Source organism: Acinonyx jubatus, chromosome D4, assembly GCF_027475565.1.
Source record: "Acinonyx jubatus isolate Ajub_Pintada_27869175 chromosome D4, VMU_Ajub_asm_v1.0, whole genome shotgun sequence".
NCBI lineage: Eukaryota > Metazoa > Chordata > Mammalia > Carnivora > Felidae > Acinonyx > Acinonyx jubatus.
Window position 1 is genome coordinate 18,825,280 of NC_069391.1, and position 288,358 is coordinate 19,113,637.

Consider the following 288,358-nt stretch of genomic DNA (forward strand, 5'->3'; position numbering starts at 1 on the left):
AACATCCCTTCCAATTCAAATCATGATTAATTTTTTGAAATCAAATATAGAATCTAAATATTTCCAATGCAGTTGGGGGAATCAGCAGTAACTTTGTAGGAAAGTCACTAGAAGTAGAGGGCAAAATCTTTAGAAATATCATCCTCCTGAGTGTTTTCTCAGCAATTTCTGCAATCCTCCCCCTTCGGGGGGCATCTCTTGCCCACCTCATTAATATTTTCTGACTTGCTGTTGACAGCCCATTTTTTATAAGGCTGGAAGGACACAGTTTAACCTAAGACCCAAGGGAGTTGAAGGAGCCTTCCTAAAATATGGCCCCGACCCAGCAAGCGGGTCACCTTCCCTGAAGTCTTGGAGCTTGAGCTATGGTTTATCTCTAGCCACCCCCTTTTTTGGCAGTGGAAGAAGAGGATGTGGTTAAGATCGCAAAGGCATTACTCAGAGCCAGTTTGGTTCAGGGGAAAGAAATAAGGCTGAGATCTATTCCTGCGTGGCTCCATTCCTGTCTGCAAAAAGATTCCCAGAGGACTGCCTTCAGGACCTTGGCCTTAGTTAGGAACTGACTGACCAGCAGAATTTGAACACAGATCTCCCAGTTATGGCCTTTCCCCATGGGTAAGCATAAGAGAAACCATGAAAGAGCACAGAGCCTCTTCATTGGGAACAAAACTCGCTACAGTGTCTCAGGTTCACTGGGCTGAAATTGTATAAATGACTGTGCATCTCTTATGGGTCAAAGTAGTATCTATATCTTCTATATCCTGAGTATATATAGTAGGGGATCAGGAAAGGCCTTTGTCATAGAAGAACTAACAGTCTAATGGATGAGATATGGAAATGTGTTGGAAAATTCTAGCAGAATGTGAAATGGTAGGGGAAAGTGCAAGGTATAGCACCTAATGTAAACCAAGGCCAAGGGATTTAGGGAAGGCTTCCTGAAGAAAGGAGTGCCTGAGTTGAGCTTAGGAACTAGATGGATGTTAGCTAGGTGATGAATGAAGGTCAGAAATGAATTCTGAGATGAGCAAACAGGATAGGAAAGGGTCTGATGTGTAGAACATCTAAGTGCATGCTGAGGAAAATAAAAGATTGATAGCATTGGGATATGGACTTGGTTATGGTAGGAGAGGAGGAGAGGTAGACAGGAAAGCTCTATAAATGTGAGTATAGAAAGATCAACAGGAACAGGTCATGGAGAGTCTTCTATGCTACATCAAAGAGCTTAGTCTTTGTCCTGTGGATAATAGGGAATCTCTGGAAGGTTCTGAGCTGGGGTGATACTTGTTTGTTGTGAATCCCTCCATCTGTGGTGTATAGAACACATTCAGCTCTACAAAGGTTAGGGATACAGAGCTTTTAGATCTCAGCTGCTGCAGTGGTTTGGGTGAGAGATGATGAGAGTATTAACTCTAGCAGTGAGACTACAGAGAAAGGAATGGGCTTAAAAATATTTGGGGGTGCGGTGCCTGGGTGGTTTAGTAGGTTAGGCATCTGCCTCTTGATCCCAGATCAGGTCTTGATCTCAGAGTTCTGAGTTCAAGCCCTGAGTTGGTCTCTGCTTGGAGCCTACTTAAAAAAAAAATTGAGGATATAATCTACAAGATTGGTGATCAATTGGCTATAGTGTACTGATAGCATCAAGAACAGTGTCCAAACTGACTTGCCCAAATTGTTCCGTGTGTGTGTGTGTGCGCGCGCGCACATGCGCATGCACGCCTTGGATTGTAATTCAACCACATTTATTGAGTAACTATTGTGTTCCAGGCTTGCTTTAAGCATTTGATTATATATAATCACATTTTACTCCCCAGTGAACACTCCAAAACAGATAAGGTAATGGAATTGTGGAGAGAGAACCAACTTATTTAAGATCATCTGGTACCAGATGATACAAAGGTAGTTTATGTTTGTTTCACAGAGTAGATGGACTTTGCTTGAGTCCTAGACCACTGAAATGAGGATTTTATAAACTCAAAACACATATTTCAAAGAGAAGCATCATGGAATAAAGCTGATAGCTTTATGTAGACCACTGTCTTTGTGTCACCAACCTTAGTGGTTAGATTTGGAGACTACCGGACCATTGTTTTTCAGTCTTAGTTGCACATTGGGATAACCTCAGGAAACACTGTTGCTTATGCCTCATTGTAAGGGAACGTGATTGAATCGTTTTGGGACACAGCCTGAGCATCAGGTATTTAAAATCTGCAGATGATTATAATGTAGAGCAAAGACTGAGGATCATGAAGCCATGCGGCAAAACAAGAAGCAAATGATCTTCTCTGTTGAATTCTATCCCTGATCCTATCTTTCTTCTGCCATCAATAGTTTGACTTTCATATGAACATAAGAGCATCTTTCCCAGCATGGCCCTCTCCCCCTGTTGCAGCCTTCCGCTGCTGGTGGTCCCATGTTCTTGGCACAGATGGATCTGCTACCTAATTGCCTGCTTATTTGTCAAGTGGATGTCCCCAGCAGATGTTCCCATGTGGGAATTTGGAGGCCAGCATCTGTACACAAACAGCTGATTGCAACACTCTTCTGCTTTTGATCTAGTCCTGATGGGGCACCACCCAAGCCATGGATAACCTTCCAAAACTGACCTGAGGATGAATTTTTTTACCCCCTTTTTTCACCCCAAACCCTTTATTTCAGTCATCTTTCATGGTTTTAGAGGATCTTCATGTGTATTCTTGGATTTCTTTCTCCCTCTGCTTTTTGTTGTTGCTGCTGTTGCTATTGACCTTAGACCACTATTGACCACTGAGCCAGGAACCTCAGCGTCTTCGTGATACAAATGGCTAACTGGGCCCAGAGAGGAAAAGGAACCTGGTCAAGATCAGGAAAAAGAATTCAGGGACCCAGCTGAGTTTTAGTTCTGTCTTTTATCTCCATTATCAGACTCCCAGAAATATCCATGGGTTCTATGGCTGGTTCTAGCTGTGTCCTTCAACAAATTGCTTCACTTCATCTTGTAAGAGATTCATCATCTATGCCTCTGAGCATCATTGTGAAGCTTAGAAATCTTGTGTATGAAGTAAATAGCACCATATTAAAAGACTGGAAACATGATGGAAACTTGATAATGATGATGAAGGGCATAGGCGTATGAGTTACATATTTTCAAATTTGAGTCCCTTTTTTTGGGCACTCCTTAGAAGGATTTCCTTGGCTAAGTTACCTCCCTTCTTTCCATATCCATTTCTTCACTTTTAAAATGAGAATAAAAGTAATATTAACCTCAGATGGTTGCAATAATATGGAGTGCTTATAACACAGCCTGGCTAATAGTGAGCATTAGGGATAATAATGAATATCAGGGATTATAAGAAAGAAGGAAAAGGAAAAAAAAGCATAGCAATGTTTTCTATAATTTGGAAAGAACACTGCATGAGAAGTCAGGTCACCAAATGTCTAATCTTAGCCCTGAAACTAACTTGCTGTGTGTTCTTTGGTAAACTCTTCTCTGTAGCTGTGCTTCAGGGGTTTTGTCAAGAGGACCAGATGACCTTTAAGCATTATTCCATTCTATGATCTTCTGTATCTCAGTAAAGTTCTCTGCTATCCCTAAATTCCCTCACCAGCCAAGGGATGTGGCATGCCAGGGTCCTTCTGGCTTCTTGAAATCATCTTCCTTTGATATCTACTTCCCTGTCTTCCTAGCCTTTGTGGTGTGGCCTCCTTCCCACTGCCTTTGAGTTTGTACATAAGAAGGCAGTCTCGCCCTCTCCTAAGACCCCTTTCTTAGATGTGGAAAGACGGACCTGGGAACCCAGCCTCGGAAATGGACCACTGAGTGCTTTCAGAGATAAGCCATGAGCTCCTTCTGAGAATGCAGGGCTGTCAAGTGGAAATACTGACAGCAGCCTTGGTTCCAGCCATGTAAGTAGTATTACTGCAAAGACATATATTTAGCATCCATGACATCAGCTTGATTTACCTTGATTAACGGAGCAATTTGCTGTACATTTTTCCAAATGCTGTAGCCAATTAGAACTCAGAATACATTAGAAAACCCTCTATGGTGTGGCCACAGTCCAAAAAGGCTAATCTATCATAATACACACACACACACACACACACACACACACACACACACACACATACACCCTTTTCCAACCATGCAGTGGATAAAGATTTGTGTCTTGGAGGAACTCGGAGTGGTTCAGGTTTTATTCATTTGGGCACCAGACACTTTTGCTATCAGCCATTACTAAAGTCAAATTAGGGGGAAACTATCTTTGTAAATGCTACTCCATTTTTGTGTAGCTTTCCAACATCTTTCTGCTTATAGGCTCTTCCCTGCTTATCCCTACAATATGTTTGTAAAAGACCCAATTGGTTATAAACCCCTTGTAGCAAGAGGATATGGACCCTTAGAATGGCTTTAATGGCTCTTTAAGATCTGGTCCCAAATTACTCTTTCAACTTCATATCTTCCTATGATACTTGATCTTCCTTAAACTTTCCCCCAGATACTTTATACTTCCTTACAACTTTGTATTTGCTCTTGAAGTTCTCTCATTTGAATGAAAAAGTAGTGTTCAGAGTATGTATTATATATAGACAAGGCACTGTGCTAAATGCTTATTACCATATAATATTGCCCTTAATCTGCTTAACACCCCCATAAGACCTGAGAGTTAAGATACTTGCCTGAAGGTATACACAGGTAAGTGGCAATACTGAGATTATAGATCTAACCCCAAAGCCTTTGGTCTTTCTGTAACATTCCTTCATCTTTCAGTGTTTCCTTTCTTCTTACTCTTTCCCTATATCTCAAACTCTCATGGAATTCTTCTTATACAAGGAAAGCTGTATCTTAAACTTAGTGACAGTTAGATGTTAGGGGATGAATGTGTTGCCCATTCACAGATCAAAATTATTCCATGTCTAATCTATTCTACAATGACTGATTGAGCTGTCACTCTAGGTAAAGCACTTTCCTAGCCCCTATATATGGCACAGTGGGATGGAGTATGTTTAGGGAGTGGACATAAAAAAGTGTTGGTTGACAAATGATTTAGGATTAAATTCTGAATCTTCTACTAACCATGTGTGTAACTTTGAGTGTCTCAGAATCTATACTTCATTGCCAGTGAGTAGGAATAATGATATATACATTGCTGTCAATATCAATTGAATTGATGTGAAGAAACGAAAATGCTTTATCAGGTGATGTTTATCCTCCCTGGCACTTGACTAAAAGTAGCTTATGGTCTACTAGCCTATACTTTTTCTAAAAATTTTTTAATGTTTATTTATTTTTGAGAGAGAGAGAGAATGTGAGCAGGGGAGGAGCAGAAAGAGAGGGAGACACAGAATCTGAAGCAGGCTCTAGGCTCTGAGCACAGAGCCTGATGTGGGACTCAAACCCACGAACTGTGAGATCATGACCTGAACCGAAGTCGGATGCTTAATTGACTTAGCCACCCAGGCACCCCTACTAGTCCATACTTTAAATGACATATAAAATGATACTATAAGCTACAAAGCAGTATGAGTTCCTGTTAATTCTGAGCAAGAATTAGAGGAAAAGTGATGGTAAAATCATTGAGATTACTGGCTGGTTCTTCACGACTTTCCCAGGCTTTGCCAAATGCCTGGGCCATAACTGGCCCTTGAAACACACATACCAAACGAATAAATACTGTTGTTATTTTAGAAGCACCAGAATGGGAGGTCAGAGACCTAGGTTCTGGCCCCTGCTCTACTCACAGACATTAGTAAGTAAATCCAACCACTTGTGGCCTCAGTTTCTTTATCTTTAAAAAAGGATGTTAAACCCCTGACTTCATAAGATTGCTATGTAGAGCAAATAAAACTGTCCACATGGAAGTGCCTTGTAAAATATAAAGAAATGTATATGTACAAGGGGATGAACAGGATTGATTTGGATTCTTAAAGGAACACATAGGCATATTAGTGCTGTGCTTTGAGGTTCTAGGAGGATTCCCATCCAAAAGTCTGTAATTCAAAGTTCAGTGGTTTATTCCATTTTTACAAATGACCATTTTTCTTCTTGACTTGACTCTTAGCAAATGAACCACAAAATCTTCCAGTCCACTGCTTAGCATATTCTTGGCAGAAAGGACATTAGAGACCACTACCCTTTCTCACCCAAACACACACCATACTGATGAGGAGCCTGACCCCTGGAAGGTGGGGACTGTATCTTTCCCCCTTCCCCAGCACCTACCACAATGCTTCATCTATTATATAATCCTTAAATAATTGCTGAGTAAGTGAATGAATAAACAAATTAAATGAATCGTTCAAGTTATCCTCAGTACCTGATCCATGGTAAGTGTTTGTTTGCTTATCAAATGAGCAAACAAACAGTCTTCCAGCAACTTGCTCGCAGCTCTGGGACTCAGATCTCTTACTGTGCAATCCATTTCCCAATATATCACAAGATAGTATTTGTCCTGGCTTGCATTTGTTACTGATTGATTTAAGTTTGTGCATTCTGCCACTATACATACAATTCCAAAATGGTAAAAGCAGCAAGGGACCATATCTTCTGCCACTGTGTTTTTTGGAACATGTAGCTTGGGATTGGTCTCCCACCCAGTAGGTAATCAATAAATACCTTGTCTGAACCTGGATGAATTAAAGAAGCAATTTGGAGTGTGACTTCTGAGGAAGAGACCGGGTAGGAAGAGCTTTGTGTGGTCTGATAATGTATTTATTTATGAGACTAAATGTTTATCTAAGTCTCTAGAAGATCTCTGGCTTCATTTTGGTGTCTGTGCATTTGTGTTATTTTCCATGGTCACAGCAGCCCATCCTTCTGGGGTCCAGCTGGGCTACAGAGTAATAAACAGACATAAAAATTGGCTCATTCCATGACAAGAAGTGGGAGCAACTCAAAGCCTTTAAGAAATTCTCTGAGTAGTGAATGCATCAGCATCCAGCTAGTTCAAGTAGGGTTCAAGTAAGCACTCTAACTTCGTGAAAGCTATTTATGACCAACACAATGAAACCTCTCTACCCATTCAGTCCCTGGGCATTTGAGATATAGCTGTTTTTCTTTCAGTCTGTTCTGTGACAGCATTCAGCAACATTGGGTTACTTTGACAACTTCAATAACTAACTCAGGATATGGGCAAGCTGCTCCTTTTGTTCCCTTAGTATATCCCTTTGCCATTTAAGTATCAACAGGAGCTAATACAAATCAGTAATCATACTTTATTCTGAAGGGCTGAACTGAGTAAGTTCAAAACCACTGTCTAAAATATCTTACTGGATGTTTTGAAGAGGCCAGATAACTTTTCATGGTTCATCACATCTCATTGGTCCTGACACTTCATTTGCAAAGAATCCCATATAGTCCCGAAAATCACTATACTGAGACATTTGAGTTGCAACTGATAAACCATTCATCCACCAGTCTTTGTTTCATGAGCACAGAATAAATCAACTTGGGCCAAGACATAGAGAGAAAGATAATAGCTATGGCCTGTGCCTTTTAGGAGCTTGTGTCCTGGCATGAAAATGACCCCTGAGTATTCATTTTTTATGGTGCCAGTTATATAGTGCTCACTGACACAGAAAAGGATACCTAATGCTCTGGCAGCTCAGAGAAAAGGGCGGCCACTTCTCTAGGTGGACAGGAAGAGGAAGAAGGAATTGCAAGGCTTCATAGAGCAGGCAACACTTGAGCTGGGCCAAAGTGTATATGCAATACCGGTTAGTTATAAGTGAGTGAGGGAGGTGAAGCACAGTCCAGCCAGGAAGCAAGCAAGGTCTCCACCAGCTCAGCATTTCTTCTCATTCCACTGACATCTGATGGCACTTTTACCTTCTCAGGGCCACTCTTGGAAGAATAGTAGTAACCAGGTTTACTGTGTGCCAGATACTATTTGAAGTGCTTCACATTCACTGGCTACCCACCACAAAGGTATATGAGGTGTAATAGCCCCATTTTTGTAGATGCAGAAACTGGAGCTCAGGTAAAATTTGCCCAACATCACAGAGTTAGTAAAGCAGTGGGGCTCCATCCCAGTTTTCTCCTACTCCTTAACCTACCTTTACTTAAACACTACGCTAACCACAAATTGGTCAGATGGTTTGATTGTTCCATGGCAGAAAAGAGGGTAAAGAGGGAGCAGGGTTTGTGGAAGCGCCTAGATGTTCCCTTGGAACTCCCCTAGGCCATACATATCTTCACATAAATAGGCTTGTGTGAGCTAGAAGTCTCTCACCATCTGAGCCCAAGGTCAAAGGAGATTGTGGGAACTCATATTTGTCAAGTGCTCATTCCAACCCAGGTTGCACTGCGGTGCTTTAATTCACCCTCTTGGGTTATCCTCGCAAAGAAGCCTTTGGACAACTGATTATTTCCTCCAATTTGTGGATGAGTACTAAGTCCTGTGTAGTTTTCAGGATTTTCTCACTTTCCCACAGCTAGTCCCTATCAAGGCCAGAGCTCACAAGTAAGATATTTCCCTCTGAAGTCCATTTTCATTTTACCCCCTTCCTCTGTAGACTTACAAAGTATGCCAGAACATAGGCATAATGATCATGATGAAAAAGAAAAATAAAAAGTACAGGGAGAAAGAAGACACAGAAGGAGGAGGAGGAAGAAGGGGAGGAGGAAGCAGAGGAGAACGAGAAATGTGCCTACACACAAGTTATTTATATACTTTAAAGGAGCTCTGGGTATTGAGGGATACTCACTGAGATAGGACATCGATAGAAGCATTCAGTGGACATGTTCTGACCTGGATTTTGAACAAGAGAAAGAGCGTAGCATGAGAGTGATGGGATTTTCAGTGTTTTGAGGATGCCAGATTGGACACAGGAGGGAAGGCTACATGACTAACCTGGGGTAGCAATGGAGTTGCTTATAACATAGCAATTTGCTGGAACATCCTCAGCATGACTACACAGTCCTCTTACCCTGAACGTCCACCCCCTTGTTTTAATGACTTAAATGATGAGTGCATAACAGGTTCCATCTTTTTTCTGTCAGCCCAGGGGATTTATTAGTCAAATAATGATTGCCTCACCTCAAGATATGTTTTCATTGTGTTTGTTACATGTCTTCTGGATTCTGGCTTCATTGGAATGAAGTTTGCATCTCTGCAAGATTCGTTAAATCCCTCTACTTTGCTGACTGAGAGCAGCTCAGAGACAAACAACAACAAAAAAGCCCCTTGAATCTATAACATATTTCCTGCCTCTTTCCTTCCTTTTCCTTTTCTCTCTAACCCCTCCCCTAGAGAAGGCAAGAGAAATAAAAATAAAGTCGTAATTAAGAAAAGGACTAAGAATAAATTCCATGCATTTAACCGAAGTTCCATCTCTGAGCCCAGGAGAATTGGTGCATAGCTGTGGTTGTGTGAGAGGAAGCGCTCAGGGGACTCATGCTGTGCTTTCAACACAAATACAGCTCATAAGGAATAGTTTATCACTTAAACCATCGCTTTAATTCTGCAGAGCAAAGGCAAGACCTCAAAAAGGGCTCAGATACCACCACCACCACCACTGGGGTCTCCCATTTCTGGAGTCCCTGTGGCCCAAATAGCTCAGAGCAATTCACAAACATTTATTGACGGAACCCCATGACCCGTCCCCCAAGTGAATACTTTAATATCCCATTCTGCAGAGGGCAAAATGGCAACATGGAGAAGTTCAAGGCTCTTGGCTGCCTGCCATGCAGAGAAATCAAAATAGTGGCTGGATTCTGAAAGAAAAGCATGGCCAGGTGCACAGTGGATTTTTCAAGAAATGTGGTGAAAAGAGCACTAGGCTGAAAGGAGACTGGGCTCTGATTCTAGTTTTGTCACTCATTCACTGGGGAACTGTGGCCACGTCCACCTCCCCTCAGTCTGTACAGTGGAAGTACAATGTAACTGTACAATGGAAGACTGAAACAGAAGACCTTAAAGTCCTTGCTCCCTCTGAGCATGGTGCTCTATGTCCACCCAGCACTAGGCTAGCTTTCCTATCACTGTGGCTGCTACGTTGCTGCCCTATAGGAATTTTACAGTCTTTAGAACTCTTGATCACTTACTTTTCCACATAGGAGGAGCTCAGTAAATATTTACTGAACTACCAAATTCTGTATAGCTTAATCTTTAGTGCATCTGCCTTTATCTGACTGGTCAGAAAGCAAGGATCTTAGGGACAGAAGGAGAGTGCTTGCTAAACCCTAAATGTCTATTAATAGATATCTTTTCCATGTCCCATCTGGATTTAAAAATCCTGATGACGTATGTCCAAGGAGGTGGTTTGTAATCTGTAGGTCCAGTTCAATGCAGTATAATTCAATTCCTCAAAATTAATTATTGATCATCCACTCTTTGCCAAAAACTATACTAGCATCTGGAGTTACAAAGATTTCTAAGATGTAGCTCTTGTCCTCGATATTCTGCTCCATGGGAGAATCAAGCAAGGAGAAAGGCAAGCATGATACATTGAGATTAGTTCAATAACACAGATCGTGTGCAAGACAAAGGGTATGAGATAAATAAATAAATAGGCCAATTACAGCTCAGATTTCCGGTGAATTTGCTTTAATTTAGACCCTAAAGTAAGAAAGTGATGACATAAAGATTTCAACTCTGGTGAGATTTCACAGTAAAAAATTTATTTGGTTATTGTTCATACGTATGTGGGGAGACAGCTGCATTAGTGGAAATTTAAAATTAGATACTATTTTAAAGGATAAGGCGGTTGGCATGAACATAGTTTCCAAACTAATGGATACCAAGGTGTAGACCAGCTTTCATGAAAAGTAGGTCATTTGAGATAATCCCATGGCATCACATATAGGAATATTTCTTCTTCTTCCTGGCTTGGTTTCCTTACATATAAAGGGGTGGTTAGATGAGATAATCCCAATGATCCCTTCCAGCTCTGGTGCTCTGTACATGGAACACAGACAGTGCCTTCTCTGTTGCCTACCACAACATTTACTGTTGGTCTGGGCGCTAGAATGGAAGATGGGAAAGGGCCAGGGAAGGAGGGCTATGTTCTCCTTCCAGGGATGCTGGATTTGGGGGAGAGGTGAAATTCAGAGACAATTGGAAAAGAAAAGGAATAGCAGTAGGGGAACTCTCATTATAAATTTGTTGCTTGGAATGTACTACAGGTTTCTTTCTCATGTAGTGACATGAGGATGACATTTGAACTCGGGTTCAATTCTGGCATGTTAGTTAAATAGCTTATAGATTCTTAGGAACTCACTCTTTGGATCTCAATTTCTCCTCTGTGAAATGGGGTAAACAACCCTGACCCTGTTCATTCAAGTGTGTTAAATAAAATAATTGAGAGAGGCATGCTTTGTAAATGCTATAAGACTATACAGAGGTTGATTGTCGCTATTGTTATAATAATAAAGGGGTACAATGCCTATTCAAATTATGGTATTATGGAAATTTGTGGCAGGCTATGAGGGGAAGAATTTAGGATAAGAAGGTCACCAAATCTTCTAGGATGTCCTGTTCTATGCTTGCATCAGTTGTGAGCTGAGCCTGTACTCCGTCTCCTTTCACAGAGTGGTAAGCAGGAGCCATGGAGTGCTGGTGGGCTCCCACAGGCCTGCCAGTCTATACACTCAGAGGAGAAGCTGCTAATACTTTCCAAGTCACCCTGGAGCAGAGACACACATAGTGCTGTGATTGCTCGTGACCATAGCAGGGCCTCAGCTAGTGAATTTATAGAGGGTTGGTCTGCATTTTTAAGCAAGATAACTAAGCCTCCAGAGTTTACCCTGAATATATTTTTAAAAAAATTCTTTACAAGTATATGCATCTCACAAGCTGGGATTTATGTAGACATTTAGGTCTGATGATGTTGAAGGTAAATTTTTAATACAGAAGATGAAAACCAAAGTAAACCAAAGCTAGGGTATTGGCACCATCTAGTGGGTAGATGTAGCCAGTGCACACACTACAAGGAAAAGGGATGGGTGAAGGAAATGTGGCTTTGGAAAGGCACTGCAGAGGTAACAACAGCACCTATAAAAGAGAATGTTGGTTGCTCTGGAAGTCACTAGGGGTCAACATGTCTATAGCACAGCTAATGGCATTAGAGCAAGGAAACTTGTCAGAAATCAGACACTGTCTACTTTAAGCCCTGTGCCTCTGAACAAGTCTCTTGAACCCTCAGTTTCTTGGCGTGTAAAATGGGAATGATAATGCCTGCTTTAGAAGGCTAATGATGAGCTGCTATTATAGTATTAATCTGTAGGCATTTGGAAAATAATCTGATATGGAAAGTAATAATTTAGTATGTACCGATTTGATGCCAGCTTCTTCACCTCCCTTGTCATCTCCTTTAGATCTCAACTAAAGCAGCCATCAGTACCTTCAGTTTCCAAATAAGAAACTGAGGTTCCATTTTGCTCGTGACCCAAGGTTACACAGCCAGTAGGTGGCAGAGCTGGGGTTTGAACACGTTTTTGGATATGCTCCGAAACTCTCCTTTACGCCTCTGTACCAGATAGCAAACACACAAAGTTTGCTTTTTCTTCCTCCTTCTTTTTCTTAAGATGAACCATTAAGTATTATATAAGGTACCTGGCTCAGTACAAAACCCACTTTATTCAACTTTGAAATTTAGATACCATCACTTTCTTTGTCAGATGAAGAAACTGTAGCTCATAGAGACTAATCCAGCAAACATCAACAATTAGTGAGATCGCTGGGATTCAGACTTCCTGATTGCAGACCTACTGCTTTAATCCACCCTCTACTGACTCATTCACTCATCATTCATCCCTAATTGTGAAGTATGCTTCTGTTTATATTTACATCCCAAGAATTAGTTGTTTATTTAACTAAAGACATCTGCATTTATTAAGGTTCCTGGCTCATCTAATTGTAATCTGTTTGTCTGCCCATAGTGGGGGGTGAGGTGGGGGGATTGACAAGTTAGCTTTAGTGTACAGATTTGTCTCTAAAGTCCCCTACTAGATCTGTCTCATGAGGACTGGAAGATTAAGCTGTCTGGATGGAGAGGTCAGCTCTGATCCTGTGAAGGAACTGTTGTTCCACAGTTCTGCTTAATAATGGACACTGAAGGGCCTTACAAAGACAGCTACTGGCAAGGTTAGGAAAAGAAACACAAAGGCCACTCATGTTTCCTTTAGGGACCCTACTGTGAGCTTGGGGGACCCAGAGACTCAGAGTGCCTGAAAGCAGTTTGCTCAAAGTTGATGAAAAAAGCTTGAAAAAAGTCAGCTTCCTTGACTCCAAAATCCCTGATAGAACAAACTTTTAGAATCTGACCCAGAAAGGGGCTCCTGGGTGGCTCAGTCGATTAAGAGTCCACTTAGGCTCAGGCCATGATCTCATGGTTCATGAGTTCAAGCCCCGCATCAGGCTCTGTGCTGATAGCTCAGAGTCTGGAGCCCGCTTCTGATTCTGTATCTCCCTCTATCTCTGCCCCTCCCCCACTCATGCTCTGTCTCTGTCTCTCTCTCTCTCAAAAATGAATAAACACTAAAAATGCTTGAAAAAAAAATCTGACCCAGAGAGATTTATTTATCTGTGTTGTAAAGAAACTGCTCTGTCTGGCAGCTGCTTCCCTCTAGTGGTCATACTGCCTTCAAGCAAGAAGATGCTTGTGATCACATTACAGAATTGAAAATCCAAACCCAAAAATAGGATGCTGTTTGACCAGGGCATGTCTGGTAGTCACTCAGACAATTTCAGAGGAGTATAGTAACAAAAGAAAAAACAACGCAAAATACTGGGAGTTACTTGTATTCTGGTCTTTGCAAAAGTACATTGTCTGAAACATATGTTAGAGGAAAAGCACTTTTTAATTAAAATTTCTAATTCGATGTATGAATGAACCTCCAACACATGCATACACATACCCCCCACACACACACAATCTTGGAAAACAACTTGAGAAATACTGAATAACATTGATTCCCTGCATAACATTAATCCCCAATTTAAAGATGGGACAATTGTGACCCATGAAAAGACACTCGTCATACAGTGGCCCAATGTAGTGCTTACACCGTGACAGTGTCTTCTGGACATGTGTATTGGAGCCTCCATAAGCCTGTGTGCCAGCATCACTGTGATGAGCAGAGATACATGTCAACCTAAAATGAACTGTCATGAAAATAAGAAATGAACTCTAAGTCATTGGGGTCTTTTGTTTGTTCACCACTGCTACATAGCCTCACCCACACTAAATATACTGCATCTTTTATTAGCCAGTTTCTATTTTGCTCCCCTCTGAGTTAAAGGTTAGTGGGGACAAGGAGATTGGTCATTCCTTATGTTTTATTTTTTCATTCTCTCATTGGTGAACATAGATAGTTTCTAGTTTGGTGTTATTAGGAACAGTGCCTGTATGAACATTCTTGTATGTATCTTTGAATTTATTTATTTTTTATTTTTTTAACATTTATTTATTTTTGAGACAGAGAGAGACCGAGTATGAACAGGGGAGGGTCAGAGAGAGGGAGACACAGAATCCGAAAGAGGCTCCAGGCTCTGAGCTGTCAGCACAGAGCCCGACATGGGGCTCGAACTCACGGACCCGGAGATCATGACCTGAGCTGAAGTCGGCCGCCCAACCAACTGAGCCACCCAGGCGCCTCTGTATCTTTGAATTTAAATACCTACCCAGGTCTGGTTCATAGACTATACATATGTTCAGGTTTGTTAGGTAATACAAAAATGGATGCACCAATTTACATTTCTACCAACAGTGCATATAGCTATCCGTGAGTGGGCGGGGCGGCAGGGATCTTGCTCCCCCTCCGAGGGTATTTGGCAATACTGTATATGGAAGCATTTTTGGAGGTCATAAATGGGGGTGGGGGTGGTGAGTGCTACCAGCATCTAGTGGGTAGAGACCAGGGATGCTGCTAAAGATCCTATAGGACAGCCCCCTACTGTAAATAATTAAATGACCCAAAGTTTCAAGAGTGCTGAGGTTGAGAAACCCTATTTCATGCCAACTTTGTTAGTGTCTGTTCTTTTATTTTTACAACATGGAGTGACTTTCATACCCTTTTCCTTCCCATGTAAAATGGTACATACACTTTGGGAAAGAGTTTGTCCATGTCTTCAAAATTTAGACATATACCGTCTATCATATAACCTACCCATTTCACTTCGAGGTGTTATTCAAAAGAAATGAAAGCATATGCACAAAGTCTTATACACAATTTTCTTAGTAACTATATTTGTTAATAGTGAAAAAATAGAAACAACCCAAATATTCAAAGGGTGACTGGTTAATAAATTTTAGTGTATTTGTGCAACAGAATATTACCTAGCAATATAAAGGAATGAACTCTTGGCATACCCTGAAACGTGGATATATCTTAAAATAATTATGTTCAGTGGAATAAGAATGACAAAAAAAAAAAAAAACCCAGTATATTGGTTGCATAGAGCTATCTTATGGTTTTGATTGGCATTTCTCTGATGATTAGTGAAATTGTGCTCTTTTTCACTTGTGTGTTTTTTTTTCTTTTGTGAAGTGCCTATTCAAATACTTTGCCTATTGCTCTACCTTTTCCTTATTGATTTGTAGAAGTCCCCTATAAAGTCTGTTTATAAGTCTATAAGACTGCTCAATGAATCTATAGATGAGCTTGGGGAAAATTTTCATCTGAATGCTATTAAGCCTTCCAGTTCATGAATATAGTGTGCCTTTCATTTATTTAGATTCTTTCCTCAGATGTGTTTTATTTACATTTTGATATCTTGGATATCTGTTATATTTATTTATCTGTTTTTGTTTAGCAAATTTATTGATATATATATTTTAACAACTTTGTGAGTTATAATTAAACTATGGTAAATTGCACATATTTAAGGTATACTATTTAAGAAGTTATGACATAAGTATACAACTGTAAACCACAGCCATAGTCAAGATAATGAATAAATATGTCATCTCCCCAAAGTTCTCTAGTGTCTTGTTGTAATCCCTCCCTCTTGCCCATTCTCTTCCTATTCCAATCCCCCATACCCCTAATCTCTTTTCTACCAGTATACATTAGTTTGTCTTGTCTTCAGAATTATATACATGAATTCCTACAGTATATGCTATTTTTTGTCATACTTATTTCACTCAGCATAATTATTTTAAGATATATCCATGTTTCAGTGTATGCCAAGAGTTCATTCCTTTATATTGTTAAGTAATATTCTGTTGCATGAATATACTACAATTTCTTTAGCCATTCACCCTTTGATGAATATTTGGGTTGTTTCTATTTTTTTGTTATTGTGAATAAAGTTACTAAGATACTTGTGCATAAGACTCTGTGCATATGCTTTCATTTCTCTTGGATAATACCTAGGAGTGAGATGGTTAGGTCATATGATAGGTGGTATATGCCTAAAGTTTTGAGAAATTTCCAAACTGTTTCCCAGAGTGTATGTATCATTTTATATTCTCACCAGGAGCATATGAAAGTTATTCCATGTCATTGTCAACACTTGATACAGTCATTTGTTTTCATTGTAGCCGTTGTAATAGGTATATTGATATCTCAACGTGGTTTTATTTTTCATTTCTTTAAGGACTAATGATGCTGGGCATCTTTTTCTGTACTTATTTACTATATATATATATATATATATATATATATATATATATATATATATATACATACACACACACACACATTCTTGGATGAGGTGTTTTTCAAAACGGTTATTTTTTTTAATTGGGTAGTTTTAAAATATTGTATTTACTTTATTTATTTTATTTGGGAAAGAGAGCATTGAGTAGGGGAAATGAGCAGAGGGAGAGAGAGAAAGAATCCCAAGCAGTGCTGAGCCCAACACAGGGCTCAATCCCAGGACCTGAAATCAAGAGTCAAATGCTCAACTGCTCATTGAACTGAGCCACCCAGGCACCGCTAATCAGGTAGTTGTTTCCTTACTGAGTTTTCAAAGGTTGTTATACATTATGGATAAGATCCTTTATAGTATACATGATTTGAAATTATTTTCTGGAAGTCAGTATCTTGTTAGTTCATTATCTTAACAATACTTTCTAAAGAGCAGAATTTAATAACTGGTGAAATCCAGCTTATCCATTTTTTTCTTTTATTCTGTTGTGCCTAAGAAATATTTGTGTAGCCCAAGACCACAAAGATTTTCTTCTATATTTTCTACTAGAAATGTTATACTTTTACATTTTACATGTATGTCTGTGATATATTTTAAAAGTTAATTTTGGTATATGATGTGAGGTGTGGATCAAAGCTAATTTTTTTTCATGTGTGCATCTGGTTTTTCCATACCTTTGTTGAAAAAAAACCAGCCTTTCTTCATTCAGTTACTTTTGCAACTTTGTTGAAAATCTGTTTACCATATGTATGGATATATTTTTGGTCTCTGTGTTCTTTTCCATTTATCTATTTGTTTATCTTGATGCCATACATACCACATTGTTTTGATTAATGTGGATTTATAATAAATCATGAGGTCAGATGGCATAAGTCATCCAAATTTGTTTTCTTTCAACATTGTTTTGGCTCTTCTAGGTCCTTTACACTTTTTTGTAAATTTCAGACTTTGCTTGTCAGTTTCAGTAAGGAAAAAACATGTTGAGATTTTGATTAGAATTGCTTTGACTCTGTAGATCAATTTGGGGAACACTAATGTTTTAACCCGTGGATATCGTTCAGTCAATAGACATGGAATATGTCTATATTTATTTAGATCTTTAATTTCTCTCAACAGTGTTTTGTAGTTTTCAGTGTGCTTTACCTTACACATCTTTTATCAGATTTATCCCTGCGTGTCTATTTTTGATGCTATTGTAAATGATACTTTTAATTTCAGTTTCTAATTGTTTGTTGCTAGTGAATAGAAATGCAATGAATTTTTGTACATTTATTTTGTAAGCTTCAATCTTGATAAATTCAATTATTATTCATAAAAGATTTTTTGCAGATTACATTTGATTTTCCAAAGATGATTATGTTATTTATGAGTAAAGACAATTTTAGGCCTTCCTTTCCAATCTGGGGTGCCTTTTATTTATTTTTCTTTCCTCTTTATACTGGCTACAGCCACCACCAGTACAGTGTTGAAAAGAAGAGCTGAGAGCAGATGGCCTTTCCTTACTCTTGATCTTTGGAGGAAAGTTTTCAGTCTTTGTGACTTTGTGACTAAGTATGATGTTAACTCTAGATTTTTGGTAGATATCTGTTATTAGATTGAGAAAATTTCCTTCCATTTTTAGTTTGTGAAGAGATTTTTATCAGGATGAGCTTTGGAGTCTGTCAAGTGCTTGTTCCCCATTTATAGAGATACCAAATTTTCTCTTTTGTAATCTATTGACATGCTGACTTTTTTTTTAATGATTTTTTCGAATGCAGAACTGGTCTTGAATTCCTGGTAAACCCCAACGGATCATGATGTATTATCATTTTCATTTTTCGTGGATTTGATTCGCCACAAACTTGTTAAGAATTTTAAGTCTATTTAATGAGAGGTATTGTTCTGTAGTTTTCCTTCATTGTAATATCTTTATCTTATTTTGGAATCTGTGTAATTCTGGCCTCATAGAATGAGTTTGGAAGAAGTGCTTCTTTTCAGTTTTCTTGAATATTATGGTAAGATTTCCCCATGAAAGTAATGTAGGCCTAGAATTTTCTTTGTAGAAAGGTTTTTAAGTACCTGGTCAATCACTTTAATAGATACAGGACTATCTGATAATCTATTTCTTATTGAGGAAGTTTGACATTTTATGTCTTGCGAAAAATTGTCTATTTCATCCAAGTTGTTACATTTATTTACATATAATTATTCATAATTTATCTTTTTAAGATTTTAATATCTGTAAACTCTGTAAAGATATCACCTCTCTCATTTCTGATACTGTTAATGTGTCTTTACTTCTTCCACATCATTCTGACAACAGGTTTACATATTTAATTATCTCAAAAAACACCTTTTATTGCTTTTTTTCCTGTTGGCTTTCTGTTCTTTATCTCATTATGTTTCCCTAAGATACTTACTATTTTCAAGAGGTGGGTATTGCTACAGAATTTTTCCTAAGTACTGTTTTACCTGCATCCCACAAGTTTTGATGTTACAGTTTTTATCCCCCCTTTTGATTTCTTTTTTGGTCTATTTGTTATTTATTTGAATGTTATTTAGTTTCCTAATATTTGGGGATTTTTCAGACGTTTTCCTGCTAATAATAGCAAATATAATTCCATTGTAGTTAGAGAACACACTTGGTTTAACTTGCGTTCATTTAAATTTAACTTAAATATTTAATTTAAATTGAACTTGATTTATAGTCCAGAAAATAGTCTATATTTGTGAAAGTTCTTTGTGTACTTGGAAAGAAAATGTATTTGGAAAGAAGATGTTGGGTGGAATACTTTATGGTTATTAATTAATTCAAATTGGATGATAGAATTAAGTTTTGTTGGTCCTTATTTATCTTAAAGTATTCATCCTGACTGATTTTATGTCTATTTGTTTTGTCAAGTATTAAGGGAGGAGTAATAAAATTTACAGTTACAATTGTGTATCAAGTTTTGCATCGTGTATGTTATTTGGTGCTATATTTTAGAATTTTTATGTCTTCCTAATGAATTCACACCTTTGTTATTATGAAGTAAGTTTCTTCATCCTTAGAAATTGCTTGTTCTGAAATATGTTTAGTTTAGCATTAATTTTAGCATTCCATATTTATTTTAATTAGTGTTAGCATGGTATATAAATTTGTATGTTCTGAGTTTTAAACCATTTCTCTGTCAGTATTTAAAGTAGTTTTCTTGTAAGTAACATACAGTTGGGTCCTGCTTTTTTTAACCAATCTGATCATCCCTAACTTTTACCAGGGTATTTAGACCACTTACATTTAACATGATTATTGACATCGGGTTTAAATCTGCCTGCTGTTTACATTTGTCTTTTTTTTTTATTTGATCTTTTTTTTCTTTTTTGCTCCCATGTCCTCCAAATTTGTTCTCTTTTGGAAGTGATTCCATTTTTGTCTCCTTTATGTTTATTAGTTATAACTCTTTTGTATTATTTTAGGGGTTGTTTTAAGGCTAATAGGTTTATAGTATACAACTTTATTACAATCTACCTGTAAGTGATATTATAGTATCCAAAACAGAAGAATCCTAAAACAGCATACTTTGGCTTCTCCCTGCTGGCTTTTGTGCTATTGTTGTCATTCATTTTAATATTCTATATGTTTTATATATCATAAGTACCACAGTATTCTCTTTGAGAGTTGAGTATCTTCTAAAATAATCTAAATCATAATGGAAATTCTTTATATTTACCCATGAAGTTACTATTTCCGGGGATTCCTTTGTGCAGATTCAGTTTCCATTTAGTGTCATTTTCCTCTGGCCTGAAGGACTTCCTCTAACATTTCTTATAGCTAGGATCTGATGGTGACACATTATTTCACAGCTATTTTTTTTTTAATGTTTGGAAAATATTTTATCTTCGAATTTGAAAGATTTTCCATGGGTAAAAAAAATCTAGGTTAAAAGGTTTCTCTTCAATACCTTCAAGTTATTCATTTACTGTTTTCTGTCTTGCATTGTTTCCAGTGAGAAATCAGCAGATATCCTTATCTTTGTTTCTTTCTATGGATTGCATTTATTTTAACCCTCTGGTTTTTAAGATTTTTTTTTCCTTATCACATGTTTTAAGCAATTTGATTAGAATGTGCTTTTTTTACTTCATGTTTTTTGTACTTGAGGTTATGAGCTTTTTGGATCTCTTCATTGACAGTTTTTATTGCATTTAGAAAAAAATGGCCTTTATGGGGCGCCTGGGTGGCTCAGTCGGTTAAGCCTCCGACTTCGGCTCAGGTCATGATCTCACGTCCGTGAGTTCGAGCCCCGCGTCAGGCTCTGTGTTGACTGCTCAGAGCCTGGAGCCTGTTTCAGATTCTGTGTCTCCCTCTCTCTCTAACCCTCCCCCATTCATGCTCTGTCTCTCTCTGTCTCAAAAATAAATAAACGTTAAAAAAATTTTTTTTTTTAAAAAAAGAAAAAAATGGCCTTTATATTTTTCAAATATTTTTTCCCCATTCTCCCACCTTCAGAGACTCCAATTACATACACATTAGGCCACTTAAAGGTTTCCTATAGCTCACTGATGCTCTACTTATCTTTTTTTCACTGTGTTTTATTTTGAATATTTTCCATTGCTGTATCTTTAAATTTACTTGCTTTTCTTCTGTATTGTTTAATTTGCTGTTAATTCCAGCCAATGTGTTTTTCAATCTCAGACATTATAGTTTTCATCTCTAGAAGTTGATATGGAGTCTTTAAAAACAAACATCTTCCAAGCATGAAAAAAATGAGACACAAACTAGGAGAAAATACCTGCAAAACACATATCTGATAAAATACTGGTATTCAAAATAATGCAAAGAACTCTTAAGATTCAGCAATGAGAAAATGACCTAATTAAAAAATGGGAAAACCTGAAAATTTCTCAGATTTTACAATAGACATAAACATAGGCATCAAGAGGCTGAACAAACCACAAATATGAAAAATACAAAGAAATCCACACCGAGATAGATCATGAATAAACTTCTGTAAACTAACAACAAAGAAAAAAATTGCTGAAAGCAGCCAAAGAGAAATGATGTATTACCTATAGAGGAACACCAATTCTTTTATTTTTAATGAATTTATTTATTTTTAATTTACATCTAAGTTGGTTAGCATATAGCACAATAATGTTTTCAGCAGTAGATTCCAGCGATTCATCCCGTATGTATGACACCCAGTGCTCATCCCAACAAATGTCTTCCTTAATGTCCCTTACCCATTTAGCCCATCCTCCCACCCACAGCCCCTCCAGCAACCCTCAGTTTGTTCTCTGTATTTAAGGGTCTCTTATGTTCTGTCCTTCTCCCTGTTTTTATATTCTTTTTGCTTCCCTTCCCTTTTGTTCATCTGTGAGAAATACCAATTCTAATGACAATGGATTTCTCATCTGAAACTGTGAAGGCCAAAAGGAAGTAGCACATTTTCCAAGGGTTAAAAACACAAAAAAAGTCCCTGGCAATCATGAGTTCTATATATGATATAAAGGAAATTATAAAGGAAGGAATCCCAAAGCGTCAGTATTGAAAAAAGAAATGGAAAGAGCAAAAATATGAAGAGACACAAAAGAAATTCTTTCTCCTCATAAATTAATCGGGGCATGGTAAGGTTTGCTCTGCTTCAGGAATCTGGTTCCCTTGGGCTGCCTGGGTGGATCAGTCAGTTCAGCATCTGACTCTTGACTTTGGCTCAGGTCATATCTCATGGTTTGTGAGATGGAACCTCACATTGGGCTCTGTGCTGACAGTGTGGAGCCTGCTTGGGATAGTCTCTCTCTCTTTCTCTCTCTCTGCCCCTGCCCCACTCATGCATGTGCTCTCTCTCTCAAAAAATAAATAAAAATTAAAAACAAAAAAGAATCTGGTTCCCTTAACACTAACTGTGCTATGCTGAAAGAGAGGGACACCTCTTGATTGACCCAATAAATATCATGAGGTCAAAAGAAGAAACTTCACATTCTGCACTCTCAGAATGTCCTGCAGAGAGGTGTCTTTTAATTTTTATTATTCAGAGAACTTGTTGGTAAGGTATCACTCAGATCCCAATGTTCATTTTCAGTTATGAATGAACAGGAGGTGGATGCATATCCTATAATGTTAATGTAGGAAGTATCACAAGATTAAGTGTAGACATAGGAAGACCACAGGTCTCAGTTTGCCTGAGATTGTACCACTTTGCTCTCTAAGGTAACTATTAACTGTACTCCTTTTTACTGTCAAAAGCATCCCATCATTAGCATCCGGTTTGGATGTAAAACTATGTGATTGTCCTGTACAGACATCACAAAAAATCAAACATCAGACAGAAAGCTAGGCAGGTAATGAGTGATATGAACCAAGTGAATAATGGTAACTGGAAACTGAGAAGGCCCTATTATCAGCAGGCCAATTGCTTCCAGCTGATAGTCATGAAATTAGATCCAGTAATATATTATGATTTTTCAAAAGAAATGAGTCACCTGCCTTTATATGAGAAATGTGTTTTTTAAAAGACAAGTCTAAACAAAACTCATATTCATGGTAAAGTAGATGTCTGGAACTGTATAATCTGCTAAAAGTTGGGATATGGGATAGAATCTCATAAAATGATGGAATTCTATCAAAAGGAGAAGAAGCCAAGTTGAAAGTATGATTTGTTGACAATAGTAGTGCAAAATATTTTGGTAAGTGTATTGTGGTTATGCATTGCTTTCCTTGTTCTGAGGAAATACACTGAAATAATTAAAGTAATGGAGTGTGATCTCTCCCACTTAAATGGTTCAGAGATAACAGAACCATTGGTGAATCTCATATTTGGGAGCCACTTGTAGTAGCCTTGAAACTTTCCTATGAGCTTATGTTATTGGAAAACAAAGTTATCAAAAAACTCGAAAAAAGAAAAGAAAAGAAAAGAAAGCATTCAAAACTAACCAAAAATCCTAAGTCAGACGTTGCCACATTTTTTTTCTGTGTGACCAGAATGCAACCTCTTATGTAGTTCCATATTTTTACTTTTCAAAGAGAAACTTTGAGACTTTGAGTATGTAAGAGACCCAGAATATGTAAAGGACTTGTCCCAATGGCATAGCCAGTCAGTGGCAGAGCCAGCTCTGACATACAGTCTGCCTCATGCACCTTTCTACCCACCCCATTCTTTTCCATCCTCACATATTACATAGCCAACCCCCATTTTTATTCTCTTTGGTATTCTTCATTCTACCTCATTTCAAATATCCAACTCTGGAACAAAAACTGGGGCTTTTAATAAAATATATGAAGAGTTTATCTGCCAATAAAAATTACTATTCCAAATTTAATCATCCTGGTACACATTTAGAGCCTAGAAAGACCCACTAACTTTAACCAGAGTCAGTATTTGACTCCTGCATAAGATATTAGCTGGTGTCTATTTCCTATCAAGATAACATACTTTCCCAGAGATTCTTGTGTGAGGAACTCTTTGAGGAGATATGAAAGTTAAGGACAGGGGAAATTGAAATCTGCCAGTAATGCCCACTGCAGTTGGGAAGAACATGTTTAAGATGACTGTTGTATGACATAGCATATTGTGTCCTTTATTCTTCATAAATTACTTGGTATGTGGGTAAGAAATCATTTGCTGAAAGCACTTGGGACATTTTACCTGCATTGAAACAAATGAAGGGAGGAACAAACCTCCCTTCAAAAAGGGAGACCTGGGCAGTCAAGATGGTTTTGTTTGTTCTTAGTTAACTGTTGAAATACGGAAGAGCAAAATAGAAGGTGAGATTTGGAAATATTGGGCTTCTCAATTTGAAAACTGATGTTCATGGGTGTCTAAAATGAATGACTTCTGTAGTATTTTGCAAAAGAGAAGAAAAACAGGTATTTCTCTGTAATTTCCACTCTGTCTGACTGAAACTTTCCATACCTCAAAGTCCAATCTCATAATTCCTGTAAGGTATTAAATCAGATATCATTTTAAAAAATTATTCAGGACCTGGACAGAGCAAGCACTCACCCCAAATGCTCCACACACTTAGTGTGTGGTAATCAGTGTACTGATCAGCTGTAAATCTACTGAGCATTTAACTCCTGTCCCACATTGTTCCTTTGCATGTCTGTTTAAAGTTAATAAATGTTTTGAGTCTTTACTAGGGTCCAGGTATTACACTAGGTCTTCTCTACTATCCCAGTCTTCTTTTATTTCATGGCCCTGTTCATTTCCTTCTGTGTACTAATTACAAGGTATAACGACTTATATTTTTTTTATGTGATTAGTGAATTCTACATTAGAGAGTATATCTATGAGATCAGGCATCGATTGTATCATAACTGCTCTGTGCCCTACATCTAGTACCAGGTATATCCTAGGGGTGTGGTGAGCCTTTCTTTGCTCTACAAACAACTGTACCAAGCATCTGTGATAAGCCAGGCACTGACTATCTGTGAAGCTGTGCAATGCAGGCTTAGAAATATTGTGTGGAACTTCGTCTGCCTGGGGCCAGGTTCTGCCTACATGACTTACTAGCTTTGTAAACTTGGATGAGTTTTTTTTTTCTTTTTTTTCCTTTTGAGCACTTTTCTATGCCTGACTTTATCTCTGTGCATGGGTAATAATGATAGTACCTTTCTTTTTTTTTTTTTTTAACAGAATTTTGAGATATAACTGACCTACAACATTGTGTAAGTTTAAGGTGTAGAACACGTTCTACAACAATGTTGTAGTTGATACACTTCTGTATTGCAAAATAATTAGTTCTGTAGCTTTAGCTATCACCTCCATCATATCACATTTAATTACCATTTCTTTTTTGTGGTGAGAACATTTAAAATCTACTCACATAGCCACTTACAAGTATGGGTATATATGTGTGCATGTCTATGTATATATATATATATATATATATATATATATATATATATATATAGAGAGAGAGAGAGAGAGAGAGAGAGAGAGAGAGAGAGGGAAGGGAACCCTATGTGCACTATTGGTGGGAGTGTAAATTGGCTCAACCACTATGGAAAGCAGTGTAGAAGTTCCTTAAAAAATTAAAGACAGAACTATCATATGATCCAAGCAATTCTACTTTTGGATATAAATATAAGTATATATACATATATATGTATAAATATAGATATATATATACATTTATATTTATATATTTAAAAATTTTTTTAACATTTATTCATTTTTGAGAGACAGAGACAGAGCTTGAGTGGGGGAGGGGTAGAGAAAGAGGGAAACACAGAATCCGAAGCAGGCTCCGAGCTGTCAGCGCAGAGCCCAATGCAGGGCTCGAACTCATGAACCGCGAGATCATGACCTGAGCCGAAGTCGGACGCTTAACTGTCTGAGCCACCCAGGCGCCCCAACTTCTGTATATATATTGAAAGGAAATTAAAATAGGATCTCAAAGAGCTACTTTCTGTCTGTGTTCATTGCAGCATTATTTGCAATAGATATGGAAACAACCTAAATATCCATCAACAGATGAATAAAGATACGGTATGTAAATACAGTAGAGTATTATTCGGTCATAAGAAAGAAAGAATCCTTGTCATTTGCAATAACCTAAATGAAATGTAAGGGTATTGTGCTATGTGAAATAATCAAGGTAGAGAAAGACATATACTCTATGATATCACTTATATGTGGAATGTAAAAAAGCCAAACTCATGAAAACATAGAGTGGTGACCTGGGGCTGGGGGATGAAGGAAATGTGAGGATGTTGGTAAAACGGTACAGACTTCCAGTTATAATATTGTATTATGTACTTGATAGCACCTTTTTTCATGGAGTGACATAATACTGTCAATACTGACTTCCAGCAGTTCACAGTCTAGTCGGATGTCATGCACACACATAAAGGATGCTGTCAAAGGGCAAAGTGATCTCCTGCTACAAAGGAGAAGTTCACAGGGCTCCTGGTGTGTAGGGTGGTGAGAGGACAACCCCACTGCAAATGCTGTGAGAGCTTCCTGGGAAAGGAGAGATTTGAATTGGGCCAGGGGAGAACCCTGTCACATGCCTTTCTAAAATCAAGACTCTCTGCCTCTAAACCCATCACCAATCCATCAGTTTAGTAGCCCTGTCAAAAAAGGAAACAAGACTGTCTGGATAATGATTTCCACATGTTCTCTTTTCATGTGGTTGTAGGTTTAGCCACATGCACTGGTAAAGAAAGGAGACCATTGCCATATTCATCTGCTCCTTTTTTGTCTTTGCAGCTGTACTCTTGTGTCCATTCTGTCCACAGTGGCCCAGAATGAGTAGATAATAGTGACTGCCAATATTTATTAAGCCCCTACTATGTGACAACCATATGTAGTAATTTATTTATTTATTTATTTATTTTAGGTGTACGTTTAACTTTATTTTTTAATTTTATATTTTAAAATTTACATCCAAATTAGTTAGCATATAGTGCAACAATGATTTCAGGAATAGATTCCTTAATGCCTCTTACCCATTTAGCCCACCCCCCTCCCACAACCCCTCCAGTAACCCTCAGTTTGTTCTCCATATTTATGAGTCTCTTCTGTTTTGTCCCCCTCCCTGTTTTTATATTATTTTTGTTTCCCTTCCCTTATGTTCATCTGTTTTGTCTCTTAAAGTCCTCACATGAGTGAAGTCATATGATATTTGTCTTTCTCTGACTAATTTCACTTAGCATAATACCCTCCAGTTCCATCCACATAGTTGCAAATGGCAAGATTTCATTCTTTTTGTTGCTGAGTAATACTCCATTGTATAGATATACCACGACTTCTTTATCCATTCATCTGGCGATGACATTTGGGCTCTTTCCATACTTTGGCTATTGTTGATAGTGCTGCTATAAACATGGGGGTGCATATGTCCCTTCAAAACAGCACACCTGTATCCCTTGGATATATACCTAGTAGGGCAATTGCTGGGTTGTAGGGTAGTTCTAATTTTAGTATTTTGGGGAACCTCCATACTGTTTTCAGAGTGGCTGCACCAGCTTGCATTCCCACCAACAATGCAAAAGAGATCCTCTTTCTCCACATCCTCACCAACATCTGTTGTTGCCTGAGTTGTTAATGTTAGACATTCTGACAGGTGTGAGATGGTATCTCATTGTGGTTTTGATTTGTATTTCCCTGATGCTGAGTGATGTTGAGCATTTTTTCACATGTCGGTTGGCCATCTGGATGTCTTCTTTGGAGAAGTATTTATTCATATCTTTTGCCCATTTCTTCACTGGATTACTTGTTTTTTGGGTGTTGAGTTTGAGAAGTTCTTTATAGATTCTGGATACTAACCCTCTATCTGATATGTTGTTTCCAAATATCTTCTCCTATTCCATCGGTTGCCTTTTAGTTTTGCTGATTGTTTCCTTCGCTGTGCAGAAGTTTTTTATTTTGATGAGGTCCCAGTAGTTCATTTTTGCTTTTGTTGCCCTTGCTTCTGGAGACGTGTTGAGTAAGAAGTTGCTGCAGCCAAGATCAAAGAGGTTTTTGCCTGCTTTCTCCTCAAGGATTTTGATGGCTTCCTGTCTTACATTTAGGTCTTTCATCCACTTTGAGTTTATTTTTGCATATGGTGTAAGAAAGTGGTCTAGGTTCATTCTTCTGCATGTCACTGTCCAGTTTTCCCATCACCACTTGCTGAAGAGACTGTCTTTATTCCACTGGATATTCTTTCCTGCTTTGTCAAAGATTAGTTTGCCATACATTTGTACGTCCATTTCTGGTTTCTCTATTCTGTTTCATTGATGTGAGTGTCTGTTCTTGTGCCAGTACCGTACTGTCTTGATGATTACAGCTTTGTAGTATAGCTTGAAGTCTGGGATTGTGATGCCTCCTGCTTTGGTTTTCTTTTTCAAAATTGCTTTGGCTATTCGGGGTCTTCTCTGGTTCCATACAAATTTTAGGATTATTTGTTCTAGCTCTGTGAAGAATGCTGGTATTATTTTGATAGGGATTGCATTGATTATGTAGATTGCTTTGAGTAGTATCTACATTTTAACAATATTTGTTCTTCCTATCCAGGAGCATGAAATCTTTTTCCATTTTTTTTTTTTGTGTCTTCAATTACTTTCATAAGCTTTCTATAGTTTTCAGTATATAGGTTTTTCACCTCTTTGGTTAGATTTATTCCTAGGTATTTTATGGTTTTTGGTGCAATTGTAAATGGAATCAATTCCTTTATTTCTCTTTATGTTGCTTCATTGTCAGTGAATAGGGATGCGATTGATTTCTGTGCATGGATTTTATATCCTGCCACTTTGCTGAGTTCATGAATCAGTTATAGCAGTTTTTTCGTGGAATCTTTTGAGTTTTCCATATAGAGTATCATGCCATCTGTGAAGAGAGAAAGTTTGACCTCCTCCTGACTGATTTGGATGCCTTTTATTTCTTTGTGTTGTCTGATTGCAGAGGCCAAGACTTCCAATACTTGCCACTTCCAATAACAGTGGCGAGAATAGACATCCCTATCTTGTTCCTGACCTTAGGGGGAAAGCTCTCAGTTTTTCCCCATTGACGATGATAGTAGCGTTGGGTCTTTCATATATGGATTTTATGATCTCGAGATATGATCCTTCTATCCCTACTTTCTTGAGTGATTTTATCAAGAAAGGATGCTGTATTTTGTCACATGCTTTCTTTGCATTGGGAGGATCATATGGTTCTTGTCCTTTTCTTTTATTGCTGTGATAAATCACGTTAATTGTTTTGTGGATATTGAACCAGCCCTGCATCCCAGGTATAAATCCCACTTGGTCTTGGTAAATAATTTTTTTTAATGTATTGTTGGATCCGGTTGGCTAATATCTTGTTGAGAATTTTTGAATCCATGTTCATCAGGAAAATTGGTCTGTAGTTCTCCTTTTTAGTGGGGTCTCTGTCTGGTTTTGGAATCAAGGTAATGCTGGCCTCATAGAAAGAGTTGGGAAGTTTTACTTCCATTTCTATTTTTTGGAACAGCTTCAAGAGAGTAGGTGTTAACTCTTCCTTAAATGTTTGATAGAATTCCCCTGGAAAGCCATCTGGCCTTGGACTCTTGTTTTTTGGGAGACTTTTGATTACTAATTCAGTTTCTTTGCTGGTTATGGCTCTGTTCAAATTTTCTATTTCTTCCTGTTTCAGTTTTGCTAGTGTATATGTTTTTAGGAATTTGTCCATTTCTTCCAGATTGCCCATTTTATTGGCATATAATTGTTCATAATATTCTCTTATTATTGTTTTAATTTCTGCTGTGTTGGTTGTGATCTCTCCTCTTTCATTCTTGATTTTATTTATTTTGGTCATTTCCTTTTTCTTTTTGATCAAACTGGCTAGTGGTTTATCAATTTTGTTAATTCTTTCAAAGAACCAGCCTCTGGTTTCATTGATCTACTGTTTTTTTGTTTGTTTGTTTGTTTGTTTTTTTTTTTTTTTTTTTTGCTTTCTATAGTATTAATTTCTGCTCTAATCTTTATTATTTTCTGTCTTTTGTTGGTTTTGGGTTTTATTTGCTCTTCTTTTTCCAGCTCTTTAAGGCATAAGGTTAGGTTGTGCATCTGAGACTTTTCTTCCTTCTTTAGGAAGGCCTGAATTGCTATATACTTTCCTCTTATGACCATCTTTGCTGCGTCCCAGAGGTTTTGGGTTGTGGTCTTCTCATTTTCCTTAGCTTCCATATACTTTTTAATTTCCTCTTTAACTTCTTGGTTGACCCATTCATTCTTTAGTAGGATGTTCTTTAGTCTCCAAGTATTTGTTACCTTTCCAAATGTTTTCGTGTGGTTGATTTCGAGTTTCATAGTGTTGTGGTCTGAAAATATGCATGGTATGATCCACATCTTTTTGTACTTGCTGAGGGCTGATTTGTGTCCCAGTATGTAGTCTATTCTGGAGAATGTTCCATCTGCACTGGAGAAGAATGTATATTCCGCTGCTTTAGGATGAAATGTTCTGAATATATCTGTTAAATCCGTCTGGTCCAGTGTGTCATTCAAAGCCATTGTTTCCTTGTTGATTTTTTGATTAGATGATCAGTCCATTGCTATAAGTGGGGTGTTGAAGTCTCCTACTATTATGGTATTACTATCAATGAGTTTCTCTATGTTCGTGATTAATTGATTTATATATTTGGGTGCTGCCACATTTGGCACATAAATGTTTACAATTATTAGGTCTTCTTGGTGGATAGACCCCTTGATTATGATATAATGCCCTTCTTCATCTCTTGATACAGTCTTTATTTTAAAGTCTAGATTGCCTGATATAAGTATGGCTACTCTGGCTTTCTTTTGTTGACCATCAGCATGATAGATGGTTCTCTATCCCCTTACTTTCAATCCAAAGGTGTCTTTAGGTCTAAAGTGAGTCTCTTGTAAACAGCATATAGGATCTTGTTTTCTTATCCATTCTGTTACCCTATGTCTTTTGATTGGAGCATTGAGTCCATTGACATTTAGAAGGAGTAATGAAAGATATGAATTAATTGCCATTATGTTGCTTGTAGAGTTGGAGTTTCTGGTGGTGTTCTCTGGTCCTTTCTAATCTTTGTTGCTTTTGGTATTTAATTAATTACTTAATTAATTAATTATTTTTTTCATCTTTCCTCCCCTCAGAGAGGCTCCCTTAAAATTTCTTGCAGGGCTAGTTTAGTGGTCACAAATTCCTTTAATTTTTGTTTGGGAAACTTTTAATCTCTCCTTCTATGTTGAATGACAGCCTTGCTGGATACAGAATTCTTGGCTGCATATGTTTCTGATTCAGTGCATTGAATATATCCTGCCACTCCTTTCTGGCCTGCCAAGTTTCTGTGGATAGGTCTGCTGCAAACCTGATATGTCTTCCCTTGTAGGTTAAGGAAGGACGTTTTTTCCCTTGCTACTTTCATGATTCTCTCATTGCCTGAGTATTTTGTTAATTTGACTATGATATGCTTTGTTGATGGTCGATTTTTGTTGAATCTGATGGGAGTCCTTTGTGCTTCCTGGATTTTGATGTCTGTGTCTTTCCTGAGGTTAGGAAAGTTTTCCACTATGATATGCTCACATAACTCTTCTACCCCTATTTTTCTCTCGTCCTCTTCTGGGACCCCTATGATTCTGATGTTGTTCCTTTTTAATTAGTTACTCATTTCTCTAATTCTTAAATCGTGCTCTTTTGCCTTCATCTCCCTCTTTTTTTCTGCTTCATTATTCTCAATAAATTTGTCCTCTATATCGCTGATTCTGTGTTCTGCCTCGTCCATCCTTGCCGCTGCTGCATCCATCCGTGATTGCAGCTCAGTTATAGCATTTTTAATTTCATTCTGGCTATTTTTTACTTCTTTTATCTCTGCAGAAAGGGATTCTAATCTATTTTCAACTCCAGCTAGTATTCTTATTATCGTGATTCTAAATTCTGGTTCAGACATCTTGCTTGTATCTGTGTTGGTTAAGTCCCTGGCTTTTGTTTCTTCCTGCTGTTTATTTTGGGGTGAGTTCCTTCGTTTCATAATTTTGAAGGGAGAAAAGGAATTAATGAGAAAAATTAAAATTAAAAGATATTAAAATTGAAAGATTAAAAACAAACACACACACACACACAAAATCAAATAAATGATGCTAGACCCTAGGTGTGTTTGGGTCTGGGTGTTGAAAGTGGCTTGACAGATTAGAGAAAAAAAGGGGAAAAAAGGGGAATATTTTGAAAATTTTAAAAAATGAATACACTGAAGTAGACTAAAATGAAATGATGGAAGTAAAACAGATTTTGAAAAAATTTACACAAAAGTAAAAAATATAGTAGAAAAAAATTAAAAATATTTTTAAGAAAAATTGAAAATAAAAATGATTTTTGTCTATTTCTATATTAAAGAAAAAAGAAATGAAAAAGAGGAAAAAAAAGAAAGAAAGTTGAATAGATGGACATGCTAACAGACTGAAATATGACTGAAATTACTTCATTTTACCCTAGAAGTCAAACTGTGAAGCACTTTATAGTCCATAAACTAAGCAGGCAGTGAGACTTGTGTTCTTGAAGAGGGAGGTTGGCCCAGTTGGGCAGGGCTTAGTGTAATGCCTCCATTATCCATTAGATAGTGCTGCTTAGCCTACTGGGGTGGACTGTTGTGGCACTTGTAGGTGAGTATGCGCATGCATGGAAGCAGTGAAAATGGCGTCACCCAGCTACCCAGTCTTTAGTATCGGAACTCTCTTCTCCCTGATCAGCAATCGCACACCTGTCCTTTAGCTGTCTTCAGCTTCTGACACTCCCCACTTCCACACTGTCCATGACCAAGCCCCAGGCAGCACCTCCCTCCTGAGTTTTGTCTCACATGCGGCTGCCTTCCCTGGCCCCTCACTTCTGAGGGACTGCGGCTTTGACCTGCTCTGCCCCTCTGTAGGTGGTCTCACTGAGCAATGGCCAGGTGCCGGCTGCACCCAGGAAAGTTTGCAGGATGGTGCTGCTGCCGAAGCCCAGAGACTGCGGCCGGGTGCCAGCTGCCCCAGAAAAAGTTCATGAGATAGTGTAGCAGCAGCGTTTCGGGGATTATGGAAAATCACAACACACATCTGGCACCAGGCTTCACCCTTAATGACCTTGCTCCAGCACCAGCGAATGTGGCTGCCTTCCGGGATCTGCTGGGACCAGGTGGCTTCAACAGTCTCTACCAAATGTCCTTCCAGCAGTGGAGCCGCTTCTCCCCGTGTGGCCCGAGAACCTCCCGGACCCCACTCTGCTCCTGGGGATTCGCCCTTGCCACCAGAGCACCACCAGGTATTGAGCTGTGGAGTTGCAGACTCTGCACTCCCCCTGTTTACAGTCTTAATGGAATTTAAACCCTCTCCTTTCTCCTTTCTCCCTTCTCCCTTTTTAGTTCAGTCCCTGCGGCTGTTTCCAATTTTCCACTTTCTCTCCAGCTGCTTTTGGGGAGGGATGCTTTTCCCGTATTATCCCCACTGTCTCTGTCCTCTCTCCACATGCAAAAGCACCTCCCTGCCCTCTGCAGCTTCTCCCTCCCCCAGTTTACCTCTCCACACTGCGTACCTGCTGAATTCTGTGGTTCAGGTTGTGCATATTTTTGTGTTAATCCTCAGATCAGCTTTCTAGGTATGCAGGATGGTTTAGTGTTGGTCTGGCTGTATTTCATGGATGCAAGACACACAAAAAACTTCCATGCTATTCTGCCATCTTGGCTCCTCCTCCTGTAGTAACTCATTTAATCCTCATAACTACTACAGTGGAGAGGTACTAGTTTATCCCCATTTCAAAAATGCGGGAACTGTGATGTGGAGATTAAGTAACTTGCTTAGATCATACAGCTGTACAGAGAGACATTAGGACCTGAACTCAGGTAGTTGGATGTCAGAGCCTGAATGCTAAATCCTCAAGCTCTCTCTACTGCTTCTGTGAGCTCTAGAACCTTTAGGAGACTGACAAGAATTCCTGGGGCTAGATATGGGGCATGTTTAAAGAAAGTTAATTGCCCTTGATAGTTTCTCATGGGTAACACAACACCTATCTTTCCTTTGGACCCCCCCTTCCCTGACCCAAGTGTCCTAAACAATAGCTAGTTGACAATTCACTGGGGGTGCCTGGGAAAGAGATTGCCTTTGTGTATTACACAAACTATTGTGTCTTATGTATCATTAGAATTTGTCTTAAATACCACTGGAATTTGTCCCTATTCTCTCCTGTGTGTCACACAGGAATCCTGGAAGGACCAACCTACCTGTCTTACCCAATGTTATCCTCTCCAATCCATCTTCTCCTCATCGGTTGGGTTCCAGCTGGGAGTGGTCAGCACACTAAAAAAGTGAATTAAAGAGAATTGAATGAGGGGCGCCTGGGTGGCTCAGTCAGTTGAGCGACCGACTATGGCTCAGGTCATGATCTCACGGTTCGTGGGTTCAAGCCCCGCATTGGGCTCTGTGCTGACAGCTCAGAGCCTGGAGCCTGCTTCCGATTCTAGGTCTCCCTCTCTCTCTCTCTGCCCTCTCCCGTTCATGCTGTCTCTCTCTGTCTCTCAAAAATAAATATTAAAAATAATTTTTTTAAAACAAGAATTGAATGAAACAAGTATTTAGAGAGAGAAGCCATCACACCCCAAAGCCTGAAGGGGAGGGGGGACAGATCATAGTTAGCAGAACCTGGCAAGAAGTTTGGTTGTGGGAGAGAGTTGGCCAAGCTGTGGTCATAACAGGGAAACAGAACCTTTATCGAGACCAGCACCCACAGGAAGCAGGGACAAGGTGAGGGATAAATATCCCATCCTCTCTCTTCTCCCATCTTTGGAAGCCTATCAGAAATCAGAGGGCCAGGAGCCCATGTGATGTAGTTAGTAGACATTGAGATCAGATCTGGAAAGGTAAAGGGAATTTACCAACACAGGTTATTCCTCTCTTTCTGTTCTGTTTGGCTTTTTATAAGCAGTGCTAGAATGAACAGCATATGTACATAGTTTCATGCTGGGCTTTTAATTCTATTAAATAGATAGCCAGTTGTGGGACTGTCAAGTCAAAGTGTTTCAGAAGTTTTAAATATTTACAGACATAGGATGCCTGGGTGGCTCAGTTGGTTAAGCATCCGAATTTGGCTCAGGTCATGATCTTGCTGTTCCCAAGGTCGAGCCCTGAGTCAGGTTCTGTGCTGGCAGCTCAGAGCCTAGATCCTGCTTCAGATTGTGTCTCCCTCTCTCTCTGCCCCTCCCCCACTCACACTCTGTCTCTCTCTCTCAAAAAGAAATAAACATTAAATAACTTTTAAAAATGTTTACAGATGCTACAGTAACTTACCTAAGAAACTGTAGCAATTTCACCAACCCTGTATATGTACTTTCACTAGAAGTAGATGTTCTTGGGCTCCTGGGTGGCTCAGGCAATTAAGCAACCAACTCTTGATTTTGGCTCTCACAGTTTGTGAGTTCAAGCCCTGTGCTGGGCTCTGTGCTGACATTGTGTAGCTTGTTTGGGATTCTCTCTCTCTCTGCCTCTCTCTGCCCCTTCCCTGCTTGCACTCTCTTTCAAAAATAAATTAATTAGTTAAAAAAAATAGATGTTATTAATGTCTTAAAATGTGTTGATTAGATTGGCATGAATTATGTGCTGTTTTATTTTGAATATTCTAGGTGATGAGTGAGATTGAGCATGATTCCTAAGTATATGAGATCACTTCTGTGAATTTCCTGTACCTAGTGGGAGTATTTAGTACCTTTATTGGCAATCTGTATTTCACTTGTCTTTCTTTGTTGTTTATATAGTCTTTGCCGCATATGAGATTTAGATATTGTTTTAGACATTTTAGATATTTTTTTGTTTTGTTTAGAGTAAGGTTTCTAAAACATAAATCTGACCTTCATCTCTTTTTAAAAGTTTATTTTGAGAGAGAGCAAGAGCGAGCGAGAGAGAAAATGCACGTGAATGGGGGAGGGGCAGAGAAAAAGGGGGAGAGAGAGAGAGAGAGAGAGAGAGAGAGAGAGAGAGAGTAAGGAGGGAGAGAGAATCCCAAGTAGGCTCCACACTCAGCAGGGAGTCCCACACAGGGCTCCTTCTCATGACTGTGAGATCATGACCTGAGCCAAAATCAAGAGTCAGATGCTTAAGTGACTGAGCTACTCTGGCACCCCAAATCTGAGCTTTATCTTAAAACCCTTCAGTGACTGCCCTTTGTCTTCAGGATAAGCTGTACATTCCCTCTCTGACTTAAAGGGCTCGTTCATGACGCTGTGCCAGAGAGCTCTTCAGCCTTGTCTCCTGGTCCTCTCCACCTGCTCCCTATCCATATCTCAGGTACAGGTATAAACTGCCCTGCTCTTGCTTCCATCCCCGGTGTGTTTTCAGGCACTGTTTTCTCTTCCTGAGATGACTGTCTTCACTTTCTTTTTGCTCCATTAACTCGTGTCTTCTCTCAAAGATTAATTTTGACATTGTCACTCTGCAAGGCTGTAAGTGTTGCTGCCTCCCTTGTCCTCCCAGACTGAGTCTCACACGGCTTCCAGAAATGGTGGTCTGGATTAAAGGCAAATGGCATGTAATATGGAGAGGGTGTGACGTATCAAAATGAAGAAGCTCTATCTAGTACCTGTAGCCTAGGGGCACACGTGTAGTGGTTGAGTTCATTGCCCACATGGAACAGAACAAGCGTCAGCAAAGTATTGATAATTGTCACTTTGATTTATCCTACCAGCAGTCTTCCCAGAAAAGAATCAAGATGATTGCTCTTAGAAAAGCCACATACCTTTTGTCAGAGTCCGTTCACTGTGATCTCAGTAGGCCAGCTGCAACATTCTAAGTTTATTCCAGAAAATAATCCAACTACAGTGAAAGATCCTCCAACCACCCCTACCAAATATGAATTTTTGCTGTCCTGTGGCCCTGGGGATCCCCTGTGACATAATGAATGAGGCTTCACTGCATAAATAAGCACTGTTCTAATGTATCACTTTCTTGGTGGGTCTTTTCCTCATAGCATGGAATGTAAGTTATGCATCAGATACTTAGCCCTATTTTTTTTTCATCCCTATTGAGACAACCTCCAATAATCCAACTCAAGAACTTCTTGCCACCTCCACTTTAAATAAACTTAAGCATGAATGTTCAGACTTACAGAGCAATGTGATAGTCTTTCCAAAACAATTCAAATAAAAGTTAGTTTGAAGAAAATTCCTCCACAAAGGAATTGCACTTAAACTAGGACTTGAGAGGTCCTGTGTCAGTGGGAAGGGCACCTGTCTGTAGGAAGACCTAGATGGTCAAGGGACTCTACCACTCTGAGCTTCAGTCTCCTCATCTGTAAAATGGGATAATGTCTGTATTGCAGGGCAATGGTGAAAAACGAAAGAGTGCATGTTTCTGAGATATCTAGCATAGTAAACAATGAAATATGAATAAATGGTGGACAATACTTCCTTTCATTATTTATCTAGTCTCCATTTCCTCCACTATTCTCGATACGGAAGAAGATGGAGGAGCAACAGGCCCACTTCTGGCACTGACTCATTTTATTATTTATCTAAACTCTGAATCTCCAGGAATCTGAGATGACCCAATAACCAGCGAGGAAGACAGCTGAATAATCAAAGATTCATGTAATCAAATGTGGACAATCCCTTTCATCAGATTCTTTCTTGGAGAAAGTATTCTATTTCTTTGGGGGGAAATTATAAAGTACCGTGGGTAGGGTGAGGTTAACGTGCCATTTAACGAGATGGAGATTATCACCCTTTTTTTGGTGAGCACCCTGATAAGTATAGGTCTATAATTTGGGAAAGTGGTCAGAAGAATAGGATTATCAGAATTTATTTTAAGTAATACAAAGGTAAGAAAATTAAAGTTTGATTGGTGACTATATTTGGGGGAGAACTATGTGAGGAGAGAATCTGAAAAGTTATTTACTGCTTGGAAAAGGACAAAAAGAGATAGATCAATCTGAGTAGTTTCCTGAAGAAAACAGGACTTTGGAGAGAATAAGAACTATGTAATAAGAATTTTTAGTTGTCTGTGATGTTTGTATCCAAGTCTCTACACTAAGATCTTCAGCAAAAGCCACATTGTTCACTAATGCTTTGCAGCCAGAGAAATCTTTGGGGAACTCCGTATCGTGTATTCAAATCTGGTTTGGTATGGGGGCTAAAATAGACACTGCTGGTGTAGATGCAGTAGCTCAATGAGTCGTGGACAGCTGATCTATAAGTTGTGCATTCAGTAAAACTTCAGTAAACACATGCTGGGTCTCTGGTCCTGTAAATGCAGATTCAGTGGAGAAGAAAACAGTGTAGTAAGCAAGGATAAATTATGCAAGGTGCTATAAGACAGGAAGAATGTGCATCCTGAAGATATACAGATGAAGGAGTCACTTATTGTATGTGATGATGGCTTTGGGAAAGCTACAGAGAGTAGAGACATTTTAGTAAGATCTTAAAAAATGTGTGCGAGCTTGCTTAAGCTGATAAGGTGGAAAGGACAAGTCCGGCAGAGGTAACAGCTAGAGCAAAAGCAGAGAAGCTCGCAAGGGGGAGGGGGGGGAAGAGGGGGGTGTGCCTAAAGACCCAAGAAAGGAAGGAAGCTGAAAGAGGAGTCCAGGGCTGATTTTAAAAGGTTTTTCTCTGTTGCTTATTCTGACTCAGTAGGTCTTAAGATACCAACGTTCTTTTGAAGTTTGTTCCTTACTCTAATTCTTTAGGCAAATAGAACCACCTTTTGATAAGTAACACTTGCAAAATATCCAATGAGATGCAGTCAAACAAAGCCTGCTGAGCCCAAGGATTACTTTCTAACTTCCTTTCAGGCATTTAAAATGGATTCAATTGCCCCATGGTCTTGGTTTTGATGCTGAGATATTCTGTCCACTAAGACTTCTGTACTTCCCATCATTGACCTCATGAGTGGCTTAATTCCCACCATCTTCAAGACACTAGTCCTTTCTGTGAGGAAGAAGGATGAGGGATAAAGAGAGAAGGGACTTACTCAGGTCTTATTGGACTGACCGTTTGTCTAATGGAGCTCCATGTCAACAGTTGTGGTTTGTCAAGAGTATAGTGAAATGAGTGTTCGTAAACCATAGAACAATAGGTTTGTCTCAGGGTTTGGGAAGCAAAGAGCAAACGGACAGTGCTCCATTGGATTCATTCTTGGCTAGAACAAGCTAACTCACTTAAACTCAACTGCACCCACCCCCACTTTCTACTTTAAAAGAGAGAACTGGAGGTGATAGGTGAAGGGAACTTGGGCAAGGTGATTGAATAGAAAACATATGGCTTTATGACTCCAAAAATGTATAGTAAAAGTCTCCACTTAGACACATACTGGCTGGAAGGGTTTGGACAGCTTTTTAAAGCATTGTGATCCTTATTTTGTTTATCTACAAAATGGGGATAGTAGTATATGCCCTAAAAAGATGTGACATTTAAAAACAATATAAATAAATCATCCAGTTCATTGTGGATATTTAGTAAAAGACAGTTACTATTATATGGCATTCTTTCTTTACCCTGTCCTAGGACTCATCTTCTGAATGCAAATGTTGAATCACTAAGAATATGTGCTCAGAACACAGGGGTCCTTTTAATTTTTTAAAAAAAAATTTAATGTTTATTTTTGAGAGAGAGAGAGAGAGAGAGAGAACATGAGTGGAGGAGGGGCAGAGAGAGAGATGGAGACACAGAATCCGAAGCAGCTCCAGGCTCTGAGCTGTTAGCACAGAGCCCAATGCGGGGCTCAAACTCTCAAATCGCGAGATCATGACCTGAGCCAACGTTGGACGCTTAACCGACTGAGCCACTCAGGTGCCCTAGTTTTTGTTTTTGTTTTTGTTTTTGTTTTTGTTTTTGTTTTTGTTTTTTAACCATCTGAAGCCCTTGCTCATGCCCTGTGTCACTTGGACTAAAAAGGTCATATCCCATACCACTGAAGTTTTCCTTAGTTTTGGTCTTTATTATGGGTCAAGCACTTGGACTGTTTCAGCTTTCATAGCCTGGACATCTTTTTAACCATCTATAAAACTTAAAATCATGAAGTGCCTGAGTGGCTCAGTTGGTTAAGCATCTGACTTCAGCTCAGGGCATGATGTCATGGTTCATGAGTTTGAACCCCATATTGGGCTCTGTGCTGACAGCTCAGAGCCTGGAGCCTGCTTCAAATTCTGTGTCTCCCTCTCTCTCTGCCTTTCCTGACTTACACTCTGTGTCTCTCTCTCTTTCAAAAATAAATAAACATTAAAAAAATAAGAATAAAATCAAAGATAGGTACTGGGATGGATTTTATGATGTCAGTGCTCTTCTTGATTTATAAATAAATATTGGACTTAGGGAAATTCAAGTAGAAATAAGAAAATAATTAAGTTAATCTCTTTTTTGTGTGTTTCAATGAGAAGAGATCTAGAAGATCTAAACAACACTGTTCTAAGCAAAGTTTATCTAATTAGCACTAATATTATATTCTTCTAAAACTTTACATTTCACAAATTATTTTCTTAATACATCTAAGAAAAATAAATGGAATAAGGAAATTCATCTGGATTTGCTCAAAAAACCATAGAACTGTGCTGTCTGTAAGGATGATTTTCCTGTACATTTGAAAAATCTTGAAATGAAATTTATTCTGTTTGTGTCTTAAATGGAAAAAAATGCAGATTGACATCAAACAGAATATTAGATTTAAGTGATATCTTTTCCATTTATGGGTGCTTATAACTTGGGCAAGGTATTTAACTCCTGAGCTTCAGTTTTTTCATATAAGATGAAAATAATGTTCTCTATCTCACAGGATAATTGTAATTATAAAGCACTTTTAACATTACACTGCATTCTTAGGCTTCCTGAAGTATTGTTCTCTTCACCCCTCATTCTTCTTTTGCTGCTTTCAGTAGCTCTTTTTTGTTGTAAACTAAAGTCTCAACTCCTCACATGGGCTTCAAGATGCTTTCAGTATTCTGACATTGGCCTGCCTTTTCGCCAAGTTCTTACTTTTTGTGCCCTACATATACCCAAACGGAACTGCTCACTATTTGTTCACCTACCCCAGGAGGCTCTAACTCCTGTCTTTGCTTTGCTGTTTTCTCTGACAATGGTGCTCTGTCTTCAGCCTATCAAAATTTTGCCAAGGCTTCAAGATTTAAGTTCAAATGTTTCTACCTCCTTGACATTTTGAAATTTCCCCTGATATCCTCAGAGTGGAAATGCCTCCCCTTCTCTCAATCCTTACAAAGTTCAAGTCAACATTCATTTATCATATACCATCTGGATGTCTACCTCTGTGCTAACCAGATATATAAAGACAAGTAAGACACAATTCTTCTCTAGTAATGAATAAGAGATGATTTAGTAAAGAAAAACTTAAAAGAAAATTCTTAACAATAGCAAAATATCTCATTCTCCCTTTTAAAATTTTATTATAAATAACTACTATTTACTGCCTGGCCTGAGATAGACACATTGTAAGAGTTAACCCCTACACAATTAGTATTATTCCCAGCTTAACTGACAATGGCGAAGATCTAAATTTGAGGGGTTGGAAAATAGCCTCTACTTTTTCTAACCGAGATCTGTCTGACTTTATGACTCATACCTACACTAATATCTAAGATCTCATATTACATATGAAGAAGACATTTCTTATGAATTTAGGGAAGGCTCTTTTTCATGATAAAGAAGGAACTGTGAAATTATGAGGTGCAGCAGTTTAGGGGCCACATTTAATTCATCTGTATGCACCTCCTAGCACTCAATGTATATTCAGTACTAGATTGGTCAGCAGAAGTGAATTTGGGATATGGCCACTCTATCAGTTAGGATCAGTTAAGTTATGATTCTGTAACAGACAACTCCCAAATCGTTAACAGCTTACAGCAACACAGGGTTAATTTTGCTCACATGGTACCCCATTCAGGCTCCTTCTAATCAACATCATGGCTGACAGAATAGCCACACACGGAATAGCTGCATGTTGTAGTTTAGGTAAGAGAACAAAAGAATTCTGGAAGTATCTGCGCTGAAAATCATTGCTCCAACAAGACTCAACTCATTCTTCGTGGTTCTTGTTGTTAAATAAGAATCTTTTGATCATCCAATATGTACCAAGTAACACAATAATCACTGTGAGAAAGCAAAGACTAAAACAAACAAGGTACCTACACTCCAATAGATTGAGTTCAATGTTAGACAAATAATTAACCCCTAGATCTTTAATTACAATTGTGATAAATGTTATGAGGAAATTACATGGTGCTATGAAAGTATATAACAAAGATACCTCATAGTCTGAGAGTTTAGAAAAGATACCTTTAATACATTTAATCTGAGACTTGAAAGCAATGGGAACAATCCAGGAAAGGTAAGGAGAATGGATAAGAATTCTGGATTCTTGCAGAATATACTTCCCCACAATTAGGCTAGCTGCCACTTATCATCATTTCTAAAATTTCTGTTTCACTGTTAGCATTTGTCACATCCTGTTAATATTGCTATTATTAGTATAGATGACTGTCCCCTTTCTCTAGATTGCATTTCTTTGTAGAATTTCATTTTAATCTCTGTGTTTTCAAGCATCTAGACTCAACACATTTTCAGAATCCCTTGTTGAAATGAGAGAACGTTGTAGCTTGCTAGGCCTGTAGGGTAAGCAGGTGTTGAATGAAAATCTAATTTTTGGAAATTATTATATAATATTACATAAAATTTTAAGGTTATATAGTATTTAATATAAATCAACACCAGACATTCCACCAGAATTTTATTTACCTCTCCTCATCTTTGTCCCATTTTCCAATATTTTCAGTATTTCATAAAAGCAAGATAATACTGTTCCCATTTGTATGTCCAATTGTGGCCACCAACAGGTGATTCCAGGTACATTTTCCTGGTAAGCAATGTTAAGGTAAAAAGAAGTTTATTAAATTTCAAAAATTGATTAGAGGGAAAATATAAACTAAACCAAATATCTCTTTAATGTCACAAAAAGGGAGGTTTGCATTCAGAAATGTATAACTCCACAATAAAAGACTAAACACATGAAAAAAGTTAACACTGTTGGAAAGTTAGGGTGTTGAGCTATCAGGAAATTAATGTTCTATTCACTGATTTCCAAAAAAAATGTTTGGTAGGGCTTATCCCACTTATAACAAGAGGAAGAGAGAACTTACACATTTCTGGCGAGGAGAGGGCTTCCCAAGTTGGAGATAAATATGGTGTTGGCTTTAAAGCAGAAAAATCACACATGAAATCAAACACAATAGATACATGGAAGACTTTGGGGAACTTTATGATTTTGCATTTAGTATCTTTCCGTTTAAGGTAAACTTGAATCGACATTTTTGCTGTTGAAGGTCAACCAGGCCAGCAGCTGGGCTGTCAGTTCAAAGAAACATACAAATCTTTTTAAAGATAAAATTATATTCTAGAAGATGCACAATTTTAAGTTACAATTCCATTAGATATGACAAATGCATCCATCCATGCACCTACATACCTGTCTATAGAATAAAACTCAACCTAGATTTTTCCCTCCCTTCTCAGTTAAAGTATCTCCCAGAGACATGACTGCTCTGAATTTTTTTTATCATAGATCAGTTTTGCCTATACCAGGAATTCATATAAATGGAATCATACAGTTTATCCTCTTGTGTCTGGCTTCTTGAGCTCATCATAATGTCTATGCAGTCTGACCGTATTGCTGAGTGTGTAAGAAATTTATTTTTTTTATTACTTAATATTATTCTTTAATGTGAATATATCACAATTTGCTTATTCATTCTAGTTTTAGGCTCTTATAAATAAGGTTTCTGTGAACATATTTTACCAGTCATTTTGTAAGCATAGATTTTCATTTCCTTTGGCTAAACACCTAGAATTGCCAGGTCACACAGCAGAGGTATGTTTAAATTTTGTAAGGAAATACCAACACTTTTCCCCAAAGTAGTTGTGCCATTTTATATTTGCACCAGAAATGCATTAAGAGTTTGGTTACTCCCCAACTTCATCAATATTTGGTGTTACCATTCTTCAGTGGCACCTTGTTGTGATTCAAGTGTGCATTTCCCTGATGATTAATAGTGCTGAGAACTTCAAATGTGCGTATTGGCTATTCATGGTTCATCCACTGTTAATATTGCTATAGTAGATGCTTGTATCATATTGAAAACAGTTTCTTTTTCTATTCCTAGTTTGTTAAAAGTTTCTATGATGAATACATACTGAACTTTTCAAATGAATTTTTCAATTTATTAAGATATAATTATGTTTTTTTTCTCCCTTTTGTTAGTATGGTTGATTTCATTGCTTGGTTTTTTAAAAAAACAAAAATAACCTTTTTTCTTACTAGGACAGGAGTCACTTAATTCCTTTTATGTATAGTTAGATTTAATTTGCTAATATTTTGTTCAGGAGTTTTTCTCCTGAGTTAATGAGAGATATTGCTTGTGATTTTATTTACTTAGAATATCTTTTTCAGATTTTTCTCTTAGGGCACTGGTCTCATAAAAGTAGTAGTGAAGTATTCTCTGGTTCCCTATTTTCTGAAAGGTAGTGATTACTATTATTGATTCCTTAACTATTTGATAGCATTACCCAGGAATAACACCTGGGTCTTGAGATTTGTTTGTGTAAATATCTTTGACAGTAAATTCAATTTTTTTAACAGAGCAATTGTCAAAGATGGGCATGCATCAGAATTGTCCAGTGGGCTTTTAAACAAAAATTTTTGAACATCATTTTCAGAGTTTCTGGTTTAGTAGTTCCAAAGTGAGGCTAAAAAGTTTCATTTTAATACAGTATTGCATGATGTTGATAGTCCTGGTTTGAGGACCAGACTTTGAAAACCATAGCTTTATGAGATACAGAGCTGTTTACATTTTATATTACTTCTTGTATCAGGTTTTTTAAGTTGTGTTTTTTTCAAGAATTCTTTTTCCCATTTCACCTAAGTTATTGAATTTACTGGTATGAAGGTATTAATAATATTACCTTACTATGTTTGTAATATGTGTAGGAAATTTAGTGATGTCTTCTCTGCTACAATAAAGGAATTGATATTTTCACTAAACTGTTTTTGTCTCCAAGTACTGCTTTAGATCCATTTCGACAATTTTGACATGTGTGTCAAATCATTCAGTTGATAATCATTTCTAGTTTTCCTCATTATTTTTACATTGACCCATAAGTTATGTAGAAGTGTGTTAATGTCCATATGTAAGATACATTGCTAGATATCTTATTTTTCTGACACTCTAATTTTGTTGAGATCAATGAGTAAAGTTTGTAAGAAAATTTCTTCTAGATCATTGAGACTTTCTGTGACCCAACATAGTGTCTCTCTTGGCAAACATTATAAATCAAGTTGAAGAGAATGTGCATTATGCACTTGTTAGATGTAGTTTTCTATAAATATAAGCTAGGCCAGTGGTGATTGACAACATTTATATTTTTTATAGCTTTACTTATGTTTTTTGTCGAGTTTTGTGTTTGCTTTTTTTTTTTAAGTTTACCTGTCTATTAGAGAGAGAGAGAGAGAGAGGAAGTGGGGAGGGGCAGAAAGAGAGGGTGGGAGAGAATCCCAAGCAGGCCCCTAGCTGTCAGGGTGGAGCCCTATGTGGGGCTTAAACTCATGAACCATGAGATCATGATCTGAGATGAAATCAAGAGTTGGAAGCTTAACCGACTAAGCCACTCAGGTGCCCCTGTTTGCTTGTTTCTTTAATGCTGTGAGAAGAGAATTAAAACTTCCAAATCTGGCTGTGGATTTGTTTATTGCTTCCTTTAAGTCAGTGCATACTGAGCGCCTGGGTGGCTCAGTTGGTTGAGTGTCTGACTTTTGATTTTGGCTCAGATCATGATCCCAGGGTTGTGGGATTGAGCCCTGCATTGGGCTCTGCACTGAGCGTGGAGCCTGCTTGGGATTCTCTCTCTCTCTCTCTCTCTCTCTCTCTCTCTCTCTTCTTTTCTCTCTCTCTCTCTCTCTCTCCTTTTCTCTCTCTCTCTCCCTCTCCCCCTCCCTCCCTCCCTTCCCCCCCTGCACTTTTCCCCCACTCATGGACTCTCTCTCTAAAACAAAATTTAGAAAAAATTAATTTGGTACATACACATGTATGAGTTCATAATTTTCTAATGAATTGATCATTATAAAATGTCTCTATATTCCTCTGTCATTATTCTTTGCATTTAATGTATTTTAACTAATATTTAAATGACCATTCCACTTTTATTGTAATTAGTGTTGGTCCCATTGCTTTTGTTTGCTTGTTTGTTTGTTTTTAGGCAATAATTTAATCTTAGTTTCTATCTTTAGGTGTATGTATGTGAGTAAAACCATATACACTTTTTTAAATCTATAGGCTTAGGCACTATCTCCTATAGAGCAGAATATGCATCCAACATAACTTTAAAAGAATCACAATTTCATTAGAATACATTACCATCTATCATCAGTCCTATGTAAGCATTTACAGAATATGGAGGTGTGCTCAGTATTGGTCCTGTCGGGTAAAATCTATTGAGTATTACCTATGATGTTAGGTGATATTTGAAGAGTTTTATGGAGATAGTAAATTAATTTAATCTCTGTGTCAACCCTGTGAGTAAGAACTATAATAATTTCCCCTAATTTTCACTTGAGGACACTGAGACACAGAGATGCTTAAGAAGCTTGACTAAGGTCACACTGTTTGGAAATGGCACAGCAGGCTTCGAACCCAGACATTCTGGCCCCAGAAACTTCAGTCAAGGACTGTGGGCCATATTGCATAATTTCTTTTATGAATAAGGAAGGGTAGAGACATATGAGTCCAAAAAGAAGGGAAGAAGGGGAAGGATGGAAGAAACCAGTATAGCGGAGCGTGAGGGAGGAGGAAACTGTCTACAGCAGCAAGTGCAACAGAGAGCCTAATCAAACAGAACCAGAACATAATCATTGAGTCTGGCAATGAAAAAGAAGACTCTCCTTAGAAGGTCTCAGCCAAGTGCAGGAGGCAGATGGGCAAAACAGAGGAATGAGAAATACCGAGGAGAGGCTGGCACTCAGAATGCACATTTCTGATGGGCTGGTATGGAAGGAACTGTATTGGAGGCTGAATGGAGGTGGGAAAGGCTGTTGTTGTTTGTGGTCTTTCTGTTCTGGGGCAGCTTTCTGTTCGGGGGCAGTCTGTTGTGTGTTTTAGGATGAGAGAAACGTGAGCATGCTTTGAACAGATGAAAAGGAGCCAGCAGAGAGGGAAAGGCCTGTGTACAAGCCTGATCACAAAATAGTTGTGAAGACCATCAGAGCTGCCTAAAACAGGGGAGACAGAACAGAAGGGTGCGGGAGGAGTGAACCCACTTCACCTGCTTTCCTACGTGCTTCTCGCAAGCCACCTTGCCTTGGCCTTCCAGGCAGACCCCGATTCCACAGCAAAACAGTGCAGCCACATCAGAATTTGTTTCTCTGACGAGCCGTCTGCTGATGAATTAAGTGTGAATGAATCAGATACAGATGGACTGAATTTCACTGAAAATAAACATGAGTTACAAAACTGGAAGAGGAAAAATGCCCAAGGAAAAATCACTTCATGCCAACTGAAAATTATTTGGAACATTAATTTTCCAGCCTGCCTCTATATTCCCATCCATCCATCCCTTTGCCCTCCTTTAACCAGCCCCCAATTTGTCTGCGTAGATGACATTCGTCAGTCCTTTGAGACCTTTGGAACAGGTCCGGGGAAACCTTGGAGGCAGGGACTGCTGGGAAGCAGTGATACAAGATTCGTGTAGGCATTTATTAGTCAGCATGGGGTCTGTGGGGATGCTGGTGAGAAATGATTCTGGCATGCCTCAAGGATGTTCTTCCTCTTTGGCTAGACAGACTCAGTCGTGGCAACATATCAGAATGGAAAAACCCATGGGCTTCAGAGTCAGACTGATCTGTTTGGGAATCCTGGAAACACCATCCATTAGCCATGGGCCCTTAATCAAGTAGTTTTTAGCTGATAAGCCTCAGTTGGAGGGAAACAGGAAATGAGAACAAGTGCTATCTGTCTCACACAAATATTAGGCTTCAGTGCGGCTGTGCATTCACAAAGCTGATAGCGAGTACCTGACAAAGTCTATATATCCAGAGAATATAAGCCAGTTTTCATGTGGAGGGGATCACAGAGATCTCCGAAGTCATATGAAAAGCAGAGCAGACTCTAGCTTAAGTTTGCTAAAGTAGAAACTCTGGCTGGGGTTCAGAAATACATTTTCTTCAAAAGCTTCTCAACTGATTCTGATGGTTGGGTACATTTAAGAACTAGGAATAGAGGCTAAGGCAGGAGGGAAAAGAGCCTCCTCATTCCCAGTGTGAGAGATTAGCTTCCTGAATCTTGCTCATGTACTCGGGGTATTTTCTGCTTCTCTGTTCTCATCTTTGTGGGACCATGTGATTCCATGTTAAGAAAATGAATTATAGCAGTATTAAAATGTTGATCCCAAATGATGATGTGTTCTTTCGTTAAAGACTTTCTCCAAGGGAGGAAATTGTTGAAGGATCCCTGGGATAGCAGTTTATCTCTGTTCAAGATCCAATTCATCATCCGTATCTCTAGAAGGCGGAAAAGTTAACTTATACCTACAATTCATCAAGTGTTCGTGAAAGGCCTGTTCTGAGGAGTAAATGAGATAATATAGAAGGAACACCTTGATACTTAGCAAAGGACTACATACATGTGACAATAATAAGAGCCCAATTTAAAACCAGAACTGGAAATGGTCATGTGACTAGATTCTAGCCACTCAGATATAAGCGGAGCTATTGGTGGGGTTTAGAAAATGGTCTTTAAAAGCAGTCCACTATCCTGAGAAACTTGACAGAAACCCATGGGGAGGGGAAGGAAAAAAAAAAAAAGAGGTTAGAGTGGGAGAGAGCCAAAGCATAAGAGACTCTTAAAAACTGAGAACAAACTGAGGGTTGATGGGGGGTGGGAGGGAGAGGAGGGTAGGTGAGGGGTATTGAGGAGGGCACCTTTTGGGATGAGCACTGGGTGTTGTATGGAAACCAATTTGACAATAAATTTCATATATTAAAAAAAATTAAAAAAAAATAAAAGGAGTCCACTAAGCCAGTGTATTCCTTTATTTTCTGCCCTCCCCCTTCTTCTTGCCTAGACCATGACTGTGATACTGGAAGTACTTCAGCCATTTTGGTGGCCAACACATGGTAAAGTAGTACTAAAAAAAAGAAAGGAAGAGCTTGGGTTCCTGTTGTCATCTTGAAATAGCTGTAGAAGCCCTGGATTGCTTACCTCTAGATTTCTTGCTATATAGGAATAACAAAACTCCTGATTCACTTGTGACATTTGTTTTTTGGGCTTCTCTTACTAAGAACCAAAGAAGTTCTTGATAGGAGCTATAAAACATAGATCACTTTGAATTCAAAACACTATAGGATAAATACTATATGATGTCACTTGTATGTGGAAGCTAAAAAAGCCAAACTCCTAGAGACAAAGAGTAGAATGGTGGTTTCCAGGGTCTGGGCGTGGGGGAAACAGGGAGGTGTTGTTGAGAGGGTATGTTCTGGGGAGTTAATAGACAGCATGATGATTATGGTTAATAATACTGCCTTAAATACTTGGAAGTTGCTGGTAGATCTTAAATTTTCTCACACACACAAAAAAGAAATGATAGTTACGTGATATAATGGAGCTGTTAGCTAACACTATGGTGGTCATCTTTTTGCAACATATAAATGTATCAAATCAGACTTACACAATGTCATGTGTCAATTCTATCCCAATAAAGCTTGAAAAAAATAAAATAAAAATAGAAGAAAACAGTGTAGGGTAGATCCTGCTTTACAAGTTGGGAGTCACCTTCTGGGACCCTGAAGTAGGTGATTTCTGATGGCTGGATAAGGAAAAATAAAGGGCCACTGCTGTTTGACCCAGGCTGGCTTAGAAGTGAGATGCCTAGGGGCTAGGGACATAGTAATGGTCAGGCCCTGGGAGCTGGTGTTGGAATTGATGACAAAGCTCTCCATTGGACTTGATGGAGATTTGGCAGTAAGACAGATAGATGACTGAGCAGGTAGAATGATTATAGTGTAGAAGAGGTATCAGACAAGGATGACCTCCAGTGCCTATAGAATTGAGAAAGACAGGAGACTGAGGAAAAGCTTTCATTTCCTCAAGAGACTTCTGTGGGAGGCCATACGGGATAGCACCAGTCTGGGCATATTGCTGTGAGAAGAATACAGAACCTGAAAGAATATTCCAGGCCAGGTTTGAATCTTGGCTTTATCATCTACCAAGTGGTACCAAGTGATACCATCTTGGTATTCTAGTCTTCTAAGCTCACAATTGGTATAACAGTGGCTGCTTTGGTGGAGCATTGCAGGATTATAGAATATGTACAGATGTACAGATGTGTCCAATGTAATGCTTAATAAATCTTAGTTGTTACTGTTTATTAGTCATTATTTCAGAAAACAATTGTAAGTGCCTGCTATAGGCCAGCTACCTTGTAGATGCTACAAGGATACCGAATATGGCCTCTGTCTTCAGGTAGTCACATTCTCTTAAAAAAAAAAAAAAAGACACTGATATTTTACAATTAAATTCTAATCAAGTCACTGTTATTGTTAAATCCTTTTTGGATTCCTAGACAAAAACCTGAAATGTTTATTTGTTTGTTTGTTTATTTATTGTTTTTTAAATATTTATTCATTTTTTAAATTTTGTTTTATTTTTAATTTTTTTAAATTTACATCCAAATTAGTTAGCATATAGTGCAACAATGATTTCAGGAGTAGATTTCTTAGTGCCCCTTACCCATTTAGTCCATCCCCCCTCCCACAACCCCTCCTGTAACCCTCAGTTTGTTCTCCATATTTAAGAGTCTCTTATGTTTTGTCCCCTTCCCTGTTTTTATATTATTTTTGTTTCCCTTCCCTTATGTTCATCTGTTTTGTCTCTTAAAGCCCTCATATGAGTGAAGTCATATGATACTTGTCTTTCTCTGACTAATTTCACTTAGCATAATACCCTCCAGTTCCATCCACGTAGTTTCAAATGGCAAGATTTCATTCTTTTTGATTGCCGAGTAATACTCCATTGTATAAATATACCACATCTTCTTTACCATTCATCCATCGATGGACATTTGGGCTCTTTCCATACTTTGGCTATTGTTGATAGTGCTGCTATAAATGTGGGGGTGCATGTGTCCCTTCGAAACAGCACACCTGTATCCCTTGGATAAATGCCTAGTAGTGCAATTGCTGGGTCATAGGGTAGTTCTATTTTTAGTTTTTTGAGACACCTCCATACTGTTTTCCAGAGTGGCTACACCAGTTTGCATTCCCACCAACAGTGCAAAAGAGATCCTCTTTCTCTGCATCCTTGCCAACATCTGTTGTTGCCTGAGTTGTTAGTGTTAGCCATTCTGACAGGGGTAAGGTGATATCTCATTGTGGTTTTGATTTGTATTTCCCTGATGCTGAGTGATGTTGAGCATTTTTTCACATGTCAGTTGGCCATCTGGATGTCTTCTTTGGAGAAGTGCCTCTTTATGTCTTTTGCCCAATATTTATTTATTGTTAATGTTTAATTTTGAGAGAGAGAGAGAGAGAGAGAGACAGCATGTGAGCAGGAGAGGGTCAGAGAGAGAGGGAGACACAGAATCCAAGGCAGGCTCCAGGCTCTGAGCTGTCAGCACAGAGCTCAATGCAGGGCTTGATCTTACGAACTGTGAGATCATGACCTGAGCCTAAGTCTGATGCTTAATCAGCTGAGCCACCCAGGTGCCCCCAAATCTGTAATCTTTAATATGCCACACAAGGCCATGTTTGATGTCCCTGCTTGGGGAAAAAAAAAAAAGTCAATCTAATTCTAAGCCACCCTTTACTATCTCAATCCCAGTGACTTAGATTTTTATATGTAGTTTCTGGTTATTTGATTAATATTTGTCTCCTTCATAGGGGCACCTGGGTGGCTCGGTCAGGTAAGTGTCTGACTTTGGCTCAGGTCATGATCTCACAGCTTGTGAGTTCGAGTACCGTGTTGGGCTCTGTGCTGACAGCTCAGAGCTTAGAGCCTGCTTTGGATTTTGTGTCTCCCTCTCTCTGCCCCTCCGCTTCTCGTGCTCTGTCTCTCCCTCTTAAAAATAAATAAATATTAAAAAAAATAAAAATAAATATTTGTCTCTTTCACTAGATCTGAGCTCTATTTGTGTAGGAAGTCTTATCTGTTTTACCTGCCACTGTGAACCTAAAACTGAACAGAATTGCTGACAGCTAGAAGGCAGCCAATAAACAGGTTTTAAATAAGTGGAAGAATGAAGGATAGTTGTGACCATCATGGTAGATATTGCTGTCCCATGCAGTGGGAGCACTGAGAGGGAAATGGCAAAGTCTGTTTTGGGCGGAAGAGGCAGGGAAGACTTAGAATAAATAGGACAAGCAAACTTGGCTGTAAAGCAACCACCAAAGAGTTATCCAAGCAGAGAAGGTTTGGTGAGAAAAAATCCCAGGAGCTACTAATTGCTCAGGCCTCATTTTTTTTTCATCTGTAAAATAAAATTGTTGATACCTATCTTAATAGAGAAAGGTTATGAGTATCGACTGAGATAACGTGATGTGAAATTCTCCAGCAAATGTATGTAATGTACTATGATCAGTACCTACCTTGCTTAGGGATCCTGTTTTACATTGTGAGGATCTCGAAAATGGAAAAGCTAAATAAAATAATAATAATAATAATAATAATAACAAAAACAGTAATTGCTCTTAGTTGTCTATTGTGTACCTAGCACTTGATGTACATTATTTTGATTCTACCACTGTCCCTCAACTGTATGTCCTTCATTTTGCAGATGGAAAAACATGTCCAGAGAGTTTAAGTGGCCTATCCAATATCAGAGTAGTAAGGAATATACCTTATGGTGAAATTTTAATATAATGGCCAGAGATAGTTATTCATCAAGTGTTTATTGAGCATCTACCATGAAGCAGTCCATTGTTCTATGTGCTGGGGATGCAATGTGGATAAAAAACACAAACATTCTGCTTCCATGGGGCACACAGTCCATTATGACAAAGCATATTGCAGAGATCTGGCTGGTGGTGATTGGAACCACACTGGGAAGTAGGTCACCACTTTTCTGCACTTAGGGGTACTATTCTGGATAGATGGCCACTCGTTTTGTACTTCATGAATGTCTTGCTATTTCACCTTGGGACTTGATACCCTCATGTCGTGAAGCCTGAGTCAGTAGGAAAAAGGAGGAATCCAAGACTAACATGGCCAGTAGGTGAAACCATTAGCAGGGTGACATTAGCCATCCTCGGGTTCTGCTGTCCAGGTAAGAATGCAGAAGAGAGCTGGAGTTGGACTCAGGCACTTCAGCTCTTCTTCAGATCTGTCCAGGACATGTTGGTGCTCAATATGAACTTGTAAGATGTCACTGCAAGACATGAGACCAGTGACGTGCTCAATTGTGCACATTTCTTCCCAACTCCACTTTCAATAAAACAGGCATGGAAATTAGCAAATATTACAAGTCAGCCTGTTGCCACCTCCACCCTGAGCTGCTTGTTAAACACTTACCAGTACACCACGGGACAAATAGCATCTCTCTGAGTCAATTTCTCCACCTATAAAAGGGATAGAAGGATAAAATGATTGAAAACCCCTAGAAGCATGGGTTGTGTATTAGCAGAAGCCATAATTTGGAGCAGTACAGACTTGGATTAAATTCTGCATGCTGGCCATGTGTTAACCATGGAATATTCAGCTAATTACTCACCTCTGAGCCTCAGTTTCCTTCTGTGTAGAATAAGACTACTGATTTCTACATCCTGAGGTTTTTCTGTGCATTAAATATAATAAAACATATAAAACATCGATCATACAGAAGCCAATTAGTGATAGATTTGCCCAATTTTTTCACCTCCATGAGATATGAATAAAAGAAGAGATGAACATATGAATATTCATTCTTTTTTCATAGTTGCTTTACCTCTCTCCTGCTTGGATCACTTCTAATTTCTTGGGGTTGATTAATAAATGCTATTATATACTGTCGATTTTGTTATTATTACATATTCTAAATTCTTCTTATACAAACATAGTATTTTTAAAAGCTCTTCTAAACCCACAAATTGAGACCAATATCTTTGGGAAGGGACAAGTGCATATGCATTTATTCACAGCTTTTGATAGCTGGCTATTTGTTGGCACGATACATATTTTGTTCATTAATCATTCCAATAAGATAGGAGTGGGATCTACATCTCAGAGATGTTTTCTTTGGATATCTGTAGAAACTTCCTTGAACCACCAGGGAGCAGTAAATAGCCACTCTTCAAGATTTTGAAAACCAAGTACCCACTATCAGATAACTGCATTTCTCTTGGGATACAGCATGCTGGCAAATATTGAGTAAGAATCCCCTGGCCAAGTCATCACCTGAGGGTATATGATAAAGGGAAGGACCTGTGAGTCAGAACAACAGGTCACCTTTAATTATAGGCATGAAGCCTTTACGAGCTTCAAGGAATTGAGTGAACAGGGATATAATTTTCCAAATGAGCATGGAGATAGTCTGTTCATGCCACTGCCTTTCAGAAGAGGGGAGACTGAGGCCGAGAGAGAGACAGAGATGTGTCCAGGGTCACCCAGTGAAGTGGTAGTAGAGCCGGGGCCAGAACCTGTGGACACCATGTGCACATGAACTCACTCATTGACAAGAAGATACGGATGTGTGAAAGATTTTTATATCACTCTTATCCCATATGGTCTAAGAGGAGACTGTGACTTTTCTTCATGGTGGGCCTTTCCACCCTCTTGTAGAAGGCTTTGCTCATGGTACTTCCATTTTTATTGTTATTAGCCAATCCTGAGTTTATTGCTTCTCAATAGAAGATAGCCAGAAAGCCAGATAACATGTAAGTGGATTTATCAAAAGAAAAGTCAGATGTCTTTTTCAGGAATATAATTCTGGTGGCCACAGATAAAGGGCCTTTTTCATTCTGAACATGGTACCCAGAGAGGACTCTAGCAGGGGGCTGTTGCATTCATTCATTCTTATTTCTTTCATTAAATAATAAGTAAATCATTAGATTCCAATTCTGCATCAGCTTCTATCTTAGAAATAGTGGGCATAGATAGAAATAAGATATAATACCTACTGGACATAAGCGGGATATAAATCCTGCTCTGAACAAATCCACGGGCTAGTGACAGGTCCTGACATAGAATTGGATGGTTGCAATGCAGAATCGTATATTTTACTATGGTGTGACACATGCCAGAGATTAAATTTTCTTTCCTCCTCCTCCTCTTTCTCCTCCTCCTCCTTCTTCAGCAATCCACTTTCCACTCACCAGGAGCAGTCTTTTTAGCCGGGAGGTGGGGACAGAGTAGAGTACCTTGAAAATATGGATGCATACGTAGATACATTGGAATCACTTGATCATTGGAAAAGTAGATCACTCTTGAGTTGCTGAGGGAGTTGAGAAGCAGGGAGCATGTCTCTTGGGAGGATGAGCGTGTAACTTCATCATACAGGGAAGGGACAGTCCGATGCTATGTGCATGAAAAACTGCGTTTTCTCCTAAGTAGATTTCCAGGAAGAGAAGGGAAGAAGGATTCTAAATTGGAGATATATCAGATTTCATCGTCACCTTGACCAGAATTCTCAAATCTGGCTGATAGCCTAAGGGAAGGCTGGGTGTGTACTTGAAAGAACTGAGCATGAGGACTTTCTAATGGGGAGCCAGTGGTGGGGGCCTCTTGGCCTAGCTTGGTTCAGAGGATGTGAACTTACTTTCCTTTGAAGAACCATAGAGGGTGGCACAGCAATTGGACAAGTGAGACTCTGGGGAAAGTTGAGCCTACATGCCCCGTCAGAGTGGCAGTGAGGAATTTCCACTGTAATAGACTTGGTAGTTAAAGACAATGGTAGGCAGAGTGGGTGGGAGAAATAGGTGATGGTGATTAAGGAGTGCAGTTGTGATGAGTACCAGGTGATGTATAGAAGTGTTGAATCACTATATTGTATGCCTGAAACTAACATTATGTATGTTAGCTAACTGGAGTTTAAATAGAAACTTAAAGTAATGGCAGAAATTCTTCTCTCTGATGCCATTCCTCTTTACTTTTGGATTTCATAAGCTCATATTGTTATTGTTTTACTTGTTTATTTTTAACAGTTTTTTGGGGGAAAGAATACTCTAAAAAATTGATCCTGTATAGTAATGAAGTAATATAATGGAATAATACACAGTAAGGAAGAAAATGGGGATCTGAGAGATTAAGAAAATAAAACACATGACCATATTTTAACTCCAAGTTCAAGAAGAGATTCATAGAGGTTACAGTGATGTTGGAAATACAGTCTGCTGTGGATACATAGAGGAGGAATCCCAACTACAGCTGCACCAGGTGTCAGGAAAGGCTTCCCAGGGGAGGGAGGCCTGCAAATGAGTGCAGGAATATGTCAGGAATAGGATCAGAAACATGAAGTGTGCACAGTGGGAACAGCCAGTGCAAATGCACAGATGCCTGAAACCATATTCAAGTCTCAGGTCTTTCTCATTAACCTTGTGTTAGTGGTCGTAGGGCTGGCATGGTGACCAAATTTACAGATGAGTAGAGGGAATCATGTTATTTTGTTTGCTTTGTTTGTTTGACTTCATTTTGTTTTTCCCAAGCCAGATTTGGAATTCTGCATGGCCATAGTATCAGGTTCATGAGCACAATGAATAGAAGAGCCTAGTGACCTTGCCCAATGGGTTAAAGACTCAGAATATTCCGAGGGGAACACTGTCAGGAAAAGAATCTCTTGGCTTCTGAAGAGTAAAGCCTCCAGGTATTGAGGCACTGAGGGGCTCTCCATCCTGAGCTGGAGACTTCCAAGGGGGGAGTGGAGCAGGAAGGGCACAGCCATTTCCCAGGCACTGAGGATTTGATCTTCATAACTATCTATGAGGTGCACAGGCAGGGCTGTTATCCATTTACAGCTGAGGAAGTGAGCTCCCAAACAGGGGATGCCTGTCAGTGAGGAATGGAAGCCAAATGCACACCAGCACCCACAGGTGAGAAAAGCAAATTGTGTTCTCCTCATGCTTTCCATCATTTCCCCCTCTTTTCTCCTTATTGCTTCTTGAGCCCAACTTTGTTATAGACCGTGGCTTTAATCAGTTTGCTGAATTGGCTTCAAACAATTTCCCCCATACATCACCTCCTGATACTCATGACATGCTGCCCCACCCTGATATCTTACCTAAGTCACACTTGAATTCTTTGCAATTGTCTTGAGCATTCTGAGATGTAGCCCTCCACCCTCAGCACATTTTCAGTTTATCCAGAAAACTGTTCTTTCCATTCTCATCTCTATTACTATAGAATTCATTTCCTCAGGTCTTGGCTTAGATATCACCTCCTCCAGAAGGCCTTCCTGGACTCACATGCAATGGCATTTGTTGCTGTGTCCATTCTGTGCCTCCACAGCACACTTCCCTTCTTCCATTACACCTATCGCAATGTGTTGTCATTGCCTGGCTATTTTCCTGTGTTCCTCACCAGAGAAAGAGACTTTAGTGACTGGTAAGCAGGGTTTTCTTATTCTCCATCATCTCTCTGGCGTGATGCGTGACATTTGACAAATGATGCATGCTCAGGAAATATGTTGATTGGATGAGTTAAATTATGCAAATTATCTACACTGGTTTGCTCAATAAATCCTGGGAGAGATCAGAAAAAGTGTAACAATTCTCCAGTGGAACACCTTCCCATGTTTCCATGGCAGCTTGGGGCACCTCAGTTCTGTCTCTCTTAGCCATATTCCCACATTCTGCCCCTGCTCAAGAGGTCAAGCAAGGTCTGCTCAAGCAGGGAGCCCATTTTCCTCTGGAAAATATTCACTGCTTCTATTTTGCATTCTTTTGACTCTGATGTTGTCCGTGAAGCCAGGAGCTTCTGGAATCTCTATTAGCACCAGGCTGTGTGAACAAACTCCAGGCCAGAGCTGCAGCTGGGAAGAATGCCCCTGGTGTGAACAGAGTTGATCTGGGTGTGTGTGTGTGGAGAGAGTAGGCAGCATTTGCTTTTGCTGTGAGTGGCCAGGGTGGTCAGGTGTAAAGCAGAATGAATGAGTCAAATACGTGTTGAGTCCCTCAAAGGCATTGGGACACTGTAGAAAAGTGAGCTTGAACTTTGGAGGCACACATCCCATAATTAGAATGCAGATCTGCCACTGTCTATAAACTTGGACAAGGAATTTAATTTTCCTACCTCCAGCTTCTTATTGTCAAATTAGATGAGTATCAGTACCTAAGGCAGGCATGTTCTAAGGATGAGATGAAGTGATTCTGTTGGGCCTCTTAGATGAGTTCTGAGTATTTAGGCCCTGTCACTCTCTCTCTGAGTCAGAGTTCTCTGGAAAAATAGAACAAATCAGAAGGAGAGAGAGAGAGAGAGGGAGAGAGTTTAAGGAATTGGCTCCTGTGATTGTAGAGGCTGGCAAGACTAAAATCTGAAGAGTGGGCTGGCAGGCTGGAGACCCAGGGAAGAGTTGATGTTGCAGCTTGAGTCCAAATGCAGTCTGCTGATGGAGTTCCCTCTTCCTCGGGAAAGGTTAGTCTTTTTCTGACAGCCTTCAACTGATTTGATGAGGCCCACCCTCATTCTGGCTCTTACTCCGTTTTACTCAAATTCTAATGATTTTAATGCTAATCTCATCTGAAGAATATTTTCACAGAAACATCTAGAATAACGTTTGACAAAATATCTGGGTACTGTGACCCAGCCACGTTAACACATAAAGTAAACAATGACACTATCTATCACATCAGATATGTGAATGAATGGGGATTCCTCATCCTTCAAATATAGTGTGATTCCACAATCCTTAAAATTAGCACAGCAGCAGGGGCTTTCATTCTATTTCAATCTTCCACTATAAATATCCAGGAGACAGTGACTTAAGTCTCCAAGCCAGTACCAAGAACACTCTGTGTTAAAGGGGTCGACATATTACTAGGTCTCTGTATCCAGAAGATGCACAACAGTATCCTTGGAAAGAAAAGCCTAATCTGGTTATCTGAAAACGTGGACAAATAGCAGCCTGTGCAATAATTGTACCAGTGAAGGACTGTCTACTACCAGCAATGGTAATGCCAGAAAAACTCGGATTATTCTTCCTTCTCATCCCACCTTCATTCATCCAATCAAGGCTGTCATCTCCCAGAGATAGCACTCTGATGAGGTGGGGTACTTAGACAAGTATACAGGTAGCACTCTGCCAGCTGGAAAGCCTGGATACACGTGTCAGTAGGCAAGCCCAGGCTCCCACTCTTATTGGCACATGGGTATCCAGGGAAGCTGTCCATGCCTTGAGCCTCCTCTAGGGCCAAGGCTGGGGGTGCTGCCCTGGGCTAGCTAGCTAATCTACTTGGGTTTCAGTCCTGCGGCACACAGCCCATCCCCTTTCCTTCCTTGGATGTAATGCTGCCAAGGTTGACTTCCTAGCAACTGAATTTGAGCCATGCCAAGCTCTCTGTAAATCCTGCTAAAAATGTATTTGTATTAAACAAGAGACATCCCTCAGATCTAGACATTAGGTGTGGAACTGACTAAAAGTCTCCGTTTCTAACTCATTCAGTTGTTGTAGGGACACAAACTAAGACATAATTTCTATATTAGTGACGATGCACCCTGAGCCTGGCACCCTGTGGTGACCATATTTTTCTCTTGTCCATTCTGATTGTACAACCCCCTTTGTCTGGTAGTAGCACCCCCTTTCCTATGGTAAAATTGTTCCTCAGTCTATATGATCCTGATGGGAGAAGGAAGCTTGTCCTTCTGGCTTCCAGTTACCCAACTATAGGGAGATCCAGGGTGAACCATTCATAATCCTGGATCTCACTGAACACAGAATGGCCCAAGGAGTATGGTGGGGAGAGAAAGAGAGAGAAGGAGGAGGAAGAGGAGGTCATTTAAAACTTAGAACCTGTAGAATAGAACACAACTGAAGTCAGTTACACTCCCTGGGCAGAACAGTAGAGTGTGTATGTATGTGTGTGTATTGGGATTATAGATGATTTATGTTTTCTGTGGTTTTGGATTTTTTTAAGTAAAAAGAAAAATGCAAACAGAAAAAAGATAAGTATATTCTAACAGAAGGAATTCAGTGTTTCAATTCAATATATGCTATTTATACTATGAAGCTAATATTAAATAATACTGATGATACACAGTAAGCCAAAAAAAGGAAGGAAGAATCTCACAAACATAATGTTGAGCTCAGGAAGCCAGACCCCAAAGAGGACATGCCACGTGATTCCATCAAATAAACGTTAACAAGAGGCAAAATCGAAGCTGTTTATCAGAAGTCAGGAGAATGATTACCCTTGGAGCATACTGGAAGGGCATAAGAGGAAGACTTCTGGGTGGATGGAAATGTTCTCTCAGCTGGCTGCTGGTTATGGGTACAGACGCAGTTTGTGAACGTAGATCAAGCTGTGCACGGGTGATTTGTACACTTTCCTGTTTGTTATACTTCAGTGGAATGTTAACTTTTTTTTTTTTTTTTTTTTTGACAAACCTTGTCCTGTATCACCTACATCAGTCATTCAGGAATGGTGGCGAGGTTGTTCTGGTATACTTAAGGGGATGTATCCGATAAGTTTGTTGTATTTCACATCATCTTTTTCAAATTCCAGACTAGTTCTTACTGGTTTGAAAATTAATGACTTTTGCACTTGCACTTCTTCAGTACTTCCTTGATTTTTGCAATTCTCAGCAAAATGCTCTGCATCTGCCCTTCTCACAACTTACTGTGGCATTGAAGGTGTGGTTTTCTGGACCTTGTCTGTGATTCACGTTCTGAAAGGGTAAAGAGAAGCCAGCCCTCTCTGCTTTCTCCAGATGATAATGTAGGCATGCCCAGTGGTTTATGGAAGAATAGAGTGGCAATTACTGAGCTGCACATATGTAAACATTCCTAGATTTTAGAGGTAGTGTATGTAAATGTAATTAGTCTGGCAAAATATTATGGTTTTAACAACAAGCACCAGTTTCCTCTTTGGGAGTAAGTTATCTTTTATTGGGCAAAAGTTCCCTAATACATCTCTGTGATGGAAATAAAGATCCCAAGGACCTGGCCTGGGTGTTGGTTGATTTCAGGGTTTCAGAGAAAAAAAGGCATAGTGGGTCTTCATAAGAATGGGGAAGGAATGGATTGTGGTTCTTTGGTGTAAAGGAAGCTAAGAGAACAAAGGCATTTCAGGAAAGATGAGTGGAAGTCCTTAGTGTGGTGAGGATATTTTAAAAATGGAGATACTAGCATATTTGATTTCATTTATTGAATTAATCTGGTACAAATCCTAACTGTAAACTCCGCTGATTCAGTGGTTGCCTTGTGTGAACGAGATTTTAAAATGGCACCTGAAGACAGGGCCGAGTTTCTCATTCAGATTGACATCATGCATGTTATCAGAGAAACAGAGACCAGGGAAAGAAGGAGCTCAAGGAGGCAGATGAGGCCCCAAGGAATGAGCCTCTGGGTGTGTGTTGAATATTTTCGTTAGGCCTTTGATTTTCATAGCCATGGAAATGCACAGGTCAAGGGACTGGGGAAGGAGGAGGACATTCAGGCAGGGAACCCAAATGATAACTAAGTTACATAAATGTAAAAGTGAGTTATCTGGAAATCATTCTTCCTACCACATTGTAAGTGGAATTTTACAGTACTTTTATTTATTTTTTTAAAAAATATTTATTTCCTTTGAGAGAGAGAGTGAGAAAGCAGGGGAGAAACAGAGAGAAGAGAGAATCTCAGGCAGGTTCCCCGCTGTCAGCACAGAGTCTGATGTGGGGGTCGAACTCACAAACTGTGAAATCTTGACCTGAGCTGAAACCAAGAGCCAGTCACTTAACTGACTGAGCCACCCAGGCACCTCAGTACTTTTAAATATGTACAACAGCTCAATAGTCCTCAACACTTTTGTAGAAGAGAAAGTTGTGCTTTGTTTTACAAAGCAATAACTTATCACAGATTTGAGAGTTTATGACATGCACCACCCCTTGTGCTATATGCGTTGAGCAAAGCAGACATGGCCATGGCTTGTGTTTAGACTTACGGTCTAGCAGAGGCAGCAGAAATAAACAAATTATTATAAAAGCATTGTGTCCAGTGCAGGAAGTCAAGATCCTATGGGAGTCTATGATAAGAAGTGCAAACTCATCTGGGGAAAAAAAAAATATCTCAAGGATGAGGATCAAGAAGGCAGGCTATGTCAAGTTGCCTTAAAGATCAATAAAAAAATGGTATAAAAAGATAGAGGCACCCAATTGATATACAAACCTGGCTCATGTCAACCCATTTCAGCTAGCTATTTAATATTCCTGATAGCCCATCAGATTTCCCAGTAAACCTATCTGTATGGAAAATAGAGGGAAGTATATTGAATTTGAGTGTTACATTTAATTAGTTTAAAAGTGCTCTCGAGCTTTATACATGATCCCTTTGAAAAGTTATTCAAACCATTAACTTTTTCTTTCTAGAAACAAAATGTCATTTAAAGAGTGGTTAAGAGTGCCTCTGCTTTAATATAAAGGCCAAAGAACTAAAATTCTGTGATTCTACACCTTAAGCATCAAATCTTATCAACAGATAACACAAATGTGATCTTTAACATTAGAAAGTCTATGTGTTTAAAGAACTAAACATAAAATTGTAGAATGATTTTCCCCATTAAAATGGAAATATTTAAAAATATAAAAAATAACCAATCATGGCAAGATAATTTCCAAAGAGGAACACTGGTTGAGAATTTAAATCAGTAGCCTTTTTTTGGTGGGGGGAGGGGGTGGGAAAGAATTTGTAAAAAAGTTAAATTGTATCTTTCCTTTACTTCAAAAATCTTATTTTTAGGGGAATGCTCAGATTTATTTTCACATTTACATACACATATATGTATAAAAAAGTTCTTATATGGTAGCAGTGTTGGTAGTTATTAAAAATAGGAGCACCTGGGTGGCTTAGTCAGTTAAGCATCTGACTCTTAGTTTTGGCTCAGGTTATGATCTCATGGTTCCTGAATTTGAGCCCCGAGTTGGCTCTGCACTGAGAGCAAGGAGCCTGCTTGGGCTTCTCTCTCATGTCTCTGTCATGTCCCTCTCTCTCTCTCTCTCTCTCTCTCTCTCTCTCTCTCTCTCTCTCTGCCCCTGCCCCTGCCCCTGCCCCTGCCCCACTCATGCTCTTTCTCTCTTTCTCAAAATAAACAAATAAACTAAAAAAAAAAAAAAAAGCCCGGAAACAGTCGAAATGCCTATCATTTGGGGAACTAGTATAATATAAAGCATAGTTTATCCAAATAACCAAAGATGGGATAGCAGGCAGCTATCAAAAGCTATCATGTTATAAGAACAGTGGATAACCTGATAAGATGTTCAGAATATATTATGTAAGGAGTAGAAGCTCCCAGTTGCGACGTAGAGCAGGTACTCGAGTTGGGTGCTGGAAGAGGGAATCTTTCCCCTTCTTCCATTCCACCATCGACCTGTAAACATTCTCAACTTGGAGAATGCCAACAAGGAGCACTTTCAACCATTTCAGGAGGAAAAGTGGCTATTTTGTTTTCTGAGTGTAGTGAAGTATCTGACTCCATTTTTTGATGTTTGATAATGGCTCTTAAGTCTCAGCCTTCCCTCTTTCCCATCTGCTCCACATCTAAGCAAGCTGGTAAGAAAGCTGATGCTGCCTCCTGTGGGTACACTGGCGGATTCCAACCAATCAAAGCCCTGCTCACATAGGGTAGCCCTCACCCCGGCCTATTCCTGGGCCACAATAACAAACCCACACCAGTCGCCTTTTACTGTACTCTGGAGCTCATTTCTAGACCAGCTGGGGAGCCTACCTTGATCTCCCCAGAAAAGTAAGTATATGAGTAATAAGTCTTTTCAAAGCTTCTCAGTGTGTGCAAGTAGTGTATCTTGTGTCGTCAGTCTCTACATCTCAGCCACATTTTGGGTGAGGGGTCCATCTTGTTTCTGCAGAGTGGCTACATCGCTGACCTTCATGTCCATTTGGCTGTGTCCCAATCTCTTAGTGAGTCTTCACTCCAAAGCACCTATCTATGCTCCGTACTGTGATTCTGGGGACTAGGCTTTGCAAACCACATCCCTCCTTTGCCACTTCTCCTCCCATTAGGTTCTAGAAATAGCCTTGGTCTGGAGGAGAGTGAAGGGGCTCATTCCTCTGGATTACTTACTTTTCTCACCAGCCTGGCTTGAGGAGTGACTCCTCCCCGTGTAGTGGCAGTTAGCTCTAGCTTCCAGACTCTCCCCAGCACGAAGAACCAGTTCTGTCACGAACCCTTAGAAAGACCAGCTCCAGCCAGACTGTACTTCTTGGAGATCTAAGTCATAGCTCTGTGAAATTCCTTTTGCAAGCTCCTGATATCCCAATATCTGCTGGCTGGTACCCACAGGACCACTTTGTGCTTCGAGGTATGGATAATCCAACCTCCTTTCTTTGTACCTTATACCTTGTTACCTGCTTCTCGAAGTTACTCCTTTATAACCTATTTCTTTTTGTTTTCATTTTTCCTTCTCAATTCCCTCTATTAAATTCTCTCTGCTAAACTTATGGGTATGGTTTCTGTTTCTCTGATTTGATCCTTCCTACTACAGACAGAAACTTGTACTAATGGGTGAGGCCACTTTATCTCTGCCTTGTAGATTTGAAAGAAGAGCTTGGGTTTCTCTTTGGTTTTCCTGCTTCCAGTTGCTAAGAACACCTACAGAAGTGCTTAGGGTCAACCTCCTAGAGCTGAGCCCAGATTTCCATGATTCACTCTTTTTCCTCTGCTTTACATTCTTTGTTTGTGAGGTAGGCATATTTTCCATAGAGCTGACTACGTGAGTACAGTCCGACATAATTCTCCCCACAGTAGATCTGAGGGCATAGGTGTGGAAAATGGGTTATTAGGAGGATCTCTTTTTAACATGAGATGTCAGCTACATTCTCTAATCTTGCCCTAGAAAGGACACCCACAAGTTTGAAATTATTAAGCCTCTGTTATTATTACCTCCACATTTGACACCTTGTTTCTCTTTCCAGTGCTTGTTATAACCTGGAAAGGGGGAATTTATTTCCAAAATAAATTTCCAATTTATTTCCTTAATTTCCAACAGGCAGAAATCAAACAGAAGGAGACTAGAATAGTATTCCCCCAAATACGTGTAACAACTGTTATCTCTGGATGATTTTTATAGGTTTATATCTTTTATATCTCTCTGAATTTCACCTATACTGAGCTTGTATCATATTTTTATTAAAGAATGATTATAATAACATTTTTAAAAAGAAACTAAATCTAGAGAGAAATTACACTATGAGAGGAAAAATTGAACTCTCAAAAGCATGAGATTTATAATCAAGTCATGTTGTCTCAGCCATGCCCCCAGTTTCTTGTGTATCCTCCCAGCCAAGAGGAGAAACAATGGTCCAAAGAGTGCAAGAAGAAACTAACCCAAGCAGAGGCACATAAAGGGCTCATTTTAGAAGCATAAGCGAAAGAGAATGATTAGGTAGGGGATGAAAGTAGATGTGCAGTGGACAAATAAGGGTAAAGTGGAGGGAAGAAAGAGCCCAGGGTTTGCACGCAGTGGCATCTGATCTACCACCATCTATGGAGATTTCCTCAGAAAAGGAGGTTGGCTCCTGGCCCCAGCTGGCAGCTTCTCCAATCTCGCTCTCATGTCAGACATCTGTCAGCACTCTGTGAGGACCATTGGAAATCAAGGCCATTCACAGTTTGTCTTGGACCTCTTCAAGTCTTCCCACCCCTACTGGCTACTGAAAAGGAAAGGGGAAAAAAGTTATAAAGTTTCTCTAGCCACAGTGAGAATAGCCAAAAAAAGAAAAGAGAACAAGACAGTCTTAACAAAGGAGAAGTGTTCCCAGGACGCCTCATTGTCAAAGGCTCCATTCATTCATTCATTCCCCCAAATGTTTATTGAGCATAACTATGTGCCAAGCATGGCAGTCAGCACTGGTGACACATTATTAATGTCAACCTGAGCTAGGCGTCCTTTATCTTGCCCTATGTTCTTCCATCAAACAAACTAGAGCTCCTCCAGCCTCAACTCACTTCCACCCCTCTTAAGATGTTCTCTTTCCCCTGAGAGCAGAATATAGATTGTACCTAACACATGCCTAGATATCTGGGAAAGGGGAAACAAGACAGGGGAGCTCATCTTCAGTTGACTACCCAAAGGGGCACATATCTAACCAGTGATGGCTTCATCTGCTTTCAGTTGACTCTGAAACTTTAAGCTCAAGAATATATACTTGTACTAGGTGTCAGTCTTCAAAAGTACAAACATACATAAATGCTTTTTACATGTTTATACCTTTGTTCATGCTACTTTTTCTGGATTTTCCTTTATCATTTTTCTATTTGCTGTCAAGTTCCTACATAATTTTTTGTTTTTTTTTCTTATGAAATATTCTATGTCATGTATACAAGATGTATATCTAATGTGTGTTGTAGATAGATGATAGATAATATAGAGAAGATAGATAGGTAGAATAGATAAAGGATGGGGCACCTGGGTCCAACTTCAGCTCAGGTCATGATCTCATGGTTCATGAGTTTGAACCCCAAGTTGGGCTCTGTGCTGATAGCTCAGAGTCTGGAGCCTGCTTCAGATTCTGTGTCTCCCTCTCTCTCTGCTTCTCCCCTGCTCACACTTTGTCTCTATCTCTAAAATAAATAATAAAAAATTAAAAAAATAGATAAAGGAGCACTAAGAAAACAACCGTGTATACTCCATCCGACTTCAAAATTAGAACATTACAGAACCGTTCAAGCTGCCTGTGTGCCTTTCCCTGTATGCATTCCATTATCCTGCTCTCAGCTTCCAGAGGTTAACCACTATTCTGAATTTTGTTTTTATTATTAACAAATCCCTTGTTAACTGTCCCTTATTTTTATTTATTAACTATCCCTTGTTCTTCTGTACTGAATTCTCTACAAATCTATGCCTCTGTTTACTGTATCTGTTTTATACCTTTACATAAATGGAATCATACTATATGTATTTCCTCATGAATTACTACTTGCAATCAATCTTATGGTTTTAAATTAATCTATGTTGAATTTTGCACTACTTTTTTCTTTCTGCTGTATAATATTCCATATAATGACTGTACTGCAATGTATCCATTCTACTGATTACAGGAATTGGAAATGTTCATGGTTTATTGCTAGTAAAATCAGTGTTGCTGGAAACATCTGAATAGAATGTCTCCTACTCTATATGCACAAGTTTCTCCTAGGCGATATTCCTAGAAATATAATTGCTGAATTTAGGGCTTTTAAAATTTGGGAGTTAATACCAGTGTACTTTCACTGTGTTTGGATCAATTTACATTCAATTGGCATGATATGAGAGTTGCTGTCGCTCTATGCCCTTTACAACAATCAATATTATTAGACATTTCCAATGCAAATTGTTATCTTATGCTGTATTGTTTGGCATTTCCTTTTTAAATGGGCATTTTAAAAAATGTTTATTGGTTCTTATGTTTCTGCTTCCATGAAATATCTGCCCACAACTTTGTTCATTATTACATGTAGCTACATGCTCTATAATCAATATATTTTATTTTTTAATTAATTAAATTTTAATGTTTATTTTTGAGAGAGGCAGAGTGCAAGCATGGGAAGAGGCAGAGAGAGACAGAGACACAGAATCTGAAGCAGGCTCCAGGCTCTGAGCTGTCAGCACAGAGCCCGACGCAGGGCTAGAACTCGCGAACCGCAAGATCGTGACTTGACACTTTAGTTGGACACTTAACCCACTGAGCTAGGTGCCCCTAATCAATATATTTTAGATACTAATGCTTTTTATTGTTGTTAAATGCCTCAGATACCTTTTCCAAATGTGCGGCAAGCTGTAGTTTCACTTTCTTTATGCTATTGATGAACATAGCTTCTTAATTTAAAAAATGTAATTAGCTTTATCAGTCTTTCCCTTTTTGATTTGTACTTATTTATCTTTTTTCATATTTTTACACTTCAAAGTCACATATATATTCCCCTTTTCTAAAATTTAAATTTTAAATTAATTTTTACATGTAGTATAAGGAAACATGTTCTTTTATTTTTCCAATGGCAGGTTCCATGTATTTATCCATCCTTTCCATCTTTGTTCTGCAGTGTCATTTTTGTTGTATATTGCTTATATAAATGCCTATCCCATCACTTAACTTTCTGTTTGATTCCATTAGTTTGCCTATAGCTGCAGCAATCTAAAGAGCCTTAATTAGTAGAACTTCAAACAAGTCCTACTCTGTCCCTAGGCAAATTCCCCTGTCGTGTTTGTTTTTCAGGAGTATCTTAGTTTCTTTTTGTCTTTTAATATAAATTTCAGAATTAGCTTGTCAATTACACACACACACACACACACACACACACACACACACATCTTACAGAGGTGTTGATTGATATTGCATTAAATCTATTAATTTAGGGAGAATCAATATCTTTAATAGATTGAGTATTTCTGTCTATGAATATTTCATGTTTCTCTACCAATTAAGTATGTAAATTGATACAGTCATTGTGGAAAAGAGTATGGACATTCTTCAAATAACTAACCATAGAACTATATTATCCAGCAGTCCTGCTTCTGGATGTGTATCTGAAGGAAACAAAATCAGAAAGAAATATCTGCACTCTCATGTTTATTGCAGTATTATTTACTATAGCCAAGATATACAAACAATCTAAGTGTACATGGATGGATGAATGGATAAGGAAAATGTGATATATTACATATATAATATAGTATATATATAATTATATATTTGTATAACATAATAATATAATATCATAAAATACATCATATCTATTATATATAATAGAATATAATTCAGCCATGAGAAAGGATGAAATCTTCCCATTTGTGACCACATGGACAAACCTGAGAAGACATTATGCTCAGTGAAATAAACCAGAGAGAAAAAGACAAATACTGTATTATCTCACTTACATGTGGGATCTAAAAAACAAATACAAAACAGTTGAACTCAAAGAAATAGAGAGGGATGCCTGGCTGGCTCAGTCTGTGGAGCATGCAACTCTTGATCTCAGCGTTGTGAGTTTAAGACCCGCGTTGGGTGTTGAACCTACTTAAAATTAAAAAATAAAAATAAAAGAGGGGTGCCTGGGTGGCTCAGTCAGTTGAACATCTGACTCCAGCTCAGGTCATGATTTCACAGTTTGTGAGTTTGAGCCCTGCGTTGGGCTGTGTGCTGACAGCTTGGATCCTGGAGCCTGCTTCGGATTCTGTGTCTCCTTCCCTCTCTGCCCATTCCCTGCTTGCGCTCTGTCTCTGTTTCTCAAAAATAAATAAATAAATGTAAGAAAAAATTTAAATAAATAAAAGAAATAGTAGATTGGTAGTTGCCAGGGGTGGGAGGTGGGGGAAATGGGGCGATGTTGGTCACAGAGTACACACTTCCAGTTATAAGATGATTAAGTTCTGGGCATCTAATGTACAGCATGGTGACTATAGTTAATACTATATTGTATACTTGAAATTAGTTAAGAGAGTAGCTTTACCTGTTCTTACCACACACACACAAAGAATAACTATACAAAGTAATAGATGTGTTAGTTAACTTGATTGTTGTAATCATTTAACAATGTGTATGTATATCAAATCATCACTCTTTACACTTTAAATATGTAGAGTTTTATCTATAAAATAAATAGTTATAAAATAGTTATACCTCACTAAAGCTGAAATGTGTGTTAGAAAAAAAAAGTTACTGTCCTCTTAAGAATTGACATTGTTACTCACAAATAGAGGTTAAACTGTACTGGGTATTTTTTCCTGCATCTATTGAGATTACTTTTATCCTTAAATATGACAATATGATAAAATATCTTAATAGATTTTATAATGTTGAATCAACTTTTCCATCTAGATTACAGTGATAATGGAATAATGCTAGGTTTAGATTATGACTCTATCACACTATATGGTTGAATGTTTACCTACTAATTTTTTAAGTTTATTGTTTTACCTCCCAAATCCCCTTGTATTCCACTAGTAGTACACATACTTCACTTTATGAAGTGTTGGGCTAGATGATCTTCCAAACCAATCTAGAATTCAAGAGTCCAGGGAGTGGTACAGATGAATGCTGAGCTCAAAAATTAGAGGGCTTCCTGGTAGCATTGGGAATTCTTAAGGAAGTCATGTGTGGGAATAGTAAAGAGGTGAGATTTAGATTTTCTGGGACTCTCTAGCTGAATTCTAGCACATGGGCTGGCATGACACTAACTTAATAACTATTTATATGATGGTTAAGTTTGCCAGGAGGCTTGATCTGAGTTAGGTACACCCGAGGTTCACTCTATAAATGATAGGCTACTAGATACAACCAAGTAATCAGTTTCTACATTCATAGCATTAGTTGGCATCTGATAAGAAACTCAACATGAACCTACCGTGTGCCTGCAGTTACCATCTCACTAGTATCAATGTTGTTTATGAGAATGCAGTCTGGGTTTTATGGTAGAGTCATTAGGACAAGGGCATTTCTCCAAATAGTGGAGTACCTAAAAAGCACACTAAATATATCCTAAACATCCCCAGTGCTTGCTTACCTAATAGACAAAATATGCAGAAATCCAATGGGCCACTCTTTATGTGGACCTATACAGTCTCTTGTGGGTGGGTAGCCGTTTGCATGGCTAGCTTTGCTCAGGAACAGGGGATAGCTTGCTTTTTGCAGTTCCTGTTTATTTTGCAGCAATTGAAGTCCTTCCAAATAGCAGTTAATGAGAATTACAGAGATATTGCGCTGTCTTGAGAAAGTTGTACAATTCCACAGGCTATCTGAGTCAAGATTTCAAGCAAGCAAGTGCACATTACAGTTTTTGAAGGGTGCCTACCCCACCTGAGCTCACCCAGGCAGCATCTTTCCACGTCACAGAGTAAGAGACATACAACGGGAGACCTGGTCTTCTTACAGTCTTGGCTATTAGGTGCAGTAGAAGTTTTTAAAGTGGTTATTTGTTAATCCAAAAACATCTGACCCTTGAAGAATCTGTTTTACTAATAAAAGAAGAGTTGTTCTAGATATTGACTGTTCACTTTTTACAAGTCTCATGTTTCTAGTTTAAGATATTTGAATTAGATTTGCCAGTAATTTACTGTATGGCTTTGGCTACTTATTTATTCACCTGGATCTCAACATACCTATGATAAAACATTATTAAAATGAAATAAAACAAAACTACAAAACAAAATTTGGATTGAGTAATCACCAGAATTACTTCTGTTTAAAAGATGTGTAGTTCTAGAGTGTGACTGACATCCAGCAAGGATTTTATCAGCTGTAACTACCTGAGAGTCTACTCCCAGGAGTGTCTTCTGTAGGTATTGATTCTCAAAGACAATCTGATTCGTGCTTAAGACACAAGAGGGACTGGTTGACATGAATAGATACCTTGGGAAATCAGTGAGCAAGGTGAAAATAGGATATTGAGATATTACCCAACTCAGCCATCAATGCAGTTCCAAAGCCTTTACCGATAAGTTAGAGAGAGGGAGGGAGGGAAACTATAAGAGACTCTTAAATACTGAGAACAACCTGAGGGTTGATGGGGGGTGAGGGAGAAGGGAAAGTGGGTGATGGGCATTGAGGAAGGCACCTGTTGGGATGAGCACTGGGTGTTGTATGGAAACCAATTTGACAATATATTGTATTTAATTTTTAAAAAGTCAAATTTAGAATACTCAAAAAGCCTTTAGTCAAAACAAGGACAGTCTTTATGGCTAAATAAATGGGGTGGCAGGGGCCATTTCAGAGTTGGGAATTTTAGAGAAGCAGAAATCATGGCTTTTATTTTAGATGGCTGAATACTAACATTTGACTCTATTAGTTACTGGTTTTGTGACACTGGGTGAGTTGCTTAACCAGAGCCAGCTTCTTGAGCATGTGACCTGTGCAGTCACATAAGACCCTACACTTAAAAGGGTCTCATGATTGGCTTAATATTTTGCTGCTGCCATCTTGAAATTTCCAGTAACTTTTGAACAAGGAGCCATGCATTTTTACGTTTCACTGGGTCCTGCAATTATTTAACTAGTCTTGAGCTTAACCTTTCTGAAACTTGGCTTTTCTGTCTGTGAAATGACAAGTAATGCTTGTTCAGAATCACGGTGAGGATTGAGTGAGATAATTATGAAAGTTTCCAACAAGCTCAATGTATGTCTTTGCTAAATAAATGATAAGTCTTGGTCCATTTCTAAACCCAAATCTGACTGTTCTTTAAAAGGAGACACAAGACTCAGTTTTGTTCATTTGTTTTTGTTTTGTCTTTTAATTTTCTCCTTACTTTACATTCACAGACTGGTGCAGTTCAAAAGTGGAAGCATAAAACCATCTTGAATAAAAGCTATTTTTGGCCATCTTAGAGATATTAAATATAATAAAATTTCTCATGTGTTTATAGTTGGTTCTGGGGCTTCCCATGGATTGATAGTTCTGATAAGGCTTTTGAGAATGTCAACAGTATACTGCATTTCAAACAGTACAGTGTGTCCATATCAATAATTAACATGGAGTTTGACCCCTTACATGTCTTCTCTGGACAAATACGCCCTTAAATGGCCAATATCTTACTTCAGTAGATCTTAACTTGTGGGGACAATGTGAGTTGTTACTATGGAGAAGTTATGTCATTTATCTCCCTTGAACTCTCCGTTCTGAACACATTATTAGCTTTTAAAGAATATGAATTCTTCAGTTTCAAAAGAGGTCTTCTCCTTTGCTCCTTTGCTCTTGCTGAAGAGATTTTGATGAATATCTTTTGTTGTTTGATTTTGTTTCCATTTACACATTTTTTCTGTATTTTAAAAGAATTTGATGTGATAGTCATATACTTGCAATTTTACCTAGAATGGAATGGAACGGAGAGTCAAGGGATTTCTAACAAAATAAATAATAAAATTGTAATGATAGCTCACATTTAATGAACTATGTACCGGTAGTCTCAAGAACTTATCACATCTGTTATTTTATCTTCATAACAGCCTTATGAGATATGTATTTCCCCATATGTAAATATAGAAAGTGAGGTTTAACACAATGAAGTAATTTGATGAGTCACATTAGTTGTAACCCTAGACTCAGATCCATGTCTGCTGAATTCCAAAACCTGCATATTTAACCTTTATGGTATCCAAAGCAAAAACATCAGATAAGTAAAGAACTTACCATAAGGGAGGAGAAAGTCAGTTGGTATTCATTCAGAGGGAGGCAAACCATAAGAGAGTCTTAAATACAGAGAACAAACTGAAGGTTGATCGTCGGGGGTGGGGGGAAGGGGAAAATGGGAGATGGGCATTGAGGGGGCATTTGTTAGGATGAGAACTGGGTGTTATATGTAAGCGATGAATCACGGGAATCTACCCCCAAAATCAAGAGCACACTGTATGTTAGCCAACTTGACAATAAATTATATTAAAAATAAAATAATTAAAAAAACCCAGAAATCCAATATATATTCATTGATCATATGATGAGTCAAACACTATCCTAGGCAATGGGGATATAATGCCTACAATAAATATAAGGGGCTTAAAAAATGAAAGGCAGAGCCATCCAAGTAAATTCATTATTTGAATTGTGCTAAATGGTACGAAGGAGAAGTGTAGGATATTTGGTGAGTGTGTAATAAGAGAATGGATCCCAATCTAGTGTGGCCAAAAAAAAAATAAGTCTGCTTGAGGAAGTGATAATATGATAGCATATATTATCATTGAATTATAGAAATATTGTACATAAGTAAACAGTCCAGAGGAGAAAAGTAACCTGCTTAAGATCACACAAAGTCAATGGAACATTTGGTAACCCTAGTTTGTATTCTATGGTTCTTTCCTATGTAGGGGGCTCTGCACAATCATAATGGATTCCAGTTTCTCTTAGTAGGATCAAAGGACTGTATGCAGGTGCAAAATATCCTTTTCACTGATGAGAACTCACATCTAGAGAAGCACTCTCTTGAATGTCTGAATCTTCTTTTATAACCTCTGGATACTTCAAAGAATACTGCTACCTTGACCGAAGCACATACACTCACATCTCCTTCCCTAAATGTTCACATGTCTCTGGACATTCCTATCCTGTTTATCATAAAACCAAACAACTTTCAAGATCTAAATATGTGTAACTTCTTTAAAGGTTAAACATGTTTCTTCCTCTTGAGATTTATGTGTGTGTACACTCAGGGTTTCCAAGCCTTGCCATTGCCTCAGGGAATAAGACAGCTTGTTTTGGCTATAGTTTGGGAAGAGCTCAATTGAAATGTTGCTCAGATAAATGACACAACCCCCATCTCTGATGTCATGGCTTTGCTATGGAGCTGGTGCAAAGAAGTCCACTGAAGTTATTGAAAAGGAATAAAGAGTCACTCTTTATCTTGGGTTTTTGAGAACTGAACCTTTATTATATATTCTCATTATTTTAGATAACTTGGCTATGACTGTAGTTCAGATCACTTTCAGAAATACACAGTGTCTACCAGGCATGGTGTTTGGTGCTAATAATTTCGGAATGAATAAAACATTACCTGTGATATCCCTCCTTTCTCTCCTTCTCTTGTTATTTGCTTCGCTACTTCATCCTTAATTTTTTTGCTGCTTTCAGTCACTGAAAGACAGTATATAATTTGGAGGAAATACCCCTTAATTACTATATTTCATGAACTCCAAGAAAGTTCCATTTCAGTTCTAAACTTTTATGAAGATAGTAAGTGGAAAGCTGGGTGCAAAGGTAATTACAAGATAATATTTTTAAGATCTTGTGACAAAAATAGATTTAAAGTATATTTTAATTGGGTGGTAATTAATTGGATGACTATTGTCTCAATGCCTTTTTTAATGTCTAGAGTATTTTATGGTGTTGTGATAAAGGTAATAGTAACAAAGCAGTATGAGGGCCTAAAGAAGAGTTCTTGATTCAGGATGGAGCAGAGAGTGAGGGTGAGGATGTCTGAAAGGGAAGTGTTCCTTAAGAAGGCAATGCCTGAACAATCAGAAAGACGACTTTAAAGAGGAATGAAGAAGAGTAATATTCCAGGCAGAGAGAATCCTTTGGATAAATGCATGATGGTGTAAAACAACAGAGTGTTTTTAAGTTTCTCCAAGGCCAACCCTACCATTTTATAGAATTCATAGCCTCTGGAAAGACAAGGTTGGTGTGGAGCACTTGTCTGATGTGTTAGTGTCAGAGCAGGTACCAGAACACCAGCTTCCTGACTCCAAATCACTGGTTTCTATGCCAGTGTGAGATCTTTGTTCTGTATGTTTAGACTACATTCCAAGACCTAACTGTTGGTCAAAGTTCCTATAAACATTCTGGTTATCCCAAGCAAAATTCCTCAGCACAGGTTGCATGAGAGTGAGTCCAAGACCACCCTCTTTGCTAGATGAAATATTATTGGAGTTTGTTATGAGATGAACAAATTGTGGAATGTCTCTAACTTTCTAACAGGGATGGGTCTTACTTAATGTTACTTTGAAAAATTCTCTCAAGCGACTTTGTTTTGACCCAAGTGGGAATTTGAATACACCTACTCTCCTCCTCCTCCTCTCTTTCCTTTTCTTTTTTCCTCCTCCACTACCTCATTCTCAAAATTTTGCTTCTCTAGTCACTGAAAGACAATTTATGTTTTGAGGGAATCATATAATTTAATTAGCATATTTCAAGAAGCTCAGGAGAGTTTGAATTCTAACCATTTGAATTCTAACCTTTGAGACCAGGTTAGGAATGCAGAAGATAAGCTGTTTGACCTTGAGCAAACCACTTCTTCTGTTTCCTTCTTCTTATCTGTCCACTGAGAGGGATTGGACTGGCTGGCTTTTCACATTCCTCTCAGCCCTAAAGTTTAACATTTTGTTTTTCTATGTTGCTGGCAGAAATACTGAGTTTCTTGCAACTTGTTTTCAAAAATTGTTTTCCAGGAGTTTGATGAAAAGGAGAGCTAATTTCCCAAGCATGAGCCTGCTAATGGCTTGCACAATCTCCCCCTAGTTCTTTTAGCCAAAAACCATCACTGACTTTTCCTACCCCTTGAAGCTCTTTCCATTTTTCTAGCATGGCTTCCTATTATGATTCTTGGATGATTTTCCATGTTTCTCCTGTGGCCAAACAAAAATAAAACAAAACCAACAACAGCATTTCTACAAATTTGTGGAAAGAAGCCATCTGAAACACAACTATTAATGTTTCGGTGATCTAAAACAATTAAATTCTCCAAGAACAGTTTGCCATGTCCCCCCATGCCCTGCCTTTTCTAGCATCTGAGGAAAAGTGTCCCAAGTAAATGCAAGGCTAAGATGTAAGGGTGGAATTAATTTCCTCTTCCGGGATTGCTATAAAATGGGATTTTTTTTCTTCTCTCATCTATAAATGTGGAAATAATGTTCTAACAAAGCTAGGTGGAAAAAATGTTGACATCTCTTCATTCCTTAGTTATAAGATCACCAACACCCTTTGGAGAACTGATAACACACATAAATTAGTTCCCTCACACTAAAAGAGAGCCTGGTTTCCCAGTGGAACAGTGAAGAAGGTCTGGGAAAATGCTTACAGAAAGCTGTTATACATGCATGCTATAGTATAGTTGTGACTGGTTTCCTCATCTCATTGCCTATGAGTTCTTACCTTTTCCTTATGTTCCTATAACATTCTGCTTGGGGTTTCCCAAAGACCTACAATATGCCATGGCTTGCCCAAATTTTTCCATCTATGAGAGATGCCCCTTTTACCACCTATTCATTCTGGCACACCCTGGAAGAGCTCCTCAGATCACTCTTCCTGAGAATCCTGTCCTAACATCCATGAGTTGGATTCTCATCCTACAATTACACTTCCATCATGACAGTTCTTATATTACACTCCAATTACTTTTAAGCATCTACCATGCCTGGAGGATAGGGTCTCCATTTGATTTACCTCAAAATACTCAGCACATGGGCAGCTAGGCTCTGAAGAGTACTGGATAGCACTGAACTAAGCTAGTGAAGTAAACTCTGATAAATATATCTTCCAAACACATAGATAAACACACGGTGGGCTTCAAACATGTGTTGAAATGATTAATAAACTAATTTTAAGTAGAAGAAGAGAAAATCCATTGTTTTGTAAGGGTGTGACATTTTTGTTGGGTACTTTAAGAAAATGTTGACTTACTTCCATTCAAGATTGTCAGGGTTTTTATTTCAGAGCCATTTGGAGTCTCTCTAATTAAGGATGGTTTTTTCAATGGATGTAAAGTTTCTGTTATACATGATGATTAAGTTCTAAAGATCTGCTGTTCAACAACAGTGTGTGTTCTCACCAAGAAACACATACATATACGCAGACACCAGAATACAAGTAAAGTTTTGGAAGTGATGGGTATATTTAGTACCTTGGTTGTGGTGATGGTATCATAGGTGTATGCGTATGTCCAAACCCATAGATATATGCATTAAATGTGTGCGTTTGGGGGATATCAATTATACCTCAGTAAAGCTAATTTAAATGTAGGTTTCAGGGTAAAGAAGGAAGCATAATTTCCTCTTGATTTTTCCATGATTTGATTTCCTATACTGAATGGGAGAAAGAGCTCTGGAGCAAGGGTCGGCCACCTGAATTCAAATCCTAGCTCTACCACTTAATACTGTATGCGACTTAACTTCCTCACTAGTAGAAAGGAAATAAATCACCCGAGAGTGTTCTGACAACTGAGCAAGGTAACACTTATGAAAATATTTTGTAAATATTAAAGCAATTTACAAATATTAAGTCAAAGTGGCACTCCCCTTTTCCTACTGAGCTACCTAATCTATTAGTATTTTTCTTAACCAAAGGAAAATTGAAGGATGTGACCAGCAGAAAAGTACCACTTTCCTCTGTCCCTTTCATTCCAAAGCTCTGCCTATGGCTAACTTTTCTTTAGCTTTATTGAGATATAATTGACAAATAAAACTGCATATATTTAAAGTGTACAATGTGATGATTTGACATCCATATATTTTGTGAAACAGTTACTTTACTCAGGCTAATTAACACGTTCATCACTGTACAAAGTTAACTTTTTTTTTTTTAATGTGATGAGAACACTTAAGTCTACACTCTTAACACATTTTTCTATGCCTAAATTTTTAGATGTAAAAGATGGTTATAATGAGCAGTTGGCTCACCATTGCATTGCAAGGCTTTGGCACATTGTTGGGTGTTTTGGAAATTATTAATTAGAATTCGATTTAAACCAATTATTAATTGGGATTCCAAGCATTAACTGTAATTGATAGATTTGCTCTCTAGTTACATGAATTCCATTTATTAATTGCAATAAGCAGATTTGCTTTGTAGTTACCCAGGAACATTTGATCTTGTTTCTTTCTTTGTGACATGGATGAAATACCATCTTACACATCCCTCCCTGTATATTTCCTCATGATTCACAGTTCTCAATACCCTGTATATTGAAAATGGATTGTTAAATTGCAGCTATTTCCCAAATTGTTTATATGCCTGCATGTGTTAGTGTTTTTATGTTAGCATTGAATAGTGGAAGGCAGAGGACCTAAGTATGAGTCCTGGCTCCCCGACTTTCTGGCTGTGTGACAGTAGTGAAGAAGTTTCAACTCCTTAAATGAAAATAATACTTGCGCTGATCCAAATATTGAGGCAAAGGAGAAAAATAATACTCTAGAACATCTTCAAGTCAGCCTATTAATCACTTATTGACATATTCTTTCATTAAGCAAATATTTATTAAGGGGTCAAGTCCTATATTGGGTATACTGTCATGAGCAAAGCAGATATGGTCCCTGGAATATACTTAAGGCCCACCTTATATCTTGGTCACTGGACAGGGTCCTGGATTAAAAGTAGTGTGTGACTTGATGGGGGGTGGGGGAGAGGGGAAAGTGGGTGATGGGCATTGAGGAGGGCACCTGTTGGGATGAACACTGGGTGTTGTATGGAAACCAAGTCGACAATAAATTATATTTAATATAAAAAAAAACAAAGTAGCCCTTCCAATGGTGGAGCAAGATCTGCCTAAATTCTTTCAGTGATGAGTAACCCTATCCTTCATATTTCTCAAGGAACCAGAGTGTTTTAGATAGCCGTTTCATTTTGTGAAATCAGTCTCCTAGGGACTATCTTCATTTTGTGGAATCGTTAGCGCCTGGTGTCCCACAGAACAGTTTCCGCCTGGCCATATACCATGTATCTTTTAATTTTTAGGAAAATTTGAGACAAAGGAAACACGATCCTGGAAGTCAGTCAAGATTCTGACACAAAACAGGTTTGTTTTCAAAAATATCCTGTGATGGTTAATTTTATATGTCAACTTGACTGGACCACAGGAAGTCCAGAAATTTGGTCAAACGTTATTCTGGGTATGTTTGTGAGTGTATGTCTGGATGACATTAACATTTGAATTGGCAGAGTAAAGCACATTGCCCTCTTTAATGTGGATGAGCCTCATCCAATCAGTTGAAAGCCTGAATGGAACCAAAAGGCTGAGTAAGAAGGAACTCCTTGTGCTGACCTCATTGAGCTGGGACGTCATTCTTTCTTGCCTGAACATCAGCTTTTCTTGGGTCTCAAGCTTGCTGACTTTCGGACTGAAGCTTGCAACATCTGCTCTCTTGGTTCTCAGACCTTCAGACTCAAACTGAAACTATACCACCTGCTTATCTGCTTCCCTCAATCTCCAGCTTGCCCACTGTAGATCTCGAGTCTTCTTAACCTCCATAATTGTGTGACTCAATTCCTTATAATAAATATCTTTGTGTATATAAATATTTTCATATATATATGCAAGACAAGATTGGGAGTGAGCCAGTGCCCTGGTATTTATGAGGAGTGTGACAATGCAGCAATGTCCATACTGGGCAGGGGAAGGTCTGTTTGGATAGGAAAGTTATGGGCTTGATATTAGGCTAAGACATCTGGACTGTCTTCTCAGGAGCATGGAAGCCTTTGGAAGGTTTTAATCAAGGAATAGACGTGTCTGCTTTGCATTTAGAGACATCATTCTGGCAATTATGTGGGTTATGGCTTGGAGGGGACCAGACCAGAGGCATTGGATATTCTACCTTAAATACACTGATTGATTGGATATATCCTGAACACCGGTTATGTGACTGGCATGTTGCTGAGTGCTAAGGTTAGCAAGGACAAAGAATGGGGACACAAGAATAAATCAAATGATTTTCGTATTTCCCATGGATCTCACAGTCCAATGTGGTATCATAACGGTGATGTTTTCAGGAAAGATTTTGATTTTCTTTCCAGGCTTAATTCCAGACTCTATAGCAGTTCTTTAATAACATGTGTGAACTAAGTGATTAAGCAAATGACTGAGTAAATGAACGTGTAGCTACCAGTCACAGTCCCAACTGTTAAGTGAATCAAAATTTTAACTGACAATCTTAAAACCTCGTTCCATTTACAAAGAATTTTCTCATCCTCTACCTTATATAATTCTCACAAAGCACTGCAAAATAAGTAATCTTTTTGATCATACACATATTACATGAGATAATTGAGGCTTTAAAGAAGTTCTATTATTTATTCATTACATAGCCAAGAAGTGTAGACTTGAAATCACATCCTCTAATTTCGAATCCGTTTTTATTTTCATTAGTCTCTCTGTAGCAGTTAGTAATACACATCCTCAGAAGGTAATTTGTAGAGAGATTCGAGCCCTGTGATAGTCTCCCAAGGAGACACAAAGCAAAAATTAGTAGAAGAATTCACTAGTCAGTGAGATAACCCACATGCAAGTTGCTGAATCACCCTGGCACCAAGTGGGGAGGTAAGTGATGCATCTTGCAGGAGTGTATATGGCTTCTTGACATAGACTCTGTTCATAGATTCCCATGGAGTCATTCACTTGTTCGTTTATGTGCTCCTACATTCAGGATGTCTTCCAGCATATTAAAGCAGGCCAGGTCTGAAAGAATGATCTCACCCTGTCTGGGGAGCTCAGACCCTGGAATGGGATCTGGCAGGGATTTTCTCTCCTGTAAATGTGGGTCAGGAGGCCTGGGAGGCAGCAAATCAGAGGGCTACAGGCCAAATAGCCCCTCCTGGGGGCTGGATGGCTCTTTCTGAGGCTAACATCTGCATCATGTGTCTGTCTGTCCCAAGCCTCCTCTGGCCCAGGGAACTGTGCCTGTCTGTTTTAAATTCTAGAAATAGGAAAATCAACTCAGATTCCACCTTCCCTGCACTGAACAGAGAAATTTCACATGATATATAAATTCAATCCAATCTCCAAAAAGATCCACTGCTTTCCAATCCAGTTATGTGAGCCCAAAAGTGACATGTTAATAATGAAGGAAATTGGGCTTTCAAGTAAGAGAAAACAGGCTTCAAATCCCGTACTAAACTTGCTGTGTGAATTTTACCAAATGAATTAGCTTCTCCAAACTTCAGTTTTCCCATTTGAAAGATGGAGAAAATATTAACCTCACAGGATAGCTGGTAATATTAAGTGGAAAAAATTAAAAGGATATTAAGAACAGAGTCATTTGTTGCGTATGAGGCCCTGTCCTACTTAGAATTTCTGACTCATCACAGAAATCCTGTAACTGATGAACCAGAGCCTGAAGGCTGATACATGACTTTCCTGAAGGTGGAAATACCACATAAGTGGTAGAATCCAGAGTTCAGAGTCAAGCCCAGTGTGTCTGACTCTGCATTCCTGCCTATCAGCTTGATGATATATCATCTCTGTGCTCTTCTCTTTCGATATTTGGGTATCCTTCTCCCAGATCCCTTTCTCTACCTTTGCTTTCTTCGTCAGTGAAAATAATCAATTTGGCTTATTTACAGATAAAGACACCTAGACTTGTCATCTGAACCCAGTACAGCCTGACACCAGTGTTCTGTGGTCCTTCTACTCATGAGTCACCTAACTCAAGTCCTGTCACATATTCAGTGCACAGTAAGTGTTGATTTTTATTTCTTTACAATTGGCTCCAAAGTAAAAACACCTCTGTGACTTTCCATGGGATACCAGTAGCTATGACTTGGTGCAGATGGGAAGACCTTCTCTCCCTGCGATGGAGCACGTGGCTGCAGGTTAAGTGGTATCTGAATGCTCACTGCAGGTTGCATGTGTGTTTCTGGGGGTGGTATTTTCCACCTGCTCTCTCGTCTCCAGGTTTGGTTCACAGCCAGCAGAGGTCTGGGCAGGTACCAATACCAGTCTCTCCTCTCGCACACTATAAACTAAAAGAGAATGGAGACCCAGCCTCGACCCCCACCCACACTTAAGGAAGCAATTAGAGACCTGCTAGATGAGGTGAACTCTTTGGGTAGTTTCTTCAGCAAAGAGATTGGGATGACACTTCACATCTGTTGTAACTCTGCTGCCAAACCCTGAGAGCTGCACTCCCTAATCCTTTATCAATGTCCCTGGCTCTCCAGGGAAGCCTTTTTCAGAGTGTGAACAACCAGTCTTCAGCACGTTCTCTTCCCATCTGGTAGACGGGTCTTAACCGATTTTATCATTGTTCCCTGCATCCAGACTTACAGTGTCATTGGAGAGTGAGACTGAAGAATGAATATGGGTGCCCTAGCAATAGGCAATGGCCTGCCAGGGACTGAGTGTGGAGTCAATTAGAACCAGGCTGCCTGGGGTTGACAGTTCCATCCTATAGGCCTATATGATGCTTCCAATGTCTGGAATGCTATTTATTTCCTTTTCGTTGACTAATTGTATGGATCCATCTGCCTTTTGCATTTAGGGTGTTTGGATGAAATGTAATTACAATCTAATCATTGCTAGGTTAGTTTCCAACATAAGCTGAAGGGCCATCCCTTACACAGCTGTACGCTGGGAGTTCTGTGTCATTCACTATGTGTCATATGATGGCACTACCTGCCACAAGGTTAAAATGCCAAAATTCAAGATAGCAGAACCATGATTGTTGCTTATGTGGCCCAAGTCCATTTAAAATTCTACTTTGAAGTGGAAAATGTATAAGAGGTGTGAAACTTTAGGGACAGAAATTTTAGCCTGGGCCAGCAATTTCAGTTCCAGAATCCTCAGGAGGCACTGTGGATAACTCTCTCCCCTTTTTAGAGGGCAAGTGTGTATCAATTTATCTCCCTTGGAAATATTTTGCAATATTCACTGTAAATAAATATGGGAGCTAGTGAAAATATGTATATTATAGAAAGGGTCAAATAACTAATTGCTTTGTAAAACACTGAGTCAGGTGTTTGTAAGCACAATCTAATTTTACTTTCATGATGATGCATGAGAAAGATGTTTCCTCCATCAACGTAGAAACAGTCTCAAGAAAACTAATTTATTTGCTTGATTTACCGCTAGTCTGGAATGTCTCTGAAAACCTATGCTCCTGCCATTTCATAATATTCAATATCGATGGTGGCTTTTCTCAAGGCCCTGTGCCTTTTCAAGACCCTTGAATTTGTAGCTTCTTGTACAGAACCGTAGGGAGGCAGAGAATTGGGCTGCTTTCCAGATGGATACTCTCAAACAAAGAAGTTGCCAGCCAGTTTGGAAGTAGATATCTCCTTGTATCAAGTGGCCCCACCTCTTGGACAGGATCCAGAAGGCTGGTCCGTTCTCTTCTGTGATGGTTTCCACCCTCTTGATGACTGGGTATGTCCTACCTTGTCAAAAAGACATCTGGGCACAATGAGTGCTAGACGTGCTTGTCTCTAGAGCCTGAAATTAGTAGCCATCCGGTGAACAGCACGCCTCAGTGGCTACTCTGAAAGGAGCTCCAGAGGCAGGGGAAGTGGGGTAGGTCTTCTTGGACTGCAAAGAAGACAATGCATCTCACGTCATCCTGTCACACTGCGCCTCCATGTTAGCCAGCATGCTCGTGTACCCGCTCGCCCTGGGCTTTAGTGGGACCCTGAATGGTAGCCTTCTGAGGTGCTTGGCAGGTCTCTCCCCCTGTGCTTGGTTGCTAGGAAGTTGAATCCTGTCCCTCCACAACCATGGGGTCTCTCTCTCCCTGGATTTTGGAAACAACACTATTAACCTTAAACTGTTTTTGTTTTGTTTTGTTTTGTTTTTGCCTTCCCAAAGATTCATTAGCTTGAGCAGTTTGTTGGATAATGCTTGTAGCCCTGTTCAGAGCCAAATGACTCCAGAGGTTTTATGTGTGGCCCAGATTTTTAATTTGGGTTTTGAAAGCTGTTCTTGTCTGGACCCTAGAGGGAAAGTAGAGAGGGAAAGTAGAGAGAATTGTAAATATGATTTTCTGTTGGAAGAGACCTACTATAGGCAGACAAGGTGGGGGGGGGGGGGGTGGGCAGAAGGCAGTACTATGTGTTGTTATGTGACAGAAGAACAGGGTCAGAAGACACCCTTACTCAGGACAGCTGGCATCATGCCTGTTTCTGACTCTAGCAGCGGAACCAGTTTTTGCTGGCATCAGGAGCTCACTGTCTTACTAGGGAGAAGAACAAGATCAAGTTCACATGTGTATTAGCTGTGGAAGCAAAGGGTCAGGAGTACTGTGAGTACTCTCTCTGGGGACCTAGGGACAAGCAGAGTCAGTATCTGTAGTTTACAGGTGAAACAACTAAGGATCTACACCAAGAAACATACAAACAAAAAAATGATCTTTAAGAGCTGTGCACTCATATATGAGGATTGAATAAGCCTCTCCCATATTTAACTTATTCATTCACCCAACTTATTAGATACCAGTGCCCCAAGCACTAATACAGGTAGTGCTGAGATCCAACAGTGAGCAAGACAGATGCATTTCTTAGAGTCCAGTATGGGAAACAGGCAAATAAAAATGAACAAATGAATAGTAATCTCTTATTATAGTAATTATTATGAAGGAACAATAAAAAAACAGGGTTTGAGAGAGAATATTGGCAAGGAAGGAAATATTCCAGACTGAAGTTTTAATGGAAAGTCTCTTTGAGGTTTAAAAGATGAGAAAAAAAGACCCATGTGAATCTCAGAGCAATAAACATGCCTGAAAGAGGAAACATTTTGTACAAAAGCCCCAAGGGAGAAAGAACTAGGAAAGTTCTAGGATCTTGGCGGAAAAATACCATCTGGCTGGTGTGGTTGGAGTGTGCTGCATCATAAGGCAGTTGGGGGGAAATGAGATAGTGGAACCAGAGGTGTGATCAATCGTGGCCTTGAAGATGATGCATGCTAGTTAGGATTGTATACTAAGGGTTGTAAGTCTTTGGATGTTTACCTTATCTTTGAGTAATATGTACATTCATGTGGCTCACACATTTACAAATTTAAGAAAGTATACAATGTAAAGATTCTCTTCCATTTCTACCTCATCTACAATGTTCCTATCCCCCAACTGGCCCTTCGTAGATAACTGTTGTCATTAATTTTTTAGGGATCTTGGGCATAAAGAAAACAGGCACACATGCTTCCTAGGTATGCTTCTAATTTACGCATGAAGTAGAATACCCTATACCCTACACCCTATACCGCTGCTTGCTTTTATCAGTTAGCATATCTTGGAAATCTTTCACTATAAGTGTAAAGAGATCTTGATTTTTTTTTTGTATAGGTAGAAAGCACTTTATCTTGTAGATATGCCATAATGTGTTTAACCAGTGGTTTGGGGGTTATTTTTAATCACTAACTGTTACAAACAATGCCAAAATTAATAACTGTGGGAGAACATCATTTTGCCATGTACACAGTATATTGGTGGTATAGACTCTTAAAAGAGAAATTTGTGAATCAAGAGGTATATGTTTTTGAGAATATCATGAGAAATGGCAGAATAAGGAGTTCCAAGAATTGATCCTTCTACTGAGTGAACATAAGCTGGTGTAAACTGACAGAAAAAATTTTTTTCAGAACTTGGAAATTTAATAAAAATCTTACAGCAACCAGGGGCGTGCTTAATGAAGGAAAAGGCTGCTAAGTTTTGGTAAGAAAGTCTTGTGGTACGTTTGCTTACCTGTCTACCATCCCCCATCCCCCAACTTGGTGGCAGCCATGGAGGGTGGCCCACATTTCTGGTGCAGCTGCTACTGCTAGGACAATGGGAAACAAGCAATACAGACTTTCTCCCTCTACAAACTGTGTATTTTGACTCATATAGCATTTCTCTGAAGGACCATTTCAGAAGCTTGCCCTTATTTCACCCCCTTGAGTCTTGTTGGCATCTGTTGAAAGCATTAAAGATATATTACCCATGGCTGCCTGGGGCAAGGGATGACATAATGGGGTAAGCTGCAGACCAACCCAAAAGCCTGAGAAAGAGGAAACTGAGAAGGAAGATTCTTGGTGTGTGTAATGATTTGAAAGTCTGCTGTATAGGTCAGGGAATTGAGAGCACAATGTGCACACTTGGGACTGGATACATACTCTGAAATGTCCTGAGAGGACTGTGAGTGTGCATCTCTGGCTGACGTTTCGGCTCTCCACAAGCAAAAGGTGAAGGCTGAGGCAGAGTTGTAGGCACACTGGCAAAGCATTGAAGGAATGTTCCAGTTTAGAGCCAGTCTGCAAAGGAAGACCAAAACAGTATTTTTGACTGTTGGCTTTTGGTTCCAATCATTTTAGGAAATCTCTGACCACTAAGGCAATGAAACAGGGACTTTAGAGACCACACATAACAAGGAAAATAGTCTTTACAAAAATAGTTTAGAATAGTCACTAAACAGATGGATGACTGCAGCCCTCGCCAGGTAACAACAGCAAACCCTAGGGAGGGGGAGAAAGATTGATTTCCAGAGTGACCACATTATAATACTCAGAATGTTGAGTTTGTAACAACAACAACAACAACAATTACAAGGTATACAAAGAAACAAGAAACTGTAGCTCCTTTACATAATTAAAAATAGAAATTGACCAACTCTGGGGGCACCTTGTTGACTCAGTCGGAAGAGGATGTAATTCTTGATCTTGGGGCCATGAGTTTGAGCCCCACATTGGGTGTAGAGATTACGTAAATAAATAAACTTAAAAAAAGAAAAGAAATTGAGAAAAAAAAAACTCTGAAGAAACCCTCATATTGGACTTGACTATGCTGTGTTTTTAGCCATGTAATTATTTTTACCAGCTCTTTCTATGTTTGAGTTACTGTCTAGTGCTTTCTTATTTTTGCCTGAAGAACTCCACTTAGCATTTCTTGTAGGGAGAACCTCTTAGTGAAAGACTCACTCAGCTTTTCTTTATCTGGAAATGGCTTCATTTCTCCTTTCATTTTGAAGGATAGTTTTGTCAGATATAGAATTCCTGGTTAACAGGATTTTCTGTTTTGTTTTATTTTGTTTGCTTTCAATGCCTTAACTATCTCTTCTGGTCTCTGCAGCTTCTGCTGAGATATTGTCTGTTAATCATATTGAGGATCCCTTGTACACAATGATTCACTTTTCTCTCTGCTTTCAAAATTCTCTCTTTGTCTTTTGATAGTTTTATTATAATGTGCTTCTCTTTGGATTTACCCTTTTTGGAGTTTGTTGAACTTCTTAAGTGTGTGGATTTGAGAGGTTTTAGGCTCTTATTTCCTCAAATATCTTTCTGTTCCTTTCTCTCCTCTCCTAGAGCTCCCATTTGCATGGTTGTACATTTGATGGTGTCCCACAGGTGTCTCCAAAACTTCAAACATTCTCCAATCTTTACAAATACATTGTGTGGAAGACTTTTCCCTGCAACTGACAAAATGACTAAGATCTGTAGCTAGAATGAGGTGTGCATCAGGATGCCACATATGGGGATATAGGAGTGCCACATGGGAGACTAGTCCCCTAGAAGTTAACAAACTGGGACAAGAGCTCTGGGCCTCAAAAGCTATGGTGCTATCAGGGTGTTCTTCTGAAGTCCTCTGGTACTCTGAACGACGGAGGGCTCTTTCTAATAACTGAGTGACAGCTGTATGAAAAATGCCTGCACCTTGGTGGATGCTCCAAATAAAGTTGTGAATGAATGAGAACCACATAAAAAAGTCTGCTCAATAAAGTAGACAGCAGATGAGTTCAAAAAGGAGGAGGAGTCTCAGGTCTGCTGAAATCTAGTACTAAAATGACTTATTGAAAATGGCCGAAGCCCACGCGTAATTTCCAAAGCCCTGGAATAAGCCTGGGGGAGAGGAACTAAACCACTTTAGATGATTTTGGTCACCCCAGTGCCTTTTCATTATCTTGTCTGTTTCTGTGTGCTCTCCTCTGTCTTCCTCACCACAGTACTGCCTGTCTGTTCACTGACAGCTTAAGTCTCTTTGCCTGTATTCTCAGATGTGCCAGGAAGATGGATACTCTCATTAGCAAACATGAACTGACTGAAGTTACTCTCGGCTAGGCTCCATGCTGGGTACTGAAGATGCAGAAATGACTGGGGTGTAGTCCTCACCATGATGAAACTGAATTATAGTGAGAAAAATCTCATAAGGATACACAGAATGTGTACAAATTTAAGGCTTCCTTGAGGAATTCGAAAAAGTTATTCGTTCTTCAAAGCTTTATTGGACACCTAAAGGGGAACAGGCTCTGTTCTAGGACAAGAAATTCACTGAAGGACAAAACAAGCAAAATCCTTGCATTTAGGGAGCTTTCTTGTTTTGTATGTTTTAGGAGGTGAAGGAGCATACACAAATCAAGTAAGTGGGTAAATAAAGCAATTTTAGGTTATGTGAGGATTATGAAGGGGATGTATTATGTGTTTTTTTTTTTAATTTTTATTTCTTTAACGTTTATTTATTTTTGAGACAGAGACAGAGCATGAACAGGGGAGGGGCAGAGACAGAGGGAGACACAGAATCTGAAACAGGCTCCAGGCTCTGAGCTGTCAGTACAGAGCCCGACGCGGGGCTCGAACCCATGGACCGCAAGATCATGACCTGAGCCGAAGTCGGACGCTTAACCGACCGAGCCACCCAGGCGCCCCGGTTGTATTATGTTTTAATATAGCTAGAGAATAGCATTAGTCTGATGGAAAAAGAGCTACTTAATGTAAGAGGGTTAAGTCAAGTTTCAAATGGAGTCTCAGCAGGAGGTGGCTGTAGATAAGTCCTTATGCCTGTGTTTACAAAATAATTCAGAGCTATCATTTACTGTTTGTAAAACAATATAGTCCCTTTTCCAAACCATGTCAGCTCCATTATTTCCATTTGATCCCCACAGCTAACACATTATAGTAGTTCCATTATGGAACTTTGATTATTTACCTGAGTAATTTGCATCTTTTAAAATAATCATCATTTCCCCTTCTGGAAACAAACAAAAAGGTCAGTGACTTCTCACCTCACAAAATTGTTTGAGGATTCAAATTAGTAGGATCCAACATACAAGTGCTTACCATTGGAATATAATTTATTTCAATAAGTGAGGGTTTACTCTTAATCAGAAGAAGGTTACTGAGGGTCAACTATGTGTTGGAAATTATGGTAAGTGTTGAACCTTAGTTTCCAGAAATACCCAAATGGATGTAGGATACCCCCATATCAGAAATACTACAAAAGAGATTCCTATGTTGGGTTGGGTCACTAGATTGAAAGTTCTAAGGCAAGTATCCCCCTGACTTTTCTCTTACATCATTTTCAGGACCCAAGTTAGATGCCTAACTATGGATATTTATAGTAGATAATCAATCATGATGGATAGAATGAGTGGGTGTGTTCAATAACTTTGAACTTATTTGATGCCTCTGACTTCCCTACCACTATCATTCTAAAATATGATTGCTAGATTCTTCGACATTTTTCTGGAGCCTAGCATTTGGCAAAATCAATGATTCTTCACTTTTGAAATCAGGTAGTACCTATGCTAAGGTTTACTCCGAGGGAAGTGCTCTGGGACACCCACTGCCTCTCAACACACTGAAGTATAGAGAATGTATATGTCTCAATCAAGATACTTCTAGCTTCTGAAGGCCTCTAGAAGATTAGATACTGATTAAAATGTACCCAAAGAGTTTTTAAGAGCTCTTGCCAAGCACGCCTAGGAGCATATGAAAATAATTAATAGAATATATACCAAATCTGACCTACTCTAGGGATTAGGTGTTCTCCAAGAAAGAATTCCAGGATAGTTGGTTTGGGATAGTTTTTGTTCACTTTCCGTAGAGGAGCACTGTTTGTAGTGTTATTTGTTCTGTGAGAGGCAAGGGCTTGCCAAGCAGGACTCAGAGAGGAGAATTATGCATACTTAAAGCACCAAAACTGCAAAATAATCTTCAGTCACCATATATTTCAGTCTCCTGATGCTCACAGCTTTCTTGTATATTTTCTTAACCAAAAAAAAAAAATATTAAGTGGTGGTCTTTGAGCAAAAGTAGAATCATTTTCTTACCATAAACTTCGCACTGCTTTTCATAAAGTTCACATCAGAATAGCAGAGCCATTCCAAAAATTCAGGTGGCCTTCTGGAAGGACTTGCTGGAGGCTGTATTTATTTATTCCTACGTTTATCATCCCTACAGAAGCAATGTTGTGTGGATAGAGAAGCTCTAGGCATATTTTGCCAGGATCTCTCCCTGGGGCACAATGTCGGGTTTTTTGTTTCTTTGTTTTTTCAAAGTCTTTGTTTACATTGAGAGTGTATTGGATGATTGAAACCAGAACTTGGGATGGCTACTTGCTGTTTGAAGAGGCCAGACACCTGGAAACTGAAGGCTTGGGCTGTTGCCCTGGGCTCACCACTCCCAGCTGTTAGATCCTGGATACAACTCATCTCTCACAGCTGTTGTGCCCCCTTAACCATTAGCATGATACTACCCACCTCACAGAAATAACTGATTAATAATCATGGAGGAGCTTTAATAAAGCTGAAACAAAATTCAAAGCTACTCATTCTGTTATTTAAGAATTTTGAATTAATGGCTCACACCTAGTTTGTTTTATGCTCAGGATTCAAGATTTTAATCCAATCAGTCTGCATGCCATTGTTCTCTCTCTTCCATACTTTGCACATAAATGAGACTCATCCTAATCTTTGAACCTGCTGTTTCTTCTATCCTGAACCTGCCTCTACACAAGTCCTACATGTGCTTTGAATCTCAGTTTAAATCCCAGATTTTCATGACAACTTGGGATTAAATCTAGAATAGAGAAATAATTTGCCCAGTCTAAACAAGTGATTTAGCCACATGTGTTGTTGCATATACTTGCGATTTTCTTTGAATTGTCTGAATGCAATGGCTCCATATGACATTTTGAAAATTAGAAATCCAGTGGCGATGAAAATCTTTGGAAGTTTATGGATTTTGCTTGTCAGTCAACCTCTGTAAAACAGTTAAACACTGATATTCCTCAAAATAATAACTAATCTTCAACATGGGATGATGTTTTAGGGAATTGTATACGAGTTCTTTTGAAAAACATTTTGCTACAGATATCCACCAGTATAATTTTTCTTAATATTTAGGAATCATTTTTAGTCCATACCTCAAAAGTGAACCCTCAGCCTTGGGATGAGGATGTGTCCCCAAAGAACAACTGAAACACAAAACTCATTTTGCATAAGTATCATAAAATGATGCTATCAGGGATTGTCTCTGCAAGGAACTCAACTAGGGCTGATGTGAGGACAGTGGCAACACTCTCCACAAGAGGACAGCCAGTGTAGAGCTGGCTCTCTGGGCCTGATTAATCCATATGCAAGGTGACTTGTAGCACTTCAGACATTGCTTTTTGTCCTGATGCCTGGCAAGACTCCAGGTGGAGAAGAAGGGAGTCACTTACTTCTGCATTGTCCTGACCACTACAGAGACTATATCCTGTGTTGATTTTGTCCTAAAACGAGCCAAAGTCCAAAACTTCTCATTTCAGACTAAAGTCTGCAGAGGGGAAGTGAGGAAGTGACCTGGCTAAGGACCCACCATTTGTTAAAGTAACAGGACTGAAATCTGCATTTTTAAAATATCCATTTTAAGACTGGAGATATGAAATGTATTTCTTTTTTCCCCTAAAATGTAATATGAATTATATGTGTTCAAAAATTCCCAGAGGTTTCCTTTTCCTCATCACATTCCTGCCTGCACAAAATCTTAAGTTCTTAATGAGTACCGTCACAACAATGACATCCTACCTCCAGATCACAACTTCCCCCAAAGTTTCTAACTATGTCCATGCCTCTGTTCTTTTGATTTTGTCCTTCTCTTGGCCTGGATGACCCTACTGGACAATATCCTTTAATTATCAGCTCTGATACCTTACCGAGTTTTTCATAGCTCCTTTAGTTGATTGGGTTATTATCCTTCACTAATGGTTTATATTTTGCCTCTGGAGATAATCCTATTTCTCTTTTCCTTCCCCCTAAAATAGGATCATCCAGAATCTGAGAACCCTGTTTTTTCATCTTAAAAACTCCTGGCACCAATAAGCATCCTATAAATGTGTGTTTAATTTGAATCTGCCATTGCCCAAAGTCATAGATAAACTAGTAAAAAAAAAGAAGTAGAGCCCAGATCTTCTGAGCCCCAGTTCCTGTTCTCTTTCCATTCTAGCTTGAAAGGTGACTTTGACTTTAATTTTGACCTTGAATGAGGACATCTCTCCTGTCCCTCGCTTCACACTGGATGCTCCAAGCCAGCAGTGTATGCTGGATGTATAGTAAAGGGTGAAATCATCCTGTGCTCGTCCTGGAATCTTGGGAGGTCTCACATCCGGCAGTCCCAACTGTGAAGTCCAGACGCTCCATCAGCGAGTCTGTCTGGTGTTCTGAAATCCGTAAATGTCTTTGTCAGCCCAAACTTCTGCTGGACTAAACATAGTTTCTGCGCCAAGTTGCCCCTGTAATCCCACCCATCAAGTTCTCAGAATAGTCATGGAGCAATAATCGTTTCACCCACTGCGTCAGCATCTGAGATTTAATCATGCCCAGGTGGCAGGAGCATGCAGAGCAAGATGCAAGGACAAGAAGAAGACATGAGGACCTGCCCCAAGGTCCGGTCCCTGCAACTCCAATGCCTAAACGTCAGAAACTCTAATCAGTTTCTGCCTTCCCTTCCAGGGGGTCATGAGGTATTGACATGAATCACTTGCATTTTGAAATCCAAAGTTCTGCAGTTTCCAGTGGGAACTGTTTCACTTGCCTGAGAGCAACAGGAGAGTCATAGACCTCATGCTGGAGCTTCCTGGACTTTGCTGGCTGGCTAAAAGACAGGTTTGAAAAGATTTGTGTGGGGTCCTTAGAATTTCCTACCTAAACTGGGGCTTCTTGGCAAACCTGGAGGAAGCTTTTCCACTCTCTAATACCCGGCTCCCCAGAAGGACCTGTGGAGAATACTACTCTGTGGAATAATAATAGGTGTTTTGAAGAGAAAGCTAATACTGCTAAATAAGTTTGGGAAACACTAGATTAAACCAGATAACTCTCTCTGTTGCTACTTTTTAGCTGAGGAAAACCTTTATGTTCATAATATATTTCCTAATTGCCCCAGAGGACAGACTGTGTGGCTTATTTGACCATTGAAACACTTTTTCCACCAACACTGTGGTAGAACTAATGGTAACTGGAATTCATTTAAAAATAAGCAAAACAAAATAAAACAAACAAAAAACCCCCAAAGAGACCAAAAAAGTCTCATCTAGTCCTGCTATTCTTTTCTTTTCACACCAGCCTTGTGTAGCCACTTCCTTTACATTTTCTTCTGTTTTATTTCCCTTTAGTTTATTTATTAATTTTATTAGTTTATTTATAGAAACTATCTGCCAGTTTCTTCTTTTAAAAAAAAATCTATTTTTAACATTGCTTCCATGTGTTTGGAGTGGAAAGAGCAAGGGGCTTGAATTTAAACAAATATGAATTTGAGTCTTTGCTCTGAGTCTTAATTGTGTGACCTGGAACAGATCTCTTTATTTTTAGTGCCTTTAACTTACTCCTCTGTAAAATGAAGAAGAGAATATACTCAGCTCCCAGGATTGTTTCAAGACTGAGATAGATAGATAGATAGATAGATAGATAGATAGATAGACAGATAATATATGAAGCACAACAGATGCTTATAAGTATATGTGAGGCACCATTTATATTATTGCTATTGTATTGACATCAATATTTGCAATAGAAACAGAACTCAGATGTCTTTGAAACATCTTACCGCATACATGTAATAAGATTGATCAGTGCTATTTTAAGTCACAAGACAGAATCAGAAGGTTTTATACTCTCCACCTGTCCTCCCAAAAAGTTATTCTAATTGTTGTTGATTATTTAATGCCGAATTCCCCATCTGGGGGGCTGTAGTTACAAGTCATGTGGGGGTACTCTTGAACCCCTAAATTTTTGTGCTGGCCAGAGCCCTGGACTTGTCACTTCTGTCCTCGAAGCAGCCTCTCAGTTAACTTTGTGTTTTGCATAAATATGACAGTTATTAACTCGAGGCACCAAGATATAAAGCCATGTTATGAAATGTACTGGTTGTTGTCATGATGTCACAAACACAGTCATGATGGTACAACCAATTCTTGACAAGTGATCAATTTAAATACTTACATTTTATTCACAATCAACCAAGGTTCAAGCCAGGACAGGGACACTGCTTGTTTGGGGTGTGCTATATTAGGGAAAAAAGGTTAGAATAGTCGTAAAGACCCTTTAGACAATGAGATAACTGGATTTTGTAAATTGACTCCAACACCTGGCTAACTGCTTGACCCTGAATTTTGCAGTCTCTCCTTGCTCTACTTTATTACTTAGAAACAAAGGCTAGAGCCTCTTCCACTAGCATCAATTTCCCCCTCAGAGGGAGTTGGAGGTCCAGCAGACAAACTATGAAGAAAGTTAACGTTTCAAGGGCACAGGGAAGTGGCTGAAGGGCTCTCTAGTTCCTGTGACTCTGTTTTCAAGGGTTTTAGAACCAGAAAGGTTTAAATTAAAATCCCAACTCTGGGTCTGTCCCTGAGCCCTGGTGATCCATTCACTAAATTGAGACAGTGAAAGGAAGGAGTCTGGTGATAAATGCGGAAAAACATTTTACAAATGGTAAAGTGCTGTGAACATGTGAATTGTTGTATTCTACTGGTCTGGATCTGGAGGGCTGGTTTGGGCAAATGGAGACTGAGCCAAAAAGGCAGCATTTCCAACTCAGGCCTTACTTCTGGCCCCCTGCCTTTCCCATTTTCACATTCGCACGTCGGGGCTCAGACTGAGGGGAACATGCCCTAGAGACTGGTGGTTTCCATTAGAATACAAGCTCTACATTCCACGGCAGGATTTCCAGCCTCAGCACATGTTGGCCCAGACTCTGCAACCCCCCTGCCCCACTCCCCCACATTGCTATCAGTCCCCCTGGGGACAGCTTCTTGCAACGTGTTGTTTTGTCTGTCCCCTGTTGCTACAGCAATCCAAAAAAGATTTGTGTTTCCAATTCCCTGAAATGGAGACATCTGCATGCAATTTTGAAAATCCTTGTCAGGGTCCTCGTTTACTGTTTTGATCAGCTCTCTCTGACATGTGGGCAGAGTCTCCAGAGAAGTTCAAAGGGAAAAGACCCTCTAGGCAAACAAGTGCTTCCCATAAGGGGAGCCTTCCTATGGATTCCTTTTCCCTGTGGAATAAAAGCATGAGGCAAAACCATGAACGCTCAGAAGCTAACTCCAACCCCCACTCTCCCTGCCCAGGCCATAAAGAATAGGGGTCAAATTAAAAGGCCCAGATTAGAACCCCCTTGAAGTTCATTTTTGTGAAGCAGGTTGTGTCCTGAATTTCCACGTAAACCCATAGAGTCCTAAAATTCTGCCATTTACACATGCCCTAGTTTGAGAGGTGACAGACGTGATGTTTAGTACTGGACAACAGAAATCCTGGGTTTTGCTCCTCATTCCAATTAACCATGTCATCTAAAGTGTCAGAATTTCATCTGGGCTTCAGTTCTCTTGTAAGTTGAGTTGGTTGGATGTTCATGGCCTTTTTCAAGTCTAAAATAGGTCAAGATGGGCCATGAGAGGGGCTCCTATATACCTGCTGACTCTGGGCAGAAATAATTTATCATTTTAATCACTGGACTATCTCTGAGATAAGGTGGGGAAGGAATATTGTTTTTTAGCTCCACAATGGAGTGGAAGATTCATCTAGATCTGAGAGTCAAATAGACCTAAATTCGAGCCCTGGTATGCCACTTTTGGGGAGTGGGAGCTGGGCCAATTTATGTAAGGCCTCTAGGATATTGGCAGCAACTTCATAGATATCATGACAAATAGGTAAAGTAATGTATGCAAAGTATAATGCATGGTACATAGAACAAGCAACATTTATATAATTTCCCATTCCTCTACTTTTTGCAATCTATCAGCTTTCTTCCCTCAAAGCTATTCCAAATCCAAGCATAAACAGTCATTTAAAGCCCTTAATGCATATCTATATACAAGCATATATGCATATTATATCTGGAAAGTCACCCATAGCATACCCATACTATGACTTCTTAGTTAATTAGTGTTAAAACTTGTGAGAAACAAGGTAGGTTTGTTTTTTAAATGTAATTTAACCTCCCCCCACTGCCACCCCGGGGACCTTATAAAATATATTCAGTTCTTTCTTGAGTACCTGAGCATTCCAAATTCCTGTTTTCTTCTTGGATCTTCAGAAACAGCATTTATATTATTTTATTACTTTTAATATATGTAACATATGGATGCTCTTGTCCATCCTCTATGGAATATTCCATATGAATGAGCTCTGGGTGATGTTCTTCCATATCCCTCCACTTCACCAACTGAGCCAGAGGGCTGTTACGCCTTTCACTGCTGTCAAATATTTTTCCATGAGAAGCCCTTCCCCCTATTCCTAACATGATGCCTCATGTTTATGGCAGTCCAGGTTGGTAGAATTTTTGTTAAGACAGCAGTTCATGGACTGTGGCACCAGATAAGTTTGGGGGCTTTAGTTTAGTTTATAAATACCATTTGTTTGAATGGCTCTGAAGCCTTTTGTTTCTTTTCTCCTTTGCCATATCCCAGATTTGTGAGATTACTAGAGAACAGAGTCCTTGGTGGGTTCATTTTCACCATATTTATGGCTCAAAGCCCATGAGTTTTAAGGGCTACTGTGTTTCCCATTGCTGCTGTGACAAATGACGACAAACTAAGTAGCTTGAAATAACACACATTTATTATACTATAGTTCCAGAGCTCAGAAGTTTAGAATGGGTCTCAGTGGGCTAAAATCAAGATGTCAGCAGGACTGGGTTCCTTTAGGAAGGTCTAGAAGAATCTGTGTCCTTGCCTTTCCCAGCTTCTGGAGGCTGCTGCCCTCCTTGGCTCAAGACATCCTCCTCTATATTCGAAGCTAGCCACATGTGTATTCAAACCTCTTACTTTCTGCTTGTCACCGCAGCTTCTGTCTTCATATCGGGTTCTGTGACTGTGACTCTTGCCTCCTTTGTATAATGGCCCTTGTGATTAAACTGGGCCTGCCAGCATGAACAACCTTCCCATTTTGACCCTTAACTTAATCACATCTGCAAAGTTCTTTTTGCCAATTAGATACCGTAGTCATAGATTTTGAGGATGAGGACATGGACATCATTAGACAGCCTTTATTCCCCACCACTGCAGTTATGAAGGTAAGATTGTCCTGAGTGATCTCTATTCCAGTGCACTCCGTCTTGTCCACCCAACCAACTTAGCATCCTGGGGACTGACCTTTGGGAGACTTACCTAACTAGACTGGTGTTTCTACTGGGCCAGCCAAGAAGACACTTCTACCTCTCCAGCCATAACAGTGTGGGTGCCTGACTTCTTTGGCTCAGCATCCTAAATTTGAATCTACTCCTTCCAGTTCTTGTAGAAAACTAAGCAGGTTTTCCCATTGACATCCATACCAGGCATGTCTAGATATGACATCTAGATATGGTACCTGGCTCTGTGGCTGGCCCAGAGTGGGCAGACAAAAATACTACGTTTTCCCAAACTGGAAAAAAAAATGGACAAACACCCCAGAATTGGAGACTTCTTTGCTACTGGTGACTGATCCAGTAAGACACCTATACTGGGGAGAATAATCCAATAGCTAATCTTTACTAGGTTGTTAGTTTTTTGCCAGTTACTGTCTTGGGTGTGGATACATATTATCCTTTTACTTCTATCCACTCTATGACGTTTTTACTATCATTAGTCCCCTTTTATATGTAATGAAACAGAGGCTTAAAGAAAAGAGTTGACCAGGTTAAGACAACTAGAAAGATTTGCTTCTAAGATCCTCCAGTACTTCCTAATCTTTCAGAAGATTGACTACATCTGGTCTTTGTCCACATACCTGTTCTTTATGCTCACTCCCTAGGTGATGGCACCAGGTCCAATCACTTTAAAAACTATTTATATATTAAATATTCTTAAACTTAAGTCTCCAGCCTGAATCTCTCCAAGGAACTCCAGACTCATGTCCAACCACTCATTTATCACCTTGATTTCAAGGTCCATTAGACATCCTCAACATATGACCAAAACCATGGGGCACCTGGGTGGTTCAGTCAGTTAAGCGTCCGACTTCAGCTCAAGTCATGATCTCACAGTCTGTGAGTTCGAGCCCCACATCAGGCTCTGTGCTGACAGCTCGGAGCCTGGAGCCTGCTTCCGATTCTGTGTCTCCCTCTCTCTCTGCCCCTCCCCTGCTCATGCTCTGTCTCTTTCTGTCTCAAAAATAAATATAAACATTAAAAAAAGTTTAAAAAAAAAACATATGACCAAAACCAAATGCCATTTCTTATTCTCCCCCCATATGCTCCCCACCCCAAGTGGCTTTCATCTTAGAAAAATGTGACCATCATCCAGTGGTCACTTTTTACACCTTTACATACCATCCATCAGCAAATTCTATCCTATCTACTTTTATAATATCTACAGAAGCTGAGCACTTTTGACCATCTAGGTCTAAACTGGGATGTCCAATAGAGATATAATGTGAGACACACAAGTGATTGTAAATTTTCCGGTAGCCACATTAAAAAAGTAAAAAAAAAAAACAAAAAAAACAAAAAAAAACAACCCCATTCAATAACATATTTTAATAACACTAACACATTTACTAATGTTTCATTTGAGCAATTTTTTAAGTTTATTTTTTTTTGGGAGAGAGAACAGGGAGAGGCAGAGAAAGCGAGCGAGAGAGAAACAGAGACAGAGACAGAATCCCAAGCAGGCTCCACTCTGTCAGCACAGAGCCCAACATGGGGCTTGGACTCAGGAACTGTGAGATTATGACGTGAGTCAAGACCAAGAGTCAGATGCTTAACCGACTGAGCCACCCAGACACCCCTGAGCAATTATTTGAAGAAAACATTATTATTTCCTCCACATGTGATCAATACAATATAAATATTATTGAGGCATTTTACATTGTTTATTTTCTATGAAGCCTTTGAAGTTTGATGTACACTTAACACTTACAGCGCATGTCAGTTTGAGTGAACCCTGTTCCAAGTGCTCAGTAACCATATTTGGCCAGTGGCTTCTTTGTTAAACAGTGCAGATCCAAGATCATAATCCCCCTAGAATTCTGTCACAACCTCCTGACAGTCTTTGGTGCTTCTGCTTGAATTCCCAAGTGTATGATTCACACAGCAGCTTAATTGATCTCTTTAAAATGTAAATCACATTATGCCACTCTTTTGCACAAAGTATCTCCAAAGGCTTCCCATTACCAATAAAGTAAAATTCCGCAGTCCTTCCATGACTGGTCCCTCGCCAACTCCTTGACAATTTTCACACCCTGCTCTTTCTTACTCTGCTCTAGTTCGCTGGCTTTACCAGGCACAGCTGATGCTCCATCCGTATCCCTTTGAGCCCCTCTGTTGGTTCTCTGTGCTCATCTTCCACCCTTGGAGAGCCATTTCCTTTAAAAGATGACCCTGGAGACCTTTTTTAAAGGGCTGCCTTTGTGTGCCTGGAACTAGCCCTCTTGCCTGTGCAGCCAGAGGCCAGGGGAGTTTACTTTCTCCCTGGCTCCTTGGTGTGTATAGTATAATCTCCACAAAAGATCAAGCTAAGGCTGGGGCTTGGCCTGAATTCTCAAACTTTCCTCCTCTACCTTCCTGACTCCCTTGCAGGTTACTCCTGAGAACACTTCCTTAATGAATCATTTATAAGGAAACCTGAGCAACCCAACCTAAGCTGCTGTAGACCCTCTGCTACATCAGGGCTGCCTTTGTACTTGCTGTTCCTCAGCCTGCACCTCTCTTCTCCCGGAGAGAAACATGGCTCGCTGCTCTCACTTCATCTGGGTCTCCGCTCAAACATTGCTGCCTCTACAGAAGACTTCTCTGGCACACCTGTGTGTTTCTCCCTGTCTCCTCCCGGCTTCCCTTTCACGTAACATTCATCACCATCTGTCATATATTATATAAGTGGGGTTTGTTCTTGTTGCTTGGGGTTTGCCTCTTTCTCTCACTGGAATATAAACTTCATGAAAGAAACAACTTTGTTTTGTTCGCATACCAGCCCCAATATTCAGAGGCTTGTGTGCTCACGAACAGTGATAAATATGTATTGAGTTAATAAATGAATGCATGAGCGACTGAACTAGTGGAGACAGGACCACACTGGACAGTAGAATTCTAGAGTTCACACCCATGTGTTTAAAAAGCCTAATCTACAAAGAGTGTTCAAACTATTAGGGTACATATGTTCCTCAATCAGCATGTGGCATCACTCATTATCTGTGCCAACTGCGGCACCTTCACCTGCCTCTGTACCAAGGGAGATGGCCCTATTTCTTAGGGCAGTGAGAGAAGAAGCATACGTTATTCTCCTGAAACACTACCAGCTCTTAGGAATCTTAGCTTCTTACTTTCCAAGTCCAATTTTGGCTCTAACCAGTAGTGCAAACAACATTAACCAATGTCAGACTGAATCCATGAAAAGTCAGGTTGAATAAATGAAATAAATGTGACATGCCTAGCACAGTTCCTGGCACATAGGATGCTCTTTAGTCCGAGTGGCTATAATTATCATGGCAATTATCTGCACCCTGACATTTTACTTCAAATCTGAGTCTGTAACTCAGTTACATCAATGTGAAAGAATGAGGTCTGGTAGGGAACAGAACAGAGACTCAGGGGGTGGGAAGCAGATAAAATATGCAGTGCCACGTTTCTAGGACTTTGCGTGCTAAGCATTGACCCCTGGAACCTGCACAGCAGAGGCGAGAAGTAACAATGAAGGGGAACATGTGATTTCCCCGGAGGAAAAGAATTATCATCTCTGTGGCTTTAGGAACAACGCTGCTCAGTAAACTTTGCTGGTAGTTTGCAGCCTGTCTGAAAAGACTAGCACATTCTTCCAGTGCCCCAGCCAATATTGCTTTTGGAATAGAGATTATTGGCAGATGTGAAAAGACAACTAAAATAGCTTAGAAATGAGCTTACTCCTGCACGAATCACCCCAACCTTTTCCTGTTTCAGTACATCAATGCAGGGAGCACGTTCTCTGTCTTTAAATGTCAATGAGCTTAGGAGTCATTTGATTCACCAAAAAAATGCAGTCAAATGATAAATGATGATCGCATTAAAATCATTCATATTAATATCAAAACTGCAAGCAACATAGCAAAATGCCACGACATTCCTGAGAAATGAATACCAACCATGTTCCTGCTCTACCAAGAAACTGTGCTCCTGGGAATGAGTTCCAGAATACGCACTTTCCTTCAGTCCCCTGATGTCACAGTCCTCAGGATGTGGTGCTAGGGCTTGGAGGGAGTGGTGAAATGGGCAGCTCGAGGCTCATGTGTATTGTCTGGTATTGTCCTATTGCTGACGTAACAAATGACCACAAACACAAACAAGTTTTAGTGGCTGATACCAACAAAAATTAATTATCTGACTCTTCTGGATGGCAGAAGTTTCAAATGAGTCTTGCAGAGCTAAAATTTACGTGTCAGCAGGGCTGTGTCCCTTCTGCAGGTTGTAGGGGAGAATCCATTTCCTTGCCTAATCCATCTTCTGGAGGTTACACTCATGTCTTTGCCCTGGCCTCTTCCCCATCATCAAGGTCAGCAGCATCTTAGGATCTCTCTCTCTCTCTCTGCCTCTGTCATCACACTTCCCCTAACTCTGACATTCCCTTTTATAAGGCCCAGCTAGATAATCTAAGATGATCTACTCATCTTAAAGTCTTTAACTTAATCATATGTACAAGGTCCTGTTTTCCCAGTAAGGTAACATATTCACAAGAAATAGGATATTTATTCCCAAGTTCCAGGAAATAGTATGTGGACATCTCTAGGGACCATTCTGCCAACCATACTCCCCACTATAATACCTCCCTTATTTATTCTGTATTTTCTGCTCCTTCTTCTGCAAATTCTGAACTCTCCTACACCACAAAGGAGTTGCCCAAGCACTGTGTTAAGATATTTCACCAAATTTTAACTTGGCTTCCACCTGCACTAGGCTGTGTCCGTAAAAATGATCCCAGCTCTCATGCTGAGCCTTAGCTCAAGAAAAGCAAGACTGCCAAAAATGTAAGATGTACATTGTCCAAACCCTTTGTCAAGCCATTTTCAGTAATTCTATACTGACCTACCTTTCACTTTCCATTTCCATATATGTCCCTTTTCCCACCCCCCCCTTTTCTTTTTTGCCCCTGTCCTTTTTTGATTTTGCTTTTCATGTCTCCATAGTCCCCTTTTCCCTATTTGTTCTCCTTTTTAAAAACCTTAGTTACCTTTGTCTTGGTTGGAGTTAGGCTCGGTCTGTACTGCAGTCTGTCTCCTCTACTACAGTAGTCTGGATAAAATCCGTCTTTCCACCTTCAACAAGTGTCCAGCTCTGTTCCCGCCCCCCTTTGGCACCTCTATCACAGCAAATATCAGAAAGAGATGTAACATAGGCCTTTTGCACTTCTGTGTGATATAGAAGAATCACATAGAAACTGTGTTTTCACATAGAAACTTGGGTCTGAGGTTTTGAGCTGCTGAGAGATCAAGCAAGCTTACCAAGGAAGAAGGAGTTTTCAGGGGGATAGAACCACACCACATGACTGATATGCCAGGAAGGGGGATGATGTGTATTGAAGTCTATGGAATATTATCAGAGAAACTTTGTGGAAGAGATGGGTTTGAGTTAACACTAGAAAAATTATCAAAATCTCCTGATGGGGGAGTTAAAACAAAGGAATGGAGGAATGGAAGGGCAAGAGAGCTCTTCCTAGTGCATCTGTTATTCTTCAGTATTAAAATTCAAGAGAATCAGGAAGCACATGATAACCTTCTATATGAGGATACCTGAAAAACTCCTCATTTTTTTCAATTGCCATTTTCTTTGCTAGTCAGTCACTTTTAGAACCCACCCTTCCTTATTCTCCATTGTTCTATTGCTCATTCCTTCTTTATTTCATCTTTGCAAGGCTTCCTCAAGCGATTGCTTATACTCTCCACCAATATACAGTGTCTAGTGGCCTTGCCACCATAGGGACAGTAGTCCTGTTTTCCAGTTACCTGTGCTGTCTTCCTCCTAGTGTGAGTGATCAAAGTCCCCAGACACAATAACCTATAGTTAAAGGTCCAAAGCAGCTTTGTTTCTACTGTTAATAGTATTTGCTACACCTGGGATTTCAGAGCTAGGACGGATGATGAACTCTTTGCCTGATTTCTTCTGGATATCTATATTTCTGTCAAAATATTCCTTCCATGCTCACAAACAGAGTGGAATGATAAATGTTACAAAAGTAGGCATGACTCCTTCCTTGAAGGCTAATCTGCTTCAATCAGGACTTTATATAGGAGCAAGGCTTACTAACAACCCAAATCCATGGGTAACATGGAATCAACCTTCAGATGAATCCTTTACAGCTTCTTACAGTTTTACAGTCTGGCCACCAACAAAGACCCCAGTCATGCATTGTTAATTTCTTAAAAAGCCAAAGTGTCTTCTCTGAAAATGCTCTCACATCTGAATAACAGCTGGTTATCCACAAAGAAATACATATTGATTAAATTGTTAACACATTAGCTAGCAAAGAACCAAATATGCACACAAAAAGAGAAAAGATAGTATTAATTTCCTTCTCTCCATAGTCTGTAAGGGAATAGTGGTAAAATAAATATAATGCCATACTTTTATAAAAGCACAATGAGAAAACAGGAAGAAAATCACCTAGGTAATCAAGGAAGGTATAACAGAAGAAGTTCGAGTTAAAGCAGTTCTTCATGGTGAAATGGTATGAGTTTGCTTAGTATGGGATTTTGAGGGGAAGGGCATGATGAGACAAGTGAATAGAATTACAAAAGCCCATAAAAATAAAAGAGTATGATGTATTGATGAAATGCCAGTAGTTCAGTGCTTTGGACTTTGGGTACAAAGACGCTCTTGGTGAGAAGTAAAATTGGCAAAGGAGAACAGGATAGATCATGAGAAACTGCACATGCTGCATAGGTGATAAGAAGGTACTTAAAAGACTTCACTGAGCCACTGTGCTGCTTGTGCTGGGCACAAAGAATGACTGTACCTGGATTTGTAACTGAAATGATGGCCTTGGCAAGCAGTGTGAAGGATGATGAAGAACACAGTGAGACTGAACAGTGAAGCCAAGAGATTGAATTCCAGGCTTGTAAAATAGCCTCAGCAATAGTCTAAACACTGGAAGTGTTCATAGTGAAGAGGAACTGAATATTCAAAAAAAGAAAAACAAATTTAGAAAGTAGAATAGACTGGACATGGAGACCAGTTGATGGTGAGGAATGAAAGAGTGGGGAAAATTTTCGGTTTGAGTTACTGGGAAACATTGGTGTTGTCCACTGAAGGAGAGGCAATAGAAGTAAAGTTTTCTCCAAAGATGTATTCCACCATTGACTTATAGAGTTGGTTGGAAGTAGCTCTTACAACTAGATATATCTCATAACCATTGGAAGGCTGTGACTTCTTGCAAAGCTCCCCTGTAGGAAGCAGGCATCTCTTTGATGCCTACAGTACTTAAATGGATGGAAATGCTCAGATTGTCTGGAAAATATTTCATCATGAGAAGTGATCTAAGTGTGAAAGTGTCTATTGGGAACCAGCCCCAATTCCCAAACTCCTTGAAGCCTTTTCCTCTCAAGAGGAAAGTGAAATAAGTAGTATTTACTTCTCCCCCGCAGGGTCAGGAATTTTGCAAGAAGAAATGCTGGGAATAGTTAATTCATCTAAGAAAGTGAATCCCAACAAGGACGGCAGTGGGCCATGAATCACTGCTTCTAAAACTGAAAGAAAATTGGAATGGAATCTGGCTGGAGTATAGGCTTCCACTGCCCTGATAATGTGAATCCCCCTGATTGGTGACTCTGAGCCAGACAATGGGAAGAAAAGAGCTCGGCCAATTGAGTGCTGCATCTTTTTCTGACCCTTCTAAGGTATGTGGATTCATTTCAAAGTGAGAAATAACCAAGCCCCAGGGCAAGGTCAAAGCTTAGAGATGATCTCTAAATCTTATTTCGTGAAAGAGGAAGTTTGGAATTTAGGAGATATTAAGAGGCTTGCCAAAGATCGAACAGTAATTTGGAGGTAGAATCCAGTTGATTCACATGATTGACAAATTTTGAAGGACTTGAATTAGCATATAACTGGACATCTATGAATGAGTAGCACTCAGTTTGTACTTGCCCTATGTGAGGGTGTATTCCAAATGCAAGACATCTCAAGTAACAATGATAAGTTCAGGTCCGTTCTAGAATACAAAAATATTCAAGAATAGGTGGGGTATAATAAAATTTTCACTTCTTACATCTATTTTTATTATTGAAGACTCTATTCATCAGTTCTTCAACGTGTCTCTCTACAACAAAAACGGGAGCCCTTCAAAGAGCCTACAGTATCCTTGGAACCCACAGAATTACCACCAGCATGACCACCACCACCATCATCATCATCATAATCACTGGTAATGATTATTTCGTGTTTTCTGCATGGCAGGAGCAGCACTAAACATTTTACGTCCACCATCTCATCTAATCATCTAATTCTCATAATTATCTTGTGAAGCTTGTGTTATTATCTCCATTCTACAGAAGAGAAAATTAAACTTAGAAAGAAGTAATGTCCAGTGTCACATAGCAAGGCCTGCATTAAAGGTTGTAAGAGAGAGGACTTTGAGGTCATATTCACCAAACCTCTGCATACTTTTCAGCCACAGGATATTAATCCAGTTCCTGCTTGAACTCAGTTTGGGATGGGGGTTCGTTGCCACCATGTACAATTTATCTTCATTTCAGACACCTGTAACTGTTTTTCTTATAATTAAGCAGAACTCAGGATCCTTGCAACATTTAAGCATTAGTCCTGCTCATGTTCTCTTGATACCCACAGAAGAGTTCAAATGTGTGTTCCATCTGGAAGTTGTTCAGATGTGTGAAGACACAGTCTTTTCTCTCCAATATTTAGTTTCTTTCAGTTATCTTGTATGTGTCCTGACTCCTGGATCTCTTACCATTTCTCTTATTCTCTCTCAGAATTTCTCTTTCAATCATCAGGAATTCCAAAAACTCCAGAGGTAGAACAACGGTCCTGTGTAGAGCAAAATTAATAGCATGACTTTAAATTTTGTATTAATGTTTATTTATTTTTGAGAGAGACAGAGACAGAGCGTGAGTGGGGGAGGGGCAGAGAGAGAGAGAGAGAGAGAGAGAGGGAGACACAGAATCTGAAACAGGCTCCAGTCTCTCAGCTGTCAGCACCAAGCCCGAAGCAGGGCTCCAACTGGGACCAGTGAGATCATGACCTAGGCCAAAGTCGGATGCTTAACCCACTGAGCCACCTAGGCATTGCGTGACTGTAAAAGAGTCTGCTTAGAAGAGAAAAGGTATTAGGGTTAAATCTTGATTTTGTGTTTTGCTTATGTGAGTTCCTTACCCTCTCTGAACCTCAGTCCTCACCTGTTAAATAGAGATAATGATATTTCACCCATTGTATAATAGGAACAAAATAAAATAATGTATACAAAGAATATCATGTTGCCTAAAACTGCTCCAAACAAATCAAGTCTAAGAAAGAAGAATATTGTATTGTGTTTGGAGGTAATAAAAATTTCAAAAAAAAACAATGGTTTAAAATTATTGATAAAGGACTTCACCTGCAGCAAGATAGACTAGACCTAATTTTCTCCTAATAAGTACAACTAAAAATTCTAGACATTATACATAAGACACACATAACATTCTGAAAGTTGAAGGTGAGAAGGCAGGCAAACCAGGGACCTCAGGACTCAAAGGAACAATAGGATGATGGATACGCTGGATTTTCTTTTTGCCTCCTCTATATAAAACTGGAAGATGAAGAAACCAGCAACCTGGAAATGCCAATGGACACAGACCAAACAGCCCCAACAGAAGCTTATTCTCTCAGTCAAGGGACCAGGAAAGGGACAGGAAAGCAAGATGTAAAGATTTTAGGCAATAACAAATCTACAGCCAAACACCACAGAAAAACTATGGCACACCGACACCCACACCAACAAATGCCAAGCAAGGAGCAGCCTAGATTTCCATCCTCATAGCACTGTAACAAAACACCCCCATCTAAGTCTGGGGTGATATCAGAGAAGGCTTTTCATCCCCCACCATCCAATTAAGAGCCATCCTACTTATGTCTCTTGGGACCATGCAGGAAGCCTGAATTTCTCCACCAACTCACCATTCTCCTCCCTACCAGGATAATGCTAGAGGAAGCCTAGTGGGGGGAGTCAGGATTTTCATCACCCAGCATAGTGAAGGCACCCCCACTGAAGTTACTATGGAAATAGCATAAGGAGCCAAATTTATGCCTAGCAATAATGATGAACCTCTCAAATCTTGGTTATCAACAGAGACCAAGTGGGGAACCTGGACTTTTACCTCCATCTGGCAGTAACAAAGTTGTTACTCCTCTCCCTCCCTGGCCAGAACAGTATCAGATAAATCCAGTTATTATTTAAATAAGACCCAAATTTTACAATGTAATCTCCAGATTTCAATTGAAAATCCTCTTCATACCAAGAACCAAGATGATTTTAACTTGAATGAAAAATGACAATCAATAGATGCCAAAATTGAAGTGACAGAGATGTTAACATTATCTGCCAAAGATTTTAATGCAGCCCTAATAGAAATACAGTAATGGGAAATTAAAAATAGTCTTTAAACAAATGACAAAAGAGAAAGACTTAGAAAAGGAATAGAAGTAAAGAAACAAATGATAATCCTAGAACTGAAAAATATAATCCTGAAATGGGAAGATCAGGGGATAGATTCAAAAGCAGAAGGGAGAACACAAAGGAAAGAATCAGTAAATGGGAGATAGAACAGTAGAAATTTCGTAATCTAAAAAGCAATCTAGGAAGGAAGGAAGGAAGGAAGGAAGGAAGGTAGGAAGGTGAATAGAGCCTTACGGACTGATGGCACTGAAAAGAAAAATAGACAAATTTGTAACTAAAACTGAAGACTCAACACTTCTTTTGCAACAAGTGATTGGTCAAATAGAAAATCAGGAAGCATATAGAAGTATTCACATCATCAAACAATAATATCTAATCAACATTTAGAGAAAACTCCAACCAACAACAGCAGAATAGGTATTATATTCAAGTACCCAAGAAATATATACCAAGATAGACCATCTTCTGGGACAAAAACTAAACCCCAACAAATTTAAAATAATTGAAATCATTCAATTTCTCTTACCAGAGCAGAATCAAACTAAAAATAAAAAGCAGAAAGAGAACTGGAAAATCTCTAAAGACCTGGAAAATGAATGATACACATCTAAATATTTCATGGGCCAAATAAGGAGGTCTCATGAATATTAAAAAAAAAAATACATTGGACTGAATGAAAATTAAAATATAGTATATCAAAATTTGTGGGACACAGCTACAAAAGGGCTAAAAAGGAAATTTATAACATTAAATGAATACATTAGAAAAGAGAAAAGGCCAAACTGAACCCAAAGGAATCAGAAAGAAGGGGAAAAAATAAGAATATATCAATGAAGTTGAAAACTTCAAAAATCAAATATATGAATGAAGTTGAAAACAGAAAAATAGTATAGAGATCAATTAAAAATCTTTTAAAAAAAAGTCCAATAAAATTAGCAGGACTTTAGCAAGATTGACAAAAAGAGAGAGAGAGAGAGAGAGAGAAAGAGAAGACAAATTACCAATACCAGAAATGAAATAGGGGATAACACCACAGAACAAGACAGAACAGACATCAAAAAGATAATAAAGGAAGGCTATAAACAACTCTAGACACATAAATTATTTTCCAAATTATTATCCATTGTGAAATAGATAATTTGTGGAGCCTTATAAACATTCAGAAAGTTAAATTTGTGCATGAAAAAATCAGTATCATTAGCAACTAGGAAAATGCAAACTAAAATCACAATGAGGTATCACTACATATCTATCAGAATAGCTTGAGTAAAAATAATGACAACATCAAATGCTGGCTAGGATAAGGAACTAAATTGCTTATGTATCGCTATTGGAAATATAAAATGGCTTAGTTATTCTGGAAAACATTTTGGCAGTTTCCTAAACAAACAAACAACCAAACAAAAAACAAGCCTTAAAACCCTAAGCATTTAACTACCATTTTGCCCACCCATTTCACTCCTGGGCATTTAACCCAAAGATGTGAAGACTTAAATTTATGAGAAAAAGAAAAGAAAAACCCTGCATACTAATGTTTATAGCATCTTTATTCATAATAGCCTAAAACTGGAAACAATCCAGATGTCCTACAACAGGTGTATGTGTAAACAAATTGTGGTATAGCCACACCATGGATACTCAGCAAAAAAAAGAAACACACTATTAATACATGAAACAATCTGACTACAGTTAAATTATGCTGAGTTTAAAATAGTCAATCTCAAAATATTATATACTGTATTATTCCATTTTGTTATGACAAAATTATAGAAATAGAAAACAGATTAATAGTTGCCAGGGATTAAGAAGGCAGAGGTGAATTTTTATCTTTGCTCTATCAATGTCAATGTCTTAGAGGTGATATTGTCCTATAGTTTTGCAAGATGGTATCGTTGAGAGAAACTAGGTAAAGTATACATGTGTCTATTATTTCCTACAATTTCATGTTATAACTGTAATTATCTCAGTATAAAGCAGTTTATTAAAATTTATTGATAAGAATAAATTATATCTAATTCCTTGAAAATTGATTATCTGTGACATGTGTTCGATGTTAATATGAACAGGTGTTTCCCATTGTGATCTAGAGGGTATTTGTAGCTATTGTATAGGAGAAGGAATTTGTCATCATATGAATTTGGAAAGTGTTGGCTTATATATACTCCTCTTTTTCAAGAATTTTCAGAACCTTTATTATACTTTTCTGTCTTGTGGATTTTCAAGAGATTGGTAGAATAAACAACATTCTTCCTAATATCTTGATCACTGAGACTTAGCTCCTCTTCCCCTTCTCTCAAAAACACATGCTCAACACATCAGAAAAGCATTTATGAGACTCGTGTTCCATGGAATGCACTTAAAAAATGCCAGTGTCTACAGAATACGCTATTTGTTACTCTGACTTAATAACAGAAGTAAGGAAATTTTAAGAAGAAGCAATAACTTATAAGAAGTCATAAAAGCATAAAATAGTATAGACTTTTAGAGTCAAGACTGAGGACATAGGAATGTGCAGAGAGCTTGCAGGAGGTATGTCTGGAGGGGTGTCAACTGGCCAGATCATGAAGGGACTTGAGTGCCAAGTGAGGGAGTTTTTACTTTGTCCTGGAAGCCATAGAGTCTCTGCCAAGACCCCTAGGCCCATCCTTTTGTTCTACAAACAAGGGCACTGAGACAGAATTGCCTGAATGGCCCATTTAACTATAGCTGTTTAGATTTGACTATACGAATTCTAAAACTGTGAGTGGAACATACAGACTATGATTAGTCTTTGACTTGGGTAATTACAAAGTACATACAGATAAGCTTCAATTCAAAACATCTCTGCATATATTCACAATACTCTGTATATAACCAGTAACTGTGAAGTCATTCTTTCTTAAGTGCCCTTATCTCACTGATGGGGCAACAACCCCAGAATAACAGAAATGAGATAAAACCCAGTCTTCTGTCTCCCAGGACAAACATCTGTATTCTCTATCCTTTTTTTCTGAGAGGATGTTTTAGCCTGCACTTAAACATAACCCTTCAAGAATATGACCTTGCACCTGAACTTCTGGGAGAAGGAGCAACCCTGGGATTAATTAAAATCCTACACACCGATTAAAAGCATCCTAGCACTTCAGGCTCCGTTATGAAAGCTTTTCATCTTGCAACCTCAGTTAGAAAAATTCAGTAAACAGCCCTATTTCCAACCTGTATTTTGAGAACAAAAGAACAGATCCATCAGAAGGGAGGAAGAATGGGGGCTGGCAGTGGGGATTGTTTTTCTGTGGCTTCAGTATTAATCTGGTTTGAATTGTTGTAAAGTACAAAAACAAATGGCATTCAGTCATGGATCTTAACTCACAATATCAGTATGAAAAAATGTTATTTTCCCTTACAACTCAATGGAGCATCGTGTTTGGCAGCTGGGCCCCATTACTGGGGTCCCCACAAGGGAAATGTCAGGTCAGGCATTATTTACAATCCCAAGTTTATTTTCTCGCTAAGGCCTCTGATGGTTCTATCCACATTTCAAGTGACAGGCATTCCATCCAAAATCATTTATGCTCTGTTCTGTCATGTCATGAGCTTTCAAATCTTAACATCTTTAATACCAGAGACTATGAGAAGTTTTCTCAAACAAAAGTCTAATTAGATTCCTGAAGATTTCTATTGATTTATGTCCTGGCAAGGAACAAAGTGCACGGGCTAATATTCATTTACCCAATGTTATTATAAATGTTCAAAACACAAATACGAATGATTGCAAATGGGTTCCTGCCATATAACTGGTGCCAGATGATACAAAGTGTATGCCATGGCATTCCTATGTCTGCACACAAGACCATCTGAACATACTAAGTGTGGAAATGTCCACTGCTCTGTTCCTATCCAAGTTTGACCTCTTTGGATAATGAGCTAGATTGATCAGCTTCCACCAAGCCTCTGGTACAAGGCTGTGTCTTTATGAGAACGTGAGAATCAGGTTTCCTTGAATGCCACTTCTTTCTCTGAGCTATTTTTAATTCCACATAGCCTGGAAAGGGTCGAGAAAACATGATTATGTAACCAGAAATGCCTACTACAAGTCCTTACCTTTAGCAATGGCTATCTTTGGGCAGGTTACTCTAACTTCTGTTTTATCTCCTCACATGTAAATGGAGACAAGGATGTCTGTTTTGGTGAGTCGTGAAGAATGTGACTATATTTGTAAAATTGGCTTTATAGTGGATGGTCAGTAATATTCAGCCCTTTCCTTCCATCCAAATTACTCTGAATGAAACTCTTAGAAAAATTTTTTTGTCTGTAATTCTCCTTATGTTTCTGTTGTTCGTATACATTATTTAGGCAGTACCCCATGAGCTTCTTGAAGACAGGTGGTTCATTGGTAAATGATGCAGTAGATACAAAGGTTGTTCTTCCTTACTTCAACCACATTAGGTCTCATACAATAGAAACTCAACAAATGGCATAAGTAATGGAAGGAATTGGAACCATCCCATCACTTCTATTCTGTGCCTTGAGTTCTGAGATTCCTGGAGATAGGGGCAGTATCTTACTCATCTTTGTACCCTCTATACCAGCATAATGGTCTGCATAGTCTTGGGGATCAATAAATGTGTTGCCTTGAATAAAACTTACTTGGTATTTCTTAGCCCCAACCTCTGAATCTGTGCTGGGTATATAGGAAAGTACTCAGTATAACTCAGCAAATCATTTTGTTTAATTCACTACCAGAAGCTCCCTGGGAAACCACAAATCTTATCACCTGAGTAGTGTGCCATTTGAGTTATATGAACACACCACATTTATTTCTCCTATCTTCAAACATACCCAGTTTCTGTTGCTTTATTTTATAGGTTAGAAGACAGGCCAAAATACACACTCAGAGTCACAAGTAAAACCTTCCTATGGCCTGCTATGCTCTTCGTGATTGTTCCCCTTACTGCCTCCTCACCCATCTGCTCTGTGTTCTGTCTGTACTTTACTCTCCTGTGTCTGTGAACCTGTAGAGCAATTTCAGTTGCTTGCAGTTCCTCATGCTCTGTCTGTAGAGAGCCCTGTTCCTCCTGCAAAATATGACATGAGTTGCACTTCTGTGAAATAGTCCCCCAAATTGCTAAGCAGAGTTAGGTTCTCCTCTATTCATCATGTCTCTCACATCACAGGTCACAGCACTTGTCCTGTTGTTTCATAACTTCCTCTTTAGTACAGTGATAAGCCGTCATAGACTCTGGGTCTGGAGTTCTTTCTTGTCCAGCAAGAAAGCGGGATGCAGGATTAAAAAATGCGAGAGAGGCTAATGTTTGGGGGAAGACAAGAGCTCAGAATAAAGGTCCTTGTTCTGTTTTTATTAGTATCAGAAGGCTTACAAACGAGCACAAAGAGACAGTGAAATCGTGAACATTAACTCATGGGCCTGAGGGAAAGAGGGTTTTGAAGATAGGCGGTGTTAGGGGTTTGGATTAATACAAACCAAAAAAAAAAAAAAAAAAAAGGTTGTTTACAGCAGACATGAGGCCCCACCTCTGTTTACCTAAACTGGCTTAGGGGACAAGAAAGACAGAGCTTGCTACCTCAGGGTCAACAAGGCACCTTTCTTTTGCTAATTAGCTCTGCTATGGGCAACTTTGCCCTGCTGAGGTCTATAGCCCTATTTAACTGTTTACCTAATTTGGTCCTTCCTTCCTGTGATAGAAGCTTCTGCTATAAGTACTAAATTGGAGTGCCCCCCCCCAGCCCCCCCACCCCTGCCTGGCTTCCACCCTGAATACCTAATCTTGTTTACCTCATCTTGGATGTTTTCATACTGAGATTCCCTATTCCTATACCTTTGTCCTGTACTGGGACCTTTGCCCTACTTTACCTATTCTTATTTACTTAATCTTGTATACCCAAATTTGTGTACATCCAATGGCTTTCTAATTCTTTATGCCTTGTTAACCCATCAGTGCAGGCTCAGGGAATTCCTAAGCTTATTCCCCACAGTAAGCTACTTGAGAACTTTAATTCTGGAGCACCAAAGAATTCTTCAATTCTCTGTGCCTGGCACATAAAAGATGGCTGGTAAGAATTTTCCAGATTCAGTGAGAAAGCATGAGGGAGTAGCCAGGAAGAGGAGGAAAGAGAAATTGGCTCAGTAAGGAAAAGAACATGTAAATGAGGGGATGTATTTTAAAACTAATTTCCCAAATGCCTTGTGTGATACATAGTTTCCTCACTGATTTGAAATAATGAAATAAACATATACCATTTACAAATAGATAAACTCCTTGGTTAAGGGTGAAAAAAATCTTTACCTACTAGCAAATTTCACCTTTTGAAATAAAAACTTACTTTCTAGAAAAGATTTTTAGCCTACTTGTAAATAGTTTAATCATGGCAAGGTGGAAATAAGAAAGCTAACAAACAAAACAACGCTATGTAAAAAGTGTCTATCAGACCAAAAAAACAAAACAAAACAAAAAACAAAAAGAACACTTATGTCTGCAGTTTATTTTTACTTCTGTACATGTTTCAAGAAACTTTCAAAACCACCGAAGGAGAACTCAAATCTCAATTAGTCCACATATTCTGGTTGCGATTTCCAAGTTTCTAGTTCTAGTAATTTGTCAATGATCTGGAGATAATAAACACATACATACACACACAACCACTCATGAGTCATCCTCAGCTAGAGCACAGTAGCCATGGGGATAACACTTTTTTCCTGTCTTTGACATTTTAGTTCTTGACTTTAGAAATCTGACTGCAGTTGGATTAACTTTATTTTCCACCACTTCATGCAAAAAACATGTCTCTCCTGAGTTTGAGTAAGTCTGATCGTGCTTACTCTTGTGTTCATTCGGGGAATTCTCGGATTCCTTGGCAGAGACGGGGAAGGAGCAGTGTCCTACCTGAGATGATAAGAGTTGGGGGGCAGGGTGGGAGATGGGTCAGCCAGCAGCACTACTTTTTCATGAGTGAATTAAGGTACATTAAGGTAGAAAGAGCTGAATGGGAGATTTTAGAGATGTTGTAGACAGCATTTTCCGGTGAAAAAATGGAAGGGCGGCCATTTCATTGGGCATTGTATCTTTAGCGCCTAAATTCCTCCACATAGCAATTGCTCAAAAAACATTTGTTGGAAAAAGTAAGTGATGGGTGATACTGCCTCACCAGGTAGAGGTTAATATATGCAAATGGCAGGAACTTCAAGAAAAAGAAATCTTTGCACAATGGTGTGAGCTATCCTTTTATTTTTCCACCAAAACATGCTTTTGAGGAGTACAGAGGTGAACTGTATCTCTTCTTCCATAACATGAAACAACCCTAGAATTGCTGAGGAGGACTTAGTCCAAAGGTCATTGCCCTCCTTGCCTTCCCTTCCTCTGCTTATAAACATCACCATCCCTGCACCAGCCACACCAAACAGCTCTGAGACCTTAGGCAAATTCCTTCAAACCACAGAATCTTACTTCTCTTTTTGTAGGTGGGAAGGTAGGCCTTTTTCTGTCTTTGTACCATTTATTTCCTCCTGTCCTTTCTGATTGTGAGACTTTTTTTAAGTTAATGACACACCAGGGTTATGCTTATGGGAGGTTATTAATATAGCACTAGAGAGTTTCATTTATATTGTCGGTAAGCGAGTCTAAAGAAAAGAATTGAGGACCTAGGCTATACCTGAATGAGAAGCCTGAAAACAGATGTTGTTGATAAAATGTTTTGGGGATGCTGAAGGAAAAAGAAAGGGGAAGAAGAAGAAAGAGGAAAGACAAAGAAGGTGAGATTTACCAATGCCCAACTCAGGATGATCTACAGAGAATAAATAACTATAGTACCTACACTTGCTTGTGAATGACCATCCATAGGACTGGACTCTTTCTGATACTGAGCAATGCAGACATTTCAAGGAGGCATAGAGGTATGCAAAATGGAAAAAAAAAAAAAAAAAAGGTACAAGCTTGCTATAAAAGAAATTACTAATGTTTACCATATCTGATTTTCTTCTTTCTGAGAATGCAGGAAGATTTTTCAGATTCTCTTACAGTTAGGCTGTCATGTGATTAATATTGGCCAATGGGCTGAGATATTTACTCTGTCATTTACAAACTTGGGATTAAATTAAATTAATTTAATTTCCTAGGCTTCAGATTTTTCATCTGTAAGATGTGGTGGCAAGACGTGTGGAGGAAGGGACAAAAAAATTGCCTTGATTGGATCAGTGTAATAATAAAAATTAAATTGCATGTGCCTAAAAAATTCTAGGCCCTCTGTATAGATCAAAGTACTAACAGTGAGTAGTATCCAATTAACATTAAAATTTTTCTGATTACTATAAATCAGTGTGAAGGATGAAAATAAATAACTAGTAAGTATATTGTTTTTGTATTATCCTATGGAAAACAGAGGAGAAAAAAGCGAGAACCAAAGTCAATAGAAGGTTCTGGTTATGATCCACGTTACAAGAAAGTTTAAGAAGGAGGGTTGCTGTCTTTCCATTGATGTTTCATTGGCCAAGTCCAATGTTGACATTTCCTAGTTAAGAATATACTCTGAAGATTGAATTATATTTAGGCAATTAAAAGCAGTCTAGCTGAGTGATGTGAATAAAGATTGTCCTTTAGGGCCAAGATGTAGCTGTCATCAATCATAAACAGACATGAACCCAGGATGGAGTGGATCTTTGCAGAAAATATTTATGTCGGTTACTATGCACTTGGGTTTTGTGGGATATGTCTATTTTTCCAACAGTTAATGACATGTGGTATTTAATGTGCTCAGGTTAGCTCTTGAATGTTTTCGCTCTCCCCTTTTTTTCTTCCCTTTCATATTCTCTCTCTCTCTCACCCTTCCTTCCTTCCTTCCTTCCTTCCTTCCTTCCTTCCTTCCTTCCTTCCTTCTTTATAATGACTGGCTCCCATATATTTTGCCTATCTATCCCCAATTTTGGATACATGATATATCTTATACTCTTATATTCCCTCCTTATCCTCATCTCAATCCTGGATTTGCATTGAGAGAGAGAGAGAGAGAGAGAGAGAGAATATGAAAGAAATTTTATAAAGTGTCAGGATGATCCCTAACATCATCTGCTTAGTTGTTTGTTTTTACTATTCCTGGTTGGTATTCAGCTCTAGCCCTGGATTCCAGAGCAACTTTTTAAAAACTTTGTCTTCAACTGATATCTTAGAAACAGTGAATAAAAAACTTTGGGAAGACTTCAGAGTTATTTTTATAGATGTGGAATCTAACTCATTTTATGTGATCCAGGGCTACTGGACTGACAGAGCCAAGACTCATCCAAGTCCCAGGATTCCAGTGATCCCGTTCCTAATCATAATTAGCCATACCTACTTCTTTCACAGGGTAAAACATGTTTTAAAATGCAGGCATAGAGGAATTTAAGAAGCACTGTTTTCTTGATCCACCTCTCCAAGTAAGGTCATGTGGGTTAGCTCAATGACATCATCATTCTTCAACTTAATACCTTTTCCAGTCGAAAATGAAACTCCCTTGGGATTTTTCAGTCCTTTATGTCTTGGCATGATTTAATTTTTATCGTCTCAGGAAATTATCCCCGATGGGGAAAGAGCAGACAAGCACTAATCAGGGAGGTAAGAGAAAGTAATAAATACCGAGTCTTTGAGAATAAATACGAAGAGTAAACTTTCTCTATCACCTTTTGCCTAGAGCCAGCCAAGCACATTTACAGCCATATTCATATATGCTTTTATTTATTTATCAAAAAATTTTTTTCTCCTGAGTGAAAATCACTATCTTAGGTACTGAGGGTAAAGCAGAGTTTAGTAGGGGCACCTGGCTGGCTGAGTCAGTAGAGCATGCAACTCTTGGTTTGATATTGGTGTTGGAAGTTCAAGCCCCATGTTGGGTTGTAGAGATTACTTAAAAATAAAATCTTTAAAAACAAAACAAAACAAAACAAAACTGAGTTTAGTAGGGAATAGTTACAGACATCTGGGACCTTACAGCTAAATAGGTGGTCTTTCTAAACAGAACAAAATACTTACAATAAAGGTATCCACTCAACACTCTGATGGAGGAGAGAGATTGATTTTAATGCAGAAATGGTGAAAATGGGACAAGGTTCCTTGAAGATACTAATTTTACACTGGACCTTTTAGAGTTAGCAGCAAGGGAAACAATTTTGCATCTGAGGGAATGTCATACCTAAACATCCAATCAGCATCTTACAAATAGTCTGTGCACTCTTTGTTAAGCCCAAGGATATAGCAAAGAGGACATAGTCTCTGACACAAGGAGTTTTCTGACTCCTAAAAGCCTTTGGAGAAAACATTAATTTATACAAAGTAGCTCGAAGTGAACAAAACACTCTGAGTTGGCTTATTTAGCTCTAGGCAAATGGCCCATTCATTCTTGGATTGTATTTGTATTTTTTATTTTTTTCAATAAAGCTAAAGGAGGCAGCCTGCAGGGAGCAGTCTTTCTCCTTCAGTATCTGTTTTTGTTTTGTTTTGTTTTGTTTTTTCTGTTTTTTCTTCCTGTACTCTTTCTACTCAATGCTTGGGCACAAAGGTGACCTCCCCTTTCTACTCTATGGTTGGGCCACAGAATTGACTTCCCCTCTCTAATGTGAGTTTCCTAGTCCTTCTTCTGTCAAAGACTATCCACCAGAGTTTTGATGGCTTAATACTGTTGGGAAAAACTGTTTCCTGGAGCCCCACATCATGTGCTATCAGTGAGATATTATTTAGGTACTATTCCTGAATACCAGATCCCTGTTACATGGTTTTACAGCTTGGCCCCTTGGAATAGCCTGTGTCTTAATGCTTGTGACACCAGAGAAGTCACCATACCTCTCTTTGAACTTCAGTTTTCCCACCTGTAAAGTGGAGATAACCTGATATACTTCAAGGCAAAGGTAGTTGCTTCTTTCCTGTGTGTGTTGGGGAGGGGGTGTTGTGGAGGAAAGGTAGCTGCTCTGAAGATTAGAAAATCTCAGATCTACCCCTGGCTGCATCCCTATTTTGTGTTGGGAAAAGTATGTTATGCTTTGTAATGTCCCAGTCTATTTAAGGGGAAATTCATGAAGATTAAATGTAAAACTGATCAACAATATAATCAACTAACTCAATTTGGTGAGGAAGGGAGAGTAGAAATAGGCCAGTTGATTGCTTGACTAAATGATTATGTGACTAAGTTGACCAGACAAATCGCAACCATCAGTCTAGCAGCCAAGGGTGTGTGCATGTATCAAAACAGTCTCAGAAGAAGACTTGGGAACATCTGCTCATTTGGAGCCTTGTAGAATAAATATAGTTCACTAAATGTTTTGATATATTCTAATCCTAACTGAAACTCTTAGGGGGAAAAAACGATATAATAAAATCATGGCCATTACTAAGCCTAACAGAGTTGGTAAAATTGTGTCTGCATATTTATTTAAAAATGATGATGTCCCTTCCATGGTCCAAATACCAACCTACTCGTGTGTGTTTCCTTTTTTCTTTCTTTCTTTCTTTCTTTCTTTCTTTCTTTCTTTCTTTCTTTCTTTCTTTCTTATCCCTCCTCCTCCTCCTCCTCCTCCTCCTTCTTCTTCTTCTTCTCCTTTTCCTCCTCCTCCTCCTCCTCCTCCTCCTCCTTCTTCTTCTTCTTCTTTTGTATATGAGAGGAAAGGGACCATGACCCTAATAAAGAGATAATGAAGAAGAAGCAAAATGAGAAGCAGGAGTAAGATAACCAATAACAGGACTTTGTATTATTTTAGACTGGGAATTGCACATTTTATGGGCACAATCTCTAATTCTTAGCACCATGATGGGATATATTCATGTACTCATTTTTAAAAGGAAAGAACAAAACTCAAGTGAAATACATATTATATTATTTAGGACTCCTTTAGCTACAAGTAACAAAATTGTAACAATAATAGCAGCAAAATGCTACCAGTTAAAACAAAGAAATAAGGAGGTGAACTTTGTTATAAGCATAGAAATAAATGTGTTTCATGGAACCTAAGGACAGAGGCCCCATCCAACCTCATAGATGTCCAAGAAGCCTTCTCTTTTTTTCTCCTCTGTGTAAGGTGTCTTATCTTATGCTCCTTACTTTGTTTCCTCTCTCCCCACCTCCTTCTTCCAGACAAACTGTTGGGTTTTTCATATCCTGGAAATGAATTCATCTCTTTTTCTTTGGTAACTTTCTAAATCCCCGCAAAGGTACTCTGAGTACTCTGATGACTCAGCTTACGTTACATCTTCACCTTTGATTCCATCATCAGTGATCTCTTGACTAAAGTTCACAGCTGTTGGGACCCTTAGTGTGTGGGTAGAGAAGAGAAGCAGGGGTGAACCCACAGCCTAAGACGTACTTACTACAAGTAATTTGACTCGGGTTACAAAGCAAATTCACTGCAGAACAAGGATTTGAGCTCAGAAGTCCAAGATACCTTTACCACACAAAGATGCCATCACACTTTGTAGTTTGAAGAAAGATCATAAAAGTTTGTCCATACCTAATAGGTATTTAGACTTTTTCAATTTAGAGAGACTCAAGCTAAACCAAACATAGACTAGGTACTCACTGAGATCATAGTTATTGGGTTCTTGGTTAATTAATAATAATTATTATAATAAAAATGATAATATTAATACTGATAATCTATTTATACAGTCCTTACTATGTATCCTAAATTCTTTATGCGCATTAATTCAGTCCAGCCTCTCAAACAAACAAAAGATCAGTATTATCATATGATCTCCATTTTACAGATGAGAAAACTGAGACACAGGAGAGTAGAAGCGATCAGGCATTTTCATCTCACTGGATCTTTTATTGGAAGTTCTACAACACTTGATAAATGAATTGTAAATAAGACAAAATAAAATATGATGCAATAAGTTCGGTTGCACAGAGAAAAGCTTTAACAATTGCCCTATCGGGGCGCCTGGGTGGCTCAGTCGGTTGAGCATCCGACTTCAGCTCAGGTCACGATCTCTCAGTTCACAAGTTCGAGCGCCACCTCGGGCTCTGTGCTGACAGCTCAGAGCCTGGAGCCTGCTTCAGATTTTGTCTCTTCTCTCTCTGCCCCTCCACAGCTCTTGTTCTGTCTATCTCTCAAAAATAAATAAAAACATTTAAAAATGTTATGCCCAGAATTCGTGATCCCCAAAGACCACTAGGGAACCGAGTCCGATGCAAAAGCAAAGAGCCTTTATTCGAGCTAGCTGGAGCTCAATCCCCTACCTGCACCGAGGCAGTGGTGAGATACCAGGGAAAGAGAGTGAGTTTCAAAAGGACAAAGGTTTTATTGGGGCCTGGGGGCAGTTGGTGAGGTAATGGCTATGGCCTCAGCCGATTGGCTGGGGAAGGGTCCTGGGGAAGGGTCCCAGTCCTGTTAGGCAGGTGAGGGGGGGTTACTCAAGGGGAGGAGGTGTGGTCAAGGTGAAGGACACAGAACAAGATGGAGTCGGCTGGCGTAGGCCCGCCCTTTCAAAAAAAATTTTAAAAATTGCTTGTATATAGTGCTTAAGATTCACTATGTGAATCTTATTTAAAAAAAAAATAAAAGTCATACCAAAAATCTCAGGAAAAACAGAAAGAATACCTACTCCCATTCTCTGACAAAATTACTAAAAACTGAAGTCATTGCCCCCACATTTGTGGAGTCTTAAGCCTTTGGCTTAAGTATTGCTTCACATTTCTGTAGGCTTGAGATCACAGTGTCAGCTGTCTCTATGAAGGCTCTAACTGAGGATCTTTCATTGCCTCTTTCAGCTCCTGGTGGCTCCAGGCATTTCTTGGCTTGTGGCCACATGTTTCCCCTCCATCAAGGGAGGTAGTACCCACCCTGGTAATTTAGGATGATCTTATCTCACAGTCTTTAACTTAATTACATCCACAAACAGCTTTTTTCAAACAAAGTCATATTTGCAGGTTTGGGGACATGGAAAAATGTTGTTGGAGGCCCCCATTCAACTCACTGAAAATAATTAGAGAAGTTTTTTCAGGTTTTTAAAAACTGTTTCTTTATTTTGAGTGAGAGAGAGAGCACACATGAGTGGGGAAGGGGCGGAGAGAGAATCCCAAGCAGGCTCTGTGCTGTCAGCACAGAGCCCAACACAGGCTCAATCACAGGAATTGGGAGATCATGACCTGAGCTGACATCAAGAGTCAGATGCTCAACTGACTGAGCCACCCAGGTGCCGCTTTTTCAGGTTTTTATAAGAAATTTAGTAGTATTTAAGATACAATCCTAAATAGTTTGACTTACAATGGGGCTAATTGTCTTGTGCTTCACAGTGAATGTCCTGGGGCTATTATCAAATATAAGACTCTGGCCCACAGAGATAAGTGATTTTGAGAGACTTGCTTATGACTTTAACAGAGCAGGAATAGAATTGACTTGTAAACTTCCACTTTCCCTCTCTAAAATAAAATACTAACTTTCTTAACTACAACTTTGAATTGGCAGAACACTCATTTAAACTTAATTAAGATCATATGTTTTAGTTTTCCCTCTTTTGACAGGCTTTCAAATGTTATTCAGATGTTAACTTGGCAACAAGGGGAAAATAAAACTGTGGAGAAAATGAGTAAAAAGATTTTTAAAATGAACAGTGAAATAAATTTTAAGGATAAAGGTAGATTTGTATATTTTAATATTGGAACATACATCCTCACTTACCTTTTTACATTTATTTTAGCTCATACACTGTTGAGTATCAGAAACCTTAAAATCTCAAGACATTTTCATCCATTTCAAACTTGCAATAGCTTGAGTCCTCAGATGGGACTGTGGTTGGGGGAATGTAATAATGCCTTTGAGAAATGAATGACCTGAAGATTTAACTGAATATGTTTGCCATAGACTGAAGGTTTGTCTTCCCTTAATTCATATTGTTAAATCCCAGCTCCCAGTGTAATGCTGTTAGGAGGTGGGGCCTTCTGGAGCTGATTATGTTATGAGGTGCAGCTTTCCTGAATGGGATTAGTGCCCTTATACAAGAAAACCCAGAGATATCCTTTCCCCTTTCCATCATGTGCAGACAGGAAGATGAGGCCATCTATGAATCAGGAAGTGGGCCCTCACTATATGGAATCCGCCAGCACATTGATCTTGGACTTCCCAGACTCCAGAAATGGAAGAAATAAATTTCTGTTGTTTGTAAATCACCCAATCTGTGGTAATTTCTTATGCAGCCTGAATGGACTAAAACATCTATGCATATCAGGTTGGAATGGTTGGTTACCCAGCAAGGAGAGCTTGGCAAGATTCTAGGGCATTGTTTCTTGTCCGAGGAAAACAGCATTTCCTGGAGTGTGGCCTATAAAACAGCTGCATAATATTCTGTTTCTTAATTCTTCATTCAGTGCACACATACTCATCCTGCATTTTAAGGTCTCTGAAACTAGGCTACCTGTCACACAATGTCAAGTGATGTTTGTTAGCCACGAGGCCTTGCCTGAACGAACTAAGTTGTGCATGGAGAAGGCCCTTTCGTCTGACAACCACTTCAGTCAAGTTATTTGCATTCCTGTACCTCCTGAGGCTAAATTTAACTCTGGTCCTCAATTTTTGCTTATAAGAGATTACACTTCAATGTTGCATTGAAATGAAACATTTTTATGAAAGCAGAAGATTGACAGTCACAAGAAAACTAATCCAATTTAAGGTAGTAGACACTGCCAAATCTCTTAAAGTAGATCATAAAATGTTGAAAGCTAGAAGAAGTTGATGTGATTTATATAGGCATTGAACTGTTAGCTGTCAAAAGCTTCCAGCTGAATTTCAAGAGAAACAGATTAACTTCTAGAGATACATACTTAAATTAAGTATATAATAGGAAATGCAGATAAAACTCTAAGAGCCTTTCATATAATATAGAATTATAATGTCAATCCTGAAGACCCTAAAGAACTAATATGATGAATGTAATTTATGAAAAACATGTCAATGTGAGTTATACTGAGTACCTTAGGATGATGGAAATCTTCCTTTTAGGATCTCTGAAGGTATCTATCTTAGGTTATTAAAAGTTCTTAAACATACTATAATAGAGAAATCTACCTAGCTTTGCTTTTACCATTATTTCCAAACATATGAAGAAACTAGAACTCCCCCTACCCCCACCCCCCACTGCCAACACACACACACACACACACACACACACACACACACACACACCTACTACTGTTTGCTAGTGCTGCATACTAGTGACTATACCACTGAGGTATGTTACCCTAGGGAATAGATTATCATGATAATTTATCCATTCATCACTTTTGTAAATGGTAAAGTTATAGATATAATCAAAAGGATTAAACTCTGAAATTCAGAAAACCTTACTACTGTTTTTTCATTAACTTGCTGTATGACCATGAACATGTCCCTTCCCCATCTCTGAAATGATTTCCCCATCTCTTCAATAAATACATGGTACAGAATAATCCACAGTCCCTCTTATTACCCTGCCTTTCAATGCCTGCAATGAGGTCTGTTTGATGGGGGAGAGAATATCAGCTTTGGCTAAACAGACACTTCTCTCATTTGTAAATATTCTTGCAAAACATAAAACCACAACTTATTTTGTGGTTTTCAAGAATAATACATTAATTTGCTTGATACTTAACTCTTTTTTAATGTTTATTTATTTTGAGAAAGAGAGAGAGAGCAGGGGAGGGACAGAGAGTGAGGGAGAGAGAAAATCCCAAGCAGAGCCTGATGTGGGGCTCAATCCCACAGACCCACGAGATCATGACATGAGCCGAAATCAAGAGTCAGACGCTCAACCAACTGAGTCACCGAGGCACCCCAGTGCTTAACTCTTGTAGGTCAGTCACCCTTCTAGTGCCACATTCGGGGAGTTCTGTAGTAGCCATCACAAGGAGAGCCGTGCAATCAAGTGTACCACTAGGTGTTCACGTATCAAGTTCCTTTCATGTGCTGACCTGATTGCATGGAGTAGAGTCATCTGAGTCCACAAGAGAGACTCTTGAACTCTTGGCTGCGTATTCCACTTTGCGATGGTGGTGTTGATGGTGGTGGTTCTCCTCCTTCTTTGCTGTCATCCTTATCACTATGCTATCTCATTTCTAATCTACTTTCTATGTTACTTCCTGAAGATTTGACTCTGCATGCTCCTGCTAAACACTTCAGACACTTCTCATCCACTCAGAGATGAAGTCCAATCTTCTTGTGTAGTGTAACACACCTCTTATAGTTTATCAGACCATTTATATGTTGGGCATGGAGCCTACACACACACACACAGACACACACACACACACACACACACACAGACACACACACACACACAGACACACACACACACACACAGACACACACACACACACACATTTATTTATTTATTTTTTTAAACATTTATTTATTTATTATTGAGAGACAGAGAGAGACAGAGCATGAGCAGGAGTGGGGCAGAGAGAGAGGAAGACAGAATCCGAAGCAGGCTCCAGGCTCTGAGCTGTCAGCACAGAGCCCAACCTGGGGCCCGAACTCATGAACCGGGAGACATGACCTGAGCCGAAGTTGGACGCTTAACCGACTGAGCCACCCAGGCGCCCCACACACACACATTTAAATAAAAATATTTACCAGACCACCTATACCTTTATAGTTTATTAGACCGTTTTCCCTCTCTATCATCATCTCTTGCTATTTCCCACCAACCACTGTATATTCCACTACCGCATGACCTTTGTTCAGTTCCTTAAATGTGTCATGCTCTTTTTTTTTTATCTCTGTGTCTACACATGCTGTTCCTTTATCCAAAGATGTTGTCTTCACCACCCCCACCTCCCTCCTTCCACTGCCTCCACTTGGCTACTGTTTTCTTTTTAACTTTTTTTTAACATTCATTTATCTTTGAGAGACACAAAGAGACAGAATGCGAGTGGGGGAGGGGCAGAGAGAGAGGGAGACACAGAATCCAAAACAGGCTCCAGGCTCTGAGCTGTCATCACAGACCCTGATGCGGGGCTCCAACACATGGACTGTGAGATCATGACCTGAGTTGAAGTTGGACGCTTAACTGACTGAGCCAACCAGGCACCCCTTGGTTACAGTTTTAATGGGTAATGCCTGATCATCAATACTGAATTAAGTAGTCCTCCTGTCAGCTCCAACAGCACCTCCTGCAAACCCTGGTACAGCACTGTCAGGACTCTGTTGTAATTGCCCTCTTCCTTGTGTATCTCCCACTAAATTTCAAACTCTGGGACTGCTTTTCAGGTGGATCATTTCAGATAGTATAAGGGTCCTGTGGAACTTCAGAGCTCTATCCAGCAGTCTGACCAAGTCTGAAGTCTACTGTCCTAAGCAGAGATCTGAGAATATGAAGGATGCATTCTGTTCAGTGTCATTGTGGGTGACATGACCTTTTCAACACCACCAATTTAAAGTAAAAGCAAAACAAATGTCCCAACAATGTACTAGATACATAAAGCATGAAACAACTGTGACAAATGTCTTACTTTGGAAATGATCCCCAGTTGCCTAAGGAATGGCTTACACTCTGGAGTACTCTTAGGAGATCTAAAAATTTCTCTTCATTGTTCTAGCTTTCCTCTTACTCACATGTTGACTGATCACATATTTGCCCAGCCTGGGGAGTGATTTTCTTTCTATCTCCTACCTTCTTTTGAAGCTGTGCATAAAGCTAACTTCCTGGCAATGTGATACTGTAACCATTAGGCAGTATGTGTGAAGGCCGCTGGATCTAGAAAGCAGGTCTTTTTTGTAACTGCAACTTATTAATTAACTAATATAAAAGTGATGATAAAAAAAATCAAGAATTTTTAAAGAGTCCAATGTGATTTCAGCACCTTGAATTCATTACATAAGTTAATCCTCTCAACAATCATGCAAGTAGGTCTTATTTCCTCCATTTCAAAGATGAAGAGACAGAGGCTTCCAGTGGCTTAATGGCTTGTCCAAAGTCACGGAGCTGTTAAGTGTCAGAGCTCATGTTAGAAGTCACATCTCTCTAATTCCAAAGCCTGCATTCTTTTCACTCCATGAATATGCTTCTCAGTTTTCACTACAGGATATCCAGTACTTACAGAATCAAGAAAATAAAAATGGTGCATTTGGGAACACTTGCTTTTGGAGCAAAAGCATGGAGTAAAAGAGATCCTCTCTCAAGGCTGCCCCTGTTCACTGTGCCCTGAAGTGAGGGACTGCTCAGCCAATGTCGCCACATAGGATACATCTGTGGCAGGTGGGGTCACTGTGGCTCAGTGTCCCCTCTTCTGAGGATCACTCCTTGAATAACCTTCCTATCTCCACTCAGACAGCTTCACTGTCACATTGTAGAAGCTGACAGAGCACTGTAGCTGGTGTTGGGCAGACCAGAGTTTCAGTCCTGACTTGGCCACTTACCACACAAGTGAATTGGGTGACCATTAAATTACTGCATCTCATGAGGAGTGGATGGGGCTCCCACAAGGTTGGAGAGGGACCCACAATGAGTGACATCATGCCTCTGAGAGAACCTTAGGAACAGTAAAAGTGATGAATGTATATAAGGCAGTATTATTATACCCTCCAAACCAGTAATCAGTAAAAACTTCAGACATATTGTCATCTAAGTTTGTGAGCACAAGAAGGGAAATACAGTCCCATTGTTCCTCTGTTTGCCTCTCCTTGACCTCAGGGCCTTAAACAGAAGAGCAACTCTTTGATGGTTATTCCTTGAGACCTTCTTGGTCTTTGGTGGTGATCATAGCCCTACCTATTCGCACCCCAAGCTGTAAGGAAGTGGCTTCTAATGCTCTGAAAATATTCACTGTCTGAAATCCTCATCTGCACTTTGAATCCCCTGGCTTACTGTGTTTTGGGGTTTTTTTCTATGACATATGCATAATAATGTTAACAGTGAACATTTATTAAGTGTCTAATTTGTGCCAGGCAGATTGTACTTTATGTACACTATCCAATGTAATTTTTACAGCTATCTCACATCTTATTGTATAACTATCATCATTTTTGCACGTGAGAACACTCAGAGAAGGCAGCCCCTTTGTTTGGTTTATCAGGACTCCCCATCAAACAAGGTTCTGAACTCAGGACTCCCAGGGACCAGAGCCCTTACACAGCCTCTATATTATGCCAGTGACTTTGCTAAATTCTGACTGTCGAGTCTGAGAACATGGCTTGACCATGTTTGTTTTCTCCAAGGGACCAGAAACCTGCATGGAACAGTTGTTATATTGATACTCTCAAATTCCTCATCTGAAAAAGACAGTAAGGGTCCCTACTTCATGAAACTGTGTGAGGATAAAATGATACCATATATAAAATGTGTAGCAAAGTGCCTCCTATAGATAAACATTCAATAAGGGAGTAGCTACTACGATGTATGGCCTGAATGTCATTTTCCTATTCCCCTCCCTCCCTTGCCGCGTAATGTCCTCAAGCACAGTGTCAATACTAATGTGTCCTTTATTTTTGGCTCCCATAGAAACCTATACCAGATCTGTAACACACAAAGAATGTGAATGGACAGGATGTAAGATCCTGGGATCTGACTCACAGGGCAGTTTGGGGATCAGAACCGATGACCAGATGGGAACAGTTTCTCATTGGCAGACAACACTCTACAGTTTAGAAATAAGCAATACAGAAGAATGTTGGTGACATGGACTATGGAGTCACTCTGAATTAAATAACAAAAGCTGGTACTTCTATTGATTCAGTAAATACCCATTAAGTGCTCCCTATGTGTCAAGCACTGGGAAACAAGTTTCACACTCACTAGCTTTGTGAGCTCATGCAAGTCAATAAATTCCCTATGCCTCAATTTACTCATCTGTAAAATGTGCATAATACAACCTATCTCAGAGTGTTGTTGGCTTTATAGGAAACAGTATACGACAGTTCTGAGAACAGAGCCCAGTGACAGCAGTTCTAACTTTTCGGCCTCTGTGTGTGAACACTCCACCTCATGTGATTCTCACAACAATCCTGAGTGTTATTTTTTATTGCTGTGATCCCCATTTGGAAGGCGAGGGAATCAAAGAAATTCAGTTATACTCCTCACCTATTCTTGTGGGTGGAACGAGGCAGCTAAATGGCAAGTGTGGGTGAAACAGTCCTTCCTGAGGGAGACCTAAGGACAACTGACCTGTGTAGGTTGCTCAGTGGCTGCGGAGGAGAATATTATCCCAGCTGTGCCTACATCTTCCCACCAGTGAGTCCTAGAGCACTAGACATGGCCACGTGAATCTGCTGGGCCTCCAAGAACTGAATGGAGGCAGGAAATCTGCCAGCCTTGGCCTCATCTCTAGGAAAGTTCTGCCACCCCTTGCTGCCAGCTCAGACGGTTGTCATATTATTCATGCATGTGGTATCATACCCAAGAAGTCGTTGGCTCCCCAGTGGCTGGCATGGATAAGGAAGTGTTGGAAGCCCAAAAATCCAGACCAACAGTGGAAAAGTCTGGCATGAGTTTGGAGACCTGCTGGGCTCATCAGTGTGTCAATTCTGGGCAAACCAAGAATGGTCTCCTAAGGCTGGCATCCTAGGGGCCAGTCTGTCAGCCACGCCGTGGAAGCCAAGCAGCATGTTAGACACTGTGGGGAACAGGAAGGGAGGTGTCTTAGTCTGCTCAGGCTGCCATGACAGAACACTGGGTGTCTTAAGCAACAGAAATTTATGGAGGCTGGAAGCCTGAGATTAAGGTGCCAGAATGGTCTCTTTCTGCTGAGAGATCTCTTCCTAACTTGCAGATGGCTGCCTTCATGCTGTCTTAACGCATGGCAGCAAGAGACAGTGTGGCAAGCTCTCTGGTGTATCTTCTTATAGGAGCACAAATCCAATCATCAGGGCCCTGCCCTCTTGACCTCATCTAAACTTAATTACCTCCCAAAGGTCCCATCTCCAAATAGCACCACATTGAGGGTTAGGGCTTCAACATATGAATTTGAGAGAGGATAAATCAGTCCATAACAGAAGGTAAGCATTTGATTGCATTTGGAGTCTGGTCACTTCTGGCTAATGTATTTAAGAGGATCAGTGCCAAACTAGGAAATGCAGAACAGATAAACCATAATAGGAAAGGATCTTAAAATCACATTATATAGGAAAAAAAAGAAGGAAGGAAGGAAGGAAGGAAGGAAGGAAGGAAGGAAGGAAGGAAAAGAGAGAAAGGAGTCGTAAAGGAACTTCTGGGGGGCCCGTACTAGTGTAATAGAAAACATTTACAAAAGCACACGTTGCTATGGTACCGAAAGAAAGATACTAGAACCCTGATTGCAAAATTACTAATGTGATGGTTAAATTTAAGATGGTATCTATAAACATTTAGTATTTTTGTTTTAATTTTAGGATACACGTTAGATGGTTAGAGTGTCAATTACAAATGGTATGGATGATCATTGCAAAAGATTAATGCACTAATTGAGTAATTAGCAAATTATAATTCAACACTCTGGTGAGCCCTTTCAGTAATATTCAAATGACTTGAGCAGAACTTTTCATTCAGTCTGCACTCATAGGTGAACAATCATATAATGCTACTATTCAGTATTGACCTTTTGTGGAAAATAAATCAAACCCCAAGTGAACCCTTTTATCAAGGTACTTTACTCATGTGGTTGGGGTTAAGGACCTACTTGAGTAGCTGAGGAAAGTCATAAACCCTTTCCTCAGAAAAATGCATTCATGGATAAATCTTGACATATAGTTTCATAAAGTTAAGAATCTAAGATCTAAACTGTATCATAGTTAGTACTCAGTAGTTATATGTCAAGTGACTTAATGAGTGATGGAATGAATAAATATTGAAACCTATTTTATCAACCTTTTAGTGTAGTTGGATACTTCTCCCTTCTGAAACAGAGGCTTTTCCCAGACATTTCCAGGCACACTTTGTGACATTAGCTGGGCTCTGTTTGGTTCTGCTGGATTTAGCTTCTAGCTGTAGGTCTGGGTCAGGTCTGCTCTCCCTGTCTCATTCTGAGCCCAGGCTAATGGGGCAGTGGACACCCAGGCCATGTGTTCATAGTGATGACAGAAGCAGAAGGTGGCATGCCCTGGCATGTTGATGACAAGCCAACAGCCAGAAGTCGTGGAGGGGAGCATATGCTTCAGCTGCTGTGAAGCCATAGCAGGGTTGTGGGAGGTTAATACTGATCCAGGAGAATGAAGAATTGAGACCGATAATCCAATCGGCCAAACTCTCTCCCTTCCATTTACTTCACACAACTTTACAGAGCTAGGTTTGGAAGGACAAGCTAAAAGGGGATAAAGAAAAGATTTCAGACAAAGGAAACAAAGATGAAGGATTAGGAATAAACAGATGGATAAACAAAGGGAGAAAGAGAGAGAATGAGAGTGGGAATCTGAAGGAACACACTGGGGGGATGTTTTTGATAAATAGTATCAATGCTTGAGGCTTTATTTTTGTTTGTTTGTTGTCTGAAAATTTCTTGAAGTTTTGAGACTTGGATAGAAAGGAAGCCAGAAAAGATAGAAAGAAGCCAGAAAACCAGAATTTAGCCCCAGTTCTAATATGCTGAGTACTTACTTAGTCAAAATTCATCCCTATTCAGTTTGTTTCTCCATTTGTAAAGATTACTGATTCCCCCAGGTGAAGTCTAAAGGCCCTTATAGCTCTGGGAATGATTATTCTGGGTCCACCTGGAACAGAAGGAGCTATGCTGGAGTTCCCCTCTAGAACTTGGAGAGAAGGAATGAGAAAGAAATTAACTGGTGATGCATCTACCAGCATAGCACTGGGGACAACCGATAAATCGGATTACACGTTCCAAAAGAGAGGACAGCCAGTCTGGGAAATCCACACTGGAATGTTCCCTCCACGTTGGCCTTGGAAATCCCTGAGGGTAGAGCATTCTTACCTCCAAAACTGAAGGGGCAGGGGGAGGGCAAGCCTGTATCTGATGCCAAATACATGAAGGCCCTTCCAGTTCGTTGATGGAATCCACAGCTTGAAAAGAAAGCAACTTGTTTTTGCAAGCATTTCTAGGGAGCCAGTTCTTCTGTTTCCATTCACACCCAATAACCCCAGGTCAGCAGAATATGGAACGGACGACCTTGGCCAAGGCTTCCAATAGCCATGGCTAACGAGGCTCTAGGGAAAAGGCCTTCAAAGAGTCCACAGATATTACTTACTGTGTCTGCCAGTGAGACTTTTGACCAAAACAAAGCAGTACTGCTAAGGCGGGCCAGGCAGTAGGAAGTGCGAAAATGCTGTGCTAATGGCCACTTACTATGGACATTTCTACAAGCTGCTTTTTGGCGGTCTGACCTGGTTTAGCCAAGGGGCTGTGCCAGGGAGAGCCACTTCCATCTAACTTCTCTGAAGAGTAGAGAAGCCAGGGAATTTGACAACCTGCTTGTCATCACCCAGCAAAAGGTGTCTCTGAGAAAGAACTGAGTTCGAGCTCTGAATCAGCTCCCCACCACAACTGACTCCTGCGTGATCTTGTACAGGTTATTCTACCTCTTTGGGTCTTAGTTTTCTCATTGTTAAAAGTAGGAACTTGGCTTAACCCTAATGCTTTGGAAACACAGAAAAACAAGCTTTGCTTTAAGCAACCAATATGTGGCAGAAATGTTTACTTTATTTATTTTTTTAAGTTTATTTTTTATTTATTTTGAGAGATAGAGATAGAGAGCAAGAGTGGGAGGGGCAGAGAAAAAGGGAGGCAGAATCCCAAGCAGGTTCTGCGCTGTCAGTGCAGAGCCCCATGTGGGGCTCAGACTCAGGAATGATGAAATCAAGACCTGAGCCAAACTCAAGTCAGATGCTCTACCAACTGAGCCACCCAGGTGCCCCTGAAATTTTTACTTTAGATTGCTCTGTGTGTGTTTGTGTGTGTGTGTGTGTGTGTGTGTGTGTGTGTGCACAGCAACTTTATAATGGAGTTTAAAAACCAAGGCTATGAGACAGGATTTCCTAGGGTCAGTTCAGTTGAGTAAACATGGTTTAGACGTATTGCTAAGTTCAGGAGATAGAGGAATGAATAAGGCTCAATTTCCTTCTCTTGAGGACTTCCTAATTGGTGGCAAAGCAGACCTGTTGAAAGATGATCTCAGCACAATGTGGTGGGAGCAACAAAGGACCTCATACAGCTGCCTGGGAGAGACAGAAATAAGGCAGAGGCAGAAGTAGACCTTCTTCCAGTAAGTGGTGGGAAGGAAGATTGAAAGAATGCTTGCCAGTAGGAGGAAAAAAGAAAAAAATCCTTGCATTGTCTCCTTTGATTGTGGATCTGGTCATTTTACTTTATTTATTTATTTATTTATTTATTTATTCATTTATTTATTTATAATTTTTTTTAACATTTATTCACTTTTGAGAGACAGAGACAGAGTGCGAGCAGAGGAGGGGCAGAGAGAGAGGGAGACACAGAATCTGAAGCAGGATCCCGGCTCCGAGCTGTCAGCACAGAGCCCGATGGCAGGGCTCAAACTCATGAAGGGCGAGATCATGACCTGAGTTGAAGTCAGACACTCAACCAACTGAGCCACCCAGGCGCCCCTAGATCTGGTCATTTTAAAAAGCAAGTAAGAAGTGGTTGGAAGAAAGATAAAGGAAGGCTTTCCAAGACAAAAGGCAAAGCATAAGGCATGGGAATGTAAAGGAGGTGGCATAATATGAGATGTTAACTGGAAACCATCTGTGTAACTCAACATTGTTGGAGGATAAAGTAGAAGAAAATGGCACAGTGGGTAATCTGGGATCAAGCAAATATGTTCTAGAAGCAAATCCATCCTTTTTTTTTGTTTGAAAATACCTTATGCAATATTTTGATATACAAAATGTTGTAAAGAATAAAATAACACCAGTATACCTACCATTCCCTCTGAGAAATAAGACATGGCCGACGTAATTACAGAGCCTTGCATTCCCCACCTGGAGCGTACCCATGGAGACTGAATTTATCTCAAGGTTGGCCTCACAGTAATTGAATTCTCAGGAATAGGGTAAAAGTTGGAATTGTGTTTGATTAATTGATATTGTGAAATCTGACTGTCACATGGACTAGAATATGACCATCCCTGAAGTCAGTACATTCCTTCCTAGTACCAAGCTAAAGGGTACACCACATCTTAGTCAAAAGCCAATTTATCAGTTAACAGTGAGAAATTCCAGGCAGTCTGACCAGTTTATTCTTCCCTACTGGCTAATTCCTTATGAAATGTTAAATTGTAGACATATGTTTTTTTGGTAAAACTGAAGTCAGATGAATCAAGTCAAGTGGTGCAAAGTTAAGGTAGCCTGATTCATATCTTCTTCCATTCTCCCTTGCCCCCTTGCACCTCCTTGCCTTCCCTTCCCTTCTCATCCCTTCACTTCCCTTCTCCCTTTCCTTCCTTCCTTCCATCCTTCCTTCCTCCCTTCCTTCCTCCCTTCCTTCTTTCTTCCTCTGGTTGCAAGATAAAATACAGAGTACCTAATTAAATCTGAATTTCAGGTAAACAACAAATGAAATTTGAATATAAGTATGTACCAAATACTGCATGAGATACACTTATATGAAAAAAAGTATTCATCATTCAATCTGAGATTCAAATCAAACTGGGCATTCTATATTTTTATTTGCTAAATCTTGTAATCCTATAATCCTTCCTTCCCTTGACAGATATTCAGAATCAATGATGTATTAGTGAATGGGACATTTTTTTATACTTTCTAGCTACCAGTACCTTTTACATTTTTGGAAATTTCTGGCTTTCTGAATCCCGTCTCACAAAGGTAGAATGGAATGAATTCAGTTCCCCGGGTCATCTGGTTCTACCAATGAGATTCACATTTACTAAACTTTGATGGGCAAGTCAGCAACTATGAAAGGAAGTACCACTCAAAATCCTTTTTGTCTACTGTGTGATCTCAGAGGCACCCAGTTTTTGGTCGTGGGATTATTTTCAAGATCAAGTCTGGTGGTTTTCTTTATGGAAAAGAGGACAGCAGTAGGAACAGAGGTATGCTTGTCATCCCAGTTCTGTGCCATGGTTTGGAGCGTTTTTTTCTGGAACTTCAGGCCTGAGCATGATTTTCTAGCACCATTCCTGTTCCTGCTTAATCTCCAGACTTGGTTTCTGTTGCTTCCATAAGACTCCTGTTTATACTAATTGCTCTACAACTAATGAGCATAACACAGGCCTTGACTACATGAAACTTATAAATTTGGGGAGGAGGCAGACATTAAATAAATACACAATTACAAATTATGGTAAGTTGTAATTATCTCTATGAAGAAAAACTACATCTATAAAAGTGTTAATAGGGGGAACTCACTTCAGTATCAGTCAATTCTATGGCAGCCCCGGGTAGATGATGCAGAATGAATATGATATTTCTTCTGAGGACAGTAGGAAGGCATTGAAAGGTGTCAGATAAGAGTGTTGCCTGATCTCATTTTTTAAAATCTATTTTATTTTTTGAAAATGCTTATTTATATATATTTTTAAATTTTTTTAACGTTTATTTATTTTTGAGACAGAGAGAGACAGAGCATGAACAGGGGAGGGGCAAAGAGAGAGGGAGACACAGAATCTGAAACAGGTTCCAGGCTCTGAGCTGTCAGCACAGAGTCCGACGCGGGGCTCGAACTCACAGACTGCGAGATCATGGCCTGAGCCGAAGTCGGACGCTTAACCAACCAAGCCACCCAGGTGCCCCAACTTATTTATTTTTGAGAGAGAGAGACAGAGAAAGTGATGAAGCAGGGGAAGGGCAGAGAGAAGGAGACAAAATCTGAAGCAGGCTCCGTGCTGTCAGCATAGAGCCCCTACACAGGGCTTGAACTCAGAAATTGTGAGATCATGACCTGAGCTGAAGTCAGAAGCTTAACTGACTGAGCCACCCAGGTGCCCCTCATTTTTTTTCCCTCAATTCACTTGGTGTATATAATGGATTTTCATTGGGCCCAATGGAAGTAGTCAGTTCCCACCCCTAGTTCACACCACCACCACCTGAGTGTGGTCTGTTCTTAGTGATTCAATCACCTACAAAGAGTATAGAAAAGGGAAAAATAGTAACTTTACCAGGAAGAAACCTAGGAAACCATTTCCTTAACCAAACTATCCAGGTTAATGTTACCAGCTGCTCTAGATTAAATGTTTGTATTGTCCTGAAATTCATATGTCCTCAATGTGGTGGTATTTGGAGGTAGGGTCTTTGAGAGGCAATTAGGTTATAAAGGTGGAGCCCACATGGGTAGAATTCATGACTTTATAAAAGAGACCCCAGAGAGCTCCCTTCCCATGGGAGGAGGCAGCTGTCTACGAACCAGAACGTGGGGCCTAATCATATATTGAATTTATTTACCAGCACCTTGATCTTGGGCTTTCAGTCTTTATAACTGTGAGAAGTAAATTTCTGTTGTTTATCAGCCATTTAATTTCTGGTATTCTGTGATGGAAGCCCAAACAGACTAAGCAGCGATAGGCCATGCGATAAGTACCTCTTGATATGTGTGTGTGATAAACAGGGAACTTCACTTCTGTGGAATTTTTACACTAAATTCATAACCTTAGTTGAATCATGAAGCTATACATCAAAGAAACTCAAATTGAGGGACGTTCTACAAAATACCTGACCTCAGGTACCCCTCAGAACGGTCAAGACATGAAAAGTAAGGAAAGACTTAAGACACTTTGTCCGCAGAGAAGACTAAGGAGACATAATAGCGCAATGTGTTATCCTGGATTGGATTCTGGAACAGAAGGAAAGACGTTAGTGTAAAAATCATTCAAATCTGAACAAAGTCTGCAGTTTAGATAATAGTAGGTGCACCAATGTTAGTTTCTTAGTTTTGACAAATGGTGCCATTAGGGGACACTAGGTAAAGAATCTACAGGAACTCTCTTAATCTTGCAACAGTTCTGTAAATGTAACACTATTCCAAAATAAAGTGTTTATTTTTTAAAAGAAGCAAGAAAACTCATTAACTGATAACTGCACACCCTTGTCTGAGCAACGGAATGGACTTTGGAGAGGGCATTGAGAGGTAGAATTAAAAGTTCCAGTGTGTCCTTCTCGCATTAGGGGAAAGGTGTTGGAAGGGTAGCGGGGAGCAAGGCCTAGAAACAAAAGCCTCACACTGGTCAAGGCTTTACAGTTAGTCACTGTCCCAACAATACACACCAGATGTGTGCATGTCCCAAGTCCTGACAGATTTCCAATCCTCTAATTTCCATGGAGAATAAAATCTTTTTTTTTTTCCCCTCCGAGTCCCAGAAGCCCTCTCCCTAAGCTTCTTGTTTAGCTGATTTATAAATGTTTGGTTTTTCATTTGCATCAAATAAATCGTTGCCAACAGTAAGCTGGTGATTCAGCCTGGGTGGGAAGCTCTCTCTTATCCTAGGGCCATGTGCTTGCTAATTTGTCTTGCTGAGCTTATGGCTTTAGCAATCCCTTTATTTATCCTGTAGTTGACTACAGTAGTCCCTCTTCAATTGTTAAAAGTCTGGGTGGAACTGAAGAGCACGTTTTGTTTCTCAGCTCAATGTGGTTTTGATGGGTAACCATGGAAGGAGACTAGGGGGCAGGAAGAGGTGTGCATGGGCAGGGGTGGGGAGCGCTAGGAAGGGCTGGGGAACTATATTTGGCAAGTTTCCCTCAAGCCCAAGGTTACTGCCTTTGGGGAGTTTGCAGGTTATTATGATGTTTGAGCCATAGAATCCTGCATGGTTACTGGATATAAAAATATGGGGCCTGACGGCCAGGAACAGTGACATGTTTGTGAGTACAATTTAAGAACTAAAGGTAGAGTAGAGTGGTGGACCTGTGTTTTTGCCTCCTTGTTCCTCCCTTCCTTATCCCTATTCTATGAGGTTTGGGTGTGACTGACCCCGGTCCTGTATACTCTACCTCTGGAATACTTGGATACTTTTAATTCCTGTGAAACAGTCTTTCTCAGGGATTGAGGAAACATTATACAGTATTTACTTTTTGTTAATGTTTATTTATTTTTGAGGGAGAGAGAAAGAAAGCACGAGAGAGCGAGGGGCAGAGAGAGAGGAAGACAGAGTATCGGAAGCAGGCTCTGTGCTGACAGCAGAGAGCCCAATGCAGGGCTTGAACCCATGAACTGTGAGATCACAACCTGAGCTGAAGTTGGACACTTAACCGACTGAGCCACCCAGGCATCCCTGGACAGTATTTTTTTTTAACCAGCTAGTGGAAGGCGTGTTATAAGAAATAAAGGAAAAGGAAGCACCTGAAAATAAAGAATGGTTGAATTGAAACAGTTTGATAGGTTGTGCAAAGTGCACAGATAATGGTGCATTTTGTAGAAAAAAAAATTCTAAATTATTATTATAGTTACATTGTATTTTAATAACATAAATTGATACATATTTATTATGGTATAGGATGGTGAAGCTAGGAGAATATGTTTGTAGAGGCAGAAAACTACTTAAATCTCAGCTCCGTGACTCCTTATGCAAATAATGAGCCTCTCTGAGCTTCAAATTGCACATCTATAAAGTGGGATTATTGTGACAGCACCATTGTGATTAGGAAAAGAATGTAAAATTGCACTGAATCAATGTGAGTTGTTACTATTGCAGAATGGAATTCAGAAAATTCAAGAAAACTTGAAGAAGGAAATAAAGATTATCCTTTATTCTACTATCTAATGCAAACTAGAATTAAGGTCATAAGTCCTTTTTTTCCAGGTCTATATGTATTTTGGGAAGGGGAGTTCCATTTCAGAGATAGGGATTTATTTAGCATCTACTATATAGTTTTTAAAATACTTTTTTACTGGACTGCATATTATATATCTTTTTATGTCTACAAATGTAAATGTAATTCATCGTTTTCATGGCTGAATTTTATTCTATGGCATGGTAACAATGTTTTACTAATGAAATTACTTATGATATTTATATTTTTACTTTATTTTTTTAAGTTTATTTATTTTGAGAGAGAGAGAGAGAGAGTGTGTGAGCACACATGCAGGGGAGGGGCAGAGACAGGGAGAGAGAGAGAATCGCAGACAGGTTTCCATTGTCAACACAAGGCCCGATGAGGGGCTCGAACTCAAGAACCACAAGATCATGACCTGAACCGAAACCAAGAGATGGAGGCATAACCGACTGAGCCACCCAGGTGCCCTTACATTTTTACTGTATGCTATTATATTTTACTATTATTCTTGTAAGCACTTATGATGAGGATTGTGAGAGGTAAGGGAGATGATTCATTTTCAGAAACACCAAATAAAAGCTGTGCTGTCTAGTTAACAGTAGGTTTACAACCTATTGGAAATATTTATGAACCTTCCCCCCTCCATAATGGAGTCCCAAACCCTTAGACACTTCACTTCTGCTTCTTCTTACCCCTGTCATTTCATGAGCTCATTTTCGTGGGCTCTGCAGTGAGCATGTGCCAAAGAACAAAGGGAGGAGCGACTGAAAGTCTCTGTGTTGCCTCAGGGAATGCACATTTGTTCCAGTCAGACTACTTTTTGCTTTACAGGGGCATAGGCAATATCTGGGTAAGGCAGTAACCTCTGTAGTACTCAGCCCCTGGGGAACTAGGGCAGGGACTTGCATGCAAGGAGATGAATTGCTGTAACTGCCCCGAGTATGCCTGTCCCTCAGACACCTGCTCTTGCAAGAACTTTGATTAAAGCCTCACTTCACTGTGCTTGGAGTCTCCTTGTCCCTCCTTTGATTGGGTCGGTAGGCTTATATCTCACAAGGATCACTAGAGATGTGCATTTTTAGTATCTGTCCTATTCTTTGTAAAAATATAATATGTTTTGTTCAACATCTACGCTCCTTCATGTGTATGAAAACTATCATCAAAGTGCCCTCCAGAATTTATACTTTTCACGTGCAATACAAGAATGTCTGGAAAATGTTCCATTTCAGGCTGGGCATGTGTCTGAGCACAGAGGCTCTTCAAGCCCCAATGTCTTGAGGTTCAGGTTGCATATAGCTTGGTCCAGCTACCTGGCCTGGGTTGGTGAATATATATCCAAGTCAGAGTTTCCACTGGATGTGTGATTCTAGATAAGCTTCATCCTTAAACTTAGTCCCTTTACTTGTAAAATGGGAGTGAGATGCATACTGTGGTTGAGAAAATTAAGAGGAATATAATAAAATATATAGTGCCTGATTCATCACAGGCACTTAATAAATACATGCTCATTTCCTCCATTCTTTTGTAAACTGTGAGTTTTTATGCAACGGTGCCTTGTAAAAGTAGGTGCTCACAAACTTATATCATTATTTTGAATCCTTTTACTCCTGAAAAAAATGTATTAGGAAGTAATGGATCAAAGAGGGTATCTGTGGAGTTAGCTAGCTTAAAGACTGGAGGATGAAGAGGATAGAGGTGGAAAAGGGGGGAAAGCAGGGAGGATTGGGACTGGAATTTGAAGACAGACACATCTAGGGTTGGATTCTAGCCCCATCACTTACTACCTGTGTGAATTGGGATTTTGAGTTAACCTCCTTGAACCTCAAGTCCTGATCAATAATGTGCAGTTAATGACTTCTCTCTCAATGTGTTCTTGTGAGGATTAATTGCAAGAGTGCAGGTAAAGTGATCAGAGTGCTTTCAGACAAAGACGAGATGTCTAATAAAAGGTCATTCTTATTTATTATTGCCATCATTATTTACACCGTTGACATCATTATTCCATCATTATGTCCATTATTGACAATATTTAACTTCCTTCTTGTGATTAACTCTCAAGAAACCCTCATGGCTTAGCACAGTTAATCTATTATGGCCCCCAGTGGTCCACTTGAGTGTCATTTATCCACTCATTCATGGGAAAGATTAGAGCCACACATTGAATTTCTGTCTCAGCTGATCCACAGCTTTTCAGGTGGACAGAGACTGACCAATGATACATGCTATAGACTTAGGGATCAGAGAGCCTGGCATGGAAACAGGGCTTCTTTCTATCTTTTGCATTCTTTACTTTGCTCATCATTCATTGCTAACAGCCATCATTCTATATCTGTATCTACATCTATCTATCTATCTATGTATCTAATCATCTTTATATATAAGTCATGTCTGTTCCTTCATTTTTGTTTTTGGTTTGCTGGTTTGGTTTTTGTTTTAGTGTTTTGTTTGTCACAAAAGGAATAAAGAATGTAAGACCAGATCTTGAAACCAAAATAGACCATGGTAAACCCACTCCACTCACTGTAAAAGCTGGTAATAAAGGAAATCTGTGGGGCAAGTTCTTTCTGATAGCCACACCATGATGGACTTAAAGAGAAGAAATGAAAAAGAGGAGGGGTTTTTTTTGTTTGTTGTTTTGTTTTTTCGTTTTTTTTGTTTTTGCATTGCCTCTGACTGCAAATTCACCATGCTATCTAGAATAGAAAACAATGTCAAGATATAAAACATGCCATATGGGTCTTCCAGGTCTCAGTCTTCCGTAGTTCCAAGTTGAACACATAGAGGGAAGCCCAGTAAAATGGACAGAGGAAGCTCATGCATACCTTCTCATAGACAGAGACCCTTCTGTTAAGTGATAACTGAGGCTTGACACCCTCTTTAAAATGTCCAACATTTTAATTTTTTTAAGTGTCAAAAATTTTTAAATTTTATTTATTTTTTAATGTTTTTATTTATTATTATTTTTTCTTAAAAATTTTTTTTTTTACATATATTTACTTTTGAGAGACAGAGACAAAGCATGAGCAGGGGAGGGGCAGAGAGAGAGGGAGACACAGAACCCGAAGCAGGCTCCAGGCTCTGAGCTGTCAGCATAGAGCCCGATGCAGGGCTCGAACCCACGAACCGTGAGATCATGACCTGAGCTGAAGTCAGACGCTCAGCCGACTAAGCCACCCAGGCGCCCCTATTATTTTTCTTTTTTAAAGTTTATTTATTTTGAGAGGGACAGAGACAGTGCGAGTGAGGGAGGGGCAGAGGGAGAGGGAGAGAGAGAATGCCAAGCAGGCTCAGTGCTGCCAGTGCAGATCCCAGCCTGGGGCTTGAACCCATGAAACCATGAAAGCATGACCTGAGCTGAAACCAAGTTGGACGCGTAACTGACTGAGCCACCCAGGCACCCCTGTTTTTATTTATTTTTGAGAGAGAGCAAGGGAGGGGCAGAGAGAGGGAGGCAGAGGATCTGAAACCAGCTTAGTGCTGAAAGCAGACTCCAGAGTGGGGCTAGAAATCACGAACTGTCTAATCACGAACTGTGAGACTCATGACCTGAGCCGAATCTGGACACTTAACCAGCTGAGCCACCCAGGCGCCCCCAGTGTCAAACATTTCTAAGTAAACTATCATAGGCAAAAGTCAGTCTAAAATAGTCTGTGCACATCTCTGATGATCCTAAACTTAGTTTCCATTGGTTCAGCAACCCAATGTTATATCGTGGGGGAGGTAGGTCTCTTTGTCTGCTTGGCTTTTATTTTTTCCTCTCCTATTTTCAAGCTGTCAAGTCTTCTATTGACATTTCACTGTTTCTGCCAACTCCTCTTCCTTTTCTAAATCATTATATCAATCTGTTGGGGGAATAAAGAGAGAGAGAGAGAGAAGCAAATAACAAAGCTTGGTACCTAAAGTGTATTTAATAAGATTTCATGAGACCTGGTAGGAGAGCCAGCCAGAGGGTTTATGCCTCTTCATTCATTAAATTCCATCTACAATATTCACCAGACTCTTTGTGTAAAGCCTTGTGATAATCCACAGGCTACAGCTTGCCCTGGGCAGCAAAACACATTGTCTTGGAGCTGTAGTTTTTTGACGAGGATATTTCCATTGTCAGGAGCTTTTTCAAACGTCTGAGTTTATGGCTAAACTGTGGATGGCCAATACTGTTAACTTTTGACCTCTGAAGATTTGATTAATTATGGAACTACCCTGCCTATATATGTGCTGTCCTCATGTCTCCTCCCAAAGCATAATCAAGCATTTTTTGTTGTTGTTGTTTTGATCCTGCATTTGAGGTAAGCAAGTTCAGAATGTTTATACACTACTTAGAACACAGGGAAGAGAGGCTCATAAATTGTGAGTCATTTTCAACCCTTCAAAATATCAGTCTAGAACGGGACTGTCCACTAGCTGAAAGCCCATCCCCTGAGCCTTTGTTAAAGCCTTGAAGGCCTTTTGATCTCTTAGTGCCACGCCTAAAATCCCATGTTGGAAAAGCGCTGGCCCAGGAATCAGGAGATTTGGATTCTAGTCTGAAATTTGTAGGAGACTCGCAAGCAAACATCTCTAGGCTCCAGGTTTCTCTCTTTTCCTCTGTGAAATGAGGATGATCCTATCTGCCTCACAGGCTGAAATGATGACACATTTCAAAACACTAGTATTAAGCCAGGTATATCACCAAGCCCCTCTGCAGCTTGGGACCTAACCAGAGATAGAGCAAAATCCTCTCCTCCATTTATAGCATGGCCCGCCTGATGATTTACAGACCTCCCTCCCTGTAGGAGGTATCAGCAAAAGCCTAATGATAATAGAGACACAAAGAAGCTGTCTACATAGACTGTCCCTCTGGCCTCACCACTTTACTATATTCCTTCCACAGGAGGCTGGGAAAGAGGGGCAGTTCTGGGAAAGACTAGTTGTTCATCAGTGGCCTCCCTGGGAACCTGGTGTGTTTCTCTCTTGAAACACACACACAGAGAAGAACACCAGCTCCAACCAGACTCGTTACAAGAATTTCAGTGTTGCGTGCTGAAGATGAACAGATGTGCGCTTTCTCCTCCTACACAGTCTAAGGCCAGACACAGGCTCTCTGGATGTGGGGCCTCTCTCCTGGGTCCAAACAGCAAGTGCTGAAAGCCCCACTTGCCACAGCCTTTGCTTTAGATCTGGAGTGATAAGGGTGGAGACTGGAGTAGACAAACCTGGGTAGATTCTGGGCTCTGACACTTCTGAGCTGTGTAATTTTTCCAAAGCACTTTCCTCATCCCTAAACAGGGGATAGTCCCCTTTTGTAAAGATTTAATGAGATAATGTAAGTAAGATGCACATTAGAGAGTGGCACTGAGGAGGAAGCCTGGGGAAGCTGAGGGCAAAGTATAGGCTAACAGCACCCCTCCCTCTAAGATGGGATATGCATGACATTCCTCAGGCACTCCAGGCTACCCAAAAAAGGGGAAGGACAAAAAAAAAACTAATGGTTAAGCTGATAAGAGTCTCTTCCAGTTTACAACAAAAAGGCAATCCCATCCATGGCCTTAAGTCCAGTAACTCCCTACTGTCTTAATGTTAATGCTTTGCCAGAGGGAAAAACAACCTTAGCGTGACAATAGCTAGGCCTCCAATAATCTCTGAGTCTTTAGCATAAGAAACTCTCTTTGGAAACTCTCTTGACTTTATCTCTCCTGACTCTACAAAAGGATCACCCCCACAACCCCAGTGCAGCTCTTCCTTCCCATGGGTCCTGTGTCCATGCTTTAATAAAATCACCTTTTTGCACCAAAGATGTCTTCAAGAATTCTTTCTTGGCTGTTAGCTCCAAACCCCACAAATCCCACCATCACCCCCAACCCTCATCAGCACTAAGCGCTAGCTTATAATTTATTATGTGTTTAATTTATTAGTTCCCTTTCTTCTTCCACCAACCAGCCTGCCCCATGCAATGGAAATCCCTGTTTCCTGTAAGAGGTACAATATGCGAAATCTTTGAGGAAGATCATTTCTAACACCACAGAGTTGACAGAGATGAAGATGAAAAACTTGGGGGTTTTAGTTGTTGTTGTTGTTATTATTTTAGGTTTTGTTTGTTTGTTTTGTTTTTGCGTTACCTCTGATAGAAAACTCATCAGACTACCTATGATACATAACTGACCAGGCTACCCTGGCTGTCATGTGTCTGTCTTGCCATCTGTCCATCCCTGGCCATGTTGGGAGGCAGGAGGATGTGTGGAGAGGACAAGGCTGCTGCTCCCTCACATACCCACTTATATGAATGGAGACAAAGTCAGGAGATGTCCAGAGGTGGCCTCCTCTCTGCCTTCAGGAACCAGCCCACCTTCCTTATCTGAACCCCTGAAGACCCTTCCTTGCCTAGCTCTGTTATAACCTTCAGCAAGGAGGACTCACAATCACTTCCTGTTGAGAGCATTTAGCAGATGCTGGGGTTGTAAATGTGATGTCTTACAGATCTACAAATGAACTTAACAATGCCCTTGGGATGCTCCTTTCTGAATCAGGAGATAGTGGCGCTAGAATAACCACTGTGGTTACAGCTTGAGTTCTTACTATAAGACAGAGTATTGTGCTAATAACTTTTTTATAGCCATTACTGGTATTTAAGGACACAAAGAGTAAGAGGGATTAAGCAGCATTGTCAAGGACTACAATCTAGAAAGTGACAACAGCAGGCTCCACACCCAGTTCTAGCTGAATCCAGACTTCGTTTCCTAAACCACCAGGCCTTTGTGCTTCTCTCACTTGCTCTGGGTGGTTTTGCAGTGTCAGCCTCCAGCCTCACTCCGGCTTAAAATGAGGCAGTATCTGCAGTGATGTGGAGGTTCTTGGTGACCCTCTGTCCCTCAGAACTCTCTGAGCTGTGCCTGGTGGCATGGTGACACTCAGGTTACTTTGAGTCTATTAACTCATTAGTCAGAGGGAGATGCTGCTATAGCTCCCTTCCCTCCTTTTTTTTTTTTTTAAGAATTTTTTAATGTTTATTTATTTTTGAGAGAGAGCACGAGCAGGGGAGGGACAGAGAGAGAGGGAGAGAGAGAATCCAATTAGGCTTTGTGCTGTGAGTGCTAAGTCAGATGTGTAGCTTGAACCCATGAACTGTGAGATCACGACCTGAGGCAAAGTTGGGTGCTCAACCGACTGAGCCACCCACGTGCCCCTATGGCTCCCTCCTCCTTAACCACCCACCTGCTGAAAGTTATCCCAAAGCGGCTGATGAGGCATTTTATTTATTTTTTAAATTTTTTTTTTAACGTTTATTTATTTTTGAGACAGAGAGAGACAGAGCATGAACGGGGGAGGGTCAGAGAGAGGGAGACACAGAATCGGAAACAGGCTCCAGGCTCTGAGCCATCAGCCCAGAGCCCGACGCGGGGCTTGAACTCACGGACCGCAAGATCGTGCCCTGAGCCGAAGTCGGCCGCTCAACCGACTGAACCACCCAGGCACCCCTGATGAGGCATTTTAAATAATACTTCCAGGGAAATACCTGTCAGACCGAAGGCATATGAACCTTCATTCCCCTTTCCTATGTCCAAAGGGAGAGTATCTTTGGGCAGAGTTTACTGTTTGCCTGTCATTAGGCCACTTAAATTTATGGTTTTAAGAATTGTCTAATAAATGATATTTTATAAAACATCACAAAATCGATGGAAGATAAAAGAAGATAAATAAGTAGATGGATGGACATATGTAGGTAGGAAGAAAGAAAGAAAGAAAAAGAAAGAAAGAAAGAAAGAAAGAAAGAAAGAAAGAAAGAAAGAAAGAAAGAAAGAAAGAAAGAAAGAAAAAGAAAGAAAGAAAGAAAGAAAAAGAAAGAAAGAAAGAAAGAAAGAAAGAAAGAAAGAAAGAAAGAGAAAGGCTAGCAGTCAGGTGTCTAAATATTTTTCAGGGATTGATATAGTGAATGCTCTATTTAAAAAATGCTAACAAATAGTAAAAACGCTAAAATGTTTAAGAAAACACTGCCACAAATTTAGTATTTAAAGAAAAAAGGAAAAGTAAATTTGTTTTAATTTAGTTATTTTTGTTGTTGTATTGTTGTCTTATTTTCCACATCCAGCATTGCCCTAAGTGTGTCAGGTCACTGCTGCATGCTGTGATGTTGAGAAGTGTTCAGTACCTGGTGTGATTTTGAGCAGGTGTTACTGAGAGGAGGAAAAAAGTACAGCCAATCTGGGCACAGCACTCTTGTTTTAGAAAATCAAAACAGGAAGTAAGTCTAACCATCACTAGTCACAGGGCTGAAATAAATAGAATGGGATTGGGAATTCTTTGTTCTTTTTCATAGTTTCCAAACACACTCAAGTCCCAGTGCAGTGTGGTTGGTGTGGGAGGAAGCAGCCATGCTCCATGCCTTCACTGAGAACCCAGGCTCCTTCCATCTTACACTGCTTCTCTTCTCAACATGGGGTCTTCATGAGTGCTACAGAAGCAGCAGAGTTTGGAACAACATATGTCAGATTTTAGGGCAGGCGTGGAAGTGGTGCCATCACATCTGGACAAAACTTGGTCACATCGTGCTAACCTTACCACAGAGAGTAGAGAATGTCTTCTTGTGTGTCTAGGACAGACTTGAAAGGTTTCATGAACATATTTCATTGTCCTTGCCACATACCTCCTTTGGATTTCTTGCTGTGCTCTTGCTCCCCTTAAACCTAATCTCAAACCAGAAGCCAATGGAATCATTTAAAAACAAAAAAATAAGGTTATGCCATTTCTGTGCTCAAAACTTTGCAGAGGCTCAGACATTGTTGCAGAGTAAAAGCTAAAGTCTTCACAGTGACCTACATGGCCCCCCAAGACGTGGCCCCCATCATCTCACTAACCTCAACTTCTGTCCCTCTCACCCACATGCTCCACCCATGCCAGACTCCTCCTTTGCTATGTATGTGCTCTGCCTGGAAAGCTTCTAACCCAGATAACTCTATTCATTACCTCCTTCAAATTCAAATTAGCCTTTTCAATGAGATCCACCATGATCATCCTGTTTAAAATGTAACTTCCCTTCTACCAATACTTCTAATCCCCTTTATCTTGCTTCTTTTTTTCCAGATCACTTACCACCTTTTATCTAGTATTTAAACTCATATTATTATTGTCTATTGTCACACCCCGCCTAGACAATAAGCATGCTGATTTGGAAGTCACTCGCACAAGAAGGTGCATGATGGTAGGGGAGATGTTATACATATTTTATTCTGTATCTGGCTTCAGAGACAGATGTTTCAGTCCATCTTGTTCTGTGACATCCCCTAAGTGCCTAGAACAGTGCTTGCAATGAGGCAGGTATTCAAATCATAGTTGCTAAAGGAATGAATGAATGAGTTAGGGAATTATGTGACTGAAGGGAATCCATGCAGTTAAAATGCCCTGACACTTTGTGTATATTTCAAAACAAGTTCAAAGTCCTAGATTTTGCAACAGCTCTAGATCTTGGTAGATTCATTTTGCCTCAGCAGTTCATTTTCTCTTCTGCAAAATGAGCATTTTCACATATCTATTACATCTGCTTTTAAAGATTGCTATAAACACTGGAATATGGTATGAAATATTATATGAAGGGAAATAATTTTAACAACAGAAGCACTAATTATGATATTTATCTAGGGGCATGGTTTGGTTACTCTGCTTCTTATACAGAAAATATATGTTACTCTGATTTGATTTCTGATTAAAGATTGGTAGGTATCCCTGGGGCAGTTGTCTAGGGGCCTGCTGTCTGTCCACTGCTTGCATGTGGCTACTCCTGATAAGAGCCAGACTGCACCTAGTTGGTCCTATTGAGAGGCCCTACAGAGGAGGATTGAGAGTTCTCTCGTGAGACAGCCAAGGCAACCAGACCTGTACTGCTGTTCTTGTACCTGCTGAGACCTTCTGTTCAAAGAGTTGTCTCCTCTCTGATCAGGAAACGAAGAATCCTTAGCCTGTCTGACATTTCCACTTACACTGCCCACAGCTTGAACTGCCAAATCTTGTCTGGACTGATAAGAAATAAGACATGGTAATCCTTAAGGTGTCATTTTGGCTAAGAATCCTCCCCTTTGCTGCCTGTTGTGTCTCTAGTGAGCTCCAGGGGGTAGCATTGGAGACTGAAGCTTTCTATACTTTATCCATCCTCTGTGAATTTGTGTCCTCATGTGAAAGTCTGCCCACCTCAAGCAGAACAAATCTACTTTAACTCTATCCTAGAACTTGAAGACTAACCCTTAACTGGAGGACACCAGTGTCAAGGATATAGGTGGGAAGAATATGACTACTTGCCACGGTCAGGATTGTTTGTAACTGATTAGATAAGGATTGCTTGTAGCTTCTTAAAACCGAATGAGTGCCTAAATGTGCTTGAAAAAATGTATTCTTTCAAACAAGGTTATTTTTTCCATATGGTTCTATCAATCTTATTGTCTGATGTGGGAAAATTATCATTGTTATGAAGGAGCCACTCGAAGCCACATCCTATCTGAGTGATCATTTATGAAAGTGAAATTAGAAAATTTTCCTAAGCATATGGCCATCCCCAAATTCCCACTTTTACTATGATTTTTTATGTATGGTCTGTTCCCCTATTTCAACCCCATCCATTTGCCTTTAGCAAATTGCTACTCTTTTCTCTTGCAATCTGTCCTTATTAAGGAGAGTTTAGAAATCCCAAGGGAAGTTTCAAAAAGGGTCTCCAGAAGCTATTTATAAAAATCACTGAGTCTAATCAGTTGATTGAATAGGAAAGTTGGCATCTTGCCCCATGACAGACTAAGATAAACAGGGGCAAGGTGGAACAGACACTGCCCTCCAGGACCAAATTCTAGCCTGAAGATCACTTCAGTGCATCTAAAGCTCTGAGAACATCCGAAAAGGAAGACTCCCAAAGAAATAAATGTTCCCATCCCTGACTGCCTCATTCCTGGCTCCTTCTCGGAACCCCTGCACTTGCCACTGAAAGCCCTGGAGAGTCATATCCAGAGCTGTGGACAAACTGATTTCAGGGGGTTTCCTTGTTACCAGAGTGACATCTGGGCAACAATAGACGATTTACTCAAGGACATGCCCCTTTTTCCTGTTATCTTCACCACTCTGTTTTCCCAAATAGAACCAAGTGTGGGAACAGAAGACATAAATCACTCCCTCAGCTCCCCCCAGCACTGCCTTAACTCACAAACCCACTCCCGCTCCCCATGCTCTGACCTGGTAAGCCTTTATTAAGCCCCTGTGTGTTGAGTTCCTGCTACAGAATAGGCTCTGCACTCGGAGACTTGCATGCACGCCATCACTGGATCCTCACATGCCCTATGGAGTAGGTTCTATTATTAATACCATGTAACACCCAGGAAGCTGAGAGTCAAAAAGTCTAAGGAACTTATTTGAGGCTGCACAGCTAAGAAGTGTCACGGATTGCTTTATAGAAGTACATACTTCTTTTATTTTATTATTGAAGTATAATTAATATAGTATCATATTAGTTTCTGGTGTACAATATAATGACTCAGTAATTCTGTACATTACTTAGTGCTCATCATGGTAAGTGTACTCTTAATTCCCTTCATCTCTTTCAACCTTCCCCCTACCCACCTCCTCTCTGGTGACCACCAGTTTGTTCTCTATAATCTTTTTTTTTTATTTGTCTCTCTCTTTTTTTGTTCATTTGTTCTATTTCTTAAATTCTACATATGAGTGAAATCATATGGCATTTGTCTTTCTCTGACTGACTTATTTCTCTTAGCATTTTACCCTCTAGATCCATCCATGTTGCTGCAAATGTCAAGATCTCGTTCTTTTATACACACACACACACACACACACACACACACACACACACACCACACGCGTCGGGCTCTGTGTTGAGCTCTGTGCCGGGCTCCTTGTTGGTCTCTGTGCTGACAGCTTGCATCTTGGAGCCCGGATCCTACTTCAGGTTCTGTCTCATCTCTCTGACCCTCCCCTGCTCGTGCTCTGTCTCTCTCTCTCTGTCTCTCACTCTCTCTCAAATATAAATAAACATTAAAACATTTTTTTAAATAAAAATGGTCAGAGGACCTGAAAAGAATTTTTCCAAAGAAGACATACAGATGGCCAATAGATACATAAAAAGATGTTAAACATCATTAATCATCAAGGAAATACAAATCAAAACCACAATGAGATACCACCTTACACTTGCCAGAATGGCTAGAATCAAAAGAATAAGAAATAACAAGTGTTGGCAAGGATGTGGAGAAAAAGGAACCCTCATACTTCTTTTCTCTTATCTCTTTTCTCTGAATGTCCTTTATCAGCTACCTCATCAGTTCTTGGAGGACATTGAGGGGTCCAGAGTATGTGACCTCAAGCAATATCTTCTTCTCTAAATCTGTTTCCCTTTCTGTAAAATAAAATGAGGGGGTTAAGCTTTGTTCATTCTTCAAAATCCTTGGACTCTAAGGATGCAATTAATCACAGCAAATGATTTGCTGAAACATCTCAGTTTGTAAACTCTCACATACCTGCTTTTATTATACTTATTGAGAAGTCACCAGCTGGCAATTCTATGTGGCTCAGAAAGAGGAGAGATTGTGGACAACTCAGCCCACAGGTCAAGGTAAATAAAGCCAGATGCAGAGTGTGGTCACTAAACATTTTTTTCTAATTTTTGAAAATGTGAAAAAGATCACTGGCTGCTCAAACAAGTATGGTGTAGATTCTAGAATTTAGGAGACTCTGGTTCATATTGTGCCTCTGTTACTAACTTACTGTATTATCCTAGGCATGTCATTAACTCTTTGGGAATCTGTTTCTCCAACTGAAAATGGAGATGCTAATAGCCATAACTATGCTTTCCTTCCAGGATCATTGAGAGGAACAAAGGGGCCCCATAGATTAGGGTTAACCTCTGACTAGCCCATCACAGCATGTGCAAGTCAAAGTTCAAAAATAGATATGCAAAATGCTCCCTTCTTCAGTCATAGAGGGTTGACTTCTTATGGGCATAACTCTAGCAACAAAAATAGTCAGAAAAGGATGGGAGATGATTAGCTTTCTTCCCCAGCAGCCTGACCATTAATGGAATTAAGCAAGAACAGAACTTCTCATCCCTTGTACTTGCTCCTCCAAGCCACTGAGACTCAAGAAGTGACGCGTATTGAAGACACTGATTGTGTTTGTTGGCCAGTGGTTTTAAATGCTTATTCGATGTTGAGCATCTTAGCTTTGGGCTGAACATTGTTTGAAAGTTCCAATTAAATTTACTACTCTCTCCTCTCTTGAAGCAGATTCCTCTTTGGATAACCTTGAATAAGAATGGCAAACAAAGACGTATTCAAAAGCCCTGTTGTACTTTCCAAAGTAATGGCTCCTGGTGGGACAGTAGTCTTGATTTTTATTTGAATATGTGTTTCTAGGCACAGAGGGAACATGCACCCAGAAATGTGCTTCCCCAGCATGCTTTTCTCCAGGGTCATACCCTTTTGGGTATTAGTCATTCTTAACTCATAAGATCAAAACTAAAGCTAAATAAAATCTAAAAATGGATGATTTGTCACCCAGCAAGCACCAATAAAATGTAACCACATGGAAAGATGAGTTAAGTCAAGCCTGCCCTACTCTTAAAGATAATTTCCTCTAATGTCTCATGAGTTACTGTGTTTGTTTCCCTACAAATCCTTCCTGACCCAGATAGCCAAGCCCTGCCTTCATTCCTCCTTTATGAGCCCACTGGCTTTTTCCTCACAGGAAAATGTTTCTTTGTGAAGGCTTTCTGATTTGGGCAGGTGCCATGATTCCAAGTGGACCAGGACTGGGCCACCCACCTGAAGCAGCCCCACACATCCAGCTAGCACATTTGCCAATCTTCTTCCTAGGCCCCCACCTCCTAACAAGACCACCCCAGATGACTTCTGATACAACAGTAAACTCGAGTCTGGTTTGCTGAGGATTGACCTTGTAGAGAAGATGAAACCTGGTCCTGGTCCATCTTCTCAAAAGATTATCTCAGCCTGCCCAGCTGTTGGTCTTCATCATGGGAATATCGATCAGCCCATGTATAGATTTTGACACAGGTATTTTATCTTCTGTATCACTTAATAATACAAACACAAATAATAAGAACACTGACAAAAATACTTAGAATAATCATCAACACTAATACTAAATAATATTGTTAAGTAACACTAACAATAAATTTATGTTATAATTTAATGACACTAATAATTCTTTACTAATAATAACTCTGATACCCATACTTCTCAACATTGTAACACTGATAAAGTGATGAGAGTAACATACACCATATGTTGTAGCTCACTTACACATTTCTCATGTACAATCTCCAGGTTGCTATGAGTAGAACATATAACCTTATTTTATACATGAAGAAACTAAAGTTACAAAAGATTAAATAACTTGCCTGCATCCTACAGTTAACCAGGGCCAAAATGAATGCCCAGGGCTGACTGGGAAGCCCTTGCATTTAACCACTCTCTTCCTCTTCTCACCCATGTAGTCAAGTAAACCAGCCATGTGAACAGGGTCAGGTTTGGTCTTCTGTCTTCATGGAAGAATCATCATTAGGGAAGATTTGAGTTGAACCTACAGCCTCTAATTCTATTAGGTTTGACTATCTACCCTTCACTCTCATCATTGCACACCTGAACCATACTGTTGTAAATAGTCCTGGCTGAATGGAGGAACAACTAAATACATATGAACCAAAGAAATAAGGTGTCATCAGTAGGCATATTAGGAAAATGCAAGGGCTTAGACTGCATGAGATTTTCAATCTCATCCTTGTCTGTCAATCTAGGAATCTGTGGAAGGAAGGAGGAGGGAAGAGAGGGAAAAGGAAGGGAGGAAGAAGAAGGAGAAGGAAAGCATGGCATTAATTTGCATTAGGAGTTAACGTTTACTAAATCTTTTTCAAGTGCAAACATTGCACTAAAAGATCAACATATGTAATCTTTCCAACAACCCTAATGCAAATGAGAAAGATGGCCCCTGCTGAAGTCAAGAAATTTCTCCACGTTCACAAGTCTGGTAAGTGGTGGAGATGGATTTCAGACCTAGATCTGGTTGCTCAAGGAAACCTCATGCTTTACTACAAGGCTGCCATGCCTCAATGTGCTGTACACTTCACATCACACGTGAACACTGCTGCCCCACTTAATCCAGTAAGTAGTGAGGTTTCTTTTCCTCCTTCAACCCTTTTTCATTCTGACTCTTTAGCATCATACCTGAGGCCCTTTATGACCTGTTCTTTGCCTAAATCTCCAGGCCTGGCTCCTACCATCCACCCAATCCTCTAGCTGTTTTGGCCTCCTTATAGATTATCTTACCTTTGGCTCATTGTCACATGCATTTTCTTCTTGGAGCACCTTTCCCTGTCTATTCACTTAGCTCATTCCTTCTATGCTTTCAAGATTGGGGCTTGGGGTCAACTCATTCAGGAGTCTTTCCCTGGGTTGCTCTGAGCTTGGTTTTAATGCCTCTTATTTGTACTTCCTCCATATCCTAAGCTTCTCTCCATCATAGTACTCATTGCACTATACTGTGCTTGAGTATTGTACTTTGTACTTGAGTATGTATTTGTACTTCCTCCATATCCTAAGCTTCTCTCCATCGTGGTACTCATTGCACTATACTGTGGATGTGTCTGCTCCTTGTCTCCCCAAACTTTGAAGATCTTGAGTACAGAGATTGTATCCTATACTATATTACATCCCCACCACTCAGCAGTGTCTGATGAACAATAAACATTCTCAAAAAAAATTTTTTTTAACATTTATTTATTTTTGAGAGAAAGAGACAGAGACAGAACCTGGGCAGGTGAGGGGCAGAGAGAGAAGAAGATGCAGAATCTGAAGCAGGCTCCAGGCTCCAAGCTGTCAGCACAGAGCTGACCTGGGGCTCTAACTCACCAACTGTGAGATCATGACCTGAGCTGAAGTTGGACGCTTAACCAACTGAGCCACCCAGGTGCCCCTGAACAATAGACATTCTAAGGCTATTTCTGAAATGAATGAATGAGTTCATGGCTCACTGGCAGGATAGTTGGATGGAAAAAAAAATTAAGAATTCTTGCAATGAGTTGTTGTAGTTGCTAAAAGTAATATAATATGCCATGACCCCTGACAGCCCTAAAGACTACAGAGAAGGAAGCACAATCATGAGCAAGTCTGGTTAGGAAACAAGAGAAGCATATTCTAAAGAATAGCAAAGAAACATCTACCTCACAGCTCATCAAGTTCAATCTTCTTATTTTACAAATAGGGAAACTGGGGCATGGAGAAGGGGTGTCGTCAGATAACGAATTATAGCCTAGTATAAAACGGAACCGGGTCTCTTAATTCCCAGATCAGTGTCCTCTATCTTTCTCTCATCCTGAGATGCATGGAATGGGATACTGCCCCCATAAAATACTTGTTCTAATGAGGCTCCTCGGATTTAAATGGATTCTTCTTAATGACAGGAAGTGTGTGGAATGCCAAAGCCAGCAGAGTTTGAGCATAAAAAGGAAATAATGAGAGCTGCAGCTAAAGTTAGGCCGGGGTGATAGGAAGTGCACCTAATTCCCTGGAAAAGGAGGAAGATGCAGAAACTCCTAAATACATGACACACCATCACGAGATCCTCAGAACTCTGGGTGACCTCCCTGATGACTCTTGGTTGTGACACATGTATATAATTTCAGACGTGCACAAGAAGATGCATGAAATTAATGAGGAAGACTTGATGCCAGTATATTGGGCTTGAAAACAGTAAACTCTGATGTACATGTCGAATAACACTGAGGTTTCTCTATACTCCAGACCCAGGACTGGGTCTTCAGTCTACACGCAAGAAACTTTACACTACAAGTATTTATTTATTCATGGTCTCAGTGCCTTAGTGCTTCCCCTACACCCACATATTCTCCACAAAGGATCTTATTAAAATATAAAGCGGATCTATGTCACATTGCTTTTTAAAATCCTTCATCTGTCATACATAGAATGAAATTTGAACTCCTCATAGTGGCCTGCAAGTCCCTTAGTGATCTGACCCGGACTACCTCCCTGTTCCTCTGATCTCCTTCCTTACTAGTCTCCAGGTACTGGTCTGGTTGTTTCTTCTCCTTCTCCTCCTGCTCCTCCCCTCCCCCTCCCCCACTTCCTCTTCTTCTTTTTTTTCCTCCCCTCCAACACACCAAATTCTTTCCTGCCTCTGGGTCTTTTTTTTTTTTTAATTTTTAATGTTTATTTGATTTTGAGACAGACAGAGCAGGAGTGGGGGGCAGAGCAGAGAGAAAGGGGACACAGAATCCAATCCAAATCTGAGCTGTCCTCACAGAGTCCAATGTGGGGCTCAAACCGATGACCTGTGAGATCATGACCTGAGCCAGTTGCTTAACTGACTGAGCCACCCAGGCATCCCTGCCTTGGGTCTTTTAACTTGATGTTTCCTCTACCTAGAATATTCTTCTCCCTGTTCATAAGACTGATGCTTTCATTTTTCATATTTAATATCAAGTGCTAAGTCATCAAAGAGGCTTTTCTCTGACCACCCTTGCAGAAGTGGCCTCCTAATGCCCATCCCAGTGATTGACCCTCTGTTTATTTGCTTTATAATATTCCTTATCTGACCTCACTATTTCTGTTATCTGGTTCATTGATTGTTTCCTCTAAGCCAACATAAGTTCCTAAAAGGCAGGGGCCTTGTAAGTCTTGGTCACTACTAAATTTCCTAATGCCCAGAAGAGTACCTGTCGCCTAGAAAGCTATACATTATAATCAGCTAATGAATAAATTAAAAAAATCATATAAGAGATTTATTGAGTTGTCTACTGTGTGCAGGACATTATAATGGGTCCTGTGGGAGACAGAGAGATGCACTAATCATGGCATCTACTGGTGAGGATTTTATAGACTTATAGAGAAGGTGATTCTGGTGGTTGGTAATGAACAAATATAACTCCAGTGCTATATATTTATGACTGGAGTCATTAAAGGCAGATAAAATGGTGTGGGGTTAAACTTACACAGTGTTACATGTAAAATGTATTCAATAATTTAAAAAAAATGATGTGGGTGATTGTTTGGGAGAGATTAACTCCAAATAGAGTCAGAGCCAGAGAAAGGGTAGGATTTTCACAAAGAGAACCATAAGGTTGCCTCATGGACCTGAGATCAAGGAGGACAGGGGTACTGACTATGGTATTCATTGTTTTATTCCCAGAGTTAAGAAAGGTGCTTGGCACATAACAAGGATTTGATGAATATATGCTGAGCGAATTAACAAATACATAAATGAGCTTATTGCAATAACCATTTCTAACATCTATTAAAATATGCTTGTATCCATTTAATGGGAAAAGTGATCTTCCATTCTTGTCATAGTCCATGTGTAGTAAAAGTCTCCTTTTGTTTCTGTTAAAATAAAGAAGCACTGTCTTCCTCTACTTGCACCCACTCAAATTCCAGGATTATCATTTGGGAGATAAGTTAGCATTGTAGGAGAGGTCAACACTCATCCCTCCATGTCCTGTCACCAAAGAAGAAATGGGAGCTAAAAACCCTGGGTGAGAAAGGACTTTCCTGTGGCTGTAAAGAGAAATGAAGATGCCCATAGGAGAGGAGTAGAGAGAAGCCTTTTTTGATTTCTGCTCTACATAATTACTTTTTTAACAGCTTTATTGACATTTCATTTACTTACCATAAAATTCACTCTTTTCAACTGTGCAATCCATGACTGGAGGTAAATTTACAGAGGTGTGCAACCATCACATAATTCAATGTCAGGACATTTTCATCAGCCCAAGGGTGATCCTCATCGCCAATATGGTCACTCCTTGTCCACGCCCTCTGCCCCAGGAAGCCACTAACCTGTTTTCTATCTGCACACACTTACCTTTTCTGGACATTTCAAGTAAATGGAATCATGCACATTTACACCATTAATTTCTATGTCAAAATTTTGTACCTGTCTATTATCTGGAGGCAGAATTTGAGCCTCCAATAATCCTCTTCCTATTGTTTTTGTTCTTCAGTTTCTTCATCTTTAAAATGAGATTCATAATGCTCCCACATATGATTAAAGGCATTTAGTGCAATGCCTGGTTAAATACTACATGCTCAATAAATCATACTTTGGTATAATTATTATTTTATTTATTTTACCCCAGCACAGCTCAGCAAGGCCAGGATAAAGAAATGAAAAATGGCACATTAAAAACAGAAAATATTTCCATTCAGGTTCTAGCAGGGGGAAGCCTGTTTCTTTTCCAAGGCTTTCTGTTCCTATTTCTTCTTTGGGGGATGGGATATGGATGGTTGTGAATTAGCCATCTCATTCACTACTGATTTACTGCCAGAGAAATGATTCTGGAACCTGAGTAGATGTAAGAGGAGGGAGAGGGTGTTTTTCTGTTTTGCTAGAAATGAAAGGAGACCTTTAATATGAGTTCCAAGTGACAAGGACAGGGAACTGGTATTTCCATTAGGCAGACATAGTAGTGTTTTCATGTCTGACTATGGCATATCCATTAGCAGAAAGATTGAAAAAATCCATTTCTGTATTAAAACCCCAGTGGAAATGAAGGTGTGTGTGTGCATGCGTGTGTGTGTGTGTGTGTGTGTGTGTTTCCCTGAAGGAAATGATTTCTTCCTCTTCTCAAGCTAAAAAGAAAAATATATATAATTCCTGATTTCAAGTCAGAGACTAAGGTTCTGGTGCTAGCTCCGTCCCTGGAGCAGTTAACTGAGTAAATGAGTTCCCCTTTGTGGACCTGTTTACTTTCGCTGTTAAAAGGAGAGGTTTGACCTCTGAATCCCTCCTCTGAAGTAATACTCTGTGGTTCTAAGGCTGTGGAGTTCTTAGAGTAAAGGCAGGGCTGCAGGTGGTTGGGGAAGAGCTCAGAGCCATGTACTTTCCTACAACATCATGCATTATACGGACCAAAGGTTTGTGTTGGAAGAAACTTACTTTCTCATAAATCACAGAACATTTACAGTGTCTTTAATTTAAAGCAGGGGTGAGTGAACTGTGGCCTGTATGCCAAATTCACCCTACCTCCTTTTTTCGTAAATAATGTTTTATTGGATTACAGCCACAACCATCTGTTTACATATTGTCTATGGCAAACGCTAAAATATTTACTGTCTGGCCCTTTTCAGAAAAAAAAAAAAAAATCTGGTGATCTCTAGTTTAAAGAATTGATTGGCTTTGTGAACCACTCTAAATAAAGGTTGAAAATAAACACCATATATAGTTAAGCAATTTTAGAAAGCCTTATGTAGTGGCAAATGTGAACTGGCTATGGTCATAGAGCTAGTAAGAAAGAATAAGAAAAAAAAAGGCAGTAAAGGATGAGGAGGAGAAGGAAGTGGCTGAGGTAGGAGACTTATTGAGTGTTCAAGGATGCAAGATAATGATCTCAATACTTTATACTAATATATAATTCTCACAACCGTCATCTTGTTATCTCAACTTCATAAATGAGAATAAGGCTTAGGAGTGTAACAAACTTGACTAAGATCATAAAGCTAGTAAGTCACGACTTGGAATATAGGATTATACGGTCTGGTATTCTGTTACAAATGGGAAAACAGCATTCCAGAAAAGGAAGGAAGCTTGCACAAAATCTTTTATGACAAAGGGAAAGGAGTCCCCAGGCTTCCTGACCCCATAACCAGTATTCCTAGCATCACACCATGTACTAGTCCACATTCTAACTTATGGGAGATTTCTGTGTCTATATATTGCCCATCCATTTTACTGACCACTTCCAGGCTATTAGGTCTATGAAGATAAAATCACATCTTCTATTTCTTTTCCTAGAGCCCTGGCATCTGATAGGCATGCAATAAATGCCTGGTTATAATGATAGCAAGCGTCTGTTGATATAGCATGTTGTTACAAGAAATTATTTTAGCACTTCGCATGGATTACTATAGGACCTACCACTATTAGGTCCTTAAAACAGTCCTGTGCTAGGCACTCTCGTTATCTGTGAACATTATATACAAATGTTTAAAATAGGTATGTGTCTGTGGTCTCATAGCTGGAGGGTGGTAAAGCTTGGATGTGAACTTGTACAGGTGACCGTGCTCTAAGTCCTGGTCACTCAGTGTGGCCCATCAGTTAGTGGGCATGCAGTCACCTGGGACTGGTTAAAAACGCAGAATCTCGGGCCTGTTGGATCATGACCTGCATTTTAACAAGATCCTCAGGTGCTTTGTACACACATTAAAATTTGAGACTCTTTGCTCTAAATGAGCAGGTAATGCTCTCTGGGATTGAATAAGAACAGAGTGAATGAGTGGTTGCTTTCTGTAAAGTGGCAAGAAACCAACTGATCCGATGAGTCCTGTGCTCCAAGACAAAGGACCCAAGTGTCCACTTCTATAAATCAAACCTATTCCCGAAACTAATGCTCTTTCTTCAGATTCTGTGCTGATATGCTGCCCCTCCAGTCCCCTGAAACCTCCTCTCTACAAATGTCCAAGATCTATATTTATACTCTCAGCTGCATGATAAATACAGAAGCAAATGCTTCAGGACTGAGTAATAGAGCTATAACCAGGCGGGGCTTTGCTTGTGACGCACCCGATGTGTGTTTTTAGGCAAGAGGCAGAGGGGAAATTGCCCTCTGCTCAGTAACCTGTGAGCTACTATTTCCCGAAAATCTAAGTTTTCCCCAATTCCTTTAACGTGAATTAAAATGCAAACTTGAGGTGACAGTTTAGTTTTGCCCCTGGAAAATGCTCTGACTTCTTGGTGTCATCAGATGTGGCAGGGGCCACATTCAAGGTGGTACAGTTACTTTGTGCTTGGTTATCATTTTTTTCCCATATTTTTAATAAAAATTTTCACCAAGTAGTCAAAACAAGTTGTTCCATCCTAAATCCTCTTTCCTCCCTAGGCCATGGAAATGTTCTTTACCGCTTCAGGGAGATGGGAATTGGGGCAAGCATCTTACTGCCACTTCAGTTGAAAGGTAGCAATTGTTTCCCTCTTTTGTAAGCAAATCCTTTGTGTCTCGTGCTGGTAGTAATTCCTCTGACCCTCAGTTGCCTCAATGGTCAAATGAAGATAGTGCCACTTACCATTACTGGGTCTTGATGAAGGTTATTTTCCCTTCTTTACACTGAATTATTCATTAAGCCACTAACCTAGTGGTTTCTAAACATTCATGAGGAAAGCAATACCACGTAAGTTTGTAAATCTTCAGATCCCATCCCAAATAGTCCAATGAGATAGGTTCCTTTAGATAGTGAGAAGACCCAGAAATCGGCATCTTAAAGATGTTTTCCAAGTGATTTAATTCAGATGGTCTGAAAACCAGAATCTGAAGTCTGTCTCCAGTGGTTCCTTGCATTTCCTTAATACAAATTCCAACTCCCTAGGCAAATACGATTCCCCAAAAGAGGGTGAGTCCAAATTTGAGATAATGCCTTAGCCCCTAGGAGCAAAATCCATGGTGTGCTCTCCAGAATATCAAGCTGGGCTGTAACTCACGGGGGAAAAAAGTCACAGAGGCAGGATCAAGGCTTGAAATGCTGTGCTTGGGGCTGGAGTGCTCATGAGTTAAATGCAACCATTTGAGTCTCAGATCCTGACCCAGATCCTGATGGGGCTCCCACCCTGCTGCAGCACTGTGCAGGACATGTGGAACATGGCCCACTATACCAGCCTCAGGGACTTGGCTCAGCATACCCAACTATTATGAAAATAGTAGCAGACTGAACTCAGTTTGTTTCACCTTGACTTGTTTTTGTGAACAGTTGGACATGATTGAATTCCTTTTCATTTGCAGTGGTAGCTGCTTCTACTTCTGTGACCACTCTCAGTGATCTGTTCTCATATACACAGTAAACTCCTACTAAACACTAAAAAGAAATTGCACTAACTTCTCCAAGACAGCTTGCATCATTTTCAGATCTTGCCTATTTTGCAGTGGTATGGTAGCATATTCATTTATTTATTATATAAATGCAGATCTCAGGTCTGGGGAATATCTTATCACGTATTCTAATGCCTGAACTGTGTTCAGATATCTTTTTGTCCTTCTTTCTCACATCCAAGACCCCTCCTGTCCTAATCAAAATAAAGTATTCTGAGGACCAGTTGATGCCATATATATATTTCAGATCCAAGAGGAAGAGTTTGCTTACTGTTGCCTCAACAGTTCAAATCCACCAACACACCCTCCCTACTTCTAGATTGCAGGTGCTTATATCTGCAGTGATATCAAAAGTAAATTTTTATTTTATCAATAATATTAATAGGTGTTCTAAATTATTATCAATAAACCGTTAAACAGTTTCACCCATTATGTGATTAAATTTTACAACAATCTCACTAAATCATATGCTATTATTCTTGTTAAGAACTTGAAATTAAGAGGTAATTATCATAAATCAGTCGACAAAGTCAAGGTTTGAACCAAGGGTCATCAGAGACCTGAGGCTGGGTGTTTTATCACCACTACTTTGTTTCTCCCAGGGGGGAAGAATGTGACACCTGAACTTGATGGGGAGATCAAGCTTCAGTTGGGATTGGCAACATAATGGACTGCTACCTTACTGGATGTGTTGTGACAATCCCCTCCCCTCCTGGGGCCCTCAGGGTTTATTCGGATTGACCACCAATACATTGATGGCTCTAATATAATATGAACCTTTAAGATAACTCTACCACTACTCTGTTGGAAAGGCTTGATAATTTTTGGTCTTTTTGTGACCCCTAAAAAAGGGATAAAGTTCTGCTATAATTAATGATCCTACATATATCCCAAACTGAGAAAGATTTGAGAACAAAAGAAGATACTATTAATAATTATCCCTGAGCATTAGGCAAAAGTCATGAGTGTCCTAAGTAAACTAAGAAGTATGATCGTCATTGCTTACCTTATGATATGCTTATCTCTCTAAATTCTTAGTTACTAGCTGAATGTGTTCAATAATACAAAAGATGATTGTCTCTAGAGAAAAAACAAGAATGAGGGTAGAAAAGAGACTATTGGATGGATCAAAGTTAACATTACTGCCAGATCAAGATGGGAGGATTGGGGAAAAGAGACTGCACACAGTGAAAGCTGACACATGCAGTGAGTATAAGAAAACAATTCCTAATTTCCCCATTGTGCATTAGCTTGACACTGGAGCCTCTATTCATAGTGGTGACACACACTCAGAGCAAGATTTTTCAGGTTTCTTGTAATTCTATCTCTAGGCATTGCTACTGCTGCTAGCCTGCCTTTCTCTTTGAATGAAGAGTCTGTGGGGCTGACAGATGTGTCAGCTATGGGCAGGTCATATCTTATTTCAGAAATGGAAGGTGACAGCTGACTCTGTTCCAAACAGTTCCCCAAGACATGAGGCCACAGAGAACATGCCTCTGCTAGATTCTGCTGTTGGAATGCCATAGCTTAATCATTAACCATGGCTTATGTTTTGTTATCCTGACCTTTTTTATTCAAGACAGTAGCTCCCTTTTTTCAAGAAAATGTGAATTCTTAGGAAAAAGAACATACACGCAGATACTATCTGCTTCTTACCCCTACTTTCATCCATCCTTTGAAGAATTAAGCACACATGATAAGAAGATAAAGTGGGTCAAACCTTGTGTTGACCTTGGGAATTCATTGATGAGTAAGACATGGCTTTTGCTTTTGAAGAAATCAATTTTTATTTAACGAGACAAACTGATATATAGTAAATCAATATGTCACCATTTTTTACAGAAATTTATCCCATCCCAGACATTACACATATATCCAATTTAATCTCCATTCCAGCACAGTAAGGTAGGCTCTGGTATCCCAGTTCCCAGTATCCCAAGTCACAGAGTCAGAGTCAAGATCTCATCATAGGTCTATTTCATTCTATACTCACTTCTCTGTTCATGATCTCCAATGGCTGCTCATTTTATTCATGATAAAAGCCAATGTTTTTACTATGACCCAGTGGCTGTATTGTCATTTGCCAAATTTATAGATTTTCCCTCAATCTAGACACATGATAGGACTTTGCTTCCTGATTTCATAGGTCAATCTAAGTAATCCGTTCAGTCCAGTGAGTTATGTTGGAAGTGATGTGTTTCACTTTGAGGCTGAGTATTATATTGACGATGTGGGACCTAGCACGACCTCTTTTTTTTTTCCCCCTTCTGCCAAGGCTACCAGCAATATTACAGATATTGGTTGCTCAATCAACCTGGATCCTAGAGTGAGGAAGACAGTGAAGATGTGGAAACAGAGTCCATGATGGATATTAGCCCTGTAGAAGAAGTCATTGAGATCTCAGACTTGTTTATTTCTGCATCATAATCTGGCTTCTCGTGATTGATACAGCTAGTTTTTTTTTTTCCTTCTTCAAATATACCTCATCTTGTCATATACTATACTTATTTATCATGAAATTTTCTAAAATGTTAGCTCCATGAGGGTAAGGAGTTTGTCCCTTTTTATCACTAATCTGTTTCTCATGCCAAGAACAGTATATGTCTCATTGTTGGATCTCAATAAATCCTTAACTGAATGCATCTAAGAACAAAGCTACCTCATTACACCCATGAGTGATGAGTTAGAGTCAGGTTCAGGGTATTTTCAGAACACAGGACCGATTCAAAACAAGGCTGGACTCATGTGTTTCCCTTGTACAGCTCCAGTGCCTAGTGAGTGCCTTCAGCATGATGGGAAATCAATATACAATTGTTGAGCTGTTATAGCAGAGAGCTTCCTGTGGTTCTCATGACCACATGAGAAGCGGCTCAGCATGCACACATTCATTAATAAATCACTCCTACTCTCCTAGTGGTGAGACCTTCATCCATCACCCTGGAGGTCCTAGTCATGCCTCAGTCATGACCAGTGACTCAGCTGCACTTAGCTTTTCCCTAGTGACATTCCTCTCCTCCTTGCTCAATGTTCACTCTCCTCTCTCTCTTTTAATTCACACCTCACTCAGGTGTGTCTTGGGCATTTAGCCCCGGTGACACCTGCTGCCTTTCAGAACAAAGTAGCTCTTTTTGCTGCCATGTCAGTGGAGGCATTTCTTACAGATTTCAGCCTCAGGAAACTGTTAGGGGCACACAGGTCTATCTGTCAGAGATTCCAAAGGAATCGTTCTCTCATCACCAAAATATGTTCACGCACTGGAAATAATGCTGGCTTTTCTTTATGTCTGAATGAATGTGCTTCGAAGGGTTGGCTGCCCTGCTGACATCTAAAGCACAAAATTTCAAAGTAGAACTCGTATCTTTCTTTTACTGAATTCCTTCCTTGTTTTGGTGTAGACACCACTTCCAGATACCCACACTCTCTTTTTACCCAACTTGCTACCTTCACCTGAGGCAAGGAAGGAAAATGATGTATGGGTTATATGTATGGAATTGGCTTGTATGATTGTGGGGGCTACTGAGTCTGAAATTTGTAGAGCAGGCCAGTAGGCTGGAAATTCAGGCAGGATTTATGTATTACCATCTTGAGGCAGAATTCCTTCTTCTCTGGGAAACTTCAGTTTTGCTCTTTAGGTTTTCAGTTATGTGGGTGAGACACATTATCAAGGGTAATGTTTATTTGAAGACACCGATTATAAATGTCCATCATATCTACAAAATACCATCAACCAACATCTAGACTATTGTCTGACCAAGCAGCTGGGCACCACAGCCTAGCTAGTTTGACATATGAAATTAGCCATCACATGTTTACAGTTGTAAATGCACAGCAGACATTATTAATCAATCACAGGTAAGTTCAGATGAGATTTCCTGATTCCTCTCCCAAAAGCACTGTTGCCAGCCATTACCAGCAGATCAAGTTGAAAAGCATCTCTGGCTTATATATTTAAAAAACAGTTCTAATCACTTTTATCTCCTGCTTAATGGCTCTTCATCGCCTAAGATTCCTTACACAAAACATGTTTCACAAGACAGTAATCTTACAAAATACTCTGTGAAAGATTTATGGTCAAAAGGTTTACTATAATTGACTTCCCATACCTGTCTCCAAAAATCTCGAGAACTCCTATAGGAATTAAAACAACAACTTGATAAACCAGCTTTTCAAAAATCTGCCCACTCAAGCCATTCTTAACATTGTACTCACTAACAATGAGGAAAACACATTTTGGGAAATGCTTGTCACTCCAGGCCTTTCCATATCTCATACCAACTGTCTTTCCAAAGCAAATGTTTTTGAATCAAAGTGTTCCTTGAACATCCCCTACACTGTCTACATCCTGCTTATCCCTCAACTTGCTCAATTAGCAATTCCACAGTATTTATGTCAATATCCCTGACAGAAACAATGCTATGTGCTCAGTGAACCTTTTGTCCTGAGTATACAGGAAGAACACATTTCCCATTCTCCAGTGCAGTTATTTCAGGGCATGTTACTGAGTCTGTACACTGGAATGTGAGTGAAATGAAGTAAGCCTCTTACAGGCCTGGTCCCTCAAACTTCTACCCCATCTTCCACTCTCTCTGTCTTCCCTGCTCACCTGGCTGAAAGCATAGGACTCTCAAAGTGAGCCTCATGATGCAAGAAGCCTGTATCTTGAGTCACTGTGTAGAAGAAAACACACTTAACTCTAAAAGAAATTGAGGAAGACATTCTTTTGATGTTTGATGTTAAGCTACAAAAATTTTGGGGCTGTATGTGACAGCAGCTAGTGGTAATTATCCTGACTATTACACCAATCCATAAAGTCTAATATGATGCCTTGACTGCAGTAGGTTTTCTTTCTCAGACTGTGTAGTACTTTGGTATACTCATAATACTTATTACATCCTACCTCTCATCAGAATGACTTATGTTGCTATTACATGTCTATTCCTAGACTGAGCTTCTTGAGGGCAAGATTCATATCCATTTCATCTCTATATCCCTCCACCTCACTTTGGAGAGTAGACCGTCTATGGTCATCATCAAGGATTGTTGAAAAAAAGATGACACAAGAGGTATTCCCATTCTAAAAGAAAATTAATTGCGGTCAGACAAAGCTGTGAGCTAAAGGGAATTTAGGACATATAGCATTTGTCAGGGACTCTCTGTTGACAGCTTTGATGGGCTGATCACATTAGCTCGCTCTCATCCTTATATAATTCCGTGGTCCTTCCTTTTGTGGAAAGCCAGACTGAAAAGTCAAAAATGCTCCGATTTTGGAATTAGAGAGTACTTGGCTGAATCCCAATTCTCTCCCTTGTTGCTTTGACTTTGGACAAATGACTTCCCATTCCTAAGCCTCAGTTCCCTTGTCTTTAAATCTGAGAATAATCCCTACCTCATGGGACTGCAAGGTGGATTAAATGAAATCCTGAATGTGAAGTACCCGGTAGAGGGCCCGGCACATGAGTAAGTGCTCAAGAAATGGCAGCTCCTTCTGCCTGGGCTGGGCGGCTGCTGCTGACATGTCAGCAGGGGCCATCCTGGCCTGGGGAAGCATGCCAGAGCCCTAAAGGAAATTGGATGGCTTTTAAAGCAGAGTTGATTAAATGTGATTTTGCAGCTCCTGCTGAGAGACGAGTAGCAAAGGAACAGCTGTGTTGTGTTTTTGGGGAATCGAGAATTGAGTGTCATATGAAGTCCTCTTACAAAAAGTCTAAAAAGTTATTGATGCCACCGAGAGGTTTGTTTAGTAAGTGATGTCCTGTCTCAAACAGCCGTGGCTAAATGGTGAGGTTCAAACAAAATGTAGGTAGCAGTTTTCTTTCCACATTGGCCCTGATAAATTAAAACATACATGTATCAGTGCGACTGCTGCTTCAGGCCGAGCTCATGCAACACTGATGCCGCTGTCTCAGTGGAAAAATGACCAATTAGAGTCGAGGGTAGCCTAATCTTTTATATAAACATGTTAGGAACCGGAGTCCCCGAATGGCAGTCTAAGATGGAAAAGTAAGTTTATTCCTGTAAATGCCATTGTTCTTCATTTGGAAGTGGTCATGGAGAATGGAGGGCTGATGGGGTGGAGACATAATTGCTTGGGCTCTGTTTTTCCTTTTTTTTTTTTTCCCCTCTAGAAATGTCTGCAAAATGTGGCAGAAAATGTATCAAAGAGACCTGGGTTCAAGTTCTGGCCTGTCCACTGGGTCATGTGAGGTAAATCCCTTCCCTTCTCTTGGCCTCAGTTTCCCTGACATGGGAAGGAATCACATCAGGCAGCTTCCAAGCCCTCCCTGCAATTCCACTAAGTGTAGTGTGCTAGGATTCCTTTTCATACATTCCTTGTACTGGTGGGGAGAAGTAAATGGTTACATATGAGGTGGAACTGAGAGACTTGGTTTGAAAAGGAGCATTGGTCTGGAAGGGAAATAATCAGAACATTTGGTTCAGTTCTCCATTAAAAGACAACTGTCAAATTTATAGTAGCCAAAGGAAACAGAAAGATGGTTTTCCAGTTTATTGAACTTCCCAGTGCCCATCAAAGTTATTATTCATCCTACACATGCAAAGACCACGGCAGGAAAGATCCTGACCCAAACCCCACAAATCCTGTCTCCTCAGATGAGTAAGAGCTGGCATTTATTGAGCCCTCGTGATGTGCAGGCACTATGCTAAGTGGTTTATAAACTTCATTTTATTTTTCCTCACCGCAGCTACAAGGAAGTAGAGATATTATTCCCCACTGCACTAATTAGAGACAGGAAGTCAATTGCCCAAGGTCAGGACAAGTACTAGAATGCAAAACCAGCTCCTTCAGTGGCTCTCACAGAATAACTGTTTGATTCTGTTTTGTGCCTCCTGCTGTCTTCCACATATTCCTTCAACAAATGTTTACCAAAGGCCTGCAATGAACTAGGTACTGGGGATTGATTCTTGTAGGGAGACAGAAGGGGCTACCGTACATACAGAACTCATGTTCTAGCTAGGCAGTGGTGGAAAATAAACAAAATTATGAACAAAAACAGAAGGAAAATACCAGATGCCAGTAAATAATATGCAGATGATATAATCTGCATAACAGTGAAGGAGGAGTGGGTGGCTGCTTTGTATTGGGTGTGTGAAAGCATCTACCTCTGAAGATGTGACATTTAAGCTGAGGCCTTGGGAAAAGCATCTGACCTCTCTGGGCTTCAGGTTTCCCATCTGTAATGTGGGGAATAAAATGAGTCTGGGCAACAGGATGTTGGAGAGGAGCAGATGGCACTGTGAAGGTTAACAACTTAGTACACAGTGAGATCCTTGCAAATGCAAGCCTTTGACCCCCAAGTGTTGCTTCCCAAGAGGAGGCGATTTTGTACTTAGCAATTTAGGATTCCTTAGCGTGTGGTTGAGCCAGAGTAATAATAATAATATAACAACAACAACAACAACAACAACAACAACAACAACAACAGTAATAACCAAGGTTTACTGAGTGCTTACTATGTGCTAGGCAGTGTTCTCAATACTTTACATGTATTAAGTCCTCTCAACACCCCCATGAAACAAATACTATTCTTAGTTTCATTTAATAGATGTTGAAATTAGGGCCAACTTTATGCAGAGAGCAAGCAGTAGAGCCAGGCTCAGACCTAGATTGTCTGGATTCTGGGGCCATATCCTTAGCCATCACACTTTGATGTTTTATACATAATAGTCTTTGGCCTCAGATCTCCAAAATCCCTTCTCATCCTACCAGGAGTGAATAAAACTGCTTGTGAACCCCATATTGATCTTTCACTATTCAGTTTTGCACCAGGCATGGTGACCCCGCCTAGAAAGTAATCTGTCTGGAGGGCAAATACAGAGCACTGCATTTTCTCCAGATGATTTGAGATCCTCCCAGCACTCCATGGGCTCTAAGACTTTACTACATGATAAGAAGCACAAGATACTAGTAGCAGCCAGATTTTTAAAGTAGTAATCTCCCTAGCACTAGAGGTATTCAAATAGAGGCTTGATGCTCCTTTGTCAAAGTTACTGCATAATGGAATTGCACATTAACTAGAGCAATTGGTCTAGGATCTCTTCAATGCTAAAATCCCAGCTTCCCATAAAGATTATACAATAGGGGTCTCCTCTGCCTTTCTGTGCCTATAGATGAGGTAGGAGGCTGCCTATAAAATAACTGTATAGTGCCACCCCTCCCCTCTCCCCAAATATACAGTCTGCATGTGTCTGTTTCCTTCAACCTGGAAATAGTTGCTTCTCTGATTTAAGGCACGAAAGTCTTCAGTCAGAATGAAATTGTGATCTCCAGAAGGAGGCAGCGTACCAATGACAGATATCAGAACTGCCAATTCCTGTATCATTTAAGAGGGGACAAGGGCAGCTTTCTGGGATAGTGAAAGGGTCAAGGTCCAGATTGGAAGCTAAGGATAGAAATTTAGAAGTTGAGAGTTTAAAAAAAATTCAGGGTATTTAATATTCTGCCTGAGGCCACCCTCATAATTCTAAATATGTCTCTAAAGCATAGTAAAAGTTTTCAGATATAAATTATAATCTGGAAAAAAAGTAGAGTCAGAGGGAATAAAGAAAACTCCTTATAGACATCCCTGCCCATTCTAAAAGAAGGACCCTTGTACTCATAGTCCAAGAGGGAAGGAAAAACACAGCAGTTATATTTTCCACACATCCAGGAAAGGGTCCCATTTATAGACCAGGACATGTGGTTCAGAACGAGATTTTCACTTTCTTTTATGTGTTAATTCACAATGTCAGCCTATGCATGACCATCAAAATGAAAAATAAAAGTTGAACATAAATTCCTGGAGCCCATGAAGAAGGGGCTGGCTCTGCAATGTGAAGGGCTGAGCTGAGAAGGCTCCTTTTCGCTGACATAAGGGTCAGATCTAAGGTGATACTTAAAGATCTGGCTTCACCAGAGGGTGTGAATGACCCAGCAGTGTGCAGGGTCCCAGAGGAAAAGTGAGGGGCCCTGCTACTAGAAACCGGGGGTTCCAAGGTTCTGTTTTCTTGAACGAGTTGGAGATTCTGTGTGTAGGTCATTTCCACCCAAAGGATCAATTTATCAAATCATAAATCAGAACAACATGGACCAGATTTACATCTGGGACATTAAAGATAGCATCATATAGTGGCAAAAACAAGTAAAACAGACATGGGTTCTTATTCTTCCACTACTTGGCCAAGTGGCTTCTGCTTTCTGAGCCACTTACATTATCTATAAATATGAAAGAACAGTCCAAACTTTATTCTTGTGGAGTTTGAATGAGATAATGTGAGTGACATGCAATGCCTAATACAGTATGAACTTTTAGTAAATTCTGTTATTGTTAACATTGTTTTAGAATTCATATTATATATATTTATATCTATATATCTATATACTTATGTTTATGGTTAGGAGAGATTTCTCTTACAAATAGCAATAGTATCTTCTTGTGTATCTTCAAATCTGAATCTTAGTGGTAGTCTGTCTGAATGGATTAGTTAGAAAACATCACCTTTGGGTCATGAGCCAGTGGCTGTCATGGGTCACATGGCCACATATAGTCCAATCAGAGACACAGAGAACAGCCTACAGACGCTTTTGTGAATCAAGACTGTGAACATGACCGTTCAAGTACAGGCAGCATTAGATTGATTTGTCCAGCTCATCAGCTGAACCAACCCCATGTATATAAAAAATCTTACTAGCAACTGGACCCTCTACACAACTTGGGAGCTAATCAGAAACATGAAATCAAGGGTAACATACATATTCCAACTGGAGTAGTCACCATTGGCTGTTGGATATCATCTTTATCATAGATTCTTGATGGAGTGACATCAAAGCCCATTTTGCCCTGCCCTTTTATTTTCATGTGGGAAACCTAAGTTCAGAGAGAAGTACTTGGGGAGTCACACAACAATCTCTTCTTTATTATCCAAACTCTTCCCAGCTTCAAGACTCAAGTCTCCCCTCCTTTGAGCAGACACTCTTGGCCTTACATGGAAACTGTGTATCTTCTCCCTTAATATTCTCATTGTTCTCAGTATGTGCACTCTTCACTTAGGACTTAATCATATTCATTCACTCACCTTATGCACACGAGTACTCTTGGGCACCTACAATGGGCCAGATTCCATATGCAGAGACAAACAAGACACTATCCCTTTCTTTAAGGGGCTCACAATCCAGATCAGTGCTGTCCAAAAGAAATAATAGGAACTACAAACCTAACTTTAAATTTTCAAGAAGACACATTAAAAAAAGGTAAAGAAAAAAGATAAAGTGAATTTTAATATTTTTATTTAACCTTGTGTGTCCAAAATATTTTAATTTTGACATGTAATTATTTATAATTATTACTGACATTTTACATTATTCTTTCTACCAAGACTTCAGTGTGAGATTTTTATACTCCCAGAACATCTCTCTTTGGGCCACCATATTTCAAATGCTCAACAGCTGCCTGTCATTACCATATTGGACAGCCAAGTCCAGATGAAAAATAAATAAGTGAATTCATATACAAAAGACAGGTATATAGAGTGTTTGAGGAGGACCAGTTATGATTCCTTAACCTGGTAGTGTGTGTGTGCACGTGTGTTGTTGATATCTGCTTGTAGGTACCTGACTGTATGTGGTAGAGTTAGGTAAGAATGGGAGTTCATCAGAAAAGAGTTCCCAAAGTTTGGTTATTTTTTTTTTTAATTTTTTTTTCAACGTTTATTTATTTTTGGGACAGAGAGAGACAGAGCATGAACAGGGGAGGGGCAGAGAGAGAGGGAGACACAGAATCGGAAACAGGCTCCAGGCTCTGAGCCATCAGCCCAGAGCCTGACGCGGGGCTCGAACTCACGGACCACGAGATCGTGACCTGGCTGAAGTCAGACGCTTAACCAACTGCACCACCCAGGCGCCCCAAAGTTTGGTTATTTTTAATAGTATTTTGAGATATAATTTACACCCCATAAAATTCACTCTTCCCAAAAGATTTGATACTTAAGCTAAATCATAAAAAGTGATGTCATTATGTGGACAAATAGAGTAGGGCATTCAAGGCTGATTATTTATTTATTCGAGGCTGAGTTACTTATTCGCACAGCTTAGGTATGTGACTAAGTATAGTTTATACAAGAAAATTTAGTTGTTTTTTGTTTGGTGGTAAAACGGGGATCTGAAGAACAGCACGATATAGGGCTGGATAAGACTTTGCACATCTTCTAAGGCATTTGAACTTTTTCGCTAAGGCATTGAAAACCCATCGAAATTTTTGATTGAAAAAGTGGTAAGAATAGATCACGACAAGGGTACTGGGAACCAGAGTAGGCAAGCTTGGTGGCAAGGGGGCTTATCTACTGACAACTTGATTTATTTTGAGAAAGGGATTGATATTTGGTCTGTCTTGTATTTTAACAAATGGTACATTTCTGTGCTGTATCAAATAGTGTGCCCCCCCAAGGGCAGTGAGTGTTTATTATGGTTTTATTGTTGTTGTTCGGTGTTGTTGGTCACTTTAATTACTTTAGATGTTTTCAGCACAGCTCTAATCTGTACTGTGACCAGAATAAGAAAGCCTTAATTCATACCATCTTCTGATGACAAAAGACAAGCAAGTTTGTAATTTAATAAATGTGGTCAAATCTGACCTTTGAGATGAACAAAAAACATCTTGTAGGCTGAAATATAGTCCTAGGGACTTGCCAGGGACATTGGATAATATGATACCTTGATCCTTCTGCACATAAAGTCCTGGGCATGCAATTTCAAAATGTGTGTCCTGAGTCTTTCCATAAAAGATAATTATGGAGTTCTTCCTTCTAAGATCCTAAGATAGTTACAATGATGTCTCATAAAAAGCCGTGGCTTGTCAAGCTGGGTCCAGTTAGGTTAGGAGCTAGCTTACCGTGATGAATTATATGAAAAGTAACTTGGGACTGGCCAGATGGAAGCTGTCACTTAATGCTTTTACTGTTGTGGAAGAGCTGCCTAAAGGAAGAAATTTAGTGAGCAGATCATGGAAAACTTAAGCCAGAGTCAAACTCAAGCCCCACTCTTGATAAATGACAATACAACATCTCCCTTGGATACTAAGCCCTGTAAACAAATAATAGCACAAACACGCTAGCACTCACATGCATGCCGAAAGCGCTTGTGTGAGCGTCTAACGTACTCTTGTCCCACCTCATTTGTGAGTTAGTGTTTAAAATAATCAGAGGAATTAGCTAAGTTGTTTAGGTAACCTCTTGAATAGTTTGGTGCTTGTCATGACTAGTTGAAACCTCTCTTGTTTGTCTCTGTGTACTTAAGAGAGACAGCAAGGAATAGTGTTGTTCTCATGCCTGCTTTGTGTTTACCTGCTTGAGGAACTTAGGGCACTTTCTCCCACAGAGCATTGGTCTCTCTATCTGGGTAATAATTCACACTTTAAGCTCTGAGGATGACCTCCACATAGTTATGGAACAAATGATCTATCACTTTAGGTGACCTCAGACTATCAGATCCAGTAGCTGAAAAGTTCATTCTAAATGTAAATGTTGCTTCAAGACAATCCTTGGGACTTTTAAACTTAGGTTCTCTCATCCCAGAAAGAGATGGCTGAGTACACCTTGGTTTACTATTTACCATCCATTTCCCTTTCTAAAGGTAACAGTTCCACAGATATCCTTTGGAGAACTGACCCTCCATAATTGTTAGCTATGCATCTTAGGTAGAATTGACTCACACCCAGCTCCAGAAGTAGGCCTTGACTGGTATATGTGCCCATATATCAGTAGATGGGTAGTGAAGCTCATCTACCTGCACGTGGTTAGTTTATAGACTGGCATGTGACCCAGTTTAAGCCAATGAGATGCAAGGAGGCATATGCTAAGGACTTCTGGAAATGAAGACATCTCACTCTTTAAAGAAAGCTAATGGGAATGAAGCTCTTTCGGTCCCTATTTATAAATAAACATGAAGACCTAAAGCATCTGGCCACTATCTTATGTTCTGAGATGATAACAAAAAGGTAGAAAGGATGGAGAAGAAAAAAAAACAAACAAAACAGAAGACAGGCCTTTGGTCATAATGTTGAGGCACTGGAGTAATCTGTACAGAAAGTCTGCTCTACCTCTGAACTTTTGGATACATCCACCAATAAATTTCCTTAATTATCTAAACAACTTTGATTTGTTTCTCTTACATACGACCAAACAGTTCAGTGAGTCCAGTGATGAAGACTAGTTCATACCTGAATACCCTTTCCTGCTTGTCAAACTCCATGGCCCCACATATTTTGTCTGTTAGGAAATCAGTTGTGTGGACAGATCCCAGATGCTTCAGCAAGTCTCTTCACGTTAAACAGAGTCCTGTGTTTCTTTGTGTACAGAAGGTGATTCTCAGCTAGATAATAAAAAAGTGTTTATACAATGCCACAACTTATTCTAGCCAAATCTGGATGACTCAAAGAGAGGCTTAGGCAAAACTATAGTTTGGTGATTTGTAATTGTCTAACAATCAACACAATATAGAATCATTTCTTTTTTAAAATTTAATTAATTTTTAGAGAGAGAGCGTGAGTGGGGGAGAAGGGAAGAGAGAGAGAGAATCTTGAGCAGTCTCCATACCAAGCACATACTAAGCCCGACACAGGGTTCAATCCCACGACCCTGGGATCATGACCTGAGCTAAAATCAAGAGCCGGACCCTCCGCCGACTGAGCCACCCAGGTGCCCCCAAATAGGATTATTTCTGATCCGAGTGTCAGGGGTCTGGCTAAAATGATTTAAGATTGTTCCAAAAGACAATGTGCCTGAGGCTTCAGCTTATGACCCCATGCCACATCACATCAGGGTTGCCAGATCCAGAGACTTCACATGTGACATTTTGCCATTTTATTTTTTAGATGCTTGATTGTTTCTTGATAACATAAGAAAGCATTTCAGTCCCAGGCCCTGGAACACACAGCCTGGGTTTCAGTTCCAGCTCTGCCACTTCTGGCAGTGCATCCTCATGTGAACTCAGACTTTCTTCCTCTGTGCTTCTGTTTTCTTCATTATGAAATGGGGATAATAGAATTCCCTGTCTCAAAGGGTCTTTAGACAGATTAGATCAATTATTACTTTAAATCCTTAGAACAGTGACTTGCATGACATAAGCTCTCCATAAATATAGTCATTCTTAGTGGTATTTTAGAAAATATCCAAATTTTTTGATGGCTTCTCATCTTAAATGATCTGTTCTAAGTATCTTAGCAAAAGTATGGGCACTATGATAGGAATTTTATAGGTAAAAGCATTATATATAAAGGCATTACTGACTCACAACAGCACTGTACCAGGATATTATGGCTCCCTCTTCCATATGAAGAGACTGGGTCTCCAAGAGGTTAAAGCCCACAGATGGTAAGAGACAGAGGCAGGATTGGAACCATCCTCTCTTAAGACTTGCTTAAACCACAACAAAATCCATTAATTTTCTTATCCATACTGGTTGACTTTACAGTCTCTGCATTTTGGGAGGCTTGACATAGATCTGTCTTGCTTAGTCTGTTCCCAGGAATGAATCCTCTTCTGTCTGGCTTCTTCTCCTGATCCCTCATATTCCCAGAGGTTGCAAGATGTGGAAGAAAACCGTTCCTCTTGTGTCAGTTCCCCATACGAGGCACTGGGTGGGTCATTTGTTTTCCTCAATCATGCATCACCTAACACAAATCAGAAGTTAATTTAAAATCAGTTAAGTCTCTCCGTTGCCCTCAGGATAAAGTTCATTGATCCGTTTAGTCTTTCAACAAAGTTGTACCAATGTTCCAAGCACTGTGCTAGTTCAGATTCCTTAAATGACCTACAAGCTGTCAAGATTTGCCTTTTGTTTGTTTTTCCAACCTTGGGTCTTGCTACACCCAATTTAATGCATCAGCCTTCATAGATTCTTTGCTATTTCTTATAGTGCCATTCTCTTGCTAATGTCTAGGTCTATACAGGCTGTTACTTCTGGCTGAAATACATCTAAAAGGCCCATGTCTACTTTGCTTGGCTGACATTTACTTGTCCTTCATACCTCAGCTCACACAGCTCACCCTCTGTGCTCTGGCCCCCAGAAGGAGGTACGAGCCTTGCTTTGCACCCCAGCTCTGTCCCTGTGCCAACACCCCATCTGCTCCAGTTTATTAAAAAGTCTGTATTCTTATCTAATCCTCCACTGGAAGACAGCACTCATAAGAATAGGGATGATGATTTATTCATACCTAAATCATCAGCACTTAACATAGTGCTTAATATATGGTGTAAGCCCAATAAACATTTGATTAATGAATGAATCAGCATCGTGATCCTTAAAGTAGTGAAAGTGGGATTGAGAAGAAAATGAGATGGTGCTGGGAGTCACCACCTACCTCTGGTAACAGAGGCTGGGATGAGCCTAAAAGATAACAAGTTTCAAGGGATCTCAGCAATCAGTTCATTTCGACTGAATTCCTGACGCTTGACTGCCTGATTTAACAACACCACAGCTCTCTTATTTATAACTTCCTAAGGAATCATGTGCTCAGTTGCAAACTCAAGAAAAACGCTTGATTTAAGATGTCCTTTAAGGGGAAAATAATCTTTCCCTCTGACCAAATTCCACACCAGTGAAGAAAGTGGAAACTTCAAGGGGGAAAGAATCAGTCTTCAGGGAGATGATTTGAAAGAATGAGTAAAGCTTTCCCCAATTCCCATGAGTTGTGTAATAACTTTTAAGGTCTTAGTTGGAAACAACACCTCCCAAACCTAATTGTTTTAGGAAAGTTATACATCCAAGAGCAAACCCAACTCCACATCACAGAATTTCATTTTCTTCTGTATTAAGTTCATTAAATCAACAAAATTTAATTGAGCATTTGCTATGTGCCCAAGAAACAGCATATTGTGTACTTTCTCTATGCTAGACATTACATGCTTTTCATAAGTTAAGTTTTTCCCTATAGCAACTGTATAAAGTAAATATAATCACTTTCCTCATTATAATGAAGAGAAACATGAAGCAGAAAGAGGTTTAGTAGCTTAGATCTGGGATTCAAACCTAGGCATTCTGGTTTCAGACATTTCCCTCTTAACCAGTTGGCCATGTCCCCTCACTTTCATATATATTGTGTCACTTAACTCTCACAATTGCTTTGCCATGTTATAAATGCAAAAATTATCATAACTTACCAAAGAAGATATATAGATGGCAGATAAACATATGAAAAGGTGCTTCACATTAAATATCATTAGGGAAAGGCAAAATAAAACAATAGGATACCTATTAGAAATGGCCCGAATCCAGAACACTGACTACACCAAATCCTGGTGAGAATATAGAGCATAAGGAACCGGAATGCAAAATGGTACAGCCATTTCAGAAGACAGTTTGGTGGTTTCTTACAAAACTAAACAAATTCTTACCAAACAATCAGGCAATCATGCTCCTTGTTATTTACTCAAAGGAGTTAAAACTTTGTGTTCACACAAGAACATCCATATACATATGGATATTTAAAGCAGTATTATTCATAATTGCCAAAACTTGGAAGCAACAAAGATGTCTCTCAGTAGGTGAATGGATACATAAACTAGGATACATCCATATTATTTAATATTGTTTAACAGTAAAAAGAGACGAGTTTTCAAGCCATGGAGGAAATTTAAATGCATATTGCTAAGTGAAATAAGTCACTCTGGATGATTCCAACCATATGACATTCTGGAAAAGGCAAAACTATGGAAATATTAGTTGCCAGGGTTTAGGAGAAAAAGGGATGAATAGGTGGACCACAGAGAATTTTTAGGAGAGTGAAAATACTCTGTACAATAATCCAATGATAGATATAATCTGTAGTTATAAATTTGTCCAAGCCCATAGAATGTACAAGACCAAGAGTCAACGCTAATGTAAACTATGGACTTGGGTGATTATGACACATTGATGTAGGGTCATCAGTTGTAATAAGTGTACTACTCTGATTGACAGTGTTTATAGTAGGAGAGACTATGCATGTATAATATCAAGAGTATATGAGAACTCTCTACCTTCCTCTAATTTTGTGTGAACTTTATACTGCTCTAAAATTTTAATTAATTAATTAATTTTAATGTAATTGATTACTAATTTTTAAATTAACTAAGTAATTAATTTTTAAAATATCCAGCTTCATGAATTCAGCTGAAAATTTACAGGAAAGTAGCTCTATAGGGGCAAAGTCTATGTCTTTTCTTTTGCTCTGCTATACTTTTAGCTTCCAGTATCATATCTGCCACATAGCAGGTACTTTGTACACTTCATTACTTAATGGTCTTTGCTTTCATCCCAGTTAATACCATCCCAATAACTCAATGGTGTCTCTTCATGGGAATTGGGAAGGTCAAAATGTTATTTAAAAAAAATTCATGAGAGTACTTAAAAGTGAATCTTTAGAGAGAAATGAAAAGTAAAAAATAGAAGATATCACTTGTGTCTGTATATTGAAAACATCCAGTCAAGGAGACTTCTCAGATTTTGAAAAAAATATTACATAATTCTAGAAAGCTGTAGGGTTGGAGACATCTGAAGAAGTGTCTGAATCTTGTTCTCTTCCACTGGAAATATAGAAAGTAGGTGCATGTCTTTGTTACATACTTAATTACTTTCTTACTATATAGCTATAGTGAAGTTTTTTCTTTTTTCTTTTCTTTTTTTTTTTTTAAAGTAAATAAGAGGGAGGAAGTAGGGGAGAGGAGGGCCTGGTTCCTATTCTCAAAATGTAAAAGTTTTATTCTGCTCCCAAGACACCAGTGAGGCCAAAGTCACCATTGAAGGGATGTGTCTGTCAGAAATTCCTTCAGCCAAATCCAAGTCTGGAAATTCATCCACCTCCATTCCTATAGGGACTTACAAAGCCCCACTATTTCAGCAAAGTGTCCTTCCGTGAACAGACACAGCCCATTCCTGCCATTTCTAAAAAAAGCCCCTCTCTTTGAAATGAGACTAAAGGGTGGTCTCAACCCAGAGTCTTCCCTTATATAATAAAACTAACATGTCAGCACTGACAATAAAGGACATAGTTTTATGGGCAGATGAATAATGGATTTGTTTTATCAACCCAGAAAGTAACTGTCTGCTCACCTGGTAACTGTAAAGGCCTGCTGACATGGAGACTCTGGAGAGGCATTCCTTGAATCCCAGCTCGTCTTTCTAATCTAAGAAAGTATTTCCAACCAAGTCTCCCCACCTGATGGAACAGTCACAGGGATAAGAGATAAATCCTGGTTGGGGGGAAGGAGCAAAGAAAGTTCACATCCTTTGAGAATATTGTGCCCTTGAGTATTCAGGTGCCACTGGCAGCTGTACCTTCCTTCCATCTTCTGGCAAAGGAAGCTGGAGAACTAACATGTATTAAGTTATATTATGTGGTGGACACTGTTCTATCTGTGCTGTACATGTGCTAACTATTTGTACTCATTACAACCTGTTAGAAAGATATTTTTCACTTCATTTCACAGGACATTGAAACCCAGGGAGGAAATCATTCATGGTCACAGAGTAAGTCAATGGTAGAGCTTGGATCTGGACCAAGATCCAACTGGCTTCAAAACCCACACCCTTTCCAACATACCTTTCTGTAAGAAGAAAATGAAATGGGAAGCAAACATCTGATCTGGCATTAGAATCTATAACCCTTAGTGTCAAGATCAAGACAACAGGAATTTTAAGCATGAGTCCCAATCCTGGCTTTGCCACCAACATGCTATCACTTTGGGCCAGTGCTGAATTTCCCTGGACCTCAGAAGTGAGTGTTGGGTTTGCATGAAGTAGGCCGACTTCCTGGGGAATAATGGATAATTGAAGGATAATAATTACTGGATTATTCCTTTGCTAACACTCAGTGGTATTTTAATAGTGACAGTTTTAGTATGCTTAAATCTAAACTACAGTGCATATTATGCTATATGATATATTGGAAAGTTCTCAGGTTTTGTTGTAGGACATTTATGGAAACACATTTTTGTGCTGGACCACTTCTTATCCTTCCTACAGGTTTCTCATGTATAAAAGGTATTTCTGGAACTCACATGTTAGTGGGTTAAATAGGATAGTAATAGGGGCACCTGGGTGGCTCAGTAGGTTAAGTGCCCAAATCTTGGTTTTGGTTCAGGTCATGATCTCATGGTTTGTGAGTTCGAGCCCTGCATCGGGCTCTGTGCTGACAGCATGGAGCCTGCTTGGGATTCTCTCTCTCTCTCTCTCTCTCTCTCTCTCTCTCTCTCTCTCTCTCTCTGCCTCTCCCCTGCTCTCTCTCTCTCAATATAAATAAATAAACTTTAAAAAAATTTAAATAGGTTAGTGTAAGTAAATGCTTGTGTTGAGTGCCTGGTAAAAAGCAGGTGCCCAATAAAGGTTAGCTAAGGGGAGGATATGGGAGGATTATAAAATTTGGGCAGCCATCTAATGTTATAGATGGAGAGTCTCTTCAGTCCACAGTTATGAAAAACATTGCAACATATGTTTAAGAACAGAAGAATATGGGCATTCTTCTCTAGGGACTGCAGAATTGATACTATGACCTGCTTTCTCCAGGAGGAGCTCCTGGAGTTACATGCTCTTTCCTTATGGTGATCTCTCCCTTCCCGCTGCCTCACACCATTGCCCAGTCTGTCACTACCGGGTTGCTCTGGGTGTGCTGAGTGGGAGAGGACTTTGTGATTGCTCTCAAGTTGTTTCATTTTTGCATCTGCATCTCAAAAGGCAAAGTAGAGGTCAGGGCCTGACTTCTGTTATATATTTAAGAAATTGTGGCCTTCTTGGAGGAGGGAATCTGTCTTGTTAAGCTCTACCCATGTTCTTCTGTGTAGTAGCACAAGGCATGGTATAGTATCAAGACCCAGTGGAACGTGGATTCAAAGAACAGATGAATGATTCAATACTCTCTCAACTGTGCATCACCATCCACATGTGTTTGCTATCACCTGCAGTAAAGAGCTCAAACCCCCAAGGCAAGCATGAAAACCACTTTTTGATGTAGTCCACATCTGACCTCTACGATCTCATCCTGACCATGGTCTGAACACTCCAGGCAAACCAATCTGTTTACACTTGCCAAACACATGTGCTGTTTCATACCTCCTTTTTTTTTCCTTCTGCTCATATCATTCCCTCCATCTACATTTCCTTCTCCCTAACCATATCTCACCCTTGCATACCTGACAAAAGCTTTCTCACCTTTGGGAAGCTCTCATCAGGTTTCTTCTCTAGAAAACAGTTCCTGAAAGCTATTTACCTATTTCAATTCTCTCTCTCTCTGTCTCTCTCTCTCTGTCTCTCTCTCTCTCTCTCTCTGTCTCTCTTTCCTTCTAGTAGTACTTTCCACCTCACCCCCCGACAAGTGACTGTTGGCTCCATTAAATCAATGGCCATGTATACATTTTCTCTGTATCCAGATAGACCAGTACAGAACCCAAAACACAACAAGTGCACCCTAAAAGGATCTCAGCCATTTGCTATAAGTATATTTACTAGCAACCTTTTATGTGGCAGGGATTATGCAGGGGCTGGGGAAAACAAGGCCAATCCATTCTGGAATGTGCCTTGCCTGCAGATAGTAGTCAACTAATCACTCAAAAATGCCCAGTTTAAATTGTGAAAGATACAAAGAAGGTGAGATGGAAACCTCCAAGAGAGGATTTGACCATCAAAGGAAGTAAGGAGAACCTCCCATGAGAAAGTAACAATTCTGGGGCGCCTGGGTGGTTCAGTGGGTTGAGCGTCCAACTTCAGCTCAGGTCACGATCTCACAGTTTGTGGGTTTGAGCCCTGCGTCAGGCTCTGTGCTGACAGCTCGGAGCCTGGAGTCTGCTTCGGATTCTCTGTCTCACTCTCTCTCTGCCCCTCTCCTGCTCATGTTGTGTCTCTCTCTATCTCTTAAAAATAAATAAAGGTTAAAAAAAAAATTGAAGTATCAGTAAAAGACATCAGTTAGGCAGGGATCAGAGAGTGAATAAATGAATGAGGTCTTCAGGTACCCAGGGCAGTGTGCTTTCTTCTGAGATTCTGAGTCTCAATTTCCTCCATCAGTGTCACAGGGAAACAATCCTTAACTCAATATGTGGTGTCTGAGGATAAAGTGAGAAAATGTATTTGATGTGCTCTGCACAGTCCTTGGCATAGAGTTCTTGCTTGCTAAGTGCTAATGCCCCTAGTCATCTTAAAAATGGTGGGAGATAGAGCATGTGGCTATTCGATAGGATAACCCAAGGAATTGGCTTGCATGGAGACATAACAAGCTCACTACTCCCTCTAAGTATGAGGGTGTTTGACCTCTTTCTGAATACTCTCTCTAGACTTATTGTGTTTATTTGTCTGTTTATTTTGTTGGATTAGTTCAGGTGATCTAGATTTTAGCCTTCCCCATTCTCCCATTTACTTATAGGTAAGTCCAGAAGTTGAACCTAATGATTGATACTGTTTCTTTCATATGGAGTTCTTGCCTTATTCTTTTATACTTTTTATACTTTTTCCCATTCCTTCTTTCCTTTTATTACTCCTCCTCCACCTCTTTTTCTCCATCATTACCTGCTATTTAATAATACATTCAGTCATAGATACTGTGGGTCAGTGCTAGGCTAGGTGCTGGTGGTATAGGGATGACCAAGGCAGATATGTCCTAACCCTTGTATAGCTCACAGACTAATGGGGGAATTATACTATTGCAATTGGGATAACCACAATGAAGAAGATCAGGCTACCAGGGAAATATGTAACAGCAATCTTACCTAGCCTGGGAAGTCAGGGAAGTTATGTTTCAATTACTACACATGAGTAGAGTAGGATGAGTAGGAGTTAGCCAGGAGAAAGATAAGGGGGCAAACCTTTCCAGGATGAGAGAACAGCATTTGCAAAGACTTTGAGGATTAAAGGGACATAAAAATGGTGGTCAGCCTGGCTAGAGAAGACAAGAGTAGCCCTGGAGGAGGCTAGCAAGACAGACCATCTCATGCCCAGCCTAGTGGGCCATATTAGGCAGTTTTAACTTTATCCTAAGAGCAATGGGAGTGGCATGATGCTGAGATCCCTTTATCTCTTCTTCAAAAGTAGGCTTTTATTTTTCTAAAAACTCTAGCAATAATTCATGGAAACCATTTCCTTCTTTTTCCTCACCTCTCCCACTCATACCTCCCCCGTTGCCTCCATCAACAGGGTATGATTGTAAGGAGCTTGGAAAGTAGCCGTTTGGAGCCTGGAGCTGCAACTGACGCTGCCCACCACATCGCTGACCCAAATGTGGATCAACCGAGAATTATTGGGTGAAGCCTATCCATTGGCTGTGCCTCCAGCTATGTGGTCACAGCAAGAGAACTGGCCCCTTGAAAGCAATCATGCCTGCCCATCGAGGAATAGCTGACTCAATGGCCCCATTCATGGGCCTTCCCACACCTTCCAGCTCTCCTTCTCTCCAGAGATATATGGCAGGATATCCATATATGCAGCTGTCGGTGGAAAACCATGGAATGGGTGCGGTGGGTGGAAAATACCTTTCTTTTTGCAAATTTATGGAAAGCAAATATTGCAGTTTTCCTCCTTCATGATGCTAAATATAGCAGGTAACAGATCCTCCTTTAAAAACTTAAAACCGACATTGATTTTTTTCATAAAGAAGGAATAGCAAAAACACAGGAGACAGGCAGATCTGCTACAATCATTGAGTATTGATACAAAAGCCAATTCTTTCTAGTTAGACCCAAAAACCACCCATGCTAAGGATGGCTGGCATGCAGTCTTAACTCAGAACTTAGTATTAACAATGGCATGTACATGTTCAGCACATTCCTTCCACGGCTGTAAGTCCTACCCCAAAGTATATTCCTTTCCCCTTCTTCCTGCATGGCCAACCCATTTATTTGTGTTCTCATGGCCTCTAATCTCAGTCCCTTCAGACACGATAGTGCTACTTGATATTAAAGTATAGATAAAGATACCATTTTATAAAGATTAGTAACTGTAGTTCATTCCACAGTTTCTTAAGCTCGGTGTTATTGACATTTTAGACCAAGTAATTATTTGTTGTGGGGGATGTCCTGTGCACTGCAGGAAGTTTAGCAACATCCCTGGCCTCTACCCACTGGATGCCAACAGCGTCCCTTTCCTCTTGCACTCAGCAACTAGACAACCATAAATGTCTCTAGACATTGCCAAATATCCCCTGGAGGACAAGGTTGCCCTGGGTTGAAAACCACTGGTCTATTCTCAGGCTAAAAGTGGTAATAGCATCTTCTAGCACCCCCAGTGAGGTAAAGACCACCATTCTGCTCCAAACTGCTGAAATTTCAACTGCTACTGCCTCCAGTTTCTACCTCCTAACTAAATCTGGTAGTTTTATATTCTCTTCAATTTCTCTTCCACATCAGAGACTTTGTGGGTTTTGTTTATTTGTTTTTAGTGTCTCCACTTAGACTCCTCCTGACTTAGGAGGCAATAAGCACAGTGGTTAAGGCACACTAGACTTTGAAATTAAAAAAACTCTAAGTTTGACTCTTACCTCTGCAATCTAATTTCTATAAGACCTGTAGCAAGTGAGTTAATATCTACAAGTCTCAGTTTCCTCAACAACCTGAGGGAAAGAATATTTACCTTTTAATGTTGTATCTAGAATTATATAATGTGGGTAAAGCAGTTTTCAGAGTCTGAAATATAGTAACTAACAAATAAAAGTTGATATTAGTTACCTGCAATCATTATTATTAACTCTTGTTCAGATGTCTCCCTCCCATTTCCAAGGTTAGTCTTCCTTCTCTGCTTATTTTTCTTTCTGTATTTACACATTCTCTTAAAATTGATCCATCCTTAAATTGAGAACATGCAAAAAGTTTCCCTACCCTTAACATTTCCCCTCAATACTAGCCCTCTGTTTCTAAATATCCAGAAAATGCTCTACTTGAATGTCATGGAATTATATCCAAAGCAGAATGTCAAAAAACAAACAAATGCAAATGTATCAGGGATGAATTAAAAGGTCACTAAGGGGGGGGGGGCGTGCCTGGGTGGCGCAGTCGGTTAAGCGTCCGACTTCAGCCAGGTCACGATCTCGCGGTCCGTGAGTTCGAGCCCCGCGTAGGGCTCTAGGCTGATGGCTCAGAGCCTGGAGCCTGTTTCCGATTCTGTGTCTCCCTCTCTTTCTGCCCCTCCCCCGTTCATGCTCTGTCTGTCTCTGTCCCAAAAATAAATAAACGTTGAAAAAAAAAAAAAAGGTCACTAAGGGGAAGGAAGAAGCATTCACTATTTAAGTGACTCAAATTAGGCCATGGTTCTCATCAAAACAAAACAGATATCAAATCCCTTGAGGGGCAAAGTCAAGATTTAATTTAATCAGAGTGACTTTGGAAATACATTAATAAACTTTGGGGAGTCTAGATTAAAAAATCCAAATTGAAGGGATGCCTGGGTGGCTCAGTTGATTAAACATCTGACTTCGGCTCAGATCATGATCTTGTGGTCTGTGAGTTCGAACCCCACGTCAGGCTCTGTGCTGACCACTCAGAGCCTGGAGCTTGCTTTGGCTTCTGTGTTTCATTCTCTTTCTGTCCCTTCCCTCTTCACACTCTGTCTCTCTCTCTCTCAAAAAATAAATATATATATTTTTAAATCTAGATGGAAGAAGGATCTGATGAGGAATCTTCAATCCAAACCAGCTGATAAACATTCACTATTAAAGTCTAATTGCATATGGGAAGTTTAAATTGCCTACAGTGCAATGAACAAAGTACTATATCTCTTAGTGGAAACAAGTGTCAGGGAAGCCACATTTAACTGGTATCATTTAAGTACAAGTTAAAGGATGACACATGTTAGAAATTACTGAGTTGTTTCAATTGGAAAAAAAGAGATTTAAAGGAGATATGCTCATTGTAGCCCAAAGATTCTCCTTTATTAAAGTATTTGAACTTATTTAATGTGGTTCTATAAGGCAGAACTAATTGCAATGAGCAGAAATTTCAAGGAGTAGATTTCTGCTGTTTCCCTTGCAGCAATGGGATAATTAAGTTGAAATGGGTTGTTTACAGTTAGTTCTTTCCCAGGCATCAGAGTTTAATTAGAGACTAACAAAGTCTTTATCACAAGTGTCTTCTTAACATCTGCTTGAGAGATGGGAAGTGGATTCTTGGTTAATAGATGAAGCTTTTGAGTTGGTTACATTTTTCACTGAAACTTGGACTCTGCCACTCAGTAGTCATGCGATGTTGGTTACAAGTGCTTCCCCAATCTTAGCTCCAGTTTCTTAATCTGTAATGATACTATGATACCTGCCTCCTTGAGATGGTAACAAGATTAAGTTAGTTAATTTTCATAAAGCACTTCGCGTAGTACGTGGAACAAAGCAAATGCTCTGTAATTGATACTAGTTGTTTTAATCATGTTAGAGGGAATCTTGCATAGGGTAGGGTCGGACTAGGGGAATAGATGGAATTCAAATCATAGTGAGTTTTTTATCCCCTAATTCCCTCCTGCAAACAATCAAAGCAAAACCAAGACATTGAAAGATTGGGACTCAGAATGTTATGTGGGGCGGGGCTGGGGGGCAGAATTCTGCTCTTTTCCCCATTGCCCATTTAGACATATACTGGAATGTCAGTTCTTCTTCTGTGACTGAATATAACATTGAATTGGCTCAATGGTTTGTCTGATTGTTCTTCGATAATATAAAAACATCCCCCAAACAATTCAGTTCAGTGATTAATTCAGTTCAGTTCAGTTCAATGACGAACATGTTCAATCCTGTGGAATTATAAGAATTTTAACTTCATTTATCACTTAAGATTCTTCCTTCCCTAGATCAGGCCTCCATGAGGTTTGGTGCTCATAGTTTCCTTTCTCTTTTTTCCCTTCATTCCCCTCATGAGGATTGAAGTGGAAGACTGAGGAGAGACAAAGACCAGGAATATTCTCTCTTTATCAGTGCTGTTATAATCTGACATTGGTTTCCTTTGGGCATAATAGGAAATAAAAACTGAGACTAGGATCAGTGGATGTTCCAAGCTGTTACTTTTTTGTAGTATACTTTTGAGGTCTTTAGGAACAGTCCTCTTAACATGCCTTCTGTTCTCCACACTGCAACCTCCCCTATGGCTTCTGACAGTCCCATAGAGACTTCTTTACTGGGATCCCAACACTCATCCAGACTCCCAAAAGACTTTTGGGAAAAGTCTTTTAAGGATGACTCTTAGCTTCCTCTTTTCTGGTGACCACCATCTGGTCCATTAGAAACATCTATTTTTTGTTCCAATGAACTCTGGGAGGGTAGGTCATTCCCAACAGAACTGCCCTCATCATCTATCACCAGAACAGCTACCAGGCACTGTTTTTCCTCAGTTAGGCTTTAGCAGGCATGAGTCCATTATCCACCACTGTCAGTTTACAGATTTCAGTCTTAAAATTCCTTTAACTCATTCTTCCTGCAATGAGATAAAATGAGCTCTTGTCTCCCTCCATGTGCAAAAACCACATCACTAACAACTTTTTCCAGTTAAAATGTTTCTCACTTTTAAAATCTTCTCTTCACTATTTTTTATACCCTCCAGGTGAATATTGGGCTAATAGTCACATTATCGTTGGCCCCATCTTTTACAAGGAATATATGTGTCAGCTAACATCACACTCTAGAAGGTAGAAGTAGTTGACACTGTATATTCTGAAAGTAACTCACAAATGATCCTATTTTAACATCTCATTACAGAAAGCAATCTTTCAAAATGCCAAAGTCACCATTGCATTGAAGTCTTTAAGTGCCCCCTGCAGTTGTGTGATGAGTCAGCACCATCAGGAGGATAGAATCCAAACATTCCCACCCTTTGGCAGACCGAGCTGAGAGCTGAGAAGAGAGTATATGGAGAGCTCTTTTCCAATCCATGAACCCATTATCAAAGTGGTGTGAGTGGCCAAGGACCTTGGCTTGTAATCTTTTATGTTTTTGTATCTTAAGATATAATGTCTTCTAATATTTTTCCTTCTTTTCTTCAAAATCATAATATATCAGAAGGATCATCATCTATGGCAGGTCCAAAGTCTAGGTCCAAAGACAGGTCCAAAGACTGTCAAAGTGTCACTTGACACTTGAAAAAATATTTCACAATTAGAATTTCTACTGTCCCTTTCTCCAGAGCTTAGGAAAGCAAGTATGGTACAGCAGAGAGTAGAGTGAGTTTAGAAGTTAAGGAATCCGGGGCGCCTGGGTGGCTCAGTCGGTTAAGCGTCTGACTTCGGCTCAGGTCATGATCTCATGGTCCGTGAGTTTGAGCCCCACGTCGGGCTCTGTGCTGACAGCTCAGAGCCTGGAGCCTGCTTCAGATTCTGTGTCTCCCTCTCTCTCTGACCCTCCCTGATTCATGCTCTGTCTCTCTCTGTCTCAAAAATAAATAAAACATTAAAAAAAAAAAAAAAAGTTAAGGAATCCAAGGATCAAATTCCAGTTCTATAGCTCCCTTGCTAGGTGACCTTGGGAATTGGGCTTAATATCCGTGTATACATCATTTGTTAATTTATTCTATTCATAAATATTTATTAAGTACTGCTATACAACAAATACATTACCAGATTCTGAAGAACGGTGAATGAGCATACAAAACCACAATCCTCACAGAACTTACAGTCATCAGAGGGACAGATGTCAGAGTCCAAGGATAGAACTCTTGAACAAGCAATATAGTTCTCTTTAGTTACAAATTGCAGAAGATAGAAGCAGATTCTATCAAATGTAAGTCCTGATGACTTGATGACCTTTGCAAATGTTAAATATATAGGAAACTTGTATTTTGAATGCAAAGGGAATATTAATATCAGGTGTAAGAAGAGTCCTATAAAGAGTTGTTTAGCTCTGCAGAACTCACAGTTGTGACACATATTTCCTACAACATTTGCCTTTACTATGGATGTTGGTTTATTTTTGTGTTGAGTAGTCCAAAGGCATAGTACATGGTTTCTAATTTCTGATCATCATCTCTTTCTTCTTTCTTTTTTTTCCTCACTTTTACAGATTTTCATTTCAACCGAATTCTATTTGTTAGTCCACTGTTTCATTAGCATGTCTACTTTGATTAAGAAGAAAGGCACAGATAAATACATTTTTGAAACCATACATTACCCATATATCACCTCTGAGTGAGATTATAATCACCTAGTGTAGATCACTTTGAAATACAAAGGATTATGTTCAAGTTTCTTGAATGTAGCAGAAACCAAAGGAGTTATTGAGTTTTAAATAAAAGTTTCTTTACAAAAATAGATTCCATTTATGAAAACTCCCTCTAAAATAAAGGGGGTGACATTATTTAAAACACTCACATTGGGGACATTTTTAAAAATTATATGCTTCCACCCTAAATAGTATCTCTTGAATCCTTGCTTTTCCCCTTTTCTGGATTTAAATATTATGTTTTTATTCTCAAGCTTTATAATAGTTTTGTTCTTGGTAACAGTAACACTCAGAGTCATTAATATTAATTACATATTTAAATAGACAATGTTCACCAATTTTTTTCAAATGTTTATTTTATTTTTGACAGAGAGCCATGTGAATGGGGGGGGGGGGTAGGGAGAAAGGGAGACAGAGGATTCCAAGTGGGCTCTGTGCTGACAGCAGAGAGCCCCATGTGGGCCTCCATCACACTAACTGAACCATGAGCCAAAGTGATGCTTGAGCCAAAGCATCCATCACACTAACTGAACTGAGCCAAAGTCAGATGCTTAACCGACTGAACCACCCAGGTGCCCCTCACCACCACTACTTTTTTACCATGTCTTCTCTACTCCTAAGTGTTTTAAGTCTACTCTTGTCTCTTCATTTTTTGCATTCCTTTACCTAGCGTCTGTTCTTTTAATCCCAAGAAAGGTTTTGTATGCTGTATATTGAATTCTGCATATATGAGGATATAGATATTACCTTCATATTCCAAAGACAAACTATTGCTGGATGTAAAATTAGTGAGTCCAAATTCCTATCTTCCATAAATTATGGACCCTATTCCACTGTCTTTTGTCATTACATGTTGCTGTGGAAAAGCATTAAGCAGGCCTGGACCTTTCCTTTTTATATTAGTTTTACTATTGTTGCTGTTAGTGGTAACACTAGTACTGGAATATAATAAGTTTACCAGGATTTTTGCTCATTATTCTATATAAAAAATTTTGCCATAGGATATAGTGATGTTTCTTTCTATTAAATCACCTTTATTTTATAAAACATTTTCTTTTTTTGTTGTTTCAGAATAACCTAATTTATTTTTTATTATTTTTTTGTATTTTCTTTGGCTTTTATTTTATTTTTTTTAATTTTATTTTTTTAATTTATATCCAAATTAGTTAACATATAGTGCAATAATGATTTCAGGAGTAGATTCCTTAATGCCCCTTACCCATTTAGCTCATCGCCCCTCCCACAACTCCTCCAGTAACCCTCGGTTTGTTCTCCATATTTAAGAGTCTCTTATGTCTTGTCCCCCTCCCCGTTTTTATATTATTTTTGTTTCCCTTACTTTATGTCATCTGTTTTGTGTCTTAAAGTCCTCATATGAGTAAAGTCATATGATATTTGTCTTTCTCTGACTAATTTCGCTTAGCATAATACCCTCCAGTTCCATCCACATAGTTTCAAATGGCAAGATTGCATTCTTTTTTTTATTGCCGAGTGATACTCCATTGCTGTTGTTGTTTTTAACGTTTATTTATTTTTGAGATACAGACAGGCAGAGTGTGAGTGAAGGAGGGTCAGAGAGAGAGGGAGACACAGAATCTGAAGCAGGCTCCAGGCTCTTGAGCTGTCAGCACAGAGCCCAATGCAGGGCTCAAACCCACAGACTACGAGATCATGACCTGAGTAATATTCCATTGTATAGATATATCACATCTTCTTTATCCATTCATCGACATCGATGGACATTTGGGCTGTTTCCATACTTTGGCTATCGTTGATAGTGCTGCTATAAACATTGGGGTGCATGTGTCCCTTTGAAACAGCACACCTGTATCCCTTGGATAAATACCTAGTAGTGCAATTGCTGGGTCGTAGGATAGTTCTATTTTTAATTTTTTGAGGAACCTCCATACTGTTTTCCAGAGTGGCTGCACCAGCTTGCATTCCCAGTGAGGGAAACTCTTTGAAGGAGGTAGGCATCTTTATTTTGTTCATTTTCTAGAACACTTTCACCCAATTTAACTTTGCCATTGCTGGGGGCATGTTTCCATCCCTTTTGTTGTAGGTATTTGGGAGATCAGGTTGGATTCCATACAAACTCTATGCGACAAGCCTGATTTGTGATCTGTAGATCACTGTTTTCATTCCACACTTTCATTTTTCATTCTCAGAGATGGAGTGAACAAGACTAGGTGGGGAAGGAGGAGTGGGTGGGCTAACTCACGAATAGCTACAAATGCCATTGTAGAGAGCCTGTTTCTGGGCCAGTGGTTTCCCATAGCATTACCTCTGTCTTCTTCCTGAGCTGCCCACAATCTTAGATTTCCCTGTTTTAATCAAAGGATCACTGAGTAGTGTCTTCAGGATTGTAACACTCTTAAGAAAATCTGCATCCACTTCAAGGTTTAGGCAGGTACATTATGTTCTCCGGCCCCTTGCCACAGACCACATTTCAGCCCTGGGTAGGAATTTATCAGAGTCTTTGGTTTCGGTTGTAACTATTTCCCCTTTCACCAAAGATAGAGTAGATTTTATTTCTCCTTCTATTTTTCTTTCTTTTTCTTTTTGTCATTTTCAGAAGACCTAAAGGATGGATTTCCCTGTCTTTAAGCCAATCTTTAAACCCAAGTGTCTTTTTTGAATGCTCAACAGACCTATGTGGAGAAGGAACATTAGGGCCCTTACAGTTGCCTTTGCTCTGCTTCCAGCTAGAGAATAGCCAGAATGAACATGTGAGGCAGATACAAGATTGCACTTATGAGGACAGAAGAGATGATAGAATTGTGAGGATGGAAGAGATGATACAAAGTTGAACTTGGTTCTTAAGAAACAAGTGCCCTGAATCACTCTTTCTCTTTGCTATGATTGTTTTATTTACTTGCCTCTTTCAATGAAATAGGGTTATTTTGAAAGACATATTCCCCTGCTGTGTTTAAAATAAGATGAGAAGTGGGGCACCTGGGTGGCTCAATTGGTTAAGCATCCGACTTTGGCTAGGGTCATGATCTCACGGTTCGTGAGTTCAAGCCCCACGTCGGGCTCTGTGCTGACAGCTCAGAGCCTGGAGCCTGCTTCAGATTCTGTATCTTCCTCTCTTTCTGCCCCTTCCCGACTCATACTCTGTCTCTCTCTCTCTCCCCAAAATAAATAAACATTTAAAAAATTTAAATAAGATGAGGAGAACTCTGACCTAGTGTTAGGTCATCATGCCCTTCTCTGTACCAGTTCTGTACTGTGGACCAACTCCCCTATCTCATCACTTAGAGTCTATCACTTTCCTCCAGTGCAGGGGCCCCTGCAGAGCCTAGCACAAGGCACAGTGCCCAGTGCCACTTGAACGTTGGGCAATCGAGAGAAATAATTCAAGAAACTAATTGTGCAAAGCAAATCCCACCTTTTCAGACCCAAGGCCTGTTTTTTCCCAAATCTCTCCCTCACTCCCTACAGCTTCCCTATACAGATTCCCCTTTCGAAAGATAACCGGAACAGTGGAACCTGCTTACTGTGTGTGTCCAAGCAGAATTATGTGACATAGTCAGAGTGAAAGGGTTTCCTGAGACTTGCAGTTTAAAGCCTTCTCCTCTTTTTCCATTTTCATTTACAATTCAACCGTACAACCTTACCCAAGCCCAAAGCAAGAATGAAACACCGAATAAAAAATTTAAACCGCTGTACTTGGAATCTCCATCCCATCTCTGGAGGCAGCCCCTGGAAAAATGTGGGTCACCTTTCTGAGTAAAGCCATCTCTCCCTCCTTCTTTTTCCTTCCTTTAAGACTCTGGATCAAGCTTTGGGTGGGGCCTTTCATCCCCCAAGAGATGAAACTTGTTATTTTTCATGGGACTTTATGATTCAAAGGGTCTAATTCTGACTGGCTGCATGTTAACTGGAATCTTAGCCACAAGGAGTGACTCTAGACCAAAAGGGAAGCTTGCCCTTGACTAGGTCTTAGAAGGACAGCTAATATGTAGGTGTTTCTATACCTAGCAATCTGGTTCAATTTTCAAATCCTGGATCTCCTGCTTTCTAGCCATGTGGCCTAAGACAAATTACTTAGCCTCTCTTAAACTTCATTTTTCTCATCTGTGAAATGGGCTTAATAGAACCATTTCACATGATCTTGCATGCATAATAATTAGCTTAGTTTATACCATAGAGAGTAAGCATTCCATAAATGCTAACTCATATGCACAAACTTTCCCTCTCTCTCTCTCTCTCTTTCACACACACACACACACACACCACACACACACACACACACACACACAGTGATCATTCACTGGTACCAACTCCTGGAATAAGTGCTGTGCCTATATCCTTAGGCCAGCTCTATGAAGCTGGTATCCAGAGATATTAAGTAAGGTGCCTGAGTAGTAAAGCAATGAAGCACATTTGGACCCAGATTTATGACTCCAAAGCCCATGATCTTAAATGTTCTGACTGCTTCATTTCTTATCACCCAGGGATTCCCAAAGTCTCTCCCCAACCCAAACTAAAGTTTGCAAAATGCCTTCACATCAGGTTGGCAAATGGAGATTGCAAGAAAGCCCTCATATTGACCAGTCACTGGATCTCTTCATGGCCTTATGCAGGAGGGTCCCTTTCCTTGGATGTGTCTAGCAGAGCATTTCAACCTGTTGCTCCCTGTGTGAAGGATTCTCTGACTCCCTCTATCCCATGGTTCAGAAACAGTTCCATTCTCTTCTGTTGTTCCAAAGTTCTTCGTCTTTTTTCCATCTCAATTAGTGCTTCTAACTCATTAGATACGGGTTTCATATATCTCTCTCCTCTCCTAAACTAGTTCCTGAGAGCAAGCTCAGTGACTTATTGGTATGTTTTCTACCTGGTGTCCAGAAGATCAGAGTAAATGTGTGTTGAGTAAAAGATCATACAAACAGCTCTATTTTAACAAAAAGTAGTCATATAACAGATGCTGGGCCACCCACTTTCCATATATTCTCTGATTCAATTTGTATAATCATTCCACAGGGTAGGTACTATTAATTGTCCTCACTTTATAGGGGTGGAAGCTGAGCCTCAAAGTGATGAAACAATTTGCCACAATTGTATTTAAATGGCAGAGTAGGGAAACACACCAAACTATGCCCCCCTACAAGGACATAATCTTTCCCCTACTCCAAAATGAATGAAAAAATTAGCCTTCTCTGTGACATACCTCATCACTTCACCCCAAATATCCACACATTCACAAAGGCACAGCTATACTGAATGGCATCCCGTAAGTAGGGCTTCACCTCTCAGGATCAATGTGGTTTTTCTATGCAACCTAATCTCTTCTTAAGGCACACAGTTCCCTTCTTCTCTGCAGGAGCATCACCATAAATCCTTGTCAGTTATTTCTTTAATCAAAGCCAAGGACAAAGAATGAGGCCTGGTGGGTGCCCAGGAAGAGAAGGTGCTGGAAAACAGGAGAGAGGACTGGAAGGAAGGCAAAGACTATGGAAGGATTGAGGATTGAGGGCAGCTCCCACCCTCCCCACCATTAGCAGGCAGCCCCAGGAGCTGTGACTGTCAGCACCAGAGCTAGCAAGGCCAGGGCCCTCCCTGTCTGTCTCTGAGATCATTCCCCAAGTACTCCGCCACCCCGGCGTGCCAGGGATTAACCCTGTCTCTCAGGAAGGCACTGCCCCTGCCCGGATCTGTGTCTTGGTCCCAGACGCTAAGCCAACCCCAGAGCTGACTCAGTTATCCCCTCCTCCCAGCTCCTTGCATGCTGGGTGTGAGCCTGTCCTGTCTACTTGTCCATTTACCTCTCACTGCAGAGAGAAAGGTCTGTCTCTCCAGCCCAAGCGCAAAGCCAGAGCCTGACACAGAGTGTGTGCTCAATAATTGTTTTCTTAAGAAGCCCTAAGGTGTGGAGAAGAAGGTTTCAGAGCCAAACACAGCTGGCTTTTGATACTGATCCTGCCGCTTAGTCTCTGCGACAACTTAGGCAGTCACACCATCTCCCCAAGCCTCCTTTCCTCATTAGCAGTTGAGAATAATAATTCCTCTGATTCAGCATTGCTGTGTGGACCATATGAGATAATCCAAGTAAAAATAGTTTATAAACTATAAACTGCTGACCAATAAAGTAATTCTCATCACAATCAAATAGTCCAGTATTCCACTATTAGAGCTGGCGTTCTTTTTTCTAACTGGGGACCCATTCTGTAGGGTTTGGGTACACAGGCCCCCTGAAGATTTGCCTTATGTCTCTGTGTGCTTGGAGGTGATTCCTTATGTCATCATTGTAATCAACTGCATTCATTCATGGTTCATTCATTTCTTTATGTTATTTCCTTCAGAAAATATTCATTTATCACTTACGATTTTCCAGGCTGTGAAAAATTCAGGAGATGCCACAGTGAACAAAGTAGTCATGGTTTTTGTCTCTTGGTGCTTATAGATTAATGAGAGAGAAGGGTATTATACAAATAATCATTAAAATATTTTATTGTAGTCATGATAGTGCTGAAAAGATAGGACAGGAATCAGTGAAATGTGTAATGGAGAATGCATTGTGTGTGTGTGTGTGTGTGTGTGTGTGTGTGTGTCCATCCATGGTACTGGAGCTGGGAGGCAATGCTTCAAAATAGTGAAGACTTTCCTGACGATGTGTCAGTTAAACAGCCTGAAGAAGGAGGACATAAGTGGTTAAATATCTATGTGTGTGCATAAAGACACAGTTATGGGGAGGGAAGCAAGGGTAGCCAGACAAAATCCTTCTAGAAAGAGGGATCAGGTTGGCAGGAAAAAGAATGCTAGGTAGGAAAGCTTTTGGCACCTTGAAAGCTATTTGGGGGACAGACAGGAAAACAATTTCTGTAAAGTCTGAAATCTGCCGCATTCTTTCCTATTGGGTTATAACCAATGTTCCCAGCTCCATGAATAGGAGGAAAAGGAAGGGAAGGAGGAGAGAATGGAGAAGAAGGACAAGAGGAAGAGCAATGAGGGAGAAGAGGAAGAGGAGAATTTCACAATCTCTTACAACTCAGTAGCATTATTCTTTATAGGATTTGCTGCCTCTTACTGCCTGGGTTCCCTGTCTCATCAGTGGCTTTGCTTCACTCTATCATTTGGGATAAAAACATGGGAGTTATCCTGATTTTCTTTCTCCTCTTTACCTTCAGCGTCCACTTACCACTGCTTCTGCCCACTAAATATATCAAATCTGATGTTGCCTCCTTCCTGTAACTGTTCTTTCTGCTGTCGGCCAGACCCTCTCACCTCAATTACTGCACCACCTTCTCCATTGACATCCCATCCATCAGTCTCCCCAGAAGCAACTTGTGACTGATGCTTCTACAACTCAAGTCAGATCATGTTTGCCTCTGTTTAAAAGTCTTTAATAGGAAGCTCTTGTCCTTAAGAAAAAAGCCTAAACTCATTTTCTTGACTCCAAGATTGGCTACAGAATTTGCAGGGCCCAGTGCAAAATAAAAATGCAGAACACCTTGTTAAAAAATTATCAGACATTTTAAGACAGAAACAGCAAAGCACTAAAGAAGGCACAAAGCCTTTCTAAGTGCAGGGCATGTACAACTGCATAGGCTGCATGCCCAGAAAACAGGCCTTGCCTGCCACTGGTGGCCCTCCATGAAGCAGCCACTGGCATCTTTCAGGTGCTGCCCAGACTGCATGTTACTCTTTAGTAAGCCTCACTATCATGTTCCCCCTTTTGGGGTACACACTACTCTCCCTGGACTCTTTTCCTTCTGAGTTAACTACTTCTTATCCACTAAGATTCCCAGATACCCTCTCCTTCCTACGTTTCAAGATATATGGCCAAATTCTGGGTTCCCACAGCCTTGACCTTTCCTTGCTAATAACAGTTATTGCACTTCATTGAAACCGTATTTCACATTCTCCACCAGATCTTGAATTTTCTAACGGGAGACACAAGAACTTCCAACAGTAGGCCATGGAGACCTAATATTGATAATTTCTGATATCTGTTGAGTATTTGCTTAATACCCTGAACTGTGACAAATAATGTATATGTATAATCTCATGGGATACCTATTATTATAGTGGAAGTAACTTACCCAAGGTCACATCTAGGAAGTGGCAGAGAGAGTAGTCAGGAATAGGTCCTTCTGACTCCAAAGCCCATATTCCTAATCCATATATGTTATCAACTCTCAAAGCACAAGGCAAATGCATGAATGCAGGATGCACTAGTCTGAATAATTGCCATGTAAAAGATTTCCTAATACTTCGAACCTGTGGCAAAAATATGGCAAAAAACTTATATGGCAAAACAAAACTTATATGGCAAAAATAAGTTTTGCAGATGTGATTAAGTCAAGATGTAATTGAGATGGAGAAATTATTCTGTATTATTTGAGTGGGCCCTAAATGCAATCACAAGTGTCCTTGTAAGAGGGGAGCAGCAGGAGCTTACAAACAGATGCAGTATGACCATGGAAATATAGATTGGAGTGTGATGTGGCTACAAGCCAAGGAATGCCAGCAGCCACTGGGAGCTAGAAGAGGCAAAGGAACAGATTCTCCCCTAGAGCCTCCAGAGTGCTGATTTCAGCCCATTGATAAATTTTGGACTTCTAGCCTCCATAACCGTGAAAGAATAATTTTACATTAAATCACCAAGTTTGTGGTAATTTATTATAGCAGCCACACACACACACACACACACACACACACACACACACATGCACACATGCACACTGGTATACAGAATAAATGAATATTTAGAAGAAGGAATGAATGAATGTTGAATATGTAGAAGAATGCAGTGGATGATTCTTATCAAATACACACACACACACACACATGCACATGCACACACACACACTGTTATACAGAATAAATGAATATTTAGAAGAAGGAATGAATGAATGTTGAATATGTAGAAGAATGCAGTGGATGATTCTTATCAAATACACACACACACACACACACACACACACACACAGACATACACACACACACTTCAATCTGCAAGGTAACCATTGCCCCTCTTGTACATATAAAGAAATTGGAACTAACAGCTTAAATGACTTTTATAGAATCATCAGTTAATGGAAAGAGGATCTAGGAGTAAACAGTAGACCTTCTGACTCCTACTTATGAGCCTTTTCTACTCTAACCCATTTTTTCCTTTCTCAATAAGAAAAACAATCATCTTAAGAGAGAACCCGTAAATAAAATTTTCTACCTCAAACTTTGAATCTCTGTTTTACTCCATACCTATGCCCACCTGGTATATAATTGGTGGGAACACAGCCCACAGATCCTTAGCTACCACAGCTGTGAACCCCTGAGGGCAAGGATCACCTGTTCTTTATGACATTATCCTAGTCCCTGGAACAATATCTGGCACCTAGAAATACTTGGTGAATGTTTGAAGAAAAGAAAGAGTGAATTGAAGACATAAAGTACCAGACTTAGTAAAAATTATAATTGAGGGCCTTTTTTCCCCCATTTCATTGTGATTTTTGATGCCCAAGTCACTAAAATGTTGGTAAAAATAATCCCGAAACAAATGGAAAATATTAGCTTGTAGCATAGTTATAGATGTGTCTGTCTTTACTACTAGCTGGGAATGCTTTGAGAGGAGACAATGGGTTCCCCTGGCCCTGTATCTATCATCTCATCAAAGGTGTTCAATAAACCAGTACTTACTGTAGCTAAAGACATGATAAGGCCCCTTCCTGTCCCCAGATCAGGCAAAGCTTGCATGCTTTGGGGACACAAATCTGACTGTTCTTTTCCTATGACTTGGTGTGACATTTCCAACATGAATATAAGTATCATTTATATCATTTCAGCAACAATGCATCTCCATCACAGTATGCAATTGAGAGCTAAGTCTGGATTCCTCAGGGAGGAATTACTTATGGAAGATTCATGCCTTTGGGATGTGGAGTTCCCAGTTGAAAAGCCTCTGTTAATTTATAGGAGGTCATAAATCAGCAGGGAAAAAAAACATTGGCTCACAACCCATGGAAGGATAATATATCCTCCAGGACCAAATGAAAACCAGGCCACAGGCCTAAGGATGATTTAGGACCCTGAGCTCAATGATCTGTCCCTGGCTGATTTGGATTCCTTGGGACTTCTCTGTTTAGGCCAGGAGAAAAGGTTTTGCACTGACCACTGACCATGAATGAGAGGGCCAGAAAATGTTATTCAGCTAACTATACATCACCAGCGGTGCCATTTCTGCTCAGAAGAGTAATGCCATGCATTGCATCACTCACCATGATCCTGCCAATTGGCTCAAGCCATCATGGTCCCACAGGCCAAGGTTTGTACTTGTAGAAGATGGCTCCCATTCAGATATTGATTTAGAACTGGGATTCTTAGCCTTGGCCAAGGTGTTTAGAAGACTGTTCTCATGGGATGGAAACAAGGAAGAAAACAGGTGGCAAATAATCTGATTTGTTTGAGGCTATAGTTACCCCAGAACATACAGAAGTCAAAACTCCTCTAACTCAATATTTCCAAACTGTATATTTTGTCATATGTAAAATTATAAGAAAATGCCAGTGAAATTGTTCTGGAAGCAAGAAGATGGTTGTTTAATTATTAAAATCAAATTCCTGGAAATGTAACTATATATAGTTTGTGATTTTTGATCAGGGCAAGAAATATTTCCTGAGAACCTACTATGATGGGTTAAGATCTGTGTTAAATGCTACAGATAGGAAGTCCCTGCCCTCAAGGGGCTTCTTGGCCAGAAGAAGAGGCAAGTGATGTGAATAAGCAAGATTGAAATAATCTGGTAAGCACTGTAATGGGGGAAATGAGAGAGGGGCTATGGGAATGGAGGTGACCTATTCATCCCCCTTGGAAGTCCAGGGTACATTTCTGAGGCTTGAAGGATGAGTAGAAGTTTCCCTGTCAAAAGTTGGGGAGGGAAATTATAGTATAGAAAAGAATATGAGCAAAGGAGCAGACAGTAGTGTGAAATAACAGTTGTGTGTTGTGTGTGTGTGTGTGTGTGTGTGTGTGTGTGTGTATGTGTGTGTGTGTGTGTGTGTGTGTGTGTGTTATCATTATGAGTAGTTGGGATGGAAGAGGGTTCTTGGATCAAAAAGTGTGAGGTTGGAGAGGGCAGTCAATGAGACTGGAAATGTTAAGAAATAAATTTTTTCCAGATGAGAATTTGTCTCAGCTGAGCTAAAGGAAGAAAGCAGACTAGAGGCTGTGTCCACATTTGAGAGGACATGGGAACAGGGAGTATTATTTTGTTGTATTTTACCCATTGACATGGTATAGAATAAGAAAAGAAGATAGCGAAGACAGCATTGCATAGAGATGAGTGAGCGAGGTGGAAACTAGGAGACCAAGGTTCCAGGCCCTTCTTTTCCATGAAACTCACTGTGACTTTGGGCAGATCTCTCTCCCTCTGAGTCTGTCTCCTTGCCAGTCAGTTGGAGATAATGGTAGCTACTTCACAAAATTAGAAAGAAATGCAGAGCTACGTTGGGTGAATCACTTTGGATATTGTAGAGAGATTTTTTTATAAAATTAATCAGGGGAGCAGGAAGGAGTTTACATATAAAAAAGAGCCCATCAATACCAAGTTCTTTCCAACTTTTAATTTCGAGGGCCCTGCAGATGACCCTGTAATTGACATACAGAGCAACATTCATGGAGATCTGACTGCCTAGTGGAGGCACAAATACATGAAGCTAGACTTTCAGAGGAGAGTACTATGAGCATCCAAGAAAGGAAGGAGGCAGCATGGGGAAGCATGGGCTGCTCAAGAGCAAGGACAGGGAATGTTTAATGGGTTGATGAATTTTGTGAACTTTCTACCAGGTTCTCACAAATTTCCCCAGTGTGGTGGGACATTGGAATCATGTCACGTTCCCTGCTTTGGGGCCTTCACACCAAGTTGGAGACAGGGCTCGAATTCCCTGGGCACAGTCCAGGAATGGGCATTGCATTTGGCACCGCTGAGTCACCCACAGGATGTTAAGAAACTTTGAGTACCTCCCCTATGCCTTCACTGACCCGTCTTAATGCTCTGTTGAGACTCAAATCCTGTTTGTAAATGGAAGACCCCCAGCCCTCACAGGGGTCCCCCACTGCTGTTCTGTGGGAGCCATCCAGCCCCGTCCAATTGATTGATTTCTCCGGATACGCGGAGGGTGGTCCTGGGGGGAATGGGGTCTTGGCAGGATATCTCCCCATATTCTCAGCTCATTTGCCACTGTGTCCTTGCCAAGTTTTGCTTCCCGTTGCATTTCATCAGATCATTCCTTAGTCTGTCTCCTTAAGACACATTCAAAGAATCTGAATTAAGCTTCAATCAACCCCTGCCTTCCCCCAGAACGCGTTGTTAGGGAACTTGCCTACAAAGGCAGCCCGGGCGCTGTCCCAGACTCCAACCTCCCTTTCCTCTTCTCCTCATCCTCCTCATCATCATTCAATTAATCCTCAGCCAGTTTTCCTCAGTGGCCTCTACTCTCCTGGTCACTGGGCAAGCCCTTGTGTATCCTGAACAATTATGCCAAGAATCTGCCCATCATAGCCCTTCTTTTCTGCTCACTGAAGCCCTGAGACTTTTGTCTAATTATCTCTGGAGTTGGGAAGTAGTTTCATTTTCTGGAGAAGAGCATATGAGCTCTAGCCTCCAGCTTCCCCTATGCCGAGGACAGGATCCCTGGATAAGAGGGCTTCTATAGATGCCTCTTGTCAAGGGTTACCACTACCCAAAACAAATCCTGCTCTGAGATGAAGAAGAGAATTAACTTGAAATAACTAACTTGTAAGTCATACATCAAAGGAAGTAAGTACAACCCTTGTTTGTTTCCACAGCTTTCTCCAAGTTGAAAGATTGTTAGCAAATATTCTCTGAAACATCAACAAGAGCTTTTATAATGTGGTAATTGGGAGCAAGGGGAACATCTGCCTGTCAGAACAAGCCAAAATAAATTCCCATCTAAGTAGTTATCTCCATACTCAGAGCTTTCACTCTATCTAGTCTAGGCCACCATTATCTTTTACCTGATCAGTACAGGAGCATCATACAATATTCCCCTGTTGCCACTATTACACCCCTACAATCTATTCTTCACTTGGCAGCTAGACAGACTCTTTAACAATGTAAATCACATCTCATTTTCCCCTCTCCTACTCCCAGTCAAAACCCATTCAGAATAAAAAATTAAGCTCTTCAGTCCTGCCTACAAAGCCCAGTGGTTTGGTTCTTGCCAACTTGTCCAAATTTGACTTCTTTCCCTCTTTGTCTTACCCACTCTGCCCCAGCCATAGTGATACCCTTCTAGTTTTTCAAATTCCCAAACTAGTTCCCTCCTATGAGCCCTTACAGTAGAAGTTTCCCTTTTCATGTGATAGTGGGATAGTCTCTCTTCAGATTTGTTTGTACCAGGCTACTTTTTGTCATTCAGATCAAAGATTTTCAGAGAGGCCTTCCATGACCACCTAATTTAGATTACCTGACATACAGTATTAGGTCGAGCCATTTGAAATGGCTGTTTTGCAGGTTTAATATTAGAGGTTTCATAAGGTTCAACCTAATAAAAATTCAATACATATTTGTCTTGCATGAATCGCGAGTGTTTATACATGTTGTTTATACATGTTTGTGTTGTTGTTATATAGGACATAGCATTATATCTTATACATAGTAAGTATTTAATAAAAGGTAGTTGCTGTTGCTATCATTTTTGTTGTTGTCATCGTCGTCATCGTCATCATCATCATCATCATCCTAAATCATGAAAGAAGATGTAGAAGATGAGGAAAATGTAGGAAGAGAGGAAACCTCAACATTAAACTGGTTTAGGATATGGGAGATAGGAGGTCTGAGGTTGTATCTTCTACTGCTGCCAAACCATGAGATCTTGGATAAGGTAGTATCTTTTGAAGATAACACAAGGGTTGGATTCTCAAATTGGACTCACAAGAAACAAGTGTTGTACCAGGTATCAAGATTTATGAATGATTTCAAAGCTGCAAGTAAACAAAAAGGCACAGGGGAAGCAGGGAGAAGCTCAGGACTGCCCAAACTACTTCCCGGACCATTTCTGGTCACTTTAGGACTTGCTCTGACCCAGATTTGACATACAGGTTTCTAAAAGAAGTATAAAAGCACATCACTTACATGAAAGCCAGATCTTTTGGTCATGAAGCATCTCCATTTTATATTCCAATAATTGCATAGATTACATGACATTTTACAGAAAGCATGCCCCTGAATCTGTCAATTCTAGGTTTATTGACCATAAGCCATAGCGTGATAAGGTACATGCTCTTCACGGTACTCCCAAGGTAAAGACTCTGCTACTAAGAAATACCACCTGTGGTTTTCCCTCGAATCCTTAACAGCATATTCATAAGGAGATTTGACCAACTCACATCTCTTCCCCCAGGACAGCCCCCAAGAAAAGGGAAGAATGTATTGCATTCTCATTCCTTCGTTCTCTAGACTACACTTCCTTCATGTGTAAAATGAAAGCCTTCCTTACCATATCTGAATGCCCAAAGAATTCTAAATCTCATTGAACCCATGATAATTGAGGCTATTTCCTATCACTACATATACCAGGCAGAATCAACATAAATAGCATATAGGGAAAAGGAGTCTCCACCAGGGAGATTGTTAAACTCAACCCCAAAAGCTCCTTCCTACTTAAAGATGATTGGGCAAGCAGAGTGTAATGAAAGGAGTGTGAGTTCTGGGGTTAGAGAGATCTGGATCCAAGCTTCAACTCTAGAATTCAGTGACTGTAGGTATTTGGAGAAGAGTCAGAATGTGTCTCAGTCTCTGTTTCCTCACCCATTAGATGGCAGATGGCAATCACAAATTTAAATGAGATGACACAGGTCAACACCAACCACAGGAACTGGCATAAAGTAATTGGCAATGATGAAGGCATTAATTCACCTATGACATTGTATGCATCTCTGTCACAGGGCCTTGCTATGTACAATGTCCAGTGTACAAAAATAGAATAAGATGATAGGAGATAGGTTCACTCTAGTGGGACGCACAGATAGACCACTAGCCATGCACACCTCTCTCCATTCCCACCATCTTGCCTCTAGCTCCAACTCATTGAACATGAAGCATCCACAACTAACTTCCTAAACTACAGATCTCAGCCACTGCTTTGCTTAAAACCTCCAATAGCTCCCAATCATGTTAACGGCAAATCCTAAACTCTCCAGCCCCGTGAGCAAGACTCTCAGTGACTAAGCTGATATTCTACTCTGACTGACCTCCAGGATTAGTCATGAAGACCAAGTAGTAGAACCAATAACCCCCAAATTTTAGAGAATAACACAGGAACAGTTTTTTCTCATCTATGCCTGTATGTAATATGGGTCACCTGAGAGAGGGGTGATTGCCCTGGGCAATAATTCAGAACCCTCTTTTCCTTTCACCTTTGGGTCACCCTCCTTCTCTGGGTTCTTAGAGCTCATTCTGAGTGCCAGAATATTGGGAAAGAGAGAAAGGATCATTCATGGAAAAGTTTATGCTCCAGACCTAGAAGACATGCATTATCACTTCCTGTCCCATTCTATTGGCCAGAAGTGAAATCATACTATTGCTTCACCTTAACTACAAAGGAGGCTGGAAAATTAGATATTGGTGATCATTAGCATTCTCTGCCTTATTCCCTTCCAGCTGACCCTGAAACAACTCTAGACTCCTGTACTTAACCATTCAGGTCCACATCTCTGTGATTTTGACCCTACTTGTCTCTCTGTCACTAATACTTTAGGTAAACTCCTTTTTATCTTTCAATTCCTGTCTAAGCATTACCTTCACTTCAAATATTCCTTTATTAGGCCCCTTTATCCCAGAGATAAAACTAATTGCTTATTCCTCTCAGTACACCTAGGCTTTACTCACACTGTCACTGTGGTTTGTTCATATGCTTGCTTTTTCTCTAGAATTTCAGTTTGTTCTGAGCAGAGGCCTGTGCCAATGCATCACTGTGACCCCACCATCCTGCACACACCCCAGTACTGAGTGAGCTGCTCAGTGGGAAATTGCAATGTTATTCTTATAATGAATATTACAAGCCAGATTCAAAGACAGACCACCTGGTTTTGAAGCCTGACACTATTGAATAACCTTGATCAGATTGCTTGCTCTCTGATCCTCAGACACCTCATCTGTAAAGCCAGAATAATATTAGCTCTCCATATTGTATGGTGGTGAAGAATTCATGAATTAATGCGTAGAGAGCTCTCAATGTCGTGCTTGCTATACACAAGGAACACTCAATAAAATGTTAGCTGTTGCTCTTATCATATCCTTCTAACCTACTTTGAGGATGGAAACAAAAATGCTGTCCCCTGACTTTGAGCAACCCTGAATTAGGAGAGAGAACCTTGTGCCGTAGACACATGGCCCCCAGGGAGTGATTCAGGCAGGCCAAGGCCTTGGTGAGCTCCCATGGCCCTGGAAGCGTTCCTTGAGTGAGGTCTGGCAGGGGCAAGGAAAAGCTGACAGATTAAATGATTTAGTCTGTTCAGCAAAGTAAACGTGGCTAGAGGATGTTAGAAGTAATTCAGAATGGAAGCTCCAACTGCCACTGGGTGGAGTAAATTTTTTTTCCAAATTCAATTTGTTTTCACTTGACTGCTTCATTTCATCAACACAGCTCTTTGGAACATTGGCTAAATTCCCTGAAAAAGTCTCCCTTTTTAAGTGTTTTCTTAATATGTTCTCTCCTCTTAGTTCCTCAAATGCAAATGAAAACTAAACACTTGGAAACCTAGAGAAAGCCCCCCAAAACACCAGGTCAACATAGATATGCACCAAGTCTGTGCTTGCAGATTGCTTGGTGAAGGTGGGACTGTGGGTTTGGATGTAAAGTTGCTGTAAGCAGCTGTAGTTAAATCATTCACCAAAATGGCTCTGGAGTTGATAAATGGCTTTCTTTTCACAAAGACTCTTTCATCCAAATCAGTCTTGTATGAGGCCCTCAGTGCCTCCCCATTTCAGCCTCAGGAGGAAGGAAGAGAAAGAAGTAGACAGTCATCTGTAGCACAGAAGGTTTCTCAATCAGGAGTTCAGGTTGCAACCCATTCTTTGCTTATGCATCTGGGCAACGGACACTCACTCTACTGCTCCACCAACATGACCGGGGCAGCGGCCACAAGCCAGAACATGTTGGGGGAGTTTCCTTCATTATTACCTGGAGCTTCTTTGAAAAGAGAATAATAACCCAGAGAACCCTGCTTGTACTGGCCCATACAAGATTCTGAGATGGCCTAACCCTTGTAATTCAGAACCAGCTAATTCCAGACTAGCTTTGGTTCCTTCTGAGTATGAACCATTCCAGTTCTAAAGTTTTAGTTCTCTCCATTGGTGAGGAAATATATAATGTCAACAGCAAAAGACTACATAAAGGATATTTTTCTTTCTTTTTTTTTCCTGCTACCTCTTCACCTTTTTTTGTTTTTATGAGGACTTGGCAGAGCTGATAAATTAGGCAGATTTTTCCACATGGAACATAAGATTTCATTATAAACTATATGCAGGAGTTAACATGATTGTGGTGGATTAATTTAGAAAGATAATTTACTTATTTTTTTCTCTAAATTATTAGGTACTTAATGTCTGCAGATGTGAAAAGTTATCTGCAAAGGAGTAACAAAAGAATAAAACACTTTTATTGGTATTTTCCAAGAGATCAGTATTTTGTTGTAACCCTCACATGATCCTGTAATATTTCTTTGTTCAAGACAAATTGAAGCTCCTAGAAGTTAAGAAGTTTGCTCAAGGTCCTACAGGTAGAATGTGGCAAACCCATCAATCAATCAGATATTGACATATCAGTCTTTAAAGCCCATTCACGCCTGTAACTACAAATCTCCTTTCCTCACTATCTCCTTATTCAAAATGGCAGTATGAACTGCCTCTTGGAGTTGTTATAAGGACTAAATGAAATATATTTGAAGGAATCTATCTGTACTTTTTATGTGGTTGTATATGAAATGCTACTAGCTTAGGGCCTGAAGCCTCAGTCATTTGGAGCAGTTCAAGGCAATAGAGTGTTGGGGAGAAGAGTTCAAGGAGTCCTCCCAGACTTCCCCACACACCATTTTCACCCTCTGCTAGGCTGGAAACTTAACCCTGCCAATGAACTAACCATGTCACAGGACTAGTGATGGGACTTCATTCTTGGACTTCTCTCAATGGCTGTCACATAACATCTCAGTAAATATTAGTTGAAATATCAGCTGGGGTCTTCCTCGCCATTAAGACTCAGCAAAATTAGCTTCATGCTTTCCCCAACTCTGCAGCCTGTGGACATCCAAAACCTTTTCCAGTACTCCAGCAAATTCCTCGGAACCCTGGAGCCTCCTGCCTCTGAGGGTATGTTTCTAGATGCGTCTCTCTGTCCTATTCCAAAAGACCCAGCTAGGGGTTGGGATGGGGCATGGAACAAAACTATTTCTTTGAGTCTCCAAATACCCACTCACGCATGTATGAGAAAGGTAGGCCATACTCAGTACTAGGCAGAGGGGCCCCAGAGGAGAAATCTCTGTCACCACCATGAAAACAACTATCAGTAGAACAGAATATCACATCAAGAGATGTCTTCCAGACACCTCCCTACCAAAGTTTTGACAAACCCTTCCTCACACCCAGTTCACTCTCCAGTTCGCTGACTTCTCCATCCCCTTCCTCCTTTCTTTCATCTCATTACTCATCTCTCGTTCCATTTAAGGAGCAAAACCGATAACATGCTCATACCCATGGAAAGCTGACACTCTCATTCATGATAGTTTGGCATCTAGGAACACCCACAACTTGAAGACCCCATCTACCTCAAAAGGATTTATTAAGCTCCACCTGCCTCTTTTCCTAGCAGGCATTCCAATGCTGGTTGCTAAGATAAATAATACAAAAATGTCTGTAGTTCTTATGTTGCATGAGGCACTGTTTTAAGCACATCGTACTTTTTAAAAACTTTTTTTAGAATTTATTTATTTTTGAGAGACAAAGCATGAGCGCGGGAGGAGCAGAGAGAGAGAGAGGGAGACACAGAATCAGAAGCAGGCTCCAGGCTCTGAGATGTCAGCACAGAGCCCGACAGAGGGCTCAAACTCACAAACTGTGAGATCATGACCTGAGCCAAAGTCAGACGCTCAACCGACTGAGCCACCCAGGGACTTAAGCACGTTGTATTTTTATACTAATTTAATCCTTCGAACAGCTCCATGAGATTGTTGTTTTTATATTCTCATTTCACAGATAGTAACTGAGATGCAGAGAGATTAAGCAACTTGCTCAAGGTCACATAGGTAGTAGTGGACCTATGATTCAGTCTCTGACAGTCTGGTTTCATACTGTGCTATTAACTTCTATATACTGATAAGGTAGATAGAAAGATGGGGAGCCAGATATTTCCCCTTGCCCAACTCGTTACAAAATAAAGGAATGTATTTATTTATAGAATTAATGAATAAGGAGAATTTCAAGCAAAACTTTGGGGTTTTGGAAAATGTATGAAACGTAAACAACAAAAAGTAGGCCAAAAGGAATCAGGGTTAAAAAAAAATAGTAAAATCTAAGAGGGTAGTTTCAGAAGGAACAGAGGAAGGCCCTGGGGCAAGTGATCATCAGGAGCATTGACCAGGCTCCAGGAAATTATGTGTGGGGATTAAGTTGGGTCAGGGAAGGGCTGTGTTTTAAATCACATAATCTATCCTCCATACCTGCAAGAAAAGCACCCTGGACACTGAGCGAGCTGCTTCCTTTTGAAGGCCCTCGGGGGTGTTGAGATACAGATTGTAAAGAGACAGGAGCAGAGAGTCCCTACCCCCTTGCATGGAGACACATTGCTTCAGAGGAAAGGCCCCTCATCGGAGGAATAAACTCAGGAAAGTTTCTACTTCCAAGTGAAGTGATCTTTGTTTCCTACTTGGAAACCACCGTAGTGTCTACATCTGGACAATGATGTCTGTTATAAGAATACAACTCTCTCATCAGAATTCACCAGACTGCGTAAGCAAGGCTGGGGCGTCTAAATGAGGTGTGGAAGTTACAGCTCTCTCCCCACCAGCTCTCCTTTCTAAATACTTTGCTTCTGTCAACAAAGGAAAAGTTAATCATCCTGGATCTCCAGACCCACTATTATAGAAGAGTAGGAAAATCAACCTGATGATTAGATTCTTTGATTTTGCATATTGTTTAATTATCTATCTTGAGAAATAAAGGTCTCATTCACTGAAAATTTTCATCTTTTCCATTTGGCAAATTCTCATGCCCTCCACTTTTCCTTCCATCCAGATTCACTGAAAGGTTATCTCATTAAGCACAGTACTTTCTTTTTGGACTCTGGCATCACATATACCCAGAATTATAATGAAAATAACAATAGACTTATATTAAGTACTTACTATTTGAATACACCATTCTGTTTGACAAACATCATCTTATTGAAGTTTTAAGACAATTCTGATGTACATAGTATTTTCCTTATTTTATGGTTGAAGAATCAGATACTCACAGAAACTCCCATGGTCAGTGAATGACAGAATTTGGACTCAGCCCAGGCCTGGCTGGTTCGGGAGCTTTAATTAATTCACTGATGGCTCTAGTTGAGACACAGCCCCCACCACTGATGCAGAATGCAGCAGAGCTCACTGCTTCCACCAACAGGCTGTCTGCTCATTCATCCACCCTGAGAGGCTTCCCAGCACCAAGAAGCCTCTGATTATCCATGTCAGTTGCAGCGAGCCCAGAAACTTCATGGACCCTACCCATTCAAGCCAGAGATGACACCTCAAGTGGAGGCTGTTCTTCCTCCCATCTCTCATGTTGTTAAAGGTTGGGAATTTGTCCTCCTTAATTATAACAACTGTTTCTGGATTAGGTTTTCTCAGTCCTATATGGTTCTCTCTCATTTAAGGTGTTACCTTGTAGTTCTGCCTTGCTGTACTCCTTCTTAGCACTGTTGCCGTTCTATCCTGGACACTCCCCCTAATTCTTTGAAGACTCACCTCTGCCTTCCATTTTTCCCCCTACACCTGTATTGCTATCATCTTTGGTGACTTTAGCATTGGATAATCCTTTCAACATCCTGGCATTTAGGATTCCTTGCCCTCTTTATTTCCTATCATCTTCCCTGTCTCTCCATGTAGACCACATTATCTCAATTCACTTATCCCAAATATACCATTTTATACACCTTCTAGAAACTTCCAGTTTACAGACCCACCTGTTTTTTCTTCATTTCCCAGGACTTCTTTGTTTTCATGTCCTTCATCATCTAGGTGCCATTGACCATCACAGCAACTATTTTTCTCAAAATCCTCAATTTCTTACTAATGATCTTATTGTGAGTCCTGTGTAGAACCCAAAACCTGAATGAACTCAACGCTATCTGCTTCACTCTTGCTCCTGGATTACTGGGTAATTGTGAAGAAAAAAAAATCACTCTGAATTGGAAACAATATTAATTTGTGATCTCCGACCTTAACCTGGCCCTTAATGAAATGTGCAGGAGTCCCATGTGTCTATGGATAGTTTTCACCTTTTGTGAGGCAGCAATTTCAAACTGTCTCCTCTGCTCTAAAAGGCAGGACCCCCACTTCTCCCTTAGTCTCCATATGACCTTGACTCCCACAGAAAAATAGGAGACATCAGCAAAAAGTCCCTCAACATCCTGCCATTAGCATCTTCACTTATCCCCTCCTCCTCCCATCTTGATGGGCCAGAACAGACATTCTTTATCATACTGAAAACTGGATCCCATTCTCTGGATCCCTTCTCTTCTTGCCTTTTCAGGAATGTTACTCCATTAATCTCTCCCTCTCTACTGACTGCACCTCTGTAGCATGTGGACATGGCACTGCCTCCAATCCCCAGGTCCTCCCCCAGATTCCGAACACATTCTATGTTCTTTCATGGGGAAGGTCTGTCTTAAATATCTCCATTTCATCACCTCCACTCACTCTTCAGACCTCTGTATCTGACCTCCCCACCTTTACACCAATGAGACTATACTTGAAAAAGTGACTCCTTCTTGCAACATTGCATGTGTACTTTCCACCTTTTGTCTTACTTCTCTGTGATTTAATACCGTCAGTCACCTGGAGTATTCTCTATCCTTGACTTGTGGGACATGATATTCTAGTTATCCTCCAAGCTGTCTGGCTCTTCATTCATTTCCCTATCTTGGACCATCTTGTTTCATGTTTCCCTATCTACCTATTTGATCCTATCCTTTCTTGTGATAACTACAGAATGTTCATGCCTTCTAGATCTGCGTGTCTGTTTCTGGTTAATTTTGTGTGCCACAAACTTTTGTATTCAGTGCTCTTCTACAGATTGCACTGGGATCTCTCACAGAACTTCATACTCAGCATTCATTAAAAAACACCCTCAACCTGTCACTATACCCATTCTTTTTCCTCCTACATTTTAGTTTCACTGAATAGTGCTAGTTTCTCAAGCTAGGAAAGTAAAAACACCCTTGTCCTCTTGCCTTGCCTCAAGTCCCATGTGTAACAGGTATTAAATTCTATGAATTCTGTTTCTCATCTATATCCTGAATATACCTCTTACATGTAGTTTCAGTTTCACTCACAGAAAACCACCTGTTCTCTTACTCCAGGTTCCAGCTGTGTGACCCCCTCCCCTACTCCCTCTGGACTATTGCTCACACATCCCATTTGCTTAGCTTGCTCATATTCTTCCATCAGACTTGCCCTCTGATATTACCTTTAATAAAGAGCTTTTCATAACCCCAAGACTGGATTGGGTGTCTCTTTGCAGTGCATCTATAGCATCGTGTGATTATCTTCATCATATCAGTTATACTGTATTTTAATCAGCTGTTCACTCACCTGTTTTATTTATATGCAGTTTGTAACTTTGTCTTGAACACTTAGCCCACACTCTGGCATGTAATAAGTGATCATTCAGTATTTATTCAATGAATGATCTATTTTTAAACTATAACTTCGCTTTCTGTCAGTTGTGCAGTGACCTATGAGCATGTATTACTCAATAAGTGTATGACCATTCTTTTAAAAGTCAGCTTTATTGAGTTATGATTTACATACAATAAAACTAATATGAAGTGCAAACTTCAGTGAGTTGTGATAAAGGTATACAAGTGTATACCAAACACTACAATCATAATATAGAAAATTTATATTGCTCCTGCCCTTCTGCAATAAATCCCTTCCTCTCCCCTAAAACTGCTGGTAATGATTTATCTGTTTTTATCACTATAGTTTTGCTTTTGCTAAAATACTGAAAAATTGGAATCATATAGTGTATAGTCTCCGGAGTCTAGTTTCTTTCACTTAGCGTAATGTTTTTAAGATGCCTGTCATGATGCAGTGCCTATCAGTAGTTTATTCATTTTTAGTGCAGAATAGTATTCTGTCATGTGCATACACCATAATTTGCTTTCCATTCACTGAATAATGAATATTTAGATCATTCCCATTTGAGGCTATTATGAAGAAAGCTGCTATGAACATTCAAGTGCAAATCTTTGTGTAAACATGTTTATATTTCTTTAGGGTAAATGTATAGGAGTGGAAGTACTAGATCATATGGTAGGTATAGTTTTAACTTTATAAGAAATTGCCAAACTATTTTCCAAAATGTTATGCATTCCCACTGGAAACATTAAAGCTTCCAACTGTTGCACTTCTCAATAATGCTCAGTGTCAGTCTTTTTAACTACAGCCACTATAATAGTGATTATCTTCCCTGGTTTCAATTTGTCTGGTGACTAATAAAGTTGAGCGTATTTCCATAAACTTATTGGTCATTTGTGTCTTCTTTTGGGAAGTGTGTGTTAAATTTTTTTGCCTATTTATTAAGCTATTTATCTTCTTTTTTTTTTCAGTTGTAAGAGTTCTTTATATATTCCAGATAAAGTCCTTTGCTGGATATATATATATATATATATATATATATATATATATATGTATGTGTATATATATATGTACGTATGTGTGTATATATATGTGTGTATATATATGTGTGTATAAATGTATATATATACACACACATACGTACATACATATATACACGCGCATACACACACACACATATGTATATATATTGAAAATATTTTCTCTTAGTCTATAGCTTGCCCTTCCATTTTATTAGCCATACATGTATTTTGAAGAGTGGAAATGTTTAGACCAAGTATAATTAATCAATATTTTTGTATTTCATACTTTTTGTGTCCTTAGGTCTAAAAAATAATGTCTTACTTCATGTAGCAGAATTTTTACTTCCGTATTTTCTTCTAAAATATTTATGCTTTGAGCTACTACATTTAGGTCTATGATCCATTTCTAATTAGTTTTTGTATAATTTGTACGAAGAGGGTTAATTCATTGCTTCCCACATGAATATCCATTTGATCCAAATCCTTTGTTGAAAGTCTACTCTTTCCCTAAATAATTACCTCGGCACCTTTTCGTAAAAAACAATTAATATGCATATTTATTCATTTGGGATTTTGGGGGGGCTCAATTCTGTTCCTCTATGTGTCTCTCTTTTTTTTAAATTTTTTAATGTCTATTTATTTTTGAGAGAGACAGAGTATGAGTGGGGGAGGGGCAGAGAGAGAGAGGGAGACACAGAATCAGAAGCATGCTCCAGGCTCCGAGCAAGCAGCAAAGAGCCCAATGCGGGGCTCAAACTCACAAACCAAACCGGTGAGATCATGACCTGAGCCGAAGTCGGCCACTTAACCAACTGAGCCACCCAGGCACTCCCCTGTGCTTCTCTTTATGCCAAAAATAATGTATTAAATAATGTTTTTGATAATAAGTATTGAAATTTGGCAGGGTAGATCTATCACTATTATTCTTTCTCAGAATTATTTAGGCTATTCTAGGCTTTCCATTTCTTTATAAATTTTAGAATCTTCATATAAATTCTACCAAAAAGACCCCTAGGATGTTGATTGAGACTGTATTGAATCTATTGATCAGTTTAAGGAGAATTCATATCTTATTAAGATGCCTAATTATTATAATAATATTCCTCTCCATTTATTAGTTAGTGTCCTTTACATAAAATGTTCTGTAATTTAGTAATTCAGACCTTGCATGTATTAGGTTACATTTAGCCTTAAGTATTTTGTGGTTTTGATCCTATCGTAAATGCTAGTTTTTGAATTTCAAATTCTAACTATTCATTTTTTAAATTTTTATATTTTTGTGTGTTTTTTTGTGTTTATTTTTGAGAGAGAGATTGAGAGAGAGTGAGAAGGGGAGGGGCAGAGAGAGAGGGAGAGAGAGGACCCGAAGCAGGCTCTGTGCATACAGCAGAGAGTTCAATGCAGGGCTTGAACTCACAAACGATAAGATCATGACCTGAGCCAAAGTTGGATGCTTAACTGACTGAGCCACCCAAGTACCCCAAATTCTAATTATTCATTGATGTTACAAAGAAATAAAATTTACTTGTTATTTTATAACATTACTAGATTTGCTTTTTAGTTTTAGTACCATTTGTTATAGATTGCTTAGAACAGTATATGAACTCAAGCATGTTGCCTAAAAATAAATATAATTTTTTTCTTCTTTTTTTTGATAAGTTTACTTTGTGTTGTAAAGAATAATTTTGTTACTTAAAATGGAGTTTTCTGACCCTCAGTCATGTGCAGACATGGAAGAATGCCACAATGAGAGATATGTGAAATTAAAGGATTCATTATATTCACAAATACCAGAAGAGGGAGGCATGGCTCATCACTCAGGGGGCCATATGGAAGGAGTTCGAAGGGAGAAGGCTTAACCAAGCAGGTGGAGATCAGAACCCATGAGCAAGTGCTTCTATTGGGGGTCAAGGTAGAGGACAAAAGCAAAAGGCACAAGGAGGTTTTATTGGTGCATTTGAATGTCACTAAATCACAGTCAGGGGAAAGCAAGAAGGGTACCTTGTGACAGAGACCAACCTTATCACACCAGTGCGCTAGTCACGTAAGTGGGGTGCTCATAGCCTGTTTGTGGGAATGTCGAAGTATCAGTAAAATATAAATTTTTAAAAATCTGCAATATAACATTTTATATATTTTTTGCCTTATTTAATTGCATGAGACTTCCAGTGCAATGTTGAAATCATGAAATAGAAGTCATCAAAGTAAACAATCTTGCCTTTTTCCTGATCTTATAAGAAAGACATTAAGTCTTTCATCATTAAATATGAGGTTAGCTGTAGGATTTTCTTCTAAATTGCCTTTATCAGATTGAGAAAGCTCTCTTCCATTTCTAGCGTTCTGAGGGTTTTTATTAAAAAAAATACATGTTGAGTTTGTTCAAAAGCTTATTCTGCATCTGTTGAATTAATCTATTAAGTTTCTTTTTGTTTTCTCTGTACATATGGTAAGTTTTGTTGTATTATTTTGGTGAAAAAATTAACATTGCATTTCTGGGATAAAAATCACTTGGTCAGGCTATAATCCTTTTTATAGTTTTCTCTATTAAATTTGTTAATATTTGTCAAATATTTCTGCATATTTGTTCATAAGAAATATTGATCTTTTTTTTTTTTTAAATCATGAAATGGTAGCCTATCAGAATTAGTTTGGAAGTGTATTAGTTATCTATTGCTGCTTAACAAATATCCCCAAAACGTAGCAACTTAAAGCAGCAAATACTTATTATCTCATAGTTCATGTCAGAAATCCAGGAGTAGGTTAGTGGTTCTTCCAGGAACTCTCAAGAAGTTGTAGTCAAACTATCTTCCAAGGATGAAGTCATCTGGAGCTGGAGAATTCACATCCAAGCTCGTTCACATTCTGAGCTTATTCACAAATGAGACTGGCTGAAATGTCAGATACCCCTCCCCCACCTATGTGGGGCTTTTTGTAAGCTGTCTGAGTATTCTCAGAACATGGAATTTGGCTTCCCACAAAATGATTGATGAGAGAGAGAGAGAAAGGGTGGTGGGGGGGAGAGAAGGAGGGAAATTTATCTTTTATAATCTAATCTCAGAAGGGACATTAAAAATACCATCACATCTACTATATTTTATTAGTTATGCAGACCAAACTTGATGCAGTGTGGGAGGAAATTATACTCCTCCCAAAGGGTGAATACTAAGAAGTGGGGCTCCTTTCCTTTTACCTGAATAACTTCCTGTAATATTTCTTACGATGTAAGTTTGCCAATAACAAATACTTGTGACTTTTGTTTTCTCTACAGATGCCTTTATTTCACCTTCATTTTTGAAGGATAGTCTGTCTGGGTATAGAATAACACAGTTAGCCTTTTCTTTCAGCCTTTTAAAAATGGCACTCCACTGTTTGCACAGTTCCTTTTGCTCACCTACTTTCTCATTGGATGTCTGAAATTAGCCCTACCTTTGTTTTATGTGCACTATACATTTTTTTTCTCTTCAAACTTTTCCCCTTTAATATTTATTTTCAGAAATTTGATTATGATATTCCTTTTTGTGAGTTTTTTGTATTTATCTTATCTGGGGTTTGCTGAATTTCTTAGATAAATGGGTTAATAGTTCTTGTCAAACTTGGAAATTTTTCAGATCTTGCTTCCTCAGATCCCTTTCTTAGATTCCAGTCGCATGTGTTTCAAATCACTTGATACTTTCCAACAGGTCACTAGAATTCTGCTCATTTTTTAAATTTATTTTTTATTTCTGTACTTCATTTTCAATAGTTTCTATTGTTATGTCTTCATGCTAACTAATTTTTTAGAAGTTTTTAATCTTCAGTTTCTACCCTTCTGTGAAACTTTAATTTTAGATATGTGTTTTTACTACTAGAATTTCCATTTGGTTTTCTTTTATGCTTTATATTTCTCTCCTCATTATATTTATGCTTTTTTCCCATACTTGAGCATATGATGCATATTTATGAAAATGTGTTTAATGTCCTTATCTGCTAATTTCATCATCTTTGTCATCTCTGTATCTGTTTCTATAGATTGATTTTTCCCTGGATTATTGGTCCCAGTTAGCCTCTTCTCTGTAAGTGTAGCGTATTTGATAATCTTACATTTTTATGTTCCTTTCAAAAGTGCTAGATATTCTTTCTTTCTTTCTTTCTTTCTTTCTTTCTTTCTTTCTTTCTTTCTTTTCTTTGAGAGAGAGCATGAGTGGGAGAAGGGGCAGAGAGAGAGAGAGAATCCACCCTCAAGTGGGGAGGAGGTTCCAACCCCAGCATGGAGCCCAATCTCACAACTGTGAGATCATGACCTGAACGAAATCAAGGTTTGGATGCTTAATCAACTGAGCCACCCAACCTCCCCGAGAGTGCTAGATATTCTTAAGGCAGGTAGTTAAGCTACTTGCAAATTGGTTTGATTCCTTTGAGTTTTGTTTTATACTCTTTTGTGGTGACTCTAGACTAGCCTTTCCTTTAGAGTTAATTTAACTTAACTTCTATGATGTGACAATTCTGGGATTTCTAATGAATGCTTCATGCATTCAACAATGTCCCTCTTCTGTGGCTTGTGGGAGCTTGAATGATGCATTCAGGAATCATTTGGCTTGAAATTCCACAGTAGGTTTTTTGCCCAGAAATTGTTATTCATCTAAACTTGACGTTTTTACTCTAAGCCTAGATAGGTTGGTGTTCAGGCAAGGATTCCATGGGACCCCTTTGCAGCTGATACTTTTTTTTTTTTTTTTTTAGCTAAGCTTCCTCCTCTCTGGAAACCTTACCTATAAATCTTAACCACTTTGACCTCCCCAAACTCCAGTATCTGTCTTATCTACTCAGCAAGACCACTCATGCTTTCAAGGTTGCCCCTCCCTATGAGACATTCCGGAAATTGCCTCCAGGCAGAAAGCCTAGGTGATTGCAGGGCTTACCTCATCTGGTTTCTACAAGAAGAGAATAGTTCTACATTGTGTGTTGGCCAACATCTGAAAATGTTTTTTCTCTATTTGTTCAGTATTCTAGTTACTTATGATAGAAGAGTAATTCTGGATTCCACTACTCTCTCAGAAGTACTAATTTATTTTTTAAATTTAAGTAAATTCCCTGATAGACATTTTCTTCCAGATCAAGACAATGGGGATAGGAGGGGAATTGGGAAAGAAATGAGAATATAGCATTCTATTTAGATCAGAGTGGAAAGGGAAATCCTTATTTTGTACCAAAAGAGTGGGAGAAGAAGGGGCTGTGGTGGTGAGAAAGAAGAATGAACATATGGGTGTCCCAAAGTCCTTTCTTTGTAAGATGGAAGATTATCTAGAATACACTGTCAAATTCCTCTCTTTTCTATGTGATATGAACACTGAATTGAAAGTAAACAGACCTGTTATGCACATGGATTCAGAGTAAGATTTCCCCAAAGCTGAGACTGTAAATAGAATAAATCATGATCCAAATGGAAACCATGAGAGAGTCTCAGCGTGTTTGTACCAGTAAGATCTAAGGAGAAACTGAGTCAGCAGAAGGTATCAATCTGAGTCAAGAACGAGATTGTTAGACTTAAGAATAAGCCAGGAATAAACTGAATACCCACTAGAAGGCCCCAAAAAGTAAGGGACCAATTCTACCTCAGTGAATACTGTTATGGAAACTGGTCTGGATCACCCAGCAGAAGAACCAAACAGCACTTGGAGATCTTGGAAGGCAGGAGGTTTATTTTATATGGGTGGACTCAGAGGAGATCATTCTCCAGAGGTCTGAGCCCAGAGCATCAACAGAGGGGACAATTTATAGTCTGTTACTTCCGCATTCCTCATTAGTAGTAATTTGGCGCCTACGGCAAGCAGGGTGGGAAGAACAACCTGGAAGGGGAGTCTTCAGACAGGGACTGGAATTCTCTTATCAGTCCTGTGGGCCATCTTATAACAGATTTTTTCCCTACCCATACTAGCCCAAACACTAATAAAAAGTACTATGAGGTCAGGTTCATTCCTCCAAAGCCATTAGTTTTTCCCTTTTGAAATCAAGTAAGAGAGGAGTGTGGGGGGAAATGGAGGAATCTGAACGACAGTAAATATGTAGAGAGACTGAAAAAAAATGCTAAATGTTTAAATTATGTGATCAAACTAAGTTACAAATTAATGTGGGTCATATTCAATTTACTTTCTTTGTTTGGAAAGCAACAGGAATGAGATCAGTCTGATGAAAATAGCTATATCTTCTTTCCATGTCTGAATTTCATTGTGAGTAACTGTGTGTATATAAACATAATATATATTCCTTATAACTATATGACCATCCTAGAAGGCAGTATTATGATTCATACTTTACAGATGAGGAAATTAAGGCTCAAGGACGCAGTATTTTATAAACGGTTTCAATGTCCTTATGAAAAACCCTGTGGCTCCGTTCCTAAGATCATGAAATTTCTTATCTTCCTCTCCCATTCCTTTTTTTTACATACTCTTGCTCCGGGACAGAGTTTCTGTCCCATTGACTCATAATTGAACTCAAATCTCTTCCAATGCCCTACAGACTGATGCTTTGGGTTGAATGTCTTTTTTGTCTTATAACTTTATCTCTGAAGGCTATATTTGGAATTATACTCAATACAATGACCTACATCCCACTGGTGAACATTGTACTTCTAACTGCAGTCTCCACAATACTCAGCCCCTCAGCCCTCAACTCTTAGCCCTGACCCCAGTCCATCTCCAGAACCCACTGCTCAGAGTGGATCCAGAACTCAAGCCAGGAGCCACCTTGAACTAAAGCCCATGATTCTCCCTGTCTTCACTTTATTTGGAAGAGCTCTTCTCTGTCCTTAGCATATTGTATTTATTTAAGCATGCTAAACTCACCTCCTACAACCTCATATGTTTTGATATACATGTCATTTTAACCAGAAACACAAGGCAACAGGAATAAATGAAGTTCTTTGTCTTAAATCTCAGACTACAGTTTAGGAGATTTCTACATTCAGTTTGTAGTAGATAAAACCTCAGCGTATGCCAGTGCCAAGGGAAGAATGTCCCCTAGCCTGTGAGAAGGGTGCAATGAAGACAAAGGTCTCAGATTTTCTAAGCAGACCAGAGATCTGTCCCTTCCGAGGTTTTCCTGTAGCTGCCTCAAACAACTCCTAGATCACAGACAACTGCTTAATGCAGTCATGTTTGGAATTGTTCTCACCTATGTAGCACCCCTATGTGACATTGAGATTTATAAGATTTATCTATTTGATCATTCAGATATTTCTCATATATATCGGTCTTAGTCCACAGGTTCTGCTTCACAGCTCCGAAAACTCTTGGAATTTCCTGAGGCGTAAGAGCAATGGGAGCATCCTTTGTTCTATTTGGTCTCTCGTCCTCAGATCCTGCAATGCTTCTGGAGCCATAAAGGTGAAATGGGTACCTTGTTATTCATAACAGGCCTCATTCCACCACAACTGAGTTTACCTTAATAAGGGGACTTTTGAAAAGTACTTAAGGATGGGGGCTGGTTGCCAAGGGAACCAACCACAAATAGAAGGTTGGAACTTCCAGCTCCACCCCCTGATTTCCCAGAAGGGGAGAGGAGCTAGATGTTGAATCAGTCACAAATGGCCAATGTATTAATCAATCAAGTCCATATCATGAAGCCTCCATAACAACTTAAAAGGAGGTTCAGAGAGCTTCCAAATTGGGGGAGTAGAACACTTTCACATGCCACCTACCAGGCCCCAAGCTCTACAAGGACAGGCTCCTTTGTATGGGACTTCACCCTATATATCTCTCTTCATCTGGTGGTGGATTTGTATGTTTTAATATTCCTTTGTAATAAATTAATAATCTGGTGAGTAAATGGATTTCCTGAGTTGTGTGAGCCATTGTAGCAAATTAGTCAAACCCAAGGAAGGAGTCATGGGAATTTCTGTTTGATAGCTGGTTGGGCAGAAGTATAGTTACCAACCTGGACTTTTAATTAGCATCTTGAGTTGGAGAAGTTTGTTGGAACCTCCAGTTTGTAGCGATCAGTCACAAGCACAAACTGGACTCGTGGTTGGCATCTGAAGTATAGGGCAGTCCTGTGGGACTGAGCCCTTACCTGTGAAATCTGATGCTAATTGTGGATAGAGAATGTCAAAACAGAGCAGAATTGAGTTGAATTCTCTGACATTCTACTGATGTCCAAGAATTGCTTGTTGGCGTGGGTAAGCTTTTACACACACACACACACACACACACACACACGTTGGAATCAGATCCAGGAACCCAAAAAGACCCTACCAGTTAAGGATAAGACCAGAACCAATTAGAAACAGTGGAGGGTTTTTTTGTTTGTTTGTTTGTTTGTTTGTTTGGTTGGTTGGTTGGTTGTTTTTGAGGCCAACAAACAGGTTTCTATATAGCCCAGTTAATTTCTTTTAAGGCTATTTCCTTCCACAAAGAAGTATGCTGAAGGTTAAGTGAGACTGTATATGTAAACCCAAAGCACAGTTTTGTCACAAGTAAATGCTCTGAACACGGAAGTTCCTTTTGTGTGTGTCTGTTGAAGTTGTGTCTGCTTTCATTCTATACGAGGCTGGAGCCGACAGCCAACACTAGATCAACCTGTCACAGCAGCCACTGACAGGAAGTCAGCTGAGCACCTAGCGCAACAAGCCACAGGCATCTGCAGCTTGGAGGCACATGGGTGACTTGCTTTGAAAACGCTGACATGACATGTACTCTCAAGAGGAAACTTTGAAAAGACTCACTTCACAGGAAACAAGCATCTGCTCTGCTCTGCTCTGCTCCACAAGTACCCTTAGTTCCTGCCACTCTAAAGCTTCAGCAGACCCCCAATATATCCTACTGTTTCAGCCTTTCACATCTTTGCAGTATGGATTCTCTGAGTAGAAGTATTATCTTAAAACTCTTGTCTAGTCACCACTTTCAGGGAGACTTCACTGACTGTGAACCTGAACCACATGCCCTACCTTTGTAATCCCATAGTGCATGTCTTTCTTCCTCACAACACCTACCATGTTCTACTATAGTTACATAGTTCCTTATTTCTTTTTCTCACTGGATCACGAACACCAGGAAGGCAGGGAGTGTATTTTCTCATTTCTGGATTCCTAGTTCCTAGTAGAGTGGTACAGCTTCGTGATCAAAATGTGAATTAGGGAAACCAAGATGATAAATTAGAATAATACAGCAGATAGGAAAAGAAAGGAAGATGAAAGTAGGTCAGGAGAAGGAGAGAAAAAATAAAGGGAAGAAGGAAGCAAGGGAGAAAGGAAAGAGAGAGGGAAAGGGAAAAAAAGTAAGGAAGAGAGTAAGGAAGGAAGAAAGGAAGGTTGCTCCTCATCTTTCTATTCAGGAGAAGCCAACCTTTAGGAGTCTACAGTTCTGGAAATTTAGTCCTTCTTTACAAGTTGGGAATGACATTAGATGAATTTTTGGCACCAGATAACTGTTTTGAAAGCTGGAAATGCAGAGTTGGAATAAAAAACAATAAGGGTGGGTATAGAGGAATGAAATAATAAATTTAGAATGTTCCAGAAGCACCATTCCAGAGAGAGAAATTTCATGCTATTTCACTAATCTCATCTACAGAAGTGGGGCATAGGAAGGTGGATTTACCTGGGGTTCAAAGGCTAGATTTTCTATTCAGTCAAAGACTGATTTCCTCCACTAGTTTTCATCAATTTCATGTCAACACCACTCTGTAGAGTATGTTTTTGGCCTCTGGGTACTATCTGTCAATACTAACCAATATGGTAAGTAATCCAAACCATAGAGATACAGAATCCCAGAAAATGTTGTGTGATAGAAGCTATTTGCCTGTACTTATAAACCATGTGAGTTTTGACAGATAAAGGACAATTCTTTTAAAATCAAAATTTCAAAAACTGAACAATGCCAACAGAGTTTGAGTTTCCCACTCCTACCAAGTGATTTTATTTATATTTTATTACCCCTGCTGTTTTCTTTAAAAACACAGATTTGAATCCCGCCCCCCCCTTGCTTATAAACCTATTCTTGGATCCCTAGCCTAGATAAAATGTAAGTTTTATAGTTTGACACTAATCTATATTTTGGACTTTATCTCCTATTGTTTTCTTTCTTGGATAATACATTTTCACAAAGTGGCCTGTCTAGTATATTATTTAAAATATCTGTATGCTTTTTCTTCATACGGCTTCCTCTTCTTGAATTACTCTCCTTTTGTCTATCTACCTAGTTCTCTGCAATGTTTACTCTTCTCAGAAGATCATCTGGCTTAGTGTATTTGGAAATATGAACTTTAGAGTCAGTTAGCCTAGTTTTCAAACCTTCTACTTAATCATTGTATGTTCTTGGAGAATTTTTGGAGACTGCTATAGCATCAGATTGTTCCTTTCCAAGATGGTGATAAAATACTGATCCCAGAGTTGCAGGCATGATCCAATAAAATAATATCTTTAAAACCCCAACATAGTTTCCTGAAATTATTGTTTACTATTACATTGTTTATCATATTATTTTTCTTATCATCATCATCATCACTACCATTATCTCAAGGTTGTTGAGTTGAATAGAATAATTCAAGTATAGATGTTAGTACTGGGATTAGCACAAAGAGATCAATGAATCTTGATAGTTATAATTACTCATTATTATCATACTCATTATTATTACACTCAAACTCCATTGTTATTAATCAACATTTGTCATAAACTCTAGGCCTGTAGTTCTCTCTTGTCCAGGAAGAGAGCAGATGCCAGATTGAAATGTGAGAGAGGCTAATGTCCTGGAGGAGACAAGAGCCCCGGGTAAGGATCCTGGCTCCATTTTTATTAGGATCACAAGGCTTACAAGCATGATGGGCGTGCACAAAGAGACAATGAAACCATGAACATTAACTCATGGGCATGGGGGGAAGGGGGTTTTAAAGATGTGCAGTGTTAGGGGTTTGGGTCAATACAAAACAGAATTCTGGTGCTGGGTGGAATGTTGTTTATAGCAGACATGAGGCCCACCTCTGTTTACCTAAACTTGTCTAGGGGATAAGACAAATCATGCTACCTCAGGGTCAGCAAGGCACCTTTCTTTTGCTAATTAGCTCCTCTCTAGGCAACTTTGCCCTGCTGAGGTCTAAAGTCCCGTTTTCCTGTTTTTGTCCTTCCTTCCTGTGAAAGCAGCTTTCTGCTCTTATACTAAGTGTGTGTGTGTGGGGGAGGGGTTGTTTCTACCCTGAATACCTACTCTTGTTTACCTCATTTTTGATGCTTTCATCCTGAGGCTTGTCTATTCCTATATCTTTGTCCTATACTGGGGGCCTTTGCCCTGTTTACCTAATCTTGTTTACCCAAACTTGGGTGTGTTCATCCTGTGGCTTTCTAATTGTTTATGCCTTGTTAACCTATCAGTGCAAGCTTGGGGAATTCCTAAGCTTATACCCCACAAACAGTCTTCTTGTGTTAGTCTTACAGATGTGATTTAATTTTCTTAATGTTTATTTATTTGAGAGAGAGAGAGAGAGGGAGGGAGAGAGCGCCTGTGGGAGGGGCAGAGTGAGAGAGACACAGAGGATCCAAAGTGGGCTTCATGCTGACAGTAGAAAATCTGATGAAGGGCTTGAACCCATGAACTGTGAGATCATGACCTACGCCAAAGTCGGACACTTAACTGACTGAGCCACCCAGGTGCCCCTTCACATGTGATTTATACGTACCTTTACCAAGAGACTCATCATAACATTCCATAACTATTTATTTGTGTATCCTCTTTAGCCTATGATTTACTCAGTGGCAATCCATGCTCAAGTTGTAGCTATACAGCTTAGTACCAAATGAGCTCTTAGCAAATTCATGTTGAATGAGTACACAGAGTTGATGTTACACACTATGCCATCTCCATTGTTTTCTTTTGTTTTGCCTATTTACAACATACATCATTTATTTGCTAAATGGTTGTCTAGAGTAAGGAATATAGTCTATGAGCACTAAAATGGGACAGAGGGCTCAAACCATTGACTTTAATAGCACACTGTTCTCAAACTGAATTAAATATACCCCCTCAAAAGTCATCTAGAACTTCCAAACACCCTCAGAAAGTTCTTGACTGCAGCTAGCAGGATGATTTTGGAGAGACTTGGAGGCTACCCATGAGTCTTCTCCAAACACTCATTACCAATTCTGGGATGAGTTCATAGAAACTCACCACTGGTCATTAAATGATTCCTTCAGTATTTCAGGACTTGGAACCACCATCCTGCTCCATGGAAAGTTTTAGAGGAAATTAGATTATTGTTGGGAACATTGGCCAAATAGATGAAAGGGAAATAAGTGTATTTAATAAATACTCCGCTTTGTGGCTTCTAGCTTAAGTCCAGGTTTCATCTTCTATCAAAAAGGGGAAAGTATTAACTCCTTCAAGACCTTGTTGAACATTGTTTCAGAGTTGCAGTTTAGGCCCATGTTCCATACCAAAATACAAAATGAGGCCTCAAGATAATGCATGGTAAGATATGTTTTAAGTACCACCAGTATAAGGTAGATGTCACACAAATCTTAAATTTTACTTCCTGCCTCAACTCAGTGTATTGTTCTCAAGAAGGAATACATTACTGAAATTAGGAAGAGATTTGGCATTGGGAAGGCCTGATTTCAAATCTTGGCTTTGATACTTGCATAGATTATTTTGCCCATTAGAGCCTAATTTTTCTGATCAATGAAAATGAGAGCAATGCTTTTCATAGCATCGTGATGAATAATTGTGAAATGTTGGTAAAAAAATGCTTACCGTAATGCATGCATACAAATGCTCAGTAAATATTGTTTTGTTTCTCATTTTCCCTTCCCCCTTCGGGTATTCCTAAAAGTAAAGTCTTAGGAGTTTGTGCTGTGGAGAATCTATATGTGTACTAACCCATTTCTACATTAATTCATAAAAATGTGGAAACAAATTCTACAAAATGGAAGAATGTCATCTATGTACACCCATCCCTGACTTTAGTGGCAACTGTATTTGGTGGTTTTTTTTCTTTTTCTTTTTTTTTTTCTTTGAAGAAGTATAAGATTATACTGAATACGTGATACTCAAGGTATCTGAATATAAGCATGATAAATTACAAGGGATTATTCACTTTCCAAAAGCCTCCTTTACTTTATACAAAAGGATTAACCACATGATTCACTTTACTTTTTTAATTTAAATCCAAGTTAGTTAGCATATAGTGTAATAATAATTTCAGGAATAGAATTTAGTGCACATGATTCACTTTAATAGTGAGTTCCCCCAGGTAACTAGAAAATAAAGTACTTTTTAAAAAAATTAATGCCATTAGGTAGCTTTCAAAAATGAAGTTCCTGTATAAAACAAAATACTTTATGAAATTAACTCAAATAAAGTCTAATAGGGTAGCTAAGTGCCCAAACAAGGCATGTTAGATAATGTGACAGATTACCCTGGTGAAAATCTCCTAGGTTGCATGTTTAGTGCTATCAAAAGGTAGGTATTTTCATCCTTTCCACAAGTGCTGTTCTTTACATGTACTAGTGATGGTAGAGATAAAGAATAGAGAAATCATAGTTATTATCTCTCCTGTGCACCAAGTCTAATATATGTGTGACATCATTGAATTTTCTCAACAGCTAGATAAGGCAGGTATTATTATAATCATGATTATTTTGAATATTATCATTTTGCAAAAAATGAAATACTGAGATCTCAAGATCGCCCAGCTGGTTAATACTTGCCCCAGGATTTAAACACATTCTTGTCCTGCTTCAGTATTTAAATGCTCTCATCTACTGCATTGGGTCTTACTGTGCAAGATCAAATGAAATGGCTCAAATACAAGTTTTCTGGATGTGCAGATTAAAGACATTAGTGCAATTTGGAAATGAAGGAAAAATTCATAGGGACGTGGCATCTGAACTAGATTAAAAGAAAGGGGAAGTGTAAAAGCACACTTTTTAAATTTCCAAGCATACTCCCAGTAGCTAATTCAGGTGAGGTCACAGATCCTGAACTTCAACCAACAAAAATCTAGATTCATTGGCTGGACTTGAGTCCCAGGGATATTCCAAGACTATCAAATAAAAATCATCATTGTTGAGGGAAACATCAGTTTAAGGGCAAATTAATCTGTTAAAACATAAGGGGGGAAATGTCCCATGTAAACAGTCCATTTCTATGGCCTCTAATAGCCCTTGAAGCTTTCCATTTCTCCAGAAATTTCTCTCTTCTTATTCAGATTGTTGGCATTAACGTCAAATCTTCAGCCAAAGGAAAGGGACTGACTAGACCTCATTAGGCTGTGATTTCAATTAAACATCATAAAGGAAAAGAGAGTTGACAGTGAGTAGGTTACAGAAACAGGAAAACATTTACCACTGGGCAAGCAGCTCAGCCTTCATGTTCTGTCTTATGCCTGGCTAGTCAAAGAAACCCTTACCCATTGACAAAATTGAGGCACATTGCCTGTTAGGGAGGCCCAGGGTGTGGAAGCATCCAAGTTAGTTCATAAGAGTGCTGGACTTCTCTCAGCTTAAACCACCAACCATACTCACAGGCATCAGAAAATCCAGTATCAGCTTCCTGCCTGGAAGCATGGTAGTCTCATACAGGACAATTTCTTTTTCTTTAAAAAAAAATTTAATGTTCATTTATTTTGCAAGAGAGAGACAGAGACAGAGACAGAGTGCAAGTGGGGGGGCAGAGAGAGAGGAGACACAGAATCCGAGCAGGATCCGCTCTGAGCTGTCAGGACAGAGCCAATGCGGGCTTCAATCCGTATCAGAAATCCAGTATCAGCTTCCTGCCTTGGAAGCATGGTAGTCTCATACAGGACAATTTCTTTTTTCTTTAAAAAAAAAATTTAATGTTCATTTATTTTTGCAAGAGAGAGACAGAGACAGAGACAGAGTGCAAGTGGGGGAGGGCAGAGAGAGAGGGAGACACAGAATCAGGAGCAGGATCCCGGCTCTGAGCTGTCAGGACAGAGCCCAATGCGGGACTCAAACCACGAACTGTGACGTCATGACTTGAGCTGAAGTTGGACACTTAACAGACTGAGCTACCCAGGTGCCCCTCTTTTTTCTTCTTTTACAATTTTTTCCTGAATTTTATTTTTTCTAGTATAAAAGTATAGAAAAATCAATGTTCATTAAAAAGAATGACTAGACAATGAGAACACTGAAGGTGTGGAAGAAGATATAGAAGAAAGAAGATGCCAAAGCATGAGTAGATGTTTCTTTGATGTAATGTAAGAAGATGGGAAAATGAAACATAACTAAGATGAAACAAACCAAACACCAAAAAGTGTATGTCTTGGAACTGAATTCCTTTCTGTTCATCAGAAAGCTAAAAGATAAAAGATAGTTGATAAAAAAGTTGAGTTACTCTTGTTATGTGCTAGCATGGAGTTATCATGGATGGCATTAGAGACCTTGGTGTAGACACAGTGTAGCAAAATGGTTAAGAGTATGTGATTTTGAGTCAGGACTGGATGAAAAGCACCATTTACCACTTTTGCACCCTTAAGTTATTTAAACCCCATCCTCAAGTTTTCTTAATCTCTAAACTGAGAATAGCACTACCTATCCTATATGATTTCTGTAATCATTTCTGTAAATATTATATAATATCATGTACACAAAATGCTTAGACCAGTGTCCTGTAAACAGTAAGCTGCCAATTTAATTAATTATCATTAATGAATTGTTACTGTGAAAGGAAATATTTCCTTGATTTATCTGGGAATTTCATGATTAGTCATTGCTAAGATTAGTAGGCTAAATGAATACCTTTATTTTTTTCTAAGAATTTCAGTTATTTTTCTTAGAGCACAATTGACATGGCAAGCAGGCATCAAAAAATAATTTGTTTTACATTGGGAAAAGTGCATATATAGGTATACAATCAGAGTGCAGTCCAGGATAGAATATGATTTTTTCAAGATCTGTATGTGTGGGGAAAATAACAGGTAAAATATTCTAGTAAAGAAGAACTATATAGATTGAAATAAGAATGTTGGAAAAGTCAGGGTGCCTGGGTGGCTCAGTCAGTTAAGTGTCTGACTTCAGCTTAGGTCATGATCTCCTTGTTCACAAGTTCAAGCCCCACATTGGGCTCTGTGCTGACAGCTCAGAGCCTGGAGCCTGCTTCAGATTCTGTGTCTCCTTCTCTCTCTGTCCCTCCCCAACTCGTTCTCTCTCTCTCTCTCTCTTTCTCTCTCTGTCAAAAATAAAAACAAAAAAAGAAGAAGAATGTTGGAAAAGATAATGACATTAGGCACAAATCTTCCACCCCCTCCCCGAAATTTAAAAGTATGTACAAGAAAAGAAATTTATTGGCTGCCAAAATCTTAATTTTAAAAATCTTAAATAAAATACTAACCTTAAATAAAATACTTAAAACATCTTAAATAAAATAAAAATTTAAATGCAATAAGATAAATTTTAAAATCATAAATAAAATATTAGCACTACTTAAAACCTAACAAATATCATCATGGCCTAGTAGAATTTATCATGTAAAGGCAGATATGATTCATTGAGAAATAAAAAAAAAAAATCTGTCAAGGAATGATGTATTCAACACACAAGCAAATTAAAAAAGAAAACAAATAGGGGTGCCTGAGTGGCTCAGCAGTTGAGCATCTGACTCTCAGTTTCGGCTCAGGTCATGATTTCACATTTGTGAGATGGAACCCCATGTTGGGTTCTGTGCCGGGCATGGAGTTTAGGATTCTTTCTGTCTCACTCTCCCTCTGCCCCTCCCCCACTTGCTCATGCACTCTCCCTCTCTCCCAAAAAAATTTAAAAAAATAAATAAATATCACAATTGATACATAAAAAATTTTGTTTATTCATTAAAACTTAGCAAATTATCAAGAGCAGAATACTTTCTTCATTTGATAATAATCATCTGTCAAAAATCTACTGCAAATGTAACACTCATTTATGAAAACTTTAGAAGCATTTCTATTAAAGTCAAGAAAGTATAGTAGTACAGAGTCCCCACAATTACCATTACTAGTCATCTTAATGTCCTAACTATGCAATAAACAAGAAAAAGAAATGTCACATAAGAATTGGAAGTTGTCATTAAATATGTAGGGATTATAAGATTATCAACACAGTAAATCAAGAAAAACTATAATTGAACTAAGTGAACAACTTTAAGACCTTGGAAGGGTGGAATAATATATAAGGGTGTATACAATCAGTAATAATAGAACACAAGTATAAACATAATAGCAAAAAAAAAAATTCTAAGGTTTCTATAAATAAATTTTAAAATACATGTGTAAAAAACCTTATGGAAAAAATTACAAAAGAATCTTAAATTATAAAACAAAATATATGCAGAGCTGTGCCATTACCATAGATGGGAATGTTAAAAACCACAAAATGATTAATGTGACCAAATTCTAGATATAGTTAATGATGTTTCAAATGAAATCCCAGCAAGATTTTTCCCCTATAACTCTACACACTTATTCTAAAATTCGTCTGTATATGCAAACGCCAAAGATTAGGCAAGATAATTGTGGGGGGGAGGGAACAGAAAAAAAAAATAGGAGGTTAATCCTTAACTACCTATCCATTAAGACATTGTAAAGCTGTAGAAATTAAACAGTGATATTGGAGGAGGGAGAGAGAGCCAGTTCAATGGCAGAATTCAAGGCCCTTAAATAAGCTCAAATATATGAGAAAACTGGCATGTGGTAGAGGTGGTATTATAGATCAGTGGGAAATAAAAGAAAACTCAGTCGCTGGCATGATTTTTCATTTGGAACTCCGCATACACAAAAATAACAAAATTGTAAATGGGAAAAAAATTAAATTGGAAGAAAATGTAGGATAATAACGTTCGGCCAGAAGATAAGAACCAGATTCCTTGGAAAACTCTCAAATCAGTAGTTTATAGTAAAGCATTGATAAAACTGATTACATAAATATTAAAAACTATTCTCCTCTACAAAACACACTGTGAAACATGCTAAAGAAAAAAAAAATGACAGGCTTAGAAAAGATATGTGTAATAGGTAAGACCAACATGGAGTAGAATCCTGATCAGGTAGGGAAGTTATATATCAGTTTAACCAAACCAACAATATAACTTAAAAGTGGGGATGTGATGGGAGCAGACAATCCAGAAGAGTCAATAAACCTATGAAAAGATAATTATCCTCACCAGTGATAAAAGTAATGCAAATTAAAACAATAGTGAAACACTATTTCACGCCAGATAATTTGACAGGCATTACAGAGTCTGTCAACACCAACTGTTGGTAAAGACATGAGAAAACTGAGCTCTCATACCCTGCTGGTGGGAGTGTAAATTAGCACAATCACTTTGGAAAGCAATTTGGCTGTAGATAACGAAATTTTAAATGTGCATACCCAATGACTTAGCAATTCTAGATTAGAGAAATGCTTGCTCATATGTACCAGAGGATCCAAGTTGTTCACTGTAACATTTGTTGCAATGGAGAAAAATTAAAAACAACTTACGCCCTTCAACAGGGAATGGGTGAATAAATTGTGATATTTTCATGCATTTACTCTAATAATAAAAATAAAAATGAGTTAATTATACCTGTGTGTCTAGTGGACATGAATGTATCTCAAAAAATGCAATCTTGAATAGAAAAGGAGAGGACAGTAAGTTGTTAAAAAGTATTAAGTATGAAATCATTGTGTAAAAAAACATTTTAAACAGCAACTACCTATATTATATATGGATACATTTCATAATAAACATAGACATTAGGGCCTGCAAAATTCATATTGGGGATTGCCTCTAAGGATGATAATGGAAGAAAAAGGAACTCCAACCTTATCTGTAATGTTCTATACCTTTTTCAAAAATCAATCGTGTGATGAATACATATTAACAATTCTAGCTGGGGAGGACTTCAGAGCATCTGTGCTATTAAAAAAGTAAGCAGCAGGAGGAAGGGAGTGATTATTTTTCTTTCTGTTCTCAGATTATAGAAGGCACTTAATCACTGCTGGTTCTCCTCTCACATGTATTGAAACCCAGGGTATTTCCAGGATAGAGGGAAATACATCATAGCAGTAGACCTTAGGCATCGCACAGACACACACAGACACACACGTACACTGCTTGTGCACCACTATCGTGCTAAGTTGTCACAAGCCATAGAGCTAAGGTTCTTCCAAGGCTAGAAGGATGTTACCTTGTTCCTTCAATCTGGGATCCTTTGCATGTCTGCTTGACCTGCTTACACCAACACTGTCCAAGGCAGATGACCACTTCAAATCACCTACTTACCTGTCTTCTGTAGTCTACTTGAATGCTCTTCAGACCTTCAATGAACATTTCATGAATTTACCAGGCTCTCTAGTAGGTATTTTAGATATATTTTATCTCTCTTAACCCTCAAAAATAGATCTGAGTGGTCAGTATTTTAACCTCATTTTATAGGTAGGAAAATCACAACACACACAATTAGATTGTTTTAGCCAAAGTCACAGTTTATAATTGGTGTGAAGGAGTCCAAACCTAGGTTTGAATGACCCCAAAGTGTAGCTCTGTAAAGAGACCTGGGAATACACACGCTGAATCAGCTTCCTCAGCCACCACTTCATTCAGAGCTTTGAACCAGACATCACGGAAAGAATAAAAAAGAAGTAAAATGCGGTCTCTGTTGCAGAACAGTTTGGGATCCAGTGGGCTTACCTCATCCAGGATATAAGAACCCTCTATATACTGGGAGGCTGTAATTAAGGCATCTTATAGCCCCCTTCAGGCTGAAAAAGTCTGCTGCCTTTTATCTTTTCATATACAACTTATGTTCCAGGCCTTTGCAGTCCCCACCAGATTCCCACATCCATTTTGGATTTGGGGGCCAAGAATTGATCACAGCCCTGCAGTGAGGGAAAGACCTGTACTGCCTGACTCCAGCCAAAGGTTCTCATTTGTGATGTAAGGGAATCCCCTTCTTGGTCCAGCCTGGAGGTCTCAGTGCAATTAGCGTTTGCAAGTTGCAAGAAGTCACACCTAAAGCCTCCCTGTTGACGGCCAAGCACTGATGAATTTTTCGGATGTGCTGGATTATTTTCCCTCATGTATCCACATGCAGTGTCTGCTGAGCTCATCTGTAGCAGGAAGTGGGATCAGTGAAAACACCAGGAGAGAGGGTAGAGAATGTGTCCTCTGAGCATAACTGGAAGAGTAAAACTCAATTTTTGGATGTGTTCTGTCTACTAAAACTTTGAGTTTAAGGAAGATTGGGTTTTTTCCCCCCTTTCCTGCATTGACCACCACCATACTTGGAAAAAAACAACCAACCCTTCATCTCCGTGAACCACAGGAGCAATTCATTATAGAGTACCCTGGAGAAAGATTAATGATATGTCCTTTAAAAAAAAACATGGCAGGGAGTTGGCCTCAGTGCCAGTTTCGTAAGGGGCAATCATCTTGGCTTCTCCTGCCTGCCCAACCTGTGTGGTGGGTGGTAGGAGGGGTTTGGGGTGGTAGTGAGGCTCCTGTGGTTGCTGGAATGTAGTGACTGGAGGCCACTCTGGATGTCAATGCCAGCTTACATCTGCAGAGTCAGCAGGAAGGGGAAAGAACTGGGCAAAAAATACATTGAGATGTTTAAGCTGTAAGAATCCTCAGGGATCTTCTGATCCATAGGCCTCCAAACCTGCAGAATAGCAGAGTCACCTGCGAAACTTCTGGAAATACTGATTCCTGGAGTACACACCAGACCTACTGAATTATAGATGCATGCTGGGGAACCGCTGTTGAATCTGATACTCTTGTGATACAGCTGGAGAAGCTAAAGCTAAAGAGGGAGGATGATTTGCCCATCCTCAATGGCAATGTGGGTCAGAAGCCAGAATTCCCTGGCTGAAGCCTCTACTCGGTCTAAACCCATTGCCTCTACTTTCTCTACATTTCCAGTCTCAAGGAGTGGTCCCGCCAACCACCCAGAACCCAAATCAGACACTTGGAAATTAGAATCGTTCTCTTTCACCCTCCACATGAAACTCAGGCCCAGTATTTCCAATTTTCCTAATTAATTTTGACTGTAGAGGTCCCTTACCCCTTTTCCCACGTACTTTCCCCGTTCAACCACCACCGTCTCTCACACAAACTACTGCAGTAGCCTCCTAACTGGTATCTCGGCCTCTGGTTTGCCCACCCTATCCATTCTGTACTGAAGCCAAAGAAGATCTTCGTAAAGCATTGAAGTATGACTCTGATCTTGTCAGTCCCTACATGATCTTTCAATGGCTTCCAGAGAATTAAGATTTTAAGACTTTACCAACCTTTCATAATTGACCTCATTTTTTTGCTATTCTCCAACTACCACCTCTTATCTCCTGGCACACAAAACTTCTATTTAATTACCTTTATGTGCCATGAATTCCCTCTATTGAATGTGTTTACTCTCTCTTAATCTCTCTCTCTCTCTCTCTCTCTCTCTCTCTCTCACACACACACACACACACACAGGCCCACACACATATTCACCACATCTTTATTCTATAGGACTTAAACTCTATGTCCTCTATGAGAAGTCTTCCTCCATCCCAGCCATCTGACTTTTTCTCTTTGCCTCTATAGCATTCCATGATTTCCCTCATTAAACCTTTACCAGGGAATTATCAGATTATATTAAAAGTGTTTCATGTTAATTGTTTCCATTTCTCTCTATGGTGTGAGGCTCCCTAGCACAGAAGTTCATTTCTCTATTCTAAGAATGAAACACATGACCTGGCATTGTAGGGACTTAAAAGTATTTGTTTGATAAATCATATTTTCCTGAAATAAGTTGATGAAACTATTTGTTTTAAGTTTATTTATTTGTTTTGAGAGAGAGACAGAAAGAGTGAGCAAGAGGGGGTAGAGAGAGAGGGGGGGAGAGAGAATCCCAAGCAGGCTCTGCACTGTCAGCTCAGAGCCCAACATGGGGTTCAGATTCATGAGTTATGAGATCACAACCTGAGCCAAAATCAAGTTGGATGCTTAACTGACTGAGCCACAGGCACCCTGATGGACCTCATTTTTAATTACTCCTCATGCAGGTTGTTAGTAACCCAGCCAACCTTTGGCCACTGAACTGGTCAGTGCAACCAGATCTGCTATTCCTAGCTGCCCAGTGTTCTATCCGCTAGATCGCAGGTTTACAAGCAATGCACTAGAATTGGACAAATAATACCTCCCACTTGACTAGACACTCTACATATATGTGATTATTGAATCCTTACAAACATCTTAAGAGGGAAGTGTTATTGTGTTTATTTTACATTTGAAGAAATGGGCTTAGGGAAAATATACCTAAGACTACATAGCCACTGTAGAGCAGAGCGAAGATTCCAGTCAGATCTGTACGTCTTCAAAGAGTGCATATTACCAGTTGGTATCACGCCTCTCTGGCTAGTATGTCTGGTCATAGACAAGATCAGAAAACAAAAGATAACCTCAATAGGTGAGCCAACATATCATCCACCCTAGAGGTTTCCAAAAGATTTGGCCTAAAGCTCCAATGGGTTTTCTTCTGTCTGGTGCCTAGGTCCTATTGGGCAGGTATGTGTAGAGGGAGGGGACATGTGAGTTCAAGCCAGTACATTTCTCTTGCAGAGATCAGCTTATATAGGTAGTTAATTGGTAATGAGGATCTTAAGCAGCTCGGCTTTTGAGAGTAACAGCTTAAGCTATGTACCCATTCAGTGATGAAGAAGGAAAAGGTTGTTTTCTTTTCTCTAATTATTATTTGTTTTTATTTAAGATTTGTTTTCATTCCAGTTAGTTAAGATACAGTGTTATATTAGTTTCAGGTGTACAACATAGTGATTCAGCATTTCCAGTGCTTATCACAAGTGCACTCCTTAATCCCCATCACCTATTTACCCATACCTCGCTCCTCTCTGGTAAATGTCAATTTGTTCTCTATAATCAAGAGTCTGTTTCTTGCTTTGTCTCTCTCTGTGTGTCTTATTTTTTTCCCCTTTGCTTATTTGTTTTGCTTCTTAAATTCCAGATATAAGTGAAATAATATGATATTTGTCTTTCTCTGCCTGACTTACTTCACTTAGCATGATACTCTCTAGCTCCATCCATGTCATTGCAAGTGGCAAGATTTCATTCTTTTTTATGGCTGAATAATACTCCATTATGTACACCACATCTTCTTTATCCATTCATCAATTTATGGACACTTGGGATGCTTCCATGGTTGGGCTATTGTAAATAATGTTGCTATAAACATAGGGATACATGTATCCCCTTGAATTAGTATTTTTTGTATTATTTGGGTAAATATCCATTAGTGTGATTGCTGGATCATAGGGTAGTTCTATGTTTAACTTTTTTTTAAATTTTTTTTTAACGTTTATTTATTTTTGAGACAGAGAGAGACAGAGCATCAGGGGAGGGTCAGAGAGAGAGGGAGACACAGAATCTGAAACAGGCTCCAGGCTCTGAGCAGTCAGTACAGAGCCCGACGCGGGGCTCGAACTCACGAACCACGAGATCGTGACCTGAGCTGAAGTCGGACGCTTAACTGACTGAGCCACCCAGGCGCCCCTATGTTTAACTTTTTGAAGAACCTCCATACTGTTATCCACAGTGGCTGCACCAGTTTGCATTGGGCGATGGTTATTTTCAACTGCAATTCACATGATCCTTTATAGTCTCTCTCTTTTCTGCTGTTGGTTTCCTCCCCACACATAGCCAAATAACATGTAGCAGAGATTCTCCATACTCAATATATAAATATAATATAAAGTTACAATTCTAGTCATAAATTTGTCAGTTCCTTGCCTTGTGACCTTCGGTGAGAAAAGGAAATTAACTTTTTCCTTCTTGGTTCTTTTAAAAATTAAAAATACTGAGAACTGAGGATCATAGAGGGAAATAATTCTTTCACGCATGAGATGTAAGGATTTGGTGCAACCCTTCTGGGGGGTGACTTGATAACACCTAGAAAAATATAGACAAGTATGTACACTTTGACTTAGCAATTCTACTTCTGGGACTTTCTTAAGGCAAGGATCATCAAACTGTGGTTCATAGGCTAATCTGGCCTCCTTTTGTAAACTTTTTAGAATGTAGCCACCCACCCGTTCTGTTACATATCACCTGTGGCTGCTTGTGTGCTCCAAGGGCAGAGTTGAATAAATACAACAGAGACCATGTGGCCCTCCAACCCCAAAAGTTATGTGGACCTTTACAAAAGACATTTGCTAATGCTTGCTATAGAGTTATGAAAATGTCACTGGTTCACGGCTGATTTGGATCTCTTGTATGGGTCACTCTTCAAAGGATAGAGCTTCCACTTCCTTAGCCCCAAGCCTGTAGCTGTAATGTCTCTAGGTTTTCAGACCCAGAGATCACCAAGCTCTGCTTTTCCAGCTCCATCTGGAGCCAAGCGCCAAACCCTTCCAGGTGTGCTGTGTCCGAAATAGCGGCTCAGTCATCTGCTCTCCAGTTATGCAAACTTCTTCTCTATTCTGCAACTTCTCACAGGAGTCTTGTTTGTTTCTCCCACGTAAATACGCAGAAATAAAAGTGCTCATTCCCCTTCCTTCCCCGAACTCTTTGAGACAATCCAGATCACCATAACAGAGAAGAACAAGATTTGCCAAGCTCATTTTTCCTATCAAGGAGCACCAATTGCCTCTGGTGGCAGACGTCTCCTTCCATTTTGGGAAAAGGAGTCACAGTCTTGTCTCAAAAGTGAATAATTCTTCAAAAAATGACCATGGTAGCTTCTGTATTTTTTTACCAGAAGAAAACAAAAAGTTAAATATTTAACATGGCACCCTGATATATATGTATTCACTTTACAATTGAAAAAGCAATAGGGCTAGTAAAAAATAAGAAGAAAAGGTCTAGTTCATAGGTGGTTTTAGGACCCCATTAAGATCATGCCAACAACTAGCTTTTGTAAACTCTAACATACTTCATAGACATAAAGTGGAATTATTATTAACAAAATTTGATATTCCAAAACAGTAAGTGGGGATTATTACTCATATTGCAAAAGTTATCTATATAACATGCCATGAATTTATTTTCAAGGATTAATCTCACCCAAAGCAAATCCCACAAAAGGGATAAACCATAAATAAATACACATACACATAAATAAATGTATATGTATGCAGCATTTCTCCCCAAAAGATAGCTTATGAAACTTTAATGAACCTCTAAAACAGACCTGTTCTTTTGAACACAGCCCTGCTCTCTAGGTACCCCAACTTGACTGAACTGGCCCACAGGGAATCTCAGAAATACCCCTTGAGTTCTACAGAATTAACAAAAAGAAGGAAGTTCCATTTTTCTAAATTATGGAAAGTTGACCCTGGAGGAACACCTAGGCAACATTTGGAGCCTATTTCTCATTTTCTGGATCTGGAACTGACTACAAAAGAAGAAAGATACTTGGCTCACAGCCACAGAAAGCTCATTTATGAAATTCAAATTTAGATCGTCTGCCTCCAAAATTAGACTCTTCTCTACCCACTCTCCCCGATCCCCCCCCCCAAAAAAATACTAGAAACATACCTGAGATATAAAGTGAGATCCACCTGGAGAAGGCACAGATCTTCTGTGCCTGACCCTCCTGAGAGCTTTAAAGAGACCAGTTCACCCTACACTAAGCGGGAGGCATCCAGCTGCTCAAAGAGCTGCCAGGCCCTCACACCATTCATCACTCCCTTCTGAACCACTTTCCAGACCTACGCTGGACTCTACTTCCTGACAAGTTGTATATTGTTTCCGTCTCTGAGCTCAGGGTTCATTTTTCTCCCATTTATGGCCCTGCTTTACCCTTTGGCAAAGCACTAACCATGCTTCTCCCACTTTACCCAGTCCAACCCGGTCTGTAAGCGTTGGCACACTCATTCCCTATGGGTGGCCCCAACAAGACCTTTACCTTCTGAGCAGGACTCTGGCAAGACTGAGAGCAACTCTCTCCTGCAAGACCATTTATCTACACTGTGCAAAGGAGAGGTGCAGGCTTTATTGCCTCACTCCCTAAGGGCACCCAGTTACTGAATTTTGCCCTCACAGCTAGAGAGGCATGCACACCATCCCAGAAGATGATTCATATGCATACACATAAATTCAGGCACCTCTTACTCTGCTGACAGGACCTGCCCTCATACTAATAATTAATATCACTTGGCACTTACAAAAGATCCTTCAGCTTTGAAATTGCCTCACAAGCACATATTAATTGACCAGACTTGCCGGCTCCAAATATTTTCACTCTGCCTCCCAAACCCCTGGGTATTTATCCACGCTACACCCATGCTGCCTACAGCAACATCAGCTCTGTCTTGGGAAGCTGACAAGAGCTCGGGTATCCCAGCTTATCCCAGCTTTGTCTGGAGCCCCATAGATCCAGGCCATGTGACTCCCTCTAGCACATTCTCAAAGGAGCACAGTTTCCAGGAGTTTCAGAGACACGGAGACAATATTCATAGACTTTTAAATTCAGAAATATTAGGACTCAAAATCCAGAACACCCACTGAGAAAAATACCTACTTCTGAGCCACAAGTGTTCCATAGGTAAAACAGAGATAGTAATACCTGAATGGGCTGTTACTAGGATGAAAGATGAAGAATCTGATGGTTTCAGGGTGATACCCAGCACATAAGAGGTCACACTGATCATGTAATATTTTATGTGTTACTCTGGTCTAATTGCTACCATCAGTTTGAAGATGAACAAACTGGGGCGCCTGGGTGGCTCAGTCGGTTAAGTGTCTGACTTTGGCTCAAGTCATGACCTCATGGTTCCCGGGTTCAAGCCCTGTGTCAGGCTCAGTGCTGACAGCTCAGAGCCTAGAGCCTGCTTCAGATTCTGTGTGTGTGTCTCTCTCTGCCCCTCCCTGCTTACTCTCTGTCTCCTCTCAATAAACATTAAAAAAAAGAAAGATGAAAAATCTGAGGCACAGAGAAATTTGCGTAACATGTGTTAGACCTCATGGAGAGTAACAGTTGTGGGGAGTTGGAATTGGAGCCTAGACAGCTTGGCTGCAGAGCCTGACCTCTGATGATCACACTGCCCCACCTTTGATAGTGGCACTGATGGGTCACCGTCACATGAAGAAGGGTAGGCAAACTCTTCTGAGTTAGGGATCCAGGTGAGGACATATCCTATTCTCTACTCCCCTATGTGTGATCTGTCAGTGGTTTTCTTGCATTTAGATCCACAAAAATCTTACATGGGTTTTATATTTTCTGGTTTTATAATAATAAACTATCAGAAATTTTGTACTTTTTTCCCCCTGTTTTCAATAGTTTGGGGCCATTTGCGGAAAGAGAAATTCTTGGAAATGGGCAATCTGAGTTGAGGCTGAGCTCCTCTCTGCTCTTCTCCTGCCCCTTTGGATGGAAACTGTTTTCTCACCTGTAAAAATAAGACCATATCATCTTAACTCAAGGGAGTGCTGGAAAGGAAAAAGATGATGTTAAAGTTCTCTGTCAACTCAGAGGTTTTCAGAGTCCTTTACTGTGTTATTTGTGACAACTAACAGAGTGATTTACTGAGGCAAATGTCCACTTGGAAGAAGTAGACATAAGCATTTCATAAATTCTCAACCCCACAGGGTACTAGATTTACCCAAGCTCCCTGAAAAATGGTTCGATCTCTTTCTTCTCTTTGGCAGAAATATTACAGTTTTTAACTTCTTCAATTAACCGGTTTGGCAGCACTCATTATTGCCAGATCCCATGTGAGCCTACAAAAACATCAAGATGAATAAAACACAAACCCTGTGAGGGAATACTCCAGCACGTAATCGATGCAATGATGGCAGAATTGTTGCTTAGGAAATATAGTGATATTCTGTGAGGGGCGTCAGGAGAGATTTCAAGCAGAAAGCAAACTCCGGGCTGAATTTTAATAATGGAATAGGTTGGACAGGGGTCGGGGGTGGTAGTGAGGGTCCAGAGCTGGGAAGGAGCTTCTGAGCAGAAAGAGCAGAGTATGGGAAGGTATGAGGTATGAAGCATCATGATGTGGTGGGGCAACTGCTATCCTTTCCATTTGATGGACCCAGTTATGCCTGCGAGGGTGGGCACAGTCAGATCCAGAAGAGCCATGAATGCCAGAACTCAGGAGCTTGGGGTTACATTTCCTCCTGTATTCAGAATGTGCAGAGATGTTGCCTCTGGATCCTAGAAGTCACCTGTCCTCATGCACCTGGTTTTCTGACAAGATACTCTCCCTTTGTGGAGTAACCCCCCTCAGGTCCTGAGTTGGTTCTGCCCTTCCCTTCCGTCCACCCCCACCCCCACCCACAAGGTACTGGAAGTGCTTAGGGCAGCAGAAAGTGGGAGCTGCTCCCTACAGCAGTGGAAAAATAAGCTGCTGAAAGGTTTATTTCCCTGCTCAGAATATTTTTACAAAGCAAATGCACAAGGCTTGTCACCACACACTCAACTATTTTTAGGCTTCCTGACCAGATCTTCTGGATAGGCCTTTGGGGACAATAAGTGGCAGCAGGGAGGTGGGAGTTGCTCTTGGCTTTGGGGAGTCTGGGTCTTCTGGGAGCTCTTGAATTTGGTTTGGCCAGAGAACATTTCTGGGGGAGGCAGCAGGGGTGAGGTGGAAGCAATTAGCCCCCTTGTCTGCTTACCCTATTCATCTTCTGTGACCAGCAGGAACTCCAACCCCTTGCCTTCCAAGGGCACAGGAGCCACTGGGAGAAATGAACCAGGGTTTCACCTCCCTCAATGCCACTGTGTAATGGATTCAGGCCACAGACAAGAGGGCCTTAATTGGTTTTGCACCATATGCTAGGCCTGGGTCATGACTCAGCCGAACAGATTCCTTTCTCTTCTCCCACACTGACCAAAGCTTTGGCCAGATGGAGCTGGTGGGCGGAAGGCTGAAAAGCCAGAAAGGGCAAAGCTGTGTGGGTGACAGGGCATTCTCAGAGTTTCCAACAATGATGTTTCTCAGCTCCTGAGGTCCCAAAGCCAGTCCACATACAAGGCCAAATGAAAACGCTCGAGGATTTGCTGGGAACTATGACTGACTTTGTCACATTTTTATCTAAATGGCAGTGAAGTGTGTGTTTGTAAAAGAAAAGAAGTAGCAGTACATTCTTTGTGCAAAGCACGAGTCCTCAGATTGAATTGGTACCACGATTTCAATAACAGTTTCTCTGCATGTTTTAATAGGGCCTACCAGGTGGGTGTCGCCTTTGTGCCTCCAAGTAACCTGGTTCCTCCTCGTTTTACACACAAGATAACTTAATGGAAACATCTAAATGTTCCAGAGCAAATGTCAAGATGTGGATCTTCCGAATTCTAGACAAGATTTTGCAAATATGTATGGTACAAAGTATGCTGAAGTTTTTAAAAAATACACTTAGTGATAGAAATACAATGACTAAGATTTCTCTGAGACTCAAAAAGTGAAATAAATTACTAAATGAAACAAAACCTGTAAGTGTCACAGCCAAGATTTCAAACTCAGTCTGTCTGGCACAAAATGTGTTTGGTGTGTGTGTGTGTGTGTGTGTGTGTGTGTGTGTGTGTGTGTGTGTCTGCGTGTTTTCCCACTTATCTATAGTGCTTTCCATTGTTATAGTGCTTTATTGTTGTTAACATTCAAATGGAATACTTTGTTCTCTGACTGGCCTACTTTTGAAGACTGCAGGGATGTGGGGTGCTTACTTACTCTGAGTTTAGTTCTATCCAGCTTTTGCTTTTTATTCCTGTTCCCAGCTTCTGCTCCATGGCTCTGGCCATCTTGTCACCACTTCTCATGCTGCTCTTGCTTATTCTTGTCTTTTCCTCTTCCATTGCCCAAGCTCCACCCATACAAGTGTGTTGAGTGCACAGTATTCTGCAGTAACAGAAGGACATGATCACCTCTATGGTCACTTAAAGTCAAGGGCAGATACCACTATTCTGAGAGGTCATAGGCCATTACCGTCCTCAGAGCTATGTCTCTCTGTGTCCCTGACCCTGCCCACCACACTGCTTCTGGGTTCTCTTCTTTCAACCCTCTCCTCCTGTCCTCAGTTCTGGACCCCCAGTCAAGTCTACTTAGTATTTAGACATTTCAGCTAGATGGTGAAAATGACCTGACTTTTTTTTAAATATTTATGTATGTATGTATGTATGTATGTATTTATTTATTTATTTATTTATTTATCGAGATAGAGGGAGAGGGAGAGAATTTCAAGCAGGCTCCACACTGCCATCACAGAACTGGATGTGGGGCTCAAACCCATGAACCATGAGATCATGACCTGAGCCAAAATCAAGAGTTGGACACTTAACTGAACCACCCAGGCATCCCAGAAAATGACCTGATGTTAGTAAGCAAACCACCTTAGGTTGATTTGTTGTGTTACCCCTCCACCCAGCTCCTTATCTCTAATCAGAAGGGAAACATTTCAATCTGTTGCTCCTTCTTAGGAACAAGAAAACCTTTTCAGGGGCCCCCCAAAAGCTTCACAATCTGGTCTCATGTCCACCCCAAATCAATGCCTGGCAAAGGGAATGGACAAAAAGTGACTAATAAGGATTTTCTTCTAGACCAAGAAGAAGGATCACCCTCCCTAAGCCTTATGGGGGAGGGGTAACATCTGAAAAGATCAGAGCTGTAGGTGCAAGAAAATGAGGAGGATGCATTTAGTCGACCTGTATTCATCATTAGCTTCTGTACAATCCATACATCTTTTTTTTTTTTTTTTTAGAAAATTTATTTCTCATTTACTCCAAGGGTCTGATGTAGGCATGGTGGCTCTCTTAGATGGCTCTTCCCCACACAGTGATTCAGGAATCCTGACCCTTTCCATCCTATGTTTTTGCCAACACAAAGCCTGTCCTTCCAACTGCAGGGATGATGGACTGAGGGGAGGCACACTTGAGACTTGACCACTTCCCTTGACAGCGACCACATTACTTCCACTCATATTTCATTGGTCAAAATGAGTCACATGGTCTACCCCAGTGCAAAGGAAGCTGGAAAGCGTCAAGGAGAACATGAGTATCAGCAACACTAGCAAATTATGGCACAGTGTGCAATTCACAAAACTTTGAGTATGTTTCATTCAGTAAGAGGGTAATCTAATGCAAGTCTCCACTCTTAACAAAACAAAAGCCAGTTAAGAGGTCTGACATTATAATCTCTTCTTAAATCTGCAACAGTTCCATACCACCTTTTTAGGTCAGGTTCAATGTATATTACCTGTGCTTCTTTCCTGGCCCAAGTCCACTCCTCCAGCATTTAGTTAAAACATAAATTATGGTGTGGCAAACAGAGATCTTTTTTTTTTTTTCCATTACCCAAAGAAAACATCAAGAATTAAAGCTTCTTTTCTTTGTTACCCTCCCATCTCCCTTTATCTGCTTTGATTTAACATCCTTATATAAATTACACACTAATAGATCTTAGTTTCAGAATCCCATTTCTCTAAGTTAAAAAAAAAATCCTCCATGCTGCCTTTTTTTCTATCAAAACTCTTCTTCCTCATCATTATCTCTGTTTTGGAAGACATACAGAATTCACACCATAGCTTTGTGATCTGGGTCTCCTTGACTGAGGCCTGCTGAGAGAAAGCTAAAAATGAGGAAATTTGAATGGTTTCCAGTTGAATTCTATGGTTTTCTTCCTGTGTTAGCCTTTGCCTCCAGAAAATTCTGGGGAAATTTGGTTTGTGCCATGGTTGACAAGAAATTAAAGGTTCCAATTCTGTTCCCCACTAGACAGCAGGCCTTGTTGCTTAGCCGTAGTTAGTGGAGAGGAACACGTTCCTTTAATTAGTTTGAAGACCCAAAGACATTATCAAGCTTGGAGACCAAGAACTGGAGATAGGAAAATTGTAACAGTTTTTGATTCAAATGAGTTTTTCTTTAGTGGATTTTTGAATTTTCCAAAATGCCATTTTTGATACTTCCCTGTCATAATAGAAGTTACCATTTATTTCCATGAAAAGAGCACAGGCCCTAATGTCAGGCTGAAGTTAATTAGGAGAACCACATTTGTAGCCAGCTTTGCTATGACTAGCTCTGGGACCTTGAGATGAATAGTCCCGTCTCTGAGTCTGCTCCCTCACTAAAAATTAGATGAATTTAGGGTCCCATCCAATGTAAGGGGCTGTGTCTCATTTACCTTTGTGTCCTAGAACTTGGCACATGGCCTAATTTTCAATAGTATAATTAATCATTATAAAATGATTAATTAATGAAATTGTATCAGTCTGCCCAGGCTACGATAATAAAATATCACAAGTTGGGTGGCTTAAACAACAGAAATTTATTTTCTCACAATTCTGGAGGCTAGGAATACAGATTAAGGTGTCATTAGGGTTATTTCTGGGGGCGGGGGGGGGGCTTTCTTCACGGCTTGCAGATAGCCACCTTCTCACAATGTCCTTACATGACCTCTTCTCTTTGCATGCACAGAGAGAGAAAGAAAAAGTTCTCAGGTGTCTCTTCCCTTCTTATAAGGATACCAGTTATCAGAGCCCACCCTTATGACCTTATTTAGCCCTAACAGCTTTCCTACAAATATAATCACATTGAGGGTAGGTCTTCAACATATGTATTTGAAAGTGAAAGGAAGACACATTTCAGTCCTTAACAGAGATCTATGGGTTTCTCTCTTTATACCTTCTAATGGAGAAAAACTATCTTAATGCATTACATTTCTATAATTATAGGCTTCACAATCTACTCTCATGATTTCTTACTGTCAGCATTGCCGAATGTAAAGAATTGTCACTGCAATTAAATCAGAAATATTTGGACAATTGAGCTTTAAAGACAAACTTAATGCAATTTTCACTGTGGAGAGGGTCTCCAGTTTCTGCTAGCCTCCAAGTACGATAAACCTCTCTCACAAGAAGTTTGTTACAGAACTTGAAAGTAGACACTTTAGTGTAAATGCTGACAAAACAGTTTTTATATGCTTGAAATAATGCATCTTAAAATATGTAGAAGTGTTTCTTTGATACCTGCAATTGAATTATGAAAGTTTGTAATGACCTTGGGACTTAACTGAAATTGAAATGTGCAACAATTGAAATTGATGCAGGAGGACCTTATGTTTGTCCAGATCTTTTCACCTCCTATTCAGGTATAGGTTTCAAGACACAACTAATGTTGCATAAAAAGGAGGAGAAAGAGAGTGTGGTATGTGTGTATGTGAGAGAGACAGAGGTAGAGAGAGACATAGATGAGACAGCAGCAAAGTCCATTATTCATCCTATTGTGAAGACTACCTGTGAAATTTAAATGCAGGTCTCATGTTCTTAGAAAGCTATTCTGATATTGATCAAAGTTGCTTGTATCACTTGTATTGAGGAATTATTTAAATGCAATTGAGAGCCACAGGTGCAAAATGGGATAGAAGACCTATCTTCACTATCAAATGAAGGTGATGAAGGTAATCATATTAATATAAAATATATAATTATTGTATTGGGATTTTAATGTAATATACTCTAATCTTTAACATTTATATAATAGTAATTCAGTTTCTTTTTTTAAATTTTTTAATGTTTATTTTTGAGACAATGCGAGAGACAGAGTGCAAGCAGCGGAGGGGCAGACAGAGGGAGACACAGAATCTGAAGCAGGCTCCAGGCTCTGAGCTGTCAGCCCAGAGCCGGACACGGGGCTCAAACTCATGAACCGTGAGATTGTGACCTGAGCCGAAGTCAGACGCTTAACCAACTGAGCCACTCAGGCACCCCAGTGATTCGGTTTCTTATTACCATGACAAATCCTATTTGAGAACTGGCTGCATTTACTGAAAGTCTACCACATATTACATGCATTTCATATCTCATTAGGGACCCTAGCTGAATCTGCTCTCCAATTATTTTGTAATAATTGTAATAATAAGTAATGATAAATGCATTACTTTTCAAGTTCATCTAAAAGTAGACCTTCAAATTCACTTTTGAGGGCTGATTGTGCCTTTGTCTGTGGGGGGGGGGGGCAGAAGGAGATCCAATATGTTAATGAACATTTTGTTTCTCAAAGATAAGGTCAAATCCCATTTTATTTCAATACTACAAAATAATAGTAGACTGTTCTTTGCATAATAGCATGCAGTTGACCATCGTTGTGGATAGATGTGTAGCCCTACAGATTATTTCTCCTATCATGAAATTCATTGTGTAATTTTCCTTTCTTTGGAGCTTCAGATGAGTTCTGGACTAAAGGCAGGGAGAATCATGCCAGCAGTAATAGACCCTCATATGACGATTCTTTGGGCCAAATAGTTTATTAATTGTTTTGCACATTTTAACCCAATTAATCCTTGCAGCAACTTTATGAGACAAGCACTATTATTATCCTTGTTTAACGGAGGAATAAATGAAGACACAAAAAAGCAACCTGCCTAGGGTCACAGAGCTAGTAAGTAATAGAACCTGGATTCAGATTCTGAGATCTTGGGGAGGGAGCACTCTCACTGGGAAGAGATTAGCTGGTTTTTGCATGACAGTGACCCACTGAGACTAAGAGAGCAGGTGGAGGGGGGTGGATGGGGGTAAAAAAAAATTACATATAGTCAATTGGGAAAACAGTTGAAAGGATTTCCAGTCATAAATGGTCTTGGGTAGGGTTTTAAATTGGCCCACATTTTACTAAAATCCATCCCAAGGCTGTGGCACATATTAATAAGATAGCAAAATTTATTCTTCTATGTATCAAGTGCTTAGCTTGTGCTAAGTTCTTTACTTATATTATCTCACTTATTCCTTGGAACAATGTAGAGATCCATTAAAGAAAGGTATCAGAGATCAATATGCAATGAAGCATGTAGGTTTTAGGCCTTAGGGCTTGGTGCAAGAGGAAAGAATCCAGCGAATTCAGACAAGGGTCTGAAAAGGGTTGGAAAGCTGTGAGGTGGAGAGAAGTGAAGATTCATGACGCAGGTTAGAAAGAGGTGAATGTGTTTTTGTCACATTCTGACAATGTGGATCACGGTGGTCTTGATACATTTTAAGGACAGGACTGAACCTCCAAAGTTGATCATATGATCTGACCAAATGCTTCATGTCATGGTGGAATAGGTTTGGCCTACTTCATGGAGGAAGAAAATACTTCCAGGGACAGTTGTCACAAAAAGCGTTGTTGTCAGCATCAGCAGAGGTGACACTAGTCAATTTCGTTATATCACCACCTAAAATGGAGGCTTACTTTAAGCATCTTGAAAGAAAAGGCACAATGAAGGGAACATAAGATAACATCTATTTAAAATTAGGAAATTGAAACAAGGGTGGGAAGATCACAAGATTCTAAGAACTCTCTTTTTCAGATCTTCATTAAGATAATATCTCAATTTAATTTCATGCCAGAAAAAATCAGACTTTGTGGAAATTTTAAATTCTGATTCCAGAATATAATATACTTTAGATATCCATATGAATTAAAGCTAAAAGGATGGAATAATAAAATAGGAAGTTAACAAACTAACATCATGACTCTCAAGTGATTTTTTTTTTTTTACTGAACTATACTTCTTATACATATTTGAAAGGAGACAAATGTAACTGTTTTTCCCTCTGTGGGTATCATGTCTATACACACACACACACACACACACACACACACACACACACACATTCATTCATACACATAGGTACACTAAAATACATACTACTGAAAGTCAGAATCAGATCAACTAGGCCCCTGCCCTTAAGGGCAACAGGTAATGCTCTGGCATCCAAGGAGTTGCTAGGCAAGATGAAAGGGAGTGGGTAGGAACAACAACAGAAGGAAAAAGAAACACACACACACACACAAAACACCTCCTAATGGCAAATCTTCCACTGCCACAACAATGTGCCAAGTTAGAATGTTTGGAGAACACTAAGCTTTAGATAATGAACCCATTGTATTTGCATCTCAGAACACCAGCCTTTCATGGGGTAACTTGAGCTCCCTAATTCTCCTTGTGTAGAAGAACATGAGCAACTCAGCATCATTTTAGACAGACTTGGGTTTCAGCCTGTCTTCCTGAGCCCCGCACTTTCCTGGGACACACAACTCCAAGTTCTATGAACTACCGCTTGTGTTGGTGAATGATCTGTGTTCCCATCTTTGTTCATTTTACCCTGCTACATTCCTTTACATGACAAGCTCAGCAAATTGTTGCCAAATGGTTTTAAGTTTGCTATTCCTCTGTAACTCCTAGAGCCATGATCCACCTCCACCTTCCACGAGCTAGATGTCTCACATGAGTAGCAATAAGTAGGGGTCATTGCTACAGACCAGATACAGAAAGATGCCTCCAAAAACTCAGATACCGTATCACCTCTTCAGAATTCCACTAAAACAAAAATGCACATTTATTATTAATAAGGCACACAAGGCATTCTTGTCTAGCCCCTATTTATCTTTCCAGCCACGTCTCTTGCAACTCCCACATACATACATGCTATCTTCCAGCCAATCTGGGCAACTTACACTTTCCTGAATACATCACACCTTCATGTTTCCTCTCTCTTCACAAATATTACCTCTGTCTTTGGTGCTTCCTCCAGCCCATCACTCACCTGGTTAACACATATACTTCTCCAGTCCTTGGCTCAGGCATATCGCCTGTTCTTGGAAGTATTTGTTCACCACCTTGATTTTCATTCTTCCATGTTCTTCTACTTGCCTCCCCACCTCCACTATGGAAAACATCGATGATGGAATTTAGAATAGTAGACGCTTTATTATAAAATTCAAGTTTGGTACCATTAATTCCCTTCTCTGTTTCTCCCTAGCTTTGATGGACAGAATATGTCTCATTCATATATGAATCCCTAGGCTCTGGTATATGACTTGGCTCGGAGCTGGGACTCAATGCATGCTTGCCAAATTAATGGAAGAACAAGATGATATGTGAGAAATATGGTTGTGGAGACTGGAGAAGCTCCCAATTCTAATCAAGATGAATGTAATAGATCCTCTGAAATGAAACCTAACCATATGTATTTCAAATCATTTACACCGTGTAGACAGGCTCACTTCCTCAAAAGCATAGATGTTTCTGTTATACTCCTCGTAGGTTTTTATGATCTAAATTTTCTTTCTGATCTCATCTCACACTCCACCTACCTGTCTCTCAGAAAAATTTTCAGTTAAACTGAATTTCTTTTAGTGTCTGGAATGCACCATCTTTGTGTTTCCTTCCAGCCTATGCGTGTGTTCCCCATTCTACCTAATGCTTCCTTTCCTCCATTATTTTTTGAAGTTTCAGTGTGGACAAGGCTTTCTAGAGAATAGTAGCCTTATCCAGTGCTACAGACCAGAGTTGGTTTCATTTTCTCTATTTTCCTATAGAATCCCATTTTCTTCCATAATGTTATTCATCACACTGTATTATAATAGTGCATTTGTTGTGTTTTTTTTTAATATCCTCAACATCTAACAGAGGGCATGTCATATAACTGAAGGGTATGCAATATTTTCAGAAGGCTAGATGATAAAAATAGGAAGGAAGAAAAGAAGGAAGAGTAACAGGATATTTCAATGGGATGCTGCCTCTTTTCAGCTAGGTCCCAAAAATGATGGGAGTCAAAGATTTAGAGATTTCAAAGTGAGATGCTTGCTCATCTATGTAGGGCTGGCAAAGGAGGTGACTTATAACCTACCTTAAAGGAATAAATGATTTAAGTTGGACATTGGAGATGGATTGTCATAAAAGCATGCCTTGAGCCCTATCCCTACCTTCATCCCATGACAGGTATTAATCTTCCCTCTCCTCAGGCTAAGTGCATTTCAAGAATGCCTACACAATCAATCAAAGTGAAAATGAAAGTGCCTACACATTTTCCCTGTAGTGTGAGGGAACCTCAGGGGACTGGTGACTAACCAGACTGACATGCCCAAGAAATCTAAAGAAGTAGTTGGCCAAAGACGCTGAGTAGAGGAGATTGGGAAGTCATTGCACACTGCCTAATGATGAGTCCAAGGAGCAAGCCAGCCAGGCAGGGGCCATCTGAACAGGCTTTTAATACAGGTACCAGGAGCAATGGTGAAAACCCAGCAGAGATTGTGCAGAAGATGGTGACCTCCTAAGTGACTAGCTAGAGGAGATGCATTTGTACCTATCTTTCATGCTGGAGAGAGATCCCCAGAAAAGAGAAAGGGGCAAAGAGAGGTCTTCAGAACACTTTATAAGAGAATTACCTTTAAACAACTGCCAAGGCCAGAGTGTTCTGATGCCAGCTCACAACAGTGCTAATCTCAAAACCTTTCCCTCCAGCTCACCTCTTCATCTCTGACTCAGTTTTTCTCTTGAAGGAATCAGAAACAGAATTTTCTACAAGGGTGAAATATAATTAAAAGTATAAAATGGTTGGGGTGTCTGGGTGGCTCAGTCAGTTAAGCAAGCATCTGACTCTTGATTTTGGCTCAGGCCATGATCTCACAGTTTGTGAATTTGAGCCATGTATCTGACTCTGTGCTCACAGTGCGGAGCTTGCTTGGGATTCTCCCTCTCTCTCTCTCACTGTCTCCTCCTCCCCAACTCACTCTCTCTCTCTAAAATAAATAAATAAGCTTAAAAAAGTATAAAGTGGAGAAAAAGAATAAAAACAACTCATCAAAGAATACTCACATTTACACCCCATACCTGCTATGGGCTTCCTGAGCTGAGAATGGGGAAAGCTTTTAATGAAGTATATATATCATTTTAACTTCTAAAGGGGACTGGACATTTTGATTGTTCAAACAAAATTATATTATGGCTTAAAATGGTTAGAAGGCACATTTCTTCTAAGGTTGAACAGGTCAGCTATCTGGCTGCCAGGGATTTTCATCCAAGGGGACAGAGATAGGAGAGAAAAAATACAGCTACTTTCTAAGTGTCCCCCACCTAATCTGCTCACGTGATATTCTAAGAACAGAAGAAAGGGGGTGGGTGGAGAAGTGTTTCGGCTTAGATGACATCTCATCAGTGTGAATAATTGTGGTCTTGTTTGTTTGTTTTGTTTTGTTTTGTTAGTTTTGTCTCTACCTTGGAGAAGGGCAGCCAAGAAATCATGGCTCTTTTCACATTAGCCAGCAAGAGCCTTGAGTTGACCCATTTTCCATTGAATATCTTCTAATTATGTTCTCCCTAGTAAACATTTGCCCCCCCCACCCCGAAACCTTTCTATGTTCAGTGGAAAGAATCAGCTGACCAGCTATAATGAGCACTCAAGCCCATAGGCTAATCATAGGTCTTTCTGGGTATGAGTGAGTGAAGTGCTGTTCTGCTTTAGACTTCAGTCACCTGCAGACATGTTGGGGATGAGTGTGCTCGGCTGATGGCTTCTAGGTACACTGACAAAATGGAACAGGCATAGAAAAGCTGGGCTAAGCTCCAGAACTCACTTGTTTCATCCCAGTGGGCATCTTTCTGAATCTTGATGGGTCTCCCTCTTATATGGGCTCTACCTTTAAAGGCTCCCCCTTGCCGCTCACCTAAAATTTTTTCACAATCTGGGGTGTGTGTGTGTGTGTGTGTGTGTGTGTGTGTGTGTGTGTGTTTAAACCACTGCCTCTTTAAAGTCTCTCCTTTGTCAGGTACTTTGTGTGTTATCTCTTAGTTGAGCATTGCCACAATCTTATAAATTATATATCAGTGTCTGTTTTACAGATGAGGCAAAGGGTCAAGTAAACTTCTCTAAGAACTCAGTAAAGGATACAGCCAACAGTCAACCCTAAGTCCACTACATCCAGTTCTCTATCCTCCATGAATTGTCCCTTTTGGCAAAAAAGAAGAAGGAAATTTTCTGAATTATAAAAAGCCCTCTTTTTTGAAGTCTGGGCTGTAGAAAACCTATACCCACCTAGTCATAAGGAATGGTCTCCCAGCCTGTCCATCCAGCTCTGCAACCTGTCAAAAAGCTATTTCAGCACTTGAATGGAAAGCTGTGAGAGCTGCAAGGTAGATCAGTTCCAATAGCCCATTTTCATTGTTCAGTGGAGAGCAGCTTCTAGAATCAGCTGAGGCTGGCAGGTTGCCCTTAACAAACAAACCCATAAGGCATTAGAGATGCCCAGGATACCTTGGCCCAGTCTACCTGGATACAGAGCTTTCCAAAAGAGAGCAAATTTGCCTTGTTTGACAAGTAGGAATAGGACTCCAAGAGCTCTCACCATATCCAAAATAATTTGGACTCCAGCTAAGAACACCGCCATCATACGAATCCCATGGCATATAATTACACTTGAAGGAATCCCTTGCCCTGAGAAAGTCCTAGGGTCAGCAGGACCCTGTTCAAGGAGCTACATGTTTCTGTATCTAAGTTAATTCTGCTAATGTTTATGGATTCTCCTATGGCCCAAATACCTATGAGTCATATAGATTGCTGACTTTCACAACTTTTCAGTGGATTTAGGCTGAGCAACTAATGTTATTTTTCAGCAATAATGCTTTCTCAAAACACAAAAAGACTTCTAAAGATAAGTCTGTGGGAGGTCCCATCAGAAAAAAAAAGGATGCATTACTTTCCAATACAGATTTTAGAGATAGGAAAGATGTTTTTTTTAAAAAAATGACTTTTTAATAAGATATTCATGTTGGGGCTGGAGTAAATTTAATCTTCAATGCCTCTCAGAAAAAAATCAGAGATGTAGTATAATCTTCCTGTGAGGTAATGTTTTTATAATCCAGAGCACCATGGAAACATAAATCTATGCATTATAATGCCCATTTATTTGTAATTTCTCACCCACTAAGCTTAATACCTACATTAAGCAATGCTGCTTTCGGAAGAAAAGACCCTTGAGACTAAGAGTCTATAAGACAAAACAAAACAAAACAAAACAAAACAAAACAAAACAAAACAAAACACAAAACTGATTTTAGGCTTTTACAAAGAGTTTCAAAATGGCAGTGTTTTCTTTTATTTCTCCATGTCTGGGATATTCTCTCCCATGTCATCACTCATCAAGATCACGATTAGATCTTCCTTTTATAGAAGTATTCCCTAAGTACATCCCCATCTGAAGAGCTCTTTCCAGGTGGACTTTCTCCCTCACTTCTTTCCTTCCTTCCTTCCTTCCTTCCTTCCTTCCTTCCTTCCTTCCTTCCCTCCCTCCCTCCCTCTTTCCTTCCTTCTTTCTTCCTTCCTTCCTCTCTTTCTTCCAAAATATTTAATACATACTGACATATTGTCTTTCCAAATCATTTCATGTCAGTGAATCTATAAGCTTCTTCAAAGCAGAGAAAAAGGAAAAGCATAGAACTAAGAGTGAAGTCCAGTTTTCTCAGTGACTTTCCATGTAATTTTAAATAGATCACTTCTTGGCTATACCATTTGTTCTCATTTATAAAAAAATTATTTGGTCTCCAAGGCCCCATACAATTTTAATATGCAGTGGTTTTATGATGAACTATACCATACGAGCCATTTATCCCAAACTCTCCTTACAGGATATATAAAGCATAGGTTCACTGGCTATAACCACTATGAAAGCAGTGACACCATGTCAGACTTTATTAATTCCAATGTCTGTTTCTGTGTGACATGCAAAAAGAACTCAGAAGATATTCCATCAAAGGAATGAATACTTACTTTGTAAATTGCCTGGCATTTATTAAGCCCATAGACTGTTCCAGACATAAAATGTGCCTTACCTATGTAGTCTTCTCAACACAAACAAAATAGACACAGTAATTCCAATTTAACTAAGAAAGATGATGGAGGTTCAGAGAGAATAGGTGATTTGTTCAAGGTTCCACAGCTGGTGGCCAGCTTGGCACCCAAGGCTGTCTGGCTCCTTTGCATGTACTTTCTCTGTGCCACTATACCACAAGTCTCTAAGCCTATCTGAGAAACAATGTGCACACCCATGCTGCTATATTTCATGCTACTATAAGGGAAGGGTTTATTTATGCTGATCTGATCAGGATGGCAACAGTACTCAGCCCTAATTTGATGAACAAAGAATTGGGGGAGAGATTGGGTTTCCCACCAAACCCTCCCAGGCACATCGGCAAGCCAGAATGAAGTTGCAAAAGGGGCTGGGAAATAGCACGCAAGATGAGATGATGGTGCTTTAGGTCTGTGATCAGGAAAGCCTGCGGCTCCTGCTATTGCTGCCAGGCCTGCAGATTAAGCTTCTTTCTTTCCTCCTTTCTTTCTTCAAAAGCAAGAATGCTGGGACCCTAAACTTGTTTTCTTTTAAATGCTATAAGCCTTTCAGGAAACAGCTTTCTCTGGGAACCTGCTCATTAGAGAAAGCCCCTTGAAGAAGTGCCAAAATGTAGTTAGCAGGGAGGGGGAAGGGGAGGGGAAAATGTTGGGTTGATTCAGCAGAGCCATTTGATGGTGAAAGTGCTTTTATCAAGGGAGCAGAGAATAGCCTGGTGCCTTCTCAACCATGCAGAGCACACAGACTCCTGGGAAAGGAACTCACATTTAGGAGAACTGTAGCTGGAAACAGAGATTTCTGAAACTTATGGAGATATTAAACTTAATAATTACAATAATAGTTCCTATATACTGAGGACTCCAGGCACAGGGATAAGAGCTTTCTACTGTATTTAATCTCATAGCCACTCTGTGATAGATGTAATTACCTTTATAGAGGAAAAAATTGAATATTGGAGAATAGAAAGGACTTGCAAATCTCACATAGGTAGGACATGGCCAAAGCATTATTTGAACCCTGGTCTGCCAACAAAGTACACATTGCACTGTTTCATCTTTCAGTATCTGAGGAAAGGAAACTCTGGATCCTTGAGGCCAATTTAAAATAAAGTAGAATCCAGGATAGAGAAAGTGGAGGAGTGTTTTTATGAGTTAGGATTTCACATGTGACAACAATGCAGTCACTCCCTTTTAACACTGAAAAGGAAAGACCTGGAGCCCTTAGGTACATATCTGTTGCCATCCCCATGTGTCAAAGTTTATAGGACATCAGCAAGGAAGGTGCCACTTCTTTCTGAGCATCATCCATGTATATAGGCATCAGGACTTGAAAACTTTATTCTTGGAATCATTTCTTGAAAAGTTCCTTGGGAAAAAATATGGGAGGGCAAGGAACCATTAGTGGAAAAGCAAATATCTTGGGCTTTCAAATTAGACAGTTCTAGCTGTGCACCTTGGCTGTGACATGTATTAGTTCTCTGGTTATGGTCAAGTGGTTTAACCTTTTAGAATCTTGATTTCTTCATTTGTGAAATGGGTCTAAGAAGTGTTTACCTTGTAGGGCTACTGTGAGGTCAGAGAACATTCTAAAATAGTGGTTAAACAGAGTAATCTTTGCAGAGCAATCCTGTGATTATTGGTGGGTTTCATGGCTGTTACTGATGATGTTGATATTATTCTAGGTATGGTTGTGGTTGTTGTAATTATTATTATTATTTCTATTCAGGGAAAGAAAGCATATAGGCACACTGGCATGGATTGATTTCTCAGACTAAGTAATAATTAATGACAATTTGGAGCAATAACTAATCAAAACAATTACCTGTAATTACTGGGTGATTGATATGTGACAGGCTTAGTTCTTAGTACTTTCACATGTCTTGCATCATGTAATACACACAGTCACCATATTTGGCAGTGAACAAAATGTTATTCACTTTGAAGGTGAGGAAACTGAGGCATGGAGAAGTCAAGTAATGTCTTCCAAAGTCACAGAGAGAGAGTTTGGGTGAGACTTCATACACAGGAAGTCTGAATTAGGCACGTTTCCCATGGGCATTTACGACTGGGAATTGTCTATATCATGTAGTTGTAAACTAGGTTCTATAGATCCCTAGGAGCTGCCAAATGTGTGAAATAATCCACAGGAGTTGGGCTCCATGGTCTTCATACCCATATAAGCAGAGTTGCGCTTATTACTTTTATATGTAGAATTTTCACAAGAGATCTCATTTAAATAAGGATTTTGTGGCTGGCAAGCATTAAATAACTTGGCGTGAATAGACTGTGCTTCTTGGGATAGAAGTTCATGGGGTTCTGGCACACCGGGGTCAGTGAGGATCCCAGAGTGATAGGGAAGGACCATATTTAACACTGTGTTGGCTTTCACTTAATTTCTTCAAGATCTGATCCTATTTACATTGGAACTAACAGGTGATTCTTTTCAGTTGGGAAGGAGCCTAGGGATAATTTGGGTATGACAGACTTCACTACCACCACCATCACCATAATCCCAGTCTGGGCACTAAATAGACTAAGAGTTCAAGCACTGTCTTTATGAACAGCAGCCCTGCAGCTAAATTCCTGGATGCCTTTGTCTAATGGAGGGGAAGATACCTGGGGCTGCAAAGATGCTTGGTTGGCAGGCGTTGCTGTGTGTAGCTAGTTGGTATAATTAGAATAAGTAATCATTATATCGTATTTATTATTCTCTTTTAACATACACATAATTTTAAATTACTTTTCTATACTTCTGTACTTCCTGAAATTTTCCCCTAAAATGCGCATTATTAAAAAAAAAGAAGATAAGAGTGAATTCTGTGACAGGGAATGGCTTTAAAGGAATAGAAGAGTGTCCCTCAAGTACTGATCTCAAGAGTTCTCTGCTATGTCAAATGATATCTTAAAAAGTCAAAATGACCACCATATACATCTGAGATCCACATTTTGAGAAATCCAGTCTTTCTTTAATTTCTAAGTGCTTATTCAATGGGTAGAAAGCTGAGGGTCACAGGCATCAACTGCAGCACACCTCGATTAGCTCATTCAGAGAAGGAAGAATTGATCTCTCTTCTCCTTGGTCGCTGGAGACAAAGGCCACTCTGCCTGGATGATTCTTCCTCTGGGTTCACAAGAGGAGGCAAGGGCCTGGAGTCATTTCAAAATTATCCTTGTACTCCCCAACTACAGAACTACTCCTATTATAGTATAAGGAGTCTCAGGTGCTGATCATTTACTCATTATGTGGATGTATTGCTATCTCTCCAAGTCAGTTCCTTCCACCATGCACTTTTTTCTCAATAAATGGTACCATTCTGATCCTAGCAGAAACCCATAGTGGATAGAGCCTCCTCAATCTCTTCTCCTTTACCATCTATATCTAACTGGTCACCTGGTCCATTCTTCTTCCCTGGCTTGTCCTTTATCATTCATTGACTGTAATTGCTACAGCATCAAGGTTATTTTCCTTGCCTACAGGCTTGTTCTTCCTACCCATTCTCCAGGCTGCAATCATGAGATTTCCCAAAAATTAATGTGACAACTCAGTCCCATACATAAGCACTGCAGTGACTGTCCATTACCCAGTGCAGCGCTTTACAAAATTTTTAGACTGTGGAACCTTTCCTTCAAGTGCAAGTTATAATAATACATAATACAAACAAAAAAGAGATAAAATTAGAACTGGTTTAAGTTAAAGAAGACAAGTAAAGTACTAACCAACACACACACACACACACACACACACACACACACACACACACACACACACCAAGGGCCTGGTCCAGAAAAGCTTCTAGGAAGCTGAGGAAATCAAAGGAGTTCAGTTTAAAAGTGACTATCCTATGGATAATACCTGAACTTTCAAAGCTCATAAGTAAGACAATACACATGATGTAGCAGGCTTCTCTGGTGCCCATCTTATCCTCTTGGCTCATCTGTAATTGGAGTTGTCACCATGGTAGAGCATTCCCACTCACCTGATACTACCTTCTGGGACCAATCCTCAACTGATGAGGAAAGAAGCTATTGGATACATGTTGCAGGCACGCATCTGTGAAGGGAATTTTGCAAACTTGTCAAAGGCCCTGATAAATTGGAGTCCTATTGATTCATAATGCACCCTTACATTGGCTTTTCTTTCCTGTCTATCTCCCTTTGCCTGCTCCCTGATCATCTCCTCTCATCCCCAGGATAGTTTTCTAGGGACTATGCCAGTTTTAAAACTAAACTCCCAAGAGCTCCCTCCGTTGTGCCCAAACCAGGATTATTGGTCACCCTTACGATTCCCTTCCAAATATTCTCACCCAAGTCTTTGTCTTGGTCTCTGCCTTTTGGGCTTTCCACACTAAGATCTATTAAGTCATGTTGGAAATCAAGTCCTGTTGTTAGGACCACCAGAACTGGGATCAGTTGGAATCTTAAGCACTGAACAGCTGTGTTGCCAGAAGCAAGTAACCTGGCTTCTATAAACCTCAATTTCCTTATCTGTAAAATATGGATAAAATATCTGCCTTTATTAAGTACAACTATTCATTCATCTCTTTTCCATATTATTAACTGAGCACATGGTTGCAAAATAAATACTACATTCTCTGCAACTTGATACAGCCATGTGACTAACTTCTGGACAACAGGATGCAAGCAGAAATATTGTGAGTTAGCTTCCAGAAAGACTTCTTAGAAAACCTCTAATGTACTCCCATGACCCTCTTTCTTTTATCCTTTCTTCCTTGCTGCTGACAAGAATACCAACAAGATACCTAGAGCTAAAATAGCCAGATTTGGGTTATGACATGGCCTGGGGCATGGAAATTAAGGAGCAGTAAAATAGAAGCCCAGGTACCTGACATCCTCTTGGAGAGAATCCACCATCATACCCCTGAACTCCAGACTTATACATGAGAGAAAAACACATTTTTATCTTGTTTATGTCGTTGTTATTCAGGGATGGGAGAAATGCAAATATTACTCTCAGCCAAATTTAATCCTAGTTGAAACACTAGTTCCTTCTGTTTTTGTGAGGATTAAAAAATACTTAGTGTGTAAAGCATATAGCATGATACATAGCACATAGTTGGCATTCATTATTGACTGTTTTCCTTTATGGTGGTGAGAGTGATGTGGCAGAGGAGTGAAGCACATTGAGGATACCCAGCTGTCAACAGTTTTCCATTGTCTTCCCTTCCCCAAATCCACCCCCAACCAATTTTTCCAGTCTAGTCTGGCACTCCTTCCCAAATACAAGAGACTATTTACATCTCTTCATTCCCCAAATATACTACAAACACCTATTCTTCCAGGTATTTACAATTCTCTTCACTCTGCCCAGGCTATACTTTCTTGTCTGTCCCATCCAGTGACTCTGATTCAGCCTTCATGACTCTACCAACTTCACTTCCTGGGAAGCTCTAAGGGAAGCACTAAGCACTAAGGGAAGCTTCTAAGGGAAGCTCCCTGGGAAGCACTAAGCTCTCGTGTCAATGCTCCTACAACATGCTGCTCATCAACTCCCCAACCAAACATCTGCTGTGTTGGGTCCCCATTAGCTATGAGCTTTCTCTGCCTGTAATCATTTCCTCTCAACACAGCCTTCCTCACTTCCTGGACATCACCCCAAAGTCTGTCTGTTTTTTCCTACTTTATCAGCGTTCACGTTGTGAGTATAATATACATCTTCTAATGGTGCACCTAGTCCAAACACAACTCATACCAGAAAATGCAATGTGCCATGGTCATATTGTAGTGTTTTTCCAAGAAAAGGTGACCTTCAAAACCTAATGAGCAGTGTCTCTGAGTGTTTAATATTTTGAAAGTACCACAATTCTGAAAATGCCACCTTGCTCAGAAGAGTTGCTTTGGGGATGTAACCTAGTAGATGAAGATAAGTGACTTTAAGCTATTTTTTTCTCACAACACTTCAGACACTAAATACTTTGTGTTTTTTCCAACACCATTTCTCCAACTCTCCAACACCAGCTGGGTGTCCTACAATTCGGTTCAATTCAATTCAATCCCTATCTTCCTGGAGTTAGCATCATATCCCATAGTGTAAGTAACTGAGTCCTACAAGGCTGCCCCCAAATCAAACGCCAATAACAAGTCCCAGGTTGTCATCAGTACTTTTGAATGGCCAGCTCTAAATTCAGGAGGTTCCCACAACGAACCCCTTCCTCAGGTTCAGTAGTTTGCTAGTGTGATTCACAGAACTTGGGAAAGCATGTTGCTTACTATTACTGGTTTGTTACAAAGGATTCAACTCAGGAACACCCAAATGGAAGAGTTACATAGTGAGGGGTGGGGTGCAAAAAGCTTCCATGCCCTCTCCAGATGTGCCACTCTCCCAGCAGCTTAATGTGCTCACCAACCCAGAAGTTCTTCAAGCCCCATCATTTAGAGGTTTTTATGGCAGTTCTGTTACACAGGCAAAATTGATTAAATCATGGGCTGTCCGTAATTAACTCTATCTCCTGCCCTCTCTCCTCCACAGAAGTTGGGAATGGGAATGAAATTTCCAACCCACAAATTATGTTTTGGCCTTTCTGGACACCAGCCCCCATACTGAAGCTATCTTGAGGCTCCCAGTAACTCCTCATCTCATATTAGTATACAAAAGATACTCTTATCATCATAGAGATTCCAAGAATTTTAGGAGCTGTGTGCTAGGATCTAGGAACAAAGACCAAATACGTATTTCTTACTTATTACAGTGGCTTACTTCTCTATCTTGGTCAACTGGTATAAATTCAGAAGAGTGAAGACTCTGCTCAAGGACAAACAGGTAGTAAAACTCAGAGCTAAATTTATAGCCAGGGCTTTCTGATGCCAATGATAATACCACATCACAAGCCTGCCTGCAAAGCAACTCACATCATCATCACCACATAATAATGATGATAAGAATGACAACCAGAGCTAATATTTATTGAATGCATATTAGATGCCAGAAAAGAAGCTAAGCACTTCATAATGATTATTTCATTTTGTTCTCACTCTGTATACATATCTGTTGCCTGAACTCTTTCTCTCCCTATTTTATAGATAAAGAAACAGATCTGGAATGTTTAATGACTTGCCTACAGTCACAAAATGAGTAAGTTGTGAAGTAGGAACTTGAGCTCAGATTCATCAGGCAGAAAAGTAAAATTTCTTACCATTTTGTCAGAATGAACTTTTCTGGATGTAACGTCAAGCTCAAATTTAGCTTCCTCCAGGAATAATTAATAGTCCCCTCCTCTCTGTTCACACAGTGCTGGGTACACCCCTTTATAGCCTACTCACCATGTTATATTATAGTTATTAGTATAAATATCTGTGCCTACTGAATTACATTGTGCATTATTTATATGCCCAGGGCCTGATTGAATAGCTTATATAATAGCCATTCATTCAACTTATTAAGTAATAATAGGCACATAATAAATTCTTCTTGAATTGAAGTGGGCTTTGGTCTCTCCACCTGTAAAATGGGGACTGTTCTCTCCTGTGGAAAGAGACAATTCCCATTCTTTGATACTGGGGAATGCTCAAGATTTCATGAGCCAGTACATATGTGCAACTGGCAAGGAACATCTTGGGAAAATGCTACCCTGTTATTACAAGGCACTATTGAAAAGGGACCAAAAAAGAAAATTCCTACCGTCCTAACATGATCCAGCTGCAAGAGACAAGTTGTCATTACACCAACAGAAAGTTATTGCCTCTAGACTGGAAACTAGCAAATTGGCCTGAAGGCACAGGATATAATCTTTATTGCATATCACTATAAACTCCAGTCACACTGTGCAAATACATGCTCTCCTTGTGGGGGAGAAGCTGCCATTGTGTCTCACCGCCAGGTATGTAATCAGTGTCTGGTGGGCAGAGTGCCAAGTTGGCCATCTGTGTTGTGCTTGGTTGCTAGGGCACAGGCAGAGCGCTATGTAGTATCTTGCTTTCACCCTAGCCACAAAAGCCTGGAGCAATGACAAAGGCTGCTCAAACTGCTGGAGCTCCAAGGAAATGTACATATTTGGCTTAATTCATGGAACTTCTATTGAAGGCCAACTCAGAAGGCTGGGATTTTTGTCCAGGCTTTGCTGCTGTGGCACCATAGATTAGACATGTACTTCCCTAAGCATGCTAAATCCTCTAAATGAGAAGGGCCCAAAGCTCAGTGTGTCCCAAAGAGAGTCCATGTACTACTGGCAGTATATGAAATGGTTGGAGGTGCTACATGGACAAACTTGTAAACACTTTAGCAGCCTTGAATTATTGCATTGTGCACTACAAAATAATTATCCTATCAAATACTTGGTATCACATAGTTGATTGGAATGAACATAAAGTAAATAATTTAGTTTTCAAAGAATCAATGCTAGAAAATATGAACACTGGCAGAGGGAGTATGTGGATATGATAGACACTGAAAGTGGGCAGCACATAACTGGGGTTGGAGGAGTTGGATCCTACACTCCAGAATTTGACTCTGCATTTCTATCACCAATGGCTAATTGGGAAAATGATCTGGATCTGGATGGTGCAAAACAAAAGTAGTTTATTGTGGGAAAAAAAAATATATATATATATATATACACACACACACACCAAGTCTATCCAAATAAACATTCTCTAATACCTACAGGACATCAGACACTAAGCCAGGCATTATGGTTATGAAGATGAAGAAGACAGGGTCTTGGCACCATCTGATCAGGGACACACTTGAGAAAATAAGTATCTTTAATTTAGTGTGACATTTAGAATAGTGTGAAGTAACTGGGAGCCAAAGAGAAAAAAACAATTCTGAGGAATAGTCAAGGGAGAGGTCTTCACAAGGGAGATGAACATTGAGCTAAGCCTTGAAGTCTAAGTAAACATTATCTAAACATGTAAGAAGGAGAAGACATTTTGGGAAGACAAAAAGCCTATGAAAAAGTGCTGACTGACAAACTATGTTTTCTTACTTTATATTTTATGTGTGAACAAGACCAGCTATCTATTTTGTATACTTCATAAATGAGAGAACCAGGTGTTGAATGGAGTTATATACAATTCCAAACCCATGGTGTTTCTACTAGATCATATCTTATTTGCCATTCATATCTGAAATTTCACCACTGCATAGCTATTAATGATATTTCCAGCTCATTTATTCTTAACCCACCGAGTGTGAAATACTAATCAACAGAAGAAGGGGTAGTGATCTGCTTCTTAAAGGTCAGTATCCTCAGTTGCAGGCAATTTCTGTTCTTCACATTACCTTTCCTTTCTACAAATATTCTCTGTGGAATAATTCCCCAAGACACTTTGCATTTGTTATTTGAGGCAAAAGCCAAGTCTTTTCAGAAAGACTCTCCCATGTCCGCCTTCCAGTTTATAGAAAGACCTATTTCTCAGAAGGAAGGATAATGGAAAGATCCCATTCCTGGCGGAAAATTTCGTTACAGTCTAAGATAGGAAGGATGCTGCACTATGGCATTGATTAGTAAAGTCCTGATGTTTAGGGATTCACAGTTGAGGAAAGCTCCCTGAGAACTGCATTCTAGTGACTGACACTTAATGCAATCAAGTTAGAGAAACACAGGACCTCCACAGTTCCTTCTCTTACTCTTTCAAGTTTTAATGTGAACAGTCAAAACAAATGCCATAAATTCTCTACACTCAGCTTTTAAAACAAAAGGGCTGATTTGATGGGGCTCCTGGGTGGTTCAGTCGGTTGAGCGTCCGACTTCGGCTTGGGTCATGATCTCGCGGTCCATGAGTTCTAGCCCTGCATCGGGCTCTGTGCTGACATCTCGGAGCCTGGAGCCTGCTTTGGATTCTCTGTCTCCTTCTCTCTGCCCCTCCCCGACTCATGCTCTGTCTCTCTGTCAAAAATAAATAAACGTTAAAAAAATTTTTTAAATAAAAAATAAAATAAAACAAAAGGGCTGATTTGAAAAGAAAAAGACTACACTTTTGCTTTCCCTATTTACAAACCACCAGCTAGTCAAAGTTAAACCAGACATTAGCTGTTTACTTCAGGTAGGTACATTTTATCTGTGGGAATGGGAAGGAAATTGCATGGAAGCCAAATATAAAAAAAAGACTTTGACCTACAAGTATGGAAAAGCCAAGGAGGAAAATAGGAGTTGAGGGTATTCCCACACACACACACAAAAAATGAATAACTTTAGCTTAATAAGTTCCACATCAGAGAAAACTCCAAAAAGCTATGAATTTGGAGTCAAACAAGGAAGAATTTTAATTCTACTGTGTCATTTACCAACTATGTGACCTTGGCTATCTCCCTATCTCAATTTTCTCTTATGCAAATGAAACTTGTCGTATGTACCATAAGAATTGCTGCGAGGATGATGATACAAGTTGTGAGAGTAGTTGGCAGCAAGAAGAGACATGGTATATGCTAAGAAAATGTGGTGGTGGGGAGTGGGCATGTCCATGCTTAATTCCAGTCAGTTGACAGTGATATTTGGTTATCTGATGGATGGTAGGGCTGCTGGATATTCTGGATCTCTTCATCAATCGTTTTGCTTTGGTTGTTTTGTTTAAGGCACATCACTAAATTTTCTATCTACTTAATTCAGGTATCTAAAAAAAATTTTTGCTTTTAGCATGTTTAGCCTGTATCTGGCCAGTTTCTAAATTGTCTTATCTGTTTTAAAATCATTTTTACTAATTATCTTTGATTCCCCAAGTATAAAATCACATTTTCTAAATAATAATTAATTTATATCTTTTTCCCAATATTTATTCCCTTTCCTCCCTGCCCCATTGCATCATTTCCTCTTGTTGGATTTTAATTAATTCAAATAAGGCAAGCTCAATTTTCTTTGTAATGAGATAAACAACATAGTAACTTGATTGGTGTTCTAGGTTTCCATGATGATAGTTAAGGAGGAGAGATTTCTACTGTCCTTTCTCAAATGGTACGTGTGTCAACAGCATCAAATTAAGACTGCACCAGATCTGTGCCATTGAGTAAAACCAATTCCGAAGCAGTAGAAAGAAGTTACAGTATAGAAATGCTGCTAGTTCAGAGTACGGTTAGGCTTTGCCCCAGGAGATTTTGTTTCATAATCTCACTGAAGAAAACTTTTATGTAGGTATAGCTACCATTTTGGTTTAGAGGTACGAACAGCCTCAGGTCCTGAGGTAGACAGCTTCCTGGCCTCTACTCTCAGGTCTATGAAACATGAGTTCATTTTACCAGTAAAATAAAGAAAATTCTGGTTTATGGATCAAACTCAGTATAGCCTTCAGAGAAGAAGGGTCCACCCCACGGTCCATTCTCATAGGAAGAGATATTTCAGAGGCATGGATTCATAACTTATGATTCTCTCTGCCCTGAAAACATTAGCTTATATCTTTTAGTTCCCATAACTTTGGCACATATTTATCTCCTTTAGTTAGCAGAGATATCTTTGCAGTACTTTTATGTGACCCATACATTTTCTTCATGAAATCAATAATGGCTCATACTTTTCATTTTAATATTAATATCCCTATCACCACCCTCCCTCAGCATTTAGAATTTTGTGCCTTTGTACAGAGAATTTCATCTATAATGGTCCTTATTCCCTTTGTATCTTCTGTGCACAGTAAACTCCTGGTTAGGGAAGACAACACCTCATCCAGACTTCCTCTGAGCTCTTACTGTGTACTATGTCTTTCTTATAATAATATTTAGTTTGATCTCATTGAAATATTTATTTCTTATTTCCTTCTGTATTCTCACTTCCAGGGACTGAGCCCAGTACATCTGTTGTCTGTATCTATCAGGCTGTTTTTAGCAACAAGTAACAGAAAATCCAAATCAAATTGGCTTAGTTAATAAGAAAACATACTGATTCAAATAATTGAGGGTCAGAGGTGGGGCAGGTTCTAGTTCTGATTTAATGCTGAGGTTATGGCTCTAATTCCTCTCCGGAATCTCTTTTACCTTCAGGAAGGTAGCTAGATGGCCACAGCAATTGTGAGCCTTATACCATGCACAGTAATTTATAGAAGAGACACTGATTTTTCCCATGACCAAATTTGCCTTCCACATCATTTCCAGAAGTGAGCCTTGTGCCCATCCCTAAGTCACTGACTATAAAATGGAGTGGGGCTATCTTAAGATCAGTCAGATCTATCCCTGGAGATATTGGTGGGGTCACCTTCTCCTGCAACACACAGACACTGTTCAAGTTGGGGTTCATTTGAGAATGTATTCAACTAAAAGTAACTACTAGACTTGCAGTGGTTAAATTAATAAGGGTTTACTTTTTTCACATAACAAAATCTATGGGTCTGCTGGTATTAATTCAGTCACCTGACGTTATCAGGACTGGCACCTGTGAGGTTCTCTAGGTCTTTCCTTTATGTATGTTTCAGTATGGCTTATACACAGAAGGAATTGAAAAAGTAAGGAAGTATATTGAAAATTCCCTGAGTTTGGATTTCACTGATAGAGGAGGGACTTACAAATATGGAAAAGGATAAGATTCAAATAAATCCTGTGACACAGTATAGATTGAAATAGAAAATGATGAGGCAAACTCACAATTTTTAATTTACATAATTAAATAAATGGAGTGTGTGTGTGTGTGTGTGTGTGTGTGTGTGTGTGTGTTATATCTCTGTCAATCAAAAGGACCTAGAAATGCTGGCATCTCTTTCACAATAAGCATGTCTAGCCCTTGGTTTCTATGTACTATTTTCCACAAAAGAAACTAGAGCCTCGGGGTGCTTGGGTGGCCCAGTCAGCTAAGCATCTCACATTGTCTCAGGACACAATCTGATGGTTCGAGAGTTCAAGCTTCACATCAGCTTCAAGCTTTGGATCCTCTGCTTCCGTCTCTCTCTGTCCCTTCCCTGCTCATGCTCTCTCTCTGTCAAAAAATAAATAACCATTTAAAAAATAGAAACTAGAGCCTCTAAGAGTAATGGCTTATCCAGAGCTGGAGAAGGGAAAATTCATGTTACGTCTAGAACATCTTTTTTGTATCCTAAAGCAAGGAATTACATTAAAAAGATGGCAACAGGCCAAAATGCACAGGAGCCATTTTGAAGGGGCTCCACTGGCCAAATCTAGGACAATTTGTGCATCAAAATAATATTTACAGGCTGTAATCCTTTAAGTAAAATAGAAATCCATCCAATTCATCTATACTAGTATAAATAAATGGGGGAGAAGGAAAAACTCTAACTTATAGCAGAAGACTGAAGTATCAATCCTCAAAATACATTTTTTTATTAATCATTAAGTGGTGAGCACAGAATACTTATTCATTAGCCTCACATAGAGAAACCTTATAGATACCTAGTATCTAGTATCTAGTATAGATAACCAAGGAAAGTTATTATCACCTGTAATGAGACAAATCAGCATTTGGTGCCTAACAGTATGATGCCATGAAAAGAATGTTAGGCAGATATTACTGCTAAAAGATTGTAAATCATGAAAAAACATCATACAAACTCAAACTGAGGGATATTCTACAAAGCAACTGGCCTGTCCTCTTCAAAAATGTTAGTCATGAAAGATAAAAGACTGGGGAATTGTTTTAAATTGAAGTAAAATAAAAACACATGGCAACTAAGTGCACACATAGTTGCATAGTTCCTGGATTGGATCCAGAACATAAAAAGGACATTATTCAGGCATCAGAAAAAGTCCAGTTATGTATAGGTATTAGAAAGCAATATTGGGTCAATGCTAACTTCCTGATGTTATATTATCATTGTATAGAATGTCTTTATTTTTAAGAAATACAAACCGATGCAACTTTTTTGCAAACAGTTCAGAAACAATAGTATATGAGTCTGTATGTTGTGTGTATGGTGTATGTGTAAGACAGAAAGAATGCTAAGACTAATGTGGAAAAATGCTAATTGAGGAATCTGGGTGATGGAAATATGGGAGTTCTTTGTACTATTTTGCAACTTTTCATAGGATTTTAAATTAGTTCAAAATAGCAAACTTTTTGAAAGAGGAAGAATAGGGATATGGATGCTGCTTAGCAACCAAGTGTGTTTATGGTAACATACATCTCACAAGCCAGACCCTACCAAAAATATTGCACTTCTTTGTATTTCCAAAGTATAGGGGCATTATCCCCCATGCAACTCAAATATAGAAAATTCATTCTTTTGCCATACTCCACCAAGTATCTCTGGGAATCTCCAGGACACTTTACAGTGTTCTGCAAATATGTCCTGGTTGTCACTTTTTGTATACACCAGTCATTTGTCTCCTGACCCCCATCTGCTGCCCTGCAGGTCACTCCTTTCTCTACCAAGATGATTTCATCCAAGTTGCAGCTGCTGACCTTCATCTTCCTTGTATGGCCTCCTCACCTGCCCATGAGATCACTGAAATCATAGCTTGGCTGGACCCAGCTGTCCTCCGCTGGAGCTGCAATGGCCCCTGGAATTTAGAAGGCTCTTCCTTTGGCTATTGCCTCCAGTCATAGCAAGTGTTTATTTTGAAAGTTCAACCTCACAGACCATTCTCCCCAAGAACTTCAGAGATACCCTGCAACTCTGATTTCAGCCCCAACTGACTTCCAAGGGTATGAGATAAATAATTTATTTTTCCCAAGAATAGTGGGTTCTTGCTTTATATCTGTAGCAGAGGTTGACAAACTATACCACATAGGTCACATCTAGCCTGATGCCCATTTTTATATGGTCTGCATTTTTAAATGGTTGAAAAAAGAAGAAGAATATTTTATGACCCATGAGATTAATATAAACTTTTAAATTTCAGGGTTCATAAATAAAGTTTTACTGGAATATAGCCATACTCATTCGTTTATATAGTGTCTAAGGTTACTTTCGTGCTATAATGCCAGCATTGAGCGGTTGATAGAGACCACCTGGCCCACAAACCCTAACATATCTACTATCTGGCCTTTCCAGAACAAGTCTGTAAACCTCTGAAGTAATGATTGAGGGGGCCTACCAATGTGATCCCTCTTCAAACAAGAACAAAAGACACAGTCTCCTCCTCCTAAAGCAAGTCCACATCCCTACACCAGGAAATTATAAGTCATTTATAACTACTTAAATGACATCTCTTTTATCTTCAAAATTATCTCCAGTTTTAGTTGCTGGGACTGTGATATATTCAACTCCAGGTAATCATGTATTGAGCCGAACTGAGCCTTTAGGAGTAGGGGTTCTGGAACCTGGCTCCCAGCCAAGCCTTTAGTGCTTCTCATATAATTAATCCAGGTCAGACCAGGGGCTTAGTGAAAGACACTTAAGCAGTGGAAGCCACCTAAGTGGTGGAAAGAGAAGATCTATAGGGGTGATAGGAGAGGAGAAGACGGTATTGTGGGGGCAGTAAATGAGGTGGTAGAGTAGTTCCAACTGAAGACCAGGGCGTTTCTAATTGAGCTCAGGCAACTCTCTCACTCTCAGTACAACTTGTGGACCCATACACTAAAGAAAAAAAATGTCAGGTCATCTTAATTCTATCTTGGTCATTTCCACATGATAAATTTCTGACATTCTTAGTATTTGGTTTGAATGTAATAGTCAAATGTCTACTTCAAAATTGGTGCCCATATGATTTTTGAGCAAATTTTAGTGCTTACACTTGAAGAATATTATGTACAGTGTTTTCATTTAAATGGAAATGAATTCAGAGAGAAGACATTTAAATCTTCTGGCAGTCACCCAAACATTGGGGTGTCTCAGCCATCTAGCCACAAGGAAATAAATTCTGCCAACAACCCCAATGAGCATGGAAATGGGTTCTTCCCCAGTCAACCCCCCGGATGTAAACTCAGCCCAACCAGCTCTTTGATTACCACTGTCTGGGACCCAGCTAAGCTATTCATTGACTCCTGGTCTACAAAATTTGTGTTATAACATCTTTGTGCTAGTTTTTAGCTGATACATTTGTGGTGATTTGTCACACAACACTAGAAAACTAAAACACTAGGCAACATTCCTGTGTCCCTTTTTCCCTTTTCTAAGATGGTAACTTTCTGTTGCTATGACCAATATTGTTCCCTCTGGAGCCATCTGTGTGAAAAAAAAGAGCCCTGGAACTCTTCTGGACTGATTTACCAAGGCTTTCTTCACAAGTCAGCTATAGAGACTGATATAATATCTGCTACTTGAGTAGAGGGCAAGGATGGAGCTTGTATGTGTGTTCCTTCCCCAGTCCTTGCCACTACCTATTCCTGCACAAACATAACAGAGCAATAGAGACCATCCTGTATGTATGGGTGACAGTAGTAAGGGCACAAATGACCTTACATGTGTATAAAATCTGACACACAAAAAAATTGCAAAATATATGCCATCAATATGATACAGAAGGAAAACTATAATGTTTAGTGTCTGAACATTTGAGCATTTCACGACTTGGCTGTGCTACTTATTATATAATTAAGGCCTTATTACATGAGGATTCTGAGTTTATTCTTTCCACTTATAAAATGTGCATCATCATCATCATCATCATAATACCTGAAACCATTTTGCCACAAAATATTTACTGCACAGTGTTGATATATACTAGGCATGATACTAGAAACCATGAATATGGAAACAAATGAAATTGGCACCTGCCCTCAAGACTTGGAAGGGACTATTATGTAAAAAATTGAACTGCATGCAGGAAATTGGAATGCTTCCTTTCTCACCATAGTCAGTAGGTCCTGGGACACACCAGTGTGTGTCTTCTGAGTGTGTGTGTAGTGCAGAACACTGTTAGCTTAATAACTGATGATTATTTTGTACTTAGGGATGAGAGTGGCTTTTAAATGTTTTTTTTTTTTGAGTTTTATTTATTTTTGAGAGAGAGACAGAGAGAGAGAGACAGAGGCAGAGAATCCCAAGTAGGCTCCATGCTGTCAGTGCAGAGCCTGAAGTGGGGCTCAAATCCACGAACCATGAGATCATGACCCGAGCCGAAGTCAGATGTTTAACTGACTGAGCCACCCAGGCACCCCCAGAGTGACTTTTAAGTAGCAAAATCACTTGAGAGTTATTTTGTTATTAAAGTGTAGTATTGGCCAGGTCGGTTAAACCAGCTTAACTGTGCTACCCAACAAATAAACCAGAATATTGGAGAGGGAGGTTTAAGGTGCTAGAAAGGAGGAGGGAGGAAGAAAAATGGTAAGACTGAAGGCTGCATCTTAAGTTGTAAAGTTACATTCTTTTTCCCTCTCTCTCTGTCTCCTAAGGTAGATTATCAATAAAAAGTAAAAATATATCTGCAATCCCCATATGTGAGTTTGGGGAGGTAAATTAAAAGGATAAATTAAAAGTGTTTTCCAAGCACTGGTGCTGGGTGGGAGTAGCTGATTGGGGGAAGCAACAAGATGGAGAATGAAACTAGAGCCAGAGAAAAAAGCAAAAGCAAAAGCTCACCTCCTGAATCCCACAGGTCATCATAGGACACTTGGGGTCTCACCATTTGTGAAATGGGGCTTTGAGCCAACGTACACCCTAATCATAACAAACAAGGTGATCCTTGTGAACAGAAGAGCTAGGATCTGTGGGACCTGACCCTGAAGAAATGAGTGAATGAATGGACAAAATGTCAACAGCATGAGAGGAAAATAGACATGATCTGTCTAGGGGAAAGGGAAGAATTTACAGTTCTACTCTTCTCTGCAGTGAATTACTTTAGAGAGTAGAAAGAAAAGCTGAAAAATATTTCTTCCCCGGGGAATTTGGAGAAGGAAAAGGAAAGCTATTAAGGAAAATGATGGAGTCAGAATTTCAGGGATCAGGTCAACACCACAATGAGCAGGAAGAACTCAATGGGCCCTACTTTCATAGCTCCCAGACCAGAAACAGTCTGGGGGAATGAAGGGCAGTTGGAGGTAGAGAGCCAGCCTCTCCTTTCAGGCATAACTGTATCTCTTCAGAGAAGTATTTGCTTCACTTCCTTTTCTTTCTATTTAAATCTTCACCTAATGCCTGAGACCTGACCCTTCTACTAATTCTTTTTACTGAATGGCCAGTGAAATTTCTAAAAGAAGATTGGAAGATTAGTTGGCCATACATTTCTGGGTCCATTTCTGGGCTCTGTTCCATTGATGTATGTGTCTGTTTTTGTGCCAGTACCATACTGTCATGATAATTACAGCTTTGTAATACAGCTCAAAGTCTGAAATTATGATGCCTCCAGCCTTGGTTTTCTATTTCAACATTACTTTGGCTATTCAGGGTCTTTTTGGTTCCATACGAATTTTAGGATTGTTTGTTCTAGCTCTGTGAAGAATGCTGGATGGGCTAAATGGGTGATGGGCATTAAGAAGGGCACTTGTTGGGATAGGCACTGGAATGAGCACACATAAGTGATGAGTCACTGGGTTCTACTCCTGAAACCACTACTACACCGTATGTTAGCTAACTTGAATTTAAATAAATAAGTCTTTAAAAAGAAGATTGAAAAATCAAAAGATAGAAAAAAAGAAAGAAAAGAAAAGGAGAAAAAGCAAGCACAACATTCATGTGAATGTGAGCACGTTTACAGGGGTGCAGACCCATCTTGGAAAATGATTCTTTGGAAGAGGCCTATGATGCCAAATAGTTGAGCTGCTGCCAGTCTTTTATGACTCCTTCTTTATCATTTCCCCTCTGATGAGGCAGATCAAGACAAATCCGCATTCCTTCCCTTATGTCTGGGGCTTGCTCCTAGCCTTTGTCAGCTGCTGGTTTGCTGAGGCTCTTGGGTTTGACAAAACCCGCCTGGCAGCTCCATGTCTGTTTGCAGTGGTACTTGTGCAGATGGGGTGTCATCTGGGAGCCATGGTAGCAGAAACACAACAAACAAAAGCAATCTACTGGCTTCCAGGGGCGAACAGTGAAGTCTTCCTTTGCTCCCCAGCACTGCTTATGGCGGCCATATATACCTGGTACCCCAAAGCCAAAGTGGGAAGCTGTTGCAAATTCTTCCTGAAGGACTTATACCTAAAGTAATTCAGACTGAGCTTGAACATGAGACCATGAATGTCTTCTGTTTCCATTTGGTAGCACTATCCTAGCTAATGTATCCTTCCTTTTCTTTTCTTTTCTTGTCTTGTCTTGTCTTGTCTTGTCTTGTCTTCTCTTCTCTTCTCTTCTCTTCTCTTCTCTTCTCTTTTCTTTCTTTCATTAGTTGAGCAACTGATTGATGCTAGATCCTGGGACTAGAACTGAGAACATAACAGAGAAGAGAGACATGGTTTCCATCCTCATAGAGCTCAGAGCTGAGTTGGGGAAACAGACACATGACACATTACCAGTAAAGACTGTGATAATACAACAAGTTGAGAAAGAGAAGAGTGATTCTGCCATTAAGTCAAGGGCCTTCAAAGAAAGCCTCCAAGAGATAGTACAATCTGAGCTAGGCTTTGAAATAACCAGTTAACAGAGCAGAGAAGTGGTGGACAGACATCTTCCTGGAAAGTGGTACAGCATGTGCAGACAGGGAGGACCGAGGAAGCACAAGACTCTTTGGGGAACCCCACAGCTGCTCAAGCTTAAGGCATATATGGTTGAGTGTAAGAGATGGGGCTTTAGACCCAGGTAGGATTTCAGACAGGTGATTTAATCTGCATTTCAGAAAGATCTCTCTCACAGCTAGCAGCATGAAAAAATGGAATAAGGAGAGGAGGGCTGAAAAGAGAAGGACCATGCATGCAGACCTCTTTTAAGTCACCAGCAGAAATGCTCAAACAAGATAATGTGAGTGTTTAGAACTGAGTGTTAGAACAAGATAATGTGAAGGCAATAACAGCACTTGAACTAATAAGCATACGAAAAGGGAGCATCAGCTACCTTCACGGTTAAATTTTGATCCATTTTCTCATATATGAAGGGAATCAATAATGTCAACTTCATTCAGTCCTTCAATACTGCTCAACTTAATTTAATTCACATTTACTGGGTACCAAATTTATACCAAGAACTGTTAGAGACATGAAGTCATCAAGATAAAACAGCTCAAGCTTTGTACTTTCATGACCTAATAATTAGCAACTATTTGTGGTATTAAACTATAGTAATCAATAACTTCATTCATTCACTAATTTTCCCTTTATATAATTTGTTTTTATTTTCAACATCAGATTACAGGAAAATAAAAGAAAATTGAGAAGTTTACTGAATGCCTGGCAGATTAAGTTAGCAATGGAAATACACGTGGTTTCTGTCGAGTCCAAAGTAGCTGAGAGAGAGGCTAATGAGAACCAGGCTGAGCACTTAGTGAGAAAGGCCATGTGTTCAGCTTCTGCTTGCTGGTGTCCTCTGGTTTGGATGGAGTTCTGGGCTATGGGCAGATGGTGATCTTGGCCCAGCTTTCTGCTATGTAGAGCAAGGTACAGCTTCTACAGTGGGTACTGGAACACCCAGTTAGGCCCCCAAAATAATATTCCTTGAAAGAAGTGGCCACAGAGAATTTTGCTGAATTATCCTCTCTCTATCTGAACTTACCATTCAAGCCCACAGTCTCTGAGTTTTAGAGAATGCTCCACTCTGCATCTCTTTCCTTCTGTCTGATGAATACACATTCATTTTCTAACACTTTTTCTGAATGGCCTCCCCTGAAACCAAGAAGAAAACTACTAAAGCATTTAGTACATTTCCCATGTAGTATGCAGTATGGTGCATATATAGCTTAAAATAATATGCAAAAATATATAAGAAATGGTATGTACTTTATATACTATATTATATAGTATGTATTACATATGATGTTGATATGATAAAATAATCTGATGCTGTGAATCCTTGTTTCCTTGACTACATTGACCACTAGACTCTGCGCTATTTGACTACAGGGTAGTGGCTTATTTCTCATTATATCCTTGGGACTAGCAGCATCTGGCAATTAGTAGGATCTCAGGGTGTGTTTTTGATGAAAGAAGGAAAGGAATAGAAAGGAAAAGGTGATGGAAAGGAGGAAAGGGGAAAGGAAACAAAAGAAATAATTATCTTGCCAAGAACCAAAGTCTAGTCTTTTTTTTTTTTTTTTTAATGTGTTCCCTCTCTCACTAACTCAGGCTGTCTCCCTTTAAGGGCCCTGGCACTTTTTCAACCAAATATCAAGAAAAAAAATAAGAATGCATGTTTCCGGTCTTTACACCTTTTCAAAAAAGGTCTACATTTTCTTATTTGTTTATTCACTCTCCAGAAGAGTAAGATAAGGAGGATAATAATTATACATAAAGGTAAGTGTAATTATTCAAGTGTTTGCAAGGTGAGATGTAGGAAGAGAGGTGGAGAATAGTTCATTCCACCTAACAAGAGCAGGGCAGGAGGAATATTTGAGATGGGTTTGCAAGACTGAATAGGAGATTACAGCCTGGAAGAAAAGAGTATTTAAGGGATGATGAGCCTCACCAGAGTGAATCCTAAAGCTTCCCAGCATTTGGGGACTGTTGTACCAGTTAATAAGGGGGAAGAATTTGAATATTTTCAGCAGCAGTCACACTTGTAAAGATGACATCATTTCTTCAAAAACTAGGTCCTGAGGATTGATGTTGATGGAAGTTTTGATTCATGAACTGAGAGCTCAAAGTCCAATTTGCCCATTTTACAGAAATCTAAGGGACAAGAGGTAAACAGACTTGTTCAAATTTATTCACTCCTATGAAGAGACAGGGCCAGAAGCAAAGAATTTAATTAAGATACCTTTAAAACTGCAAAAAAAACGTTAGCAATCCTCTAAAAGGGATCCCCCATCTGACCTAGTGTGTTGATACATATGTTCTCTATAGCTGCTGCTTCCTCTTCTGCATACCTTCACCCTAAAGTGAATTTATTAGTAACCAAAGCCAAAATAAGTATGCTCTTAAAAGGAAGATCCAAAGCTCTGGGGAAGAACATAGACTCATTAAAAAAACACCCAAGTGTGCACCCTGCCTCTGCCACTTTCTGACTCCATGACCCTTAACAAAGTCTCCTCCTCACCTATAAAATGAGAATATTCACCCATAACTCATAGACCTGTGAGAAGTCCATGAGATACTGTAGGTAGAAAAATCAGTACAGTTCTTAGCAGTAGTGGGCTAAATGATGATGCCCCAAAACATACACCCATAATCTAATATCCAGAACCTCTGAATGTAACCTTATTTGGAAAACAAATTTTTGAAGAACTAATTAAGTTTAGAATGCAAGATAAGGAAATAATCCTGAGTTATCTAGATGGGCCCTAAATCCAGTGACAAGTGTCCTTATAAGGGATACACAAAGAAGAGGAGCAAAGGTGACCACAGAGGTAAGATTGGAATGATGTGGCCACAAGCCAAAGGTCTCCTGGAGCCACAGAAACTGCAAAACATAAGAAACGGACTCTCCCCAGAGCCTCTGGAGAGAGCATGGCCCTTCTGACACCTTGATTTCACATTTTTGTCCTCCAGAACTTTGAGAAAATACATTTCTATTGTTTTGAGCCACCAAACATATGGCAGCCCCAGGAATCTAATACAGTAACCAGAAACTAGAATATAGTACATGTTCAAAAACTATGCAGAAGTTTTCATCTCTATCTGCCAGCAAGATCATTATGAAAGCACAGCTGATGCCTTTCATCCTTTCCTTTAGCTTCTTCTTCAGCAGAGCAGGAAGAGGGATGGGACTATGGAACTTTTTCTCCATAAGCTCTGTCCTGGGTCCCAGTATGAGCTGTGATATGCTTGTAGTTGGGCACCAATGGCAAAAGTAAAACTGAAATCTCTGTGAAAAACCCACCCGAGAATGGGCAAGCAGAGGAGTGACAGAGGGGAAACCCATCATGTGCGTGACCTGCTTTATTGAACTCTAATATTGAGTCAGGGGCAGGGGATAGTAGTTTTTTCTAAATTTTTTCCCCCTGGGGATGACATGGTAGAAACATTGCTGGAATGGATGTTGTGAACTCCAGCTCTCCATCTAGACGCTGCTACCAACTCATAGTGTGGTCACTGCTTATAACTGCTCCTTTTTGAGCTTCAGTTTTTTCATCAGTAAAGTGAATATTTTCTGCCATATAATTATCATGGGAAAAATAATGAGACAAAGATATTGTCTACTGCAAACTGCATCTGGCTAATTTCACTCCCATCCATCTAAACTTCAAATAAAAAGACGAAAAATGATTCATCCAGTTATATGGATATTTGTTTTATTGTACATCCTACTACTCCCCACTTTGGGTAATAGTGACATGCCCATTATTCTAGCATCCAAGACTCTGCACAGTCTCCCAATTTATTTCTCACAAACATTATGTTTCAGCCTCATTGAATGATTCTCCAATTGACACTGTTTTCCTATGCAGAGATAGAATCTTTAGAGATACCCCAAAACAAAACATCAAGTAATATCAAATATGCTGACATAGGTTAGTTCTTTCTTTTGCCCTGACTCTCTGTACATCCCAAGGAACCCAATGCAATCTTAACTTCCAAGAAATAAGAGATGCTTATGGGAAATTTAGGGTCTTAGCCACAAATTATTCAACTGCCAATACTGTATGGTGATTTCCCATCTCATAGTTCCAGTCTGATCAGTTTGTATCATAAAATGTTAGAATAGCATGAAAAATTATAGTCTATCTTCTCGTTTTACCAATATGGAAAACCAAGGCCTAGAGAGGAAGGAGGTTTCCAGCCACACATCATAAGTCAGTGATAGAGGAGGGACTAGACCCCAAAACATCCTGAGTAATATATTCTACAGTCTTTTTCAACAGTATGACTGACTGACTGACTGACTGACTGACTGACTAGGGATCTTCAATGTAATGAGATGTGTATAGTGGGGGGTAGGGGGAGGTTAGTTACCAGGTTGTAAAACCTGGTTCAATGCCAGCCAGTCAGCATGCCCTCCATTCTTTGGGACTAAGGGTGAAGAATAGAGAGGAATGAATTACTACTTAGCTGGGATTTATTAGTATAGTTCTTCTCAACCAGGAGTGAGGAGAGATTTTGTTCCTTAGGAAACATTTGACAATCTCTGGAGACCTTTTTGATTGTCACAAGGTGGAATGCAGGGGGATTGAGCACTATTGACATCTAGTGGGTAGAGGCTAGGAATGTTGTAAACATTCTACAATACACAGGACAGTCCAACAAAGAATTTTCCAATCCAAATGTCAATATTTCCAATCCAAATGTCAATGTCAAGGTTGAGAACCTTGTACGAGTAGGATTTCTCTCCTATCAAAACAGCTTCTTAATGGGATCAACATTCTGCTAACTATCTCTGCCAAAAATTGAGAAACACTCAAGGGTTTTGGGTATAATTAATCTAGGCTTTCTACACAAAGGCTCATTGTAGTCATCTCTACAAAAGTTAAAGAAACTACTGTTAATAATGGTAATCTATGATAACGTTTTTTTTAATCTGGTCAGTGTCTTTGTTTTTTCTTTTCCATTCTGGTAATATATCTCTTGGGATTAATATTATGAATTACCTTGTCTGGGCCACAGGGTGCTTAGATATTTGGTCACACATTATCCTGGGTGTTTCTGTAAGGGTATTTTGGATGAGATTGACATTTAAATCAGCAAACGAATAAAGCAGATTGCAGCTTGTAATGTGGGTGCGCTCATCCAATAAGTTGATGCCCTGACTAGAACAAAAAGGCTGACTTTCCTCTGAGTAAGAGAGATTTCTTCCTGCCTGACCTTCTTTGAACTGGGACATTGGCTTTTTTCCTGTCTTCAAACTTGAACTAAAACAGTGGCTTGTGCTTGTTCTCCAGCCTGCTGCCCTTTTGTCTAGGACTACACCATTGGCTCTCCTGGTCTTTAGTACTTCAGACTTGGACTGGAATTACATCACTGGCTCTTCTAGGTCTCCAGACTGTTGACTTTCCCTGAAGATTTTAGAATTTGGCAGCTTCTGTAACTGGCCTTTTCCTTATTAAAAAACAAAAAACAAAAACCTCTCCCTATAGATACAGATGTAGATGCAGATACACATATACATACACATACACATATACATATACATATACATATACATATTCTATGGTTCCATTTCTATGGAGAAACCTAATATAATATCCTTCTGTCCCATATTAAATGGAAAGGGTTATGACTGAGCCTGAATAATCTTAGTAATCTATCCTCTTGTACCCAGTGATTGTCCCATTGTTAGGCAGGAGATTAAATCAGGATCAATCAGAATCCTTCCTTGGAGTGGATATACAAGAGGTTATTGGGAGATTTTCTCTCTTTGTTGGCTTGGAATACTGAAGCAATACGAAGCTAGGATCTTGGCGTCATCTTCCTCATTACATGGAAAAGGCCTATGAGGAGAGGGAAAGAGTCTTAGCCAGCAGAGATGACATACAGGTGTAAACTGTGTATTTGAGTTATAATGAGCATCAGTTTGGGTTCCCAAAGTCTGGTTTTTAAAGTTCTTCCTTTGGGACTGTGAGCTACCCTAGAATCCAGTTGCAAGAGCCAATAAATCTTCTTTTTTGGCATATACTGATTTGGGTTGGGTTTTTGTCACTTGTAGTGGAAAGAGTTCCAACTATAAACTCACTTTTATGGAGCACTTGAGAGTTAGCTAAGTGTTTTCACATTTGTGATCTTATTTGAGCCTCACAAAAACCTATGCTATGTAAAGAGAGAAAGAGAAGGGATAACAGAGCATTATCTTAGTGACATGTGTGAAAATTGAAACCCATAGTGGCTGAAGTTGAATGACCATTCTAACACCACCCCCAAGATGTTGAATCCTATGGAAACTCTTCCTAGAGAAAAGAAACCCGTACATTCTTAGAGTCAGAATAGCACAGTAAAAGGTAGTATAATAAAAATAATAGAATAGTAGTTAACACATACAGAGTGCTTATTATATGCCAAGCTCTACTCTAAGTGGTTTGCATATATTAACTCATAAGTGCTCACAACAACTTCATGAAAATAAGCACAATTATTTTCTCTAATTTACGCTAAGGAAATTAGGCCATTTGAAGAAATTGTCAACACCCTCTTGATAATAAGAGACCAAACCAGGATTCAAACCCAGAGTCCACAAGCTCAACCATTGCATCCTATTGAGTTACAGAGAGGTTATGAAATTTGACCCAAATCCTCCCCACACATGGTTGGGATGGCGTAGAACCAGAGTCCAAATCCTGATCTAACTCACCTAAAGGTCATTATTCTAAATAGGCACCCAGTACCCCTCTCGTTCTAGATAGTTGCAATGCCACGATTTAAACCCACATCTTCATATTCTAAGGCTAATGTTAATGTCCTCTCACACATTCGTTTAATACACATTTAGTGCACACTTACTATATGTCAAGCCCTTTAGAAATATTTTTGGAATGAGGAATGGAGTTGATGCACAATGTGACTTACACTGAATTGCAAATCTGTTCTTATCCTTGAAGATGAGATTCATATTCAAACACAGCTTTGGGGATTTAGGCACTTGGGAAGGAGAGTCATCTGCATTTTATTAAGGAAAGACAAGAAAGCCCCCTTCATCAACCTCAGGAGCCAAGTTGAAAATATGCTAGTTCACAGTTCATAGCAAAAATTGGATCCGTCACACCAAAATCCCTTTTGTTCCAGGAGCACATGTGGTGAGGATGGTGAGACTTGTTTATTTCATGGTTTACTAGTAGTAAATGTGGGCTGAGGGTTTTTGTTCTGTCCCCCTTTTTATCTTGCCCCTGGAAAAAAAATCTTTGGGTTCAAAACAGATGGCATTCATAGAGACGAAAAAATTGTGTATCCTACTTTACAGAAACAGGCACTAGTTAAGAGTGAATTGAATTTCAAAACCTTTGGAAGTGGGAGAGAAATAAATACAAAACAAAGATTATTTCAAAAGCTTTCATAAATTTCAAAATTCTTTCTAGATCATCTTTATTCTCAAGACTTTTGAATTTTTTGATGTGTATTCTCAGCAGGAACATCTCTACCTCTGGGATCCTCACACTGTGATCTGTCACTATGCTACCAAGACTAGGCACAAAGACCATCACGCATGGATGTATATGAAACCCAAGGGCCAATCCTGGGGTGGGGGGTGGATTTTCCAAGGCTTAAGATGACCAACAGAAGCAGAACCTCTGATTCATAAAGGAATGTTTGTCAGCTTTGAGATAGAAGTTTGTTTCATTGAAGTTAATGTAAAGACTGTTCTAATGAAACAAGTTTGGTAAAGCAACACCTTGAGTTCCTTGGGCAAATTAATCTTTCCCTGAAAACCAGACATGAGTTTCCCATTCTTAAATGAGATGCAGAAGTTGGTGCTCAGGAGTCAAACAGGTAGTAATAGGTTGAAGATGGGGTTTTCTGTTTCCTCGAGGCCCCTCACATTCATGGCTTCTAAAGCTGAGCATATTGTGTTGCCCCAGAGTGGCACCTCCTTGTGTGTCCTCTGTCTTGTGGTGGGCAGCAGTGTCTATGACTAGACTTCCAGGACATCTCATCTCCCTGTTTCAATCAACTGCAAACTCCCACAGACCCTATTTCTGTACTCTCCTTGGCACCCCCTGTCATCCTGTCCCCTGTGTCTACCTAGAATACTGCCAACACCTCCCCTCTTGTCTCTCTCCTGTCATCTTGCTCTTTTCTTCAATAAAATGTGACTTCCACAGCATCACTATCCACCTCAGAGCCCCTTGACATACCTACATCAGCTACAGCATGAAGTACAAACTTCTGGGCCAAGCACATAAGGCCTAATCCTTCTGGTCCTGCCTCACCTCCTCAGCTCCCAGGACCCCAAGTTACTTGTGGTCTGCTCCCATGCACTGTGATGCTTCTCATCACTGCATGTTTGCTCAGTTCCTCCACCTGAGTTGTCTAGCTCCTACTCTTCCTCCATGTGGTTGACTCTCCTCATCCTTTGAGACTCCACTTAGTCATTCCTTTCTATTGTGTGTGTTTTCCAGAAAGCTTTCCCTGAAGCCCTAAAAGCCCCACCTATAGGGTCTAATACTTCCCCATGCTTCTCATTATATTTACCATATTGATTACTGTGATCACTTTATGCCTGTTCCAGAACATTAGCTCCTTAAAGGCAGCAATGATCTTGTTCTTAACCAAATGCTCCTAACAGAACAAACCCATGGTGAGATCCCTGTCACCTCCCCTGCACAGAATCACAATCATTCCACTGGGAAAATCTCTTCTGTGTTTAAAGCACACAGTGGCAAGTTGTGTTCTGTGTGAATGGAAAAAGGGGAAATAAAATGACAGGAACAGCTCAGCCTCTAGAACTTACCTTAAGTATGTATTTCCTAAAGTCATTTGGGGTGGGGGTGGGAGAATAGAATTACCGAAGATAAGTCTCCCTGGATTTTGCATTTTTCTGAATCCCTTTGCCTGTCATTCCTTAAGTAAAAGCTTTCATATATAAAATGTCAAATCCATTTTACAAGGTTCTTTATTTTTTTACTCTTTCTGGTTTTGACTTTCTATTACCTAAGTAATAAAATGCAAAACTCCTTTGCCAGGCATTCATGGATCTGCATCGTGTGGTTCAAAGCCACCTTTCTAGCCCTATAATCTGCCATTCTTTCCCTAGGAATATCCCATATCATCCCGGCCCCATGCTTTTGCTCCCAGCCCTCTCTTCGTTATTTCCCTTCTTACACAAATAACAGATGTGTACAGGGGTAACATTGAGAGGGGGAATTCAGTCTACAGTAGGAACTCATCTGGTCATCATATCACTCTCATCTTCTTATAAGGACAGAAAAATAATTCTCCACATAGCATTGCTCGGATTTTTCTCTTAAATACTCTCTTATTATGAAATCTACTATATGGCCGAGGCCAGACTTATATAATGCTTTGTCCTTTCCCCATATGTGTATGAGAACAGCACCACTCTCACTTGGAGAAAGAGCACTAAGATTACCCTGTCCTACTCTGTGCCAGATGCAGCACACAGCCTGTGTCATTCAGTATTCCTAGCAACCTTCATGATTAGGTATTAGTCTTCTTTTAAAGTAGGCAAAACTAAAGCTCAGAGGAAGTTAGGTAGTTTTTCAAATTGGAGTCAGGATTTAAATATGATTACCTGAGTCCTAAAACATGTTTCTCCTCTTAACAGTGGATCAGTCAGGTTGTAGATGGAAAAAAATATCTATATCGATATCGATATCTATATCGATATCGATATAGATATATAGTGGCTGTATGAAGCAGTTAAAGCTTCCTATAACCTAGGAGAAGACCACAATAGTTAGAAAGAAATCCAGGGATTTTGATCCAGCCTCGGAATGAAGGGATGAGCAAAAGTGGTAGAAAATGAAGAAGAAAAGGAACTGAATCTGGAGATGGGACGTGTCAACTTCTGGCGTTCTCTTCCCCAGGAATGGGGTGGTAACACGTGAGGTGGTGACACGTGGAGCACTGCAAGCCTGGAGGAGCGGGGTGTGGCTGCACATGGCAAGGGGTTTGGCAGGGTGGTCTGAAGAGCAGCAGGCTTTGTAGTAAATGGCTCCATTTCCAAGTATCCAAGCCATGGGGGCATCTGGCCCAGAAGATGTTCTTGGAACCAGGGACTGCAGAAGGAGGCAAAAAATAAGGAAAAGCTAAAATAAACCATGGGCTCCATGTGTCAGGACTCACAGGAATGCTTTGACTTTTTATATTGGCACCAGAATTTTCCACAGAGGTACTATCCCAAGCTGCAGTTTTTTACTCGAGGGTTAGTAGGAACCATGCTGGAAATGGGTTACAAAGTAGGGAGACCGTATTTTGCCACATTACCTTGGACGCCAATTCTACATAGTCTCTCTTTATGGGTTGAGTATATGTCAGTTATTTACCCAGAGTCTGTCAGCCGTAAGGCTCTCTAGTGCCATCTATACTCTGCCAAGTGGGAGCTGGGAACCTGCAAACTACATTTCCCAGAGTTCCTGTTGACTCATGTCCCGTTAGGTCCCACTAGAACGTGGCAGGATGAAGGCTCTCTTCCTATTCTCAGATCGTCTCAGACATCTTCCAGAAGCAAGATACCTGGTTCCAGCCTCTAGCTTCTTTCACCAGTACCTGCAGTGGGATGCCTCACAAGAAGCACCTGCTGCAGCAGGCCCAGCAGGTTTGAGCTCAGGCGTTAAGCTGGCATTCTCAGAGCTCTGGTACTAGCCAAAGAAAACCCCCTGTGAGGTCTGAGTATCAGCCTCGGGGCACCTCACTGGATATCTGAGTACTAATGACAAGACATATCCCATCTCAGGAATATGAGAATCTGCCATACAGGTATCCTTCTCTTAGTTCCTAAAGTCTCCTAACACCACGTTTTCTTTTTTGTTCCACGTGCCTAAGGGATGGCAGCTACTTCCTGCAATTACTAGTGTGTGGATTATATGTTTGCTGGGTCAGCTTGCTAACACAGGGGTAGTCATTTTCTTCTATTAAGGCCTTTCCATTTAATTTTTAATGTTTATTTATTTTTGAGAGAGACAGAGCACGAGCAGGAGAGGGGCAGAGAGAGAGAGAGACACACACACACACAGAATCCGAAGCAGGCTCCAGGCTCTGAGCTGTCATAGCATGGAGCCTGACGTGGGGCTCGAACTCATGAGCTGTGAGATCGTGACCTGAGATGAAGTCTGATGCTTAACCAACTGAGCCACCCAGGTGCCTCTTCATTTAAAATTCCTACAGTGCTTTAGGACTTTTATTTTACTTAGCATTATACCCTCCAGACCGACCCATATTATTGCAAATGCCAAGATTTTATTTTATTTTTTTATGGCTGAGCAATATTCCAGTGTGTGTGTGTGTGTGTGTGTGTGTGTGTGTGTGTGTGTGTGTGTATACCACACCTTCTTTATCCTTTCATTGATGGATGGACACTTGGAAGCATAGAATCCTGAATCAGCAAAGTAGGGGTGAGGCTGCCAACATAAACAGGGGCCAGAGGATGAAATGTCATGTGCATGGCACTAAAGAACACACATATAGTCTACCAGATCCAGAAGGCAGCATCAGGTAGATGTCAACAGTCCCATCTGTCCATCTGCACTTGACATTATTGCAAATGCATTTTTGTCGGTGTGTGTGTGTGTGTGTGTGTGTGTGTGTGACAAAACATCTTCAGCATTGTAAACTTGACAATAAAATATTCAGTGGAGGGGTGCTTGGGTGACTTAGTTGGTGGAGCCTCTGACTCCTGATTTTGGCTTCATCATGATCTCATGGTCATGGGATCAAGCCCCGTGTCAGGCTCCACACTGAGTGCTCTCCCTCTCTCTCTGTCCCTCCCCCACTCGTGTTCTCTCTCTCAAAATAAATAAACACTGTCAAAAAAAAAGAAAATTCTCAGTGGAATGGAGGGTACAGAGCCTCACTGGAGTGAGCTAAGGGGGGAAAATGTGGTGAGGAGGTAGAAATACGGAAAGAAGATGTGCTTGACTAAGTACCAAAGTATTGGCACAAACTCAAGGTTGGGTAAGAGTTTAGAAAGGATAAGTTCTGTGGGAGCACTAAGGAGAGGATGTGACACTGAAGAGAATGGGAACAATACCCTCTTTGTCATAAGAAAGGGGTCTGTCAGTGTCCTTTTTATTCATCAGACGTGGAGGCAGGCCAGCCCCAATTGCAGAGCAATTACTTTGTAAGAATCTTTTAAAAATAAATCATAAGTCTTCCCAAACTCCCAAGACTTGAGATTCCTCTAGGACAACTCTGTTTTATTCATTTCTGTATCCCAAAGTCTGATATCAAGTAGGCATCAGAGCAGCCTTTGGAATGAATTAAGTGATAAAATGATAAATTTACAAAAGATTGCTCTTTAATATGTTGATGGTTATTTTAACTCACCAAAAATAAGACATGGTATAAAGACATACATATTTAAACAAATGTGGGATACTTTGATGGCAGTCTGAAACTTGTTTCTTCTGCTTAATAAATCACATGTAGTATTCTCTGTCAGCTCAGCACAGCTTTGAAATCACAAAATTAAAAAGCCAGAGAAGGCTGTTGAGATAAGACGACACTACATATCACTACATATTTGGACCACTCAGGTAATGGCTCATAGAGCCACCCCTCAAAGAGAAAAAATGACTTTCCCAAGGTCACAACACAGTGACTTTACAGGAAAACGGGGTCCTCCCGTTGGGTTGTCCTGACTTCTCCCAGAGCCTCTGCCACCTGTCCCCATCAAGGCTGGGAAAGAAAGAGTGACTGTCTGTAACCACCCATGGCCAGACTCCAGAACGTGAGAAAGGCCCTTCTCCATGGTGTGTGGAAAAGTGAGCCCAAAGGCAGAGGTTTATTTCCACACTGAGCTTTTCAGAGGAGCCTGTGCGGTGACAAATCTGCTGGTTTGTGCAGAGCAGTTCAGCTGTTACCTGTGCAAAATGTGGAGCTTTCATTTGCCCAATTAGTTTTGGTTGCTGTTTCCCCATGAATCCACTTCAGTGAGCTCTGAGGATGCTAAAAGAATTGTAAGTGACTCAGCAGGACGAGGCAGGGTGTCAAAGGGCAAAAGGAACGAACAGACTGAGCAGGTGCCATTGAGACCCGAGTGACTGCATACAGTGATCAGTCATCAGCCCTGCCATCAACCTCAATGCCACGGAGGAAAGAAGCTGACACCTGCATGCACACTCAGGATTTTATCCAGTACCCTTTCTTTCAGAAAAACAGATCATCACCAGCCATCCATGAATGCCCCTCCATTTTCTTTCTTTATCTATCTGTTTGCAGAACAATGTTGCCAGAAAATACTGCTAGGGTGGGATGTGGGAGAGCTCATGGAAGGGGGCGGATCAACATTGGAGTCGAGCCAGGAGATAATACTGACTTCAATCAGCCGCTTCCCCACTGGTTGCCTGCAGCCAGAACCTCAGGTTTAGACCTCTCACTGTGGCCTCCTTTCTGAGGGGCCAGAAGGGCAGCTGTTAATTTGAGGGTGGCTAATAAAATTACGAAGGGTGCCTGCTGCATGTTCCCCACTGTGTTGAGCCACAAATGTTGCAAAGAGGAGAAAATGTAGCGTTAGGACAGAACCTTATTTTTTTATTTTAGTTTGACCAAGCAATTGCTTGGTCTGTGCCTTAATTCCCACATAAATTTAATTTATTTAATTCTCTATAAAATGGAGTCAGCTTTTACTCCTCTTGAGGGCTTTTGTGAGAATCAGTGGAGAAAATTTAAGTAAAACATCAACACTTAGCAGGCACTTGCTAATAGTTCCCTGTGATATTGTGATTTATTATAAGAAATATGATTTGGTCTCCCAGTTTTTAGCACAGAGCTCCTAAAGCCCTAGGAATTTCCTAAGAATTCTAAAATTCTTAGAGAACAGAACTGTCTTTTGTTATGTTAATGAGATGACTTGGAAAGCCTTTAGGTAACATAAGGGTGGGGGCTGGTTGCCAGAAGAACCAACCTCCTGATTACAGGGTTGGAGTTTTCAGTCCTGCCTTCTGGCCTCCGGAGAGAGAGAGAA

At 39.7% G+C, this 288,358-nt stretch overlaps 1 long non-coding RNA gene across 1 annotated transcript; it reads left to right on the forward strand.

The window, feature by feature from the left end:
- Positions 1-479: 479 nt before the first annotated feature.
- On the forward strand, positions 480-183,957 carry LOC113592855 (uncharacterized). The gene is made up of 3 exons (XR_008291018.1): positions 480-615; positions 81,834-81,945; positions 183,606-183,957. It is a non-coding gene; the product is annotated as an uncharacterized LOC113592855 (long non-coding RNA).
- The last annotated feature ends 104,401 nt before the right edge of the window (positions 183,958-288,358 follow it).